Source organism: Pipistrellus hanaki, assembly GCF_964339955.1.
Source record: "Pipistrellus hanaki genome assembly, chromosome: 12".
Lineage (NCBI taxonomy): Eukaryota > Metazoa > Chordata > Mammalia > Chiroptera > Vespertilionidae > Pipistrellus > Pipistrellus hanaki.
Window position 1 is genome coordinate 22,434,490 of NC_140514.1, and position 274,314 is coordinate 22,708,803.

General features: G+C 45.5%; 3 protein-coding genes and 4 pseudogenes across 8 annotated transcripts; 4 read left to right on the forward strand and 3 right to left on the reverse strand.

Moving 5' to 3' along the window:
* Nucleotides 1-17,165: 17,165 nt before the first annotated feature.
* On the forward strand, nucleotides 17,166-74,117 carry EPCAM (epithelial cell adhesion molecule). 2 transcript variants are annotated; one of them, XM_084901020.1, is made up of 10 exons: nucleotides 17,166-17,189; nucleotides 27,179-27,393; nucleotides 62,730-62,837; nucleotides 63,131-63,371; nucleotides 65,103-65,168; nucleotides 66,760-66,823; nucleotides 69,371-69,472; nucleotides 70,992-71,192; nucleotides 72,230-72,274; nucleotides 73,664-74,117. In XM_084901020.1, the coding sequence occupies exons 2-10, from the start codon at nucleotides 27,330-27,332 to the stop codon at nucleotides 73,703-73,705; spliced, it is 933 nt and encodes a 310-aa protein (XP_084757146.1). In that variant the 5' UTR covers nucleotides 17,166-17,189; nucleotides 27,179-27,329; the 3' UTR covers nucleotides 73,706-74,117. The 2 variants fall into 2 exon arrangements, with proteins under 2 accessions (XP_084757146.1, XP_084757145.1); XM_084901019.1 differs by lacking the exons at nucleotides 17,166-17,189; nucleotides 27,179-27,393 and adding an exon at nucleotides 60,242-60,482.
* LOC311631202 (small ribosomal subunit protein eS24-like) lies at nucleotides 68,713-69,264 on the reverse strand (annotated as a pseudogene). The gene has a single exon. The product of its transcript is annotated as a small ribosomal subunit protein eS24-like (transcript).
* A 3,134-nt stretch (nucleotides 74,118-77,251) lies between the features above and the next one.
* On the forward strand, nucleotides 77,252-124,106 carry MSH2 (mutS homolog 2). Its single transcript, XM_084900998.1, has 16 exons — nucleotides 77,252-77,556; nucleotides 85,001-85,155; nucleotides 87,636-87,914; nucleotides 89,352-89,498; nucleotides 90,750-90,899; nucleotides 92,030-92,163; nucleotides 100,243-100,442; nucleotides 102,361-102,470; nucleotides 109,135-109,258; nucleotides 110,880-111,030; nucleotides 111,168-111,265; nucleotides 114,916-115,161; nucleotides 116,275-116,479; nucleotides 117,670-117,917; nucleotides 120,177-120,352; nucleotides 123,785-124,106. Exons 1-16 carry the CDS (start codon nucleotides 77,346-77,348, stop codon nucleotides 123,935-123,937), a joined length of 2,787 nt encoding a protein of 928 aa, XP_084757124.1. The 5' UTR covers nucleotides 77,252-77,345; the 3' UTR covers nucleotides 123,938-124,106.
* On the reverse strand, nucleotides 80,177-80,492 carry LOC311631107 (small ribosomal subunit protein eS26-like; annotated as a pseudogene). The gene has a single exon. The product of its transcript is annotated as a small ribosomal subunit protein eS26-like (transcript).
* Nucleotides 124,107-149,356: 25,250 nt separating the features above from the next.
* On the reverse strand, nucleotides 149,357-182,716 carry KCNK12 (potassium two pore domain channel subfamily K member 12). Its single transcript, XM_084901012.1, has 2 exons — nucleotides 180,947-182,716; nucleotides 149,357-151,680 (listed from the first exon to the last, which is right to left on the reverse strand). Exons 1-2 carry the CDS (start codon nucleotides 181,344-181,346, stop codon nucleotides 150,770-150,772), a joined length of 1,311 nt encoding a protein of 436 aa, XP_084757138.1. The 5' UTR covers nucleotides 181,347-182,716; the 3' UTR covers nucleotides 149,357-150,769.
* Nucleotides 182,717-193,783: 11,067 nt separating this feature from the next.
* LOC311631250 (small ribosomal subunit protein uS2-like) lies at nucleotides 193,784-195,123 on the forward strand (annotated as a pseudogene). Its single transcript has 2 exons — nucleotides 193,784-194,385; nucleotides 194,806-195,123. The product of its transcript is annotated as a small ribosomal subunit protein uS2-like (transcript).
* Nucleotides 195,124-243,315: 48,192 nt separating this feature from the next.
* LOC311631139 (protein FAM204A-like) lies at nucleotides 243,316-261,763 on the forward strand (annotated as a pseudogene). Its single transcript has 2 exons — nucleotides 243,316-243,388; nucleotides 260,993-261,763. The product of its transcript is annotated as a protein FAM204A-like (transcript).
* Nucleotides 261,764-274,314: the final 12,551 nt, after the last annotated feature.

Below are 274,314 nucleotides of genomic sequence, written 5' to 3' on the forward strand. Positions count from 1 at the left end.
AGGAGCTTTCTACCGTGTTTCCCCAAAAATAAGACATCCTCCGAAAATAAGATCTACTTACAGGTGTCCTTCTGAGTGAAATATAAGGCATCCCCCCGAAAATAAGGCCCCCCTAGGCTAAACATGAGAGATTTGGTCCACTGATTCTGAAAGAAATGGAGTCACAAGAAATTCACCAGGAAATTCAGGAATTGGATTGTTATGATGATGTTCCAAAAGATGATGACATGATTGTCATTGAATGAGTAAATTCTTGATACTGTAGGATTCACAGTTTGTCTGGTTTGTGTTGACAACTACTGTACTACTGTACCGTATACAGGTAATAAATTTCCTTTATTTTCATTTAACAATAAATGTGTACCGTATTCTTCTTCATGGAAAAATAAGACATTCCCTGAAAATAAGACCTACCGCATCTTTGGGAGCAAAAATTAATATAAGACACTGTCTTATTTTCGGGAAACAGGGTATTATCCTAAGCCTGCCCCTGGAGCTTGCTAGATTCCCTTCCAGTCCTGCTCCAGAGAAGGACCTTTGCCGGCCCCCTGTTCCAGAGCTTATTGATAGCAGATGTGTTTTGACCCATCGTTTGAAGACCCATCATTTGAAGCACATAATTACCCTGTCCCAGCCTGAAAGTACAATGGATGACTGGCCACATGTGGAGTGTTGTATGTGAGCATGAGAGCAAAGATGATGACCAAAGAGTCCTTTGAAGTGAAACCACATTATTCATTCAGTCAGCCAGTCATTCTGTAAGTATTTAGCCCTTCTGTGGTCCAGGCCCTGCACCACTTGCTGATGACAAAATGGAATGACTGGTTAATTTATTATAATAAGCAACAATTCTAGAATAAAAACTAGGCTCCTCTGTTGGGTATAATGCATAACAGTTCCATAACAATTCTGAGGCAAGACTGTAGCTTGCTTTTTGAAAACAGGGACAAACCTCAGGGTCCTTCTAATCCATCCAGTGAAGTACATGTTACAATTGCTCCTGGTTGGGAAGGGTATTGTAAACAGAGGAAAACTCTTAAAAATCTGTGTGTTGAGAGTTATTGTGTCTGTCAGTCATGTTCACCTGGACATAGTATGTTCTATCCATCATGAAGGGTTAACAATCAACTTTATCTGTTCATAAGTGGCTCAAGAGAGTTGAGTTGCTTTCTCTATTTCCTTCCTTTCTTTCTTTTTTTTTTCTTTTTTTTTTTACCTTCTCTTTTTTATTGATAGTTCTTTCCATATTGTGAGCTTGATAAACACAACAGCTCTCACATTCAGTTGAGCAATAAAAGCAAAGAGATTGCTACACATACTTAGTTATTTTTAAAATATATTTTTATTGATTTCAGAAAGGAAGAGAGATAGAAACATCAATGATGAGAGAGAATCATTGGTTGACTGCCTACTGCATGAACTGGGCATGTACCCTTGACTGCAATTGAACCTGGGACCCTTCAGTGCTGGAATTGTCTGCAGGCTGATGCTCTAGCCACTGAGTCAAACCAGCTAGGGCCATACCCAGTTATTTTTAGCATCTTTCCTTTTATAAAGGAAGGGAATAGAATTTGAGGGACTACCAAACAGCATCGAGGAGGTACCAAATAAGATTCAAGTGCAAAAAATAATACCTTGCAAGCTTTCTTCAGAATTTTAGGGGAAGGAAACAACGAAAGAGTTTCAAAGGAAACTGAACACTCGCTCCAGACAGAAGCACAGGAGCTTGAGAACAAGGAGTAGTTGGAGTTTGGCTCACAGCTAACAAGAGTAACAATGCAATATTTTTTTTTTACTTTTTAAATATATTTTATTGATTTTTTACAGAGAGGAAGAGAGAGAGTTAGAAACATCGATGAGAGAGAATCATTGATCAGCTGCCTCCTTCACACTCCCTACCGGGGATGTGCCCACAACCAAGGTACATGCCCCTGACTGGAATAGAACCCGGGACCTTTCAGTCCGCAGGCCGACTCTCTATCTACCGAGCCAACCGGTTTTGTCAATGATACAATATTTTTTCCTTTTTTATTTTGTTTTATTTTTCTAATCTGAAATAAAAAGCTACATCATAGGAAATTTGAAAAATACAGAAACCACAAATAATATTTTAAAACTACCTGCAATCTCTTATGTCCAAACTATGATATGTGTGTCTATAATCCATCTATGTTTTTTTAAATATTGAATCACATTAGAGATACTATTTTGTAACCTGCTTTTTAACTTATTGATACATGAGAATTTCCCTATGACATTAAATATTCTTTCAAAATTTTGATAATAGATGTACATTATTCTATCACATAAATATACTAAAATATATCTCACCCTTGCACCTCCCACTAAATTATGTATATAAATGTCTCTTATAGCTTTACAAGACTGTGTATAACAATGTTTTAAATCTTTGATAATATGAAAGGCAAAACTTAGAGTGGTTGGACATTTTTCTTGAGCAATGCAATATTTTTAAATAAACAGAGCAGAAGGTATCACACCACCACCACCATCATCTGGCAATATCACTCTTTCAGAAGTGAGGAGCTTTTTGTGTTTGTTTCAAAAGCACCAAAAATTAACAGGCTCTCAAGGAATTCTATTCAGTTGACACAAAGCATCTCTATTATCTGAGCAGATTACACAACAGAAAACTAAAAACTCCAAGATCAATATTGGGAGGCAACCAATCAATGTGTCTCTCTCACATCGATGTCTCTCTCTCTTTTCCCCTCCCTCCCTCCCTTCTACTCTCCAGAAATCAATGGGGGGAAATGCCCTCAGGGGAGGATTAACCAAAAAATAAAATAAAAAATGCTTTAGCATTTGAAGCCTTGATCCTGGATGGACTGTGCTTCCCAGGGCTAGCTAATTCCTGGAGACCAAACACCTCTTTGCAAGCACATCTTGGACATGCAAACCAACCAACCCAGAGCCCATACTCTGACCCTCTCTTTTATCAAACTCTCACACCTCATGCCAATATTTCCTCTGCCCCAAGTCACCCCCACAGCCAGGTACCAGACAACTAAGGACTGCCCCTATAGCAGAGCACACCAAAAATTATTCAAACCATCCAATCCTAAGCTTGCTCTGCCTCACCCATTCCTTCCGGCAAAACTCCAAGTAAGGGCTCTGGGCCATGCTCCCTTCTGCCTCCTGGCTGACCCCGGTGCTTCTCCATGTGGCTGGGAGGTGTGCCCTGCCTCCTGTTTCCAGACCTCTGTGAGTACAAACTTCTCATGATTATCTTTATGGATGTCTTACCATACCTGATTAAGACAAACTCGGCTTACATTTTTAGAACAGGCTGCTAATTGTTAGCTTAATATCTATTTACATTTCTTTCCCTTTTCTTGAGATCCATGTAATTAGTACAAATGACAGATTCCTACGATCTGTTAACCAAGCTTCCCCCAACAAAGTTTACCACAGATATAAAGGACTATCATTATACACAGATCATCAGAAGTGGCCAATTGCTTTTCCTTTGTAAGGAGGGCAAAGGTTGTTCTCATTTACAGGTGTCCAAACAAGAACCACAAGCTTCAGTGCTCTAACTTCAGCCATGAATCAAATGCAAATATTGACACTGATATATATGCCTACAGGAAAAGCAAAAAGCAAAAATAAACCTCTCCAAGTAAACTCAGAGAGTGTAGAACCGGACAGACAGAAAGCAGTGGGCCACCACTTTCTCCCCACCCACTCTGGGGAGTGTCCTTAAACAAAGAGATATTGACAGAGGCCTATAAGCCCAGGTATCTAACCTTCACAGACTTCTCAGCCCTCACAGTGGCATTACAGTTTCCTCTCTACCCAGGCTTCTGGCCTTTAAGCTGGAAGATAAGCATTCAAACCCATCCCCCACCCCCTACACACACACACACACACACACACACACACACACACACACACACCCCTTGTCCATCAGGCTTTTCTCTGGCCAGTGCTTCTAAGGCCCAGACTGAACCTTTTAAACTCTCTTCTGAAAAACAAGTTTGATTCCCCCAACTGCAGGCTTGAGTCCCCCAACTGCCCTCCCTTGCAGGCCTGGTCCCTCCCAATTGCCCTCTCCTGCTGGCCATGTTGTGGTAGCCATTTTGTGTCCACATGGGGGCAGCCATGTTTAACTCCATGGGCGCAGCCATCTTGTGTGTTGGGGTGATGGTCAATTTGCATATTACTCTTTTATTAGATAGGATATCTCTCACCCTTGCATCTCTCACCAAATTATGTATATAAATGTCTCTTATTGTAGCTTTACAAAACTGTGTATATCAATTTTTTAAATCCTTAATAATATGAAAGGCAAAACTTAGAGTTTCCAACAGGCAGACAGACATGACTTGGCAAACCACATTTCCTGTTTCAAATACTGGAAAGACAAAGGCATCTTAATCACAACAGGTAGGTCCACATGACTATCAGACTTCGATGCACGAGAGCTCTGAAAATGAGCCATATCTGCCAGATGTTGGCAAAAATTCACTTATTGGATGAAGTAACCTGGAAACGGGAAGGCCAGGAGGCACAAAGGATCTCAAAATTATATTTTCTGTGAGGTTCTTGATCTAGGGGCTGCCTTCTACCTTAGGGAGGCCTTGTGAGGGAGTAGGGCCTCCCAACACTGTGAAATTATTAAAATTGTCATAATAATTGTTACAGAAAGTATATATCTCCAGACAGTCAGCTGAACCTCCGTGACCCTATTAGGACATGTTCTCGCATGATTTTAAAGGTCATACAAACATCTCTGCCTTATCGCCAAGCTCTGCATCATTTCCCCAGAACAAATCCTTTCTGGGAAGGAGGAGCAGGTCCCACAATTAAAAGCAACTTCGAGTGCTAGATTTTCTGGTTCCTAAGAAATGAGAAACGATTACCAGATAATTTTAAAACAGCCACATGCTAACAGTGTTTATAGGCTTCGAGTTCAACATCCCACTTCTAAACCCTGTTTTACAGAAGCATTTGGAGCACCACATGCCCAAAGCTTTATGCCCAAAGGTGTTTATGATCCCAGTGCCCTTGATCACCATGAAGAACTGGAAACACTAATGGGTTCAGAATTGGGAAATAAAGCCAGCTCTCCTGCCTCCCATCAGGGTGGCCCACAAGAACATAAATCTTATAGTGTATTCAGCCTCCAAGATGCCTAAAACCTAGAAGTGTCAGACCCAAGCATCAGTGTGGAGGAGAGGCAGAAAGCTCCCTGCCTGAACCCTATGCCTGAACCTAACTGGGCGACATGGGGGAAGTCGCTAAGCCTCTCTGGTCCTAGTTTTCTCATCTTGAAATGAAAGCAGTAAGCCTAGCCCTACCCTCCTAGGATTATGTAGGTCAATGAAAAGGGTAAAAGGCTTCCTAAGGGTAAAAATTGCCAGGAGAGAGGCTGAATTCTCTCTGCAGTGCTTCCGATTCCAGTGACGGAGCTATTTTTAGACTGGATCTGGTTCTCTCATGCATGTTGCATGTTGCAGGATGGTTTTCTGGGTCAACCTATCTCAAATAAACTGTCATTTAATCCATGACCAGGACAGCTGCCCTGATAGAGTAACCACTTTTCCCACACTAGCATTAGCTGTCTTGAGTTTGTTTTGCCCCGGGGTTTATAACTAAACCTTCAAAGACTTGTAATGTAGGGGCTCCACATGTCTTTGGTTTGAAAGAAGGATCCTAAGGGAGTGGTTCTAGTCTGCCATAGGTGCAGTTTTTCTCTACCCTTTAGTCAGACATTGACTCAGTCATTTTTTTTTCCTTCGGTGCCTACTTGGTGCTAAGAACTTAGAATACAATGGTGAACAAAAATAGGCAGAACCCCTACCACCAAGCAGCTTACACTGGGGGAGGACATGAGTCAAATAATCATATAAATTTTCATTGCGACTGTAACAAGTGCTACAAAGGGAAAGTACAGGAGGACCTGAAAGCCTAAAATTGGAAAGTCAGAGATGACTTCCTTTCAGGGGTGCTGCTTGAACTGAATTCTGAAAATGAGTAGTAGTTAATAGGTACCCAGAGAAGGGAAAAGCATTTCTAGAAAAGAAAAGAGCATGAGCAGAGGTCTCTAGAAGGAGGTATCCTGAGACTAAGATGAAACCAATGTAAGGAAGCACAAAGATCACAAAGGTGTCCGAGAGGAAAAGCTTTTACTCCACCCTCTTAGGTTCAGTGCTGGAGGCCTGTGAATTAAACTAACGGGAGAAAAGAAAATATTTATATGCATGAATATATATCAAGCTACAAAAGAAGTAGCTCAATAAATGTTTCGAGTCAAAGGCTTACATACTTAATTCAGTAGGGGAAAGGGATGGGGAGAGAGGGCCACTACGGGAAGAACAAATGGGCTTCTTTAGAAAAGACAAACAAGTTTCTAGAAGAACAAATAGATAAGAAAGTTGGTGATAATGCTTGTTCAAGCTGGTACAAGTGATCTTTCTGACTTCTTCGTGCTCATAAAATTCCCCAGAGAAGGGGTTTATGGCTGATTTAGTCTTGGTTCTCCTTCAAGAGTAAAAGCTACCCTAAAGATGGAATTCTGGCAGCCTCTTTTTCCAGAAGATTCTTATTTTAGTCAGATAAGGGACGCTCCAAGAAGGCTTTTTTCCTGCATCTGTTGAATCCCAAATGTCTTCAGCTTAAAATAATCTTCATGCTAAATCTGGAATTCTAAGTGGGTCCCTACAAGGGGATGGGGAAAGGTGATGTAAGCGAGGTAGCAGGGGCTAGATGACGCACAACACAGTAGGCTATTTAGTGCCATCCATTTTCTTAGAACAATGGGAAAAATTGAAGGGTTTTAAGAAGAACTACAGGATTAGATTTGCTTTTGTTGAATTTGAGGTGCATTTGAGAACTTCAAGAGTTGGTGATGAATAGGCAACTAGCTGCATGTACCAGTTTGGAACTCAGAGGAGAGCTCTAAAGATCTTTGTATGAGTCATCTATGTATAGATGGTAATTATAGACCAGTGTGTGGATGAAATTACCTAAGGAGAGAATGTATAGGAACAAAATGTTTCTTCCCACCCGCCTGTAAATTGGAAGGAAGGAAGGAAGGAAGGAAGGAAGGAAGGAAGGAAGGAAGGAAGGAAAGAAGGAAAGAAGGAAAGAAGGAAAGAAGGAAGGAAGGAAAAAAATATAGGGAAGGGAGTTTGGCTTACAGGAAAACAACCCATTTTTATGTTTGCAGATAGGACCTCTATACAATTGTAACCATATTATTTCTATTACTTCAGTGCAACTCTGATCTTGGAGTTGTCTCTATCTGACAAATGGAATTAAAAATCCCAACTTCAGCTACTTTACAGGGACTGATGAAACTCAGATGAATATGAAAAATACAAAGTATTATAATACTAGAGGCCAGATGCATGAAATTTGTGCATGGAGGGGGTGTCCCTCAGCCCTGCCTGCAATTCGGGACCCCTACACCTTTTTCTTATCTAGCTAACCTCTTCACATTTAAAAAAAATTAACTGAAATATCACCTACTCTAGGAAATCCTCTTTAAACAAATTTACAATCTGTAATAAAATTTTCATAGTATATTATTCTTTTTCTTGAACAGCTACTTAGAGTGGATGCAATGTGGTTTTCATTCTTGCATCTAAATTTTTTCTTCTTGCTCTTGTAATAGCAAAGCTTATCCAATTTACATTTGCCCTTCAAGGGCTTATATTTGGTTCGGTTTCTAGTTGGCTCCCTGCTTTTTTTTTTTAAGCAATAAATTTGGGTTGTAATAATAAGCCTCACTTGTAATCAAGTCTGTAAGTCTCCCTATCTGAATATTTCTATAATACCTATCACTTTAGCATACCAGAATTGTGCTCATTTATAGAAAATAACAATAAATGTCAACTGATCATTTGATCTTCTAGTAATATTTTATAGCAAGATGTTTTATTCTAATAATTTAACTATTACAAAACTGAGGCGTACAGAAATAAATCACATTGAACAATAAAGAATGACTCAAATATCAAAGCATAGTACACTTAGGGCCTCCCTTGTCCTGGGCCTCAGATATCATAGCATAGTACACAGTTCATATGGAACTCAGCTTCCTTTAAAATAGTAAGGGATGTCATACTCATGAAGCAGCTACTTCCACACATATATTTTTATTTAATTCACAGCACATACTTGTACTAATTATTGGAACAAACAATCCTAGCAATTGCCTCTGTATTGGTGCCCTACATTCTGATGTTATTGCACTTTTATCATCCACTCGCTCTAATAAGATTGTGTATTTTTTAAGGGCAGAGATCATGACTTGAGCTTGGGTTTCTTTATCATGGTGCCTAGATAAATATTCTTCATCTTTGCTGCAGACCCCAGCTGGAGTCTGCCGTCTTGGTCTTCACTTCAGACTCCAGAGTCTGCAGTCTTTGCCTTCACTGCGCTGGAATGCCGCTCCTGTAGATCCCTTCACCCTCCGCCCTTCCTCTCATAGCAGGTATCCTGCCCTGCCTCTCAACTCCACACCTGGAGCAACTGGGTGGCCACCATCTTTGGCCTTCTAATTTGCATATTCCTTCCTGATTGGCTGGTGGGTGTAGCAGAGTGATGGTCAATTTGCATGTTTCTCTTTTATTAGTGTAGATTGTTGTTGTTTTATTAATACTGATATTATCATATCATTGTTGGCTAAGAAGGAAAGTGAAGAAGAGAAAAATAACATTTATTGTAAGTCATGCTATGCCAGCAAATTTGCATTATTAATCCTCACTACAACTATAACAAGGTAGGGCCTATATTCTCATTTACCCCCAACACACACACACACACACACACACACACACACAGCTTTCTCAGCACAAACAGCACAATACAATCAAAGGAAACATGGAATATCTTAGGGTCATAGAGCTTGGCCTGGACAATTCCTCCAGACTGATAAAGCTATTTTCCCAGAGCCCGGCTGGCATGGCTCAGCAGTTGAGCATCGACCTATGAACCAGAAGGTCATGGTTCCATTCCCAGTCAAGGCACATGCCCAGGTTGTAGGCTGGATCTCCAGTAGGGGGCATGCAGGAGGCAGCCAATCAATGATTCTCTCTCACTATTGATATTGTTTCTACCTCCCTCTCCCTTCCTCTTTGAAATAATAAAAATATATACTTTTTAAAAATATATATATATGTAAAAAATTTTAAAAACTGTTGTCCCTACACTGGAAATGAAGAAGAATGTCAGTGGGTCCTGCTGCTTTGCTGCTGGGCTTGCACACAGCTCAGCAAACACTATTACACTATTTATTTACCCATATATGCCATCGTGGGCTTTTTACATAAAGGATTGACTGGTAGCTGTTTATCTAATCTAAAGAGCTGGACATTTATAAAATTCCCTTCTCTAGGCCATGAAGATCAAATTCTATTACATCAGTTTCCCCAAGCCTCAGCCAACCAAGTTTTTTACCTTTTAATAATTTTTCTCTTAGTATAGGGACAACTCTCAATGGAACAGCAAGGAAAATCAGACAATATAGGTGAGTGGTTATTCAACTATGTACAGACTATGGAGGATACACAGGTATCTACATTAAGCTGAGTTCCTGCCCTCAAGGGGCTTACACTCCAGATACCATATAATGGCCACTCTGCCTAGCATTGCAAGGGAGAAATAGCTGCTTCAGAGGAAGATCAGAGAGGTTACTGTGACTAGGGTAGTTGAAGACAATTTTACGGAAGAGGCACTGCTTGAGTTTTGAATAAAAGGAAAGAAACTCTAAAAAAAAATGGGGGGGGGTGGGAAATTCTCCCATATGCTACAATATGGATGAACCTCGAAGACATTATGCTAAGTGGAATAAGCCAATCACACACAAATATAAATAAATCCTGTATGATTCCATGTATATGAGACTTGGGCCCAGTGCACAAATTTTCGTGCACTGGGGGGAGGGGGGTCTCTCAGTCCAGCCTGTGCCCTCTCGCAGTCCGGAACACCTAGCCCTTACCGCTGCTGTGTTCGCTAGCCGTGAGCCTGGCTTCTGGATAAGCAGTGCTTCCCCATGGGAGCGCACTGACCACCAGGGGGCAGCTCCTGCATTGAGTGTCTGCCCCTGGTAGTCAATGTACATCATAGTGACCAGTTGTTCAGCCATTGATTAATTTGCATATTGGGGTTTTATTATATAGGAAACTTAGAGTAGATACTTAGAAACAGAAAGTGGAATGGTGGTTGCCAGGGGCAAAGAGGGCAAAGGGAATGGAGAGTTATTTTTTAATGGGCATGGAGTTTCAGTTCTGCAAGAAATTTTATATTGTACATATTTTGCCACAATAAAAATAAAAAATAAAAACGTGGAAAAAAATTATCATCAAAATGATGGGAAAATATTCTATTTCCATTTGAACATTGAGCCCATCTATAGCTATAAAAAGCTAATATACTGCCCTAATCAGTTTGGCTCAGTGGATGGAGTGTCAGCCTCAGGACTGAAGGGTCCCAGGTTCGATTCCAGCCAAGGGCATGTACCTTGGTTGCAGGCACATTCCCAGTTGTGGATGTGCAGGAGGCAGCTGATCAATGATTCTCTCTCATTGATGTTTCTAACTCTCTATCCCTCTCCCTTGCTCTCTGTAATAATCAATAAAATATATGTTTTTTTTAAAAAGGCTAAATCAATAAAATATATATATTTTTAAATTTTTTAAATAAAAATAAAAAAGGCTAATTGCTAAGTGTCCATCTGACTGGTAGCTATGAAGTGCACTGACCACTAGTGGGCAGACATTCAACGCAGGAACTGCTGACCTGCAGTGACTTGGCAGCAGTGGTTCTCAGGTGACACACCCCAAAACCAAAGAGGAGGGAGCCTGATTCCTCAAAGGGCCACACGATTCCACCTTTGCTGTGGGTTATGCTGTCCTGGGGCATTGTTGGCCCAAATCTGGTTTACTGCACACTTGCATTTGCGTTCCACACCCTGTACAATGGCAACTTTGCAAAGTGCCCTCTTGCACTACAGGACCCCTCGGGGGATGTCGGAGACCTGGTTTCAGCCCAATCCCCACAGGCTAGGCCGAGTGACCCCACCTGCCGTAGGGTAGCCGCTCACTCCACAGATACCCTTTGAGCCACGGTGCCACCCCAGGTGTGGCCAGCCAGGGAGGGACCACAGGGGGTTGTCTCCAGGGTGTGTCTGGCCCATCTTGCCCAGTACCACCCCACTGGTGACCTTCTAATTAATTTTCTTTCAATGTGCATGAATCTGTGCATCGGGTCACTAATTAGCAATAAAACAACACATTGCCCTGACTGGTTTGGATAGAGTGTCGCCCTGCAGACTCAAGGGTCCCAAGTTGGATTCTGGTCAAGGGCATGTACCTTGGTTGTGGGCACATCCCCAGTGGGGAGTGTGCAGGAGGAAGCTGGTCGATGTTTCTCTCATCGATGTTTCTAACTCTCCGTTTCTCTCCCTTCCTCTCTGTAAAAAATCAATAAAATATATTTTTTAAATAAAAATAAAACAATACATTGTGACTGTCCCAGAGTTGGGCAGTGAAATACTGGCCAATTAGACCTGGCATCAAGCCAAATAGAGCCGCTGATTAACGCCAGCTGGGATGTGTAGAGGCTGACATATTGTTTTCTTGCCCTCTGTGGCAGGCAGTTTGTTGATATAAGAGCTCTGAGAAAATGTGTACCATTATTGTGTCTTTTCCTAATTAGAACTTTTAGAACCACAGACTTCGCTCAGAAGCTCGGTGTGAGGAATGGGGGATGCCATGGCCACGTTGGAACAGAGTTTGTGTGTGTGCAGCTGCATGACCTTGTGAGCTGAGCTTCCCTAAACCTATTCCCTTCTAGTTTGGTCTGGGGAAAAAGGCTTGTAAAATACCCAGGATGCAACCTAGGGCATATTTAATTTTTTTTCTATTATATTACTGTATTTGAAAAAGCTTAATGTCCATTATAATGATAAGTCCCATTTATCCAGCATTTGTTATTCTTACAGGTATAACAGGGCAAGAAGGCTGAGGCTTGGAGATGGTAGAAGGCCGAGGACACACAGACGGTAACTTGTTCCCTGAGAATTTGAGCTCGGTTCCTGTACATCTCCTGAATCCCCTTCACTAGCCTGTCACCCAATCCTGCCTTGCTTTCTCCCACTTTCATGTAATCTTCCTTATGTTCCCTCCTTAATTCCAAATGTATAAAACAAACTGCGAAATTGTCATTCTCCAGAGCATTTGAGACCTTGCTTCCTGGCAATGTTGTCAGTTTGGCTCAAATAAGCTCATAAAAGTTCTCTGCAGGTTTGGATGTTTCTTATGTACACAGTGGGAGGAATGGGAAAGGGCCTTTTTGCTCACGGGACAGGCCCTGCCCTCCAGCTGACTGGTTTGCAAGAAGATGAAGCCGGGAGAGTCTGCAGACCTGGTGAGGTAAGTTCAGCATCACCTCAGGATTTGAACACAGACCATCGCCAGGAAAGGCAGGAGAAGCAGATCCCGATTCCTTCTCAAACTCCCCCCCCCCCCCCCCCCCCCCGGTGGCTTTCTCTTGCACACACAATGAAGTTCAAACTCCACAGGCTGCCACCTGGCACTGATTTTTCAAATCTCCAACTTTATTTCTCAAGACACCCCTACGGGGCTTTAGCTGAGTCCAAGCCAAAGCAAGCTGGCACCCCACAAACAGGCTGGGCGTTTTGCTGCCTCCATATCCTTGTATGTGCCGTGTGTTCCCAGCTAGCATGTCCTCACGTACTAAATTCCGGCCCAATCCTGAAGGCCCTGTTCTTCATCTCCCCCCCTGCAGCCTTCTTTAATGGTTCCTGCTGAAGTGTCTGTGTCCTTCTCTGACACACTTATCAGCAATAACCAGGTCCAGTTCTGCCGCGTTTTGAGACATGTCTATTTACTGTGAACTTTAGATTGCAAACCACAGAAGGGCAAGGGTCAGCGTCTTAGATGATAATAATAATAAATGGTGGTTAATATCTCTTCAGCACTTACTGTGCTAAGCACTTTGTACTCAGTCCTCGTGACAACGCTGAAAAAGTATTCCCGTGAGAAAATGGAGGCAACGAGAGGTGATTTACCAAGTCACACAGCCAGTGTGGCTTCCACCCCCCCCCCACCCCCGCCATTTGAATTGCAGAGCCTAGTCACTCCCCACCTCACCCCACCCCACCCCATACACTCTACAGTGTTGCTATGGTTGCTTGTTTCTCTAACGCAGTACTGTGAACTTGGTAGTCAGGAAATACACATTTAATTATAAAGACAACTACTTGGAGTCCTTTCCAGAGCATCTACCAGAGTGTTAGGCACATAATAGCAACTTAATAGAGATTTTAAAATGGATGCCCTGCGCCTGCAGAGCCACCACAGGACTGGACATTCCCTGCCACAGCATGGCTCATCCGTCAGGGTCCCCCCTGTCCTGCAGCCCCTCAGGCTGTGCTGTCAGATGCTGCTCCATAACCAGGGGTCAGCTGCCCTCCGTGTTGGTGCCCACCTTATGCAACAGAAGACATGGATCTAGATAATGGGGAGCAGAGAACGTATCCATGGGACACAGAGAATTCCTCTCCCCCCATGTCTATGGCTGCGGCCCAGAGCAGGCCATCCCAAGGTAACCCACAACGTACACTGATTATTCAGAGTTACAGTTACTTAGGAAACTGCCTGTGTGCAAGAAGAAAACCCTGACCTCTCTGTGCCCTGCAAGTAGAAGATAAATCTCCCATGTGAGAGGTGCCCTCCTGCTCCCGAGGCCCCGAGACAATCTTATCACAAGAGTCAAAAGAATCAGTTGAAACTTGTGTCAGCAGCTTTGTACCGCCTTGGCTACTTTACCACCCAGGCCCCGGACTTCCCTTAGATTCCTTTCTTTGTCCCATCAATTTCTCACAACTTTATTGTTTCTTTGTCTAAACAGTATAAAAAGGTTTCTGCTCTGATCATTCTTTGAGCCTTCTTTTTTCTTTTTTTCCCCCAAAAAATGTATTATTGTTTAAAGTATTACAAAGAGTAGGACACGTGTCTCCCCTCTTGTTGAGCCTTATTTTCTGATCTGAGTGTCATGTTGTGATTCTCCCGTGTGCAGTACTAAGTTGGTTTTTCTCTGGTTAATCTAGTCTTGTGTTGATTTTATTCTTAGTCCGGTGGTAAGAACCAGAGAGCTAAAGAATGCCCCACTTCCCCAACGCTGTCAACCTTATCTGCGTATGCGGGGCTCTTATCGCTAAGAGGCAATTTAATCCCGCTTCCTGGAACCCTAAAGTCACAAACCCATTCCCCGGGGAGCTGAGGTAATAAGAAAGACCAAAGTTTAGAGTTACTCTTTGATAAAGAGTCTCGTTTAAACAAGATCACATATAAAAGCTGGTTTGATCCCCACACCCTTCTCCCTCTGCTTCTCTCTCTCTCTCCTTTCTTCCTTCCTTGCTTGGGAAATTGTAAGATTTTCACAATCCACCCCAGAGACGTGGCCTTCGTGGCCTTGGACAGACCTCACGCAGATGGCTCTAGAACACACGAATCTGTCCCCTCCCGCCCTGCGAGCAGACACGGGGGACTCTCCTGGGGGCTGGCTGCTCAGACCTGGTCCTGGGCACTTCCACCGGCACTTGTTCATGTACATTTTGAAACTAGAACAAAGTTTAGCACTGGCTGGCGGCAGCACCCGAAGTACCGCATCCTCGTCAGAAAAATGCAGACAACAGCAACCTGGACAGACTGTGCTCCGGAAATAGCACAGCCCCACAGACACTTGGCAGTGAGGGGAGGCGTCTGGCTGTGTGGCCATGGGCACACCCAGCAATGTGACAACAACGAGAAAAGGCCTCCTGTGCCACTATCAAGTTAGGATGGTGGCAGGTTATTCTTTATCCCCCCTCCAAAGTGATGATTGTAATTTTTTGTTTTGTTTACACTTGAGATAAAAGCATAAACACTTCCACACTAGCCGGTTTGGCTCAGTGGATAGAGCATCAGCCTGCAGACCAAAGGGTCCTGGGTTCAATTCCGGTCAAGGGCACATGCCTGGGTTGTGGACTCAGTCCCCAGTAGGAGGCATGCAGGAGGCAGCCGATCCATGATTCTCTCTCATCATTGATGTTTCTCTCTTCCTCTCCCTTCCTCTTAGAAATCAATAAAAATAAAATAAGTAAAAAGCAGAAACACTACCGGTTGAGGCCCTGTTGTTCTGCTCTTGAGCTGGTGAGTTTCTTCCTTGCCCTGCCTTTCACTGCCTGCTCCGCTGTCTCAGGAGTCTCTGTGCCGCTCCCCGCTGAAGACCAGGCATCTCAGCTGCAAAATGGGGTGACACCGCTGCAGCCCCCAGGGTTGGGAGTTGGATGAGGCAGCAAAGCCCTGCCTGGCCCCTCGCCCACCTGCAGCAGGCCCACCGTGCCTCGGCCATGATTGGGACTAGTTGTTGCAGTCACTACCAGTGTCTGCAGTGGTACCTACCTCTTCATGTGCCTTCGGTGCGGCGGTCCCCACTGGTGCAGGGCAGGCTGCAGGGCAGGTGGAAGCTCAGGTGAAGTGGCCTCCTCCCCGCTGATCCCCCGCCTGCAGGATCCAGGACAGGACCAGACAGCCCTCGGGCACAGAACTTTTTGTACATTCCACAGCCACTGAAAGGGCTTTTGTCCTCACACAGGAAGGACAAATGACAAAGGCAATTGTGTGTCTCCTCACAAGCCCACACAGCAGGCTTGGAAAGAGAAACTTCTTTCCCCAAGAAGCCAGCTTTCCTGAGCAGCCACAGCCACAGATGTGGTCACCCAACCACATAACTGGAGCAGTGTGGTGCCTGAGTTCCCACGCGTGTGGCAGGGTGCTCATCATATGCACAGTACACACACACACACACACACAATCACATATGCATGCACACGCGCGCACACACACACACATATACACATACACACACGCACACAAACTCCTCCGTCCTTACTAGCAGGCCTCTGATTCAGAGAGGCCACAGCTGCAAAGAGCCTGGGGCAGGCATCCAGCCCACCCCTCGGAGGAATAATAAATTCCTCTTGTCCAGGTGTGACCATCAAGGCCCAGAGGGTCCTATGACTTGTCACAGGTCACACATCCCATTCCAGTGAAGAACGTTTGGCAGCATCAGAAAAGATCTGTTTCCAAAAAGTATACCCTGGGCTCCCTTCAAACACAGAGTTATCCAGGGCCTGTTGAGAGGGTGAGACTCCAGACTGCCCACTGAGACCAGTTCCAGGGAGGCACTCATTCTGACTGAGAGGGGCTGGACTTGCCTTTTTGTTGTTTTCTCCCTCTTTATTCCTGTCATTGCTCTAACAAGGGTACTGGACCTTCAGATGGGTTTTCAGATTTGTTTGTTAAAGGTAAAGCTTTTCTTATCGAAGGAAATTCTTTTTTTAATTTTTTAATGTATTTTTATTGATTTCAGAGAGGAAGGGAGATGGAGAGGGAGATAGAAACATCAATGAGAATCATTGATCGGTTGCCTCCTGCACACCCCCTCCTGAGGATTGATCCCGAAACCCGAGCATGTGCCCTTGACTGGAATTGAACCCAGGACCCTTCAGTCCTCAGGCCGACGCTCTATCCACTGAGCTAAACCAACAAGGGCTCAAATAAAATTCTTATACATCATTTTCTTGCACCCTGTGAATGGTGCATGAAAATGAACCCAACCCATTTCCCCTGCAGACTTGGCTGACAGATCACTCTGTGCTGAGTTTGGGGATCAGTCATGGTAACTAATCCATCTTGTGTACATCTGGTGCTCCAAGCAGGTGACTGCCCTGGTGTTCATTTTTATATTTTGTGTCTTGTTGGATCCTGAATTTAAATATAATAACCAATCTTTCATGAGTTTGGAAATCTAAGTATTATATCTGGCTCTATTTAACTGACCAATTCTACCTTAAGTAAGACATCCCCTCTCTCTAGGGCTCAACTTCCTCTTCGGTAAATACAAGGATGGATCCATCCGTATCTCCCAAGCTCACTTGTTACAGCATCACCTGGGTCTCTTACAGATGCCCCAGAAGGGGGAAGGCGGGCTGGAATCTGTGTCTTTAAACCCAGTGGATTCTTCCCTTCTGGCAAATTTGGAAAAACGTTAACACCAGATGGTTGCTAAGGTCTTGTTCTACGCTATGATTTATAACTTATATACATAATTCTTTAGAAAGAAGATGCAGTATGATGATGATTTTGCAAGTATGTGTCTTGTATTTACTAAATATCATCTATTATGATCCTCAGTTTTCCTTTATAAACACACACAGGCACACTTCGTATTTCCCTTTGCAGAATAAAAACCTCACCGGGCACTCATTCCTTGGGCAGCTTTCCCTGGGATTGTCTTGGAGCCAGGCCCTCCCCACTCCTGCCGGTGGAGGCCATGCTTCTTTGGGAGCTCAGCAAAGAAGTTCCCAGACACCTGTGTGACTCCCTCCCTCACGGCCCTTCCTTGGGTGGTAAATGTCACTTATCAGTGAGGCCTGCCACGTGGCTAATCCCATTGCTCCCTCTCCACTTCCTATCTTCCTTCCCCCACTTTTCCTCTTCAACACTCACCACTATCTAACTCAGTGAATATTTTACTTACTTATCTTGCTTGTCGTCTGCCTCCCCCACAAGAACACAGCTCCTTCCAGAAAGGGATTTCTATCTGTCTTGTTTCCTGCTGCAGCCTCCGTGCCAAGGCTGCGTCACAGTCGGTGCTCCATCAATATTTTTGGAATCAATGAATGAAAGGCCTGTTAGGTAAATAAATGAATAAATGAGCACCCAGGAAAGGTTGCAATGTTTGACCCCAAGAAACAGCCCCTGCAGCCCCAGGCCAGCCTCTGGCTTCTAGCAATTTTGCTCCTAGCCTATTGGTTCATGCACATCCTGGTCACATTGAAATCCCATGATGGAATTGCCTCGTGGGTGGCTGCACAGTACTCGGGACTGCCTTGTCACAGGTCACACATCCCATAAATAAATAAATAAATAAATAAATAAATAAATCTCGGAGAAGGGAGAGGAAAGAGAGAAACATCAATGATGAGAGAGAATCATTGATTGGCTGCCTCCTGCACGCCACCTACTGGGGATCGAGCCAGCAACCCGGGCATGTGGCCATGGCTGGAATTGAACCTGGGACCTTTCAGATCACAGGCCGACGCTCTATCCACTGAGCCAAACCAGCCAGGGCCATAGCTCACTTCTTGATGCCTGACCCTGACATTGTCCTCTCCCTTACCCCTAGGGCCCAGTGAGAGCTTGGTCACCTTTGCCCCAATCTGGAGTTGTCCAACTCCCAGCCACACTCCTGACCCTTTCTCTAAAAACAACATTTTCTTATTAAAAAGAAGGGAACCAGTTTGGTTCAGGGGATAGAGCATCGACCTGCGAACTGAAGGGTCCTGGGTTTGATTCTGGTCAAGGGCTCAATCCCCAACCCTGGTCAGGGCACATGTAAGAGGCAACCAATCAATGTGTCCTTCTCATATCAATGTTTCTCTCGGTGTGTCTGTCCCCCGCCCTTCCACTCTCTCTGAAAATCAATGGAAACATATTCTCGGGTAAGGATTAACAAAAACCAAAGAGAAGGGAAATAAATGTTGGGTTCCACCTCTCAGAATGGATCAGATGCAGTCACAGGGCCATAGGGAGGTGAGATTCGGGAGGTCGGAGGGAGAACCTTTAACGTGGGTCCCTTGTGTTAAAGGTCCCCCAGAGAAACTCGTCCCAGTGCCTGTGGTTATTCGATGATATTGACCTCTGTGATGTTTGATACAAGTGAGCTTTTGAATTAGGGGAGAATAGTTATGCGTGTTCACTTAAGGAAGGTTTAGAATAAACAGGTAAACAAAACGAAAAAACAGCTACAGCTAACACAGAGAATGCTTAATAGTGCCAGGGATTGTTCTAAGTGCCTTTATACTTAGCAATTTATTGAATTTCACAACAACCTATAAAAATTTGCTGTGTTTTCCAAAGCCAGGAGACATTTCTTATACTGCAGTCAGGCAAAACAAAAAACGGGAAAAGATACGTTTTGCATCCTAAAATAAACCGGACTCACCCCTGTCTGGATGCGGGGTACCCAGGATAATAAAACCTTGGTTATTTCCTGTGACTTCCCAGGGTCTGCCAGACCACAGGAGCCCTCGGGTGGTGAGCTAACCCTTTAGGTTGTGCTCTCAGGCCCCGCTGACCGCAGCAGCATCGGCCACCGCCTCCTGCCCACGTGGCGGCTCTGTTCTTCCCGCTCTTCTCTCTGTGCCTATGGGTGGGGGAGAGGAGAAGAAGGACGTTAGTGCATGGCTCGGGAGAGACATCACAGGTCTGGGATCAGAAGCCCATCGCTTGGCCTTTCTAGAAGATGGCAAAACAACGAACCACTAGCTTGCTCCAGTCAAACCTGTACTCAATGGTCAGTTCTGAATTTCAGGAAAATTTGTAAACGTACAAAGGGACCACAGATGCCACCATGCTACCCCAAGCCTTTGCACAAACCCAGGTGAATTCTGCATTTCAGCGCTCCCTCAGTTTCTTATGCAACAGGCAACATGAACAAAAATACCTGAACTGAAAGGAACCCACCTTAAAGGCAATTTAGCCGGAACCAGTTTGGCTCAGTGGATAGAGCATCAGCCTGCGGACTGAAAGGTCCCTGGTTCAATTCTGGTCAAGGGCATGTGCCTTGCTTGCAGGCACATTCCCAGTGGGAGGTGTGCAAGAGGCAGCTGATTGATGACTTTCTCTCATCGATGTTTCTAACTCTCTATCTCTCTCCCTTTCTCTCTGTAAAAAATCAATAGCAAATATATATATATATATATTTTTTTTTTCTTTTTTTTTTTTTAAAGGCAATTTAACTGACAAAGGAAACAGTGGACCTGTCCCTTCACCAGAGATGAAATGAAGGGGCTGCCAGCGGGAAAGAATGGAGGCGGGAGGGGAGGCTCCAAGAGCTGCTGCAGAAACTCGCGCAGCTTCCACGTGACTCCTGGGCAAGCCTGGGAAAGTCATGCACACACACACACACACACACACACACACACACAACCCAGCATGCCCACTTCTGAGGGTCCACCGGCCTGAGAGCTGGTTTGTAAGCCTAGCAATGCAGGCTTATCCACCCGTGTTACAGCTTTGCTAGGAGAGGCTGTATACATAAAACATGAAAAGTAAACAGAATCACCGCAGCGATAGATGCTAACCTCTGATAAATGCAAACCCTACTATTTCTCTGAAAATGCTCTACATTCATTTATTTAAGTTCTAGCATAAATTTGTTTCATATCTGATTTTCCTCCATGTGTCTGGGTATCAACACTTTATTATTATTAAAAACCATCTTTTTTTCTTTCTTTTTTTTTTTCCTGCAAAAGCAGTGCTTGTTAATTTGCTAAAAACCAAGAGAAGCAAAAAGAAAACATAAAAAAACACCACAGCCACACCATCTGCACATTTACAATAACAACCACTTGTTGAGCAGCATAAGTTAGGCAGGGTACTAAGCCCACTATGTGCATTTCATATATATATATATTGATTTCAGGAAGGGAGAGGGAGTGAGAGATGGAAACATCAATGATGAGAGGGAATCATTGATTGGCTGCCTCCTGCATGCCCCACACTGAGGATAGAGCCTGCAATCCAGGCATATGCCCTTGACTGGAATCAAACCTGGAACCCTTCTGTCCTCAGGCCGATGCTCTAATCACGAGTCAAACCGGGTAGGGTCACTTTGTGCAGTTTTAATTTAATCCTCACACGCCTGTAAAATAGGTAATTATCTAAAGCTCCACCTAACAGGCCTTTAAACAAAGTCTCAGAGAGGCTGGGTGTGCTGCCCAAGGAGCCCAGCCAGGAAGGATCAGAGCTGGGGTTTGCACTCAGCTCTCTCAACTTGGACTGCAAGGTTTTATTCCTTCGTTAAGAATTTCAGGAAGTAAAGAGAGAATTGGGGGGCTGGGGAGCTCTTTCCAGGGCCCAGGAATCTCAATCTTTCTGCAGCTTCCTGCCAGGGTTCCCTGCCTGGCTGGCCATCCTTGGCCACACCCACCTGCCCACAGGTGCTACCTTCTGCATTTGCTCCATCTTTAGCAGCTGCAGCAGCAATATGTTTGCATGTGGCCTCAGGGGCAATACTACAGAGCATGAACGGAAGTCTCACTAGCAAGGCTGCTGCCACAAGAGCCAGAGGTCCTGTCCCATCGGTACCTTGTTGAATGGCCTTGGACAAGTCCTTTAGAGTCCCCATCTCTCGTGGGAATAACAGCAGTCAGTTTTTCCTGTGGTTCTGTTTGTTTGTTTGTTTAATATAGTTTTACTGATTTCAGAGAGGAAGGGAGAGGGAGAGAGAGAGAAACATCAATGATGAGACTCACTGAAGGGCTGCCTCCTGCCTGCCCCACACTGGGGATCGAGGCCAACACTCAGGCATGTGCCCTGACTGGGAACCAAACCATGACCTCCTGGTTCATAGGTCGATGCTCAAACATTGAGCCACACAGCTGGGCTCCAGTGGTTCTAAAAGAGTGGTATACAAGCCCACCCAGAGAGTTTAAATGCCATATAACACAGTTACTGAGATCACCAAAGGCAAGGATAATCTCTGTAGAGCATGTTTACAATGTTCAAAGGGCCTTTGGTGACTTAGATTATGAAAACACACACAGGCAGACTAACCAGTACTAAAGGTGCCTTGGTCGTGGAACAGGAAGAGGCACATGCATATTGATCAGAGAATTTACCTGACATGCAAACCCAGAGTAGGCAGGTTCGATGGGACATTGGACGGGGAGAAGCTGGAACTCTGAGGGTGAGACTGAGATTGGGCTGAAGTCAGCAGCATCTGAGCTGAGAGTGGGACCCCGCTTTTCATCCGAACGGTGGGACCCTCCCTGGGAGAGGCTGAGTTCCTGGTCTGTCTGTAGGCTTTGTCTCTTTAAACTTCAGAAGAAAGCTAAACTGAGAAATAGGAGGAAAGGGTAGGCCAACGCTTGAGTGCCCCAAACCCAGGATGCGGGTCCTGCCGATTTCTGCGTCTGAACGTGCCAGCCCAACCAGCCCAGCGCGCTCAAATCGAGCCGCTCGCTAGCCAGACTCATAGCTCTCTGGGTCTAATGCCCTGTGGTTTTAAACCACCAGCGCTGCAACAGGAAGAAGAACGTACTGTAGTATTTCTCTGGGCTTCAACCGGCTCTTAAAATAATGCTTCTGTTTCAGACGATGATACCCTGAGGTGACCTGCCTATCCCTGCAGTTTCTCATGCACCCAAGTCAGTAATTAATGGTCCAAACTAATCTTTTCTTGGGGATACCATTGAAGACCCAGTGCTGTGTTGGGCCTACAACGAGGGTACCCATAGGTTTACCACCCTGTCCTTATCCTCAAGGCGTTTGGCACCAGAGAGCGTTCGAGTCACCTTGAAGCTGGGCCTGAGCACAAGAGAAAGAAAAAAAAAAAAAAGTACAGGAAATGCTTTCCTCAGTGTCAGCTCCTTCGAAAGATCATCCCTGATGACATTTGCCTGTGGCTGGAAATGTTTGCACAGGGATTGCATTGTATGGAGCATTGTGCCTCATGAATTTGCCTTCTCGGGTTGTATTGTCCTTGCCCATTTCCAAGGGCTGAGAAAGGGAAAGAAGGGAGCATTGATGGGTTCCTGCTGTGGGTCAGCACTGCGCCAGCAGCTTTACCAGTGTAACTGCATCCTCACAACCACAGTATTCCCACTGGGCAGCGGGGAGGATGCAGCTCTGAGGGCCGTTGGAGAGGATCAGAGAAGTTGAACGATGTTTAATTTTATGGAGGGCTGTGGCTGAGGGGGCTGGAGCCGAGAGCACAGGTTTATGAGCAAATGGGGGCAGGGGATTCAGACAGCAAGCCAGGGTTCAGCTCATGAAAGACCTTGGCGGCTGGGTAAGGAGCGGGACTTTCTCCCGGAAGCTAAAGGGGCCACCAGAGGACAGCAGTGAGAGTCCTCCCACCAAATCCGCAGGGAGCTCTCTGGCAGCTGTTTCAGGGCTGGTGGGGCTGGAGGAGGAGGGAGATTGCAGCTGGTGGGGATTGCAGCAGGAGACCAGGAGAGAACTCTCTGGGATGGCAAATCCGTCTTTCCCTCTCCTGCCCCCACCCCCTGCCCACAATAATGGTCTCTGGATTTAAATAAGTTATCTTAATAACCAATTTTAAAACTTATCCACAAGTCAGCGGCCCCTATATTGGTTTGGATGATTAAAATGGGCCAAGCTGAGCCAGCTGACAGAAGTTTGTGCCGTGGCCAACAGTCCAGGTAGAGTAGGTGGCTGCACAACACCCTGAAAACATCATTTAATTTCTCTGATCCTCTTTGCTTCATCTGTAAAAATAGATTTCATCACCCCTCTCCTGTGTGAATAGGGGAGTAGCGTATTCAAAGTGCCTAGCACACCACCGGCGATCAGGAAATGCCAGCCAGTGTCATCACTTGCGCCTGGTGGCTTTGCTGTGATGGCTCCCTCCATCCCGGCTCTTCCCTGTGGAACAACAGTGTCCTCTAGTGGCTGAATTGCAGATGACAACTCTACCAGGTGCTGGGGGCCTGCTCCTGCCTCACCCCACTTGGCATAGGGTAGAAGTCTCCTTCCTCCCACACAATCAGAGCTGACAATGAATCAGAACTACCCAGACTGCGCCTCTCAGGGGAGTTCCAGCCCCAACCTGCTGACCAAGTGACAGGCTCCATCATCCCCTCTACTAGACTAGAGGACCTCAAACTCAGTGGGTTCTGAACCTTCGGCTAGAAAGAAAACACAACCTTGAGTAGCCGGGGGACAGTTTCCTAGACACAGCCAATGACCTCCAACTGCTTTCACCCCACCCCTAAGAACAGTGTGAGTTGAAAACAAAATGCCAGCTGCACAGCCAGGCAGCCCTCAGCACAACAAGGAAGGAAGCCATCAACAAATCCTCACTGGGCACCATCCAGGCCCCTGGCTCCAGGCCAGGTGGTAGGCACAATGGCCAGCAAAAACAAAGCCCTGCGGGGTGTGGGGGGTTAATGGAGGGATGAGGACACATATGTAATACCTTAATTTAAAAAAATAAAAACAAAATAAATTTTAAAAAACAAAGCCCTGCCCTCAGGGAGCTGGCTATTCGGTGGGAAAGGACATTAACCAGCCACCGGATATGTAAGGTCAGACCATAGCAAAGGCATGAAGGAAAGGTTGGGGTACCAACACCACCCAGGGCAGCATAACGTCTGCTCTGTGGCACTCCCATGAGCCAGAGGAGCACTGTGCTGGTTGAAGGGCTGCCCACAGGCTCCATGCACGTAGCACACATTTAAATGTTCGCTGCTTTTGGAGGTGGGCCAATGTGGCTCAGGGCTGCCAACCCCTCCAGCTGGTAGACGGGAGTCAGGGAAGTCACCCAAGGATGGGGGTCGTGGAGGTCACCAAAGGACGAATAGGCGTTAATAAGTGCTGTTTAAAAAAGAAAAAAGAAGGCATTTCCAGAAGCAGAAACAGCAGGTTCTCAGGTCCTGAGGTGAGATCCCATGGGGCATCTCTGGTGAATGGAAATCAAAAGTGGTGGGGGTAACGCTAGAGCATGGGCAGGGGCCAGGCCATTGGGTGCTGGGAGCCATAATCAGGAGTGTGGACTTGATGCTAAGAACAGTGGGAGGCTGTATTCAGTGCTCCTGCCTCCCTGCCACACACACACACACACACACACACACACACACACACGCACGCACACGCCCCCTCTTGCTGCCTCCCTCCGCCCCTCACTGCCCAAGGTGCCTCCATCAACTCTTTTCTGGACTCCGACCTCTCTTCCCTCCTCCCAGTACCATCCTATCAAATTGTGTCTGAGATTACCCGCCCCCCCTTCCTTCTCTCTTTCCACAGTAAATCCTGCTAAATAAAAACGCATTCAAAACTTCCAAGCTGCAAGAATTTCTTGCCAGCCCCGTGTGCCCCGCCCTTCGCTAGGCTGGGCCTGAGGATGGAAGAGGAAATATCTCCTTCCTCACCCCTGAGGGGCTTCTCCTCTCACCCTGAAGCCAGACTGGCTCTGGCTGGCTGAACTGTTCCGTTCCCAGCCCTATCAATGGAAACACTCACAAATGCTCCCTCTCTTACTGAACATTCAGGTCTCACAAGGAACCAGTCGGATGGCCAGTCAGTTTACCTGGTGAATGGCTTAAAATATACAATGAAAGGTCACTGGACCAGGAGTCTGAAAACCTGGGTTTGGAACCCGGTCCTGACTTTTTTTTTTTTTAATATATTTGTATTGATTTTTAGAGAGAGAGGAACAGTGAGATAGAAACATTGATGAGAGAGAAACATCAGAGATCAGCTGCCCCCCTGCGTGTTTCTCACTGGGGATGGAGCCCTCAACCCGGACATGTGCCCTGACTGGGAATTGAACCATGACCTCCTGGTTCCTGGGTTGACATTCCACCGCTAAGCCACACAGGCAAGGTGACCTTGCCATTTTTAAAACAGGGTGTCCTTATACAAATTTCTTGACCTTTCTGGGTTTGGTTTCTTGATTAATAAGCTGTTGGTTAACAAGACTTCTTCTGCCTCCCTTGCAGAGGGTTTTGGAGGATCAAGGAGACCCTGCAGTGGTCCTGTCAGGGTCCTGAGATGGGGGCCACCCATGGGGACATCTTCACCAGCCACAGTGAGATGAGGAGAATAAGGACAATGAAAGCAGACTTTTACAAAGATTTATTCAACTGAAAAAACTGGCCTTTATTCTGAGATTGTGTCCTTCTTTGCATGGAAATTACATTATTTTGTTTGTTTTCTAAAATGATGTTGAGAATATATATATTTTTTTAATGTCGTTACTTGACAAAATGAAAAGGTAAGTAGTCAATTTGAGGCACTTTAGTGGTCAGTGAAACCCCAAATCCTCCTGAGTAAGTGAACAGAGGCCTTTGGTAAACCCCCAGTGGCACTCTCACTGTTTTCCTCCCCTCCTCTACCCCTCCTGCCTCCTCACCCCCCCACCGGCCTCCTCCCTGCAGCCAGTGTCCTTGCCCTTCATTGGCATTGAAAGGACACATCCTGGAATCAGACTGTAGGAGGTAAGTACCAGTTATGCCTCTTTCTAGCTGTGTATGAGCTTATGGTCTCTTGTGCTTGCGTTTCCGTGCCGATGACATGTATGTTCTAACAGTGAAGACTGAATGTTAGGCATACAGAGCAGCACATGGCACACATGAACCCTCAATGAATGGGAGCCGTGACTCTCTCTCCTCCCGGCCCCTGCCTCTCTGTACCAGGTCACAGCGGCCTGTGCCAGTCTCAAGCCACACGTCCTTGTGCTTCTCTTTCTCCAGCCTTCATGGCCTCTCCCCGTCCGCCTTTCAGGGCCGAGAAGCCATGGGCTTCTCCAGGAAAGTTCTTGAAATGGAAGACGTACAGGACTGTTCCGAATAAACAGAAGGGAGGGTTGTTGTTTTCTTTTTTTGTTTTTTTTTTAACATTTTATTGATTTTTTACAGGGAGGAAAAGAAAGGGATAGAGAGTTAGAAACATCAACGAGAGTCATTGATCAGCTGCCTCTTGCACACCCCCTACTGGGGATGTGCCCACAACCAAGGTACATGCCCTATGACTGGAATCGAACCTGGGACCTTTCAGTCCGCAGGCCGATGCTCTACCACTGAGCCAAACCGGTTCTGGTCAGAAGGGAGGGTTTTAACTGTGCTCTTCTTTTTCATCTAAAAATCGGCCCATGGACTTGCAGATGAGGAATTGCTTCCTGGTTCTCAGCAATCATTTGCCACAGCTGAGCCAGGGAGTGAGTCTGGAAGCCAAAAACTTGGGAGAAGCACCCGTTTGCAGAAGCCAGGTGTTTGGTTGGTTTGAAGGAACCTTTTACTATTTCAGGGTTCTTTTCATTTATTTATTTATCTATTTATTTTCCAGAGAGGAAGAGAAAGATAGAAACATCAATGATGAGAGAGAATCATTGACCAGCTGCTTCCTGTGCATTCCTACTGGGGATCCAGCCTGCAACCCTGACCCGGAATTGAACCGTGACCTCCGGTTCATAGGTCGATGATGCTCAACCATGGAGCCACACAGGCTGGGCCGGGGTTCCTTTTCCAGGACACAGACTCGCAAACCCTTCCCCTCGCACAGATGTTGGCTGAGATCACACGGCGCCATGTGTCTCTGTGTGACTGCAGGGGTTCAGGGAGCCGGGATGTGCACGCGCCTCCACGGCTTTGGTCCCACAAGACAGAACTCACAGCTGGCCCCTAGGCTGCGGTCAGCCCTCTCGGGTGTTAGTGGGAGAAGACAAGAGGCATAGTCCTGGACTTCTGGAACCAGCTGAAAATGCCAGCTAGTGCCCAGCGCCACGCTCCTGAGAGTTGGCACCCTCTGCCCCTGTCATCCAGAGGTAAGGTACTTTGTTCTTGCTTGGAGCTTATAATATCTGGCATAATTTGAAGTTGGAAGTTTGTAAGCAAAGGAGCTTCCATATTTCTTTTAAACTTAAAACGATACGAATAATGAGCATCTTGGGTTTTTCTGTGTTCCTCTCTCATTGCCCTAAAAAGCACGCCGAGGGTTTTGCCTTTTAGGGGTTGCTTTCATCCGGGTCTGGCTTCCTTCATCCATGGTTCCCGGGGTCCCACCCTCCTCCCTGAGCTGCTGCATGGTGGCCGCATGGCTCAGTCAGGCAGTCAATGTCCCCAAGGAAAAGAGGAAACAAATCTAGTCCGACATTATAAGCGAGACTCCGAGGATCCCCCCTGGTTGGACAGCTGTTCCCACCTGGGCTCTTCCTAGATAGTCTCCATGTCATCACGTGCTTCCCTTACAGCAGACTGAGCCCACCTGAAGGCCCCGCAGAGTGGCCCCACCTCCCTGAAGCACACAGCCCCTTCCCTTGTGGCTCCTCCCCTTGTGGCTCCTCCCCTTGTGGCTCCTCCCCTTGTGGCTCCTCCCTCCCCTTGTGGCTCCTCCCTCCCCTTGTGGCTCCTCCCTCCCCTTGTGGCTCCCCTCTCGGCTCCTGCAGAACGCCATGCCCTGCTTGTTAGCAGAGAACAGACCTCCTCATTGTCTGGTTCCTTCCCAATTCCAGCAGGAAATGGTGGCACGGCTATTGAAAGAGGGAGCACATGAGCAAAAGCCTGCACTTCTACAGCTCCCTCTCCTCTGGGTTCGCCCACATTTTCTCACTGTTTCCCCTACACTCACCCTGGCTGGACTGTAAAACTGAGTGCCGTGACCCGTCCAGGGGGGCACCTGTGACTGGCCTGGCCCAGAACAGGCCCTAATGCTGAGCTAACGCGGCCTGGAGCACCAATGTGTGGTGTTCATGCTGACTGCACGTCTTTCTGACACTCCGAGAGCTGAGGTAGTAGCCAGTTAAATTAATGATTAGGTGGAAATGATTCCTTACCCACCAAGTTTCTCCTTTATTCTCTCTGACCCTGACAAGGAAGCAGCTTCCAAGAGCCACGACCAGGCAGCGGGACTTCAACTGAAACTAATAAGAACCTGCTGAGCGTGTTCTTTGTTGAATTTGACATATTGTTTAAGCCTCTACTAGGTGCCAGGGAATGTTCTAGATGTATCAGTAAACACACAGAAGGAATCACCCTCCTTATGGAATGTTTTCTAGACAATAAACAAACGAGTGTGTTATTTAGAATGCCTGCTGGTGGTGGTGCTTTGGAGGAAAAAAAGTTAGAGAATGGGACAGGGATGAAGGGAGTAAGAGAAGGTTTAGAATGTTAACAGGCTGTCAGGAAATTATTCATTGATGAGGTGACATCTGAGGAAAGGCCTGAAAGAGGAGGGACCAAGCCCTCCCACCTGGAGCTGAGGCTTTCCAGGTGGGGAGAGAGCCAGTGCAAAGGCCCTGGGGTGACAGAGGAACAGCAAGGAGGACGGAGTGGCGGAAGCAGATTCAGAGTAGGTAGTGCCCAGGCCTGTGCGTGGTCTTCAGAGCAATTCAAGAGAAGAGAACAATCGAGACCTTGGCCTCATAGAGGCCATGAGCATCTAAAGCCCACATGGCAAATGCTAAAATAATAGCTCACCTGGGAAAGATGGTTCTGCCACGGCCGAGGCCGGCTCCCTAATTGATAAGTGCAAAATGAAAATGCAGGGTCCTTTGTGCAAAAGCCCGGGGAAAGGTGCTGTTAAAGGCACTAAAATATGCAACGTTTTCCTTGCTTCCATGGTCTCTCTCACCCCCTCATGGTGTTTCCTATTTGCTAGTTAATGTCATACTTCCACGGGGAACAGGGATGTCTGTAGGATGAATGCAGACCCTCACAAGCCCTAGGGAGGGGGTGGACTGACCCTTGACTACATACATACGTACACACTGGTGTGCCATGCCCCAGGCAGAACCCATGGTGGGTGGGAGTGCCCCCCAAAGGTTAACCTCTGTGCCAGGACATGCTCAGGACCCAGACTGGGGGGGTGGGGGGGTGAGAGGCTTACCTCTGCTGCTACCGCCAAATGTACTGGGGCGCTGCTGGCCCCTGGAAGGGACAGCAGCCACCATGCCTCTCCCCAAGGTGCTGCAGGCACCATGCTCAACCACAGTTCCCCCAGGTCCCTAATAGGGGTGTAAGGCAGCGGCATTGTGAAGACAAGGGCAGGGAAGGGGAAGCTAGGCGGGGTCAGGTGAGCCAGGGAGCAGTGACCCATCCCAGGGAGGCAAGGAGTTGGTGAGCGGCAGGCCATGCATGAGGGAAACTCCAGGCACCGGTTCCTGCTTCACTGGCCCATCAGACTTCACTTAGGAAACATAATTTAGAAGATAACATTATTAAGAAGGGTGAAATTATTTTTAAAACTATCTTCTTCAATAACTCTGTAATAATTCTTAACATGATTAAAAATATCAAGACTGCCGAAACCAGTTTGGCTCAGTGGATAGAGTGTCAGCCTGTGGACTGAAGGGTCTCAGGTTCGATTCCAGTTAAGGGCATGTACCTTGGTCGTGGGCACATCCCTGGTACCGGGTGTGCAGGAGGCAGCTGGTCGATGTTTCTCTCTCATTGATGTTTCTAACTCTCTATCCCACTCCCTTCCTCTCTGTAAAAAATCAATAAAATATGTTTTAAATATCTATATATTGTATATATCAAGACCATAGCCACAGAGCATTAATCCCCAAGGGCAGGACCTTCTGAGCATGGAACCCTTCTGAGCATGGGGTCCTGGTGACCACAGCGATCGCACACATGGCTATAGCTTTCGGCTTAAGTCCCGGCAAAGGCCCCTGCTCCCTGCTGCTCCATCGGAGCGGAGACCGGTGCTCAGACAGCATTAGGAGGGGCGTGAAGCTCCCCGCTGCAATAATGAAAACATGGACCACAGCCTGAGGAGCAATGGTTGAGCATCCTCAGATTCAGAGCCCTGCCACCCCACCAGCTTCTTCCAGATGCTTAAGGCCCCGGGGGTCTGGTGTGTTTGTGCCAGGAGTAATAACTTGCTTTTTTTACTTGCTTTAAAAAACGGGATATGCTGCCCCTATGCCAGCCTCTGGGATCAGAACCAGGCTTCATGTCTCCCAGGGTGCCCGGAGAGAGGTTTATAAACCCACAGACACTTTCTTTCTTCTCCCCAAGGTGGAGTTTAACCCTAATACTATCGATAATTACTACCGATTCCTGGGGAGTTGTGTTGAGAACATCTTCTCTGTTGGGCTCCCATTTCTCATCGTAAGGGGCTTGATGAAAATACAACCCCCATGCATTTGGGGAAGGTCTCAAGGCCCCTGAAAAGAAAACGAAAGCAGATTTTGAGTTAAACAGTATAAAGGAATAGAGAGACAAATACTAGGAAAGTTTTCACTTTGATTTCAGAATCGATTTGTGGAGATCCAGTTTCATACAAATGGGAAAAAAAAAATCTCCTCAGCCTGGTAGCTTGTTTTAATAACCCAACACACAGGCAACTGAGAGCATTTAATGTGAGTTACTTGGTCCTAGAAGCCCCTGTGATTAAGTAGCAAATCTCTGCTGGGCCCCCTTTTCTAGGCCTGCACAAAAACTGGCACCAGCAAAAATAAATAAATAATCACCACCAAACTGGCACCAGAAGGACTGGCAACTGTGGCAGAGTCAAGAGTCAGCAGGGCCCTAACTCGTTTGGCTCATTGGATAGAGTGTCGGCCTTCGGACTGAAGGATCCCAGGTTCGATTCCAGCCAAGGGCACATACCCAGGTGTGGGCTCGATCCCCAGTGTGGGGTGTGCAGGAGGCAGCCGAGCGATGATTCTCTCTCATCATTGATGTTCCTGTCTCTCTCTCCTTCTTCCTTTCTTTCTGAAATCAATAAAAATATATGTTTTTTTAAAAGAGTCAGCAGGGCCAGGGCCACAGTGTGGTCAGCAGGTTCCTTCAAAGGGCTTTTAGGCCAAGAGCCATGACAGGACCAGGAACCAGCAAGAAGAGCATGGCGGACTCTCCCCAGTGCCCACGGCCTCAGGCCACAGCCTCCACCCCTGATAACACCGAGGGAGGCGGTGGGAGGGGCCAGCTCGGAGCCAGTGTTCTTTGCACATTTATGCCAACGTGACCTGATTTGTTAAGCGCAGGCTGGAGAAGCCAGATATACCTGTTTATATTCAAAGCCAGATGCTAATGGGGGCGAGATAGCTGGGAAATCAATGGCGCCGTGTAGGATTGTCTCCCGGCCGCAAGCGGAGAGTCAATGCCTCCTTTGTTCCCAGTGGTGGGAGAAGGCCCCAGAGTCAACCTTGTCGCTGAGGCGCTGTACCACACTGTCACCAGCAGAGGGCAGGGTTGCATTTCAGAGGGGCAGTTTGAGAACTTGAATTTAGATAAAGAATTTGAAGCCCCTCATCACACTCCACCCCCTTGGAAAATTACAAAGCCATTCTGAAATAACTGTGTTGCTTTGTGAGGGGGGCGGGGCGCGGATTTCCTCATTGGGATGGTCTTGAGCAAAATTATACTATCCTGGACACATGCCCCTTTCCCACCAAGGCCGAGGAGTCTAAGGAATAAATATTTCTCCTCGCTCCTCTCTCTCCTCCTCCCCCCTCCATGGTCACTTTAGGCTTGCTCTTTAGTAATGCAGGGCTTTGCTCCCCATTAAAAGGAATGTCAGGCCTCAGTGAGCAGGTTGGGAAAACATGTTGGAGGGAGAGCGCCTTCCCAGCATACCTGACGTCAACTGTACCTTGAAGGCAGATTCTGGCAGTCCTCAGGGCCTGAATCTGGTCTCTGAAACACCAGAGGCTCTAACTGGAGTTCTGCCTCCTGAGTCTGGACCCCGCTCTCCAAGGTAGAGACAGTCGTGGCTTCCAAACTCTGCTAACCATGCCAGTAACTAAACCCAATATGAATTTCCCTCATGGGTGCCAGAGAATGTCCTCTGTGGGGCATGGCCTCCTTCCCCCACTCCAGTCCACAATTAGCCAAATCTTGGCCTAAGCCACCTGTTGGTGTTTGGCTGTGAGACCCCCCCTCCTTGTCTCTTTCTCTTTCCCTTCTGGTCTCCAGGGCCCTTTCACAGGCTCAGACAGAATGGAAAGGTATGTTTCACCTCCTTGGGCCTTCCTCAGATGTCACCTCTATGTCTCTCACCTGGGAGGGTGTGGGTATCCATCAGAAGCCTGTCTAGGAAAAAGGAAGCATCATTCTTTTTTATTTTTTATTTTTTTAAAAATTGATTTTAGAAAGGAAGGAAGAGGGAGAGAGAAAGAAACAACAATGATGAGAGCGAATCATTGACCGGCTGCCTCCTGCACGCCCCCCACTGGGGTATCAAGCAACCCAGGCACATGCCCCTGGCCGGAATCAAACCCGGGACCTCTTAGTCCACGGGCCAGTGCTCTAGCCACGGAGCCAAACCAGCCAGGGCAGAAAACATCACTCTTGACAAGGTGCTTACATTTTAGCAAGGGGAAACAACCCAAAGGAATGGAACTCTACAGTGGGACACCTAGCTTTGGAGGGAGACCTATTTAAGTGGAGGAGACTAGACAACCACATAGTAGCTGCATTTTCCCCCCTCACTGAGCAGATAACACGGGGCCAGACACACCCAGCCAGGCTTGGTTAGCAACCAGCTCTGCCCAGCACTGTTTCTGTCACTGAGTCCGGTGATCTCATCGCGAAGGCTGCCTTCTCTGTCAACTGTTCCAAGCACAGAATCGCCTCCACAGAGTAACCTTTGCAGGTGGTAATCAGCCACTCTTTTTAACACACAGCCCTAGCAGATCTGGCTCAGTGGATAGAGCATTGGCCTGTGGACTGAAGGGTCCCAGGTTTGATTCTGTTCCAGGGCACGTACTTCAGTTGCAGGATTGATCCTGGGCCCTGTTTGTCTCTCTCACACTGATGTTTCTCTTTCTCCTCCTCCTCCTCCTCCTCCTCCCTTCCACTCTCTCTTAAAATCAATGGGAAAATATCATCAGATGAGGATTAAAGAAAAATAAAATAAGAAATATATATCTTGCGGAAAACAGTTTGGCTCGGTGGATAGAGCATTGGCCTGAGGAGTCCTGGATTTGATTCCGGTCAGGGGCATGTACCTTGGTTGCGGGCACATCTCCAGTGGGGGGGGTGCAGGAGGCAGCTGGTCAATGTTTCTCTCTCATCAATGTTTCTGGCTCTCTGTCTCTCTCCCTTCCTCTCTGTAAGAAATAAAAAAAAAATTATATATATATATATATATATAACACTTTAATTTCTCTTCTCACTGTGTTCATGGTATATGAGTATTCCATACTGGTCTGGGCTCTGAAAAGGATGCAGTCGAAGAGCCTGTGACCCCTCAAGGTACCTTCCACCCACCTCCTCCCAGGGGCTAGCTTCCCTCCCCACATGGGCTTTTAATGGGCCATTTCAGTAGCCCCACTCCATTGAGCAACATTGCATGCTTAGCTTGGTGACGTCAGATTTTAGGCATACTCCCATGGCAAACTTCGGCATGTCCTATTTACCTAGGCACTGGCTCTCACCAAGGAACTCAAAGCCATTTATGGGCCCTGTCTCCTTAGCTCCCGCGGGAGCCCTGAAGGTGAAGGAGAAACCGATTTAAAATATATTTTTTTTAAAAAAAATGTCCTAACTCTCTGTACCTGTGAATGTGATCTTATTTGGAAAGAGGGTCTTTGCAGACATAATCAAGTTAAGGTGAGGTCATACTGGATTAGGTGGGCCTTAACCTGACATGTTCACACAAAGAAAGGGGGATAAGGACACAGAAAGAAGACACACAGGAACATGCCATGTGACAATGGTGGCAGGAATTGGCGTGATGTAGCTACAAGCCATGGAACACCAAGGATTACCACAACCACCAGAAGACGAAAGAGGCAAGAAAGGACCTCCCCAAGGTCTTCAGAGGGACCATGGCCCTGCCAATACCTTGATTTTGAAACTCTGGCTTTTAGAACAGCGAGAAAATAAAATTCTATTATTTTAAGCCACCAAGTTTGTAGTTCTTTGTTACAGCAACCCTAGCAAATGAATGCAACTTTTAAAAAGTTACTTTCCCCTAATGTCTCCAGTCTTTACAAGGTTAAAAATATAAATAAATAAAGGCTCTGAGGGCCCAGGTGCAAAGTGAAAGTTAAAAGCAGGGCTCTAAGTTGACAAAATAAACCAGCCTCAGGGGCTAAGAGCCATGAGGGAAGAAGCTGGTTGGACTGGTTTTTGCATACAATTCCATGACTTTAATCCCAACCAGGAGGAATTTTAAAGTTGAATGATTCAGTGAGTAAGCCTAAGCAGCTGCCTGGGGTTTGTGTGTGTGTGCGCGCGCGCGCGTGTGCGCGCGCGCGCGTGTGTGTGTGTGTGTGTGTGTGTGTGTGTGTCCCTGTGCTAGGCCTCTGGGGAAAGCCAGATGAGTCAGAGGCCCGTGCCTTTGGAGAGCTCTTTCTCATGGGACATGCCTCAGTGCCAGGTGTAATGGAATAGGTAAGTGATTAGTTAAGGTGTGAGTAATAGGCTGTAGGGGCTCAAAATCAAGAGAGTGATTCATTCCACCTAGAAGAGAATCAGCCAGACCCAGACCGTTTCATGGAGGAGGAGGAGGAGGAGGAGGAGGAGGAGGAGGAGGAGGAGGAGGAGGAGGAGGAGAGGGAAGAACAGGAGGAGAAGGAGGAGAGGAGGAGGAGGATAGGAGGAGAAGGAGGAGGAGGAGGAGGAGGAGGAGAGGGAAGAGCAGGAGGAGAAGGAGGATAGGAGGAGGAGGATAAGAGGAGGAGGAGGAGGAGGAGGAGGAGGAGGAGGAGGAGGAGGAGGAATTCACCAAATAATGTCTGACTGTGAAGTCTGCAGCCCAAAGGAGAGGATGGTCTTCTGTTTTCCCAGGAACACTGATGTTTTTCTGGGACGTGTTTCCCACCAATAATAAGTAGTGCTCCCTGCTCAGCGGAGAGTATAAAGCTGGACCAGAGCCTCTCTAGAGGGCTCTTAGAATCTCTTCTTTTTCCTTCTGGTTCTCCAATTGGAGCCAGTGATCACCACCTTCTGCAGGTGGAGAAGGTCAGAGAGGATAGGAACTGCTAATGATCTCTTATCAACTACATTTTCTTAGCGCTCTCTCTCTCTCTCTCTCTCTCTCTCTCTCTCTCTCTCTCTCTCTCTCCCCCCTCCCTCTCAAATAAATTTTAAAAACTAAAACATGAGGTGCTACTGAAGTATTTTGGCTTTGTTCTGTCGCTTGATGAACTAATACCAATTATCACAATAGCCTAGTGGAGAATTTCAGGGAAGGGAATTTGTCTAAGGCAGTGGTTCTCAACTAGAGGGTGATTTTGCCATCAAGGAATGTGTGTCATTGTCTAGAGACATCTAGAGAATGTGGATAGAGAATTCTGCAAGATGTTCTACCATGCCGTCCTACAGGAGAGTCCCCACAACAAACAATGATCCAGCCCCAAATATCAATAGTGCTGAGGTTTGATAAGTGAATCCTTAAGGATTTTTGAGCATTTGGACTTACCTGCTGCAAAATGCTGAGCCTAGAAAGTATAAAGATTACAAGCAGTCAGGGCTCCTAGAGAAAAGCCAGAGTGACTGCTTGGGAGGGGGGGGGGGGGGCGCGGGCGGGGGAGGAGTGGTGAGAGGAAGGTCACTATTAGCAGAAAAATAACTTGATGACAAACTTGGGACTGTACTCTCCGCCTCAACAAATGGACTTGGTGCCCAGCAATTGGCCATGCCAAGCTCCCCCAAGACCAATCATTCCTGAACCATCCATCCCTTTTTCTTGCACAACTTTACCTCCCACCACTCCCACCAACCCTATGTCTTCCGTCTTCACAGGGCAGCTCTCCATTCAGTGGAATCTTCAAGGCTTAACATCTCAGTTTCTTTGCAGCTGAATACTGTGCCTCACAGGGACTGCTTTTCTTTTCAGGCTACACACCTCAGGACACAGACAGAATTTGGACTTGTCTGTGTGGGCAACTGAGCAACCAGTACCATCTCCCCAGAACAGCCAGGAGTCTGGGAGGGATGCTTTGGATAACATTTTACAAATGTTTCTGGCCCTCTCTCAGAGCAGGATGTGTGGTGATCAGGACGTTCTAAACACCAACACCCCTCTACCCCTTTCCCAGGCTCATGACAAATACTGTAATCACTTCATTCTTTTAGACATAAAATAACCAGTAATTGTGTCCACTCTGAGTCTGTGAGTGAGAACAGTTATTTACCTGTATCATATTCCCCGGACTGACTCCAAGATTTAACATCTCAGTCAGGAAAGGGAGAAAAGTGTTAATGAAATATTTACCACTCAGTTTCACCAAAGTAAAAACAATGTCCCGGGAAATAATTATGTATATTTCTATACATCAATTATTTGGGAGGTCTGTGAAGAAGACTTTAAGAAGGTGATACCAGCAGAGGAAGGGAAGGATTCTAAGTGACTGGTTGTTTTAAAAAGCCAGATGGGAAAACAACAACAAACAAAAATGTAATAAAGAAAAGAAAAAGGCAGATGTGAAGGGGTTGGAGTGAAAAAGGTGAAGGAGTTAAGAAGTACAAATTGGCCAACTGGTGGACCCATGAACAAGAGGTCCTAGTTCGATTCCCTCTCACTATTGATCTTTCTATCTCTCTCTCCCTCTCCCTTCCTTTCTCTGAAATGAATAAAAACGTATCTTTTTTTAAAAAAGTAAAAATTGGTAGTTATAGAATAGTCACAGGAATGCAAAGTACAGCACAGAGAATACAGTCAATAATATTGTAATGACTATGTATGGTGTCAGGCAACTACATCACTGGGTGTGATCACTTAGAACATTATATAATGTCTAATCACTGGGTGGTACACCTGAAACTAACGTAATATTGTGTGCCAACCTTAATTGAAAAATAAAATTTTATTTAAAGTATTAAAAAGAAAAGCATATCTTTCGAGATCTGAGAAGTATTCGTGAGCATCAGTTTTAGGGAGGAAGAGAATAAAGCTTGCTCTCTGTAGTAAGAATCTATGAGCTTAATGTTGCTTTTTAAAAGATTCCACTGACCTTAAAAATACTGAAACCCTAAGACATTGGATTTTGGAGTGTGAGGCCGGTGGAATCCCAGGGTTGTGGACACGCAGACACATCCACAACAGAAACACAAGGGGAAGAAAAAAATGGGGACAGCCGCCTGAGCTACTGGGAATCCGGGTCCAGCAGGGAGCCCAGGGGACTGCCTGGAACACAGCCCCATTGGTGCCACGTGACCATCCCCCCACCCCCCCCTTCCCCTCGGAGACAAAAGAGAGGGGAGGAGACTTGGGGACAAAGAATGGGAGCTTTAGAAAGGAGCCGTGGGGTGAGGATGCGCTGTTACTGGGTCTGAGTTCCTGCCTTTGTTTTTTAATCTCACCCCAGGGGAGTTAAAAATTTACCCGGGCTTGTAAAAGGACTCCTCAGTAATGGGACCTGTGAGGGCCTTTCAGGGAACCTGCTCGTCCAGTCTTCTCGCCCCACTGAGGCCAAAGAGCAGAGGGAAAGGCTTCTGTTACAGGTACAAGGTTCACGCGCTCGATGCCTCAAAGGAAAGGCCATTAATTCAACAGACCAGAGCTTTGGAGTAAGCGAAGGTTTACGGATGGAGAAGAACTAGCGTGAGGAGATCACTCTCAAATCCATGCAGAGAAGAGTCCACCATCCAGGCACATATTATAAATCAGGGGAAGGGAGTGGGTGAGGTGACAAGGTGGGTGGGACTGTACTTAGCTCAGTGAAGAAAAGGGGTCCTAGGAAAGGGGGAAATTTCTAAATTCCCTTGTTCCTAGTCGACCCCCACGGACCCAAGTCTGGTTCTGGAGTCATTCCTTTGTGCATATTCCCCCACCAGGTGGTCGGCAAACTCATTAGTCAATAGACCCAAATATCAACAGGACAACGATTGCAATTTCTTTTGAGAGCCAATTTTTTTTAAACTTAAAGTTCTTCTAACGCCACTTCTTCAAAATAGACTCGCCCAGGCCATGATATTTTGTGCAAGAGCCACACTCAAGGGGCCAAAGAGTCGCAGTTTGCCAACCACGACCCCACTTCTTCAATGACAAGGGTTTTCTCAACCTCCAGCTGAACTCCTCTAGTTAATTAGCATATACAGGAGCTATTAGCCCGAAGGCCACCAGAGAGGAAAAATTTCACCACTGGCTCTTCGAACTAGCCCCTCCTTTCAGGTCTCCTTCCTTTCAGGGTCTCCCCCACCACCCCATCCCATTCTTACCCCACCCCCAGAGAGTCAGGTCCCTGCAAGGCCGTGGAATCCATTTCCTCTGAGTATAATGAAACTAGACCCTATAGCTTCACATTTAAAATTTCCATTATTTGGAATGTTTGTGACTATGTGTGTGTGAGAAAAAGAGAGAGGTAGGTGCGGTTCAGAAATCAAATCCCTGTTGAACAATTTAAATGTTGGAGAAAAGGACTAAAAATCTCCATTCTATAACTCAATGTTGAGTTCATCTTCCTCGTCTTATGAGTAGTTTTGGCTTGGCCCTGCTTCTGTTCTCCAATTTCTGATGAGGCTGAAGGAGGGACATATGGAGGTGCAGGCTCTTCAGATTCTTTTCCAGGCTTTGAGTAAGGATGCACATTGATGAGGCTAGACTCCTGAAAGGGCCCCGGTAGGCAAATACTGAGAGGTCAGGGCAGGGTGAGGATAAACTCCAGACTCCACTGTGGGGCAGGGCGGAGTTATCCTCCATTTTGTGTTACTGGACCCTAGCCCTCACCCAACCAATCAGGGTCAGCCAGAGCAGTGACATCACCACCAGTGTAAAACCCCTGGGCTGGGCAAAGTTTGTGCTCTCTTCCTCCATGCGGCTGGCGTGAGTGGGACAGAGCCCATGCTAGCATGGAAGAGGCTCTTTTGTTTATTGCATCGGACTTGGCTCCCTGATGTCCTTGGGGATCATGAAGTCTGGGCGTAACAATACAAGGAAACATAATATGTGGTCCTTGATTGTCCATCAGTCTGTCATTAGCTCTAAGGATACCATTTTTACTTTATTTTTTAAATTGAGATATAATTTACATGCAAGTTAAAACCCACAGGTCTTAGAGGTATGGTTCGGGGAGTTTTGACAAAAGACTTCTGAACTCACACCTCTATTAAAAATAAAGAACATTTCCATTACAGTCCCCTCCCTCCAATGTCCTCGCGCCTTTTCCCAGTCACTCCCTTCCCAACCCTACCCCTGTCCCAGGCAATTTTATTTCTATCCCTTTGGACTAGCTCTCTAGAATTCCATACAAAGGGTTCATACAGTATGCACTTTTTATCTAGCTTTTATTGCTGAGCATAATGTTCTTGGAGATTCAACTGGGTAGTTGTAGGTCTCATGGTTGCTTTTGAAGATACTATTGATAACAAAACCCTACAATTTATTGGGCACCGTGCTTGATGTTGAGAGCTTGTGATGGCTTTGTTCTGGGCCAGCTTAGCTGAGCTGGAACTATGTTTCCCAGAATCCCCTTCCCTGTATATTTCAGGTTAAGTCTTGGCTTCAAGAGAAATTAGCGTGGCATTTGGAAGCTTATAAGTGGAGCGGCAGCCATGATTTTAATACTCCAGGCACTGAGGCAGCTCACACACTCTGCTAGTTCACAGGCTCTTCTAGCTCCTACCAGAACAACTTTGGCTTCTCCACAGTTTGGGTCAAGTACGGTCTGGGTCAAGTGCGGTCTGGGTCATGTGGAGCCTGGGTCAAGTGTGTGTGGCTCCAGATGAAAGGTGCAACACCTCTTGCAGGGCACCCATAGCAACAAGGTTGGAAATGGTGAAAATCAGGCCTAGGTTTTAGTTTGTCCTCATGAGGTCCTGTTTGTCCTGCCTCTCACTCAAGCCCAGCTTTCTTGTCTGATTGCCAGTATGCTGACCTCTGGTGATTGAAGGCTAAACACTAGATACAGAGGCAATAACCTTGCTATCTTCTACCAGGTCCCACAATTGTGTAATTCTACATAATCCCTGTGATAAATCCTTTATTCTATGTCCTTCATAAAGTTTCTGCTTCTCTGGTCAAATCCTGATTAATTCAGGAAGGACTAGGAGTCAATCCATGTGGAACAGCATCCCACATGAAAGCAAGCCTCCTAGCTCCTTAGGTTTGGAGCCCAGCAGTTCTCTTTGGCAGTCCACTGTTGTGGCTACACCCTGGACTCTGAGAACGTGTGGAATTCCTCCCCCTCTATCTCTCAGCATAAATTCTTTTTTTTCTATATGTATTTTTATTGATTTCAGAGAGGAAGGGAGAGATAGAAACATCAATGATGAGAGAAAATCATTAATTGGCTGCCTCCTGCATACCCCCTACTGGGGATGGAGCCAGCAACCTGGGCATGTCCCCTGACCGAGGAATTGAACTGCGACCCCCTTCTGGTTCATAGGTCAATGCTCAGCCACTGAGCCCTACCAGCTTGGCCTCCCAGTACAAATTCTTGTTCTTCATATCTTCTTACTCCTTTTCCCTGGCTTCAATTGCTCTTGGACCACAGCTAGACTGCCTGCCCTTGACTGCTCCCTTTTATCTCAATCCATCACCTCTTGGCCTCCTTTTACCTCTTCCACAGTCTATGCCTCATAGAATATCACTTGCCAGCAGTTTCGGTGTTGTTAAGAAAAATTATTCAAACTTGGAAACAAAACAAGAGAATGACTGTCTCTCCTTTCCATGTGTAGCCTGGCTTAACAGGCTCACTGAAGATTATATCATTATCTAGAAGAATTCAAGTTTGACTTTGCTATTTGCAATTCATTACAGCTCAGGCACTTGTTAGCTTAAAGACTTGTCCAATGGGAAAGATAAATTATTACTTTGTTGCCCTGTAGAAAATCATCCAGTTTTGTATCTAACTTAATAACTATATTCTAATATTCCTTTTGTTTTCTTTCTGATAATTATGCAGTCTTTCAATGCTCTTGGAAAAAGCTTTACCATCTTACTGGTTCACTTATTAATTGATGAATCTTTCACACATGTTCATTTTATATTTGTATCAGAATCATGTTTAAATTTTTGAAAATTATACCTTCACTTCCTGGTCCATTTGGAGCATCAGCTCTATAAACCACCAAGCCTGGATGTATCCAGTCATTTTCACCAAACTGCTCTGTGTTGTGGTTTCCTCCAGCAGTATCCAGCAAGGCCAGATGTGGATAAGGCCAATTATGTTTGCTCAGCAGAAGCTTAATCCATCTCTCTTTCCTATATCTCTATCTTCTCCCTTGACTCCTTCCACTCAACCCCCACGTATGCTCAAATTTTGCCCATCATGAAAACATATCACATTTGACCTGAGAATATCCAGGCATAGGGGCAAACATCGTAGTTATTGTTTGGGTTATCACTTTTTTTTTTTACCCTCACACAAGGATATGTTTATTGATTTTATTTTTTAATTTTTTAAAATATATTTTATTGATTTTTCACAGAGAGGAAAGGAGAGGGATAGAGAGCTAAAAACATTGATGAGAGAGAAACATCGACCAGTTGCCTCCTGCACACCCTCCACCGGGAATGTGCCTGCAACCAATGTACATGCCCTTAACCGGAATCAAACCTGGGACCTTTCAGTCCGCAGGCAGGCGCTCTATCCACTGAGCCAAACCAGTTTTGGCATGTTTATTGATTTTAGAGAGAGAGGAAGGAGAGAGAGAGACACTGATTGGTTGTCTCCCCAGTCTGAGCCCTGACTGGGTCGAACAAAAACCTAGGTATGTGCCCTGACTTGGAATCAAACCTACAACTTTATTGGTGTATGGGGTAATATTCCAACTAACTGAACCACCTGGCCAGAGCTGGGTTATCACATTCTTGAATCACTGGCCTATACTCTCTGGAATGGGAAGAGCCAGATTTAGGTAAGAAATTAGGGAAAGGCAAGTCTTTGGTTCTTGACTTTAGGTCACTCCTACCCGAAGCAAAAGTCATTCCTCATATTTTTCTGTCTTTGTTTTCTGTATCCTCCTTAGAACCTGAGTTTTAAGGTCAAAGTCTCACTTATAACATTATATTCCTTTTCTAGCCATACACCTTTGTGAATGTATTTCTTATCAGGACCTTCATTCATTCCATTATTTATTTATACATAACATATTTATTGTCTCATAAACCAGGCATTGCATTAATTGCTGAAGATATAATAGACAGCAAAGACCTGCTCCTTGCTTCATAGGACTTAGTCTGATGTGAGGGATGGGCATTATTCAAATAATCTCTAAGTTACATATGTAAAAAATACCACAAAAAAGAGCTATTTGGGACTCTAAGTGGATCTGCCCTGCCCAATAGAGTCAGTAAAAATATCTTAGAAGAAAGAAGGATCATGCTGAAGTTTGAGAGATGAGTGGGCACTAATCAGACAAAACTGAGGGGCAGAACATTTCAGACTGCATGTGGGGGCCAGGTGAGCATGGACAAAGTTCTGCAGCGAGGGGAAGGGGTGAGGGAGAGCCCAGCGTGCTGGAGGAGAAGAAAGAAGGCTAGCGTGGCAAGGACTTGAGGCCGTTTGGGCTGCAGGGACCACATACTGCAGAGCCTTGAGGATGTCAGGAATGGGGGTTTCATCCTTAGACAACGGGAGGGAAGCCACTGGAATGAGGATTTGTGTAATCAGATTTGTGTTGTAGAAGATTCCTCTGGTTGTCATGTAAAGAGTGATTTGGGAGGGGTACGTGCATGGATGTAGGAAAGGGGTGGCTGGTTGAGACCAGGATTCAGGTGTTTCTGGGTCCCCTGATTAAATACATAGTCATCGGCCCTTGCTAGTTTGGTTCAGTGGATAGAGCGTTGGCCTGGGGACTAAAGGGTCCTGGGCTCGATGCTGATCAAGGGCACGTGTCTGGGTTGCAGGCTTAATTCCCAGTAGGGGAAGTGCAGGAGGTAGTGATGTTTCTATCTCTCTCTCCTTCTCCCTTTCTCTCTGAAATTAATTTTATATATATATATATATATATATATATATATATATATATATATTTAATATATATATTTTTATTGATTCTTTACAGAGAGGAAGGGAGAAGGATAGAGAGCTAGAAACATCAATGAGAGAGAAGCATCAATCAGCTGCCTTTGCACATCTCCTATTGGGGTTGTATCTGCAACTAAGGTACATGCCCTTGATCGGAATTGAACCTGGGACCTTTCAGTTTGCAGACCAACGCTCTATCCACTGACCCAACCCAGTTAGAGCAATAAAAATATATTTAGAAAAAAATACATATTCATCTCACACCATTCGTTTCCATACCCCTTATCCTCTTCTCTGATCCTCCTTGGTGATCTCAAAATTCCACTTCTGCCTCTTCTCTGGCATTCATTTTAGTGCATTATTATTGTTTCTTTCATTAGCATGAGCACTTGTCAATGGCAGTGACTATGTCACATATATCTCCTTCAGTTCTCTACCTCCTTATGTAGGTTCCCAACCGAATGCTTGAGACATAGTGAATTCTCAAATAAATATTTGCAAACCTGAAGTGTACCTTCCTCCAGTTTTTTCTCCAAGGTCAGGATAAGGCTTTATCTCTTCTTCACCAATCTAGTCCCACCTATTCTATATTCTATTCCTCCCCGCAATTTTCCACTGAAATTTCTCTTGCTGAAATCACTCCAACCTCCTGGTGGTCAACCATGACGGACAATTTTAGTTCTTGCCTTAGCTTGAACTCTGCGAATTAGTTTCTTTGAACTGTCCAAACTGTTTCTTTTCAATATCCTGTAAAGCCTCTAGTGCCTCTGTCTGTCCCTTAAGTATTGGTATTCCCAGAGATCCAGTCTCAGCTTTCTTTCCTTCTCTTCCTAGATGATTAATTCATACATTCTTACAATTTCAGTTATGACTTTAGATACTGATGACTCTAATATCTATCCATATAGCTATCTGAAAACTTTTTTCTTAGCTTTAGACATGTGTTTTTTTCTTAGCTTTAGATATGTACTAAAGTATCTGTACCTAAGCACCTCACACTCAAATATGAACTTATTCTCTTACTAGAATCTCCTGCCCAACCTGCTTCCTCTCTTCATGCCTTGTTTCTATAAATGGTACAACCATTTACCCTGTCACCATGCCCAGAAAACTAGAGTCCTCCTAAATTGCTCCCTTTTCTTTTTCTTTTTAAAATTTTTATTGATTTGAGAGGAGAGAGGGAGAGAAAGGGCAAATGAGAGAAGGAGAGAGAAAAAGAGAGAAAGACATCGATTTGTTGTTCTGCTTATTTATGCCTTCGCTGGTTGATTCTTATAGATGCTCTGACCGGGGATTGATCCCACAACCTTGATGTATTCAGACAATGCTGTAAGTGAGCTCTCCGGACAGGGCTTGTTCCCTTTTCTTATCTCCTACAACCTGTTGACTCTATCTCTCATGCGATCTCCGAGGTCTGTGTCCTCTTTTCCAGAACCTCCTCCCCACCAACGTCAGTTCGGGCTCTTGATTGTTCTCTGCCTTCACATGGTCTCCCTGTCTCAACCCTCTACCCCTCCAGTCAGTCCTCTGTATCACAACCAAAGGATATTTTCCATACTCCTAACCACATCACTCCCTGGATTAGTCATCACTTAGATAAATACAAACACCCTTATCACCTGCAGCCTCATTGCCCATCATTTCCCCTTATGTACCCTATAATCGCACTATATTCAACCACGTTTGGTTCCCAAACTTGTCACCCAGTTTCCCTATTTTTGTTGCTGTTGTTTCTTAGAACAATAAACACCTTTATTACGTGAGCTAAGGTGAGAGGGAGGAGGATTTATTTGCCTTGACTTTCCTCAGCTAGAATCCAGCCCTTTGCCCTCCAGCACACAGCCATCTGCTTGGCCACTCTGGCCTGGTCTCCAGCAATGCATGCAACAAATAATGCCCCCTGGAATTGCTCCTCTGGAAGACTGCTGATTTGGGCATTCTTTTCCCTTTCACCATATTGCTTCTGAATTCTCTTTCATCGTTTTTTGTTTAAAACTCTCATCCTCCTCAGGAGTCAGCTTGGCCCCCTTCTCATGGCCCAGGGGCAGTGCCCAGTGGGACTCGTGCTGTGTGCGGGCAATGAGCACGATGCAGTTCTTTACTAGGGCCTCGGTGCCGACCATTTAGTCATTGGATGCACTGTAGACCCATCAATCATCTTGGTTTTGCCAGTACAACTCTCTGAGCCCCGGATAAGTTGCCCTTATCTAGCCTCAAGGCACTAATATCTATCCATATAGCTATCTGAAAACTTTTTTCTTAGCTTCAGACATGTGTTTTTTCTTAGCTTATCTCTTATAATTAAAAAATATATCTTATTGATTTTTTACACAGAGGAAGGGAGAAGGATAGAGAGCTAGAAACATCAACCAGCTGCCTCCTGCACACCCCCTACAGGGGGATGTGCCTGCAACCAATGCACATGCCCTTGACCGGAATCCAACCTGGGACGTTTCAGTCTGCAGACTGACACTCTATCCACTGAGCCAAACTGGTTTTGGCGGCACAGGATATCTAGACACCTTCCCGCATGAGAACCGGGAAGATTGGCTCCCACCACATGTGAACATGTGGTGGGAGCCAATCTTAGGGTGTGCAGCAGGGCGTCCCAGTCATATTTTCGCTTCTTGTGGCAGGGCTTTCTCTTCAGTGCTTGTGCCTACTGTCCTAAGAGATGCCTATGGTTTGGTGTCACTGAAAAGAGCTCCCTGTTTTTATAAATTGTATAAGATGTTCTCTGCTGCAAATCCTCTCTCTCCATCTCTTCCCACCTCATTGGCTTGACAAACCCCTGTTCATCTTCAGGACAATTTGAGCAGTCCCTCCTCCTAGCACCTTGACTGCACCATTTACCTTCCACTGTAGGCTTCTCACCTGCCTGAGTCCTGGACTGGAAATTCCTTGAGCAGATGGACCCTGTCTTGTTTATTACAGAATATCATCTTAACATTATAACAAAATGACATTATTTGAGGACCTGGTGTACTGGTAGAAGCATCTTTTGGGATCAAATCTGAAGTCAGTAAGTGCCAGAGCTAGCTGATACACAAGTAATATTTCTCTCAGTTTTCATGACTCAGATGTAAACTTTAGGGTTGATAACTGCATTCAGTGTGCTAAAGCTAGATATGAAGTCACAAATTATTGAAATATAGCTTGAGATCTAAATTGTTATAATTTGTTCATCTGGACTTGGATGAGAAATTAAAATATAATAATGATGATGCTTTATTAGTAGCCAAAGTGCTCTCTCAACTGAAATGCTTACTCATTGGTCTACCATGAATATGTTCCAATAATAATCACTCTCTTTGCCTGGCTGGCATGGTTTAGTGGTTGAGTGTCGACCTAGGAACTAGGAGGTCATGGTTCGATTTCCGGTCAGGGCATATGCTCAGGTTGCGGGCTCGATCCCCAGTGTGGGGCATGAAGGTGGCAGCCGATCAATGATTCTCTCTCATCATTGATATTTCTATCTATCTCTCCCTCTTCCTTCCTCTCTGAAATCAATGAAAAATATACATTTAAAAAAATCACTCTCTTTGGTGTTCAGGAGATCAGTAGCCAGACTGAACGTTGGAGCCCTGAAAGAAAAACAATTAAGTTCCCCTGAAATATTCTGCTGGAGATTAGTTTATGGACTCCTCTGACGCCAGTCTCATGGTGGATTTGAGTACCATGATGCATCTTTCTTCTAAAATGCTCAATATTGTATTATTGTCTGATGTTAAAATGTAGGTCTGTAATTTTTTTAAACCTCAATCAAGGATATTTTTTACATTGATTTTTCTTTTTTAAGAGATTGGAAGGGAAGGGAAAGAGAAAGAAACATAGACATGAAAGAGACACATGGATTAGTTGCCTCCCACTCACACCCTGACCGAATGAGTGCCCTTGGTCGGAAATCCAACCTGGGACCCTTCAGTCCAAGGGCTGGTTCTCTAAGTATTAAGCCAGACCAGCCAGGGCTATAGCTTTTTAATTTTTAACTTAATGTATGTGTCTGATCCCTCCAAATGAGCTGGGGGTTCTTAAGCGCCTATGTCTTTTACTTCCTGGCCACCACTGATGCTTAGTACAGAGTTGAGTAACTTAAGTAACTAAGTGCTTAGTGAATATGTATTAAGTAAACAAGGTAGAAATTAATCTCATGCCAGCCCTGAGCTCTAGCGGAATGATTTGACCCTACTGCCTCAAACACATCTATGACACTCTTCTGTGCCTAAGATTCCCACCATCACTTGGCTCTTTTGGGTAAAACATTCTCCCCAGAAGGCCTGCAATATAATGTAAATATCTAATCTGAGAGGTGTCCCCCTCCCTAGCAGATGCTCTTTAATAGTTTCCTAGCAGCCGAAACCGGTTTGGCTCAGTGGTAGAGCGTCGGTCTGCGGACTGAAAGGTCCCAGGTTCGAATCCGGTCAGGGGCATGTGCATTGGTTGCGGGCACATCCCCGGTGGGGGGTGTGCAAGAGGCGGCTGGTCAATGTTTCTCTCTCATCGACGTTTCTAGCTCTCTATCTCTCTCCCTTCCTCTCTGTAAAATCAATAAAATATATTTAAAAAAATAATAGTTTCCTAGCAGAGAGCTTGAGCCTAGGATTGTGTCCAGGGAAAGAGCCAGAGAACCTAGGGTCCCACTTTGGGGTGTGGATTAGGTAGAGTAAGCACCCCAACGATAGCTGTGACAGATGAGGGGTGGAGCATGGAGCCGAAGTCCACTGGGCTGGGCACCTGCGGGGTGGGGTAGAGGAATGCCTAACTGGGTTAGCGTGCATCTCAGTACAACCAGAACTGATCTGTAACACAGAGCCTTCGCAAACTAACCCAATGCTGTTGGGCACGAATGAACTCCCATCTGACCAAGGCTACACTGAGAGCATTGTCTGAGTGGTGACTAAGAGATCATCCAGTGCTCTTTGCAGTCTGTTCTACATTCAGAAATAACTACTGATCTTATTGCAATTGCAAGGAGGATCAAAGAGAACCTTTTCTTGAAATAAGTAGTACTGGTAGAGGGCTTTTTTACATCAAGTTCTCATCTGGAATCACCCCCCTACATCATGGGGGCATGGGTTGATGTGGTGTGGCCCTTGACTCACAACCAATACAGCTTCTGAATTCTGAGTGATCTGTACATAAACATACCTATGCCCGCATGTGATAGACCTAGGCCCAGTGCCTCTGTGTATATATTTCCAGGCTTTGTTTCTATAAATTGCTTGCTAGTGTGATGGGTAAGAATCAGAAATCAGCAGCAAACCAAAGCAAGTGGGGAGTTCATGGCCACCAGGTAGGGTTCTCTGTCCTCCACCAACCCCCAGCAGGAAGCAGGCAGGGAAGGCCCCTGAAGTTACAAGGGCTTGGCTACTTTATTACTCTCATTCTTATGGGCGTTTTTATAAGAAACGAGCAAAGTACGAACTATGTTATAGCCTTTCAGATAGGAAGTATGACGCCACATTTCAAAGAATAAAGGCCCCTGTAAAGATGAGCACCTCACTACAAGTTCCTGTGAGAATCAGTGGGAAGTTATTCAGTGCCGGAGCTCATCTGAAACACAAGTAAACACCTCTCTAAGTTTTGACGGTTAAGACATAAAATTTAGAGATGATAGCCCTGCAGCTACATAGTGTGGGGAATAGAATTTAAGTTTTGAAGTCGAACATCTAGGACATTGCCTAACTTGACCTAACCCAGTGATTTCCAATCTTTTTCATCTCGTGGCACACATAAACTAATTAAAATCCTGTGGCACACCAAAACTATAGTTTTTGCCACTCTGACAAAAAAAAAAGAAAAAAAAAAGAAAAAAAAAAAAGGTATAAAATAGGTATAATTTTACCCATTCACACCAGATGGCTATTGTTGTGTTGGCTGCTATCATTTTTTTTTTTTTTTAATTTGACTACCTAAGGGAAAAGAGGTCAGTGCCCCTGACTAAATAGTCAGGTATTGCATGTTTAAACAATTATTTGGGCACACCAGTATGCCTCTTGCAGCACACTGGTTGAAAATCGCTGGCCTAACCAGTTCCCTAATTTGTAAAATGGAAATAATACAGACTCTGTGAAGATTAAATAAGATAATGTAAAGAAAGCACCTTGTGAATGCTTACCAAGTGTTCATTTTCTCCTTTTCTTCCTTTCTAAATGGTCAGCTGAATTAACTAACTACTGAGGAAGATTTCAGACCAGTGGCCCAATACAGCTCTGAAACCCCTCAAGAGTAAGAAGAGTCTAAAAGTTAAGCTTCAAAAGAGACAGCAGCCGAAACCGGTTTGGCTCAATGGTAGAGCTTCGGTCTGCAGACTGAAAGGTCCAGGGTTCGATTCCGGTCAAAGGCATGTGCCTTGGTTGTGAGCACATCCCCGGTGGGGGGTGTGCAGGAGGCAGCTGGTCAATGTTTCTCTCTCATCAACGTTTCTAGCTCTCTATCTCTCTTCCTTCCTCTCTGTAAAAAAAATCAATGAAATATATTTTAAAAAAAGAGAGAGAGCAGTCTGTTTCATTAACATTCCCAATGATCTATAACTGGATGGGAGCCAGACCAACCCTGATTCTATTGATTCTATGGACTGGAGCTATCTGTGTGAATATCCCTCTCACTACTAAAGCTAGCAACACCTCAAGAGAATGTATGGAGATCAAGAACCCTAAGAACGCTTTCTTGTGAATGAATCTCCCCAGGACTAGGGTGAAGCCTCAAAGTTTGATTATATATATATATATATATATATATATATATATATATATATATATATATATATAATTTATTTATTTATTTACAGAGAGGAAGGGAGAGGGATCGAGTATTAGAAAGATTGATGAGAAACATCCATCAGCAGCCTCCTGCACATCCCCTACTGGGGATGTGCCCACAACCCAGGTATATGCCCTTGAATGGAATTGAACATGGGACCTTTCATTTCACAGACCGATGGATGTTCTATTCACTGAGCCAAACCGGTTTCAGCCAAAGTTTGATTTTTAAAAATATATATATTTTATAGATTTTTTACAGAGAGAAAGAGAGAGGGATAGAGAGTTAGAAAGATTGATGAGAGAGAAACATCCATCAGCTGCCTCCTGCACACCTTTTACTGGGGATGTTCCCTCAGCCCAGTTATATGCCCTTGACCAGAATGGAACTTGGGATCTTTCATTTCGCAGACCGGTGGACGCTCTACCCACTGAGCCAAACCGATTTCGACCAAAGTTTGATTTTTTTTATTAAAATGGAATGATTTTATCTTCTCTCCCCACCAATTAGTCCTGAAATACAATTCTCTTTAGCTAATTTTGGACCCCTCTATGGCTTATTTTTACATTTTTGGCCCCATGTTATGCCCAACAACAAGCATCAAATAAATTTACATCGGCAGTAACAAAATAGTCACAGGGATGTAAGATACAGCATAGGTAACATAGTCAATAACATTGTAATTACTGCGTATGGTGCCAGGTGGATTGTTGAAAATACCCGGGGATCACTTTGTAAAGTCTGTGATTGTCTAATCACTATGCCTTTCACCTGAAACTAATACAAAATAATATTTGTTAACATAAAAAAACAACAACATTGAAACATGTAAAGAATTTTTGTGAGTTTATTTGAGCCAAACTGTTGACATATGCCAGGAAGCAGGACCTCAATGAATTGAGATAATGCTCCGGAGAATGGCGGGTTACATGAAATCCATTGGTGATAGACTAGAAAGGTGGAAGAAAGCAAAGTGTGGAAATCCCTGGGATTGGATAAAAAGTATAATGATGGACACATACTTAGGTGGGTGCAGGAACAATTAACATGATAATGAAGGAATTTGTGGTGTAAGTCCTGGTGCCCACCACATTGGGTTGTGCCCCCAGGAGCCCAGAAAAAAAGGAAGTTACAAATTACCCAGACATTTCAAGGATACGTTATATTAGAAGCAAAAAGACAGACAGGCTCAGTTAAGGTAAAGGTTGACCTTGTCAGTGAAGATACCGGCCTAGGATGTAACTGCCCACCATAAGTGCTTTTAGTTAAAGTTTAATTTCAACTTTTGTGGTTACTGTAGGTTTCTGAGTTTGCAAGATTGCTATGCAGGCTTTCCCTGAGTTTGTCAGGTCAGCATGTGGCCCCTTTCATCCACATATTGAATGTCAATAGTAACTGGAAAATACAAATTTTTAAATTACTTTACGCACAGACTGTTTCTACAAGAGTGGGCCAGTTGGGGTGAAAAGCTAAACTATGCCTGTGTCCTAATCCACGTTGACACAATTTCACTGGTTAGCTATCTCCATGCAACAGATCCTCTGTGTTTTCCTACAAAGCCTTTTGTACCTAAGGATAGAAGCACAGTGTCCTCACGTCAAGATGGCTCACCAGTCTTTCACCAATCTGAGATAGATAGTCTTTGAGTTATTCGTAGCATTTAGCTCCACATGCTTTTTTTTTTTTTTTTTTTTTTTTTTTTTGAGTGGGGGTTAGCTGTCCTTTTGAGCAAATTAGAGATAAAAAACTTGGTCCCTAACAGTGCCCCAACTATATGATTTAACTCACCACCATTTAGCTGCTAGCAGTATTTCAGCAAGTTCTGTCAGCTGCAGGTAATGGGGGAAATGCTAACCACAGATTCGCCTTCCTTCCCTTTTTATTATAATTTTAGAGAGAACAAGAAACATTGATTTGTTGTTCCACTTATTTGTGCACTCATTGGTTGATTCTTATATGTGCCATAACCAGGGATCGAACCCACAACCTCAGTGTATCAAGATGATGCTTAAATCAACTGAGCTATCGGGTCAGAGCAGATTTGCTTTCTATAGGACTTTATGTCATCATCACCATCACCACTGCCCCCCACTATTATAACCTGTTGCTTGTTCACCTAATAAGGCCTGCACAGGAATGGAAATGTGGTCATTGCTTTATCAGTTCACAAGACTTCCCTACAGACTCCTGGAAGTTCCCCTTCAGTTTTTTACAGACAGGGAACCAACAAAGACATCCTCCCTCCCCCGTCTTCCTCAATCCACATTCTATATTTCCTTCTTTCAGTTCCTCCTTCCAATTCACAGCAATCACTCTCTCTCTTATTCACACAATCCTCAAGGACTGCTGGTTCTTAGGCCCAGAACCGGGGACAGCCCAGACTCCCAGGAACATCGTCAGGTCGGGTAGGATCTGAGTCATTATATATATTATACATTATATGTAATGTACACATCAATGTGCATTGTGCCTGTTTCAGCTGGACTATGCCACGATAACTCACACATCCTGAGAGTACCGATGACTTTATGTTTGTAACATTTAGTTTATTCTTATCATACACCCTGCTTTTCTGGAGACATCTCAGTCATCCCTATCGAGACATACAGGTAATATAAGCACATATATTTCCTTTGTTCCTTTATCTTGCCTTGCAAGCCACCAGTGCAATAATTCCCAGCCAGCAACAGAAGCCATGGAAACAGTCTCGTTAGACTGTCCAGTTGCCAAGCGAGGGAACTTCCTCACAGTTACATAGCCTAATTGGTTGCTTCAGAGAGGTCGTTAAGGAAGAACATGGAATACAGCTCTCAGGTTTTATCAGAGCTGTGGCATACACTGTAAATGACCCATCATCATAAGGACCCCACCCCTCCCTCTGATCCTGATAAGGCAAAGGTTAAGGTTCATCTCTGTCTGCCACATTCTATTTCCTTCTGTTCAAGCCAGGACACAACCTCTGGAGCCAACTGGTTCTTCTCTTGGCTGGTTCGAAGAACAATATTCTTTTTATAGCGTTGAATGGGTAAGACATACACAAAGGAGGTGCCCGAGAAAAACTAATGATCACTACTCAACTATTCAGGTGGTCATTCAGCTATGATTGGTCACCCATAATCCCTCTTTTACCATATCCTCCCAGAGAAAGCACTTCCGTCCCTTTCTACAAAGCTGGCCACCACAACTGCGCTCCGCAGGAAGGGCAGTCAGCCTGAGCTCCTGAACGTTCCTACTAACTATTCAAAATCCACACAGCTCAGGGCCATGCTTTGTCTCTCTCAAAGATCCTGTCAGGCTAATCCTAATGTGCCTCATATTCCCATTTACCTTGGTCACTGCCAGAAGAACAAGCCATCCAGCCCATTCGGCGTAGCTCAGTGGTTGAACATTGATTGACCTGTGAACCAGGATGTCACAATTCTATTCCTGGTCAAGGCACATGCCCAGGTTGAGGGCTTGATCCCTAGGGTGGGGCCTGGAGGAGGCAGCCAATCGATTCTTTCTCATAGTTGATATTTCTATCTCTTTCTCCCTCTCTCTTCCTCTCTGAAATCAATGAAGATATATTTTTTTAATAAAACCAAGCCATCATCATAGTATTCTCAGCCCAGTCCCCTTGAGTTCCTCACCTGGTCTGAAACACCCCCTCCTCACCCTCCCCAAACTCTTCCATTGTACCCTTTGCAATTCCAAATCTGTCACTCTCAAAGGTTGTGGTAGCCCCCTTCTCTTCTCTGAACATTCCCGCCACCTCCTGGAAGTAAATCTAGCTGGCTGCCCCAATCACCACATCTTCTGAGCAGTCCTCTCAGGTAGAAACTGGTTTCACTTTTCCCCTCATATCCTATGCACCCCAGGGCCTGGGAGTGTAGTAAATGTCCTGCTTGCCATTTCCAAACTATTTCTTTACTTTCCTTCTTCTAAACATAGAGCTCTTTTATTTTATGTTATTTTTATTTATTTATTTATTTATTTATTTATTTATTTAAATTTATTTATTTAAATCAATATTTTTATTGATTTTTCACAGAGAGGAAGGGAGAGAGATAGAGAGTTAGAAACATCGATGAGAGAGATACGTTGACCAGCTGCCTCTTGCACACCCCCCACCGGAGATGTGCCCACAACCAATGTACATGCCCTTGACCGGAATCGAACCTGGGACCCTTCAGTCTGCAGGCTGACGCTTTATCCACTGAGCCAAACTGGTTTCGGCCGTAGAGCTCTTTTAAAGTCCTCAAGCACTTCCCTTTTCAATCATCAAATACTAGTCCCACTGACTGCCTTCTGTTCTTCTAGCATTCTTTGTGTACAGTCCATTTTTTCTATCTTATCTATAGCAGTATTAGGTCAAATATGGTGCTGAAATCAAGGTACAATATACTATTATTTAAGGCAATAACTCTTCTGTTGATTTTTAGAGGAAGAGGAAGGAAGATATACATATATATATCTTAGATGCCCAATGCACGAAACTCGTGCAAGGGACTCAGCCCTCACAGCCATGGCAGCTGGGCAGCTGCCTCAACCCTCGAGGCTACCACAGAGGCCACAGCAGCTAGCAGCCCCGGCTTCATCCAAAAGGTCGTCCGGAAGTTCTTCTAGACGGTGGTTCCACTGTTCTGCCATCTGGTCTAATTAACATATTATGCTTTTATTATTATTATATATATTTTTACCTTGTTTCAATATAGTTCATTAGTACTGATAAGAATAATATTTGCTTTATTGAAGCTATTTTAAAATTACAGTTATTCTTTTATTCTTTCCAGTTGAAGAGTATAAGTTCAGTAGTTTTCATTTTGGTCTTATCTTTAAAATGAAAATTTTAATGAAGCAACCAACTCATGTTAATTAAAATATGAATAATAAAATGGCAATAAATAAATATCAATCAATAATTACTACAAATGCAAATGGATTAAATGCTCTTATTAAAGAACATGGTGGCTGAATGGGTAAGAAAACAAGGCCCTTATAATTGTTGTCAACAGGACTTGATTCAGATGGAGAGACACACACAAACTAAAAGACCTTTGGATGGAAAAAGAAATTTCATAAAAACAAAATCAAAGAAAAAGCTGGGGTAACAATACTTATACCAGACAAAATAGACTTAAAAACAAAGGCTATGACAAGAGACAAAGAAGGACTGCAATTCCACTTCTGGGTCTGAAGGAACCCAAAACACTTAATTGAAGACATATACATCCATATATTCATTGCAGCATTATCTATACTAATAAAAGGATAATATGCTAATTAGGCCAGGAGACCTTCCTGGAGACCTTCTGGATGTCCTTCCAGACAAAGCCATGGTGATGGGGCCGAGGTAGAGGTGGTTAGGGTGATGAGGCCAGAAGGGGAGGGCAGTTGGGGGCAAGCAGGCCAGCAGTGGGGGGCAGTTGGGGGCAATCAGGCCAGCAGGGAGGGCAGTTAGGGGCAATCAGGCAGGCAGGTAGAGGCAGTTAAGGGTGATCAGGCAGGCAGGCAGAGAGGTCATGGGACTATCAGACAGGCAGGCAAGCAGAGGGGTTAGGGGCAATCAGGCAGGCAGGCAGAGGTAGTTAGGGGTGATCAGGCAGGTAGGCAGGTGAGCGGTTAGGAGCCAGCGGTCCCAGATTGCGAGAGGGATGTCTGACTGCCAGTTTATTGTGGGATCGGGCCTAAAATGGCAGTTGGACATCTGCCAAGGGATCCCCAATTGGAGAAGGTGCAGGCTGGGCTGAGGGACCCCTTCTCAGCACCCGGTGCACCGGGCCACCAGTTTACAATAGCATGATATGGAAGCAGCCTAAGTGTCCATCGGTAGATGCATGGATAAAGAAGCAGTACATATGTTACTCAGTGTCTAAGGTTCTTGGAAACTCCATAAAAATAATACTCAAGTGAGAGGTGTATTAGCACATTACACTTTTATTATTATAGATAGGTGGACCCAGAGCAGTGATTTTCAACCTTTTACATCTCATGGCACACATAAACCAATTAATAGAATTCCATGGAACATCAAAAATATTTTTTGCTGATTTGACAAAAAAAAAAAAAAAATAGGTATAATTTTGATGGATTTACCAAAAAACAAAACAAAAAACAAAAATAATAGTGATCAACAACTTTTTTACTCCAAAGTGACTTTTTTAAAAAAATCAAGTGCCTATAATTGTATATAAGAATTTCTGGTACCAAGAATTAACCAATCTGAAACAACCTTATTATGCAACATGACCAATAAGATGCAACTCTATATGACCTATATATTTATGGTTCAAGACAGCGCATTTACACTAGACAACTACTGTGTTGGCTATTGACTTTTATTATTTTATTTGATAATATAGGGGAAGAGAGGTCAGTGCCCCTGCATGTTTTTAAATGTTTTGCAGCACCCAGTTGTGAGCGATGGTACACTGGTTGAAAACCACTGACTTGGAGCGTATTATGATGAGTGAAATAAGTCAGAGAAAGACAAATGCCATATGATTTCACTTAAATATGGAATCTAAAAAATAAAATAAACAAGCAGAACAGAAACAGACTCATAGATACAGAGAACATTTTGACAGTTGCCAGATGGGAGAGGGAGTTGGGTGAAAAGGTGAAAGGATTAAGTACAAATTGGTAATTACAAAATAGTCCTGGGGATGTAAAGTACAGCATAGAAAATATAGTCATTAATATTGTAATAAGTATGTATGGTGTCAGATGGGTACTACAATAGAATTATCAGGGTGATCCCTCATAGGTTATATAAATGTCTAACCACTGGGTTGTATACTCAAAACTAACATTGTATTGCAACTATAAAAAAAAATTTTTTTAAATTACTTTAAAAATTCAAAAAATAGCACTAGCTGGTTTGGCTCAGAGGATAGAGCATCAGCCTGTGGACTGAAGAGTCCCAGGTTCAATTCCTGTCAAGGGCACATGCCTGGATTGCAGGCATGATCCTCAGAAAGGGGTGTGCAAGAGGCAGCCAATCAATGATTCTCTCTCATCATTGATGTTTCTCTCTCTCTCTTTTCCTTACCCTGACTCTCTGAAATCAATAAAAATATATTTTAAAATAATAAAAATTCAAAAAATATTTAGATGTAGTTTTTAATCTTATCATATTTATTTTGTTAATCCTCAATGAAAGATATTTTTTCCACTGATTTTTAGACAGAGTAGAAGGGAGAGAAGGGAGGAGAGAGAGAGAGAGAGAGCAAGATCCATGTGAGATACACCACCTGGTTGGATCCCAAACACCCTAACTGGGACAGGGAACAAATTTGCAACTCTGGTGCATGCCCTTGACTGGAATGGTACCAGCAACCCTCGAGTGTGTGGGGACTAATACTCTAACCACTGAGCCCCACTGGCCAGGGCAGGTCATATTTCTTTCTCAGTCAAATATTATCTGTCAATTGACTTGTCAAAATTAAAAAGCAAGATCTATAAAATGTAATAGATATACTTGGGTTGACATCTTACAAAAATATTAAGAAATATTCCTAAATATAGCACTGTTAACTACACAAGATTCACAATCATAGCAAAAATGAGAGTATTTCGCCTGGCTAGCATGTCTTAATAGTTGAGCATCGTCCTATGAACCAGGAGGTCACAGTTCGATTCCCAGTCAGGGCACATGCCCAGAGTGGGGTGTGCAGAAGCAACCAATGGATGATTCTCTCTCATCATTGATATTTCTCTCTCTCTCTTCCTCTCTGAAATCAATAAAAATATTTTTTTAAATGAGAGTAATTTTGAGCAATGATGACAAATGGAGGTGTTAATGAGCTATAAAAATGAGCATACCTTAGATGTATGCTCAGATATTATGAGTCAGAGCTTAGTGTGGTATTTGTCATTTATTTAATAATCATGTTTACTCAATTCACTTTATTGCAATGACCAATTTAATAAACAGCTATCAACTTGATTGGAAAACAGATTAAGACCTGGCGATGTAACATTTTGCAAGTATAGCCACAATAACCAGTTAGATTATTCTTGTGAAAAGTACAGTATGTGTAGTTTAGAGGCTGGCTGTGGGCAACTTCCTGAAATGAAGAAGACACCAAAAATCTGGTTAACTTGCTCCTGATTTGACATACTATTCTTTTAACTTCAAGTTGGTGAACAGATCACAAAGTTCCAAAACCTACCGTGTTTCCCTGAAAATAAGACATCATCCGAAAATAAGACCTACTTACAGGTTTCCTTCTGAATGAAATATAAGGCATCCCCCCGAAAATAAGGCCCCCCAGGCTCTGTCTCAGAATGCTATTACTAAACATGAGAGATTTGGTCCACTGATTCTGAAAGAAATGGAGTCCAGGAAATTCAGGAATTGGATTGTTATGATGATGTTCAGAAGATGATGACATGATTGTCATTGAATAAATGAGTAAATTCTTGATACTGTAGTATTCACAGTTTGTCTGGTTTGTGTTGACAACTACCGTACTACCGTACCGTATACAGGTAATAAATTTCCTTTATTTTCATTTAACAATAAATGTGTACCGTATTCTTCTTCATGGAAAAATAAGACATCCCCTGAAAATAAGACCTAGCGCATCTTTGGGAGCAAGAATTAATATAAGACACTGTCTTATTTTCGGGGAAACAGGGTAGGTGTAGCAACTCAGATTTACAGATTTAAAAAGTGATAAGATTCCCTTAAGACTTCAATCATCAAATAAACCCTGGCCAGGTAACTTAGTTGGTTAGAGAGACCTCCCAATACATCCTGATACTCCAAGGTTGCATGCAGGTTCCATCCCTGGTCAGTGTTCTTATAGGAATCAACCAATGAATGCATGAATGGGTGAAACAACAAATCAATCTCTCTCCCTCTCCCTCTCTCTCCCTTCCTCTCTGAGAGTCAATTTTAAAAATATTTAAAAATAGTTTATTAAACGTTCAAATGAAATTCAAGTTATATAGCTATCTACTGTAACAATGTGATTATTTACATTAATTAATTTTCAATAGGAGAGTACAACACACTTAAATGATCGCTCAATAAAAGCATATTTTTTTTACTGGATATATATATATATATATATATATATATAAATTAGCTGAATCTTAAAATTGGGCTTTCACCTTTCCTCTTTTAAACTCTTACTCCAAAATTTCCTTATGCAGAAAAAAAAAATGCCTTTTAAAAACAGGTTAGGAAACATTTGAGATTTTGGTTTCCAACAATTGTCCAGTTTGGGCTCAAATAAAGTCTTATAAATATAAAGATTAAAAAGTAAAAAAAGAAAAAACAGATCATAATGATATTTCAGCTAACAAAAAAAATATGAAAGACCCTATTTTGTTATTGAATTACAATTATTTTAAGACTAATAATAATGCGTTGTCATTTGAAGTCACTGCAATGAAATAAGTTATTACCCAGTGTTTCTATTTCCCTATGTTTTCAAAACATTCATCAATATTGTCCTCTAACATTAATCAAACCCGGAGTACTTTCAGCTTCCAGCATTTGGCTCCAAGGGAACAAGTTTTCTTACAATTCCAAGGGCTAAAAAAGGGGAAAGAGTCAGGGAGATTTTTTTTTTCCTTCTGGATTCAAAGGAGTACAATTAAACTGATGGATATAACTCAAAGTTTGGTGGTTTTTGTTTTTTTTTGTGTGTGTGTGTGGTTCGACGGCTCTCCGCTTCTCTTTGCATTCATTTCAGCTCCCAAGTTCCTCTTCCCAGCCGCCTCCCCCGTTTCTTCCATGCTCCTGAGCTGTGCTCCCCGACAAAACAAGTCGCATTATTTTCAAACTTCAAACAAATTTCAAACAAAGAAGTCGCATCGTCTTCAAACTCTCCCTGCGGCCGCCCAGGGTCCCTCCAGCAGCAGCCGGAGGGAGGACAGGTGGGCGCGGGCGGGGTGCGCACCTGGCGAGGGCGGCGCCCGGGCCCGGCGGGGGGAGGGGAGGGGAGCCGCTTCCGCCCCGCCGCCCCCGCCCGCCGGGCCGGTGACTCACCGCGAGGACCGCCGGGCAGAGGTGAGCGGCCGCCCGGCGCCGGGGGGCGGGGCCGCCAGGTCCGGCAGGTCCGCCCCGCCCCGCGCCGCCCCGCGCCAGAGTGCGCAGTCCCCTAGCCAGTGCGCGTCGCCCCGGCCCCGGAGCATCCCGCAGGCAGCGGCCTCTTCTCTTCGTGCCCCAGCGACCCCGGAGACCCCCTCCTCCCGCGCCCTCCTCCTCCGCGCGCGCAGCATGGCGCCCCCCCAGGTCCTCGCGATCGGGCTTCTGCTCGCGACGGCGGCGGTGGCCGCGGCTCAGAAAGGTGGGGAGCGGGATGGGGGGGGGGGGGAGGACTGGCCTGGGCGCGGGGCGGGGTGTGGATTTGGGGAAGGGGAGCGCTGCCGCGCGTTGCCGGCTGGAGACCGGAGACCGGAGCGCGCGGGCGCGGCGGCGGGTGGGGACGCACAGAGGCGCCCACTCGCGCGGGGGCCGGGAGCAGCCTCGCCGGGCGGCCGTGCCGTCCTCTGTGCGGAGGTGGCCGGGTCCGGGGCGCAGGGGCGGGCGGGGGATGCAGGGGGCGCGTCCGGGGGTTCTTCGGACTCGGTGTGTGCGGCGCACTCGGGGTTCTGGAGGGGCCGGGACCGGCTCGGCCGGGAGGGCGGTCTTGGACGGCGACCGGCCGCCCGGCCGCCCGCCCCTCCCGGAGCACCAGCCGCGGCCCCGGATGTGCGGCTCCGGGAGGCCACCTGCGGGGAGGGCACCCTGGCCGCTCCGCACCTGCGGGCGGGAGAGGGTCCTCCTGGACCTTGACTGCAGTGCGTTGTAGGTGTTTTCTTTTCTCTAAGGATCATATTAGTAATGCCAGCTTTAGTGTAGGGAACCCAGAAATATGTATGGGTAACCCTAAAGGGTAAAAACAAACAAACAAAACAAAAAACCACCCATAATCCCGCAACTTACAGAGAATCCCATAATTAATTGGGTGTGTTTTTCTCTTTAACCTTGTTCTAAATGTTGTCTAAATCTAAACACAGTTTTATATCTTGATTTCCACCCCTCATTGCACCTCCTCATCCACACACACACACATCATGCATCCAGAGTTTTACATTTTCTCTAGTGTTGGAAAACACTGTTTAAATGGTGACAGAATAGTCTATATCGTGGAAGGTCACACCATTATCCAAATGTCGGGCGTGTAGTTTGACTTCGGTTTTTCTTACTCTGGGATAAACCTCTTGGCTGTTACCATTTGTAAGATGGTGGGCAGAAGTACGTGGCTATTGGCCAAAGTTTTCTGGGAAGGGTTTTATACCCTCACCAACAGGGCACAGCCTCATTAATTACCCTTTCAGAGTAATGTAGTTTAAACAACTCATGGGTTTCTAGATTCTGTCTGGGGTGAAATACTGAAATCTTAAAATCCCTTTAAAGTGACGATAGCTGCTATAGGCCTGTGTTCAGAAAGTGTTCATGATTGGTCTGTTTTAAACTTGACATTGCTTAGACATGAAAAGTGTGTTTTGAGCAGGTATAAGATTTTAACTCTTTGGGGACAGCCACTATACTTTCTCCATTTTTTAACCCTAATATTTAGTTTCGTGTTGATAGGGTATGTAGGTGGTTAGTATTGATTATACGAATTTAAACGGGGCAAACATAAAGCGGACTTGGGCCATGAGGATCAATATTAAAATTCTTTGGTTTGTCGCACTACTTTTGTTTTTTAATGATTTCACTCTCTTAACTAGAAGAAATTAGGTGGGCTTGCCATTTGAAGTTAACATTTACTTTTGAGATAGTCAAGGATATAACTATTACACTAACGTCAGTAATCAGGATGGGAGCAAAGTTGGGTACCAGGACCCCTGGCTGGTGGTTCAGTTGTTTGGAGCATTGTCCTGTCCCATGTCCTGTTTCCTACACCTAAAGGTGGTGAGCAACCAATTGATGTTTCTCTCCCTTATCTATATCTCTCTTCTTCCTCTCCCCCCTTCCTCTTTAGAAAAAAAAACTTTGAAAGTTGGGTATGTGTTAGGAAACCCACATACTGAAGTGCTCCCAAATTCAATTGAAAGTATATATTTTTTAAGATACAATACAGCCCAGGTGCTGAATATGTTCCTAATTAAATCCCAAAGCAGGAATCTCTTAATAAGAAAATCCGGGTTGGGGGGAGGAGGAAGGGAATGGAATTGTTGATTTTAGAAGACAAGTCGGTAGCTGACAGGCAAGGGTTTATTAAACTTAGCATGACAGCAAGGAGGGAAGGAGCTGACCCTGGGACTGTGATAAAGGCCAAGCGAAATAGGATGTTTGGAGGGCTGTATTCTTGGTTTAGAAAATCAGAACAGGAATGTGTGCAAATTAGAGTATATATCTATATTATACATATCAATTATGTCAGCCACTCACAGCTGAAAAGTAAAGCATTCAGGACCACTTTGAAAGGCTTTGTGTCCCTGTAACCTGGACACTATGATCACAATGCAATTTAGCAGGGACACCAGACTTGATAGTTGGGTTCACATTTTAAAGTGGATTTTTTTTTCCTTCTTTTTCTTTCTAGACTGTATCTGTGAAAACTACAAACTGACCACAAACTGCTCTGTGAGCATGGATGGTCAGTGCCGGTGTACTTCCATCGGCACACAACATTCCGTCATCTGCTCAAAATGTGAGTAGAATATCTTCCAGGCCTTTCAGCTTTATTTGGACGTATATTTTCTTTGATGGATGTGTATTTTGAGTTGGGAAGCCTTTTACCCGCTCAAATCTGACTCATGTTATTTTGTCAGTTCCCTTACTCCTGACAGCTCCCTTTATCTTGAGAAAGTGAGCGGGGGAACATGCAAATCTATAATAATCTTTCGCCCTGGGAAGTTAAATTAAAATTCCTTTCCCTTAAAGAATATAACTGCAGTTATTTTTCAGTATGACGTTAAGCTTGTTGTTGTTGTTGTTTTGTAGTGGCTACCAAATGTTTGGTGATGAAGGCAGAAATGTCTCACTCCAAGTCTGGGAGGAGACCAAAACCCGACGACGCCATTCAGAATAACGACGGGCTCTACGATCCCGAGTGTGACGAGAATGGGCACTTTAAAGCCAAGCAGTGCAATGGCACCACCACCTGCTGGTGTGTGAACACTGCCGGCGTCCGAAGGACGGATAAAGACACCGAGATAACCTGCTCCGAACGAGTGAGGACCTAGTGAGTGGGGTTGCCTGTTCTGTTTGCTTTCATGCTTTTCAGATTTGTTTAATTAAACTTTATCTTTGAATAAGTGATACAATGTCACGATTTAGAATTCAACAGATAGAAGACGGAGTACAGTGAAAAGTCTCCATTCCTTCTCAAGCCCCTAGTGACCCAGTTTTACTCCGTAGAACTGATTCACTAGTTTATTCTACAACCTTCCAGAGATAATTTATAAATTTACTAGCAATATTTATATATTTTTTCTTTACGGTAGCATATGGAACATAATTTCCCTTTAATATTTATACTCAACACTGTTCAGGATTTCAAAGTTGGGTTAGTATTAAATGTATATGAATGATTTAAGCTACTTAGGTATTTGCTTACTTATAGTGGTGTTTTTGTTGTTTTGTTACTTTTTTAAAATATCTTTCTTTGATGTCAGAGAAGAAGGGAGAGGAGGAGAGAGATAATGATGAGAGAAAGTCATTGATCCACAACCCAGGCATGTGCCCTTGACTTGAATCAAACCTGGGACCCTTTAGTTCACAGGCTGACATTCTGTCCACTGAGCCAAATCAGCTAGGGCTTGCTTATAGTTTTGAAATGAGATATGGCCCTCACAGGTTTGGCTCAATGGATAGAGCGTCGGCCTGCGGACTCAAGGGTCCCAGGTTCGATTCCGGTCAAGGGCACGTACTTTGGTTGTGGGCACAATCCCAGTGGGGGGTGTGCAAGAGGCAGCTGAATCAATGTTTCTCTCTTACTGATGTTTCTAACTCTATCCTTCTCCTTTCCTCTCTATTAAAAAAAAAAAAAAAATCAATAAAATATATATTTAAAAAAAAATGAGATAGGGTTGTCTTGAGGATTATGTAATGAAAAAGAACAGAAACACACTCAAGCTACCATAAGCAAAAAATGTTTTATTGGAAAAAACTAGAAACTGAAAAGATATCAAGACCAAGATGGTCACTCTCTACATTTCCTTCTCCTGGAGCTTCAAGGTACTCTTGGCGTCTTTCTGTATCTTGACTGGATCTCAGCCCAACATGACCAGCTGAGCCTTGACTTGACACGACCAGAGGCCTGAGAGTTAGTGTTAGAAAGGATGTTTTCTCCTGGATGAGTTCTTTTTTTTTTTTTTTTTAATACAAGCAAGAGTTTATTTAGAAAATCACAGAGGTAGAAGTGAGTCGTAGAAGAAGTGGGCTCAGGAAACAAGTTACAGAGGCAAAAGAAAGGCCCTTGGAGCTTAGGAGAAAGAAGCAAGGGGAAAAGTGGGGGTGGCCTGGGGGAGAAGGGCGGGGGAAGGTGCTGGGGTGCTCCATAGAGAGAGCCACTGGATGAGTTCTTTATGAAAGATCTGTGAGGGCCAGGGAAAAAATTAAAGGCATGTCTACTGCATCAATCCTTTTCCTGTTACCTCTACTCAGTTATTAAGAAAATAATATAGCCAAAGCCGGTTTGGCTCAATGGATAGAGCGTCGACTTGGGGACTGAAGGGTCCCGGGTTCGATTCCGGTCAAGGGCATGTACCTTGGTTGCGGGCATATTCCCAGTACGGGGTGTGCAAGAGGCAGCTGATCGATGACTCTCTCTCATCGATGTTTCTAACTCTCTATCTCTCTCCCTTCCTCTCTGTAAAAAAATCAATAAAATATATTTAAAAAAAGAAAGAAAATAATATAATGTAAAAGTCTGAATTGTTATATAGTGAATACTGTCTTTTTTATTTTACAGCTGGATCATCATTGAACTGAGGCACAAAACCAGAGAAAAACCTTATAATACTCAAAGTTTGCAGACGTAAGTGCTATTCAGTGCATTGTATTTACATGGCCGATGCTCGGATCTTCATCCTACATTAGAAAAACTAAAACAAGTCACAATGTTTTTTTCATATTTCTTAAAAAGATACTATAGTAGTACATAGTATTTTAATCTTATTTTGAAATAGATTTGTAAGAAGAGTTAGATTTCTATAGTACTCTTCTCTTAGATTCACCAGTAAACATTTTTCACATTTTTTCTTTATATGTGTATGTGTGTATGCATATGTGTGTGTGCTTTGTATATCTATCTAAGTATGTATATTTCCCCACAGAACCATATGAGAGCAAATTATAGACATCATGCCCCCAATGTTGTCCTTTATAACCATTTTTTATCCTCTGATCCAGGACCCAATCTAAGATCATGCATTGCATTTAGTTGTCATGACTGTTTTCTCTTCAATATGAAACACTATTTTGGCCTTTGTCTTCCATGATCTTGATAATTTTGAAGAGTGTGGGCAAGTTATTTTTGTTTTGTTTACAATAAATTTTTAATTTATTGATTTTAGAGAGAAACATTGCTTTGTTCCACTTATTTATGCATTCATTGTTTTGCTTCTTATAAGTGTGCCCTGACCAGGGATTGAAACCACAACTTTTGTGTATCAGGACAATGCTCTGACTAACTCAGCTACTCGGCCAGAGCCTGCTTTTTTTAAAAAATTGATTTTTTTAGAGAGAGACAGACAGAAACAAGAGACATGGACTGGTTCCCTCCCATAACACCCGACTGGGATTGAACCTGCACCTGGGTATGTGCCCTGACTAGGAATCAGTATGCATTTAATACTGAGATCCTTCAGTAAGCATTTAATACTGAGACTCACACTGGCCACGGCTAGGCAACTTGTTTTATAGAATGTCCCTCAAATTTTGTTTTTCTGATGTTTCCTCATAATTTAGTACAGGTTATACTTTTCATCCCCTTGGTTTATCACCAACATCTATAAAACCAGTCCTAGAAAGGACGTGATGTCACCTGGATCCTGTACTGATGTGATGGTGTTAACTGTGGTGAAGGTTGTGTCGCCAGGTTTCTCCACTGTAGAGTTACCATTTTCTTCTTTTTAATTAACAAATATAATCTGTGGGCAAGCTCTGGCTGGGTAACTCACTCGATTAGAGCATCCCAAGAAGGCCAAGGTTGCAGGCTCTGTCCCTGGTCAGGGCACATATAAAAAGCAACCAATGAATACATAAATAAATGGCACAACAAATTAATATTTCTCTCTCCCTTCCCCTCTCTCTAAAATCAGTAAATAAAGAATTTAAAGACTAAATAAGTATAATTTGTGGGCAGATACTTGATACCCTGTTTTTAATCAAAGTAGAATTCATTAGTTTAGCATCAGTGGATGATTCTACCTGAATCAGTTATCTTGATATTTGCAAAATGGCATAAAATTTCCAAGTTTGGTTATTGACAACTCCAGACCTTGAGCTATCTGCTTTGTTAAAAATTAGTGCTTAAAAAAAAAAAATGAATTAAAATGTCTAAAATATTTTTTAATTTTGTGTAGTACAACCATTTTTTAAAGAATGTGATTTTTAATTATTTACAGTGCACTCACGGAGGTAATCACAACTCGTTATCAACTGGATCCAAAATATATTGGAAATATTCTGGTAAGTTTTGTTTTTTGTTCTTTTAGCAAATGAGCTTAAACAGAAAGTTGGTGAAGCAGCGTGGTTTGGATCTGATTTTTGGTGGTGATTAAATTGCATTTGAGTAACAGTTTCAGCTCTGGGAACTTCATAAAGCAAATTGCCTGTTTTATTTTTCTTTTATAGCCTTTGAAAACCTCAATTTACCCTTAAAGCAAATGTTGTATCTCTTAGTATCCCAAACACATACCAGTCTTCTTGCCCTAGGAAACGGCTCTCTGTGATTGCTGTTAGCACACATTTGCTTTTGAGTACCTAGCTCCCATCTCCTCTCGTTTCAGGAGCTAGTCCTAACCAGGTAGCTCTTCCTTAACTTTTTCAACTCTGGCTGAAAATGCTTTAATTGTGTGATGAAACTCTTTTAAAGCAGTCTTCGTTTACTATTGTTCCTCTAGATTAAAATTTATGTCATTCTTATTTTTAAAATAGATTTATGATTTCGGAGAGGGAGAGGGAGAGAGAGAAACATCAGTGATGAGAGAGAATCATTGGTCAGCTGCCTCCTGCACACCCCACACGGGAATGAGCCTGCAACCCAGGCATATGCCCAACTGGAAATTGCACCATGACTTTCGGGTTCATAGGTTGACACTCAACCACTGAGCCACACTTGCCTGGCAAAATTTATGTCCTTTAAAAAAAAATTATTTTTTTATTGATATCAGAGAGGGAGAGAGACAAAGAGAGAGAGAAGCATCAAGGATAAGAGAATCATTGATTGGCACTCCCCCTACTGGGGATTGAGTACGCAACCTGGGCGTATGCCCTTGACCAGAATTGAACCTGGGACCCTTCAGTACGCAGGCTGATGCTCTATCCACTGAGCCAAACCGGCTAGGGTTTATGTCATTTTTAAAAAGAGACGCTTGCTTTTAGTGGAGCCTATCCCCCAGAAGCATGCTAAAAACAGGTACGAGGAAGCTCCAATTTTGAGTCCTCAAATGCCTAAAAATATTGTTAGATTATTCTTATAATCGATTGATAATTTGACTTAGTATAGAATTCAAAGTTACAATTTTTCTTAGACGTTTGAAGGTATTTCTCCAATATCGTACAGCCCCAGTGTTGATATTGAAAAGTCCATTTAGTCCTTTGTTCATGATTCATCCTCACCCTCACAAATTTTCTCTTCTCTCTTATGCTGTTATTTTCTGAATCTTGGGTTTTTTCACCCTTTCCCTTCTATTGTCAAATATTCTATTGTATACTTGAGAGCTTTCTATGTCTTTGTCTTCCAAGCCTCCTATTGCATTTTAATTTTTATTGTATTTTCTATTTACAAAAGGTTGTCTCAACCTCCAATTGCTCCTCCCTTTCTATTTTTGCTTCATAGATACAATGGAACCCCCCCCCCCAAAAAACAATTTTTTCTTTTCCCTTAATTTTCACTATTCTATGCTTTCTTTCCTCTTTTCCCCTCTCTTCCCCCCACCCCCCTGGTATTTGGTCTATTTTTCATATTAAAGACTTTCTTCGAAAATAAATGACTTTTTGGAAGAAATAATGCTTTTTTGCTTCCTAAAAGCAGAATGTGGTAAATACATACTGCATTTTGGATTGTGCTTCGTTAACATTTTAATTTTAAAATAGTTCTAGCCGGATATGGTGCCTTAATATTTTATTCTAAAATATTTTCAAGAGAAGAAAATTTTCTTTTGATAAGAAAACATGATTGCAATTATTGTTTGCATTGCTGTCTTAGTTCCCTTGGGTAAATTTAAAGACCTCCCAAAGATTTTTTATTTTTCCAAAGATTTTTAAAATTCTTAGTGATAAACTCAATTTTCTACTAAGTGAAAAGGAGCACTGATACATGTAGACTATAGAAAATAAAATAGTAAATATTCTCATTATTTTTTTTTTAAAGTTTATAGTTTATTAGTTCTCTCGCAAAAAAATCTGCACAACCATCACAGATAGTCACCGAAGAATCTTTACTCCTTCTGTTGTTCAATCTCCAGCTCACTTTTTGCCAGCACCAACATTGGCCTTAGCAGTCCCCCTGACTTTCTTCATCCTGTTCTTGCGTTCTTTCTCTGTTTTCTTGAGGTCTTCTTCTTCTCATATAGGCCATGTCGTGCAAGTCTGTGTTTGGGTTCATTTTTCTTTGCGTAATCCAAGGAATCATAAATCATGCCAAAGCCAGTGGTCTTGCCACCACCGAAGTGGGTTCTGAATCCAAACACAAAGATGACATCAGGTGTGGTCTTATACATTTTGGCTAGTTTTTTCCGAATTTCTGTCTTGGGTACTGTTCCCTTCCCAGGGTGAAGGACATCGATGACCATTTGCTTCCGCTGAAGTAGTCTGTTGGTCATGAACTTCCTGGTTTGGATGGTTACCGTGTCATTCATGATGAAGGTTTAGCTTCCAGCAGCCAGGGAGGAAAAGAGAGCTGCTCTTCCTTAGTCAATCATATCAACGCCAATATTCTCATTATTGAATAATGATATATTCATGATTTTGGTTATGTTAATAATAATTTGTGTTTTTCAATTTCCTCCATAGTATGAGAAAGATCTGATCACTATTGATCTAGTGCAGAATTCTACTCAGAAAACTCAGTATGACGTGGACATAGCTGATGTGGCTTATTATCTTGAAAAAGATGTGAGTATAATCTTCCTCGTCATATTCCTTTGTATAGAAATGTAATGCTGTTTGTCATGCCTCAGCAGATTCAAGATCTTTCATCATCTGCTTCTCCACGTACAGACCAACCTTATTTCTGTTCTCCTAGCGATTCTTGTGCTGCCATTAATGTCACTCTTATCACCTTTCTTGTTTGTTTGTATATTTATGCCTTTTTATCAAATTGTTCTACCTAGAATATCTTCACGTAATTCTTTTTATTTTTATTTTATTTTATTTTATTTATTTTTCTTTTTTCTTCACGTAATTCTTATCTATTACCTCGGTTGGTAGTTGCTTAATTTGTGTGTATAGTCTTTTCCTATTATTTTCATAAATATGGGTTATGTGAGAAATGCTGTGTAGCTGGTATGACAAAATAGTTTGTTTAAGCTTTATATATTTTTTAAAATATTTTTTTTTATTGATTTCAGAGAGGAAAGAGAGATAGAAATATCAATGATGAGAGAGAATCATTGATCAGCTGCATCTTGCCTGCTCCTTTCCCTACCGTCTCCCCAGGGATCAAGCCCTCAACCTGGGCATGTGTCCTGACCGGGAATTGAACTGGCGACCTCTTGATTTATGTGTTGACACAAAACCACTGAGCCACACCAACTGGGCACTTTATATATTACAATATAATATGCTATTTTTATTTTTTTATGAAATCTGGAATTTGCTTCAAAATAATTTGATCTGAAGAAGGCGGGGGGTGGAGGAGGAAGATAGAAGGAAGAATGAGTAAAATAAGATTGACCTTGTGTTTTTATTTGTTGAATCTGGTGATAGGTACATGGGACTTCATTATAGTATTCTTTAAAAAGTAAATAAATATTTTATTGATTTTCCACAGAGAGAAAGGGAGAGGGATAGAGAGCTAGAAACGTCAGTGAGAGAGAAACATTGACCAGCTGCCTCCTGCACACCCCCCACTGGGGATGTGCCCACAACCAATGCACATGCCCTTGACCGGAATCGAACCTGGGACCCTTCAGTCCGCAGACCGATGCTCTATCCACTGAGCCAAATGGGTTTTGGCCATTATAGTATTCTTTCTACTTTTGTATATGTTTGGAAATTTCCCATGTTTAATGATCTTTTTTAAGTTTCAGTGTATGAGACTATTACCATTGAAATCATAAAGATTCTTGGCAACAATTCTTTTATTTTATTGATTTGAGAGAGAGAGAGAGAGAGAGAGAGAGAGAGAGAGAGAGAGAGAAGGAGAGGGAGAGAGAAATAGATGCATTGATGAAAAAAACATCAACATCGATTGGCTGCCTTCTGCATGTCCCCGCTGAGGATTGAGCCTGCAACCCAGGCATGTGCCCTGACTGGGAATCAAACTGGTGACCTTTGGTGCATGGGTTGACGCTCAATCTCTGAGCCACACCGGCTGGGCGGCAACAGTTTTTTTTGTTTATAATGGACATGTGATTCCACGTGACCAGGTTTTAAAATATACTTTAAATTGCTTTTCTCCTTCTCTATATAGGTTAAAGATGAATCCTTGTTCTATTCCAAGAGAATGGACCTGAGAATAGACGGGGAACAGCTGGATCTGGATCCTGGTCGAACTGCCATTTACTATGTTGATGAAAAACCACCCGAATTTTCAATGCAGGGCTTAAAAGCTGGTATTATTGCTGTCATCGTGGTTGTGGCTATAGCACTCATTGCAGGAATCGTCGTTCTGGTGAGTAAAGTTTTATTTAAGGTTGTATTCTTTCAAGGAAAGGTGATATAAGTGAAATGGAAATCTTTTTTTCTTCTTATTAATTCTCTATAGTGAGCGAATCTATTGCATTTCTGGTCTCTTTTTTTTTTACTAAAAAATCACCTTATGAAGCAAGGAAGGATACTAATTAGAAAAGCTTGTAGCTGCGCACCTCACAGGTCAGTTAGGTTGCTGTCAAGCAGCAAATGTCCTTCAGTTCTCGCTGCAAGCAGTTCAACACTCGTGCTGGGATTAGCGCAATACACCTGCCCTTCCAGCCATTCAGTGAGATGAAATGACGCGACACAGATTCAGGTTAGCATAGGAAGAAGTTAAAAGTGGTAAACGTGAAGCAAAGTGAATTTATCAGTGTTTCCAAAGAAGGATGTGTCGCGTGAAGGAGCGGGTTTATTCTAGAAATGTACGGGTGCTTCAGCTTCAGGGAATCATACCAACATAAAGAATTCAGAAATGGATTTGAAGGTCCATGGGGATTTACATTGTCCGTTCAATGGGATTGTCACACTTGGCATTCTGCCTGGAAGAAAACAGAAGTTGCGTTTTAGTTTCACCCCAGCAGGGCCGACCACCTTGTCCAGCTGTGTGGTTGGCAAAGCGCCTGTGAGAGGAGTCAGGCGGTGCATGTTGAAATAACCTGTGGTGGAGAAAACCAAGTAAGACAAGAAATCTGGAATCTGAGGGAGAAGATATATATTTGACATAATTGAAATTAACATCTGTATGGCAAAGAGACTATAAAGTAGAACATAATGCCCTAGCTGGTTTGGCTCAGTTGGTAGAGCCTCGGCCTGCAGACGGAAGGGTCCAGAGTTCAATTCCAGTCAAGGGCACAGGGCTGACAATCTAAGGGAAAAGAGGTCAGTGCCCCTGAGTAAGTAGTCAGGTATTGTATGTTTTTAAAATTCTTGTGGCTCACCGGTTAAAAATTGCTGATTTAGACCAACCTTTTGTTTGGGTAGCAATCCTAAAATTGTAATAATTTTTCTTTCATTCAGATTATTTCCAGAAAGAAAAGAACGGCAAAGTATGAGAAGGCTGAGGTAAATGGATTACTTAATAAAAAGATCTTTGTTTAATCTTTTATTCCTAATAATCTCTATATCTTCCTAGACACTGACAGGTTTCAATTACACTGGAGTCCTTTTGTAATATTGTCCATAGAGTCAAAGGAGCAGTCTTACAATGCTCCCTTACCTACATTTTTTTTGCTCAAGTTTCATGGCAGATCAATTTGTAGTGAATTCTGTCTCATATAATAATGGGATAGGAAGCCTGTATTACATATATATATATATTTTACAAAGTGTTAACGTTTAGTGGAATCTTTTAGAAGCATATTCTAGTGGATTCATTTTAGAGAAACGCAGTATGACTACCTGATTTATTGTCTTTATGCTAGTGAAATTACTAATTATCATTAAAAATGAACTTAATTTATGTCCTGCTTAATTTGTTGCGTACTTACTAGTCATTAGTGTGAAATTTAAGTGTGAGATTGCTAGTGTGTTTCAGTCACTTGGATTTTGATATGAACACACTTGTTCTTAAATCCATCAATAACGTTTTCAGTATACCCACCAATTTTTGTATATTTATGTACTTTTGTAAGTGTATTTGTGCTATTTACTGATATTTTACCAAATAATACAGAAATGTAAAAGAATATTGAAAAAAAATCTAATAATGGAACTAGAAAGTTCTACCATTTTCTTCCCGTACCATAATCATCTGGCTTACCTGGTTTGGTGACCCCTGGTCTAGAGGACTTATCCCTAAACTGAATCATACCAGAAATTCAGAATGACAACATAGTGTTGTGGTTAAGAACAATATAGACCTGGGTTTGACCTCTCATTAGCTGGACAAATTAACTTCTTTAAGTCTCCATGTTTCCCTATATATAAAGCGAGATAATAGCGCAGACTCATGAGGATTAAACAAAGTAATCCATGCACAATTTTGGTATCAGGCTTGCCACAGGGCAAAATGTTTGTCAGGTGTACTTGTAACCATGTCTCATTTCTGCCTATAACTTAAGTGTGTAGTCTGGGATGAACTACTTAATTCTGAGCTTCAATTTCCTCACCCATAAAATAAAAGATTGATAATAGAAAATGAATTGGTTCTTCCTAGATGTAAAAAAATGGTATACATGTAAAAAAAAAATCTTATTCATTCTTAAAGACATTAGCTTACCTGCTACTTTCCCCTGTCACTTTGGCCATCTTCGCGCTCTAAACGGCAGTTTGAATCATGCACCCAGTGTGTGCTTCCTTGTATGATAGCTTTCTTTTTTTGAATTTAAATGCGTCTCATAAATGTGGAAGAGAAGCATCTTGCTTTCTCTTGGTTTTGTTTTAACTTTTCAGAAAGAACAAAAGATTGGGAAATTATTTTAATTTTTCCCCCCCTCTTTTTGTCCATTGCAGATAAAGGAGATGGGTGAGATGCATAGAGAACTCCACGGATAATTGCTGTAATTTGAAAAGTAACTCGAAGAAGGGAAATTCGCAGATGGATTCAGATTACAAATGTATGAGCGTGGGACAGAGAAATCTTTGCAGACTATTTTATTAGTTAACATATATTTGTAATAGTGAAACCTGTACTCAAAATATAAGAGCTTGAAATTGACTTTACCAATCTTAAAATTGACCACAGGTGTCATGCATATACAGTTCTGATAGTCCCGGAACTTGGGCTGCATAGTTAAAATTATTTATACACAACAGTGAAGAGTGTGCATTAAATATGTTTCCACAGTAGAGTTTGAATGACTCCTGACTCATCCATTTGTGATTGAAAGCTGTCTATTTACTTTTAAGTCTTGTACATAAAAACCTTTTTTTTTATGAACTATGAAATAAACATTTTAAAACTGAATTCTAACTTTGTTTGAATCATATAGAATCAAATTTCCTAGTATATACATAGGAAAAATCTAAAAATACTATGAAAATAAGATTAAAGAAAATGTAAAAAGTATATTTAAGCATGATTTTTATCCCATCAGTAGTAGGTAGAATTCTACATGGTCCCCGAGATTTCTTACCCTGTATGTATATGCCCTATATACATCATTCCCAATATTAAATTATGTTATATGGCAAAGGTGAAGGGATTTTGTAGATGTAATTAAAGAACCCTAATCAGTTGACTGAATTTAAAGGGTGGTTACTGTGGGTGGGCCTGACTTAATCATAAAATCCTTTTAAAAGAATGTCTAAAGTGAACAGCAACAGCAGTGGTGCTCTCCTGTTAGCCGTAAAGCAAACTGCCATATTTTAGAGAGGGTCACCTCTCAGGAAACGCCCAGCAGACTCTAGGGGCTGAGGCCTCAATCTCAGAGCCGTAGGAACTGAATCCTGCCAAAAACCAGTGAGCTTGGAAGAGACTCCAGCTCCAAATGATATTATAGCCCTGGCTGACATCGTCAGCAATCTTAAGACCCCAAGAAAAGGACCCCGTTATGCTATGCCTGGACTCCTGACCCATGGAAACAGATAAATGTTTATTGTTTTAAGATGCTAACTATGGTCATTTGTTATATAGTGATAGAAATGGACATAGTAGAAAGGAACAACTTGAAAGACAATAGGAATAGCAGATGTTGGGTACAGCCACTACCTTAGGGCTGAGGTAGTGCAGCACCCAAGGAAGAGACCTTTTAACTGCCCCTAAGCCCCATACATACCCTGGGCCCCCGAGTTCGAGGGAGAGGCAGAAAGGTGGCTGCAGATTGGCACTGGCATCACTGGAAAGTCAGTCTTGTGAAACTTGATGAAAATCTTCCCTCTAGGACAGGAGTCATCAAACTACAGCCTACAGGCTGGCTCATCACCAGTTTTTATACAGCCCAGAAGTTAGGATTGGTTTTTGCATTTTTAAATGGTTAAGGGAAAAAGAATATATTGTGATATGTGAAAATTAGAGGAAATAAAAATCTCAGTGTCCATAAATAAAGTTTTATTGTTTACATAAGGTGTGTGGCTTTTTCAAAGTACAGTGGTAGAGTTGAGCAGTTGTGACAGAACCTATCGATGGGGTCTGTCCTTTACAGAAAAAGTTGGCTGAACCGGGCTCTAGGGTGCTGGGGAAAGCTCTTTATAGGGAGATGTCTCACCAGACACCAAAGCCACTCCATAAAGCTACCTTTTATAGTTGGGGTGTGAGGCAGGTTCTCAGAAGCTGCTGGAGGACCACATTGTGCTGGAGAAGGCACCCATGCTCTAAGAGCCAGATGAAGTCCTGGGTCAGCAGGAGCTGGGCACGGGAGTGGGGGTTGGGGGTGGGGGGGAAGAAGCCAACAGTGCTGCAAGGGGACTACACTCTCCCCTTGCAGTGTCTCTCCGGCGCCCTCTGCTGACGAAGCTTCAGATCTACTATCACAGAGCAGGCAAAAGGTGAATTTGGAACTGAGTGGTACCCTCTAACCCAATGCCCTCTAGTTTCAGTCTGATCTCTAAAAAGCTACTCTTGCTAAGCTCAACACTGACCAACTAATTGCCAATGGCCTTTTTACCCCCAGTGTTTCATCATTTGATCTCTCCACAGCGTATCAACATATTGACTGCTCCATGTCCTACTCCAATAAGTTGCTTACACATTTTCTCTGGCTTCATGGACCTTAGTCTCCCATGGTTGTTTTTCTCTTCCACTGACTCTGAAATACTGATGATCTCAGGATTTATCTTTACTTCTATTTTTCCTCTTTTTTTCTTCCTGTGGGATTTCAGCCATTCCCTTGTCTTAGATCATAGAGTTTGGGTGAGAGGAGGGAGAATGGCTGGAATTAGCATTGCTGGATAGTCAACAGTCAAATGATCCAAACTTTGCCGGCTTCCTGCCTTGAAAGGTATTTTAATGTGAGTCAATGGTTTTTAAACTGAGTTGATTATCAGGCAAACCTAGGGAGCTTTTTAAGAAATCCCAAGACCCCACCTTCAGAAATTCCAACCCATTATATGTGGGTGGGACCTGGGAATTGGTTTTAACACACACACACACACACACACACACACACACCCTTACTGGTCATTCTATTCGCTTAATCAGGGTTTGGGGCAGCTTCCTAGGCTTTCTTGGAAGAAGGGAAGCCAAACTGGAGAGTGTAATCTGATCAACATTTAAAAAAATTTTTCAACCCCACTTCCCCATTTTTTTTTTTTTAACTAAATGCTGATCTTCTAACATTGTTTATTTACTGTGTTATCTAAAGCCATTCACTAGAATTAAGCACAAAGGCACTGTTTATTTATTTATTTTTTTTACAAGTAATCATTAGATCCTAGAAGAGTCTGGTATAGAAACATTTTCAAATTAATGAATCAACCAAGGAGTGAACTAAATGACTAGTGTGAAGCAATAAGGCGGCTGTGGAGAGTAAACCTGTAATCTTTTTATTATTTATTGATTTTAGAGAAAGTCAGGGAGGAAGAGAGAGAAACATCCATTTTTGTTGTTCCACTTAAGTTTTGCATTCATTGGTTGCCTCTTGGGGATCAAACCCTCAACCTTGGCATATGGGGGGGGGGGGGCGCTCTAAACTACTGAGCTACCTATCAGGCCTGGGCTTTAGATTTGTAATCTTGATGTTGGCAGTTTATTTAAAAAAGGAAAAGCGAGGCAGTTGGGGGAGAAGGTAGCAAGTTTTAAAAAACTACTGGGAATGGAGAAGTCCCGTTTTTCCTTGTTTTCAAGTTTCTTTCTGGTTCCACTTCCATGCTTTCGGGTACGTAAAAAAAACGCAAAGCCTACCAGTACATCCCACCTAATCGCTCTCCCTGGCTGCCGCCCATCCCCTGGGATCTCAACCCTTAGAATCGGAAAAAAAGAACAAAACTATCTTCAGGATGGTCGCGCAGGGGACCTAGGCTCACGCAGGCGCAGTAGGCAGTCACCTGCGTGCGCGCGGGAAGTTGGGCAGCGTCCGCTTGTGATTGGCTGCGGCAGCGGGCGCCCACCCACCGAGGCGCAGCGCCGGATGCTGATTGGTCGGGCTGCAGAGGCCGGACGCTGCGCGGGGGCGAGAGGGAGGGGCGGCGGGAAACCGCTCAGGGGGTGTGGGGTCGCGCCGTTCCTCCGCCGGGCTGTGTGCGCAGAGCTTCCGACATGGCGGTGCAGCCGCGGGAGACGCTGCAGCTGGAGAGCGTGGCCGAGTACGCCTTCGTGCGCTTCTTCCAGGGCATGCCGGAGAAGCCGAGCACCACGGTGCGCCTCTTCGACCGCGGCGACTTCTACACGGCGCACCGGGAGGATGCGCTGCTCGCCGCCCGCGAGGTGTTCAAGACGCAGGGGGTGATCAAGTACATCGGGCCGGCAGGTGAGGGCTCGGGGAGCCGAGGCCGCAGGGAGCCTGCGGAGGGGGCTCTTGCCAGGCAGCGGGCTCGGGCGAGGAGGGCCCCGGGCTGGGGAGGTGGGTGCCCCGTGCGAAATATCCCTTCCTACGCCCCCCTCTTTCCCCCGCACGGCCAGGTGGGGCGCCCCGCCCCGAGCCTGTTCCTCTGCAGCCGCCCCAAAGTCGAACTTGTAACGAACTACGCAGGGAGCGTTTTGATTGTTCCGTTTAACAGCATTCGTGTGGGTCCAGGGGTCTTCAAACTACGGCCCGCGGGCCACATGCGGCCCGCAGAGGAGTCTGATCCTGCCCGCCAGGTTTTTTGGGCAGTGAGCGCAGCCGAGGTGTTACAGTAGGAATTAGTAGTTCATATAGTCCGGCCCTCCAGCTCTCTTAGGGACCGTGATCTGGCCCCCACTTTAAAAAGTTTGAGGACCCCTCCTCCGTCCCCACCTGGGTCCTGTGTCTGACTCACCATCAGCATCGCCAAGTCTCTATTATTTATATAAACTCCAGTTCAGACGTGGGATTAGAGGAGAAGCGGGTTTGGGAGACCGTTTTCTGCCAGCCTCGATTTTATTTTATTTTATTTATTTATTTATTTATTAAATATATTTTTATTGATTTTGTACAGAGAGGAAGGGAGAGAGATAGAAACATCGATGAGAGAGAGTCATCAATCAGCTGCCTCTTGCACACCCCCTACTGGGGATATGCCGCAACCAAGGTACATGCCCTTGACCGGAATCGAACCGGGGACCCTTCAGTCCCCAAGCCGACGCTCTATCCATTGAGCCAAACCGGTCTCGGCCCAGCCTCGATTTAAAAAAAATATATATTTTATTGATTTTTTACAGAGAGGAAGGGAGAGGGATAGAGAGCCAGAAACATCGACCAGCCGCCTCCTGCACACCCCCCACCGGGGATGTGCCCGCAACCAATGTGCATGCCCCTGACCGGAATAGAACCCGGGACCTCCCAGTCCCCAGGCCGGCGCTCCATCTACTAAGCCAAACGGCCCCCGGCTGCCAGCCTCGTTTTGCTCCCACTCGGCTTGTACCCACGGGGCAGCGCAGGGACCTTCACGAAGGGCTGTTGTTGGGAAGCCGTGCTGCCCAATGGTCAGGACGGTACTGTGTCTGGTGCCAGATGACCTGGGTGCAGGTTGCCGCTCCTCCAAGTATTAGCTGTGCCGTTGGGCCTGTAATGCCGGCTTGTGCCTCAGCTCAGCATCCAGGGCCCTCTACAACTCGGCCCCATCCATCCTCCCAGCAGCATCTCCCCTCCGGAAAGCCACAAACTTCCCACCCCGTGTGGGCTGTGTTCTGTTCTGTACGTTTCATGTGGATCTCTTTCCTCCCCGGCTCCGTGGGGATAGCCCTGGGCGGGAATAAGGAGCTGTGGGTTTCTCCTCTTGCTGCTGCCACATGCAGAGTGGATGTTACTGACAAAAGATTCATTAGGTGGGGGTTTCTTGAGGGCTTGGCGTGTCAGCCAGGATTGTGGACACTAGGAGTTTATAGATGAAAAGGCAATATCATTGCCTTCACAGAGCTCACTCTAGGGGAAAGCAAGGCATAAATAATTAGAATGCAAGGTGAAGAACTGAGCCCTAACTGGTTTGGCTCAGTGGATAGAGTTTAGGCCTGCGGACTGAAGGGTCCCAGGTTCGATTCCGGTCAAGGGCATATACCTTGGTTGTGGGCACATCCCCAGTCGGGGGTGTGCAGGAGGCAGCTGATCCATGTTTCTCTCCCATCGATGTTTCTGATTCTCTATCCCTGTCCGTTCCTCTCTGTAAAAAAATCAATAAAATACATATTTTTTTAAAAAGTGAAGAACTGAGTGTTGCATGACAAGTTGTTGAAGAGGTATAGAGTATAGAGGCAGGAGTACCAAAGACCGGAGCCATCAGAAGAGGTAGTGTCTGAAAGGCTAATTCCACTCGATCCTTGAAAAACAAGGAATTTGCCAGGGAGAGGCCTGAAAAGAGGTAGATGGGTGTTGCATGAGCAGAAAATGATGAGCGAGGAGAGTGGCCCAGGTAGATGGGGTCAGATGATAAAAGGCTCTTTATGTTGTGCTGAGTGAGATGCTAGCACTGTCTGTTGTAGTGGGCAGTGGGAGTTCTGAAGACTTGGTTTAAGGTGGAGTGGTGTAGTGTGGAGGATGTGGCTGAAGGAGCGAGATTAGAGGTATGGGGACCAGTTGAGACCAGCCAGAGGCAGTGTTATGGTGGCTTCATAGTTATGACAGTCTAGATTACTTTCCAGGAATGATTCCTTTTATTCTAGGCTGTTTTTGTTTTTGTTTTCTTGTGGTTTAGAATAATTTAAGCATTTAAAATGGGTAAAGTTCTAAATGTACTTGTATGTTTGTATAAATTCGATAACCTGTTAAAACAAATAGTTGTTGGGTTTTTTTTGTTTTTGTTTTTTTTTGTCTAAGTTAGATTATGAAAGGAATAATGGATGCTAAGCATTACATTCATTTATTGGGAAGGAAATTTAGTATGAACAATTTAATATTGGAGTGTAGATTTTGTGTTTTTGAAGTATAATTTCCATTTATTTTTCCCCTGGAGAACTTTTCACTCCTTAAAGATTTAGCTCCCAACATGGACTTTGGGTGGAGGTCATGGGGCAGCACCCGAAGGTCTAAATGGGACGGGGGTGTTCCGGGCTTCACGAGAGCGATTCCTGACTGCCTTGCTGTGAGTGGCACAGCTCACACAGTGACTTAGTTTCACATACAGCTTGGGAAGCACATAGGTGCCGAATGTCCCTAATGGCTGCGGCCTCTACTGTGTTTCTAATGACAAACTTCTTAATGGCCTTGTCCTTGGGCACACACACGGCGCAGTGGGTGCAACAAACAGGCTGCACATGGCCTCGGCCTTTTTTCCTTCTTTTCTTGGTCATCTTGGAAATGAGGTCCCAAGTGAGCTAGATTTTTTTTTTTTTAACATATTTTTTTCTTTTGTTGACCATGAAAGTTAAAGTGTTGGTTTTTGCCAAGGACATTTCCAAGAATAGAATAACCTAGAAACTCACCTTATCTTAAATCCTATTGGGAATGTAGTTAAGGTGATTAGAAGTGAATGTGAAGCCCTGGCCAGGTAGCTCAGTAGGTTAGAACTTGTCCTGATACCCCAAGGTTGTGGGTTTGATCCCTGATCAGGGCGTATACAAGAAGCAACCAATCCTCCTATATAATAAAAGCCTAATATGCAAATTGTCCAATGGGGCATTCGACATGCGCTGACCACCAAGGGGCGGCACAGCAGTGAAGGCACTGCCAGCCAGATGGGCCCAGCGGGACCCCTGCAGGATGGTGGAGCAGGTAAGCAGGGCCGCTGCTGCTGCTGCTGCTGCTGCTGCTGCTGCTGCTTCTTCTTCTTCTAATATATATTTTATTGATTTTTTTTTTTTTTAATAGGAAGGGAGAGGGAGTTAGAAACATTGATGGGAAACATCAATCAGCTGCCTCCTGTAAACAAACCCCCTACTAGTGATGTGCCCACAATCAAGGTACATGCCCTTGACTGGAATCATACCTAGGACCCTTGAGTCTGCAAGCTGACGCTCTATCCACTGAGCCAAACCAGTCAGGGCGGCTTCTATCACTTAACATTTTTTAGATGTACCGTATTTCAGTTGATGTACATTTGGGTTACTTTTTTGTTGTTAATTCTCACCTGAGGGTATTTTTTGCATTTATTTTTAGAGAGAGTGGAAGGAAAGGAGGGAGGAAGGGACAGAGGCAGGCAGGCAGAGAGAGAAACATCGATGTGAGAGAAACACATGGATTGGTTGCCTTCTACACATTCCCCAACCTGGGTCGGATTGAACCTGCAACCCAGGTAGGTGCCCTTGATCAGAATCAAACCCGGGACCCTTCAGTGCATGAATTGACAGGTCCCACATTATTATTATTTTTTTTAAATAATATTTTTATTGAGAGGAAGTAAGAGGGATAAATGGATGAGAGAAAAACATCATTGATTGGCTGCCTCCTGCACACCCCTTCTGGGGATCAAGCCCATGACACAGGCATGTGCCTTGACAGGGGATTGAACCATGTCCCAATAGAGCTCCAATTAATTGATTATCTGCCTAGACTTAGTGGGACAAATGCAGGTGACCAGGAGTCAGCAATAACGGCCTATCTCCTGGTACTTCAATGTCTAGACAGCTGAGCCGAACCAGAACACATGATGCACAAGACAGAATTAGTATGCAGTCACACAGGGTTTAGTTACCTATTCCTAGTGGGTCCTAGGCTCCAGCAAAGGCCACCGGCGATGCATACTGAAGGACAGAGACAGGCAGGCGGCCGCAGTTGGTTCAGGCTCACACAGCAGAGCACAGGGGCTTGTCTCTCGGAGCGACGTGGAGTCCCCCTCTTATCGGGCAAGAGACCACAACTGAAGATGGTCTCCAGATTATATAGACCATGATATACAACTTGTGTCCTTATTAGCGTGGGCCAGACGGTGTTGCCTTTGCTAGGAGCAGGGCGTTTACACTTTAAGGGCGCAGAGCTTTTACGTCAAGATTGGGGTGTTCATTAATTTTGGAAGTTACAGAGTATTGGAGGTTTCCATACAGCAAACATTTCACACAATAATTATTTTATACATTAGAGGGGTTACATTTATTATAACAAACCATTACCAGGACACTCAACCAGATTGAGCCATGGCTGGGCATCCAGGTTTGGGTCCACATTCTTCAAGAAAATGAATGTTGCACCATCCTGAGGGTATTCTTTCTGCTATAATCAGGTGGAGGCTGGGTAGCTTTCTCTTCCTGTTCCTTTTATTTCACTTCAGAGGGTCAATCGTACTTTCCAGCTATTCTGACTGGAAGCATACGGTCTTAGCTCTTCACCAGAAGTAGCTGCACTTCAAGTACTTCTTGGTAAATATGACTTAAAATGCACTGCCACCCAATGTGTCTTGTCACAAAACCCCTTTGAGAGTAGGATCTTGGGAGGATAACTTGGAGGTTGTGCAACTTAATCTGAAGGTTAGTAGTAATGGAGGTAGAGGAGGCCTTGGGAGGGAGGGGAATCACCTTATTCATTGCCTCTTTCCCCACCCACTGTTAAGGCTGCACCAAGCCTGTGTTCTCTTAAATGTGTCATAAAAAAAACTATTGTTCTGGATACTTCCACTCAGGGCCAGGGAGATAGCATTGATGTGCAAAGTAGTCAGGTCTAAGAATGGGGAGTGGTGGGTGCTGCTTATAGATCTGAGATGCTTGTACATCCTGTGGTAAGAATTCAAATTCAAATGCTGGCATATGCAACTGGACTGATTACTTAGGAGTTGTTAAATAATTGTGCCAGATCAGTGTGTTTTTCTCCTCCCCAGAATTGTTTTTTGCTAGGTTGCACTTTATATTTTGCCTTCAAAACTGAAGGATGATATGAAAAACACTGTTTTGAAACTCACTGCCATATTTGCTAGAAGTTACTGACTATATTCACAATGGCATTTTTAAGTATTTCTGGGAGAAATTCCTCTTTGATTTTGTATTAACTCTGGTTCAGTGCTTTTCTTGAGCAAGGTTTTTGTGTGTGTGTGTGTGTGTGTGTGTGTGTGTGTGTGTTTTGTTGTTGTTGTTGTTTCATCATAGGAATAATGTTATCTAAGTGGAATTCAGCTAGATGGGCTGATAGGGTTTGCCAATCATTCTGGTTTGCCCAGGAATGAGGGGGGCTTCTGGGATGCTGAACTTTCAGTACTAAAACTGGAAAAGTCTTGGGCAAACCAGCATGGTCCCCCTATGTTTTAGGCAAAATCAGGGAAGAATTAAAATGGAGCCTCCCATTTCACATTGTGGTTCTGAATCTGAGTATTAGTTGGGAGATGTGAGTTTGCTGCAACCTGGGTAGGCCTTAATTCCTGCATATGCTTGTGAGAATGTGAGTACATGCCTTACTGAATGTGATTTTATTTGCTAAAAAAAACTTTGAAAGCTGTAAAGAATTTTGAGTTTATTTGAGCCAAACTGTTGACATATGTCTGGAAGCAAAACCTCAATGAATTGAGATAATGCTATGGAGGATGGCTGGTTACATTTGTCTTTATACATTGCAATCAAAGGAGGGACATGTGGATTACTTGAAATTCATTGGTGATAGATCAAGGAGGTGGGATAAAGCAAAGGGGTGGGGGGTGGGGTGGGGAAGAACCCCTGGGATTGGATAAAAAGTAAAATGATGGACACATACTTAGGTGGGTTCAGGAACAATTAACATGATAATGTAGGAATTTGTGGTATCTGTCCTAACGCCCAGCACATTAGGTTGTGCCCCAGGGCTCCAGAAAAAGGGAAGTTACAAGTTACCTGGCATTTCAAGGGTTTGTTGTATTAGATGCAAAAAGACAGATAGGCTCAGTTAAGGTAAAGGTTGACCTTGTCAGTGAAGATATCGGTCTAGGATGTAACTGCCCACCATAACATTTCAGACGATCCTTTGTGTTTACTGTAGGTCTCTGAGTTTGCAAGACTGCCATGCAGGCCTCCCCTGAACTTGTCAGGTCAGCATGTAGCCTCTTTTGTCCACACATTCAACTTGATTTTTTTCTTTTTTCAACTTGTTTTTTTCTGTTAAGTATTTTTATTGCTTTCAGAGAGGAAGGAAAAGAGAGATATTTCTAACTCTTTATCCCTATCCCTTCCTCTCTGTAAAAAATCATATATATATATATATATATATATATATATATATATATATATATATATATATTTTTTTTTTTTTTTTTTTTTTTTTTGCCCAGCCAGTGTGGCTCAGTGGTTGAATGGTTCACATCAATGAGAAGAATCATTGATCATTGATCGGCTGTCTCCTGCACGTCCCATACTGGGGATCGAGCCCACAACCTGCGCATGTGCCCTTGACACGAATCGAACCTGGGACCTTTCAGCCTACAGACTGATGCTCTGTCCACTGAGCCAAACCAGCTAGGGCTCTTCTCAGTTTTTTATTTTAATTTATAGGCTTCATAGAAGCAGAAGGCTATGTCTGCTTACCATTTTAGAGAGAGAGGGAAAGGAAGGGAGAGAAATAGAAACTTCGAGATGAGAAACATCATTGATCGGCTGCCTCCTCACAACCCCTATTGGGGATCTAGCCCAAAACCCAGGCATGTGCCCTGAGAATCAACCAGTGAACCTCTTGGTTCATGGGTCAGTGCTCCGCCACTGAGCAGCACCATCTGGGCTCTAGTCACCATTTTATACTTCTCCTCTACCAAAATCTTGAGGACATATAATAGGTGCTTGATAAGCAACTTATTGAATGAATGAATTACTGTGAGAACTGTGTGTTTTTTTTGGGAAATACTGTGTTAGGTACTTGGAAAACATTACTTCAAATTCTCTCAAATCTGTAATATGTTTTTAATATTTTTCTTTAGGATCAAAGACTCTGGAGAGTGTTGTGCTTAGTAAAATGAATTTTGAGTCCTTTGTAAAAGATCTTCTTCTAGTTCGGCAGTATAGAGTTGAAGTTTATAAGAATAGAGCTGGAAATAAGGCCTCCAAGGAGAATGATTGGTATTTGGCATTTAAGGTAATTAACTTATTTATTTATTTATTTATTTATTTATTTATTTATTTTTAAGCATAGAAAAAATTAAATATTTTAACCAGGTCTGATAGTAAAGTGCTTTGAAAATTTTAATTTTTAGCATGTGATTTTTAAAAACTATAGTTTAAAAGTAACTCAGAAATTCAGTAAATCCTTATAAGTATAAACACTGATCTTTGTCACTGTCCCTAAAAGATAAGTAATAAAGAGCTGTTACATAAAGTTGAATACAGCATTAAATAAGGATTTGATTTTACTGTTTGTAAAGTAATTTCACACAAATTTACAGTATTCCAAATATCTCATTTTACACATTTTAATCTTTGTATGTGCCTTTCTCCCATTAGATTGTAAGTTTTTGTAAGTCTGGGACTTTAATGGTGATCATGTTCTGTAGCCTAGCAAACTATAACTCTTTGTTGTTGCTGCTGAGTTCTATGAGAAATGAGATAGAAAACATCTTTTGTGGTGCCCTCAATTTTTTATTAAAATCTTTCAAGATATAGGCTAAATAAAACCTATAGGTAAAAGACCCACTTCTCAGTAAACAATGGAAAATTCCCAATGTGTAGAATGCTAAATTCTCTCATATAATCTTCAGTAAATGTCTAGTTTTACAAATGGATTGGGGTTGGGAGGGGTAATGAAATGAAGATTGAAAAATATTATATTTGAAGCAGCACCAACATCAAATGTTTAAATATTACATTAAACTCCACAAGAAAAAAACCCATAGAACTTTCAGGGGAGAAAAAGTGTCAGGCCTTGCCCAGTGTGGCTCAGTGGTTGAATGTCAACCTATTAGGAGATCACAGTTCAATTTCCGGTCAGGGCACATGCTTGAGTTGAGGGCTCAGTCCCCAGTAGGGGGTGTGCAGGAGGCGGCTGATCAATGATTCTCATCATTGATGTTTCTACCTCTCCTCCCTTCCTTCTGAAATCAATAAAAATAATCAATAAAAATAGTCATAAGTTTAAGTGAGTACCATGGTTATCAGTTACATCTCAGTCCTTTATGTCATCAGAATCTTTCAAGATGAACTAAAAAAAAATTTTAAATTATTGATTTTAGGGAGAGAAAGAGAAACATTGATTTGTTGTTCTATTTAATTATGCATTCATAGTTTGACTCTTGCTCGTGACCTGACTGGGGATTGAACCCCAAACCTTGACGTATCAGGACAATGCTCTTATTAACTAAACTACCCAGTCAGGACAAGATGAATTATTTTTAGTTCTTTTTAAGGGGGAAGGGAGAATGTTAAAGTAAGTATCTTCATCAGGTTAAAAATATGTTATTCTTCATCCTGACTTTTAAGAAATTCATATCTAAAACTGCTGTTTTTAGCTTATTGATTCTATTGTAAAGTATTAGTGATATTTAAAATAGTTGATTTGTGATTTTCTTTTCATGTTCTCAGTAGTTTGTATGTTCAGAGATTACCAATCATATCATTTTTCATCTTCAAGAATCCAATTTTATTAGCTACTGGTTCACTTCACTTTGAAGGGTATATAAGGTGTGTTTCATAAGCTCTGTATAAATTCAAAGCTTGTATGTGAAAATAGGATGTTTATATTTATGATTGAATCGGTGCTTTTAAAAAATAGCAGATAACTTTTCTTTTTTGATCCAGATTTTAATCAATCCATAGTTACAGGAGATTCAGAATCATACTGTGATAAAATAAATGATTATGATGCCAACCACATTTAAGAACTGTTGATGGCTACTGGTTGCTTTGACTGTCACTGTGTTCGTTTGAACTATTTGTGACTATCTCATGTTTTATTACTGTGGTTGTCAGTTGCCTCAGAATGCCTCTGGTTGAAGTTTTTAGTGTCACCCACAGACATGTCCAGCCAAAAGCAAAGAAACTTGACACTAATTAGTCTATGCAGTCTTAAAGAGCTATTTCTAATCTTTTTGACCTATTGAAAATAGGTCAAGGACCTTTTATTTGGAAAATCACTGACCTAGAATAATCTGCATTTTACACATAAGTATATTGATATAGAGAGACTTTTTCAAGGTGAGTATTTTAGCTAATAATACTGCTCTTCTATGTGGAATAGCTACGTAGTGAAAATACTGATATGTGCAACCTATGGGTAGTTTGGCAGAATGTAGAAATTGAAGCCTAGCAATGACAAGATGATCACTTTGGGTTCCTTAATGATTGTGTGTATATAAACTTAGTTGTCAAATTACAAACTGAAAATCACTTGATACAATTAATTTTAGATACACCCAAATGCTCTGAAAATGACTGGAAAAATATGGGTACTTTATTGAACATTGGTGATAATTGTTGGAATATATGGTATAAGCTTCTTTTTGGGGAGGGGCGGGGGGTAAAAATCATTTTGTTAATTCATCCAGGTTGGGTAATTCTTGTTTGCTAGTAAAATTTTAAAGTACATCCAACAGTTTCTTAAACTTTTTCTTTGTTATTGCTTAGGCTTCTCCTGGTAATCTTTCTCAGTTTGAAGATATTCTCTTTGGTAACAATGATGTGTCAACTTCAATTGGTACTGTGGGTGTTAAAATGTCTACAGTTGATGGCCAAAGACAGATTGGAGTTGGGTATGTTGATTCCATAAAAAGGAAGCTAGGACTGTGTGAATTCCCTGATAATGATCAGTTCTCCAATCTGGAAGCTCTCATGATTCAAATTGGACCAAAGGAATGTGTTTTAGCAGGAGGAGAGACTGCTGGAGACATGGGGAAACTGAGGCAGGTAAGATAATTGGTCTAGTGACAGAGCTGAAACCAAGTGTAGGAAAGGTGCTAATTAACACGATACTATTTTATTTAAGGAAAAGAGTAAAAGTATCTAATTTCAATAATGCTTTATTTTAAGGAATGCCTTGATTTTTATATTTGACAAATTTTGTGCTTAATAGGACATTAGAAGAAGCTGTTTCTTATTTAAGACTTATTCTACTTCAGATCATTTCCCCTCTTGCCCTCCCTCCCTCTTTAAAGGGTAACAGAAGGGGAGCCTTGGAGGGTTCAAATCAACTCACAGTTGATAAAGGGAATGCTTTCACAGTTCAGGGGGAAAAAAGGTGATTTAAAAAACAATTTATTATTGTATCTAGCATGGATTTATCAAATAAATATGATGCAATTCTTCAGGACTATTATTATTTTAAGATTTTTATTTACATTTTTTTTCCATCACCATTTATCCCCCCTGTACGTCATCCTCATCCTACCCCTTTCCCCCATAGTCACCACACCGTCAGGATTATTATTAATTTTTTTAAGATTTAAAAAATTGATATTTAGAGAGAAAGGAAGGGAGAGAGATGGATGTGAGACGGCAATAATCAGCTGCCTCCGGTACACCTCCCTACAAGGGATTAAGCCTGCAACCGGGCATATGCCCCAACCGGGAATCGAACTGGCAGCCTTTCAGTGCACGGGATGACGCCCAGCCACCTGAGCCACATCAGCCAGGGCAGGATTTTTTTTGATAGGTCAAGTGGAACTTTAGCTGATTTTTTTAACAGAATTTTGATTGTGCCATTTATATGATTTATTAGATATTTCTTAATGGATGTTGTATTGCCCAAGGATTCTTTTATTTTTGTGCGCCTCAAATATAATATCATAAGAACTAGGCATTTTTAGCATAGATAGTATCTAAATAATTTTCTAAGAGTATTAGTCTGTTAAGATTTTTTTACCTTTGGGAATATTTTTGAAAGCTTCATGTGTACATAATTTTAAATATCCACCAAAATTTCGTGTATATATAGATATATATTTTAAAAAAAATATATTTTTATTGATTTTTTTATAGGAAGAGAGAGAGAGAGAGAGAGTTAGAAACATCAATGAGAGAGAAACATCCATCAGCTGCCTCCTGCACACCCCCCCACCAGGGATATGCCCGCAACCAAGGTACATGCTTTTGACCGGAATCGAACCCGGGACCCTTCAGTCTGTAGGCCGACGCTCTATCCACTGAGCCAAACCGGTTTCGGCTCGTTTATATATTTTAAAAATACTTGTTCATACATATTTTAGCAATATCTTGCATGTAATAAGAAAATTTAAGGTGGGTTAATAATTTGTTAGATATTGTCACTTTATATTTGTCAGTGTTATAGTTTTCCTTTAGTTACAGCTTTTCTCAAAGTAATTTAAAATATTTCTTGTAAAATAGGTTATTCAGAGAGGAGGAATTCTGATCACAGAAAGAAAAAGAACTGACTTTTCCACAAAAGATATTTATCAAGACCTTAACCGGTTATTGAAAGGCAAAAAGGGAGAACAGGTGAATAGCGCTGTCTTGCCAGAAATGGAGAATCAGGTATGTGAATTACAGTGTGAATTTGTCCTGATTGTAATAGTGACTTTTTGAGAAGGCTAATTCTGTCACATATATCTCGAACCTAAACTGTGGGTCACAGATATTAAGCTTATTTTTATGATAAAGCTTGAGAAAAACTCAAGGAAATGACTAGAAAATTTTAAACATAATTCCATAGTACTCACATAACAAATGTCTCCGGGACAAGGAAGAGTTTTATTGGTTTCATGTAAAAGAGCCTGATTACTGTCACTAAGTATGTGAGAAAGCTTATTGACCGAAGCGGGGAAAGACCTATCAAAGCTTTACAATTTACAAGCTGTGGAATAATTTATAAACTAGAGGCCTGGTGCACGAAATTCATGCATGGGTGGGGGTCCCTAGGCCTGGCCAGCGATCAGGGCCAATCAGGCTGGGCCAGAGAGTAGACAATGGTTGCTGGGCTGGGTGCGGAAGGAACGGATGCCAGATCCTGACCCTGCCATCATCAGTGGCAGGGCACCGTGCTGTTCCCCATCTGTCCCACCTCCCCTTCCCTTGAGGCCACCTCACCACTGCAGTGGGTGGGTGGCAGGTGGGCCCATTGGGACCTGCCAGACGGGGGAGGAACAGAGCACAGAGATTGGCTGTTGGCCCCAAGGAGGGAGCCGGCCCTCAGCCCCCCTGAGAAAGTGGCTGCGTCCCCTACCACCCGTCCCTGGTTCCCCATCCCAGCCTGGGGCCTGGCCTGGGAGAGGGACTGCAGGAGGTTGGCTGTGGGAGCACACTGACCACCAGGGGGCTGCTTCTGCATTGAGCGCCTGCCCCCTGATGGTCAGTGTTCTCATAGTGACTGGTTATTCCGGTTGCTTAGGCTTTTATATTTATAGATTATTCCTGAGAGGCAGTTTTATTACATGCTAAATAAAGTTAAAAATACCTGTCTTAAGGATTATTATGGATATTAGAAAGCATAGGGGTGAAAATATATACAGCACATAATAATTGTATAATAAAAGTTACATTTAATAGGTATTTGACTATTTTTTATTTTTGGCTGTTTTGAACAATGCTACTATTACAGTATATTTTCATTTTCTAAAAATCATTTTCTAATATTAAGAGATTTATTTTAACTTTCATTTTCTTAATTTGGATTGGGAAGAAACACTAAGGAAAATGATGTGCTTGGCATTTTTCCCCCCATTGCCTTTTAAAATATTTCTAGAATTCTAGTGATGACAATCTTTTATTTTACATTCTTAATCGTAGGTTGCAGTTGCATCATTGTCTGCAGTTATCAAATTTTTAGAACTCTTATCAGATGATTCAAACTTTGGACAGTTTGAACTGACTACTTTTGACTTTCATCAGTACATGAAATTGGATATTGCAGCAGTCAAAGCCCTTAACCTTTTCCAGGTAAAAAAATAATTCATGGATTAAAAACATTGAAAGGTATGCCCTGGGTATGAGGCTCAGTTGGTTGAGTGTCATCTCATGCACCCAGAATTTGCAGGTTCTATTCCCGATCTGTGCACTTGCCCAGGTTGTGGGATTGATCCCCAGTAGGGAGAATGCAGGAGGCAGCTGATAGATGTTTCTCTCATCAATGTTTCTCTCTCCCTCTACCTTCTTTTCTCTCTAAAACTCAATAAGAATGCACATAGCATGGTAAAATTCATAGACACAGATAATAGTATGGTGAGTACTATAGGGAAAGGGGGTGGGGAAGGTAGAAGAGGGTAAAGGAGGATAAGTGGTGATGGAAGAAGATTTGGGATGGTGAAAACAATATAATATACAGATGACTATTAAAAAAGAAGCCTCAAATAAAATAATTTTCTTTTTTGTTAATCCTTATCCCAGGATATTTTTTCATTGATTTTTAGAGAGTTGAAGGGAGGAGGAGGAAGAGGAGGAGGAGAGAGAAAGTGAAAGAGAAACATCAGTGTGAGAGAGACAAATCGGTTGGTTGCCTCCCTCGCGCCCGGCGGGCCCAGGATTGAGCCTGCAACGGAGGTGTGTGCCCTTGACCAGAATTGAACCTGCAGCTTACGATGCTATATTCACTGAGTCAGCCTGGCTAGGGCCTGAAGCATCTTTCTAAGGAGCTTAAATATTCTGAAATATTATTATACTTGAATAAGTAGTTTTGAATTTGTATACACACCTTCCCCCCCTGCTCCCTCCAAGCACACTGTTCCCCGACCCTGGCCTGCTTGGACCTCACCCTTGAATTATTATATTTGTGTAGTTGTAAGTTATATAAAAGTATTTGCCCTTAATATAATAGTTTTTAAAAATTACACCTTAATAAGTTTTATGTCTAAAACTGCAGTAAATACAAAGCTGTTTTGGTTTGGGTAATACACAGAAGAAAATAAAGATTAACGGGTTAAAAATTTGACTCTAGGAAGAACTTTTGTGCAGATTTATTATTTAATATTTGAAGAATATTAAATGTTCTTGGTTCTCAAAATTATTTTTTATGGCATAGTAAGATTTTTCACTAATGAGAACACGGTTCTTTTTTGTTGTTTGTTTACTAGGGTTCTGTTGAAGATACCACTGGCTCTCAGTCTCTGGCTGCATTGCTGAATAAGTGCAAAACCCCACAAGGACAAAGACTGGTTAACCAATGGATTAAGCAGCCTCTCATGGATAAGAACAGAATAGAAGAGAGGTACATGACTGGCTTTGAGTGACATTCAGTTGCTCCATTTGATTATACCATTTATACTTATATGCAAATTTTTTTTTAGCATCCAGCTTCATGGAGAACTAAATAGTAATAATAGAACGATAATTATTTAGATTGATTAAATAATTCTTAATTACATTTTTCTCACTATAAAGTACAATTTTATTGGAGAGGTGGTATGGAAAATGTTTAGAGCATGAACATGAACTTGGGAGCCAGAGTATCTTGTTTCAAATTATGGCTTTGCCACTTTTCAGCTGTTATCTTGGGCAAGTTATTCAACCTCAGTGTCACAATTTCTTCAGTTTTACTAGTAAAGTGAAGTAATAACATACCAAATTCATAGGGTTGTTATGAGGATTTGGTGATTCAATATGTATGAAGTACTTTGCACAAGGTTTGGCACATAGGAAGTATTTGATTATTTTAGAAAGGACTAAGTCTAAAAATGTATTTCAGATAATTTTTTAAATTGAGGAAATAAAAGAAAATCATATAATCCTGCTACCCTAATACAATTAGCAATTTGAGTATATTTTATTTTTGTTTTAGATAAGCATTTTAAAACTTTTAAGTGAAGTATAATATACATAAAAGCTTAAATCTTAAGTGTGCTTGATGAATTTTCACAAAATAGATACATTGGTGTAACAACACATAAGTCAAGAAACAATCGAGTATCCCAGAAACTTGCCTTCTAGTTTTTACTCTTAGTCCAAGACTAATAATCATTGTTCTGGCCTCGCCGTTTATTTTTGCCTATTTTTGAAATCTGTATGAATAGAATCATTTTATATACAGACAGTCCTCTGGTTACATTGGACTCTATGTACCTCGTTTCATGGTTACGTTGCCATCTCCATTTATTTATTAAAAAAAAGTTCTGTCATTTTTATGTCTGTACATATGTGCTTTATGTCTTTTATTATTTATTTACTGCAAGTAAAAGTTAGGAATTGTTATCTTTTTTAAAAAAATAAATCTTTATTGCCCAGATTATTACAATTGTTTCTCCTTTCCCCCCCATAGCTCCCTACCACCCGGTTCCCACCCCACCCTCTGCCCTTACCTCCCCCTCCCCCCATTGTCCTCATCCATAGGTGTACGATTTTAATCCAGTCTCTTCCTGCACCCCCACCCCCCTTTCCCCCTGATAATTATCAATCCACTCCCTTTCTTGGCCCCTGATTCTATTATATTCACCAGTTATTCTGTTCCTCAGATTTTTAATTCACTTGATTTTTAGATTCACTTGTTATGTATATGTATTTGTCGATCATAATTTTTATCTTTATTTTTTTCTTCTTCCTCTTCTTAAAAAATACCTTTCAGCATTTCATATCATACTGGTTTGGGGTTATGAACTCCTTTAGCTTTTTCTTATTCAGAGCAGTCGGAACTGGGGTTAAGTGTAGTCGGGGGGCTTCCTTTCCCCTCCTGCCAGCCAGGCACTCGGCCGCCCTTCCTCTCTGTGCGTATGTCTCTGTACCTCAGGCCTCCTCTGACTTGTGAGCTTTTTTTCTTTCCTTCTAGTTGTAGAATTTCCACTCAGCCAGCTTTCCTGTGGTTCTGGATGATGTCTGTTCTGTCTTTTAGTAGTTGTTTTGAAATTGTTGTGCAAGGCCCTTACCTAGGCCGCCATCTTGGTTTCTCCTCTGTAGTCAATTCTTATGTTAGCAGGTTTTTTTAAATTGGTTGATTGATTTTTTTAATAGAGATATTGATTTGTTTTTCCACTTATTTATGTATTCACTGGTTGATTCTTGTTATGTGCCCTGACCAGGGATGGAATCCGAAACCCTGGCTCATCAAGAGACCACTCCAACCGGCTGAGCCACCTGGCCAGGGCTGTTTGCTAGTCTTTTTATTTTATATTTTTATTGATTTCAGAGAGAGGAAAAGAAGGGGAGAGAGGGGTAGAAACATCAATGTGAGGGAGAATCATTGATCAACTATCTCCTGCACGCCACACAGCCCACAACCTGGGCCTGTTCCCTGACTGAGAATTGAACTATGACCTGGTTCATAGGTTGACACTCAACCATTGAGTATACCGGCAGGGCTCAATTTTTAAATTTTTTATGAACACTTCTTTTTATATAAAATTTAATATGACTAATGTAGCAGTCTTAGTAGAAACATAAGCTACAAATAAAAGTATGACTCCTGTAAATTTATAGATGGTGGTGGTGCTTATGTGATACTATATCATGTTTTTTGAGGCAGTTGTACTTCTAGGGTCCCTAGTTTCCTACCAGGTTATATTCTTTTATGCAAGGATATCTTTAATTAGAATTAATATTCTGTGCAAATAGAGGTCTGGAGGTCATACAGTGAGTGCAGTTTCTTTGAAATAGTGAAGCACTGCTCTGGCTTCTGAAGAACAGGAGAGCTTCCAGCTCATTGCTTCCCAGCCACTGTTGTCTCCACTTCTAAATCAAGTTTAGTGGAGACTCCTGTGTTCTGGTCTCTGGGCTCATCTACTAGCTCCTTTTCATTAATTTGCCTCCTAATCCGGCCTGCACAGCAAAGGCATTTCTTTATCCAGTGCTTTCTTGGGGACCATAGAATTTCTTGCCCTAATGGGCCTTTATCATACTGGCCTCTCCTTAGCTTTCTTTTTCAATTAAAAGTTGCTGGAGAAAGTCACCCAATGTTGATTGGATCCATTGTACTTTGAAGCTGTCTAGCTTTCATTACCACCTGGTATTACCTTTATTACATGACTCAATACACTGGCCAATCCAAATTTTTGTACCTTCCCTGAAAGCCTTCAGCTGCCTCCTTCCTCTAAGTAAATAATGTCCACTTTAATCCTTCCAGTCTCAAACTGTATCTGTATTTTCAGTCTTTCACTTTGTGGCTCTTTCGCAGAAGGAGGAGTAACACTTTGCTTTCCAAAGTCAAGGGCCTTTCTGCTTTACCTCTAGTTATAATTTTGTCCTATTCCTTCTCTGCTTTGGTTTTCTTTCAGTGGATCCTCTGCTTTTCTTATTTCGAGTTTTAGCTGTTGCCTCTCTTTCCCTCCCTCCCAAGTATTTTCCCCAGAATCCTATCTGTATAAATCCCGACTGTTCAGAATATTGGCAAATGAAATACTTCAAAATGAAGTTTCCCAGCTCTCGTGGGAATTCCTTGCTTTCTTGTCCATATCACATTTCATTGCATTTTGTATATCATTGTTACTCAGCACTAACTAAAAGATGGAATATGTTCTTGTCCTCCACTAGATTGTATATTCCTTGAAAGTGTTTCTCTTTTTTCTTGCCATACTGTTTTCTTTTATCTTAAGCCTAGCAGAATATTTGCTACTTAATGTGTCAAGTGGTTCTTCTTGAATTAAACTATGTGAAGTAAAGATAAAGAAGAGACTCAAAACTTATTGCTATTCTTTAGGTACTAAATTTGTTCTTAGCCATGTAAATATGCTGTCATAACTTCCAGTCATGTTTTTACAATGAAAGATTAGAAATGCTATTTAATAAGAAAGGACAGTCTTGATTTTCAAAATACCAAAAATTCTATGAGTTAAACTGTTGGATTTTTATAAGTTAAGTGACCCTAAAACATTATCTTGTATTTCAGTCAATTTGAAAATTAATGTAGTGAATTGTGTACAGCTGAATAATTTTATTGAGTAGGGTTGACAGGTGTATTATGCTCTGCCAACAGTCACTTTGGTACTTCTAAAATGGTGATGTGAAAATGGCATTGTCATGGAAGCAGTGAGTAGAGCAATCATTAAAAAAAAAAAAAAAGGGTCTGTTAGCCAGAACATTAACTGACACTATAATTAAATTTGAAGTGGCATACTGAATAGACTTGTGAAACTAGCAATTTATTAGGCTTTTAATAATACCTGAACCAAAGACTGAGGGGGCTGTATGTTGCCTTATACTGTGTGTTTTAGAAGCTTTTTCTTTCCTTGAGTTTTACTTCTTAATAATCTTTAAAAAATACTTTTTATTGAGTTTTAGAGAGAGGAAGGAAGAGGGAAATTTTTCTAGAGCAGTAAGTGCCTGAATTATTCTCAGTGTTTGCTTATAGCCTCAGTGACTGGTTCATAATACAAACTTGGTAGCAGATTATTTTCCCCTAATTTGGCATTTGCCACAACAAATACATCTGCTGCCTAGGTACTATCTTGACTTTCTATAGAGTTTTAGTTATTTTTCTCTTTATTTTTATCTTTTAAAAAGTGAATTTTTAATCAAGTTCCTTTAAACCAGTGGTACCTGGTGCAAATTTCCCTCAAGGGGACATTTGGCAGTTCCTAGAGACATTTTTGGTCGTCACTCTGGAGACTGTATAGGGCGGAGAAGCCAGGGATGCTGTTAAACACCACAGAACAGCCCCTTACAACAAGTAATGAGAATATCGATGCTGTTGAGAAATCCTGCTTTAAATATATACAATAATGTATAAATATATACAATAATGTCATTTAAATATATACATTAAATCCTGCTTTAAATATATACAATAATGTCAAACACCACAGAACAGCCCCTTACAACAAGTAATGAGAATATCGATGCTGTTGAGAAATCCTGCTTTAAATATATACAATAATGGAGCAGCACAATTTTCTCTTATATAATATACTAGAGGCCTGGTGTATGAAATTTGTGCACTGGGGGGAGGTCGCCTCAGCCCAGCCTGCCCCCTCTCACAGTCCAGGAGTCCTCAGGGAATGTCCTCTGCGGGAGGCAACCAGGCTGATCAGGGGAAGGCATCACCCCGCTGCTGCTGCCACTGCCGGCCACACAGCAGCCAAGGTGTTTTCATCCACATGGACTCACCACAAAAAAAAATGACAACTTACTTTAGGCATTTTCAAGATGTCTCTTTCATAGGATATGACATTCCCCCCCCTTTTTTTTTTTATTTTTTTTATTCTCACATGAGGGAATTTTTTCATTGATTTTTAGAGAATGTGGAAGAAAGAGGGAAAAACAGAGAGAAACATCAATGTGAGAGGCACGCTTTGATTGGTTGACTCCTGCATGAACCCTGACCTGGGCCCTGGCCAGGGAGGAGCCTGCAACCTAGGTACATACCCTGGATCAGAATCGAGCCTGGCCCTCAGCCATGACCACGGGGCTGGGCCTGGTGGCTGCCCCCCATATGGATTTGTGTCTCCTCTGCTCCAGCCCCAGCAGCCCAGCACTGCGGCTGTGGGGCTGGGGCTGGCCTTCCTGTCAATTGTTCTCTCAGGCTCTGGGCCCGAACCAGGCCCCTCCTCCTGAGCTGATTGTGACCGTTATAGCATCCTGGCCTAATTTGTATATCCCCCCCCCTCTCTATAGATATAGATATAGATATAGATATAGATATAGATATAGATATAAATATATTTTGGATTTACATTTTGATGATGCAGGAATTGTAAATGCTGATGGAGAGACAGTAAATAGTTAAGAGATTTAGAAAGCTGATTTGTTTCCTTACCCTCTCTTGTATAAGCCACTGTGGGTTAGTTTACTGCTCATATAGTTTACAAATGTAAGAAAAGGTTGCTCATCTGATAGCCTTCTGACTTTGGGTCATTTGCTGCGCCCCTGGCCATTTTCCCTACCAATTAAAAAATATATATGTATTTTAAATTGATTTTTAAAAAGAGAGGAAGGGGAGGTGAGAGAGAGAGGGAGAGAAACATTGATATGAGAGTAAAATATTGGTCAGATGCCTCCTGCACACCACCCCACTGGGGATCGAGCCCCAAACCCTACAACCTCTCAGTGCACAGTAGGATGTCCAGTCAACAGCCCCACTGGCCAGGGCCATTTTCCCTACCTTTGATCATTAAATTTACCTCTCAGCTATTATATTAATTTCAGTAACATCTACAACATTGCTGTACATGTTACTGAAGTTGTGATCAGTAGAGGGTTGTGAAATTGTGACCAGTAGAGGGTTATGAAATTAATGTAGTAGGTGATAACTAGCATTTTTGAAAAAGATATGATAGGAAAATAACACTGCATCACATATAGTAAGTGTTGTTTTGTGACAACTATTATAATTATGTAGTTTAGTGAAATTCCCTTTTTTCTGCTATCATCCTAGATTATCTGGCTGGGGCCCTGTAGATTGAACTGACAAAAAATTAACAAGAGCAAAACACAATTTTATGTTTACACATGGGAACCGTCAGAGATGAATAATAATAGGGTTGGTTAGAACTTGGGCTTATATTATATTACATTTTAACAAAGGAACAAATATTTCTAAGGAAGTGATAAGATTGAGTTTCTAGGTAGGGCTGTAAATTGTGGGAAGGCAACTATTTGAGAAGCTATTAGTAAAGTTTGTTAGGGAGGTTCGTCTGGTGCCATCTCCAGGCTTATAAGTGTCTAAGGTCGTCTAGGGTGATTAATTTTTGTCCTTCCTGGTACAGAAGGAAGTGAAGGGGAACCCTTTATAGGTTTACTAGAGGTCCGGTGCACAAAATTCATGCACTCTAGGTGGTGGGGGCACCCTCACCCCAGCCTGCTCCCTCTCACAGTCCAGGAACCCCATGATCTATCGCCCTGCAGAAGGAGACCCGGCCCATCATTGCAGCGCCGCCAGCTGGGTATCCTGGGCCTCTCTCTGGGGTGATTTTGGAGGGTCCCCCCTCCCCTGATTGATTGCCCTGCTGACTGGTGGCGGGAGGGAGGGCCACCCACCTTGGCTGGCCTGGCACCAGTGTGTATCATAGCATGGTTGTCTGGATAGTCGTTCTGCTGTTCCGGACCTTCAGTTGATTTGCATATTGTGCTTTTTTTTTTTTTTTTTTTTTTTTTTTTTTTTTTTTATAGATGTCCTGCTTTTATTCAAATAAGGAGAAGACAGAGAGCTTTTCTTTTTTTTCTGCTTCTTAGTTGTTTTCAGCTCAAAATAGTTCTTATGCCGGAATAACATATTTTTGAGATGACATATTCTTCTCCCTACAGAATCTATGCGTACATGTGCTGGGTCGTGATGTGAAAACAATCCTTGCTATAGATTACAGTGAAAAAATGGAAAGCCACTGATTCCAAAAATTTGCACAAGCAATATGAGCTGCATGCTTTATAGCTATTAAAACAACTCAAGATTTTATTTATTAACTTTGGAAAGAAACAAACATATTTCAGTTTTTCAATTAGAAAATTTTAGCTTTGTTTTGTCAGGTAATTTTAGAATGCATTTTGAAAATTTATAAAATCTCTGGTAGAATAAATATTGGATTTGGCAACCTTCTTATAATTCTTTTTAATTTAAGATAATTGTGACCCTTTGAGAGGACATGGAGGGATCTGGAAAGTATTAGGCTAACTGAAATAAGCCAGTCAAAGAAAGACAAGTATCACATGATCTCACTGATATGTGGAATCTTATGAATAAAATAAACTGATGAACAAAATAGATCCAGAGACATAGAAGCATGGAACAGACTGTTGAATCTCAGAGGGAAAGCAGGGTCAGGTGGGTGGGGTAGGTGGGAAGAGATCAGAGAACTTATATGCATAACCCATGGCGACAGACGGTAGGGTGATGAAGGCCTGGGGCAGGTTAGAAGAGGTCAGTGTAGGGAAAGGGGGCTATATGTAATGCTTTCAACAATAAAGACTTAACATAAGAAAAGATAATTATTTACATGTGCACTATGTGTCAGTAGCAACAATATCCCAATAATGAAATTCTTCTATTTAAGAAATGCCAGTTTGATGAAAATTAAACAAATTGGGTATATTTTATTATCTTATACCATTAGTCAACAGAGCGGCAAACCGCAGCTCATGAGTTGCATGTGACTTGTGAGCTGCATGTGGCTTGCGAGTAGCAGTTTGCTGACCACTGTCTTATACTATTTAACTAAACATTAATCTGGTTAGCAACTAATTAGAAACTCTTTTACATTACAGTGTTAACAGAGTCTTCCATCTTCCATAAAAAGCTGACATTTCAGAATAGATTCAAACTCCTCACATGGAATTTTTTTTAGTTCATTTAGTTGAAACTTATGTACATCATTGACAAATCTTAATTCTGTACTAAAGTATTTATAATTAATACTAATGTAATGTATTTCAGATTAAATTTAGTGGAAGCTTTTGTAGAAGATGCAGAATTGAGACAGTGTTTACAAGAAGATTTACTTCGTCGATTCCCAGATCTTAACCGATTTGCCAAGAAATTTCAAAGACAAGCAGCAAACTTACAAGATTGTTACCGACTCTATCAGGGTATAAATCAACTCCCTAATGTTATACAGGCTCTGGAAAACTATAAAGGTAACAAAATGATTTTGTTTTTGTTTTCCTTCACTTTCTTTAAAAAAATTTTTTTTACTTTATTATTTTTTAAAATTGATTTTTTACAGACAGGAAGGGAGAGAAAGGGATAGAGAGTTAGAAACATCGATGAGAGAGAAACACTGATCAGCTGCCTCTTGCACACCGCCTACTGGGGATGTGTCCGCAACCAAAGTACATGCCCTTGACCTGAATCAAACCTGCGACCTTTCAGTTCGCAGGCCGACGCTCTATCCACTGAGCCAAACCCGTTTCGGCTAAGCATAGTTTTTAAGTGAACATAGGTTTCTACAGCAAATCCTATATAATAAAGAGATAATATGCAAATTGACCATAAGTCCAACACACAAGATGGCCAGCAGGGGAAGGCAGTTGTAGGCTAACAGGCCTGCAGGGAAGGGCAGTTGGGGGCATCAGGCCAGCTGGGGAGGGCAGTTAGGGGCAATCGGGCTGGCAGGGGAGTAGTTAGGCATTGATCAGGCTTGCAGGGGAGTGTTTAAGGGGCGATCAGCCTGGCAGGGAGGCAGGCAGGCAGGCAGGTGAGCGGTTGGGAGCCAGCAATCCTGGATTGTAAGAGGGGTCCCAGATTGGAGAGGGTGCAGGCTGGGCTGAGGGACATCCTTCCCCCCCTCATAACTATTAAAACAAACCTTTCAATAATATGAGAAAGCTTTATTCTTTTGCAAATAGAATTAAAGTAACAATTTTATGATGACAGGATATAAAATAAGTATAGATTTAGTGATATTTTAATGTTATTCCTGAAAAAAATAAAAATTTAGAGACAGCAGGGGGCAGCAACAGTGTAGAAAATTCTTTTGCATATGTTGCATTGTAACAGAACTGGCTTCATGCAGAAATGTAATAGAATATATTGGTAAGATAAACATGTATATGATACTAATTGTTAGTTGCCATAATTTAACCTCTATTGTTTGGTATTTAGATATTACAAATTATTCACTGTCTTTGTAATATATTTTAAGCTAACATTTATCGTTATTTTAAAATACGGGAAATTACTATGCAGAAACTTCTTTAAAAGGCTTGTGTACCTCCCTGGCAATTTGATTCTGTTTTATTCTGTTGATAACATTATTAAAACTAGAATTTCTTGGCAAAGCTATGCCTCTTTTTATTTTTATTTTTCTTTATTGCTTTCGAAGCAGAGGGGGAGAGAGAAACATCAATCAGCTTCCTCTTGCATGTTCCCCACCAGGAACTGAGGCACAGCCTGGCCATGTGCTCTGTGTGGGGTACATGGGAGGATGCCCGGCCAGCTGAGCCATAGCTGCCTGGGTCCGTTTAGTCTCTTTCAGTCGGAGCACTGTGGTATCACGACGGGAATTAGGGGTGTAAAGTATGTTAGAGGGATTTTATTTTAGTGACTTGAGTTGCTATTTTATTAAAAATTATAGTTTGTTAAGTTATGATTAATGTCATATCTCTGCGTCTCTAGTGCTAGTCAAGAGGGAGACAGGCAGAAGAAGCAGTGTTTTATTAGTAGGAAGCTTTGGGTGCCAGATTTCTCCCTTTCTATAAAATAAGTATTAACACTGCCCTAGCTGGTTTGGCTCAGTGGATGGAGCTTCAGCCTGCGGACTGAAGGTCCTGGGTTCAATTCTGGTCAAGGGCACATGCCTGTGTTGCAGGCTTGATCCCCATTAGGGAATGTGTTGGAGGCAGCCAATCGATGATTCTCTCTCAGTAAAGGTATATTAAAATAAAAAAAAGTACTAAACAAATTAGACCACCTAGGTAAATAGTAACTTTGGAGACCTGCTGTGTGTGCTTTTGGATTAAATGATGTTCATTATCTCAGTCAAATTTTTATGACCTGCAGTTTTGTATTTTTAAAAATAGGACTTTTGTTTATATATATTTTTATTTCTTTTAGGAAAACACCAGACATTGTTGTTGGCAGTTTTTGTGACTCCTCTTATTGATCTTCGGTCTGATTTCTCCAAGTTTCAAGAAATGATAGAAACAACTTTAGATATGGATCAGGTATGCAATATGCTCTTTAACTCAAGCAGCATAATATTTTTGAAAAGCAAAGGCATAGCTAAACTTTTCCACTTTTGTGAGGTTCCTTTGAGACAGTGGATGTAAGATTTAAGTGATAGGAAAAGATTTGTGGGTTTTTAAAAAAAATAATTATTTCAGTGGGGGAAAATTAAGATTAAAAGAGGAAATGAATATTGGGTAAAGGAAACCTCACCAAAAAAAATTTCACATATGAAAGCTGAGTTTATTTTTTTTTTTACTCCAAGAGAGAAGGAGAATTATAGTCATTTAATTCTTTTTTCTAGACGTTTCTTCTATTCTTTCATTTGTGACATGTTTCTTTGTCTCCGCATTTGACTGCTTCCCTGTGTTTGTTTCTGTGAGGTAGAGCTGCTTTGTCTTCTGGAATTGGTAAAATGGCCTTGTGTAGTAAGGTGTCCTGTAGGCCCAGTGGTTCAGCCTCCCCAGTCACCTGAGCTGGGCACTCTGTGCACCCCTATGTGGGCTGTGTGCACAGTCTTGTAGTTCAGCTTTGATTGCTGTTGGCATCACTGGAGGAATTGACCTCTGGGCCAATTGGCTGTAAAGACCAGCTGCTGTGCAGGAGGCACTCCTGTGGAGCAGGACTTGCTTCAGTGGGGCTTTGGTGTTCACTGAGACTGCCCCTTAAGTGTGTCGCTCATGAATGTGTAGCATTTGTAATCTGGTATGGCCTGAAGCTGTCTATCAGGTGCACTGGCCTCCCAGGAGGTGCAAAGTTAGGCACTGCCTTAGGCCACCCTGCAGGCACTGCCTTAGGCCACCCTGCAGGCCACCCTGAGAGATCTGCAGATGGCTGCTATTATGTTGGGCTTGCAAGTGCCCAGGTGAGTACAAGCTTTCTTGGGCCTCTTGTTGATAGATATGGGGCATGCTGATGCCAGCTGCTGCTTGTTGGAAAGGTTTTAGTAAAGTCTGAAGCTTGAGCCAGGACAGGCCATTCATATAGAAAAGCCATTGCAAACATCTTGAATGTGGCTGCAAATAGGATGGAGCAGGGTCTCGGAATCACCAGGGCAGAGCGAACTGTGAGCCAGGCTAATGGAAACCCAGATATGGCTGCCAGTCAACTCTGAGACGGGGGAGGTCTCAGCATAGGAACAGTTATTCCTGCGAGCACTCCTGTCTGGGATATAGCAGTCCCTGAGTTCTTTCTCTGATGCCTGACAATCCAATTCCTTCTCATATGTTCCTGAATCCTACCCTGCCTCCCTAGCTGTTGCCCCAACACTAAAGCTCAGAGGGAGATGGGGTCCGTGTTCGTGTTCTGGCCCTTTAAGAGGAACTGCCTGTGTCTCCAGCAGCCTCCACATCAAACAGCCACAATCCCCACTGGTTTTCACAGCCCGAAGGTACAGGGGCTCCTCTGCTCTGGAACACTGGTCTGGGGGTCTGGTGTGGTGCTGGAAGCCCTTGCTCCTCATGGGAGGCCTCCACAGCCAAAATATCCCTCCTGATTGAAAAAAATGCCACACATGGGTGTTGGACCAAGCCTGTTCCACACCTCCACCCCTCCTACCAGTCTCCAGGTAGGACTTCCATTCAGCCAGATTTCAGGTGGTTCTGAGTGATGGTGGTTCTGTGTTTTTACTGTAATTTTGATGTGGTTATGGGAGGTGGTGAGTGCCATCCATTTTGGTTCTCAGGTGTACAATTTTTAGATCATTGGAAGGCAGAAATACTGTTTCAGAGACCATCACCACCCATCTGCAGCTAAGGATGTGGCCTTACATTTGATTGGACTGAGTTGTATATTTGTAAACATTCCTTTAAATGAAAGCAACTAAAGGTGTAGTTCTTGATGGTGAACAAAAATTCTGAATAAAATAGGGACGTGGGAAGGCAAGAATTGAGCTTTTCACTAACACTGCAGCTGCGCACACTTGAAGGATCCCAGAAGCAAGGCAAATGCTGCCCTTTGTGGCCACCTTTGTTCTTCAAGCTTGCTATCTCCTTGCCTTAATACTTGGGTCTCAAGCTAAGCATGTATCAAAGTCACCTTATGGGCTTGTTAAAACACATGGCTGGACTCTGTCCCAGAATCAGATTCTTATAGGTCTGGGGTGAGGCTGGAGAATTTGAATTTTCAATATGTCCCCATATGGTACTGCTTGTCTGCGGACTGCACTTTGAGAACTGCTTGCTTAATAGACTAGTAGTGCAATTGAGAATGAGTATGTGGTTTTCTTCCCAACAGTTTGTAGCATACCTATAATGCTGCACTCTTGGGCCATCATGGGCAGTATCTGGCCAAAATTAGTATAGTTGAGAATGCTTAAGAATTTCTTAAAATTTGTAGCTCCTCTATCAGTGTACAGGCTCTTTATTAAAGATCCCCCTGCAGGTATCTTTTTATTTATTATTATCATTATTTTTAAAAAATATATATTTTATTGATTTTTTACAGAGAGGAAGAGAGAGGGATAGAGAGTTAGAAACATCATTGAAAGAAAATCATCAATTAGCTGCTTCTTGCACACCCCCTACTGGGGATGTGCCCGCAACCCGGTACATGGCCTTGACCGGAATCGAACCTGGGACCTTTCAGGCGGCAGGCCAATGCTCTATCCACTGAGCCAAACTGGTTTGGGCTATCTTTTATTATTTTTTTTTAAAAAAAAATACTTTTATTGATTTCACAGAGGAAGAAAGAGGGTAAGAGAGATAGGAACATCAATGATGAGAGATAATCATTGATCGGCTGCCTCCTGCATGTTCCCCACTGGGGACTGAGCCTGCAAACCAGGCATGTGCCCTGACTAGGAATCGAACTGTGACCTCTTGCCTCATAGGTCAATGCTCAACCACTGAGCCACACAGGCCAGGCTGTAGCTATCTTTTTTTCTTTTTCTTTTTTAACGTGTTTTTATTGATTTCATAGAGGAAGGGAGAGGAAAAAAGATAGAAACATAAATGATAAGAGATCATTGATCAGTACCTCCTGCACACCCCCTACTGGGGATCGAGCCACAACCCAGGCATCTGCCCTTGACCTGAATCAAACCCAAGACCCTTCATTCCATTGGCTGATGCCCTATCCAGTGAGCCAGACAGCTAGGGCTGTAGCTATCTTTTCATCTGGATTAGCAGATTCACACCTTCACGGGCTGCCCAAAAGATGTCCTACCTTTTAGGGCCACTCTCTTCCCCCTCTTCCCCACACTTGAACAGTAAAAGCTGTATTCCTGCAATAAACCGTTTGTTTTCATTATGTGCAGTATATTAGCCACTACTGTGATAATTACAGAAGGTGGCAAGATTATAAAATCTTGGATACTTTTACTTTATATTATGCCTTTTCATCTATTGTACTTCCTCCCTCCCTGCCTTCCTGTCATGCAGTATTTTGACTGTATAAATCCAACTGTTACTGGTGATGTTGAACTTGTCTTGAGTGTGGCAAAAGAAATAATTGAGAGCCAGAACTCAGATTACAAGAGAAAGTTTATTTAGAAAGTTACAGAGGTAGTAGAAGTGAGCCAGCTGGAAAACGTAGGCTTAGGAAACAAATTACAGAGGCAGAAGGAGGTCCCATGGAGGTGAGGAGAGAGAAAGGCAAAGGTAGAATAATGGGAGGGAAGAAGGACGGGGAAGGTGCAGGCATGCTCCTGGGAGGGAGAGTGCACTTCAAAGGCTGGAGCTTAGGGGAGGATCTCAACAGAATATCTTTAGCTTTATGCTGATGCACCACAATGAGATTTATTCCCTTACTTCATCTGTCCTTGGGTGTGATTGCCACACATGGCTCTAATTGGATTTCTGCTGTTTCCTTTAGTAGCATGATTTAGTTATTTACCCTCTGGTTGGGGAGAAGTGTAAATCATTTACTCTTAAGTGTCCTTGGTGAAGAAAAATAGGATTTTGTGGTTTACTAGATGGCTGTAAACTGCTTGGCCATTTAACTATCAGGTTCATTCCCCTATTCCACTTGTCCTGGTTTACTAGTCTCTCTCATTCCCCCTCAGAGACTTCCATCCCTGAAATCGTTCAGAAGTGATGAAGCAGTTTAGTAACTGCTTCCTGCTGACAAAGGCCATTTCCCTGCCTGTATAGGGTATGGAAATCTCTCCCAGTCTGATCTAAGGGAGATAAAGGATCCAAGGCTAGAACAGAGAAGCTGTTAGCCGAGTCTTCCAAAATACGGATAGGCTGCAATCCCTGAAGCATCATCATCTTGATATGGAATTCTGGTCTCCAGAGCGAATTTCTTTATTTGTTCTATCTTCTGTGATTTTAATGGGTTCTTGTTTGGTCCTAGGATATCTATGTACCAGTAGCAATTTGTGCAACATTTCAAATAAAAGCCCTGCAAAACTTTGCTGGAATCCTTTAAGCAGTGATTGAGGCCAGGAAAACTACTGATGATTGGCCTAAGATAAACCAGGGGTGGAGATACACAGAAGAGCACTACCCTATCAGGAAGTCCTGAGGAAGGAGGGAAACCACTGTTGTATAGATCACCCCCTGGTGACTGCTAAGATCCTGTCCTGTAACTGTAGGCTTTCATGTTTTATGATATGATACTCTCTTTTAAATGAATAAGATTCCTAGTATACAATACCTTTATTTTGTTATAAACCTTTACACTTGTCTCAGGTCATAAGTGAATTCGGCCCTTCACTGCCATTGTAGATACTTGTAATGAATTTAGGCATCTAAATTAGTTGACTTAGAACTACTTCGAGAAACTCTCAGGATGCTATCAATTGTTGCATGTATCTTTTCTGAAAGTTTCACTCATGTTTTTCAACTGTGCACTTGAGAGTTCAAGGAACAGACATTTACATGAATGGTTGGGTTAATTTTTTTCTAGGCTTAGCTTTGTACATAATGCTTAAGGTATTTTTGTGGCTGCTTTCCATAAATCATATAGAAAGATTTTCTATTTTTGAAGTAAATGTAGATCAAAACTGTCTCAAGACAAAATTCAAAAAGAAACAATGATTTTTCACAAAATATTAACATTTTGAATTAGATCGTATTCAGTGAGAGTGTTAAATTTTTAAACCTTTATGCAGTATTTGGACCATTTTATCTTTGAATATTAGTTTTTACATACACTTATTTATTTTATCTACTGTTGGAAAAGTAGTAATTTTAGATGTTTTTATTGAAAATACTGGGACAGAAAAAATTAAAATAATTTTAAAAAATGCAATTGCATGATCCCGGTACATTATTGTATGAATATATGTGATAATGTATATAAATGCTTTAAAATGTTCTTGGGAACAAAAAATGAAAAAGGTGGAAGTATTCATATTTTCCACCCAAGATTAACTCAAAAGGTGTCAACATTTTTGCTTATAGTTATCTGTACAAATGAAACAGTGTTGTAAAACTGTTATCTATATGGTAAAGCATTCTAATAATGACGAAAGAAAGAGAAAGCTTTAAGTGTCTACCACATCTATCACCCAGAAATAACTGAGTTACTAGTTAACCCGCTTTCCATTTTTAAAAAAATATTATTTTTTTTATTGATTTCAGAGAGGAAGGGAGAGGGAGAGAGAAATAGAAGCATCAATGATGAGAGAGAATCATTGATTGGCTGCCCCCTACTGGGGATTGAGCCTGCAACCCGGGCATGTGCCCTTGGCTAGAATCAAACCTGGGACCTTTCAGTTTGCAGGCCAGTGCTCTACCCACTGAGCTAGTGCTAGTCTGTTTTCAAGTATGGGCAGTATTGAGGGCTTTGGGGACAGGAGTTGGGAGAGTTTTAGTTCCTTACAACAAAGTATTGTCCCAAAACAAATTAAGACTTTGTTTCTAAATATTTTGTGTTTTTACTATTGTGAGATCTACTTTTCATCATGATTTCTTGTTAGTTATTATTGGTAAGAAATTAGGGAAACAAAGTACTTAAGAGTGTGTTTTTATATTGTGAGATTTTGATGAACTTTCAGTTTGAAGAAATAAAATTCTATAGTTTTTTTTTTGTTGTTTGTTTTTTAAGAGCTAACTTTTTGAGATTCCTAAAATGGATCCTTTAATTGGGCAAAAACTAAATGTTCTGTTATAAGCTTAGAACATTGAGCATTCATTTTTTTTTTTTTAATATATTTTATTGATTTTTTTTTTTTTTTTTTTTTTTTTTTTTTACAGAGAGGAAAGGAGAGGGATAGAGAGCTAGAAACATAGATGAGAGAGAAACATCAACCAGCCGCCTCCTGCACAACCCCCAACCGGGGATGTGCCCGCAACCAATGTACATGCCCTTACCCGGAATCGAACCCGGGACCCCTCAGTCCACAGACCGATGCTCTATCCACTGAGCCAAACCGGTTTCAGCACATTAAGCATTCTTTAGTAATATTTAGGTTTAGGAAAGATGTTTTGAACATTTAAGGGAAACATAAATAAAAATAATACTATTGGTGACATATGCATCAATAGCACTATGTCTGTTTCACAAGGATAATTTTGTACATCTAGAGCTCTAAGCTGCTAATAAACAGAACTTTATATCTCTTGATAAATAGAAGCAACTTATAGCTGTAACTGAGTGACTCATGGGTAGTGAATTATTTAACTCAAAACATGAAATCTAATAAATAAGCGAAAGGACATACTTTCTTCATTACTTCCATCTTTCAAATTTAACCACTCTTTGTTCTTCCTATAGGTGGAAAACCATGAATTCCTTGTAAAGCCTTCATTTGATCCTAATCTGAGTGAATTAAGAGAAATAATGGATGGTTTAGAAAAGAAGATGCAATCAACATTAGTAAGTACAGCTAGAGATCTAGGTAAGAATGGGCTGTTTGAGGTTTGAATAATTCTTTTGTCTATATAATATTCACTGGTGTCAAAATTACTTTCCTAGAAGACACAGGTGATTGTGCCAATTTCCTTATTTAAAGTGCCAGACCCTTTTTCTACAGAATAAAATTACAAGCACTTATAGTTGGCACACAGGGCACTTTACATTGAAAGCCTTGCCTGACTCATCTTCCAGACTCATTTCTTGCTAACTCCCCCAAATCCCAGCATGATTCCCCATTCTTGCCAAACAAATCACCCAACGGGCCCTTGTATCATGTCTTTTAAATGTCTGCCTGCTATACTAGATTAATTCACTAATTAGTCTCACACCATTCACACTGTTTTGTTCTAAATTTGTAAACCTCTTTGTTCTGAACATCACTCAACATGTGTGCTGAAGCAATAAATGGATCTTAGCATGTGAACTAGAAGACCCCCTTAAGGGTATTAGTACTTAAAAAACTTAAAAGTTTTGGAGAGTCTAAAAAGTATGGATCCTCTTCCCAAAAATATGCCCATCTCTCTATGTATATATAAACGCCTAAGCGACCAGCTGACTGAACGACTGATTGACCAGTCACTATGGCTTGCACTGACCACCAGGAGGCAGACACTCAATGTAGGAGCTGCCCCATGGTGGTCAGTTTGCTCCCACAGCCAATCTCACACAGCTGGCCAACCTCCTGTGGTCCCTCCCCGCCTTGGCACCGATCGCTAGCCAGGCTGAGGGACCCCACCTGTGCACGAATATGTGCACCTGGCCTGTAGTGATTTCATATTGAAAAGATATGAACTGGATCCTAGAGTCAAGAATCTTTTCCTTTGAAAAATATTGAATTTTACCCCCTTCATGTCATAGTTCTCTACAGTCCCTTTGTCCCCAGTCAAGTGAGGTCTGTCTGTAGTTATTGGCTGCTAACAATATTTGATAGCCACGCTTCAGCAAATAAATTTGTAGATACTATCTCTGTTTTCTGGTTTGTGGTCTAAAGATCACACTGATGAATGAGATTATGAGGAGAGGACAGACTTACAAAAACCTCAAAAATCTTTGTTGCATGAAGTTTAGCTAATGTATCCTTGCTTATTTTGTAGTTTCCTACACTTAACAAAAAATATTTGTCCTAATTTTTCTAGAATATCATCATCAGAGTTCAGTTTTTGTTTGGAAAGTGTATTTGTTCACTTTAATGTGCTCTATCTCCCAGACAAATGCTTTAATAACTAAAGAACCCTCATGCAGAACTCCTCAAGGGAAGGGTTGTATCTTACTCACCTTCATGCCCCCAGCATCTAGAGCAGTGAGTGCTGCCCACTGCTGGTGCTCTGATTCCTAGGTTGGGTTACCCAGAAAGTGCTTCCACTTCAGAAGCAACATTTATAAGGGACTTTTAAGGGTTTAATAGATATCCTTAATTTATGTAGATTTTTTCTTAAAGTGAAGTAGGGCTTGTATTGTTTCTAGCTAGATAACATTAATAATTTTCAGTACCTATCATGTAATAAAACTACGCTTTTTATCTTTAGATTTAATTATTGTAAACATCCATGTGGAAAATGGCTGTTGATATCTATAACAAACTTTTTGTTTTCCTTAACATAAAGGTTTGGAATCTGGCAAACAGATTAAACTGGATTCAAATTCACAGTTTGGATATTATTTTCGCGTAACATGTAAAGAAGAAAAAGTCCTTCGTAACAACAAAAACTTCAGTACCGTAGATATCCAGAAGAATGGTGTTAAATTTACCAATAGGTTTGTAAGCCTGTATCATGTTGTTAAGCCTTCAGAGGTACCATAGAACTAAATTATTCTCTGATGAAATGTAGTGCCCATTACTTTCAGTAGATGTTTTCATTTTAAAATAATAATACCATTACCTTGATTTACAGTGCATTGACTTCTCTTAATGAAGAATATACCAAAAACAAAACTGAGTACCAAGAAGCCCAGGATGCCATTGTTAAAGAAATTGTCAATATTTCTTCAGGTAATAACAGAACCAAAAGATTCTGAATGTGACCTGGTTTTTGATAATAGGATAACATCAAAATGTTTCAAGAGTGGTCTTTTAAAAAGCTATTAGACTGTTATGTTAGGTTGCCAACCAAATAATGCATGCTGAATTGTGGTAGGAAAAGTAACTGGAAATTACTCTGGTAAATGGGAAGATGAGCTAGTGCAGGCCGAGGAATGGGAATACCCTGAGAAACAAAGATGTGCAAAAAAGCACAAAACTTAGCTGTAGCTGTAATAAGGGGAAGAAACACCAAAGACTATTAATAATCTATGGGCTCATGCTCTAGGTTATGGAAATAAATATCACTGAAAAATAAAAGTTATACATGAGGCAAGCAAGCCCTTTTAAGTTCTGTGTGCTATTTATAGATTTTCAGAGTCCATTCTAGAGGCATTGTTTGAGGTGAATGTTTTAAAATTGAAGGGACAGAATGTTTTAACATCATGGTATTGCCCTTAGCATGAAATGAATGTTTAACACAGCCGGTGGGGATATGTTAATTAATCTGGAAGACTTTGCCTATCATCATGTGGATATTGACTGTAACCTTAATATTGCCTTATAAAAATATACCAAAGAAGTGCTTAAGCCAAGTGATCAAAGTTGGCAACACTAGTAATGGGACAAGTGACATTATATATTTCATGATGTGATGCAGAGGGAAGGACACAATATAACCTATGTAATCTTGACAAAACATTTAACTTGATTATAAATAGTAAGAAAAAAAAGGTAAATTTAGATTGTGGCACACGTCTTTTTAAAGCCTGAACTATTTAAAAATGTCAGTATCATGGAAGCACAAAAGAAAGGACAGGATCTGTTTTAGATCAAAGGAGACTTAGAGAGACAGAATAGTCAAATGCAGTGGATGAACCTTGATTAGATCAAGAATTAGTGGTTGTTGGAGAATAGTGGTAAAGTACACTATTGGCAAAGTTTAATATCTATATACACTGAGTGGCCAGATTATTATGATCTCTGAATACATAATAGTGTGTGTGTGTGTGTGTGTGTGTGTGTGTGTGTGTGTGTGTGTATTAGAGGCCCAATGCATAAATTTGTGCATGGGTAGGGTCCAGTGAGCCTGGACATGGGCGGTTGGCCAGCCTGCCTGCTGGTCAAACTCCTGGTTGAGGGGACAATTTGCATATTAGCCTTTTATTGCATATTCCTCTATTATTATAAAATTATTCTCTTGAATGTTCCTTAAAACTTTTGACATATTGATGTGTGTATGGCACTTCTACATGATACATGGATCTGTGAACTCCTCCAACCTATTAAAATTTTAGAATCTATTCTGAAATCTTAACCATTATTATTGGCTAAACATGCTTTACCTAGCATGTATGAGGGACTTTTTCATGTACATAGTAGCTTTTATGTTTGTCCTTTTTTCCATATATTAAAATTTTATTCTCTATGGAATAAAAATAATTTTAAGAAAATACTGAGAGTTTCAACTCAGACATTGCTACCATAAAAAACTTAGGTCCTATCTACATATTGGATCTCAATTCTCTTCACCCATAAGCATAAAACAGGTCTCTGATCTGCTTTTGCTTATAATGTGAAGTTCCCTAAGCTCATCAGGTCTGATTGGTGTTCATCAAACAAGAACTGTTAAATAGAAGCAGAGTTTTATTTATAAGCTTTCAAAAGGCAAAAATCATATTTTATGAAATGAGTATTTGAGTGAAACCAAGAAACATATCTATTGTTATTAAGGGCCAATGATATTTTTATAGGGCCAATTAATCAGCTTTTAGTTTTAATGCTATAGCAGGCTAGAATCTTGTTGAAAGTATTTTAATTGACAATTATGGGTCTACGTTTATACTAAAATTTAGTTGTATGTGATGCTGATGGGGGGAAAATGCTGAAATAAAAGTCTGACAGATAGGTCTTACATGCACAGGCCTTGATGGTCCCATTATATCTTATTACCTGCTGTTTGCTTGTTTCTTATAATTATGAAATGTCATTCTGTTTTGTTTTGTTTTGTTTTGTTGTTTTTTTTTTTGGTTTTTTTTTTTTTGACCGGGCATTATTTTTATTTTTATTTTTTTTAAATAAATCTTTATTGTTCATATTATTACAGATGTTCCTCTTTTTCCCCCCCCTCCATTGCTCCCCTCCACCAGGTTCCCACCCAACCCTCTGCCCTTTCCCCACTCCTCATTGTCCTCATCCATAGGTGCACAGTTTATGTTCAGTCTCTTCCCACACCCCCCTCTCCCCTTTTCCCCCGAGAATCGTCAGTTCATTCCCCTTCCATACCTCTGATTCTATTATATTCAACAGTTAATATTGTTCATCAGATTTTTTTAAAAAAAATTTTGGTTTTTAGATTCACTTGTTGATAGTTACGTATTTGTTGTTCATAGTTTTTATCTTTATTTACTTTCTCTTCCAAAAGAACCCCCTTCAGCAATTCATATAATTCTGGTTTGGTGGTGATAACTCCTTTAGGTTTTTTTTATTAGTGAAGCTCTTTATCTGGCCTTTGATTCTGAGTGATAGCTTTGCTGGGTAGATTATTTTTTGCTGTAGGTTCTTACTATTCATCACCTTGAATATTTCTTGCCATTCCTGTCTGGCCTGCATGGTTTCTGTTGAGAAATCAGCTGACAATCGTATGGGTGCTCCTTTATAGGTAACTACCTGCTTTGCTCTTGCTGCTTTTAATATTCTCTCTTTGTCTTTTGCTCTTGGAATTTTAATTATGATTTATTATGTTGAGGTATGATCCTTCTATTCCCACTTGAGAGTTTTTAGCAAGAAAGGGTGTTGGTTAATCTACCTCGTTTCTAAATAACTGTGTGCTTTTATATTTTAACTAGAGGTTTGGTGCACCAGGGCAGGAGGGGTCCCCTCAGTTCACCCTGCACCCTCTCCAATCTGGGATATCTCTCTCACAATCTGTGACCGGTGGCTCCCAATTGCTCATCTGCATGCCAGCCTGATCACTAACTGCGCCGCCGCCGCCCGCCCCCCCCCCCCCCCCCCCGTTGGCCTAGTCACCTCCAACTGCCTGCCCCTGCCAGCCTGGTTGCCCCTCAACTGCCCCCCTGCTGACCTGGTTGCCCCCAACTGCTCCCTCCGCTGGCCTGGTTGCCCCCATCTGTCCCTCCTACCAGCCTGGTCACTCCACACAGCCTGCTATTCAGTTGTTTGGTCATCCCTCACCCTCCTGCTGGCCTGGTCATCCCACGCAGCCTGCTGTTCAGTTGTTTAGTTTTTTCTCACTAACCCCCCCTGACGGCCTTTTTGCCCCATGCAGCCTGCTGTTCGTTCATTACTGTTACTGTGACGGCATCCTGGACAATTTGATAGTCCTCTATTATTAGTATAGATGTATTTTGGCAAGGGGGCATCATACTCTTTGTATTTTTGAAATCTGTTCATACTCTTTGTATTTTTGAAATTTGTTTGTAGTGGGGGAAGATATAAAAATTCCATAAGAAAGTAACACTTAACTATTAACTTTTAAAAAGTATATAAATTAGGAAATTAGAGTTTGAATTACCAAATGGGGAAGTTAAATTCTTATAGCTGCTTACATGTATTTTTATTATTATTCATTGTTCCTGTGCACATTTTCTGTTTTTATATAGGCTATGTAGAACCAATGCAGACACTCAACGATGTGTTAGCTCAGCTAGACGCGGTTGTCAGCTTCGCTCATGTATCAAATGGAGCGCCAGTTCCATATGTACGACCAGTCATTTTGGAGAAAGGACAAGGAAGAATTATTTTGAAAGCATCCAGACATGCTTGTGTTGAAGTTCAAGATGAAGTTGCATTTATTCCCAATGATGTTCACTTTGAAAAAGACAAACAGATGTTTCATATCATTACTGGTAAAAACAAATACCTAGTTTATGGGTTATTTTGGGTAATGTTTCTTTTTTTAAAGTTGGAGTGAAAATATGCTTAAAATTGATAAAGAAAATCCAAAATTTTGACATTAGAAAAAGAACACGTTAGTCATATCAATGAGTAATATATTTGTATTTGGATTAGGGGGAAGGTTTGGGAGAGTGAGTAAAAGCTTTTGAGAAAATACTGTATATATAAGAAATTTCTGTTTTAGGAGTTCAGGGCATTTAAAAATGAACACCTCTTCCTCAATGCTTACCTTTCAGTAGTGAGGTCATTGAAAATCAAGCAGAACTGGCTGCTGGAATGACCTCAGTTTAGGGTAGCAGTACTTTTATTTTTTATTTATTGTTGAAAGTATTACATATGTCCCTCTTTTTTCCCCCCATTGTCCCCTTCTAGCCCACATTAGAATAGCAGTTCTTTTAAAGTTATGGCACTTAAGAGAATAATGTAGCATGTCTCAAACTAAAACGTTTTGAGAGATCTTAACCAGATTCCAAAAAAACAAAAGTGAGGGAGTAAGGAGTCTTTGGGCAAATGTGTTCTATTTCTCCAAATGGATTATCAAGTTATTTATATAATCTAACTCAGATATGTAAATTGTGCATTTTCCAAAATTGTAAGGTCATGTCTTAGGGCAGTGGTCGGCAAACTATGGCTGGAGAGCCACATGTGGCTCTTTGGTCCCTTGAGTGTGGCTCTTCCACAAAATACCACGGCCTGGGCGAGTCTATTTTGAAGAAGTGGCGTTAGAAAAAGTTTAAGTTTAAAAAAATTTGTCTCTCAAAAGAAATTTGAATCGTTGTACTGTTTGTTTTTTGGCTCTGTTGACTAATGAGTTTGCCGACCACTGTCTTAGGGCTTTAGTGTGGCTTTTAAGTGGTTGAAGGATTTGACCATACTGATCCATTCACTAATAGTCCATTTATTAATGAGTTACAGTGTTAAGTCAATTGGGCCTGTACTACTTCTCTGAATGTCATAAAATTCTTCTGCAGGCGGCTCTGTGAGCTAAGGGAAATGTCTGTGTGATCTTTCTAGGCCATTGTCAAATTTAATAATTTTGCTTTTCGATATAATGTGTTTTCTAGGCCCCAATATGGGAGGTAAATCAACATATATTCGCCAAACCGGAGTAATAGTTCTCATGGCCCAAATTGGGTGCTTTGTGCCATGTGAGTCAGCAGAGGTGTCCATCGTGGACTGTATCTTGGCTCGGGTAGGGGCTGGCGACAGTCAATTGAAAGGAGTCTCCACCTTCATGGCTGAAATGTTAGAAACTGCTTCTATTCTCAGGTGAGTACATTTCCCAGGCCCCTGAAAATGGAAATGAATGTTCCTGTCCTATGAGAAGTATATTTGCAGATTCACCTGTAAATCGTCTGAGGACTTTTATCTAGTGTAATAGTTTTTTGTGAGCTTTTTGTACTTTATATTCTCTTAAAAGGGTGATCGGTGATAGTTGTGGAAAGCTTTGATTTTTAAAGGTTTCTGGTTGTTGTTCACCTTATATTCCCCCACTACCATGCCTTTCCTGCACTGTTCTCACTGCCCGGAATGTCCCTCCTTGCCCTTTGCCCAAGTCCTTTCTAAGCTTTTCAGGTCCTAATGACGGAAATTCTACTTCTCCAGTGATCTCCCCCACCCCCCCCCAACCCCCCCAATGAACCTAAGATCTTGGCTACTTCCTCACTGAACTCTGCCATGTCTGAAATGTGTTAGGTTTTTATTTTAGAGGTTACTGAAATCTCTTGTTTTATTCCACTTTTCAGGAGCTTCTTTAAAGACATGAAGGCGCTATGCCCTTTGAGATTTGGTATCCTTAGTAAATTGTGTTATAATTTTTAAAAAATTCCCCTCCTTAAATTTGGTAGTATTGTGGCAGGCATACAAATTTTCTTGACCACCAAGAACAGTATCCCACTGTTCATATTATTATACCCTTGTTCCATTGTCATTTAGTATTATATATATTTTGTTTTTACTTACTGATAATAGCATGAGAGAGAAACATGAATTTGTTGTTCCACTTACCTATGCATTCCTTGGTTGATTCTTGTATGATTGGAGATTGGAGATTATACCCACAACCTTGGTGTATCGGGATGATGTTCTAACCAACTAACTGAACTACCCAGCCAGGACTGGAATTATTATTTTAAAATTTTGGCTAATTTAATGTATTCACCTTTTGTTCCTTCTACCCATTATTCATGTCCATGCCCATTTTTCTCTCTTGAAGTTTTATTAGTGCGTTTTTCTTTTTAGTTTGTTGAAAATTTTTAACACTAAAATACTGAATCTGTTTTTTGTGGCTTATCTTTTCTGTTATATTATCTTAATTTTGTTTTCTTGCTTTTTGTTGACTTGGTTGAAAATGTTAACATTAGAATAATGAATCTTATTTGTGGCATATCTTTTCTGTTTTATTTGGTTTTCTTGCATTATTAATTTTTTGGAAAATTTCCCGTAATTTTGTGTTTCAGGTCTGCAACCAAAGATTCTTTAATAATCATAGATGAATTGGGAAGAGGAACCTCTACCTACGATGGATTTGGGTTAGCGTGGGCTATATCAGAATACATTGCAACAAAAATTGGTGCTTTTTGCATGTTTGCAACCCATTTTCATGAACTTACTGCCTTGGCCAACCAGATACCAACTGTTAATAATCTACATGTCACAGCACTAACTACTGAAGAAACCTTAACTATGCTTTATCAGGTGAAGAAAGGTGAGTAGACCACTGGTATACTGAGAATTCAGAGTGTGATAGTGGGAAACTTGCTTGAAATCATCAGTAATTGCCTCTTCTAAGTTAGTATGAATTACTGACTTTTTTACAGAACACATTTATCTCTTAATTCACACTCTGGGAGCAGAGGCATCATCTCTATTTCTGTGTCTTATAGTAGAATCACTCATTCTAAAACAGCCACATAAAGGATAGTTTATACTCTTTAACAGCATTACAGAGGACTTTTATGCTGCCTCCCATTAGCTATTAGATAGTAACAATAAGCTCTGAAGTTCCAAGGTTCTAGCTTTTACTGTTTAATAAACTATTTATTATGATAATCTTATTAGGTTATGTAATGGTATATTACATAAACAGGTTCATTTAAAGCTGGGGGTTCCAGAATTCCTGAAATTGTTAGTACCATGTTTCCCCAAAAATAAGACATCCTCCGAAAATAAGACCTACTTACAGGTTTCCTTCTGAGTGAAATATAAGGCATCCCCCTGAAAATAAGGCCCCCCCCCCAGGCTAAACATGAGAGATTTGGTCCACTGATTATGAAAGAAATGGAGTCACAAGAAATTCACCAGGAAATACAGGAATTGGATTGTTATGATGATGTTCCAGAAGATGATGACATGATTGTCATTGAATAAGTGAGTAAATTCTTGATACTGTAGGATTCACAGTTTGTCTGGTTTGTGTTGACAACTACCGTACTACCGTACCGTATACAGGTAATAAATTTCCTTTATTTTCATTTAACAATAAATGTGTACCGTATTCTTCTAAATGGAAAAATAAGACATCCCCTGAAAATAAGACCTAGTGCATCTTTGGGAGCAAAAATTAATATAAGACACTGTCTTATTTTCGGGGAAACAGGGTAGTTGTCACATAAGGAATGAATGAGTTATTTGTTGGCATTTTGTCCTTTCAGGAAAGGCTGTCATTCATGGGTCTGGCAGCTTAATCAGATTACTGAGTTCATGGGGTTAATGTGCTGTATCGTTTTTCTTTTTTTACTTAAACATTTCACCACTCATCAGAATAACTTGTTCAGGTGGCTTTCTGATTTTCCATGAACATGTTTTCCTGTATCAGTAGGTTGCGCACAAGTGAGATAATTAGTTTTGGTTATTTTATCCTTTGTTATTTATGCTTCAGTAGGAATTCTTTTGAGTTATTGTGTTTGCATTATTATTATCGACATAAGATAGAGATACTTTTAGTTGGTCCTGGCATTTCATATAAAGTTGAGGTTTTGCTTTTTAAATTATTATGTTTTGGGTGAAATAGAAATGGGTTCAGAACATCTTTAAAAAAACATAGATAAAGTACAGAGAAGATAGGAATGAGTTTTTCCTTCACTGGATGCTTATGAACATATGCTCCTATTTTGTTTTTACTTCTTTTAGTACCAGGTCAAGAATGTATGGGATATATATGCAGGCCCCGCAGTAATTTACAGTTGGTATATAATTGAGACAAAAATGGAAGCCTCATAATAACTGCGAGCATAATTTAGAAGAAATACCTTGAGTCAGTTTGTTTTCTGCAAATAGAAATGAAGATCATCTACCTAGTCTATAAATTTTCTAATGATTTGGGTCCGAAAATTCCATTGTCATTTGTTTGTAGTAGTTTATAATCAAAATGAGATTATGTAAAATGGTAACTTTTCTAAGAAAAGTATTGTAAATATTTAAATTTTCTTCTATTATTCTTTTAAAATTTATTTACCCAGTCAGTTTTCTGGAGTTACCATTTCTAGAAATTGATGTAGGCAGATTCAGAGCCTAGACCATTCACTAATAGTATATTTTGAATTAAATGCTCCTCTTAATTAGTGACACTTTTACATTTATTTATTTTTCTTAGTACTTTAATTTCTCCCTTATGAAATGAGGAAACTTCAGAGATAGACTTGATTAATTTTTCTTCAGAATTCAGATATTTGTCTAGGCCTTTGAGGATTATCTGTCAAGCTATTTTCTCTGCTATTTTTATTTTTTCTGCTACATTTGTCAAGGATAAAATATAGCACTGTGCCAAGTCATAATCACTTTTCACTGGAGGCTTAATTAAAATGCCTTTATCTTCGTTACTATGAAACATTTGGCTAATGTGTTTGAATAATACAAAATTGAGTTTTCTAATGACAGGGTAAGAAGAATAAGTTCCATTTACATAAATTGCTGTCTCTTCCTACTCTGTCCCTCTCCCCACACTCCTCTTCCCACTTTCTTGTAGGTGTCTGTGATCAGAGTTTTGGGATTCACGTTGCAGAGCTTGCTAACTTTCCTAGGCATGTAATAGAGTCTGCTAAACAGAAGGCCCTGGAACTGGAGGAGTTCCAGAATATCGGAGCCTCACAAGGGAATGAGGAAACGGAACCTGCAGCAAAGAGGTGCTACCTGGAAAGAGAGGTTTGTGAGATTGATTCTGCAGTTACTTAACCTCTGTATTGTCACATAGATCAGGACACCAAGATAAGTTACTTTTCCCCTATATGATTGTAATGTATATTTTCTGATCGTTATTTGTGTTCACTTACATTTCTTCTCATTGCAAAGAATTCTGTGTCATTTTTATTTGTGCACTATATAGACATTTGCATGCCCAAAAGATAACATTTAGATACTAGATTTAAAAAGTAGGAGGATAAAACTATTAGTCTAGGTTTAAAATAAGTAATTCAAAGGAGTTAATAGATGTCCAAGCAGATTTTTGAATGCTTCATAAATGAATATCAAGTCCAGGTAAATTATATAGTTAGTTACTCAGTGCTTAGTTAAGATGACACCAACAAAATAAAAATAGTTCTTGTTCTCCAATTGTTTACAATATAGTTGGAGAGATAAGAACAGTGAATATGTCATAATCAGAGAATAAAGTGGCATATGACAAATGTTTACTAGTGAAAGTTCTTTGTGGGCATTATGTTCGTTCTCATAGGAGAAATGCCTTCTCTGAGTGATGGGTGAAATTGAGAGGCTCATACAGAAAGCTACAAGCCTAGCCCTGGCCTGTGTGGTTCAGTGTCAGCCTGTGCACTGAAGGGTCTTAGGTGTGATGCATAGTCACGGGCACGTACCTGGGTTGCAGGTTCAATCCCTGGCCCTGGTTGAGGCACATACGAGAGGCAACCAATCAGTGTTTCTCTCTCACATCTCCCCCCCCCCCCCCCCCCCTCTCTCTTTCCCCTCTCCTCTTCCTATCACTCTTTAAAAAAATAAATAAGTGGGGGAAAAATAGCCACTGGTAAGGATTAACATCCTCCTTCCTACATAAGAAAGGGGTAATATGCAAATTTACTGTCACTCTTTCACAAAATGGCCGCCTACGACCAGGCTGACAAGGGGTTCAGTGAGGGACAACCAAACAACTGAACAAGCAGGCTGCGTGGGGTGACCAGGCCAACAGGAGGGGCAGTTGGGGATGACCAGGTGAGGGGAGGTGAGGGGACGGACTGTTAGGAGCAACCAAGCGGGCCGGCAGGTGAGCGATTAGGAGCCAGCAGTCCAGGATTGCGAAAGGAATGTCCTGGATTGCAGAGGGTGCAGGCTAGGCTGACCCCTCTCCCCCAGTCTCTCAACTCCCACCCCACCATGGATAGATTTTGTGCACCGGGCCTCTAGTACACACACACACACACACACACACACACACACACTAGAGGCCTGGTACATGAAATTTGTGCATGGTGGGGGGGCGGTGTCCCTCAGCCCAGCCTGCACCCTCTCCAATCTGGGACCCCTCAAGGGATGCCCTATTTAGGCCTGATCCAAGTAGAATCAGGCCTAAATGGACAGTCAGACATCCCTCTCATAATCCAGGACTGTTGGCTCCCAACTGCTCACCTGCCTGCCTGCCTGCCTGCCTGATTGCCCCTAACCACTCCCCTGCCAGGCTGATGGATGCCTAACTACTCCCCTGTCAGCTTGTTTGCCCCTAACTGCCCTCCCCTGGAAGCCTGGTCACCCCTTACTGCCCTCCCCTTCAGGCTTGGTCGCCCCCAACTGCCCTCCCTTGCAGACCTGGTCCCTTCCAACTGCCCTCCTCTGCTGGCCATCTTGTGTCCACATGGAGAACCTTCTTTTGTGTTGGAATGATGGTCAATTTGCATATTTATTAGCATGAAAGGAATAAGCCTGTGCCCAATGTACTTTTTAAAAACTGAAGGAATAGTAGTTCCAGTTCTCTGTAACAAGGAAATAAAAGAATCTTAATTCACTACTGCTGGGTTCTGGCAACATGCACTGTGGTATACATTGTGACCACTTTTACTTGTCACATTTTAAGCTTTTATCTAGTGAATTTTTTATTGTTTTTACTTGAAGAATAGCTGACTGGTACCATAATTGATGATTTATATGGTTTTTGAGCTTAAAAGGTATAATTTCATCTGTTATACCTATAATCAGGAGAAATGTGTTATAACTTGTTAATACTAGTAGCTTTGAGTATGGAAAATTATGAAATGGTATTGGTATCAGCGCCACAGCTCTGAGTGATCTGGGATTAGGTAGGCTCCTTATGTAATCCTGGCTTCCAATTGGAACAGAAGTCATGATCTTTGATAATAATCATTACAATGTATTGTGAACAATATTTAAGCTAAAGGGAGACAACAGTACACTTGTTCATTAATAGAGAAGTATTTTTTTCCCTTAACCATTTTGATATCTACCTTTCTTTCACCTTTAAGGTGCTTATTACTAACTGGCTTCCTATGTGAAAAGCAGACCTGCTTTATTTATGATAGTAAACATTTATATAGGGCTTACCCTTTGCCAGGCTCTGCACCTTAACATTCTTTTTTCTTTTTCTTTTTTTTAATATATTTTATTGATTTTTCACAGAGAGGTAGAGAGAGGGATAGAGAGTTAGAAACGTCGATGAGAGAGAATCATCGACCAGCTGGGGATGTGCCCGCAACCAAGGTACATGCCCTTGATCGGAATCGAACCCGGGACCTTTCAGTCCTCAGGCTGACGCTCTATCCACTAAGCCAAACCGGTGCTGTCTTAACATATTAATTCTTTAACTCTCACAACAGCCCTGTGAGATTGGTAGAATTTTCCTCATTTTATGGATGAGAAATGTTGGTAAAGAATTTGCTCACAGGTCACATTGCAAGTAATAAGCATTCTTTAAAATGGTAATAACTGAGCAGTAAAATAAATTTAAAAAGAAATATCCTTTCCAGTGTCTTGCTAGAAAGAAATATGATCAACTAAGGGTTTTGCTATACAATTCATCATTAAACAACAGGGTTTGATTTGTGCAGGGTGCACTTTTACATGGATTTTTTCAATAAATACTTTAAATATATTTTCTCATGACTTTCTTAATAATTAATAACATTTTCTTTAGCTAACTTGTTTTAGGACTACAACATATAATACACATAACATACAAAACACCAGTATGTGTTCATTGACTGTTTTTGTTATCAGTAAGGCTGTCTGTAGTTAAGTTTTGTTTGTTTTTGTTTTATTATATATTTTATTGATTTTACAGAGAGGAAGGGAGAAGGATAGAGAGTTAGAAACATTGGTGAGAAATATCGATCAACTGCCTCCTGCATGCCCCCTTCTGGGGAACCAGGCTGCAAACAAGGTATAAAGTTTTGGGGAGTCAAAAGTTATACACAGATTTGCAACTGCCCAGCACTCCTAACTTCTATTTTATTCAAGGGTCAACTATATTCTTGACAGTGCTCACTTAAAATGTAAAGAATGTTTTAAATGTTGAGTGTCATGTTTATATAGAAGTCTAATGAAGCAATTTATTATTGAATGTGACTTTTAGAAAAGACATTTTGAAGACTAATGGAACATTCCCATGTTTTTCAGCAAGGTGAAAAAATTATTCAAGAGTTTTTATCCAAAGTGAAGCAAATGCCTTTTGTTGAAATGTCCGAAGAAAACATCACAATGAAATTGAAACAGCTGAAAGCTGAGGTGATAGCAAAGAATAATGGGTTTGTAAATGAAATTATTTCATGAATAAAGGTTACTACGTGAGAAAAGCCCACTAATGGAATGAAGATAATCTTGATAAGCTGTTGTCTGTAATACTTTTATATTGTTTTATATTAATCCTTTTTCCATAGTGATGGCAATTGATGCCCATGGCATACCAACTTAATAAAGTATTTAGTAATAATTTACTCTACCTTGAGTACATTTTCAGAGATCTTTATTTTGAAAAGTAACTGAAGAATACTTAAAGAGACATGGGCAATAGTATACAATATGTTGAATTTTATAAATAAAATTATGTAGTTTGTGAAATTTTATGTGTATTGTATTTCTTTGTAATAGGACTTCTACACATATTTTATTCCCAAATGATATGGAAGAAATAAATAGCCCAGAGACTTTGTAAAAGTGAAGGATCTTAAAGCAGAAGAAACAAAGGGAATCCTTTCCAGTGACTTCCCCGGAGTGTCTGTTGGCAGGAGTCAGGTTAGATGCATACACCTTAGCCAGGGAACTTACTGTGAATCCAGAATCCTGATGTGATCCCCTGCCCTGTCTGCCATTCCTCCACTGCCAGTCTGTGGAGAGACTTAAAAATCTCAATTTTGCCGGGACCGGTTTGGCTCAGCGGTAGAGCGTCGGCCTGTGGACTGAAAGGTCCCGGGTTCGATTCCGGTCAGGGGCATGTACCTTGGTTGCGGGCACATCCCCAGTGGGGGGGGGGTGCAAGAGGCAGCTGGTCGGTGTTTCTCTCTCATTGACGTTTCTAACTCTCTGTCCCTCTCAATTCCTCTCTGTGTAAAATCAATAAAATATTTAAAAAAAAAAAATAAAAAAAAAAATCTCAATTTTAACAAACCCTTTCATATTGGAAACCCTGGTTTTGTCTATCTTCTTCTCTTGTTCTACTACAGGAAAGGGAAGGAGAGGTTAAAAGTTAGTGACTGGCCTTGCCGAATATGGGGGGAAAGGCAGTCTTGTAATAAATTGTGAAGGGATGATGGCTTATTTATGTAGGAATAAAATTAAATTGGATCATATCTAAAAATCAACTCCAGTGAATATTTGATCCAAATGTATAAGGCAAAACTACCAAGCTTACAATGTTTAGTTTTATAAGTTCTATAGAAAGTAATGCAGAAAAATATTTTTATTTTTGTGAAAGATTTGTCACAAACACAATCCATAAAATTTGATATACTTAGCTATATTGAAATTGAGAACTTCTTTTCATTGAAAGGCATCACAAAGTGAGAAAGACTGGATCCATAATGGGAGAACATATTAGCACTACATAAAATATCAAAGGATTTATATCCAAAGTATTTCTATAAAATCACTAAGAAAATGGTCACTTAAGAGCCTTCACAAAATTTTAAAGAGTCAATACAACTCAATAACAGTTAAAAGGCAAAGGATCTGAATATACAAGTGGCTAATAAGCACATGAAAGTATGCAGATTGTCATCAGGGAAATGCAAGTCAAAACTACAGTGAGCTATCACTGTACCCATTAGATACCTAAAGTCAAAAGGCAGAGAACAGGTATTGAGGGGGATGTGAAGAAGGACCTCACACACTATTTGTGTAAATTTAAAATGTTGGAATTGCTTTGGGAAACAGCCTGGCATTTCCTCAAATGTTATGATCCAGCACTTCCATTCCTAGGTGTGTATATCAAGAAAGACATGTCCACACAAAAACTTGCACACAAATGTTTACAGCAGTATTATAATAGCAAAAAAAAAAAAAAAAATTGAAAATAACCCAAATGTATACCAATAGGTAAATGAATATGCAAAAGTGGAATATCCATACAATGGAATATTCTCTGTTATAATAGGCATGAAGTACTGATACATGCTACAACTTAGATGAACCTTGGAAACATTAGTGAAGGAGACAGTCACAAGGATTTGTATAAAATTCCATCCATATGAAAGTCCAAATAGGGAAAGGGCAGAAACAAAGTAGATGAACAGGTGCATAGGGCTGTGAGGCAGGTGATGGGGGTGGTGCTGTCCCCTGATTCCCTGTCTGGTTGCCTCCCATCAGTAGGATATCCCCTAAGGACTCCCTGTCTATGAGAGGGTGCAGGTTGGGCTGAGGCATCCATCCCCCCCCACCCCCCAGTGCATGAATTTTCGAGCACTGGGCCTCTAGTCTAATAAAATTGAGAATATGCATATAACCCAGCAATTCTCTTAGGTGCATACTCTATAGAGGTGCTTGTATACATTGTGCTATGATTATATACAAGAATAGGAACAGCCCAGCTATGAAAAAATGAATGATAGCTGCATAAAACAATATGGATGTTATCTTAAAAACTAAGCAAAAGACAGGTAAGGAATAATACAGTTTGTCACATTCATATGAGTGGGTTGTCTAAGGGGTGGGGAGGGAGATTCTAGAACATTCTGTTTTGACCTAAGGGGTGGGTGATTTTTGTTGGTGCTTGTTTTTTATAATTGTAAAAGTATATAATTATGTTTTAAGAACTTAAAATTAGGTATGAGGACATGAATTTAAGACCAATGAGCTCTTTAAAATGCTCATCTTAAAGTTTACCAAGGCCCCCCCCCCCTTTTTTTTAATTTTTTTTTTATTGATTTCAGAGGGGGAGAGAGAAACATCAATGATGAGAATCATTGATCGGCTACCTCCTGCACACTCCACACGGATTGAGCCCACCACCCAGACATGTACCCTAACTAGGAATCAAACCATGACTTCCTGGTTCATAGGTCAATGCTCAACCACTGCACCATGCAGTACCATACTCTTATTTTTTTTTTTAATCATAATTAAAATGAATTAAAATAGTTTTTCTTTTATGGATGCCAAAAGCTTGGGGAGAAGATAAACTTACAGAGGAAGAATTTAAATGACATTTTTATTGGTTTACAAAATCATTTAGTTGCTTATAACTGAAAGACTTATATAACTAAAAAAAGCAATTTCAACATTCATCCTCTGGTTAGCTGTGAAGAAGTGTTTTTTGACTGCTGCACAAAAGTATGTATAAAATGGTGGTCAGTCAGTTCGTGGATTTAGTTGTGAGGGCTACAGAATTGGAGGGAGGGGGTGTTGATTCTGAGAAATCGTGTTTATCGGGTTCTGATAAATCAGGTGACATTCATTTCTCCCAAAGAGACTGTTTAGTTCTAAGATGTTTATGAGAATGAAAAACACATAACAGGCCTGTTTCAGATGTAAGCTGGGCTTATTGCATGGATATGCTAATGAATCAACCGGACCTTCAATTAAAATCTTTTTTTTTTATAATATATTTTATTGATTTTTTTACAGAGAGAAAGGGAGAGAGATAGAGAGCTAGAAACATTGATGAAAGAGAGACATCGACCAGCTGCCTCTTGCACACCCCCTACCGGGGATGTGCCCGCAACCAATGTATGTGCCCTTGACCGGAATCAAACCTGGGACCTTTTAGTCTGCAGATCAACGCTCTACCACTGAGCCAAACCGGTTTCGGCTAAAGTCTTCTTTTTAGAGTGTTGGATGTAAGTAAAGCAAAAGATAAACTAGTATCTGATATGTCAAAAGACGTTTGGATTTTAAAATTTTAATTATAGCGTGGTTTCTTTTTCTTCACTCAAACATGAACTTGAAAAAACCAGAATAAAACAATATGTTCATATCCAAAATTTTGAACTCAACCATATTTTATTATGAAATCTGTTGGTCACACAACCACATTTCTGAGAAAATACTTTTTAAAATATATATATTTTGCCGGGACCGGTTTGGCTCAATGGATAGAGCGTCGGCTTGGGGACTGAAGGGTCCCGGGTTCAATTCCGGTCAAGGGCATGTACCTTGGTTGCGGGCATATCCCCAGTGGGGGTGTGCAGGAGGCAGCTGATCGATGACTCTCTCTCATCGATGTTTCTAACTCTCTGTCTCTCTCCCTTCCTCTCTCTATAAAATCAATAAAAAAATATAAATAAATAAATAAATAAAATAAAATTATATATATATATATATTTTTTTTTGTTGATTTCAGAGAGGAAGGGAGAGAGAGAGAAGAAAAAAAAATGATGAGAGAGGATCATTGATTGGTTGCCTCTTCCACGCCCCCTTCTGGGGATCAAGCCCACAACCCAGGCATGTGCCCTTGACAGGAATTGAACTCAGGACCCAACATTCTGTCTCCACTGAACCAAACCAGCTAGGGTTTTTGTTTGTTTGTTTGTTTGTTTGTTTGTTTGTATTTTTAAAAGCACTAAGAATCCATCCAAGATGCAATTATTTTGGTAATTTAATTTTTTTCCCCCTTAAAATATTCTTTGTAACAGAAGAAAGATGGTTTAGGATATATTAAAAAAAATAACATTTTTTCTTAAACTCTCAATGTTCCACACACTAAGCACATCCTGTTAGACTTCTTGAGTATTAAATGCATCTTCTATCCTTGGTCTTTCTGCATTTAGCTTTTTTGGGAAGTATGTTTTTACCCACAGCATATGGTATGAGCTGCTGATTCAGTACTGAGAGGCTCTTTTAAGCTTGTTAGTTTTTCTGTTGATTAAAGTGGATGCACAGAAGAAAACGGTGTGCAGATCAGTCAGAAGAAGAAAAAAAAGTCCTTGGTCTGAAATAAACTAATCAATGTTAATCAGCTAATGGGGAAAACAAACAAGTAAAGGGAATTTTCATATACAAAGAAGACCTTTTACTGCCTTCCTAATATGTTTGGGTTAAGGAGATAGAGTATCCAGGGAAGGTGATGAAAATGCCCAGAATGATATACATATTTTTAGACTAAAACTGGAAGTGGAGCCCAACTTAATAGTTTTCTGCCTGTCCTCTCTATTCTTGATACATACAGCTGCTGCTTTCTCTGGTTGTGCTGCTTTATTTTTCTTATTTTTAAAATATATTTTATTGATTTTTTAGAGAGGAAGAGAGAGGGATAGAGAAACATCAATGAGAGAGAATCATCGATCAGCTGCCTCTTGCACACCCCCTACTGGGGATGTGCCCGCAACCAAGGAACATGCCCCTGACTGGAATTGAACCCGGGACCTTTCAGTCCGCAGGCTGACGCTCTATCCACTGAGCCAGACCGATTTCAGCATGTGCTGCTTTAGAACTTGCCTGTTTTGCCAGTCCCAATGTCTGAGCGTTGTGGTGCAGTGCTGAGCTAGAAAAGTCTCATTGCCGGTGGCAGTGTCTCCAGTTCTCTGCAGGGGGACGGGAAACCCTTGTCTGGACTTTGTACAGCAGCTTCCCCACCTCCCTGGAAGCAAGCGTCCATGGTGTCAGACAACATTCAGAACATGGTCCAAATTCAATGTAAGTAGGCATATTTTTTCTTTGGCATGTTGTTTGTCCAAACAGAAGTGCCCACACACATCTTTCACCCAGCGATCTGGGAAATTCGGCAGTGGCATAACCATCTGGGATGTTGGCGGCCTTCACTGGACCATCCTGCTCTTATTTTTAGCCTTGGTGAATAGAAGACTACATTGCCACTGTCTTTGGTTCACCTCCAAGAGTGAAATTAGAAACTCCCTGAAATGGTTAAATTTAGGAGAGAAAATTCTGTCTGGACAATTTCTTATTCTAACAAAAGAACAATGACAATGAATTTGTCGGTGTTCAGAATCAACCAGTAATTACAACCATAGCAATTAACCTATATTATCACACTACTAGAGGGCTGGTGCATGAATTTGTGCACTGGTGGGGTCTGTCCCTCAGGCTGGTTTGTGGGATTGGGCCAAAACTGGCTCTCTGACATCCCTGAGGGGTCCCAGATTACAAAAGAGCTGGTGCACAATTGGGGCCAGGGAGGGACAAAGGAGGTTGGCCAACTGGGGAGGGACTGCAGGTGGGCTCCAGGGGGTGTCCAGCCCGATAGGGACTGAGCAAGGATGGGCCAGACACATCCTGGAGCCCTCCCACAGTCCCTCCCCAGTTGGCCAACCTCCTTTGTCCCTCCCTACTGGTTGGAGTGTCTGCCCCCTGGTGGATAGTGTGTGTCATAATGACTGGTCGAACAATCAAATGAACAGTTGGATACTTAGCATATTAGGCTTTTATATATACAATAGGTCCTCAATTACATTGGAGATCTGTTCCAACAGCACGATGTAATGTGATTTTCACCGTAAGTCAGAACCCACCTACGTATGCACCTACGTCACTCACACAGCAGCAATGAAGTGAAACAGTAAAAAAATTTTTAAAGAAAGATAATAATTTCTACCTTTACTATGGTAAATCAATAATAAAAAACATAAAGTACATATGTACATATGTTGAAATGACAGAACTTTTTTTTATATGTAAATAAATGGGAGATGGCGACATAACCACGAAAAGACATACGTCGAGTCCAATTAATCCGAGGACTGTCTATATAGATTATGCTTTGATTGGTTGAATAGATAACAGGATGACCAGACTCTTAGCATATTAGGCTTTTATTATATAGGATTACTATTGTGTTTATTTCCTAAAATTTTGTTGACACCAGTTATAATGATCAGTTTAATATTATGAATAATTTTGAATGGAGATAGCTTAAAAGCAAATTAAGTATAGTTCAATCTAACTAATACAACTATTTTTAGTTCAGCAACTGATCTGAAATTTTAATATACATCATCCATCCAGCAAGATGTCTTTTATTCATTTTTATTCACATAATGAGGCTTTATTGCTAAACATTTTTCTTCACATAATGAAGTTTTATTGCTAAACATTGCCCAGCTCAGTCAAATCAATCATGAAAATGACTTTCCACATTGAACCCTTAATATTACAATGTGCACGAACAATCTGGCAACATTAAATACTTTGTGAGCATCTGAAAAGGTCCAGGCAGGGCCCCTCCCCTTAATACTAAAAATAGGTACGTACTTCTATTATCTGTGCTCCACAGGTGAGAACCCTAGGTTCAGATTCAGTAACTTGCCCAGGTCACACAGCCAGTAAGTGGCAGAGCTGCTATTTGATCCGCAGCAACTTGTCTCTGAGAGCTGTCTTTCTTTTTTTTCCATTCAGAGGCTTAAAATACCGTTAGGAATCTGAGATACACACATGTGATAAATTTAGACTTTCTAAATAAGTCTAAAAGAGGGGTGCGGGCAATGCAACAGGAGTTAAGGAAAGTAAAGAGAGTGTGGTGCAGAGGTTTGTATTTCTGATTCTGTGTGGAAGCTGGCACTCCTGGGGGAGGCTTGTCTCTGGGCCCCAAAGCATTCACCTGGGCCCCTGCTGCCCACCTGGGAAACAGCAATTAAGAAGCTGCATTGTTTCCCCAAGTCCACCAGTCACCAAGTGCTGACTTTGAATCAAGCGATTGCATCACATTGTGTTTGGACAGAAGATTATGTTTAAATGAAAAGAGAGGTCAGCCAGAAGCCTGGAAAATGAGGAGTTATTGTAGAATTAAATGTCAACAGTGTTTGGAGGAAGATGCAAAAGCTGGTAAACTCCAATCTTTTGGTCACTTGACTTTGAGGTTATGTTTTGTTCTGTCCTGAGCCAGGAATATTTTAGCCAGCCTGTGCGGAATAACCATGGGGGTCTTCTCCGTCACTCGATAGGTGCTTGGTGAGTCTGCACAGGCCTGGGCATAATGGATTAACGTGGGCAGCAATGTGGTGAGCCAGGAAGGCTGTTTGAGTTGTGTTCATCCTTGCTTTGCCACTTAGCAGGTGTCTCGAAATGATCCCTCCTTGGATTTTCACCCCTCTTGGTGTAATTTAAGGGGGTTGGATTATTTGAGTTCTAAATTGCCACACCAGGGCAAGGCAGGTATGCGGTACAGAGAATAGTGGGGTTAAGGTGAATGCCCTAATCTGAAAGCATTCAAAAATTTAAAAACACTGCTGGCCAAGAAAATTGTCTGCAGTTCTGATTTTGTTCAAGGGCCACCACATTGTGTTCTCCAGGGTGGTATTTAATGTTTCATGATTATATGAAACTACAGGCCCGGTGTATGAAAATTTGTGCACTTGGCGGGAGAGGGGAGGGGGGGGTTGTCCCTCAGCCTGGATTGCACCCTCTTGCAGTCCTGGACTCCTCAGAGGATGTCTACCTGCCAGCTTAGACCCTATCCCCCGGGGACATCCCTCTGGCAGCTCGGGAGCCCTTGGAGGATGTCCAATTAACAGCGTAGGCCCGCTCAGCTTAAGTCAGTTGGACGTCCTCAGCGCTGCCAGAGGCAGAAGAGGCTCCCGCCACTGCCACTGCTCTCGCAGCCATCAGCCTGGCTTGTGGCTGAGCGGAGCTCCCGCTGTGGGAGCTCACCACCTCCTGCGTTGTGTGTCTGCTCCCTGGTGGAGTGACTGGTCATTCTGCCATTAGGGTCAATTTGCATATTACTCTTTTATTATATAGGGCTAGAGGCCTGGTGCACGAAATATGTGCATGGGAGGGGGGGGGAGGGTCCCTCAACTCAGGCTGCACCCTCTTGCAGTACAGGACCTCTCGGGTAGGGTCCCTAGGCCTGGCCAGTGATCAGGGCATATATCAGGGCTTTCCTTCCCTCAGCTGATGGCAGCTGGCCCTGCCCCTGCCACTGCCCCTGCTTGCCATCTGTGCAACGCTGCCCCCACCCCATCCCACCACCGGTGGCCTCACTCTGTGGGCAACAGGTGTGGGGTGCAATTGCTTGGCTGGCCTGGGCCTCCCTCTGCAGGGAAATCATTGGCCAGCCCCGCACACCCACACAGTGGCTAATGGCCTAGGCCTCTCTGGGGTGATCAATCATGGCGCAACGCCCCCCCCCCCCCCCCATCGATCTCTCCATGGAGGCCCCGCCCACCCGCCACAGCGCCACCAGCTGGGTGGCCTGGGCCTCCCTCTGTGGCCTGGGCAGAGTGGCCTGGGCCTCCCTCTATGGGGCAATAGTGTGGCAATGGCGGGGCCCCTGACCAATCTCATCGCACCCACCTTGGCTGGCCTGGTGCCAGTGCGTGTCACAGAGTGGTCATCTGGACAGTCGTTTGGTCCATTTGCATATTCCGCTTTCATTATTATAGATGATTTTTTTCAAATCTGCTAAAAAAGAGCTCAAGCCTTCATTGCAGTTATTCTATGCCAGCATCTGAGTGGCCCTCATCCCTCCCTTTTTTAGTGCCATGTTAATAACCTAACTCCCCATGTCCTAATCAGCAGCAGAACACTTTGCTGCTTTATTATTTTTCTTTTATTAACTGTGGTCCAAGTATGTTGAGGCCTTGGAAGTATTCACTGATAATACTTTTCCCTGAAACCCTTTTGGTGGCCTCTTCACTAGACTCAATGGAGAAAAAAAGACCCGATGCATTCCAAGCTGACAGAATGGGGGAGGCTCTCTGAGATGGGCGAGGCATCTAAGCTGGTTAGATCAGAGCAGCGCTCCAAGCCTCAGCTCCAGGAGCTTAAGTCTAGGTTTGGGGCGAGTCCATCATAGGGTGAGGAGATAGTGCCGGCTATTATCCTTCAGAATTGGATATGACATAAGTAACCTTCAAGACTGAAAACTAGCAACTTGAAGCAAATCTAGGCAGCAACCAGTTGCAGGACAGGAATCCTGGGAAGATGGATACCAGTCACAAATGGAACAAATGGGCTTGCTGTGTTTGTGTGAAGAGGAATCTGGGGTTGAGTTATTAAAAGCGACAAAGAAACAGCATTTGGGGGAAAGGGGGGAGTGGGTGGGATTATTCACTGCTGGAATATCAAGATGTTAATTTTAAAAGTAAATATCTTGATAGTAAACTGTGAATTTACTCATTTAGTTATAATAATTTAAACACCAACAGTGATTTTTAGAAAAATAGTTAACAACTATGCATATTGGGATGGGGAAGGGTGTAAGAATAAATCTGCCACTCTGGGTAAGATAATGTCTAAAATTAGGAGTTATGAAATAACAGTATACGCATGTAATTTTAAAGTGTTGGAATAAATGTTAGAGTATTCTCAGCCGAAAGTGGCTGCCACTGGGGCAACGTGAAAAGGGGCTGCTGTTTTTCATTATAAACCTGACGTTTCTACCATTAGATTTTCAAAAAATTATGTTTACTCCTTTGATAAAAGTCAAATTTAAATTGAAAATTAACAGAAAGAAAACCATCTAAAAGTATATATATCTCAATAGTGATGTTTGCATGTTAGCATGCTTGCATTACTGCCTAACATGTCCTTGTCTTGGAGACCATCTAAATTGATAGAGAAAAATCTACATTAAATCAAGGAGTATTTAATATTATAAAATATCTTCAAGCACCCTTAAAATTGTGATTAAAAATAATTTACTTCCCTGGCCAGTTTGGAGGAAGGTGCAAGGATGCAACTTCCCACCTTTAAGAAAGCATGAAGGTTGTATGCATTGCTTCCGCTTGCATGTTGGCCAGAACTGAGTTACGTATCCACACGGAGAGAGCTTGGGAGATAAAATCCCTTAGCCATCCTCTCTACCCCATAGGGGCAGGTGACCAAAGCTCATTTTGGGAATGGTAAGGGGTTTTAAATATATATATATATTGATTTCAGAGAGGAAAGGAGAGGAAGAGGAAAATTTAAACATCAATGATAGAGGATCATTGATTGGCTGCCTCTTGCACACCCCTCACTGGAGATCGGGCACATGCCCTGACCCAGAGTCGAACCATGACCTGGTTCATGGGATGACACTGGACAGTGGCAAGGGATTTTTAATTTGGTGCTTGTAAATGCTTTGGATGATGATGTTTCCTCTTCTAACCACCTGGTATATTTCCCCTTGAGGCATCATCTGGCTTCTGTTCTTCTCTTTTTCTCATAATTAACTTCTTCGGACTTGATGCCACCCTGTGATCACTGTTTCTATGGAATCCAACTAATCTAAAAACTCAGGACCGTGTCTGTCTCGCCCACAGTTCTGAGCACAGCAGACATGAAGTCCCTTCTCAGGAAACACTTGTGCACAGTGCAGTCCCTGTGGGCCTGGATTATTGACACTGATACCCCCCAACATACATAAATTTCCCTCTGTCAGAGGGGAGGGGTGTTGGGGGCTGTGTGAGAAGGGAAGGGATCAAGAAAACAACTCTGACACAGACAACAGTGTGGTAATTATCAGAGGGAAAGGGGGTGGGGAAGTGGAGGAGAGTACAGGGAGGATGAAAGGTGATGGGAGGACAATTGACTTTGGGTGGTGAACACTACAATATGCAGATGATAGATTATAGAATTTGAAACCTATATAATTAACTAATGTCACCCCAATAAATTCAATTTAAAAATTGGCAATACATTTTTATGTATTCAGAAATTATTTCTCCCCTCCTCTTGGGATTAATTTAGCTGGAAATAAGAAACCTGATTCGATTTTTTTTGAGCACCAGGTCTATGTGGTAATTACTGAGTTTCACCTTGTTTGTAGACTTTCAGAAGAACCATTGTACTTATTAAGATGATCTCCTTCTCTCATCCTTCCTCCCACCAGGTTTTCCCTTAGTCTGAGAACCACATGTGGCTCACGAGTCTCGGTTTGCCACTCTGTTGACTAATGAGTTTGCCGACCACTGGGCTAGAAGAAAGAGGAGTTTCTTTTTTCTAGAAATTGTGCCATAGTTCTAAAGGGCAGCACTGTGAATACCGTAGTCCTTTTGGGGAAGAAATTGTGCTTCAAGGACACCTCGCTGCAGAGCAAACTCTGGGGGAAGAATGGCAAGTTCAGGACTCACATGCCATTGGCCAAATTCCTCCCTTCCCAGAATCCTGCTGACAATCTCAGGGTTACCTCACAGGGTTTTTTTGAGGCCATTTCTGCTTTCTTCTGACTTCTCAGAAGATATTTGTGGCTCTCTTAATGACATTGTCTCTCAGACTGCTTGGAATCAATCCATGTCTGTCTCTGGGTTCCTCCTTATCTGAGACAGACTCTGTTTGTCCTCAACTGGTCTTACGAGTTTCAAAGGCAGCCCTTTCTCCGTGTGTCTCAGGAGTTGGTGAGCAATTCCATCTACATGGCTAGGGACGCTTGGTGAGATAGTGGAGGCATCACAGTGTCGGAGCTAGTCCCGCGGTGACTCCTGCTCAGATTCTATGGTCACCAGAGGTCCCAGGTGACAGCTCAAAAGCCCTGACTGAGCCTCTTCCAGCTTTTAGAAGTCCTCTTGTGGCTAGCAGCCCTACAGCTGTGTTAGGAATGGCCCAACTTCCTTGGTTTTCATTCCACATGTAGATTTTACCCTCTCAGGTTCCTTTTCTAGGGCTTCCAAATCTGCCATCCGGGCCCAATAGTCTTCCCAGGCAGCCTAAGGACCAAATTTCTGAAACATCCTGACCACTTTGAACGGTCTGATGTCAATTCTTTCTCATTTACAAGCAATTTAATCTTGCAATTAAGCCCAGGCCCAGTGATTTCCAGATCTTCACTTTGCTTGTCCTCCTGTCGTGGCCTCAGTCCTTCCCCGCATGCCCTCTGGCCGGCCCCCACTTTCATTACTTTAGCACCAGCTCCGGCACTGGCTGGGGCTCAAGCCCAAAAAGGGCTTCGTTTCTTGTAGCTATGACAGTCCTTGGATGATCAGAGCCGGGAGGGTCTTCAGACAACACCATCACATTCAAATACTTCACCAGATATGAGGAAACCAAGGTCTCACCGGTGGTCGGAGGTGGAATTACAAAGAATGAAGATGGGAAGCACCTGTGTGCCACATCCCTCTGTGTCGGGGCAGGCTGTACTGGATGACCTCCGCTGAGCCGTCCCCAAATTCTAATCCATGTTGACGGTGAGGTGATAGCTGATATTTTGTCTGTTCACCATCCCCTCCCAACATTTCCTGGTGAAGCCCCTCTATGCAGATCTGAAGGGGCTGCCAGTCACTGGCCTGTTGTCCTGGCCACAGAGATGGGCCAGTGAACCAAGCTGTGCCGCCAGGTCATAGGCTCTCCTTCCCCCAAGATCGTGAAATTGGGATGTTGCTTGCCTGGAGCTGTCTGTGAGCATGCTAGTCCTAGCCTCTCACATCCCTTTCCCTTCCTCCAACCCACCCAGCCACCCCAGGGAGCCCATCGGCAGTGGGGATCAAATTGAGTGGACCCACAGAGGGGAGAGCGATTAGGGGTGGGTGGGGGAAAGGTGCAAAAGTGAGCTGGCCACAGAAATTGGAGTCTTTGGGGTTTCTGAGTCACTAAGCCAACCAATTCCCTTTTGGCTTTTGTTGCTTGTGTCCAAAGGGTCCCTGGATGACTCATATACTAAGTGAGTTAGAGTGAAAAGCCACGACCACCAACTCCTAATAGACCTCAAAAGAGGCTCCAAGACTCATGCTTTCGTGAATTACTCAGATTCCAGATGCACCACGTACATCCACTGAGGTGAGTGGTTTTGCAGCATCGTGCAAATCGTAAAAATGGCATCCCATACATGCATTTGATCAAGTGGGGTCATGTCGGTAACATATGACTGGACTTCCAGATTGTTACTTTTAAGAGAAAAATAACCATTTCTACACTGTTCTCTCTGTACAGCATCCAGCACGTGGCCACATGGGACACTCAAGTAGAATGAAATACATTCATGCACGGTCTCTGCTCTGCTCTGGACCTTAGGCATCTACCTTCACTTTCCACATCTGTAAAGATCAACACTCAACCACTGAGCCATGCCAGCTGAGCTCCACACACTTCTTTCTAGGAGACTTGAGAGGTTAGAACAGATGCTGTGTGGGAGAAGCTGAGCAGTGTCTGGTTCCTAGCAAGTGTCATCTGCTGCTATCATGGTGGTGGTGGTGGTGGTGGTGGTGGTGGTGGTGATGGTGATGGGGGACGGGGAGGAGGAAGAGGCAAAGTAGAAGGAACAGGAGCAGGGAGGTGGCTGAACGGCTATACTCCAGCCTTCCCTCTACCAGGGAAGCTGCTCAGAGGGCACCTAGTTCTGATTCCCACAGAGGCCTGTATGAGCCAGCAATGGCCTGAGGAATAAGAGTATCTCTTTGTGCTGAACTCACAAAGCCAACACTGATAAAATGACTCGAGTCATGTAAAGGTTGAACTGGAGCATGCGTGTGTAGTGAACCGAGAAAGCATTTTGGGAAATCATTCTAGGAGCCAGAATCATTGAGCACGGGGTGTTAGTGAAGGGCGTGGGCCTTCGCTTGGGGACCCTGGACCCAGGGAAACTACTTTGTGTGGACAGCAAAGGGGATGGGAACAAGGAGCAACCTGGTCTGCGCCATTACTTCTGCACACAATCTCATTTAACCCCCACACAAACCTGTGATCTACTCAGACACAGAAATGGAGGCTCAGAAAAGCGAAGTCGCTTGCTCGGGGTCACTGAGCCACTGAGTAATAGAGGGACTGGCTTCCCACCATGCCTTGTGCCTCCTGTGCTCCCAGAGAGCATGCTGACGTGGTAAGGTGGGCAATTTCCCCACTGACCTGCGGATTAGACTCAGAGCGGAGGGGCCTGCCCGAACACATGAACACGTGGCTGGTAAGTGGCAGAGCTGTGTCTCCTGTCTCTAAATCCACAAATGAGCAAGTTGACCAGCAGCATCTACGGCATTTTCTTGGCAGTGTCCTGCAGGAATCTTGCAGTCAGATCCCTCCTGCAGGGGTGACTCGTGGCCTGCAGAGACGGTGCAGTGCTCCATTCGTCATGTTGGCAGGCACTTGCTTCTCTGTGGCAACATTTCTCTTTCATCTGCTGAGAGATGCAACTCCATGCTGTTTATGAGGCACTTTTCCTGGGGAGATATTTCCCTCCTTAATCTTACTGTGGTTGACTTAAGTGTGAGCAGGTCTCAGGGGGTGGGGAGGGGCTGCTGACGCTGCAAAGCTCTCCCTTTCCTGACTCACCTGCACCCTGTTGTGTGGCGACTCTCCGGCCTGAGGCAGCTGTCTGTAATGTATCCATCATCTCCTCATTCGGCTCATTTTGCTGGCTTCGAAATCCCTCATGGACGGTCCAATTAAAACCTTGAAAGGAATTTGGGCTATGAACACAGAACTCAGGGGAGCAACTAATTGCTGAACACGGTAAAATAAAAGAGGAGACAAAGCCATGGCCCAGGCTAGAATCGTTAGAATCCGAGGCTTCATCCTTGCGTAAAACAGGGGTAAGTGTCCTGTGGCCTCCATTAGCGAAGGAGGAATGCCTTATCAAATAAAATGTAATCCTGGTAATTTTCTTCTATTGGAGTTTGAAGAGAGGCCTGGGAGTGCTTAATCTCCCAGCACTTTCTCTGTGCCTCCTTTATGATACTTTTCACTTCCTGCCAAGTTATTTATATCCTGGTCCTAACGTTTAATTTTTCCTTCTAAGATTGTATGTTTCTATGAACTGTGTCTCTGGACAACTTGCAGAAGCTTTTACATGGAAGGTGCTCAATGAATGATGTAATATAAATGCAGGGATGGATGGATGGATGGATGGATGGATGGATGATTGCACAGATGGATGGTTTGCATAGATAGATGGTTGAATGGATGGTTGGGTGGGTGGATGGATGGCTCCTGATAGTAATATTGACACAGGAAAAGTTCTACTTTGATTGGTAAGGGGAGGGAAGAAGGGGAATTGATATTCATTCGAATGCCTGTGCCGGACACTATGTCTGGCATTTTGTAACTATCGTCTCAGTTTATTCTCACACTGATGGAGTAAGGTAGGTCCATTTTCCCATTTCAAGGTGTTGAAACTGATGCTCAGAGAGCTTAAGAAATTTGCTTAATGGGACCCTCATCTAGGTCAGTCTGAATAGAAAAACCCACCATCCAGGCTCAGATATGATGGAGGGTCTGCAGTAAGAGCTAAGAGAAGAGCCAGCCTCCCCAAGATCTGGTCACTCAGGCGTCAGCCTTAGAAGCCTGTTCCCTTCCTTGGTGTGAGAGGAATCTGAGGACAGGTGTGGCCACATTCTCAACAGACCTGTCCCGGAATGCTGTGTGCAGGTGGAGTCCAGGCCAGGGCTGGCTGGCCCTGCCTGTCTTGGCCCTTCTCCCCTTCCATGCCCCTCAGCCTTGCCCTCCCCACAGGCAGCAGACTCCACCCTTCCACATGCTTATTCCAGAGTGTAAAGGCTGAGGGCAGGCCTCAGAGGAGGAGGGAGAGGAGGCCTCACTGCGGGACCTGGGGCTGCCCAGGAGCACTGTTTGCCAGGCCTGACTTCAAGCTGATGTCACTGAGACAGGGCCGGGAGCCGGCCGGGAGCCAGCCGGCAGAGGGCATGGGAGCCCGGACTGCGTCCGTGGTGTGACTGCCCAGTGTGACTGGTCTGCCCTGCCAGAGCCTCCTGGTTCCAAAGCCTCTCCCCATCCTGGCCGTGAGCCTGTCCCTCACAGAATCCTGTGCAGGCCGTGGTGGGCTGATGCTCCATCAGCGGGCCCAGCGCTGGTGGAACAAGCTGCATGACTGCTCTGTCCCCTTTGAGGCGGGGCCTGGGAGCCTTTGACAAACCACAAAGCTGCTTACCTTTGTGCCCACCCCGACCCTCCCCACTAGCCCCCTTTCCCGTCCTCTCGAGGTACCAGTAAGACCTACTATTTCTTCCTGTCTCTTTGTCATAAACAGCCCTCTGCAGGGCTCTGTTATCAGCCATTTATTTGCTTGGCCACGTAAGTGGAAACCACAATATCTCCTTTCTCCCTGGTTGTTTACACCTCCAGTCACATTATGGAGAGAAATGTTTCTGTCAGTAAAACCATAGTAATCCTCCTCGTTTTTCTTCATATGGCCTTTAATAGTAGACATTATTATTTCACACATGTCATCTTCTGGGAATGGATTATTATAACCCAGTGGGGTTTTTTTTTTTTTTTTGGAGGGGGGGGGGATTCGGTTTTTATTTTAGAGAGAGAGGAAAGAAGAGTGTGTGTGGGGGGGAGAGACAGACATCAATAGGGAGATCAGTTGCTTCCTGTATGGCCCCCAACTGGGGATCCAACTCACAACCGAGATATGTGCCCTGACTGGAAATTGAACTGTGACCTTTTAGTGCGTAGGATAATGGTCCAACCAACTGAGCCACAGCAGCCAGGGCTATATGACCCTGTTTTACTTGTGTCCCTGTGGGGGCTCATTTGCTTACCTGGCGACTCTGGCAGGCCCAGGCAGACTGTGTACAGGGACCCTCAGGGGTCCTTGTGGCCTCCTACTAGGTACAAGGTGCCTGGTACACATCCCCAAGATGGAGGAAAGAGATCGCCCCTCCCGCCCAGCAGGGACTGACAAAGGCAGAGAGGAAACTCCCTGTGAGGTTGCAAGGACTGAAGGCACTTGCACTGGACCTTGGGATTCTGTGGGGAGAGGTCCTCTTGGGCATGACACTGTGTAGAGCCAGTGGACAGAGGATTTAGGAGCCAGGTGGACTAAGGCTACCTGGGGTTAGACCTTGAAGGACTTGAACTGAGCAATGGAGATGAACTGTTAGGAGAGAGGTAACCCACAAACCCTAGAGTGTGGCATCTCTTTGCTGGTAGGGGTCAGGGCCATGTTCTCCTGGCTCTGACTGGGGTGGTGGGAAAAGCAGAGACTCTTTGCCAGGGGTGCCAGCTGATCTGCTTCTAGTTCAGCTTTTCCCACATTCAACCAGGAGGCTGGGCGAGTGGCTTCTCTTCTCTGCCCAGGCTCCTCCTCTGTGACACAGGAGGGTCAGAGTAAACCGGGGCTGAGGGTGGCCCGTGCCAGCATCTCCCTTTCAGGAGACAGTGGCCGACCCAGGCTGCTTTCCTGTGTGGCTCTGAGCAGCGTGCCTGGTGGCTGAGCCCAAGCAGGGAATGAAAGGCCACTGATGCTTGGCTTGCTCCTCCTGTGGCCAGATGGCTTGGAGGGGGTGGGGGTGTTGTTTGCTCACATGAGGCTGCGGAGGGTGGGGCGTGGGGGAAGGGGGTGGATGCCTTAAGGGAAAGAGGTTGAAGGGGACTGCCACATCCAGACAAGGCTGCCCCCTAAGACGTCTCTGGGCCCCAAAGCTTGATTCTGCCTCCAGTGCTTTTGCAACATTCTTGTTGACTCGTTTAGGATGAATAAAATTGCCAAAATAATAATTTCTCCCTTTTTCTTATTTTGGTTTTTAACCAATGGAAATGGAAACCCCTTATTAGGGAGGGTGGGGTGAGGATAGGCGAGCGGAGAAAGGCAAACGTTCCCAGGTTCTGAAATGGAGATGCTCTCTCTCAGGCCAGTAGAAATCTCCCTCCCGCCCTCTTGCTCTGGATGCTCCAAAGAGAAGCAAGGACGCTGAAACATGAAAGAGGCAGACAGACTGAGAGACACATGCGAATGTTGGGTATTTTGGTCAATAATATTAGAAGCTGGGGGTGGGAGGCATAGCCCTGGTCACATAAATGTTAACTCAACAAATATTAAGCATTTGTTAGAAATGTATCAGGGGAAGACTAGAAATTTGTTTTTAAGGGAAGAGCTTTCATTCAGCTTCAGTTCCCTGATGTCAGAAGTCAATAAGATTGATCCAGGATGCCCTCAAATGGCCTCTTCTGTGGCCTTTAAAAAAAAATAAATAAATACATTGCCGAAACCGGTTTGGCTCAGTGGTAGAGCGTCTGCCTGCGGACTGAAAGGTTCCAGGTTCGATTCCGGTCAAGGGCATGTATCTCGGTTGTGGGCACATCCCCAGTGGGGGGTGTGCAAGAGGCAGCTGATCGATGACTCTCACTATATATGTATATTTTATTGATTTTTTTTTTTTACAGAGAGGAAGAGAGAGGGATAGAAAGTTAGAAACGTCGATGAGTGAGAAACATCGACCAGCTGCCTCTTGCACACCCCCCACCGGGGATGTGCCCGCAACCAACGTACATGCCCTTGACCGGAATCGAACCTGGAACCTTTCAGTCCGCAGACCGACGCTCTATCCACTGAGCCAAACCGGTTTCAGCTTCTGTGGTCTTTATCTGAGTAGTGTGATTCCCTCCTCCCTCTGCCAGGAGCCAAGGCTCTTCCCTCCCGCTCCGTCAGAAACGGGTCTCAGGAGAGGCTCCCCTGTCAGTCATGTACACGTTCGTGTGAATCTGTCACTGTGCTCTCTCCGGGGATGTCTACACTCCACCGGACTTTCCCATGAACAGGGCTCTTGCTGTAAAAGGCATTTCAGACCTTGAGGAGCAAGGAAGGAATTTGGGGGTGGGGGGGGTAAAGGAATCATGTTGGCCCAAATTTTTTCAGTTTCAACGTAACCTAACTCACCGCTTAGGCAAAGGTGGAAATTACTGGCTCACACTGGTAGGAAGAAAGCTGAGGAGGCTCCCAGATGTGGAGGAGGAACTGCAGGGGCCAAGCCTCAGTGGCCACAGCTGGCTCAGGCTGGCAGCGAGGCCTGCCTCTGCTTCCCTTTGCACAGTGGCCTCCCCCGTCTTCCTGCAGGCAGACGCCCCACGTGGCAGACGAGTACTGTGACCTGGGTATGGAAAGGTGGACTTAAACAATCTGATCCTGAGCAGTTTTAGGTGGAGGAGCAGAGAGGATGGGGTGTGGGTTAAAGAGGTCCATAAACTCTGGTGTTAATTGCCTGAGCACTTGGAATGTGGTTAGTGCAATTGAAGAGCTAACTTTTACATTTAATTTAAATTCACTTAAAATGAAATAACACTGTGCGTGGTCAGTGGCCGCTGCATTGAATAGCATAGCTGTAGAGACTGGACTTTATTTGCTTTAGAGCAGTGGTCGGCAAACTCATTAGTCCACAGAGCCAAATATCAACAGTACAACGACTGAAATTTCTTTTGAGAGCCACATTTTTTAAAATTAAACTTCTTCTAACGCCACTTCTTCAAAATAGATTCGCCCAGGCCGTGGTATTTTGTGGAAGAGCCGCACTCAAGGGGCCAAAGAGCATCATGTGGCTCTCCAGTCACGGTTTGCCGACCACTGCTTTAGAGGAAGCGGAGACCGAGGGCCGTAGAGACCTGCAGCTCACAAGGCCTTGCCCAGGGCTGGGTAGGTGTGTTGAGGCCGCAGCTTTCCACGGGAAGCTGGCCAGTCCTCAGCGGGACCCGTGTCCTTCCATCCTGCATCCAGATGGCGGTCCTGCTCAGCTCCATGCATGAGGAAGAACTGGCACAGATGGTGCACACCGGGTCAGGCGCTGGGCAGATATTTGCTGAAGGTGGTTCTTCAAAGGAACCCCATGGAACACTATTATTTCTCTTCCCCTCCCTCCTGAGCCTCAGAGTGAGAGTCCCGCCCCCCTGTTTTGCTCACATGGGGGAGGAGCCTCGATGAGAGGAAGAGATTTGCTCCAAGACCCGGAAGTGAGCAGAAGCGACCTCTCGTTGCGGAGCACTGGTTGCCTATGGTTAAGCCTTTAGAGATTCCACCAGCCCCTCCCGCGAGCACGTCCCTCAGAATGGAGAAGGAAGGGCCGGGAGTGTAATTGCTTTGCCCAGACGCCAGTTCTTACAGTCAGGGGAGCACTGTGCGGACTCCAGGCCTGTGGTTCTGCTCATGGTTCCCATCTCTGTCTCACATCCACTCCTTCTGCCTGACACTCCCTGCCCCACCAGCAGGCTCACTGGGGCTCCCTCTCCGCGTGGGCAGCCTACCTCTGAGAGCCTTCCCTGTCCACCCGGACGGGGTGGACAGCCCAGACGGCCTGTGACCTCCTGCCACACTCGGTGCCCTGTCGGCCTCTCATGAGTCTGCAGTTCAGGGACAGTGAGGACTGTGCTGTCTTTCTCACCCTGGCTCTCCGGCCTCTAGCACGGGGTGCCTGGCCCCCAATTAGACAAAAACTTAATCTCTCTGACAGAGGACAAAATGGGAGAAAAGTACCAAATTCCTAGGGTCGATAAGGGATAGCGAGATGAATATGCAAATCTCTTGTCCAAGGGCCTGACTGGGTAAACGGAAGTTCTTTTTTTTAATCTTCTCATTAGGAAAAGATCTTTTCACAGAAAGCTAACTGACTGTGGAAGGGAATGGGTTTGTGGTCCATCCAGGGATGCTGGCTGGGGCTCTAACCTGCCATAGGAATCACAAATCACGGGCCTTAGGACTTGAAAGGCAGGTAAGCCTTAGGTGACCAGACGTCCTGCTTTTGGCGGGACAGTCCCAGTTTTTAACAATTTGTCCAGTGTCCCGCGGTTTTAAAAAAGTCCCGATTTTTGTCCGGGACATGGGACAAATTGTTAAAAATCGGGACTGTCCCGCCAAAAGCAGGACATCTGGTCACCTTACAAGCACCACTTCCTGCAGCCAAAACACCTGCCCGAGCTGATGACACAGCTGGGGCCTGAGTCCCAAAGGGAGAGGGGGCTGATGGGTGACCTGAGCCCAGACCCCTCTGCTGCCTGCCACAGCTGGCGGGAAGCAGGGGAATGGGGAGGTCTCTTTCCAGAAGGAGCGTAGGCCCATGTTTTACAAACTGCTGGGGGTGATTCATAGGAAGGTCATGAAATCAATTAAGTACCTTTGACGAGCGTTAAGAAGACCAAAGACCAGCGTGGATGTGACTGCAGTTGAATGAAACTCTTTGGGTTGGAGGAGGCCAGATCGTGATTTTGCAGATCGAGGTGGGTAGGGTCAGGACTTGTGTGACCTGCCAATTACTTCTCATCTCCAAGGCAACCTGAAGGAAAAGGATGATGGCCTGGGAGGGGGCTGTGGAGGGGAGCGAGAGCCTCGGAGGAACATGCACTATTGGGCACTGCTCTAATGGGGATGAAGGTGGGGCCAATAAGGACAGGTCTGCAAAGGCATTGTGGGCGGCCTTCTTCCCTGCTGGGCCTGCACAAAGGCTCCCCTGCAGAGTGACAGGGGCTGCCTGGCCCCTTGTTGACATGGAATCCCTCTAACAATGGTGACTCTGCATTTATGGAGCAGTTTGTAATTTTCACACTTCCCAGCCTCCCATTTACTTTTCATAAGACTCCCGAGGGACAGCCAGGCGCAGGACTAGAAGCTCAGTGACAGCCAGGCGCAGGACTAGAGACCAGACGTTCGAACTTCTGCAGGAGAGCTCTTTCCACACCACAGGGGGTGAGTGCTCTGTGTTCAGGTGTAGGTTCAAGACCTCGGGTGACCATTACAATCACCTTGGCAGCTTCCCCCAAATTTCAGTGCCTGCCTGTGCTCCTCCTCGTGCCATTGAAATCGGAATCTCAGGATGGGGGATGGGCATCAGTATCGTTAAGCTGCCTTTGGGAAGACCAGCGCACAGCCAGAGCTGGGAACCAGGGCCACATCCTCCAACTCCCCCAGCTCATTTCCTGGGCACCCCTGCCTTCTTTCCCGCTCCGGCTCTCCGATACTGGCCTTGGCCCATCTGCCCAATCTGCCTGCAAGGTTCATTGCTGCCCTCAACCAACCCCTCCGGGAGCTGCCACCCAAGCCCAATGCTCCAGACAGAAGTCCCCTGGGCCCGAGAGGAGGTGTGAGCAGGGAGCTGGGAGGCAGGTGGCTCTGACAGACAGAAAGCAAACAGCTCAAGGGGTGGCAGGCTACATTTTATTCATCGTTAATTCAGACACCCTTCGAGCCCTCTCTCGGAGCGCTGCTCAGAAAAATAAATGTATTGTTTAAGAAACCCCGCAGGCCTGCGCCGCATGCTCTACCCACCCCTCCTGAGAGAACATGAAGCATAGAAAATAATCTGTAAAGCCGTGGGGAGCTTCCCTACGGAGGGGAAGGGGAGGGAAGGAGGCTAGAAGAAAGGGGAAGAGGGCTTGGGCCAGGTGAGGGCAGAAATCTCATAGCTTCCCAAAGCAGAGACCAGACCGGCTGGGCGGGGCCGAGACGCTGCGGGAGCCTGGAGGTGCGGGCCAAGCTGCTCCAGGGGCAGGAGTCCAGGCCCGAGTCCACGAGTCCACGAGTCCACGCTGGGCTCAGCAGCTCTCCACCCGCCCCACCCCAGGGGATGGAGCGAGCGCGTTATATAACCACCGCCACAGAGGCCCGGCAGCCTCCGCTGGCCTCAGCAGTGCCTGCCCGCAGCAATCTGTCCGGCGGTGCTTTCCAGACTGCGTGCCTGTGGAGTTGTGCTTTTTGTTGGTTAAGAAAGTAAGAAGTTACAGTAAGATGAAACCACCTGGCCCACAGCCCTCTGTGGGCTGCCCTCAGCCTCGGTTCCCCAGAACCTTGGGGCTCCTTTGGCCGTGAGCACTCAGTCTCCCCTCACCCCAAAGCTCACAGGCATGGGCCCCAGCCAGGGGGCCTGACCGGATGGGGGTGGGGGCAGGAGCCTGGGCAAATTCAGCAGCTATTTGCCAGGGCTTGGCTTGGTTTGGGCGCTCATGGCTTCTGTGTAAAACACAAACTCATGCAACGTGTGTGTGGAACTCCTCCCTAGGCAGAGAAGAATTTTCCAGGCTCTAGTAGATCTCTGGGGAGTTAAAAATGAGAAATCCTTCTTAAAGTGACACAGACTAGGATGTTTCCTTGGGGAATGAAGCTAGTCGCTCTTTGTAAGGCTGGTGTGTGTGTGTGTGTGTGTGTGTGTGTGTGTGTGTGTGTGTGTTACTGTGACGTGTGAGGCTCCTGGCAAATGCTCAGGACTGTCAGGCATTGTCCGCTGCCTGAGACCTCTGCCTCCTTCACAGGCCAGGAGGCTCCAGCTTCAGTCAAAGGACCTAAGGGCCTGACCTTCCGGCCTTATTAGCAAGCAAGGGCCCCGTGGGTGAGCCGTCTGAGGTCAGAAGACCCGGCTATTCACCAAGACCCTCTGAGTGGCCACAGAGGGTGGCAAGGACCCTTTAAGAGCTCATGCCATCTTTGCCCTCAGCCTAGCATCCCAGCATCGGAGGCAGGGAGTGTGGGCCTACGGTTAGGAAGTGGCTCCTGGTACTGCAGTGAGCAGAGATCGCTTTGTGTCAAACCGGAGACCCCACATGGTGGGAGAGGCCACAGCGTCTAAGAAAGTGAAGTGCTCTCTTACCCTGAGGTTCTGAAGAACCTGCACCCAGGAAGGGGGTCCCTGCCAATGACGGGGAGGCCCCACTCCGGAGGTCTCTGGTTTTCAGTGCCCACCCTTAAGCTGGGTGTCAGACAATCCCTTTAGGTGTGGTCTCAGCTCCATGAATCCCCCTGAACTTGGGAGCCCGGCTTTTCCCAGGAAGCATTTCCTGGCACCTGGGGAGCCTTTTGGCCTGAGGTGACGGGCAGTGATGTCCTGAGATTCGGGCAGAAGACACACCTGCCCCTGGATCCTGAGCTACCACTGCACGTTGGCTGGTTGGTATTCTTCTGGAGGCGGCTGGGAGGGAAGGGTTATCCCCGGCCCCCTCAAACCTACGGTTCCTTCAGAAGCTTGCCCAAGCTGCCCACAGGGGCCTCCTTTCAAAGGCCAAGTGTCGGAAAAGAAGTGAGAACAGCGGAGGCAGAGGCATACGCATCTTAGGGTAGACGTCAGGAGGCACGGCTGACAGAGAAGACTGCCAACAGGGCTTCCGAGTGTTGTTCTCTGGAGGCAGGTCCCGTTCCCTCCTGTGGGGACGGGATCCTGCACAGTCCTGTGTGTGGTCCCTGGGGTCGCCTGGGCACCTCTTGGGCCTGTCTGCCTCAGAGAGCCGTGCCCGCTGGGTCTCCGGCCCCCCGTGCTGTTCCTGGGGCTCCCTCCCTCTGGGTTGGCTGCTGTTTGCCAGCTATTAAGACCTCACCATCTAGATGCCTCTACCATGGGGATCTATCTCTGCTTCCCTTTCTGGATGGCTCAGATCCCCGACTTATTTCTCGTTGCCTAGGTGACACGTCTAATTGGATGCTTTTTAATCTTTTCCTTCCTTTAAGGGATGAATCCGACACTTTATTTCTAGGCCCCGTGAGAGGGCCCTGCCCTGGGAACGTGTGCCCGAGGGTACGGTCCCTCCTGTGTGACCACACTGTCACTCGGACTCCGGGCGGTGTGTGTGTGTGTGTGTGTGTGTGGGGATGCTCAGGAGCTTGCTGGACAGTCACCAGTGGATCCTGGAAGCATGGCTCTCTGGAAGCCTGCCCTTTAGAAGTTAGCAACACTGACCTCTCTCCTGGCCACTCTGCCTCCTTGGCTACGTCCCCTGTTTAGGGCCTGTGTTTAAAAACCTATTTCAGCCCAAATTAGAAGTTACCCGAAGTAGCCGGAGCATCATTTTTCCCCTTCTGGCATGAACGAGAAGGGAAAAGGGGAGGCTGACATTCAAGTGTGACTCTTAATAGTGTATGTGCATGCGTGCGTGTGTGTGTGTGTGTGTGTGTGTGTGTGTGTGTGTGTTCCAGACACATATGCTTTCCTCACTGCCAGGGAGGGAGGTTTCACAGCTTTCAGTGCTTCTCGGGCAGACAGTGGTGTGAGGCGTCTGGTACTGTCTAAGACTTCCTGCCAGAAGCTGTCTATGTGTGTTGCTGGGTCATACCATGTCTGACTAAACGCTGGCATTTGTCCTTGGGATCATCCTCTTTCCAGATGAGAAACATGAGCCGAAGGTTTTGTTCCTTCATTGTCCAAGACACGCCCCCCCGCGCCCCCCCCCCCCCCTGCTGCTGCCCTGCTTCCTTTCAACAAAGGAGGGGGATCTGGTCCTCCTCCAGGTCAGTGACCCCCGTGTGGCAGAGGGAGCATCTGGGAGAACCTGTCCCTCAGCTTGAGGATCATCCAGAGCCAAACCGGAATCCTCAGATGGTTTCCATCGGCCTGCTCCCCAGCTCCCTCCCTCTCGGCTTCCTCCACCTCCAGTGCGTACTCTGTGGGGGAAGCACATTCACTCGATTATCTGTGGGGGCCACATAGGGTTCAGAATGGCATGTGCCCCCCAAAACATGATGAGCTCCGAAGCCCAGTTCTCTGACGTGTGTGAAATGGCTGCTTTGGGTTCCTGGCAGAGCCCTATTCGTCAGAGCAGGAGGGTGGGCTGGGGCTGTGCTCTGCACCCTCAGGCTCTCTCTGAAGGGGAAAAATGTGGAAGTGATCAGAGTTAAGGAGAAAAAAGAACCCGCACTAACAAAGCAGAGCCTTGTCTGAGAAGACACACATCCCTGGTTAAGGATGAGAAGCGATCTGGGGGGTGGTGCTAGTGAGAGAAAGGAGGGTTGGGGGGTTCAGAGCTACCCGTGGAGCCTCTGAGATCAGGCAGGCGACACAGAGCGGGGCTCCTGCAGCCCAGAGCTCCCCTCTGGCAGGCCACCCAGGTTTCCTTCATTTACAAGGAGCTGCCCTGGGTACTGTGCTCAGTGGAATAGAGGCTGAGAAAGGCCAGCTAAGCCCCTTACCATCGCCATTTCCAAATCTTGGAAACGCCCCGTCTCAGAGTCGGTGCTTGTTTCATCTCATTGCGTAATACTACACCACTTGTGTGTGTAGCGGCTGTGCTATATATATGCACCAGGAGGTAACAGATGGCCCTCCCCACCCCCATCTGTCAAAACTGTGACTATCTCACTTCTGACGACCAGAAGGAAGCTGCTAGGCTGGGCCAGGATTCTAAATGCTGCGGAGGTAACTCGGAGCCACGTGAAGTCGCACCATATGTTTTGGGGTTGCCGGCTGCTTATGCCCATGGGGACGGACCGGGTTGAATGCCAGCCTGCACCACCCAGGGACCGGCACTCTCTCCTGGCTGCAGTCTGCATCGCGTGAGGGACTGCGTGCCACTTTCTCTCTCCCCGAGGAGAATCTGCTGGGGGCCACCACGGTTCTCCAAGAAGAGGGGACCCACCAGAGAAAACAGGTTTCCCCCACAACCTGCCCCTGATCACATCAGGCTTGTCCAAGTAGTATATCTTTAAAAAAAAATTTTTTTTTTTTTGGTTTTATTTTATTGGATAAAGATTAAGAAAGCGCCAGCGTCTGAGAGAAGGAGAGCAAACCACGCCTGGTGGCATGCCAGCCAACCTGGGGATCCCTGGTGCACGCGGCGAGGCGGGCAGGCAGGCGGGCAGGCCGTCGGCGGTCGGTCGGGCGGTCGGGGGGTCTACCTGGAGGCACTGGTCTCGGCCAGGCGGTTGTTCATGATGCCCAGCGCGCCCACGCCGCCCGAGAAGCCGTTCTGGCGCGTGTGGGCACACACGCCGCGCGGGTAGCCGTTGGCCGTCTCGGACAGCTGCTTCTGCAGCAGCGCCAGCGACACCTTGTTGGAGGCGGTGAGGTCGCGCATGGAGATGAGCTCCCCGGACAGGCGGCGGCCCTCGGCGTCGCTGTCACAGGCCGCGGCCGCGGGGTCCACGCCCAGCGCGGTCAGGCGGCGGCGCAGCCGGGAGCCCGGGGTGATGGCGTTGCGCCGGGCCAGGGGCGCGCCGGGCGCCGCCGGGCAGCAGCGCGCGCAGCAGCGGCAGCTCAGCTTGCGCAGCATCCAGTTGAGCACCTGCTTGATGAGGATGGAGATGACGTTGAAGAGCGAGTAGATGCAGCACACGCCGAGCAGGATGAAGAGGAAGTTGCCGAGGCGGTACAGCCCCTGGTTCCTGTAGGCGGCGCGCTGGCTGCTCACCAGGTCCCCGAAGCCGATGGTGCTGAAGGTGACGAAGCAGAAGTAGAGCGAGTCCACGTAGTCCCAGCCCTCCACGCTGGCGTACATGGCCGAGGCGCAGCACGACAGCAGCACGGCGAACAGGCCCAGGATCAGCAGCACGTGGTACACCGACGGCTTCCAGCCCGCCAGGCCCTCGGCCTCCGAGAGCGCCGAGCCGCGGCCGAAGGCGCCGGGCAGCAGGCCGCTGCGGCGCAGCTGGTGCTCCCGGCAGGCGCGCATGATGAAGGCCAGCAGCGAGATGATGCGCTCCAGGAAGAGGTTGAAGAACAGGATGGTCCCAGCGCAGCCGAACAGTCCGTAGGCGATGAGGAAGGCCTTCCCACCCACGGTGGCGGGCGTGGTCATGCCGAAACCTGTGGAGACAGGGCAAGGGTCAGGCGCGGTGTGTGTATGCAGGGGATGACGTGGCTCCTGTCTGGAGTGGTGTCATCACTCAAGTGGAGGGGAATCAGGATGGAGACATTTCTCTCCCTTAGGGGCACTAGATAGACACTGTTTCTGATCGTGGCAGACCATAAACGGTTGGAGGAGGAGACGTGGCCCCTCCTGTTGGGGGACCTGTAAAGCAAAATGGGTGAGGCAAGATGGACACTAGGAGGGACCCATCAGGACACAACAGAAACCACGGCACAGGTGCAAACCACCGAGATGCCGCGCAGCAAGTGTCACTTGCTCTTCCGCTCCTCCAGTCACCTGGGCACACCTGGGCTTATTAGGATAGAGTTCCATAAAGGCTTCCTTTTGTATGGGGTTTCTGGGGACCAGGTTGTGTGTGTTCAGCCCAGGTAGCTGTATTTGATGGCCTCTGAAAAGGGGTTTATGAAACTGACAAGAGGATTGTTTGAGAAGAAGGCCACAATCTTCACAGAGTAAACATGGCTGCCATTGAGCATCAGCTTCTTCCCACCCAAGGACCACATCGTCCTTGCGCACACTTGCCAAGGGGACGGTTTTGGCCCAATGTGCCTGCTGTGCTGTGTGTGTCTGGGGTCGCGTTTGTCTCAGCAGGGCTGTTGTGGGCCTGGGCAGCTGCTGCTTTGCTTTGAGCTCTTAGAATTAAGTCTTAACTTACCCACTTATTCAAAGCACAGTCTTGAGAGGAGATTCTTAAATCAGTTGATTTCTGCAGAAGGTTCTACCCGTGCCATGCAGGGCAGCACAGAGTGGCAGCTCTGTCCTCGGAACCTGAGCTCTCAGCCTGCGGCTGGCTGAGGTCTCGTTGTGGGACTCATGGCTGCCTGACTCTGGGTACAGGAGGGGGTTTAATCTCTTTATAGGAAGAGTTGCTGCTCTTGGAGTCTGAGCTGAAAATGAATCATCTGTCTGAGTAGCACTATAGCACCTTTCCACACCTCTACAGTGAAGGTCAGGGGTTAATTCATACCCAGTATGCTGCCAGTAGGGTGGGGTGAGCCCCAGGAAGTGTGTGTGTGTATGGGATGTGTGTGTGTGTGTGTGTGTGTAGAGTTTTGTCTCCCTGGGCTTACTAGGTCCTTAAAAGGGTCTGAGAAAATATTTTTTTCAGAGAAATTCCTTAAACATGTGTGTTAATCATCTTCAGATTCCCTGGAGGAAATGCCCATTTGCCTGACCGTGGTCTTGATCTTATGCCTAATGGACTCAAGTTAAGAGAAAATCTTATGATCACGACCCTCACGTCGAGGAAGATGGATTATATCCCTACACTTAGAATTTAGCCACAAGAGAATGAAAAACCAGGAATTTGATAGAGGAATTTTGCTCGTCTTTAAAGCCAAATTCAAGTTCTTATGTTCATTTAAAAAAAAAAAATCACCTCTGATTTACTTCTTATCTGCACGTTTGCTTTCAACAGTTTTAGTTACTCATGGTCAGCCATGGTCTGAAAATATTAAATGGAAAATCCCACAAATAAAAAATTCATACGTTTTAAATCATCCACCCATTCCGAGCAATGTGGTGCCATCTCATGCCATCCTGCCTAGGACATGAATCCTCCCTTTTCACAACATATCCACTCTGTATGTGCTTCCCACCCATTAGCCACTTAAATAGCCAGCTTGGTTATCACATCAACCAGTACTGCATGAGCGTCTGTCCTCCTAGATGTCCCTGAGTGATGGAACCAGAATGCGACCTGTTTCTCCACCCTCTGTTCTCCTTCTCTACCGAGGTAGGACCTTTACATGGCAGCACCACCAGATATGCAGCTGGAAGATCAACTGCCACCCATTCACTCATTCCTCATCAGACATGAACTGGTGACAGTTTGGCAGGCCTCATACGAGGCTCAGGGATATGGTGGAAAACCAGACAGATGCAGTCCCTACCCTCACAGAGTCTCTGGGCTGCCTTCTTAGAGGTTTTGTACAGATGCTCACCCTTCTGCTGCCAGCAGCTCATCCCTGAGCCAGGACACAGCTTTTCCCTGCTGCCCCCGCAGAGAGGCTGGGCCAGAACTTGTCCTGGGGTCTGTCTCCTCATGGTTGTGACTGCAGGCCTAACATGATGTCAAATGCTTGATTGGCTGTGAGTGTGGCCCTGTCTGCCCAGAAGTGGACAGGCAGATCACAGGGTTCTCTGACAACACAGAGGGCACCCGATGCAAACATCCCTCGCACTGGCCCAATCCCTGAGGTCTGAGCTCTGGGGAAGCTGAGGCCCTGGGGTCAGGCTTCCGGCTGAGGGCAGTGGGGGCCCTGCCTGGGCTGCCGCTTCCCAGAGTGAAGGAGCGGTCCCCCGAGCTCTGACAATCTGTGGGAGCGAGGCTGGCTCTGGAGAGGGGCCTTGGAGCTTTAGGCAGAGAAAAGACAAACCCAGCCATCCCAAGAACCCCTCCTTCCCCAATCACACCCTGCAGAGGCGTAATCTGTCCCCGGGTTTGCACCGAGCCTGCTATTTTGTTTATGCGACAATTGATGTGCCATCCCCGTTTGCAAAGAGCAGACACTTGGGGGCTTTATTGTGCTACTTTGACAAAAGCTGTGAAGCTCATTCCCACAGCCTGTCTGGTGCCGCCTTCGCAAATGGGGCCCTCGTGACAGGGCCTCCGGAGTTCAGCTCAAGGAATCTGGAATTGAGACGGGGAGGCCAGCTCTGATCTGTTTTGGTGGCTCTAGGTGAAGCCTCTTTGCCAGATGCTGGACACGTCAAATCCCTCCAGCCATTCTGTGAGGGAAGCATCATCAACCCAACAATGTATATAGGCCAGGACATGGGCCACGGGAGTTGAGGGGACTCGCCCACATTACAGCTTGTAAGTGGCTGAGCTGACCCCAGAGCCCTTCCCACTGTGCTGGAAGACGAGAAATCTTGGCTCACCACCTCAGGCACCTTGTCCTGTTGGTTCTGTAGTACCAACTCCGAGGAGGAGAAATATAATTGACAGTCCAATCCAGGGAACTTCATGGATATCAATGCATTTCATCCTTTGAGAGTAAAAGACCCTACTAATAATTACCCCCAGAGTAGCATGTATAAACGAGGGCTGTTCCAAACAACTGGAATGCATGATTAAAATGCAAATTTTGCCCTAGCCACGTGGTTGGCAAACTGCAGCTCTCTAGCTACATGCGGCTCTTTGGCCCCTTGAGTGTGGCTCTTCCACAAAATATCACGGCCTGGGCAAGTCTATTTTGAAGACGTGGCGTTAGAAGAAGTTTAAGTTTAAAAATTTTGGCTCTCAAAAGAAATTTCAATCGTTGCACCGTTGAAATTTGCCTCTATTGACTGAGTTTGCCGACCACTGCTCTAGCCGGTTTGGATAGAGCATCAGCCTATGGACCAAAGGGTCCCGGGTTCAATTCCAGTCAAGGGCAGATACCTTGGTTGCAGGCTCTTTCCTGGGCCAAGACCCTGGTCGGGGCTTGTGCAGGAGGCAACCAATCAATGTGTTTCTCTCACATCAATGTTTCTCTGTCTTTCCCTTTCTCTTCCACTCTCCCTAAAAACCAATGGGAAAATATCCTCAGGTGAGGATTAACACACACACACACACACACACACACACACACACCCTGCCCCCGGCCATGCAGATTTCAAGGCAGGTCCCACGCCAGAGGTATATTTAGGAGATCAGGAGAGGGGCCCAGGAATCTGCATCTAGCAAATGTCCCCTAATGATTCTGATGCAAATGGGCTAAAGTGCTTACTTTAAAAAACAATGTTATAAGGTATCCCCAGTGTCCCTTCTGATTGGAATCTGCCCAATTTCAAATACTCTGATTGAAATTTCTGTTCCTAATTTCAGATTTATTGAGATACTAGAGGCCCTATGCATGAAATTCCTGCAAGAGTAGGCTTTTGCAGCCCCGGCTGCCTTGGCCCTCGCAGCCCTGGCTTCATCTAGATTCTAGATTCTAGAAGGTCATCCGGAAGGATGTCCAAACGGTCTTTCCACTGTTTGGCCGTTCGGTCTATTTGCATATTACACTTTTATTAATTATCAACAGTTGACATAAAATGGTAAGCTATTGAAAGTATACTTCACGATGCTTTGTTGATCTCTCCTGACTGGCTAGAGGAGGGATTAGCAGCCTCACTTTAATAATCAAGCAGCCTGAATCTCACACCCAAGGCCAGGTCAGCAGCCCCTCCCTCTCCACTCAGGGAACAGAGGGAGCTGTGGGTGGGCTGTGGGGAGGAGGGTGGAGGGTGGGGCTGCTGCCAGGCTGCTCTGTGGCTGGAGCTCAGACACTGACTCTCGAGGAGAAAAAGGGAGGCTTCTGGCCATGCTCCATGGAGGAGGGCTGGACCTGCGAGGACACTGGGCCAGAGAGCTTCCCTAGGACCTTCAGGCCACCCTTATCCACGTCACTTTCCTGGGAGGACAACCAGCTTGGAGAAATCCAGAACCTTTGGGGAGAAGAGGGGCAGGAAGGATGGCTGGGAAAAGTCGTTAAAGCATTCAGTGAGGAGTGGACATGTGGAGGGGGTAATATAATAGGAGCTGACAGTGTTGAGCGCTCACTATGTCCAGGCACTTTGCCAAGGCTTCCTGTATACCCATGCATTCCATCCTCCCAGCTCTGCGGCACTCACTCATTCTAAGCCCCAGCTTTCCCCCCTGAATTTTAACACCCCTGAAATCGGGATGGATCTTGCAAATCGATGACCTGCCAGTTTTATTTGATAGCATTTTAAATTCTTAACGGTGTGTAGTAGTGGTACATTTGTAATTGATCGAGTCTTAGATTTGACGAATGACACTGAGAACGATTATCATCCCCAATGGTGAGATTAATTAAACAAAGTCATTTAGAAGATAAAGAGAGGTTAAATAACTTGTCCGGATCATAGAACAAGCAAAGTGGCAGAGCCCAGATTTAAAAGCAGAGGAAGAAGCTTGCGATGTGAGAAGTCAAACGCACAAGAATTTGGGAGAAAAAGAAACAGGTTGCCTCTGGCTGGTACAGTGGTTTTCACTCCGGCTGCACAAACAGAATCACCTGGGAAATAAAACTATCCCCAAGGCCCAGGTGCACCAGACCAGCCTCTTCGTACAGTGACTGGGAGAGACGGAGAGGAGAAGGTACTTGTATTCAGGCCCTTCTGAGGTTGGGTGGTGGTTTGAGAAAGGCACACCCCACTGGGAGAATGCACAGGGCTGCTGTGTGTGGGGTTCAGCATGGCTGGTCCCCACGGGCAGCTCGGGGCCTGCCCCACAGACAGAGTGCAGTCACCCCTGCCGATGAGCCTGTGCAAGAAGGAAAAGGACGAGGCTGAGGGACTTCCCTCCACCTTGTCCTGGGGCTGAACCTGAGCTTCGTGGGAGCGACAGCTTCCCCTCCAGGAGAGTCTCCGGCTCCTGAGCCTGGCATCTGGCTAATGCTCTGCCCTCCAGACACTGACAACCACTGAGACCTCCGGCCGCAGAAGCCACGCTCTGCAAGTCTCCGTTCCCGCCGCCTGGGGAGGGCGGCGTCTCCTCCTCCTTGCTGGGAGAGGGGAGAGCAGAGGAGGCTGGGAGCAGGGGCTGCGGCCCCACCCTCTGGCGCCTCCATGGGAACATGCTACTTCTCCCTCTGAGAAAGGCCTGATGACCGGCCGCCTCAGAGGGTTGTCGTGAGGAGTAAATAAGGAGCTGGTCTCCCGCTGCTTCCCCCAGTGCCTGGGCCATGCTCATTACACATTCAATCAGGAAACTCCACGTGCGAGGCGTGGCCTTTGCCCCGCAGCTGAAGTGCATCAGGATGTTGCCTGATAAGAGACACAGACAGGCCCAGACTGGGATTTTTGGATGACAAGGAAAAACTCCCTCAAGACAGACTCTGTCACTGGCTTGCTGTCCTTTCACCTCCCTGGGCCTCCGCTTCCTCAGTGGTTCCAGGTGAGTTGCAACATCCCCTCTGGGTTTGCCCTGAGCCGGGGGACAGGCCCCCCTAGAGGGAGGCACCACCTTCTCCGGTCCCCAAACTGAGGTGGCAGCAGACGGGGTGCTAGCCAATGGCACTCTGTGGGAAAGTTGGGGCCGGGCTGCTCTGTTGGTTGGTGCGTGTGGGTTGGTCTAAGGTGCACACTGGATGGACAGACACCTCCCCTGGGTCACATGCATGGTTTCCTTGGCTCCTGAGCCGGTGTGGGGCTGGGCTCTGCTGGATGCTCTGTGACTCAGGCCCAAGAGGCAGTGACCAGCAAGGTCATGGAGGGAGCAGGCCCTCCCCATTTTCCTGTTTGCTTCTGGCTTGCTTGGCAGGGCCTTTGGGAGGATGGTCTCTGTTTGAGGAGGGCCGGTGGGGGTGGCTGAGGGGGCAGGGATCTGGGAGATGGAAGCCCACAGGCTGCAGGCGGGTGAGTTTTTGCATCAGAAACGTTTGGGTAAACCGTGAGCCATGGGCAAGGGGTCCTGAGAGTTGCCTGTGGGCCTTGGCACGGCATTCCTCACCAGAGGGGTGACTTGGTCCGGCCCCGAGACTCTGTGCTTTCATCTGTGTGATTAAGGCTTTCTCTCCTCCCCACAAATCACCCAGCAAAATGAGTTACTGAAAGCTGGGTAACCGCTCCTCCCGAGCGACCTCCAGGGAGCAGCTGTCAAGCCCCGGGAGCTGGAGCTGGCGGGAAGGTGACTCACTCACAGAGCCCAGCCTTGCCCTGTCCTCCTCCCTCGGATCTGCCCCTGTCTCTCTGTGACTAATTCAGAAGTGAGATCACTGCCCCCTTCTCTCCCCCCGGCCCCCACTCACCGCCCCTCACAAAAAGAGCAGAGCCCTGGCCTCAGCCCAGAACTGTGGTAGGAGATTAAATCCATGGCCAGGGCGGGCGCTCTGTGCCAGGCGCTGTGGGCGATGTGGGCAGCAGGACAGGCAGAGCCCTGGCCTGCACAGCCCGGTGCCCAGCAGACGTGCACCACGCACGGTCTCTCCTCCACGCCCGTGCACCTGCCATTCCCACCCTTCACGGTCTGCGACAGCTTTACACCCTCCCCTCCTCTCTGCAAGGACACCCCCCCAGCAGCACGGCCATTCAGTCACGAGCTGCTTGAGGTGGCTGGGTCCAGCGACGACTGTCCCCGAGCACCATGGAAGCCTTTGCTGTGCTGTCAGTAAGGACCCAGCCCTGGCCTCAGATGTCCTCTCAGCCTCTGTAATGCGGGCGCCCAGGGGAACAGCTGCTAAATCCCTGCCAGCACTGGCAGTGTGTCTGGTGGTCATCACCACGCACTGGACCAGAAACTTGGTTCCATCTTTTCTTTAATGAATTCGCCTAACCTATTCCCGAGGCCTGCCCTGTGCCAGGAAAGGGCTGGGGAAGGAACACGGTCATGTGTGATAGTGTCTATGCCCTGCAGCCAAATAGCACACATAAAGTTGAATAAAATGGGGTGTACTGCCCTAGCCAGTTTGGCTCAATGGATAGAGCATTGGCCCATGGACTAAAGGGTCCCAGGTTCGATTCCGGTTAAGGGCACATACGTCAGTTGCAGGCTCAAAACCAATCGGTGTGTCTCTCTCGCATCACTGTTTCTCTCTCTCTCTCTCTCTCTCTCTCTCTCTCTCTCTCTCTCTCTCTCTCTCTCTCTCCCTTCCCTTCCACTCTCTCTAAAAATCAATGGAAAAATATCCTCGGGTGAGGATTAACAAAACAAACAATTGAGTGAATGGATTCACTGCGACAAGGGAGCCGGGGCACCTCGGGCAGCAGAAAGGACTTAGTCGGAATTTGGGCTGGAGGGAGGCCACGCTGGGGAGGGCTCAAGGAAGCACGGCTGTGCTGTGGCTTGGTCGCTGCCAGGGAGCAGGGTATTTCTGGGATTGGGCCTCTTGGAATTTCTTGCTGAGGAGGCAGGAATAACGACGCCAGGCCAAAGCTGTGATTGGAGAGGAAACAGCAGTCACTCATCTTAACCAAAGAGGGGTGCTGGGTCATTTTTGTGCATGGTTTGGAAAACGCTCTTCTTTGGTCTTTGTTCAGAGATGATCATGGGTGAGAGGTCTTGTTTCCCTCTCACTCGGCCCTGGTTGTAGAGGAGCGCTTCGGTCGGTGTGCCCTGCACTGGATGTGTCATGCCACCTCTGAGCCCCCACCCAGCTGTGAGTGCCAGGCCCGCTCCCTGCCCGCCGGGAGTGGTTCTGCACTCAGCATTCCAGCACAGCCTCTTACTGGATGCCACTGGTTATTGGCTTCTAAAGAAACTCCTTCCAATCTTCCACTTCATTTGGCTCTATCTGTGCAATGTGTGTGAACACACAGGTATTTAATTCATGGGTGGGGCATGCCTCTAGGTTGTGGAAATACAGGTGATTCCTACTTTAATTATCTTCTGTGTGTTTTCATAAATATTTCACACTTCCTGTGGTGCAAAACGGGGCAGTTACTACTTTTAAAACCAAAACTTCTCCCCCAACAAGCATTGTTATATATATTTTTTTAAGTTATAAATAAAAATGAATACGGCAAGGCCCCTGTTCTCAAGAGAATGATACCCTCTGAAAATGACAGCATAGGAGACACCGAGTGCCAGGGTTTGCCGGCTCCGTGGACACGCAGAGCCAAGATAGTGTGAGCAATTGCTAGAGGACTGTGTTCGGGCAGCTATACATTTCTTCTCATCAATTTTCGATTATTTTTTGGCTTCCGTAATTCGTCCCTCCCCCTTCTTTCTCCTGTTCACAGCATCTGTTGAATAACTGCTGTGTGCAGGCACTGTGCTAGGTCACTACCCTGACCTCTTAGAGCACACAGTTCAGCATATTCTAGTTTTATCACTTAAATCTGTTCACCTCCTTTGTGGAAGTAAGCCGGCTTTTGGCCACATGGAATAAGCAACAGCAATTTCTGGAAATCTTCAAGTTACCGTAGTCCCACCAGATATACGGAGTCTCTTTCTCCAGGGTGGCCTTTAGAATGCAGACTGACCCTCCTTTGCCCAGGAAGGTCCTGACATGTGTCCGTCTGAAGGCAGAGGGATGGCCCCCAGGGCCTCTTGTTCGCCCAAATGTGTAAGCTGAAGCCCTAACCCTGCAGTAGCTCAGAACGTGCGTGTGGCTGCGAGAGCTTGCAAAGAGGTGATTAGGGTAAAACGAGGGCGTCAGTAGGCCCTGCCTATGCCTGGTGTCCTCATAAGAAGGGGAGATTAGGACACAGACACGCACAGAGGGAGGACCATGTGATGACACAGAGAGAAGACAGCCACCTACACGTCAAGGAGAGAGGCCTAAACACCCCGATCCTGCTGCCCCCTTGAGCTGGCACTTCTGGCCCCAGAATTGTGAGCCAGGAGCCTTCCGGGTGCTCGCCTTCGTGGCAGCCGAGCGAGCGGACTGACGTGCCTGAGCTCGGCTGCAGCAGCCATGTGCGAGCTGCCCCCTGCGCATCCTGTGTTTTACAGCAGCGGTGGCAGCAGGGAGCTCAGATGCAAAGCTTAGTTTCTGAGCCCTGATCAGGAGGCTGTGTTTATATTTATCCTGCTAACTGCAGGGGACTATTTATATGCAGAGAAATAACCTCCCAGGCAAGATGGGGGCAGCCAAGGAACCAGCTGCTTCCGCCAGACCTGCTGGGCTCCCCCAGCCAGGCTCACACGCTCAGGCCTTGCTCAGGCCCTGCTCAGGCCCCTGGTCCTCAGGTGGCCCCCCCTCAGGTGTCGCTGATGCCAGCTCTCCTCGCCGCCACTTCTTAGCACAGGGGACTGCCCAGAGCTGACTACTTTTCACAAGCTCTCCAGGATGTGCCCGGCCTCTGTACACGAGTCACAGTTCTAGTCTCACTCAGATCCAACACAATCCTGGGTACGGCATAGGTGCTCAAGAAACAGAACAAGCGGTGTTGGCTTTTTGTAAAGCACAGTAGTCTCCCCTCGTCCATGGCTTTGCTCAAGAAACAGAACAAGCGGTGTTGGCTTTTTGTAAAGCACAGTAGTCTCCCCTCGTCCATGGCTTTGCTTCCAATGGTGTCAGATACCCACGGTCAACCACAGTCTGAACATATTAAGCGGAACATTCCAGAAATAATAGGTACGTTTTAAATTACATGTACTTCTGAGTGGCACGATGAAATGTCATACCATCCTACACTCTGTCGGGCCCAGGACATGAACCAGCCCTCTGTCCGGCACATTCAGGCTGTCTGCGCGACCTGCCGGCTTTGTAGCCCTCTCGGTTACCAGGCGGACTGTCCTGGCATCAAGGGGCTTGTGTTCAAGGAACCCTCATTGTTCTTAATGGCCCTGAAGTACAAGGGTAGTGATGCTGGCAGTTCAGACCTGCCAAAGAGAAGCTGTGAAGTGCTTCCTTTAACTGAAAAAATACGTATGTATGTGTGTATGTGTGTATGTATGTATGTATGTATGTATGTATGTATGTGTGTATGTGTGTGTGTACATACGTATGGGAAAAATCATAGTGTGCATATGGTTTGGTACTGTCTGTTGCTTCAGGCATCCCCTGGGAGAGTTGGAACTTACCCCGCGTGATAAGGGGGCCTACTATAGTCTAGACTCAAAGGCAAAATCTCTGTAGTAGTTCTACTTAACTGGTGGAAATATGTGGGAGTTTTTTCTTTTCCTTCTTTGTGCTTCTTCCTTTTCAGGTGTTCTATAACGAGCAGATATTATTTGAATGAACGAAAGATGATTCCTTTTGTCATTGTTTGTGAGGGCCGGGTCTAACAGGCTGGTGGGGAGGAACATCAAAGGCAGAACGGAAGTGAAGAGGGAGGGCCAGGGAAGCCTGACCTGTCAGGGTGGGGTCTGCAGAGGGAGTGGCCCTGGGCTGCCACGTGGGCTTGGGCTGGGGGAGGGGAGAGGACAGGAAGGGGTGTTCTGGGTGGAGGGAGGCACTGCTGTTGCAAACACACCCACAGGGGCACGGTACCAGGTTCTGTTTGACTGGAGCTGAGGGTGCAGCAAAGGGGAGTGCTGACCACACTCTGGGGTGGAGGGTCTGGGGCCAGTTTGTAGAATCCTGGAGGAGACCAGGCAGGCTGCTGCCAGAGGATGGACCCTGTGGGAGGCCTGGATATAGCTGAGTGTCCTTCCCCAACTCAGGCATTTGAAACCTTTTATGTCTCTAAATTTCTCATCATCCAGACAGCGCCAACTATGCCATGGGGGTGGAGTGGGAGGGGGGTGGCATGCTCACTAGCTCTTCCAACTGAAAAAGCCCTTTAACTTCTCTTTGCCTCAGTTACCTCATATGTAAAGTAAGGATATAAATTGTACCTACATCCACAGAATGGTGAGAAGTAAACGAGAGAAAGTGTGTAAAGTGCTTCACACAGGGCTTTGACATGTGGGCCACTGGACCTGTGAGAGAACAAGGAACAGGATTTCTAAAGACAGGGGGTAAGGAGGAAGGGAGGAAAGGAAGGTGGTAGGCTAAAAATGCCTCGATTTCATGAAAATTCCTCTGCTCTCTTTGGAGGCCAGCTGGCTTTACCTACACGCTCTCTTGAGGAGGAACCCACCCCACACTCATCTCCCAGAGAAAGAGACCACTATGGACAGGGAAAAGCTTTAAAGGAAGCAGGAACTTAAGTGCTGTCCTGGTCAGTTTGGCTCAGTGGATAGAGCATTGGCCTGCAGACTGAAGGTCCCAGGTTCAAGTCTGATCAAAGGCAGATGCCTGGGTTGTGGGCTTGATCCCCAGTAGGAGGCATGCAGGAAGCAGCTAATCAATGTTTCTCTTTCATCATTGATGTTCCTATCTCTCTCTCCCTCTCCCTTCCTCTTTGAAATCAATTTGTGTGTGTGTGTGTGTGTGTGTGTGTGTGTGTGTGTGTGTGAACATAAGTGTCCCAGGAACATTCCTTCCCCCATTCTAAAACTTCCAATGGCTTTCCAGGGCCTTAGAGCTGTGGGGCCATGATAACGCGGACTCCTACAACTCTGCAATGATTGAAAAGGTGTCTGAATCCATTTGCTCACTGAACATTGTTCTCAGCCCTAATAACTTTCTCCTACATTCTTTGCCAGTAGTTTCCAAATATATGTAACTGTAAAACCATTAATGCATTTAAAAGTGGTCGTGAGTTGACTCAGAAGACTTTCTATCAATATGCATTTTCCCTATTAATGGGTACTGAAAGCATATGTAACTTCATATGGATTCTGTAAAAACATTTCTAGCATTACAGTGAGCCTCACATTTTAAAAGGTTGGTAGATTTCTGGTTCAAGATAATCCTCTAATCACCTGAATTCATCTGCTCTCCCTCTGAGTCCCTATGAAAACGATGCTAAAAGGACATAAATGTGTAAACCAGCAACAACACTGAGAACGGGGAGAGAGGTTTCCAGTGGATAAGGAATCTCAAGATGACTTGTGGAAGGTGGACAGCCAGGGAATGCGTGGTGAGTGATGAGGGGGGATGCAGCTCAGGGAAGGTGACAGCTGAGGAGGGGAAGGAGATGAAGTGCCCAGAGAACCGTGGGAAGCACCCACTGACCTCTAGAGAAACACGAGTCCACAGCCTCACCTATGCGCACTGGTCTTCTATTTTTAATTCTTAAATGGGAATGGACAGCCACAGTTCAGACATCTGGGGGAAGCCTGCCACCCTCCGTCTCCTGGTTCTCCTCCTCGCTTAGCCACTCTTTCCTCTTTCAGACACTAAGGCTCAGTCTTCAGATCTCTTCTCTTCTGGGTCCCCTGATCACTCCCTGGAATCAGGGGTTCAGCATGGCTGTACATTGGAGTTATCTGAAGAGTTTAACAAAACACTAATTTCTAAGCCCCACCACCAGGGAGTATGATGCGATTGGATTGTTGGAGGGTAGGGGGAGAGCAGCCTGGGCATTAAGACTTTTTAAAACTCTCCCGGTAATTTTAATATGCAGCCAGGGTTGAGAACCACTGTCCTAGCTGATCTTTGACAGGGCTTTAAATAACACTTAGGAGTGGTTCTCACCCCTGCCTGCACATTAGAATCATCTGAAGAACTTTAAAAAATATCAATTCTGATTGAATGAGCTTAGGGTCAAGTCTGAACATTGATTTTTTTTCCTCTAAGTTTCTTAAGTGATTATAGTACCACTGCAGCCAGGGTTAATAACCAGTGGTTTATCCTATATAATAAAATGCTAATATGCAAATTGACTGAATGGTGGAATGAGAACGACCAGTCTCTATGACACGCAATGCAGGAGCTGCCCCCTGGTGGTCAGTGTGCTCCCAAGGAGGAGCAAATAAACAGAAGCACCAAGGTGAGCTTAGCCAGAAACTGAGCTCATGGCTGGTGAGCACAGCCCCACCTCTGCTGCAGTGCTAAGGATGTCTGACTAACGGCTTAGGCCCTTTGCCTATGGGGAGTGGGCCTAAGCCAGGGGTCCTCAAACTTTTTAAAGTGGGGGCCAGATCATGGTCCCTCAGAGAGCTGGAGGGCTGGACTATATGAACTACTAATTCCTACTGTAACACCTCCGCTGCGCTCACTGCCCAAAAAACCTGGCGGGCCGGATCAGACTCCTCTGCGGGCCGCATGTGGCCCACGGGCCGTAGTTTGAAGACCCCTGGCCTAAGCCATCAGTTGGACATCCCCTGAAGGCTCCCAAACGGAGAGGGCGCCATCTGGGTTGAGGGGAGACCCCCCTCCCAGGGCACTAATTTCATGCACAGGGCCTCTAGTAGGCTAATAAGTTCCAAATTTGTATCTCAGTTCCATCTTCTCCCTTGAGTTCTAGACTGGCATATCTAACTATCCAATGGACATCTAACTTGAAGTCTAAATTGAATAACATGTCAAAATTAATATTTTCAAATAAGTTTTTAATTCTCATCTCTCTCTCCCAGCCACCCTCCTCTTTGATTCTACTATAGTCTTCCTCATCTCAGTAAATGGCAAATCCATTCTTCCAATGGCTGATGGCAAAAGTCTTAAAGTCCTTTTGGAGTCTTTTTGCCCTCATATCCTATAGCAAAGCCTGCCAATCTACTTTCAAAACATATCCAGAATCTAACCACATACATTTTTACTCCAGGCCATGAGGGTATACCTGGATCTAGATTTCCCTCCTACCATAAACAACAAGGAAATTGAATAAAATCTACTAAACAATTATTTTTCAGATACTGGAAAACTAGTATAGAATTATGATACCCGAGAAAAGGGAAACAAATAATGTGAGACCTTTGATTGCCCTGGTTTTATGCCTAGAGGCAATTTTCAGGTAGCAATTGATGGAAGGGTACCCAGAGTGGGGCAGTTTCACTGAGTTGAGGAGACAGATTTAAGTTCAAGGAGGACAGGACAGCTATAGCAAAGGCAGTAACCAGAGGGGAAGGAACCATCAAGAGAAAGAGCTCCTGAAATTTGCATCAGGGGTTCTGTAGAATCTTTGGCTGAAGAACAGTCTGTGCAGGTATAGGGTGAAGTTCTTCAAAACCAAGGGAAAAAATTACTTCCAGGAAAGAACAATTGCTAGAGTTCTAAGCCAAACAATCCCCAGAGCTTTCACAGATCCAGAAACCACCCAAGTTCCAACCTGCCAGGATGCCAAGGTTTCACTAAACACACTGAACAGGAGAGACCCCAGAAAGATTATGCCTGAATAGTGTGGCTAAATTAGTTCCAGAGAAAGGCTCCTTTAGACCGGACTATAAAAAGCTTAAAAACAAGCCTGGAAAATATCAAATTTATCTATAAGTAACCTACGTTTCTGCCAGAACAAAGTCCAACCCTTTTTAATGGAGTCCAACATAATCTAGAACCAACAATGTAAAATTTACAATGTCTCTAATAAATCGTCAGACAAGCAAAGAAGCAAAAAGATGTAATCTTACAAACAAGAGAGAGGGAAAAAAAGGTCAATGGAAACAGACCCAAAATGCTAGCGATCAGGAAATTAACAGCAGAGACATTTAAACAGCTGTTACAAATATGTTAAATATGCTCAAGGATAGAAAAGAAAAGATAAAGATAATGAGGGGGGAAATGAGCAAAATGAAAAGGAACTAAGTGAAACTTGTAGTGATAAAAAAAAATACAATATCTGAAATTAAAATGTCACGGGATAAGATTAACTGTAGATTAGACACTGCAGAAAAAAAGACTGAACTTGAAGACATAGCAATAACAATTATCTGAAATAAAGTACCATGAGTGGGGGGAAAATCTGAAAAAGAGAGGGGGAAAATATCAGGTGGTCTAACATATGTGTAATTAAAATAGATGGTGGGATAGCAATAAAAATATATGAAAAATATGGTAAAATTTATAAACACAGATCCAAGAAGCTCAGTAAGTCCCCAGTAGGATAAACACAAAAAAATACCAAAGAACATTAAAATAAAATTGCTGAAAATCAAGGATGAAAAGAAATCTTAAAAGCAGCCAGAGAAAGCCCTGGCCAGGTAGCTCAGTTGATTAGAGCATCATCCCGATACACTAAGGTTGTGGGTTTGATTCCTGGTCAGGGCAAATACAAGAATCTACCAAAGAATGCATGAATGAGTACAAATAGATGTCGTCGTCGTCCCCCCCCGCCCCCCCAGACTGGGGGGGAAAAAGGCACAGTACTTATATACAAAGACAAAAATCCTAGACTTCTTGTCAGGAACTATGCAAGCTAGAGGGGGAAAATCCCTGGCCCCTATCCCTTGCCCCCTCTGCCCAATCACTCTGCATTATAAACATTCAGCATCCTGAGTTCTCACATAAACAAATGAACAAACATTGATTGACCCTCCACCTATTATGTGAGGGTCCTCCCCATGCCCCTGAGGGGCAGAGGTCATTGTCAGAGTTGTATATAGCTGCTAACATGCCAAATTCTGCTTTTGGTCAAAGTGTGTATGCCAGGAGCTATAAAACACAATTACAAATATCATAGATCTTGAGCCACTTAGAGCTCAGGAAGAAATCAAACACACTGGCAATCCTTTTGAATGGGTTTGGAACCACACTGCCATTCAGAGCTGAATATACAAACTAAGTACACACTCCTCAAGGATTTACTACCCAGAGAGACAGGTAAGCTCCCCATAAGGTGGAGGGACAGCTGGTAGTGGGCTGATTTAAATGTTCGAGGTGAACAGCCAAAACAAGGGATTTCACAATTATCTGGATGTTTCCAGGCAGTCTAGAGACCAACAATTAGACTAACTAGAAGCCCGATTTAATGGTGTAACTAAATAGTGACTAATCAGCCAGAATGCTCTTCTGAAGCGCTCCTCATCCCATTACGCTCCTGCTCAAGAACATGGAATAGCTAAGCCTTATTGCTCCTAATGGCCAAGTCGAAACGTTTCTGTCTGGCGTGCAAGGCCTTCTGATCTGGCCTAACCCTACTAAAGCAATTTTACCAGTCATCAGCTCCGAATCCAGCTTTGGCATTCATTTTGTGGCCTCCGCCAAATTATTTATTAATTAAAAAACAAAACACAAAAAAAACTAGCTCACTTTAGAGTGCTTATTAAAAGCCAGGGCCAGACTAAGCACCTACATTCATTGCCTCATAATTCTCCCAACAACCATGTGAGACAGGCACTATTATTATTCCCACTTTATCGATGTTAAAATGGAAGCTTTGGAAGTTCATTCATTTGTTCAACCAATGTCAGGTGCTGGGCTAGGCCGTTGGGAATATAACAGTGAATGAGAGAGACGAGAACCCTGCTTTAGTAGAGCAGGAAGTGGCCACTCAGACAACAAACAAATAAACAAATAATGAGCCAGATGGTTCATGTAAGTGAGATGGACAGTGGCTGGAGGTGAATGGGGGACATTCTATAGTCATGGTGGTCAGGGAAGGCTCCTCAAGATGTGACATTTTAGCCATAGACATTGAGGCTTGAATGCAGTTAAAAAGTCAGTCTAAGAGTCAGGGAGCCATGCCCCAAGGAGTAAGAAAGCAAGTACAAATGCCCTGGGGTCTAATAAGTCCAGTGTAAGTGTAGTGAGTTGAGCAAAACAGAGCAGTGCCAGTGAGGCTGAGAAGGAGCAGGGCCAGACGATGCAGCACCTTGCAGGCTGTGAAGAGCCAGGTTTCCTGCGATGGGAAATCATTGAAGGATTTCAAGTTAAGGAAGGACTTGATCTGATTTGAGAGATCATTTAGGCTGCTGTGTGGAGAAGAGGCGGTTAAGACGCAGAGACGAAGCTGGGGGTTGGTTCAGAGATTGCCCCAGTTGCCCCAGCAACAGACGATGGTGGTGGTTGGAGTGGACCAGTAACCATAGGCTTGGACACAAGTGGATGGAATTGGAATGCATTTTGAAGATTGAACTGAGAGAATTTGATGATGGATATGGGAAATTAGGGAGGGAGAGGAGTCAAGACAGTTCCTCATGTGCCATTTATTGAGGTGAGGAAGACTGTGATAGGTTAGAGTCAAGAGTTCTATTCTGGTCTTTTAAGTTTTGACACATATTCGATATCTACACAAGGATGTCAAGTAGGCAGTTGGACCTGTGGTCTTGAGGCATGTGTGGTGGAGGATCGGAGTGTTTTTTTTTTTTTCACCTGGAAGTCATCAGCAGATAGATGGGATTTAAAGTCATGGGCATGAAGGGATCAGAATACACACACCTAATATATACAGCTTTGGCATAAGGGTTATTTTGAGCTGAAGGCAGTGGAGAAACACCAGATACAGGAAAAGCTCTCTACTCTCTCCCCTAGCTGCCTAAATGTAGGGCATACATTTCTCTTGATGAAGATGTCCCTCCTCCCCTCAACTGTACCAGAAACTCTTAATCACCAGAGATACTCTTATTGCCTGAAACTGCATGAGACTAAGTCTGCAAAACAAACCTTACTAAAATAACCCTTATCTTCCGTTACTTCCCTATATATTTACCGTCCACAACTTCCCCCTCCTAAAAGCCCAAATCCTTTTTCCTTTGTCTTAAAACGTCTGCACAATTTATTGCTCTTTGTTAAGCTAGTATGTAAGCCCGAGGCCTAACTGCTTCTCTGGACATTCAATTCTTTTCAATACAGTGCCCCCTATATACACCCATAACAAGCCCCTTTTTCTGTTACTCTGGCTTTTGTCAGTTTAATTTGCAGGACCCCAGAAACAGAACCTAAGAGGTTGAGGAAAAAAAGTTTTTCCTCTCCTACCCAGGGAAAGAGTTTGAGGAATAAACATGGGGCCCTTCACAATGAGGTCACACAGAGGAGGGAATCCAACAGGGGAAACTGAGGCCAGCAGCCAGTGAGGATAAAGGAGAGCATGATGTCCCAGGAGCCAAGAGAAAAGTAGATTTTAAGGAGGAGGAATGGTCAGTTGTAGCCAATGTTACTGAGGTGCTGAGAAGGTAAGATCAGGAAGTCCCCCTGAATTTGCAGGAAGGAGGCCATCAGAGGCCTTACAGGAGCAGACTCAGTGGCAAAGTGGGGTGGACTCTTGGTTGACTTGGATCCAGGAGAGAAGGGAGGGGAGGAAGGGAGAAGTTGACGACTTTTATGAGTAGTTTTTCTGTAAAGGAGAGCAGAGAAATGGAGAGGGAGTGGAGGAGGATGCAGAGGTCAAGAGAGGGCTCCATTAAGAAGGAAGAAAATACAGTATGTTTGCATAGCAATGGAGGACAAATTAACAAGTGGGTGTGGGTAATGACAAGAACAGAGTCCTTGAGAAAGTTAGAGGAGATGCGACCCAGTGCAGCAGGCATTTGAAAGTGGATAATTTGTCCTAGCCAGTTTGGCTCAGTGGATAGAGTGTGGGTCTGCAGACTCAGGGGTCCTAGGTTTGATTCCGGTCAAGGGCATGTACCTTGGTTGTGGGCACATCCCCAGAGGGATTGTGCAGGAGGCAGCTGATCGATGTTTCTCTCTCATCGATGTTTCTAACTCTCTATTCCTCTCCTTTCCTCTCTGTAAAAAATCAGTAATATATATATATATATATATATATATATATATATATATATATATTTTTTTTTTATTTTTTTTTAAGAAGTGGATAATTCATCTGCTATCATAAGAGAGAAACCACTCCACATGATGAGTGGATTTGAGTCCCTCTCTGATCACCTTTATTTTCTCAGTAAGGTTTTGCTAGAGAATGAGGGGAATGGGAGGCTGGAAGTGGGAAGGGGCACACAGTAAGAAATGTAAAAGGAGAGCCTGACAGCTGGAGTGGCCACGGATTTAAATTCAGACCAGTCAGCATCTTTGCGTGGACTTCCTCCAGCCACATTTAGCAGCTTGAGTGCCGGGGAGGAGTAGGTGGAAAGCTGGCATTCTCATGGTGGCAGAGTGGGGACAGAGGTATATAGCACAGGAAGCTAAGGGTCCCTGCAGAGGAAGTACAGTAAATCTCTGCTGGATTAGAAAAGTACGGACCCAAAGATGCTGGAAACATAGTCGTAGGAAATCGCAGGTCTGGTGGCCCAAAGATATTACATAGGAGAGTTGGAGGGATGAGAGGTAGGCGGTCAGAAAGAGAGATATTCGGAGTCAAAAACTTTGAAGGCAGTGCAATTACTGGTCATCTCAAGGACGTAGGTAGGACAAAGTACCTCCTGGAGTGGCACGAAGGAAAACATTGTGGATGCGATGGTCAAGGAACGTGAGCTCGGGGTCCTGGGTGGGCCGTGCATGGGAGGCTGGAGAGGGCGGAGGGGAAGGCAGGGAGCCTGACTTCTTCAGTGAATGAGCAGCAGACAAGTCCTGGCAACCCCGCTCAGCCATGACCGAGCTGAAATTCAAACCCGGGACCGGGCCCTCGGCACCTCTTCCCAACCCCTACTTCGCATGGCAATTTGTCTCCATGATGCAGACATTCTTATTTTAACTTTAAACAATTATTAATTTGAGAGAGAGAGAGAGAGAGAGAGAGAGAGAGAGAGAGAGAGAGAGAGAGAGAGAACGGAGCAAAACCTCGATGTGTTGTTCTATTTATTCATGCATTCATGGTTTGACCTCTTGTATGTGCCCTGACCGGAGATTGAACCGGCAACTTTGGCATGTCAGGACAATCCTCTCACCAACCGAGCTACCTGGCCAGGGCTGTATTTATTCTTAAAGTGGAGCTACGAACAATACCCGCCTGCCTGGCTGAACCATGTGGTTCAAAGGGCTTTGGAAGGTGCTTTACATTAGGCACACGGTCCAGCTGCCCCACCAGCTCCAGCCAGCACAGGGCACTCTACCGACCTGAGCTTTGGACGTCTTCCTCGGTTCTAAATTGCCCACTGGGTCATGGGTAGTGCTCACTAATTTGACCACCCCTGACATTAGGGACTGTGCTGCCTTAGGGATTCGGGGTTAGTGTGAGGGTAGCCGTGGCAGTCGAGGGGACTTCAGGCAGCTGCTGGCTTTCGGACACACGTTGCATGTAGCAGCTCACTTTGAATGCACTTGGGCACTTTCTTACTCACGGAAGCCTGGAGCGGATTCTTTCCCAAACCGAAGCTTTTTTTTTTACAAAGTGAACCATCCTCTGATTTGTAAGTGGGGATTTTCTTGAACTGGACCCTAGGGAGAATGGGGAATCTGGGAGGCAAACATTCATTCCACAAAAATTCCTGGAGCCCCCTGGATGTGCCAAGCCCTGTACCAGGGACGGGAGATACAGCAGGAAAGGGCAGAGCCAGGCTCCGGGATGCTGGGAGGGCCAGCTTCCGCAGTCCCACTGCAGGGCCCCCAACGGCAGGGTCCTCTTTCCTGCCTGTCTGCCATGGTTCCCAGCCCTCCCTCAGAGCAGGCTCCTGTGCCATCTCAGCTTCCCTTCCTCACCCTTCATTTAAAAATAGAGTCCCATCATCAAAACCTGCATGGTCTCCAAAATGCGCCCTGCCCCCCCATAGGAAATGCCAACCAACTCAGCATGGGCAGCCTTTTGTGTTTTCCGTTCCCTCCTCCGGGCCTGGGCTGTCCCTGCAGCATTTCTGGCAGGTCCTGGTGCTAGCAGCTCCGAATTCAGAACACTTGGCAGCCGGGAATGAGAGCGTGGCCATTTGGAAAGGACGGGGGAGAAGTCACGCAGAGTGAGGTTCAGGGTTTGTGTTTATGTCTCACTGTAACTTTCCAGAAAGCTGGGACACCCAATTCCAATAAAAGCCTCCCTCGGTATTTTTGGAGGCATTGTGATGGTGCTGGGCTGTGTGGGAGGAGGTGGCTCTTCCTGGTTTGCGGATCTGTGTTTAGTTACGGGTCCCATTTGTGAGTCAGCATCTGTTTCCTAAGGGGAGGGCCATGGGCAGGTGAGGGACAAGGTGGAACTCCTGGGCTAAGAGGTAGACCGCAGCTGGCTTTGGGGTCAGGGGGGCTGCCGCCAAGGCCAGGCCCAGATGGGGAATCTGAGTTGGTGGGAGAGCTGGGACCGGAAGCCTGGCCTCCTTTTTCAGGACTTTCCCCACCACTGCTGGGTGATTGGGGCTGAGGCTCTGGTTTGGTTTCCCTGGCAGGGTCCCGCCGGGCCCCAGGCAGGGTGGGAAAAGGACCAAGCTGACTCAGAGAGCCACGGAGACAGCAGTGCCCGCCAGGGGAGCCCCAGCCAGGATGAGCTGGCTGCCTGCTGCGCCCCTGCCAGCCGCGGAGAGATTGCTAAGCCAGGTCCAGCAGAGGGGCCGGTGCACGGCCAGCCCCTCTGGCTCCAGGGGCCTGGAGGGAGAGCAAGGAGCTGGGAGGTTCTTGGATCCTGGCCTGGGCCCAGCCTTTTCCACCCCCCACCCCCACGCCCCAGCAGTCACACCCGTTTATTTATTCCATCCATTCAACATACATTGATCAATCACCACTTCGTGCCAAGCACTATGCCCCATGATTTACAGAAACTACCTCTTTGCTTTCCTGATCTGCATCTCCAGACACAGGGGCCGCTTTATAAATAGTCATTCAGCACACAGCTGCTGCCATTACGGCTATTACTGTTATTAATCGTGGCAGTGACAAACACTGCTGAGATATGGCTCCTGACCTGGAAGAGGGAGAAGGAAAGGGATTTCTGACACTTACTGTGTGCTGGGTCCTGGGGCAGCTTTTGACGTATCTCACCCCACTGAACAGAGGCTTCTATGATGGCCAAGGAAAATGGCACAGAATCAAACACTTAGCATTGAGTCTGGGGGCCGTAAGAGGGACTTCACAGAAGGTCTCATTCTAGTGGCCCCACTCGAGCTGGGCCTTGAAGATCCAGTTCACTCAGTAGAAGAATGGAGAGAGAGGGAAGGGCATTCCAGATGGAGAGAACAGCATAAGCAATGGCCTAGAGGCTTAAAATGCCAGGAGTTTAGGGGCGGGGACTGAGGGCATAACTGGAGGGGTTGGGGTGAAGTGGAGCAGGGGGTGAGGGGGGGATGCCCAGCAGTTAAGTGACTAGAGAGGGTAGTGCACTGGCAGGTGCTGGGTGTCATGCCTTCTCCCAACATCCCGGTAGTTATGCCTCAGGACATGACCTTGGGCAGAGTCTCTCATAAACCAGTTGGCTGTTGGGAGGCTTGGCCTGAGCTGATTCCCCTAAGGAAGAGCTAGACCTGGTGGCGGGCTAGGGAATGGCAGGGTTTAGGAGAGAACTTCTGGGCCAGAGCCAGAGAGGAAGGGTGGCAGCCAAGAACAGGCTGGAGGTGCAGGCCAATGGACTTCAGTTCTCCCTCCTCTCTCTCAGCCCCTCCCCTATACTCTGCAATGGTTTTCTCCATCCCGTGGAAAGTCTTACGGCCTCATAGTCTCAAGACCCTCTCCTTCCTAACCTTCCTTGTATAAACATCCTACCACTGCCTCGGGTGAGGTCAGAGGTCAAGATTGTCCAGGGTGCTCATCTTAGTGCCCACCCGCCCCTTCTGGTTTGCTGACTGGCAGTCCCAGTCCCAATCCTGGATCCTGAGAAAGTCACTGGAGCTGGGTAGAAGCAAAGGGAGGACCCAAAGTCTGAGGGAGACCCTGGGCAGAGGGTGACCGCAGGGGCACATGGCCTTTTGCTCTGTGGCTCAGTTGGTTGGAGTGTTGTTCTATACACCAAAAGGTTATGGGTTTGATTCCCAATCAGGGCACGTACCTAGGTTTTGGGATCAATCCCCAGTCGTGGGTATGCAGGAGGCAGCTGATTGATGTTTCTCTCCCATCATTGATGTTCCTATCTCTTTCCCTCTCCCTTCCTCTCTCTCTCTCAAATCAATACAAAACGTATTTAAAAAGAAAATGAAGAATCCATGAAACATTTAGCTGCATAACTGTCCAGTCTCTGCTAGGCATTGTAAAGGTACAGGCTCAGGAGAGAGCCCAAGCAGTTTCATTGACTCAGCAATTTCACGGCTGGAAATTCAGCCCAAGGAGATACTGCAAAAAGAAAAGGCCAGCTGCATAAAGATGATCACTGTGGCGTTACCAAAAATAGCCCCACACAGGGAACCACCCAGCTCCTCAGCAACAGGGGTAGTAAATTACAGAACTTCAGTCAAAGGGAATACATATCACACACCCACTAACACTGGTAGGTGAAGGCTCTGTGGAAACAGGGAAACATTGATGATAACACCTTGGCACAGATCAGTTAGTTCCCTCCCTTTTCCTTACAAAAGATGTGAAAAAAGAACTGCAGAGAACCTGCAAAAATGAAGAGATGGGTTAGGGCAGTTGGATCACGGGTGGCTTGCTATCTAATTCACTGAATAAATAATTATCGAGTGTTTACCATGGGCTGGGGCCAGGGCTGGGGGCTGAGGATGGAGCAGTGAATGAGAATGCATTTCCTGTTCTCCATCTAGAGCTTCAAGTCTAACTCTACTGCTTTTCCCCTAAGTGTCCTTCAAAGTTGCCATAGCATCATCTATAATAATAAAAGCATAATATGCTAATTAGACTGGTTGTCCTTCCGGACGACCTTCCAGATGAAGGGGGACTGTGAGGGAAGTCCGGGTCCCAGGTGCCTGCCGGCTGGAAGGAAGGCCTATCTTGCACAAATTTCATGCATCAGGCCTCTAGTCTTTCAATAAAAAATAGTTGATGAGACTAATATAAGTGAGGAAAGGTGTTGCTCTCCTTCTGGGCAATGTTTTCACTCCTGGTATAAAAGCCACTTCTGTCTGGATTACATTCATGTTAGGAGAAGGTCTTATGCAAATGTGGTAGTGATATTCCGGTTTTATAATGTTTCCTTTGAAGCCAAAAAAAAAAATTTATTTTTTTTAATCCATGTTTTAAAAAAAGAGGGAAAAAGTTAGGACTTGTTACTAATCTCACAATGGAATAATTAAGTGTGCCTAATTTTGAAAGCCGCAAGCTAAATTATGCAGTGCTGAAAGTGACAAGTCTCATACCTATACCATCTCGTCTATGGAGCCATGGCTTCAGCTTTATAGCTGAGACATGCTGCCAGAAAACCTAATAAAAGGAAGCAAAAAGGTTTCTGTTTATATCAAGCTGCCATTTGAGAAAGACTTTTAAATATGTTCCTCCCGATGTGTAAATCTGACAGCAGTTGCATAATTAAAACCCCACTGGAGAGTTTCCTTTTAATCTTTTCAAAAGTAAACCAATAAAACATCCTTTAGGATGTCAAGTGATGGATTAATACTCTTTGAATGGTTTAAATATCTTTGAGCTAGAGCACTGCCTTCAAGAATATTGCTTACTACTAAGAAGATACAAGCCACCATCTTTATCTTCAGGAGTTCATGTAGTCACGGGGCACGCAGGTAATGACATGCCAATGGCCACATGTGCATCTATGATGAGTTACTTTGTTAAATGGAGAGGTGAATAAATGGATACATTCACATGAAAACAAACTCGATTTCAACCCCTTCGGAATATGTGGCATAGCATAAGTGGGATAAATAATAATTACCGAGGGTTCAGTTCAGTGTAAGCAATCAATATGAGTAATTTAGACCACAAAATTGGATTTTATTTGCTTGAGCTATTCAGATTGAACTATTCAGCCTCAGCGACTGTTGAACAATCACAGGCAAATTTCCTCACAGGATCAGTGCTGTGTGGACACACATTTGTGTTCACACAGTTTCAAGCTGCCCAGCTCTGGATATGGGGCTCTGTTCACGCCAAATGCCAAGACAAACATTTCATCTCATCATGATATTTCATTTAGCTCTCAATACATACAGCCACACCTGAACTTTCCTTCTATGTCTCTTTCTAGCTGAAGGTCCATTTCTGCCCCTAAACACACACACACACACACACACACACACACACACACACACACACACACTGAGAGCAAGTGGCTTCTGTCCTTGGACCAGAGTTTACTAGACTGTTTTCCACTTGCTAGCATTGCAGTCTCTGATGACCTTTTCGGTTGGATCTTGCCTTCCCAGCTGTCTAAGACCTGCCAGATGCTTCTAGTCAGACTGACCTTTAAGATAAGCCTGTTTCTACAAGTTTTCTCTGGACTTAATTAGTTAGCAGCCTGATCAACAATGCATCCTCCTGCCCAACCCTGCCCTGAGAAAGGGCACCCCCCCACACACACACACACCCATTATCACCCATTATTTTTATTGTTGTTGCTAATCTTCGTCTAAGGATATTTTCTCCATTGATTTTAGAGAAAGTGAAAGGGAGGGAAGGATGAGGAGAGAGAGAGAGATGTGAGAAATTGGTTGCCTTCTGCACATGCCCTAACTGGGGCTGCGGATCGAACCTGTAATCCAGGTACATGCCCTTGATTGGGAATCGAACCCGTGATCTTTCAGTGCCCAGAGTCAACACTCTAACCATGGAACCACACTGGCCAGGGCCACACATCCATTATTAAATACTTCAGTCTCAAACAAGAACATGCAACCCAATGATATGCATGCAATTGGTAGAACAAACACTATAACTTGGATTCTGGACCCAGCTGAACACACAATTAACTGTGATCTGAGACAAGTGCCCTAACATTCTGAGCTACATGGGACTGGACCAAAGGTCCCTCCTTGTTCTAATCATCTTTCCAGTGGCCCATGTTGGAATATGCTTTCACCTTTGCCTTGTAGAGTAAGCTTTAATTATTCACAACATAGCACCAGGTCTGACATACACAATGCATCATGTTTATGTAATGAATGAAGGAAGGGTTTTTCTGTACTAAAGTCTAGATGAATCAGTTAGCTGGGTCTGCACAGCGCACACTCAAAATGTTCACACGGCTGCATGGACCATTCATGCTGTGATAGTCGCTAATCACATAAAACTGAGTGCATGCTAATTTCTCTCTTCCCTGGACAAGGTAGCAGACAGAGAATCCTGGTGCCCATTTTGGACTGAGTTTTGCCTCCCTGAGCTGCTGAATCCATAAAGCAGCAGTAATAGTAATCATCATCTCTGAAGACTCAGGGCATTTAAGGGGAAGAAAGGATGTGAGCAGAAAGACGATCACTGTGTACATAAGTAGGTCTTTACTTAAATCGCATCCAAGTTCATTTTGCAAGAGAAGGCTGAAGTGACAATCACGCTACTTTGGGATTCAGCAGAACTTGTCTGACCACTGCCCCAGATCATGCTACTGGTGCTGCTAATCTTGGCAGCCCCTGCAAGGGGCTCATGCAATGCTGAACTGTCCCCGGGCTGGTTCTGGTCCCCGAGTGCAGCTCCTCTCAGAGATGAATGTTTTCCTGGAGCAGATTTTGGAAAACGACGCTGGGTCATTCGTAACACAGCCACGCGCTTCAGTGTAGCCCTCCTACACTACTTGCCTACATCCAAAAAAACACAAATCAAGAAAGAGGACATAGTTCTTTTCCACCTGACTGAAGAACAGCCATTCCTGCCAGTAGATTAAAGGCCGAGGCTTGGAACCATTTGCCAAAACACCGACTTGGTTTTTGTGTGCAAAAAGCCTGAGAGAAGCTTTAGAAGCCGTGGCTGGGCGGTGAATGAAAAAATGGATGGGAGCTTATCAGAGAAGCCCAGAGACAGCAGGTCCCAGGAATGGGGCCCGATCTGTATGAGCTCACAGCCCACAGAGAAAGAGGATCCTGCTAACACATTTCCTTTGTCACTGGGAGAGAAATGCTGTGGCCTCTCCACATGTGCACAGGTGAGTGTCTAGGTGGAAGAGAGCAAAAGGGTGTGTTTGCAAAAGGAGGTGCACAAATCAATAATGAGCTATGAACACATGATGTCATCCTTCAGGACTAAGCATCCTTAGTACTTTTAAAGCACTCTAGTTGCTATAGCAACTTGATGCAGCTCTTCAAATGGGATTTTTTTGAGGGGGTCATTTTATATCTTCAATCACCATAACAACATGATATGGCCTTTAAAGGGTATTTTTATCCAATTTGTGCATTGGAATTGGGCCATATTTGCCTTTTTTTTTGGTTTAAAATAATCAGATCAAGCATGACACATGGAAAATCATTGAAGGAAAGGAAGCCCTTTAGTAAACGATACACGCACACTGAGCGAGACACCTCCAGCTGCTCACATCCTGCACATGGATGCCATCTTTCTGCCTCCCAGCAGCCGTCTGTGATGGCTTATGCTGGTCAGTTAGTCCGTGACGCCGAGCCTAGGCTGGCATACCAAGCCAGACCAGAACCCACCCATGGAAGGCGTGACTATGATTTCCCTCACTTCTCAGCCCAGTGAGTCCAGCCCCCTCCTCCAAAACTACTAGAGGTCCAACAGCCCGGTGCCTTCTCCTACTCGGGGATTCCAAGCAAGAGTGGATTGGACACACACACAATTCAGCCAAAATGAAAAGCTTGGGTTAATTCTGCACCCTGCACAATAACTGGAAAGGAGGTCTGTCTCATGCGACACTCAGGGGCCAGGGAGAGAGGGGAATTGGGGAAAGTGCATAAAAGGAAAAGCGAGGGTGGGGGTGAAGTGGGGAGCAGTGGTGGCTCCTGGATCTCCATGGAAGAAGCTCAGAGGAGAGGAGAGGGGGGAAAGTAGGGGGCCTCAAGGAGTACTTGCAAAACATTTTTTGTAAGGATGTGAAACCATGAGCTGTTTATACCAAAAAGAAAGAAGGAGCCTGGCCAGCATGGCTCAGTGGCTGTTTTATTCCCGGTCAGGGCACATACCTGGGTTGCAGGCTTGATCTCCAGTGTGGGGCATGCAGGAGGCAGCCAATCAATGAGTCTCTCTCATCATTGATGTTTCTATCTCTCCCTCTCTGAAATCAATAAAAATATTTAAGAGAGAGAGAGAGAGAGAGAGAGAGAGAGAGAGAGAGAGAGAGAGACTGAGACCTAACTGGTTTGGCTCAGTGCATAGAGCATCGGCCTGTGGACTCAAGGGTCCCAGGTTCAATTCCAGTCAAGGGCATAAACCTTGTTTGCAGGCACATCCCCAGTGTGTGTGTGTGGGGGGGGTGTGCAAGAGGCAGCTGATGGATGTTTCTCTATCATGATGTTTTTAACTCTCTATCCCTATCCCTTCCTCTCTGTAAAAAATCAATAAAATATATATTTAAAAAAGAAAGAAAGAAAAAAGAGAGAGAGAAGGCACGATGGAAAGTATAGAGCTACTACCCCCACCGTGCCCAAGTTACCCCTTGGTGCCACTATTGATTGGAAAAAGTGACAAGGTAACACAGAAGAGAAGTCGAGAAATTGGAGGGAAAGTAGGGGTGGGGGGAGGGCGTGCAGAGGAGGGAGGGAAAACCAAGGGTGGCCCTGAACAAGAGCAGCTGAAGTCTGGCCTCCAAGTCGCCAGCTTTTCTGGGAGGAGGGGGCAGTGTGAACTCCAGGAAAAGCAGGCGGGAAGGGGATCCAAGAAAGAGATTCTGGGAAGAGTGGTTGCATTCCTCTGGTTAAAGGGCTTAGAGGATGCTGCGGGGACAACGCGTGGGGAAAAGGGGGGGGGGGAAGATAAGAGGAGAGAAAAACGCTGTGAGTGGAGAGAAAGGGCTTTCCAAACTATAGGAGGAAACTGAGACCGAAGGGGAGGAGGGAGAGTGAGAACTAGGAAGGAAGCAGAAGGCCCATGTGCACCCAAATCCTTTCTAGAGGAAAAACGGAGTCAGTCGCACAGAGGTTCATGCATGGAGCTGGCAGGAGCTGGAGCGCAGGCGGCCCCGGGGTCTGCCACCTCCCGGGTGAGGGTTCCACCCCATCCGGCCACGCTGTCAGGCGAGTCTTCCCTGGGTAAGCCCAGGGATGGGCCTCCTGCACCAAACCCCAGTTAAGAGAGAGAGCGGAGGACCGGGCGGAGAGGAGAGGGCGAGAAGAAAGTAGGCAGGGGGGCACTGGAGGAGACGGGGTAGCTAGCTGATGGACGCGGGCTCGGCCGCCCGGCAGCGGAAAGGGCAGCCTGGGGTGCAAGGCGCGGGGAAGAAACGCGCGCGGGGCGCGCAGCTCACCTATGGTGGAGACCACGGTGCCCACGAAGTAGAAGGCGCCGGGGAAGTCCCAGCGCGGGCGCAGCGCGTCGGCGCGGACGCCGGCGGCCAGCGCGGCCTCGTAGTGCCGGAGGAAGGCGCGCAGCTCGGGCTCCGCCACCCCGTGCGCCGCGCTGAAGTTGCGCAGGGTGGCGCCCCAGCGCGCCCGCGCCTCCGCCTCGCCGGGGCTCTCCAGCGCCGAGAAGACCGTGGCGCCCGCCACCAGGTAGAGGCCGATGAGCGCCGCCAGCAGCACGAAGCGCCCCGTGTCCTCGTTGAGGTGCGAGCGGCGGCAGCAGCAGCAGCAGCAGAAGGAGGAGGAGGGACGCGGCAGGCGGCGGCGGCAGCGGCGGGGTGGGGGCCGGGGGCTGCGGGAGGACATGGTCCGCAGCTCAGCCCCGGGGCCGGGGCGGTGCTCGGGGCCCGGGCCGCGGCATCCCCCCCGCGGGAGCAGAAACGTGAGGATGGTGGCCGGGGGTCCGGGGCTGCTGCGGAGCCCCTCACAGTCTCTCCAGAGCCTGGACGGACGGCGGGCGCCTCCGCCTCCTCCTCCTCCTTCTCGGCGCTCAGGCTGCCGCGCACGGGTCCCGCGGCCCTTCCGGAGCCCGGGCTGGGGCGGCGCTGGTGTCCTTGCCCCGACGACTCGCTGGCCCCCGCGGTTCCTCACCCGCCGTCGCCCTCGGGCGCGGGGCGCTGCAGCTGGGTCCCCGCCGCCCTGTGGCCGGGGTCCGCGGGGCCCGGGGCCGCATGCTCCCCTCCGGTCAGGCCGCGGGCTGCGGCGGGGCGGTCTGGGCGCCCGGGCGCCTAGGACTGGGGCTTGGCAACGGGGCGCGCACAGAACCCCTGGGGGCGTCCCATCCGGCGTTCCCGGGCCCGTCCAGCTCCCGCCCCGGGGTCTGAGCTAGCGGCGGCCGCTTCTCAGCCTCAGCTCCGAGCTTAGTCCTGGGGAAGCGCTCCCTTCCTTCCCAGCTCCAGCCAGAGAGCCGCCCAGCACGGAGAGGCGGAGTCTCCAGCGCCTGGGGCGGGTGTTGGGGTGCGGGTGGGGTGGGGGAGTAGGGAAGAGAGGAAAGGGGTGGGGAGTTGTGCTGCAGCGATGCCTCCCGCCTCCCTGTCGCTCCGGCGGCGGCACTAACGCGGGGCATCAGAGCAGGTGTCGAGACTGCGGCGCCTGCTGCCACCCCGCCGTGGGGGCGCTTCGGCTCCAGAATCCCTCCCTGATCCCCAAGCTGCGGCCAAACTTTGCTCCATGGGATGATGCCCTGCGGCCTCAGGGGCTGGGGGCCCCAAGACACAAAGTCTCCTCATACCGCGTCTCTCGGGCTCCAGTCCGAAGTTTTAAGTTTCCTCTCGCTCGCTTCTGCTTCCTGGATCCATACGCAGTGCCAGGTCTCGGAGGGTTCCTTTGGGGGAAAATGATCCCGTTTGGGGAGGAGTTGGGGGGCCGGAGGAATGAGGGCATCGCCTCCCCCCTCTCCTCGGAGCGGGGCGGCCCGCGTCAGCACCGTCAGCACCGCGGACAGCGCATCGGTGCCGCAGCCGCGGGCGGCGGCTCCCGGGCTGCAGAGACCCGCTGTGCGGGGAGAGGCCGGTCACCCTGCTGCGCTGTGTTTTCCCCAAAGGCTCTCTCTTTCTTTCTACCTCTTATCTCTCCCCCATGGGGGCAGGCGCGGTCACTGATGCAGCGTGCTGACAGGGCGGGGATGCTGAGCACTAGAGACAGGGTTGGAGTCCAACATGAATAGGGGACCCTAGTGCCACGGGAGGAGGAGGAAGCGACCGGGCTTCTCAGCCTCAGCACCGAGTTTAGACCTCCTCTCTTGTTGCTTGGACCTCCTCTCTCGACCCAGCTCCAGGGACCCAACAGCCCAGGGTCGAGAGCCTGGATAAGAACCTGGCTGCGGCAGGATGTTAGAGGAGGTGTACAGAGAACTCATTGACTGCCCCCCCCACCTCCCCCCCCCCCCCGCCTTCATCCCGTGCCTGTAGGTGAGGGGTGTACTCTGGGGGAGGGGGGGGGCACGTCATCGCCCCGTCTGCCCTGCGGCTACTGGGGAAACGAGGGCACTCTTTGCTATTTTTGCAAGAGTTCTCTGCCCGTGGGTTGCAGGCTGGGTCACAAAGTTCTGTGGTGAGGAACACCCCTTTTCTGTCCATTCTTCCTTCCACAAGAGAGGGAGACCCTGATGGCGATGAGACAACACAGAGGACAGAAGATGAAAGATAATAATGATGCCCTCCCTGGTTTGGTTCAGTGGATAGAGCTCGCCCACGGACTGAAGGGTCCTGGGTTCCATTCTGGTCAAGGTCAGGAACCTCGGTTGCAGGCTCCATCCCTGGCTCTGGTTGGGGCTCACGTGGGAGGCAACCAATGGAACTGTCTCTCTCAGACTGATGTTTCTCTCTCTCTCCCCCCTCTCTTCCACTCTCTCTCTAAAGATCAGTGGAAATGCTTGGGTGAGGATTAACAAAAACAAAGAGGTAATAATGGTGGCTGCTTAGATACTGTGGCAAAGTGGGTGAACTGTGGCAAAGTGCAAACCTGACCCACCACTCCAAATACCTGGCTGGCTGGTCTCCACCCTAAAAAACACTCAAGGTAAGGCCGACCCAGACTGGCAATAGTGTCAGTCCCCTAAGGATCAGGGTGCTCACAGTGGCCCACCATCCTCTGACCCCATGCCCCAAGTGGTTACAGGGGGGCAGAGGGAGGAGGAGCTGTCTGGAAGCTGAAAGGCATCTGACTTGGAACGATGATTTTTTTTCAAATCAGGACACACTGGCGTCTTGGATCATCCTAGAAATGTTTCCAGCGTGTAGATGGAGCCAACTGCTCCTGTGTTAGGGAGGGGACTGATAGGGAGAGACTTCACCACCACCATCATCACAACCAGGCACCTTGGCACTGGGTGGCATGCGGCTAGTTTTGCAATGATTTTCTTAGAAAGGGGCAGAGGAACCTTTGTGTGAGTGGGGAAAACATCTCATCAGTGGTGGGAGCCTTATACAAGCACACATTATTGCCACTGCAGCAGACTATTGTTACTATTGGCAAAATGTATTTCAATCTTCAACATCTATCTATTTATCTATCTATCTATCTCTCCCCCAAACCAAGACTTTGGCTCCCCTAGGCTTCTCACTGCTATTATCCCAGCCAGTTCCCCTATCCATGCATACCCCCATCTTTACAAGCTCCTTCAGGCAGGGAGGATGGCCCAGACATGAACCTCCGAGGCCAGATTCCACTTGACTGGCCAAGCTCTGACAGAAGCCCTGAGAAATGTCACTCCAGAAGCTTGCCCTGGAGTCCCTGGTGCAGCTGAAAGACACTGTCAGACCTCCCAGACTCCCAGGGCAGGGACAGAGTGCTTCCCTGCAATGCTCTGTGCCTCCAGACCAGCTTCTTGCCCAGTTGGCAGGGGCCTGCCTCATTCCCCAGCTTGTTATTCTAGCCTGACTAACGTCAAACCTCTGGCATCAATTTCCACTCTGAATGACCTAATCAATTTTTATAATAGCAAAATGATGAGTTCCCTGCCCATAAGCACAGGTCCTTTGGGGAGCCAGCCCCATGATGAATGACACTTTTGCCCACTGAAGCAACATTTAAGTCACTGAATTCCAGCTGGCTATCCTAATGCTTTTGCTTCAGCACTAAATTGCTATGATAGCTTCCTAAGAATAGGGGCTAGCTACCTCAGGCCTCTCCCCACTTAGGTCCGTCTTGCTTACACCTGCCAGTCTTTGCTGTGATCATGCCCATTTTATCTGATTAAGTGACTAATGTCCCTAGACCACAGTCTCCAATGGCTCCCCCAAAGCTATAAAAAATTTAGTCCTGCTGAAACCGGTTTGGCTCAGTAGACCTTCGGACTGAAAGGTCCCAGGTTCAATTCCGGCCAAGGGCATGTACGGTGGTTGAGGGCACATCCCCAGTAAAGGGTGTGCAAGAGGCAGCTGATCGATGATTCTCTCTCACCGATGTTTCTAACTCTCAATTCCTCTACCTTTCTCTCTGTAAAAAATCAATAAAAAATATATATTTAGTCATTTAACACTTGAGGTTATGATTCCCAACAGATCGTTCCAGCCTCACCCTCCCCTACCTCCTACTTAACCCCCCCTTGTACTTCATACTCAGCCCAATCACCAGCCCTTTGCTTCTCTTATTGACCTTGATAGAATGCTTTCTTCTTTCTCCTCCTCTTCAAGTATATTAGTACAGCTCAACTCAGGCTAGACCTTTCTGCCAGTAAGCTCTTTCTTTGTGGGATGTCTTGACCCAAACACTTTGATACCATCACTGCAATCCTAAGATCATTTAATTCTGCCATGTCCTCAAGAACTTTAGGCAAGATGTGAGTTCTCCCTCGGGGAGCACGCCCATGCCTTTCTCTCCCCCCTCTGCTTCCCCCACAGGCTCACATCTCCTAAACTCTCAGGGACCTCCTGAGACTTACAAGCAGGGGAGCAATGGGCAGCGGCAGCTCTTTCCAGGCTAATCCCCTAAACCTGTTCCTAAGGCCCCTTTTTCTCTGACTCTCCAGTGAGCCAACAGTGGCCCCACCTTGGCTCACTTCTTTCCCATAACATTTCTAGGAAGCCAAAGCAGCCCTACCTAGTCTCTCTCTCCTGCTGCTTCTTCTCTCCTAGGCCCTTCTTTGTTTCACTGTCTTCAGCTTTAATAAGCATACCCCCCCCCCCAAAAAAAAAAAAGTTCAGACAAGACATCTAAACTATAGTGTCTCTCTCTCTCTCTCTCTCTCTCTCTCTCTCTCTCTCTCTCTCTCTCTCTCTCATAAAAGAAAATACAATGGTAGAAGTCTTAACCAGGAAAACAGTAAGATCAAATGCATTCAACTGGCAATTTTACTCTTAGATATATACCCATATACCGAACATAAATCAAAATATACATCACACAAAATTTATACATGTATGTTCATTGCAACATTATTCATAACTAGAGGCCTGGTGCATGGATTTGTGCACCAGTGGGGTCCCTTGCACCCATGAATGATCGGGGCTGGGGATGGACCACGGGAGGGCTCCAGGGTGTGTCTGGCCATCTTGCCCAGTTCCAATTAGCCAGATACAAGCAGCAAGCTAACCTACCAGTAGGAGCATCTGTCCCCTGGTGGTCAGCATGTGTCATAGCAACCAGTCAAACAGTTGGACACTTAGCATATTTAGACTTTTATTATATAGGATTGCCCCAAAGTGGAAGCAACTGTATGTCCATGGTGAATGGATAAGTACAATGTGATATAACAGCAATTTCCAACCAGTGAGTCACAAGAATTATTAAAATTTGCAACTATTAGTCAGGAGCACTGACCTCTTTTTCTGTTAGACTGTCAAATAAAAAAAAATTAAAACAGTCAACACAACAATAGTCATCTGGGTGAATGAATCAAAATTATACCTATTTTCTTTGGTCAGATCAGCAAAAAAAAAGTAACGTGTGTGTGTGTGCGTATGTTTATTTATTTTTAATGTTTTTTTTTTTATTGACTTTTTTTTAAGGGAGAGAAATATCCATGATCAAGAGAGAAACATCAGTAAGCTGCCTCCTGCATGCCTTCCAATGGAGATCTAACCCACAGCCTGGGCATGTGTCCTGACAGGGAATTGAATGGGCAACCTCTCAGTACATGGGAAAATATTCAAACAATTGAACCACACTGTCCAGGGCAAAAAATGTCATATAATTTTTGGTGTGCCACAGAATTTTAGTAATTAGTTTATGTGTGCCATGAGATGAAAAAAATTGAAAATTGCTGTGATATAACTATACAATAAAATATTCAACAATAAAAATGAATGAAGTACTGATACATGCTACAACATGAGTGACTCTTGAAAGTATAATACTAAGTGTAATAAGCCAGTCACAAAAGATGACATATTATATGATTTCATTTGTATGCGATGTCCAGAATAAGAAAATCCATAAAAACAGAAGTAACTTAGTAATTGCTAAAGGCTGGAGAGTTGAGAAGGAATGGGAATGATTACTAATAGGTATGAGGGGTGATAATAATATTCTAAAATTGATTGTGGTGATGATTGCACAGTTCTGTGAATATGTTAAAAAGCATCAAATTGTATTGCTAAGTGGATGAATTGTATGGTTTGTGAATGATGTATCAATGAAGCTGTAAAAAAAAACAAACAAACAAAAACCCACAAATACAGTCCTAACCAGCTTGGCTCAGTGGATAGAGTGTCGGCCTGCAGACTGAAGGGTCCCAGGTTCGATTCCGGTTGGGGGCATGTGCCTTGGTTGCAGGCACATCCCCAGTATGTGCAGGAGGGAACTGATAGATGCTTCTAACTCTCCATCCCTCTCCCTTTCTCTCTGTAAAAAATCAATAAAATATATTTTTAAAAAACACACACAAACAAATACAATTGTGAGCAAATCTTTTTTGAAAAGAAAATACTTATCCCAAAGAAAATGATTTCTTTAAAATAGAAATATAGAAACAATTTAATTGTGCTAAAGAGAACATTGATAATGAAACTAAAGAACTTTGCTCCAGAAATTACTTTCTCTTAAAAATTATTCTGTATTGGTAAAATTTTGATGGAAAATTATGCATTCCAGGTAGCCAACGCAAGATGTCCTGGGTGCTTCTAAACTCTTTGATCTTCCATATGTCAGAACTTCACTAATATTCATTGTCTGCATTACTTATTAGCAGTTAGTTGTGTAACAAGATATCATAATTTATTTAAATGTCATATATATATGTGTGTGTGTGTGTGTGTGTGTATAATAAAAGTATAATATGCTAATTAACCAGACAGTGTTCTGGACATCATTCCGGGTGTCCTTCCCCACAAAACCACGGCAGTGGGGGCCAAGGCAGAGGTGGTTAGGGGTGATTAGGCAGGCAGGCAGGTGAGCGGTTAGGAATCAGTGGTCCTGGATTAAGAGACTGGCAGCCGGACATCCCCTGAGGTGTCCCAGCTTTTGAGAGGGTACAGGCTGGGCTGAGGGACCACCCCCCATGCATGAATTTCGTGCACTGGGCCTCTAGTGTGTGTGTGTGTGTGTGTGTGTGTGTGTGTGTATACATATTCATACACACACACACACACATACACACACACACACACACACACACACACACACACACACTAGGGGCCCGTTGCAGGAAGATTCCTGCAAGTGGCCACTGTGGCCCCATGTGCGGCTGCTGCTGCCACCTCCTGCCCCACCCTCCCTGTCTGCCCTTTCCCTCTGGCAGCTGCCTTGCTTTCTCCCTTTCCCTCCCTCTTCCTTCTATGCAGTCTTCAGTCTCACTCCTTCTTCCCTCAGCATATGCAAATTAACTGCCATCTTTGTTGGGTTAATTCGCATACTCGCTCTGATTGGCTGTGGGTGTAGCAAAGGTACAGTCAATTAGCATTTTTCCCTTTTATTAGTGTAGACATCTGAAGAAGTTGACCATTTCTATCCTGTGAAGGGTTGCTTGAGTTGCCTTCTTAGTTGTGCAAATGCAGAAATCCTCCTTTTTCCATTCTCCTGAAATCAGAGTTTCATAAGATCTTTTATGTCTTCTGTGATTTGGCAAAATTTTTCTCACATCATGTTTTACAGTGCTGAGAGCTGGTGGCTGAGGAGGAGTGAACCAGCTTTTCCTAAGGCCTTGTGGGACGGAAGGAAAAGATGTCTGATCTGCCTTCCTTGAATTCAAATCGGTGCATATGTTTTTTTGAGGTCAGAGCGCTTAGTTGAGGAAAGATACGGGCAGTGTCTAACTGCAGCCTGGAGCTGGAGGAAAAGTTCCTTGAAAAGAAATGATTGCCAAAGCCGGTTTGGCTCAGCGGTAGAGCGTCGGCCTGCGGACTGGAAGGTCCCGGGTTCGATTCCGGTCAGGGGCATGTACGTTGGTTGCGGGCGCATCCCCGGTGGGGGGTGTGCAAGAGGCAGCTGGTCGATGTTTCTCTCTCATTGACGTTTCTAGCTCTCTATCTCTCCCCTTCCTCTCTGTAAAAAATCAATAAAATATATTAAAAAAAAAGAAAAAAAAAGAAAAAGAAATGATTGAAGAAGAGGAGTCTGACTCAAAGTGAGGCTCAGACAACGGTCTACATGCTTTGGTGGCAAAGGATGTAACTGACGCTGGGTGGCTGGTAGGTCCATCTCCCTGGCCCTGTGTGGGATTTGAAAACTAGAGCTGAGCCTAGACTTATGACCTGAGAGCAGAGCTGCTTCGGTGCCTAAGGTTGCCCTTCAGAAAAGTGCATCTGCGCAGTCATAGATAAGCGATGGCACAAACAGTGCAGAGGCAGTTACTATAACTGGGGTGGCCTTGCTCCTTCTCTCTCCAATTGACATTTAGAGGAGGCGGTTCCTTTTGGACTGAGTACAACTCTATTTCCTTACTTATCTTTTATCTAGATGTTCTGTACATTATTAAAAGTGGGTATGAAAGTCTCCAATTATTATTGTAAAACTGTCTAACTCTCCCTTCAAGTCTCTTAGTGTTGATTAATATATATATATATATATATATATATATATATATATATATATACATATTTTTTTTATTTCAGAGAGGAAGGGATAGGTAGAAACATCAATGATGAGAGACTCATTGATTGGCTGCCTCCTGCTTCCCCCCGACTGGGGATCAAGCCTGCAACCTGGGCATGTACCCTGACCGGGAACTGAACCATGACCTTCTGGTTCATAGTCGATGCTCAACCGCTGAGCCACACTGGTCAGGCAATTAATATATGTTGGGGTTCTGTTATTTGGTGCATATGTGCTTATAATCATGAGGTGACTTTGAGGATAGAAGCCACATTGATGAAATGAGCTTGCATAACAGAGGAAAGTCCACCTCTAGTCTTCTTTTACGGGAGAAAATGAACCTTTATGTATTTAACCCATTGTTGCCACTAGCATCCCAAATATTCAGGAATTCCAGCTTGAAATCAGTTTGCTGGAAGAATTTAGACCCTCAGTTGTGGTGAAACAGGCCTGACTCCTTCATCGGTTTCCTTTTTCCCCTCCCATTCCCGAATATCCTCTCTTGTCTCAGGTTTCTTATGCCTTGTGGTCTCTTTATGGCTGACTTTGCTATCAAGTCGATTCTTCCATGTTCTTGCAATTGAGAGAACTGAAATGTCAGCAGCTATTCTAATTCCAAAACACTAGGTTATCAGAAATAAAAGCAAAAACAAAGCAGAGCAGGAGGGCATGCGGAGAAAGATGCTTTGGGGTTGCCACAGCTGATGTCTCATTGTTCCCATGAGCCAGAAATCTAAGAATATTGGACTGATCTTTTGAGATGAGAGCATTTGTTTCAGGAAGGCCATTCTAAGAAAAAGGACTGAGCCCAAGAGGAAAGAGGAATGGAAGGCGGCTTTGGAAACCAGGCAGTTTTTGGAAGCAATTGTTCTCATAACCAAACCATTCTTCACATTATTAACTTGTCTGCAGGTTGCAGAACACAGGCAAAGACAGGAGATTTGTTCACGAGACGTCAATTAAAACTCCTGCGCTGAAGATGGGTCACAGTACAGGTCACACTCAGCTTAAAGCACTGACAGGGCAATGTGTTGACTCTTCCCCTTGCTGTGGCCCAGAGAGGAGCCTTGGTCGGTAGGGACATTAGAGGATGGGGGCCAATGAGGGTGGTGTCCAGAGAAATAGGATTATTAGAGACAGGTGTGGGGATGAGATGGGGAGAAGAGTCTTGGGGACCCCTTTCAGGTGTTACATAAGTAAACGGGGTTCTGAGGAAACAGTTACTTGTGGAGATAAATTCTTCTCTACAGATAAACATGAGAGTGTGGTCAGCCTGCTTTGATTTCTCCCTCTCTCCCTCCTTCCTTCCTTTCTTCCTTTCTTTGTTCCATCTATGCAACAAATATTTCTAAACATTTATTCGGTGCCAGGCAATATGCTATTAAGGATCCTGACTCATTACAAATTGCCTTTATTTTAGGATGGGGCAGGAAGGAGGGCGGGAGTGCATGGAGGGCAGTCAGAATCGCAGATAACGAAGCTTAGGCCCGTCAGAGAGGCAATCAGAGCTGCTCACATACTCAGTGCATTTGCAATCTTTTCTTTCTTCTCTCTCTCTCTCTCTCTCTCTCTCTCTCTCTCTCTCTCTCTCTCTCTCTCTCTTTGCATTTGCATTTGCATTTGCATTTGCAGTTGTCACCAACCCAAATGCCTGCTGTACTGTCTGGGTTGAAGTAGACTGTATTCTACCTCCACATGGTCCTAGGCCTTCTGCATCCAATATCTGGGCACTGGGCTTGGGAACTTGCAGGCTCACCAGACTTCCCAGGCACGTCTCCTGCACCGTGGCCTTTGTGGGCTTGGGACCTTGGATCAGGTGGAATGGGCCTTATGGGTTAGAGTCTGAAAAAATACTTGGCTGTTTTCCTGGGTTGTGAGGAAGGTAAATGAAGTGGAAAGCGGGGTCCAGGGCCAGTTTTACCACTCTCTTGCTATGTGACCTTGGCTAGTCTCCCTCCACCCTCCATTCCTTCATGCCACCTATGGGTTATTGCTTGAGCCAGAGGTACCAATAAATGCCACCTTCCTTGCCTCAGAATCATAATTATGACCAAGTAACCTGGATGATCAGCTCAGGGGCCACAGGGAGGATGTCATTAAAACCTTTCTTATGACTGACTCAAAGAGACACCTCTTCAGAGTTTGAAGAAAACATTGTTTTTATCCCAGACTCTTCTGCCCTGCTGTCAGGGGGGTTCCTGGAGCCTCGGAACCTGGGATTTTGGCTCTCCCAGGAGTACAGCCATGAGTGTGCATCTGTATCAGCTTCAGGGAACCCTGGGGAGGGCGGCCTGCAGCCCCAGAGAGTGGTAGTTTCCAGACCCTTCAGCTCGGCATTTAGCTCACTGCCTTGTAATAGAACAATTGAGTTCTGAGAGATAAGGGAGAATGAAAAAGGGGAAGGGAGGGACCAGCTCTAGAAAGGTTTGCCAGAATGTTCCAGTCTCTTCCCCCCTTGTTGAACAGGGAGGAACCTGCTGAATAAACGCCCTCCAGCAGGTTGGTTACAATCTGGGAGGTGTTTTCTCATTATACGAGTCCTCATTATGTTATGTGTAAAAAGCATAATATACTGTAGCCTGAGAGTAAAAGGCCAGCGAAGCACTGGCTGGATTCACCTTGGGAACTGTGGCTGCCCTTGGCATTTCTCATGAGCAGATTTTATCAGGAACAAAGCCCAGATGGGGGCTGGGGAGGCCCAGTGAAAATGCCGACTTCTGTGACTCTCTCCTCTCCGCCCTGCCCTGCGCAGAAACGATATCTCAAAGGGCCCATTTGCTCATTTCTTTTCCCAACAAGTATTATGGGACACCAATCACGTGCCAGGTATGCTGCGAGTTGCTGACTAGAAGAGCCAAATTGTTCCTGCCTTCACAGAGCTTTGGGCCACTGGGGAATAAAATAAAAAAAATCACACAAGTATAAATGAAAAACAAACACGTGACAACAGCTATGAGGGAGAACTGCATGGTTCTGTGAAAATGCAGATAGGGGTGTTGGGTGGGGCCCAGATGTAGGCACTTACCAGGAGGAGGGTGTGTGAGTTCCAGAGAGAAGCCTTCGAGCCCTGGTGTGTCATCTTTAACACAGCCGTCATCTGCCTTGCTGAAGACCAAATTTGGGCTGCTAGCAATAAGAAAAGTCATCATGCCAAAACCGGTGTGGCTCAGTGGATAGAGTGTCGGTCTGCGGATTGAAAGGTCCCAGGTTCGATTCCGGTCAAGGCATGTACCTTGGTTGCTGGCACATCCCCTATAGGGGGTGTGCAAGAGGCAGCTGATCGATGTTTCTCTCTCATCGATGTTTCTAGCTCTCTGTCCCTCTCTCTTCATCTCTGTAAAAAATCAATAAAATAAAATTTTTAAAAAGTCATCATGTTCTAGCCAGTTTGGCTCAGTGGATAGAGTGTCAGCCTGTGGACTGATGGGTCTCGGGTTCGATTCCAGTCAAGGACACAGGCTCAGGTTGTGGGCTCAGTCCCCAGTGGGAATTGGGCAGGAAACAGCTGATCAATGATGTTTCTCTCTCTCTTTCCCTCTCCTTTCCTCTCTGAAATCATTAAAAATACATATATTTAAAAATAAGTAAAAGTCATCATTAGGTTTATTTGTAGTGAGACTATGACTAAAATAAATCTCCAACCCCTTTCATGGACACAGGCTCACTGGCTCATCATAAAAACCTTCTGGGGAGTGGCTTCCTCTTGGTGGAGAGAGAAATGTGTCCTGCCCGGCTGTGAGTGGCCTGGGGACTGAGTTGTTGGTCATTTCTGCTGGTGAGGGAGAGGGGATGGGGTGAGCGTTTTTAACATGTGTGGGTTGTATTTGTTACTCTTGTGCTTGTTACTTGGACTGTGCTTGTTACTCTTGAGTAGAGTGGCCCGGCCCTGGGAACATCAGGAGACACTAGAAGGTGGAGCCATTGAAGACTTCACTGTGGCCATTTCAGCAGAGAATAACAAAGACAATTAACGGAGTTGCTTATGTTGACTGCACTTCAAACAGCTGACTCAAACTCTCATCTTCAGCCTCAAGAGACCTGTGAGGCACACTGTCATGTGGAAATTACAGCAACCTCCTTCACCCCAAGATATGACAAACATCCTCGTCATCAGAGAATTCTCAGCTGAGAAACTTAAGATGTGCTTTGCAAAAAATGGCCTGGGGAACCAGTTAGTCTATGAAAAGTTCTGGCTTTTCTGTGCTACCCAGGGAGGGCTCCATACGGCGTTGTTCTCGGTTCCCAGGCTACTTAAAGGGAAACTTTTCACAATGTCCGGAGCCCTTGGTGTCCTGCAAATGAAGGCGGAAGATGACCTCAAATTCCTTGCAGCAGGAACCCACTTAGGTGGCACCAACCTTGACTTCCAAATGGAACAGTACATCTACAAAAGGAAAAGCGATGGCAGCTACATCATCAATCTGAGAGAACCTAGGAGGAGCTTCTGCTGGCAGCTTGGGCCATTATGCCATCGAAAACCCAGCTGACATCAGTGTCATATCATCCAGGAATCCTGGCCAGCGAGCTGTGCTGAAGTTTGCTGCTGCCACTGGAGCCGCTACTCCTATTGCCGGCCGTGTCACTCCTGGAACCTTCACCAACCAGATCCAGGCAGCCTTCCGGGAGCCAAGACTTCTGGTGGTGACTGACCCCAGGGCTGACCACCAGCCTCTCACAAAGGCGTCTTATGTTAACCTGCTTACCATTGCTCCGTGTAAAACAGACTCTCCTCTGCCATCCCTTGCAGCAACAAGGGGGCTCACTCAGTGGATCTGATGTGGTGGATGCTGGCCCGGGAAGTACTACGCATGTGTGGCACCATCTCCCGTGAACACCCGTGGGAAGTCATGCCTGATCTACCGTATTTTCCGGCGTATAAGACGACCTTTGAACAGAAAAAAGGTCAACCGAAAAATCGGGGGGGGGGGGGGTTGTCTTATACGCCGAGTATGTCCCGAAAAAACATCTCGATATGCCGCTAAACGAATTTTCCAACTCGATCCCTCACCAATCACTGCAAGGCTGCTCAGACCGCCTCTCTAACTTAGCCAATCCAAGCAGGCTTTTTATGCGTGCAAATTATACATGTTCTGTACCCGAAGCTACACTGTGTTCTGGTAAAAAGCCTGCTCAGATTGGCCAGAGTCAGAGAGGCCGTCTATTAAAAAAAGAACTGGTGTTGCCTCGGAAGTGGGGGGTAGTCTTATACAGCGAATATAGGCCTAAACCTATGTTTTAATTGTAAAATTGGGGAGTCGTCTTATACGCCGGAAAATGCGGTATACTTCCACAGAGATCCTGAAGAGATTGAAAAGGAAGAGCAGGCCTCGGCTAGAAAGGCTGTGACCAAGGAGGAATCTCACGGTGAGTGGACTGCTTCTGCTCCTGAGTTCACTGCTGCTCAGCCTGAGGTCGCAGACTGGTCTAAAGGTGTGCAAGGTGCTGTATCCACATAGCCGTTTCCTACTGAAGACTGGAGGGCTCAGCCTGCCGCTGAAGACTGGTCTGCAGCCCCCACTGCTCAGGCTACTGAATGGGTAGCAACGACCACTGAGTGGTCCTAAGCTGTTCTTCCACAAATTCTTAACAGAATGGAAATAAGGTTGATGGAAAATAAGCAGCTTCTTAAAAAAAAAAAGAAAAAAGAAAAGAAAAGTTCTGTAAATATTTTCCCTGGATGAATAAGGAAATCCCCACTCACTCATTTTACAAAAGATAATTTCAATCCCATTGCAGACAAATTATGTGAATAATTTGGTATAAGCTAACATTCTCTTAGAACATACTATATTGCTGGCACTATTCTAAATGCTTTCGATAGATTAATGCATCTAGTCCTTATAGCAACCCTATGAGGTGGACATTCCTGTTGCGCAGATTTTATAGATGAGGAAATTAAGGCACAGAGAGGTTAGGCAATTTGCCCAACGTTACACAACTAGCAAATGGCTGAGCTAGAACTTGAACCTTAGGTAGCTGGTTTGAGTCCATCCAACAAATGGGATCCCTGGGGCTGTGATTAGTGGACAGGCAATCCATGGGAACATGCGACTTTGGCTGAAACATTCGCAGTGGGGGGCACAGCACACGGGAGAAAATCTGCTCTTAACAGGATCTCACAGGAAGCTCATTTGTGATTATGAAAGGCTTTCTGTTGTGCAGTTGCATTTTCCCCCTCAGAGAGGAGATCGTCTGCATGGACTACTTTCCTACGTTTGTGTACTGACCGGGTGGGCCAGGTTAAGGGTTGGGAGCTGGTGGGGGGTGGAGGGAAGCTTAGTGGGCTGGGCAGAGTGAAGGTACAGGCATTGAAGCCATCACACTGGAGTCAACATCCGTGCCTTCACTAACTGGGGCTTGTCTTTGTTCTCTGCTGGAATGGCCGCGGTATTGTCTTCAATGCCTGTACCTTCTCGTGTTTTCATTAGTCAACTCCCACCCCAGCCTTCACGCAACTATAGTCTTCATCTGCCTCCTGCCCTTTCCGCCAGCGCACTAGACAGAGTCCTCTCACACTACAGAACGGCTGCAGATCGCCTCCCTTGTCCTCTGGAGAGACGTGCCCTGTTTCTTAGGCAAAGAGCTAGACAGTGATGGTTAATTAAAATTTCAAGTCAGCAGACAGTGGCTTCCTTGGTTCCTGATGGGGGGAGAGGGGTGCCAGCACTAATTATTTAAAAGGAGCACTGTAGAGACTCAGCTAGTATGTTGGATGCTTGCCTGGCTTGGACCCACACAAAGGCCTGGGACCCACATTCTCCTTGCCCCAGCCCTATTCCCACCTCCTTACTTCCTGGGAAGCTCAGAAGAAGGGCACTAGAACCCCTGTCCTTTACAGACTGTGGATGTGGGTCAGGGGATGAGGGGGTGGGGGCAGGGGGTTGACTACCTGACCCCCAGGCAGTTCCCCACACCAAGATTCTGTGAGAAAAATTCGCTTTTTTTGTTCTTAATTTAAATTCTTTATTGTTTAAAGTATTACATAATTCTCCTTTCCCCCCTTTGACCTCTCTCTAGCACATGCCCTCACGCTCCCTCCCCCCCCCAATTTGTGTCCATTGGTTATGCTCATATGTATGCATACAAGTCCTTTGGTTGGTCTGAAAAGCTCTTTAAGCCCAGCCAATGTGGCTCAATAGTTGAACTTCGACTTATGAACCATGAGGTCACAGTTTGGTTCCCAGTCAGGGAACATGCCCAGGTAGCAGGGTTGATCCCCAAGAGGGGGTATGCAGAAGGCAGCTGGTCAATTATTCTCTCACATCATTGATGCTTCTACCTCTGAATCCATAAAAAAATATATTAAAACAAAACAAACAAACAAACAAAAAATAAACCGAAGAAAAGCTCTTTAGGACTGCATGCCCCGAGGATTTTGTGCCATGTGGCTTCCCTGCCCTGGGAGACACTCAGGCTCTCATCGCTAAAGCCATCTTATCTCCCCACAGATGTGCCTTCCCTACAGAAGGTGGGCCGCAGCAGGCACACAGTGTCTACAAAGAGGACTCCCATCTGATTGGTTCATTGATTGTGCGCGTCAGTATCAGGAGTGGGCAGGTGGGCAGCAGACCCGTCCCAGCATTGTCCTTATCCCTCTGGCTTCCAACACTCTGCAAGGTGCAGGGCAGGATAAAGACCTAGAGAAGATAGAATTCTGTGTGTGTGTGTGTGTGTGTGTGTGTGTGTGTGTGTGTGTGTGTTGGGGGAGAGGGGCTGGAGACATCCATCCATCAATCCAGTCAGACCCGCTCAGCCTGCTCTCTGGCCCCTCACTGCTCTCTGGCCCTCAGGCCAGGGGTATGGATGGATGAGGGTCAGTCAGTACAAAGGAGAAAGAGAGAGCAGAGTCCATCAGAACCTTCCTTCCCTGGGGTCTCTGCCCAGTGGAGGACCCGCCCATTAGGCCGACCAGGAGTCTATGTTGCCCTTCTACAGAGGCAAAGCAGATGACTGCCTGTGCGGTATGCATTAGGGCTTAGAAACTGGTTTGGCTCAGTGGATAGAGCGTCAGCCTGTGGACTGAAAGGTCCTGAGTTCAATTCCGGCAACGGCATGTACCTGGGTTGTGGGCACATCCCCAGTAGGAGGTGTGCTAGAGGCAGCTGATCAATGATTTTCTCTCATTGATATCTCTAACTCTCTATTCCTCTCCTTTCCTCCCTGTAAAAAATCAATAAAATATATTTTAAAAAGAAAAGAAAAGGGTCCAGTGCCACACCCAGTCTATGCCTCTTCTGTGCCTGATATCCCATCCTTAGCAGTTCTCACCTTTGGGTTTTCATGGTTTAAATGTTTATGGGAAGAGGAGAGTGTAACACTTAAAGACCCCTGCCTTGGCACTGTTTCTCCTAGGGGAGAAAGGCCCTTGGAGGCACACATCTCCCCTCCCAGGCCTGGGGCAGGGGAGAGTGGAGGCCTGTCAATCGATTGGGGCAGTCTGTAGGAGACAAACTCATTTCGCTGTGAGTGGCACAGCAGTGCATGAGGAGCGGGGAGGCAGGGGAAAGCTGTAGGCTTGTTGTGAATGGCTGCTGTGAATTTTAATTCAATCCCGTTTAGCTGACTTATTGAATCAATGTTGGGGAAACACAGTGCTCTCCTGGGAGGAGAGGTGTTTGTTATAAATAGAAGGTATTATCTCCGCCAGGCAGTGGGGGGACGTCCTGTCACTCAGCAGAGCGCGAGGCAGTCTGGAGCCTGGCCGTGGGCTGCAGGGATGCGAGTCACTGCTTTCGTTTGTTTGTCCCAAGAGAAAGAGCCCTTCCTCCATCCAGGGCTCGCCCTCAGGGGCCCCAGCAAGCCCAGCACCCTCCCTGGGCCCTCAGCCTCTTCTCTGCTGGGCACATTGTGCCACCTGCATTCTCGGGGTCACTTGATAGGGTTCCAACCCTGCCAAGAATGAGATTAGCAACAGGAATCAGAGATTAGCACTCTCCACTCAAACCCTGAACAAGAGTGCCTCCCCTGACACGCCACCGTGTTCTACATTTATTTATTTAGTTAGTTTTAACATATTTTTACTGATTTCAGAGAAGAAGGAAGAAGTAGAGAGAGATAGAAACATCAATGATGGGAGAGAATCATTGATCGGCTGTCTCCTGAACGTCTCCTGCTGGCCATCGAGCCCTTGACCAGAATCAAACCCGGGATCCTTCAGTCCACAGGCCAATGCTCTAGCCACAGAGCCAAACCAGCTAGGGCCATGTTCTAGATTTTAAATAGCTTTATTGAGATATAATCTACAGAGCATACAACTCACCCATTTAAGTATATGATTCCATGTCTTTTAGTGTATTCACAGATACAAGCAACCACCACCACGATTTTAAAACATTTTATCACTCCCCAAAAAAACCATTGTACCTTTTAGCTTTTACCTGCCAACCACTCCCACCCCCATCTCCCAGAACTATCTCTGTAGATGTGTCTAATACGGGCATTTTGTGTGAATGGGGTTGTGTAACCTGTGGTCTCTGTGCCTGGCTTCCTTTACCTGCAGTAGCGTCTTCAAGGTTCACATGCGGTAGCATGTGTGGTAGCATGTGTCAGTGCTTTGTTCCTTCTTACGGCCCAATAATATTCCATCGCCGGATACACTACATTTTGTTTGTCACTTGGTGGACATTTAGGTTGTCTCTACCTTTTGGCTGTTATGAACAATTTTTGTGTGTGTGTGCGTGAACATAATGTTTTTATTTTTTATTTTTTTGGCAATATATCCAGGTGTGGAATTACTGGGTCAGGTGGCAACTTTGTGTTCAATTGTGTGGGGAACCCCACCTTGCTCTTAACAACCGTTGTCAAAGGTTACATGAGGGCCTGCTAAGCAATCATTCGAGAAATACTTGTTTGGCTTTTTCTATGTTCCGAGCACTGCTCTGGAAGCTGGGGAAACAGCTTGAGCAGAGGTCAGTGGCAGCTATGCCATATAGAGAACTTGGAGGTTTTTCCCAAAAAGAGGTATATTGAAGTGTAATTTACTAACAACCAACTATACATATATAAAGTGTACAGCGTCACAACATCTAACATGTGTCTGTATCACCACGGATAGTGAACATCCGCCCTGGTGCCTCTTTGTAATTCCTCCCTCCTTCCCCTTCCTCCCCACCTGTCCTCAGGCAACCACTGATCAAACTCCAAATTAGACACATTTTCTAGAATGAAACAGTGTGCTCTTTAGTGTGGCTTCTTTCACTTAGCATAATTATTTTGAGGTTAATTTTTATTGTTGCTTGCCCTAATAGTTTATTCCTTTTTTATTGCTGGATATATATGGCTTGTCCATTGAATGAATGTATGATAATTTGTTTATCCATCCCCAGTTGATGGACATTTGGAGTATTTCCGGTTTGGAGCTATTATAAATAAGGCTGCTATGAATATATGTGCAGAAAATAAGGCTGCTCTGAACATATGAATATTTGTGTGTGTGCGCACACAAGTCTTTGAATCGACATATGCTTTGGTTTCTCAATTTTAAAAAAATGGGTTGCTTGTTTTCTTACTGTTGAGTTTTGAGAGTTCATTATATATACCAGATATAAGGTTTTTATCAGATATATGATGTATAAATATTTTCTCCCCATCTGTGGCTTATCTTTTCATTCTTTTATGTGTCTTTCAAATAGAGGAAAATTTTAATTTTGATGAAAACTAATTATTTTGTTTCTTTCTTTCTTGAGTCATGTTTTTGGTGTTACAGAAGAATTTGCCTAACCCAAGGCATGAGATTTTTCTCATTGTTTTTTTTTTCCTACAAAGTTTCTAGTTTTAGACTTACATTTAAGTCTGATCAACTTTGAGTTAGTTGGTGTGTTTTTTATATGTCAGAAGTATGGAGTGAAGTTCATTCTTTTGCGCCATTTGTTGAAAAGACTGTTCTTTCTCCTCTGCATTACCTTTGCACCTTTGTTAAAAATCACTTGTCCATATACATTTACATTCATTTCTGGGCTTTCTATTCTGTGCCATTGATCTATTTGTCTATCTTTATGCCCATACCACCCTCTCTGGGTTAACTTTATTGTGAACTTGAAGTTAAGCAGCTTTCCTCCAACTTTCTCAAAGTTATTTTGGTTATTCCATGAAAATTTTAGAATTATCTTGTCTATTTCTACAAAAGAACCTCCTAGGACTGTGGTTGGCAAACTGCGGCTCGCGAGCCACATGTGGCTCTTTGGCCCCTTGAGTGTGGCTCTTCCACAAAATTCCATGGCCTGGGCAAGTCTATTTTTTAAAAAGTGGCATTAGAAGAAGTTTAAGTTTTAAAAATTGGATCTCAAAAGAAATTTCAATCTTTGTACTGTTGATATTTGGCTCTGTTGACTAATGAGTTTGCCTACGACTGTCCTAGGATTTTGATTGGAATTTCATTGACTGTAGAAAAAATTGGGAGAATTGACATCTTAGCAATACTGAGTCCTATGAGCCATGAACACTGTATATCCCTCCATTGGTTTGAATCTTTTATTGCTCTCAGCCATGTTTTGTAGTTTTCAATGTGCAGGTCTCTGCAGGGTATCTGTGCTCTCACATATCTTGACATGGAATGGTCACCGACTAGGTAAGCTCCAGGTCTGAAGCAATAGTTATTCTGGCTGACTGATAGAGCAGAACACCCTCTGGGGCCACTTGCTGGGAGTAAACATGTGATATCAGCAACTGCCCATTTTCCTTGCCAGAGAGCGCTCTGGGGCTGCCACATGGGGGTTGAGGAGCCTTTCTGGCTGCCATCCTGCAGAACTGCAAGATCAGCCTACATTCCTTGGAGCCTCATACCCAACCCAAACTTGGCTCTCGGATCCACAGGAACAGGGCTGAGCCTGTCTTAAAGTAAAGCTTGCGCCTTCCTCACAGTCAGCTGCAGGAACATCTTTTCTGACACACTCCTCACCTCAGATCCGCATGTGTCCACTGAGTCATTTTCTTGGAGACTACTCTAAGCTTTTCCAGGAAAACACCCACAGATGAGAAATAGCCAGATCGGTGCCACTGATGCCAAAAATCAAGAAGTAGTGGTGTCAGGGTGAGTCTGGGACCCAGAAAAACTTCTGATGATTCTTCCACCGAAGGTTTCTAAGATTAATTAGTTCCCATCACCCAGGCCCCATCCACTCATGTTGGGTTAAAGCAATAGATGCCAGGCTGTCCTCTTTGCCTCTTGACTCTCAACTGCAAATAATTTTTTTATAGAGTGGGCTAGTTATATATATATAATTGATTTTTTACAGAGAGGAAGGGAGAGAGATAGAGAGTTAGAAACATTGATCACCTGCCTCCTACACCTTCCCCCCCCCCCTCCCCGCCAAACTGGGAATGTGCTCGAGACCAAGGTATATGCTCCTGACTGGAATCGAACCTGGGACCCCTCAGTCCGCAGACCAACACTCCATCCACTGAGCCAAACTGGACAGGGCAGAGTGGGCTAGTTTTATCTTTTTACTTCACTATATGCATCAAATTGATCTTCTGCTTAAGAACCATCTGTGACTCCCCAGTACCCTCAGGGTAAGGTCCAAACTTTTTGGCCTGGTTATCAAGGAAGCCCAACATCTGGTCCTTCCCCATGTGCCCCAAATACTCTGTTCTAGATAGAACAGTGTTCTCACCGGCCCTGGCATACTCCCACCTCTAAGCCTTTGCTCATGTGTTCCCTGTCCTGCCTGTCCCTACACTCAACTGCCCAAATCTCATCTTTCCTTAAAGATCAGCAGCCAGGGCTCCGGGATGCTGCTATCTCCCAGCCGCAGACCCTGCTCAGCCTTCTGAAGCTCAAGCCATAGCAGGCTCTGTGGGGGTTGGGCTTGCACTCTCTCCAAGGTTGTACTGCCTGGACTGGGGTTTTCCCTGAGCATGAAGCTGCAAGAAGCTGCTTGATTCCTCAATTTCCATGTGAAAAGTGTCAGCCAAAGGTGCGAAGGCTGATTAAGTCTGGGCTGGTGCTGATAGAGACACAGCGGCTAGGTACTGGGTTAAATGAGTGCTGCGGTCCTCTGCCGACAACACCCGGGAGCAGGTGACACCCTTGGGTCTTCAGGAAAGCACTGCCCGCCCAGGTGTGAGCTCTTCTTTCAGCTTTCCTACCTGGAAAGCAATCCCCAGCCATTCTTGCCAACCCATTTACTCACTAAGCCAGAGAATGTATTTTGTTATAAGGGATTTGAGCCTGATTTTGTGCTCTCAAAGGGCCTCTCGCATCAAGTCCAGTAACTCTAATGCCTGAACTCCACCATACAAGGGTAGAGGGTCTTTTTGGTAGAGTAAGGCACTGCCCACTATATGCTCCTGGTCTAAGAGCCTACTGGTAGCTGTGAGGGTGGTGAGTTATCATCTCCATCCTATATATAAAAACCCAGGGTCTGTGATGGCCGAATGCTCAACTGAACACTGGAAGTCAGTCCTGCAGTGAGTGCTGAGTTGTCATGGTGACCCAGCACTGAATGCCACCACTGCAGGAGCAGCGACCCAGCACTGACTGCCAAGGGGGCTTCGGATCAGGCCTGGAGAGAAGCCTGGAGAGAGGCAGGGTCTGATCCGCAGCCTCCATGGCAGCTGTTGATCAGCCCTTGACTCTCCCTTTCTCTCTGGGCTTCACCAGAGCCATGCCTCTCTTTCTCTCCTGGCCTGTGCAGGGGCTGCTGATCAGCACTGCCTCTCTGATCAGGCCCGGAGATAGGCCCAGAGACACTGACTGGCATAGATACCAACCAATCAGAACCTAATCTGTGTTAAATTTGAAGGCAGAACCTAAGGTGGGGGCTGAGGAGGGGTTTTAAGGGCAACAGCTGTTTGGTGTAAGGTGTAAGAAAGTGGTTCAATATTTTAATGACCAGTTTGGCAGTATAGTGCACATGGCTGGCTATCAGTCCAGATATAGGGATTATGTATTTTTGTCTGCCGAGAGCATCTCCTCCTGCTGAAAAAGGCTTTCCCCCCATTTAAGCAATCCTATCCTATGTAATCTATCTACACTAATGAAAGGGTAATATGCTACCCTACCTGGTTTAGCTTAGTGGATAGAGCATCCGCCCAAGGAGTGAAGGGTCCTGGGTTCGATTCTAGTCAATGGCACATACCTGGGTTGTAGGCTCAACCTCCAGTAGGGGGCGTGTAAGAGGCAAAGAGGCAGCCTATTAATGATTCTCTCTCATCATTGGTGCTTCTCTCTCTCTCTCCCTTCCTCCCTCCCTCTCTGAAATCAATAAAAATGGTAATATGCTAATTAGACCCAGTTGACTGACCATCTTCCAGACATCCAACTTTCTTCCAGACAAAGCCATTGTGGTGGGGCCAAGGCAGACACAGTTAGAGGCAATCAGGCTGTCAGGGGAGGGCAGTTGGGGGCAATATCAGGCCAGCAGGGGAGGGCAGTTAGGGGTGATAAGGCAGGCTGAGGCAGTTGGGGGCAAGATCAGGCTGGCAGGGGAGGACAGTTAGGGGCAATCAGGTAGGTAGGCAGAGGCAGTTAGGGGCAATCAAGCAGGCAGGCAGAGAGGTTAGGGGTGATCAGGCAAGCAGGCAAGTGAGCGGTTAGGAACCAGCAGTCCCAGATTGCGAGAGGGTGCAGGCTGGGCTGAGCCTCCCTCCCCTCACCCCCTGTGCATGAATTTCAAGAACTGGGCCACTAGTTTACAAATAAAAACACTGACACATATCCACCCAAGTACACTAGCTTCCTCTTCAACCAGATGGCTCTTCCTAAGCCCTTCTATGTAGATATCTCTGAGCCACCTCCAATCTTCAGTACACATGAGTTTATCTGGCCTTTCCCTGGTGGGAGACAGGTTGCAGGCCTGTTCTAGTTGCTGGGTTTCTGCATCTCAAGTTCTGGGCACAGAGGTGATATTAAGTTCGTCACCCATGTCCCGTGCCTCTGGGTACCTGTGAGCAGGTGTGCAATGAACAGATGCAGGCCACTGCTGTTTGCCGCTCCTGGGCATTTGGTAGACTTTGCACCGTGCATCTGGCACTGGCTTAAGGAGCTGTGTGGGTGATAGATGCCAAGTGCTGCATTTGGCTTGAGGTCTCCCGGCCTGGAAGAGCTACTGGCATGCTTTCTCCCTGCTGCCTCTCCCTGAGGGTGACCTGAGAGTCAAGTGTCTTTACTGGGCATTTCATTTGTTTCCAATTCTTACACTATTATTATAAATGAGCAGCAAGGATCATCTTCGTGCATTCTGTCTGTCTTTGAAATGGCCTCAGTGGGAGCCAGACAAAGACAGGAGGGATGCTCAGAATCCAACTGAATTTAAATATATTCAAGAGGTGTGGCCCTGCCAGTTTGGAAGAGCATGAAAAGAATTCAAAATAGCATTAGAGGAGTTTCAGTGGAATGAGGAAGGAATGGGGGTGGGGGTTCAAACCAAACTTGATAGTTAGGGAAGGTATAATCCAGGGCCCACAAGCTGAGACCACCCCATTAGGAGAGGGTGAACTGGGAATCACAGAGTTTAAGCACAGCTACTGTGTAATTGCGATCAAATTGTCCCTATTGCCATGAAAAGAAAAAAAAAAATCTCCTTAGGAGTCTATAGCTCCAGATCTCGTGCCCAGCCCCAAATGTGGTCTAGGGGTAACCTCAGCCTAGCAAGAAAGCCACCCCAGTTTGCATGGAATGGTTACAATTATTGTTCCCTTAGAGGGTTAGAGTTTTTAACCATGGAAATTCTTAGAATTAAGTATGACCATAAAAAAGCAAATCAAAATCATGTATTAGTAAGCTTCTTTTATTATAAAGGTTACACATAGCTTATGTATATTTGTGTTTTGTTTTTTGGCTTTTGTTTGTTTGTTTTTAATATATTTTAATTGTTATCAGAGAGGGAAAGATAGAACCATCAATAATGAGAATTATTAATCAGCTGCCTCCTGCAGGCTGGGCTGAGTCCCTCCCTTCCCCCCACCCCGTGCATGAATTTCAAGAACTGGGCCACTAGTTTACAAGTAAAAACTAGTGGGGATTGAGCCCAAAACCTGGGCATATGCCCCGACCAGAATCCAACGGGACACTTCAACTGCAGGCCAACACTCTACCCCCTGAGCAAACCAGCTAGGGCTGTATATTTGTTTTTGAAAGTGTTTGCTTAGAGTACTGATAGACTAGCCCATGAGTCCATCTTTCCCTGCCCCTCCCCTGCAGTAGCTTTAAAACAGTGACAGTGTATTCCATCAGGCAAACTGGGGCCTGCTCATTTCCAGGGAAGGAGTGCGTGGGACTGGAAGCACTGTTGTGGGCCGCCAGGGCCGCCAGCTTGCCCTGACAGTCCCTTTGAAGCTATTTAGGTTTTCATTAGCCATTTCCTCCAGGTCCTTCCTGCCTCCATCTACCCCCCCAGTGCCCAAGTTCCATTTTTAGGCTTTTTTTATGTAGCACCTCTCACGCAGGCACCTTCATCTAAATCAGGTAGCTATTGCTGCACAGTAAGCCATCTGTAAACACAGTTGTTTAAAGCAGTGACCACATAGTTTCCTCATGAGTCTTTAATCGAGGCAGGACTTGGAGGAACAGCCCATCTCCTCTGCGCTTTGTGTCAGCTGAAGGCTGACACGAAACCCCCTGGCGTCTTACTCTCATGCCTGGCAATGCATCCCGGCCCAGCTGCAATGCGCCCCAGCTAATCCACCCATACATCCTCCCTGTGGCCTGGGTGGCCGAGTGCCAAGGCCACTGAACAGAGAGGCAGATGGAAGCAACATCGGCTTTCCTGGCCTGACCTCGTCCATCATACAGCATCCCATTCTCCGCACTCTTTGGGGAGGTCCTCACAGAGCCCCACCTGATTTCAAAGGCAGGAATAGACCCCAGCTCTCAGAGCCGCCACGGGGTTCCCGAAGACCATGTGGGACCAGAGATACTGCAATGACTGTTTTTGGAAACTATAACCTTACCCATTTCTGCACAGGTCTGTCATCGGCTGCGGGCTACCCCAAGGGGATGCAAACTTTCAGCTGGGGAAAGTAATGGCCAGGCTGTCCGCCTAAGATAGTCACTGGCGGGGCTGTTCAAATAAAGGCACATGGCAGTTGGGGGAGGGGTGCACAGAAACTCTGAGAAATGGTATTTCAGGATAATAATACAATCAACCGATGAGTCAGAAGTCAAGGTGAATTATATCCCTGTCCCTTACCTCATGTGTCCACAGGCATCTCAGTCTTTCAAGAAACACTATGAACAAAAACAGACCCAGAGAAAGAGAAGCAGCTATCAGACTCTCAAACCTCAGAGGGAAAGCAGGGGAGTGTGGGCGTAAGGGGGAGAGATCAACCAAAGGACTTGTGTGCATGCATATGGGCCTGGCCAGTGGCCATGGACAACAGGGGGGTGGGGGCATATGTGGGGAGGGGTTGGGATGGGAATGGGGGGATGAGGACAATTATGTGATGCCATAATCAATAAAATTTAAAAAATCAATATTAGAAGAAAAAAGAAACACTTAAGTGGCAGAAAATGTGAACCCAAAATCAGCAAGGGGCTCATTTGTAACCAAGAGCTGGCCTGACCTGGCATGTCCATCTCTCAAATCTGATGGTCTCTGACCACTGAAGGGATGGATCAGTGGCACTCCCTTAAATCACACTGTAACTCACACATGACTTTTTTTGATCCGACATAAGCTAAAACTCAACCACTTTTTTTTTTTAACTCATGGTCCTATATGCAAGCAAAATGAACATGTTGTTTCAATAAGGTTTTGATAATAGCGAACAAGATACAGATATGTTTTCTTACGTTGATCTCACCATAACTAGCATGTAGAGTGGGTCTTACCCCCATTGTACAGACGAGGAAACTGAGGCCCAGCACACAGTTTGTCTAAAGTCAGTCAGCCAGCAGCAGACACAGCTGGGACTGGAAGCCAGATTGGACTGGCCCAAAAGCTGTGCAGACCAAGGCAGAGGAGAGAAGGGGCCAGTAGTGTCAGAGGGAGAGTGGGAGGACTCAGACAGCAGGTGTGACATCATTAGGCTGTGAGCATCTTAATGCGCAGCCCCAGGATTTGACAGAGAAGTTTTCCAATTTACCCTCCAGGCCTCGTGTGTGCTGCACAGCGGTTGGTGCTCTGAAAATAGAAGGGGGAAAATCTAGAGCGGCGATTCTCCATCTTGGGTGTGCCTGAAGGGCTTTTTTTGAAGCACAGGTTGCAGGGCCCCATCCCCACAGTTTCTGACTCAGTAGGTTTGGGGTGAGGCTGAGATTTGTAATTAAAATAAGTCTCCAGCCAAAACCAGTTTGCTCAGTAGATAGAGCGTCAGCCTGCGGACTGAAAGGTCCCAGGTTTGATTCCTGTCAAGAGCATGTACCTTGGTTGTAGGCACATCCCCAGTAGGGGATGTGCAAGAGGCAGCTGATCGATGATTCTCTCTCATTGATGTTTCTGGCTCTCTATCCCTCTCTCTTCCTCTCTGTAAAAAATCAATAAAATATATATTTAAAAAAACAAACAAGTCCCCAACTGCTGCTGCTGCTGCTGATGATGATGATGATGGTCTGTGGACTGCACTTTGCAAACCACTGACCTACTGTGTGTCTCGGGACAGGATATGCACTTGTAAATGAGCCTAGAGAGCTTTGTAAGAGTAGGGACAATTTAAGCCCAATTATAGAGTCTACTCTACTCTTTGGTAGAGACCTAAGGAGAAATCAATGGCTTAAAGAACATAGACATTTCTCCCATAGTGACGGCAGCAGTGGGTGCTGTGGGGCACCCAATGCCCCCAGCAGGGCTGAGGCGCCATTACCCCAGTTTCCTGAGAAGGTGTGGATTATTGAGGGCTCATAGCTGAGTCCCTCTCTGGGAATTGTCCTTGGCCAAAGGAAGCTGGCTTATACAAGCTACACCTCTTGCAGGGGGCAGCTTGCATGTAAGAAGGACTGGTAGATAGGAAGGACAGAGTCCTACCCACCTGTCCCACTCTAGGACAGCTCTGAAGGGCCATCTAGCTCCAGAGCTCCCTGCGGGGCCAGCTGAGTCTCTCGTCTCACTCCACTGCCGTTCAGCTTCTGCTCTGCCACCGGCTGGTGCTGTTCCTGACAGCGCGCCCCGGTGACCCCCAGGCGGAATCTGTTCCTAAGACACCGTCCATCCAAGGTGAGCATTCCTGGTTGGCGGGTCCTTCCCTCCTTGTTTCCTTACCATCCCCTTGGCTTGGCCTTTGGCTGGAGCCGGGCTGCAGGCCTCTCCGTGCTCCACTGTGTAGGAACAGGAAAGAGAACGTGGAGGAGGAGGCTCCTGTGCCTTCCACCACCAGGCTAGAAGTGGCATGCCTCACGTCCACCATCCACTAAGTCTCTTAAACTTAGTCACATGGCTACATACCGCCCCAGGGACTCTGGAAAGTATTGTAGCTTGCAGCTAGGCAGACTCACCAGGCTGTAACTCCTGCTTTGGAAGAAGTGGAAAAGAGGTAATAGTGGACAGTCAGAAGTCTCCATGACAACCTCTCATTATGGATCTGTGTGGCCCTAACTCCATGCCCCACACAACTCGGCAGCAGGAGCAGCAAACATGAGTCGGTTACCAGGCACCGAGGCCCCTAAAGCATTGCCATTCACAAGGACAAAAGCCCCAGAGTCACTTGGATGTCTCTCAGGGTGAGCTCTGTCTACAAAGCCACACTGCGGATTTTGTGCGCTCTCTGGAGTGCTGGCTGTAACTCCAGTCCTTTCTCTCCCCTTCGAGAAAGCTTAGCCGGATGTAAGTGAGATAAAGTGACCTGATAGGGATGACCTCCAATAGGCTCAATGAAAGAAAATTCATTCCCAAGCTTCAGTCTTTCATGATTAGCCACAAATGACTTGTAAAAATCTCCCCTAGGATCATGACACACAGTTGCCTGCCTTTGCCTGTCTCTCCCCCCCCCCCCCCAGGAAGGGGGTAGGGAGGGTGGCCCTGACAGTGCCCAGGTGAGGAACCGGCTTATTGCACTTGGATGGAGCAGACGGTCCTCGGTGGTCCCAGCAAGTCTCGCCAGTAGGCCTAGGGCACAGGGTCATGTCATACGGATGCTGCCATTCCTCTGCCCCTGCCCCTACTTGGCCTCGGCCTCGGCCTCGGCCTCGGCCTCGGGTCCATGGCCCATTTTATGATGCTTAGATTGCAAGTACCCTTAACTTCCTTGCCTCCTTCCCCCCCGTTAAGCTCTAACTCCTCCATCCCGAGCTGGAGAGGCCGAATGCTGCTGGTAAAGATCATATACTGGGGCTGACTGTGCTGCCTCTTTCTGTTTATGATCCCAATCTCACATGTGCACTCAACGCCATCAGGCAGCCTGTCCACCTTCCTCAGGGATCCCTGTCCTGCCTGCCCACACAGTGTGCCACCCCTCCTGCTGCTCACATCCGTGTTCCCTCTCCTCCCCAGTCATCAGAGGTGCTCTGTCTTCACAGAGGAAGCAAACCTTTAGAGGGAACTCCTCCACTGACCCACTGCCACCAGCACCCATCTGCCCCCACCTGCCACAATTGGGAGAACTATCCCTGATCCTATCTGAATAACAGCTTACCCCCAAACTTAGCAGCTTAAAACAGCAAACACGTGTCACCTCACACTGTGAGGATAGGGAGGTATTTGGAAGCAGTTGGTCGGGATAACCTGGCTCTGGGTCTCTCAGGAGGTTGTCAACCTGTGGCTGAGGCTGCATCATCTGAAGGTTTGACTGGGACAGGGAGACCCACTTCCATGATGTCTGCCTCCCTTGCCTGCCATTAGTACAGGCTGTTGCCTAGTACAGTGGTCGGCAAACTGCAGGTCGAGAGCCACATGCGGCTCTTTGGCCCCTTGAGTGTGGCTCTTCCACAAAATACCACATGCAGGCACGTACATACAGTGCGATTGAAACTTCGTGGCCCATGCGCAGAGGTTGGTTTTCAGCTCTCAAAAGAAATGTCAATCGTCGTACTGTTGATATTTGGCTCTGTTGACTAATGAGTTTGCCGACCACTGGCCTAGTAGCTTCAGTTCATCACCACGTGAACCTCTTCATAGGGCTGCTTAAAGTATCCTGACCCTTAACCTGGCAGCTAAACTCCTCCAGAGCAGGCAATCCAAGAGAGTCCGAACCAGAAGTCCCAATGTCTTCTATGACCTTGCCTGGGGATTCACACTGTGTCATTTCTGTCCCATCCTAGTGGTTACACAGGGCAGCTCTACCTATTGAGGAAGACTAATGGGGGAACGTGTACCAGGAGGTTAGGATCGTTGGGGACCGGGGGAGAGGCCAGCTACCAAGTGCTGAAGTCTAGTGCCCTGTATTCGCCCAGAGAAGGGGTGAATGGGATTGGTTTTATGGGAGAGGCTGACTTGCTCTGTATCCTGAGACCTGGGAGATTTGTCGGTGAGTGGAGGGAAGGCAGGCCAGGTGGGAGCGCAGCATGAACCAAGGCCCCAAGGCAGGACCTGGGCATCATGAACGTGTTGATAAAGGAGCAGAGTGTTTTCTGGCTGGGGCAGAGAGTGCACATAGTGAAGTGGAGGCCTTACAGAGCAGCTGGGGGATGTTGAATTAAAGAGAGGTTTGGGAGCCAGGCAGTGGCATTCGCTTTGTCAATAAGGAGCAATGGTGAGTGGTATGATGACCGGCTATGATGAAAGCAGAGCTTTAAGAAGCCTGATCGAGGGGCGGCTGTGTTGGATGGCTTTGTCTGTGCAGAGACTAAAGGCAGTGACATAAGCCTTGGCCCCGTGAGAACCTGAATTAGGATGTCAGCGTTAGGAGTGGAAAGGGAGGCAAAGTTTTCAGTGTTGTTACAAGAAGAATCAACACTCCCTCCAAATGCCCAGGAAATAGAGGATGAGGCAAAGAGACGGGTCTGGACCTCCATGTACAAAGGGAGGGTTAGCATCTGTCCCGTCCATCCCCAGGACTGAGTTGAGCATCATGTGGTACGGTGGATATGAAACCACTGTGATAGAAGAGAAGTTGTAGATGCTGAAAATATTCCTATTGTAAGAACTTGGTGGGGGCAGTGTTTATTTTAGGACAGAAGGAGGTAAGGTTGGGAAAAGAATAGAGACTATTTAGGGACATGTCTGCCTGACTCTCCACCCTGACAGATCTAAACCCCAGGACATTTCTCTTCCCCTCCCTTTGTCTGTGCCCCACTGTCCTCCCAGGTACCCAGCTGCCATCTGGGCCTTTGATTCCATGGGTCCTGGGGTACTGAGATCTCCCCCTTCCCCTCGACCACACAGCCGTCAGCAGACTGTGCCAGGGGAGCATGGCCCTGGCCGGCCCAGCCAGCGACTATTACTGGCTGAACAGCCTGAGAAACTGGGTCTCGGGGAGCCTGAAGCCGTACCCACAGAGGCCTGCTCAGAGGAGAGGCAGCCCAGACCGCTGACGCTGACCTGCAGCACCGTAGCCTCCACCTCTGCCTCCTCTCTCCTGGCCCTCTTAGCTCCTCGCTCCAAATTCACTGGCAGAGAAAAGCACACTATTTCCTCCTTGCTGTGCTCATTGCACCGAGTCCTGTGGTGGCTTATTATCTCATCGTGTTGATAATAACGAGATTCTGGATTTGTGTTGTCCCTATCGTTTCCAGCTACTTCCACAAACATTGACACGAAGGGGCGTATAACAAAGGCCAGCACCTTTTGTGTACTGAGTGCCAGCTTCACAGCTCACCAGCTGGCTACTTTTTGTCCTGTGGGCCTCAGTCTCCCCATCTGTGAGAGGGGATAGCAGCAGAGCCTACTTCATGGAGTGACTGTGAGACCTGAATGAGGCTGGGGTGACGGACAGGTCATGGCCACGGGGGCAGATCTCCCTTTCCGAGTGCCCGCAGGCTGCCTGGAGGGACGTGTGCAAAGGAAAGAGTCTGCTTTGGGGGGCTGCCGAGGCTTTTGTTCATACATTTCCAGCAGGACGTTTCCGCCACTTGCCTTTTTTTAGAGACAAGAAGAAAGAGGAGAATTGAAAAACATTTCCTATGCTGAAATGAAAGGTACTGTTTAATCTTGTCACCATCTGCCTTCACTCCAGGCTGGGAGCCCATAGGCCCTTGCCTGTTTCCTAGCGACAGGCCAGGCACACCTTCCCCATTCCAGAAAAACACCCTCTTTGGAAATGCTCTCTCCCCAGGCAACTGAGAGACTCTCCAGACCAGGGGGGCAGGCCCTGCCTTCCCTGGATGTGTGGCTTTAACCAGGCCACCCTGCTCCTCCTTCCCAGGCCAACCCTTACGGTGCCCTAAGCAAAACTCACAGGCTCTCTTCCTTTCCTAGGCTTCCACAACAAATACCACAGATGGGTGGGTTGCAACAACAGAACTTTATTTCCTCACAGTTCTGCAGGTCACAGGTCCAAAACCAAGGTGCTGGCAGGGCTGCTCCCTTCCCGAGACCGAGGGAGAGCCCGCTCCAGGCCCGTGTCTAGTTCCCGCGGCTCTGGCACCCCTGACGTTCCTTGGCTTGTAGATGGCATCACTCTCGACCTCCGTCCCCCTCTGTGCACCCTGCCTCTTTCATAAGGACACTGGTCTTTGGATGTAGGGGCCATCCTAATCCAGCATGACCTCATTTTGTGATCCTTACCTTAGTATATCTGCAGAGACCCATTTAAAAAAAAAAAAAAAAAAAAAAAAAAAAAGATTGCATTCTGAGGTTCCAGGTGGACAAATCCTTTTTTGAGGGTTGGGGGCCATTAGTCAACCCCCTGCGGAGGGGACCCTGTCACCAGGCTCCTCCTGTCTGGTGTGATAAACTACAGCGAGGAACAGCCTATGGGATGCCTCTCAATCCACAGCCAGGGGGCGTATATTTTGAAGGTGGAGTTTAGGACAAGGTGACCCTTTAACCAAAGAGGAAGTGGCCCCCAAGGCTGCAGAGCTGATGCAGCGATCCTCCAGGGAAATGCTCTCCCACCAGGTGTCTTCCTGGTGGCTCTGCTTAATCCAGCCCCGGGCAGAGCCCTGCCGGTGCAGCTGTGCAAACAGCAGTCACACCTGCGCTGTCCTGGCTCCTGCACCGCCTCCCACTTCCTGCTGGGCTCCAGGAGCCCTTCTTCCGGGGGAAGGGGGCGGATTGGGGCTGGGGAGTAAAGGCCAGTGCGGCGCCCCCCAGTGGTGCTGGCCCACGGGGAAGGGGTCCCTCCCCAGGCTCTTTAGCTTCCACTCTAAAACAAGGCAGCCACCTGCAGCTCTGGGAGGGTTTCCAGTTCCCCAAATATCCCCCTGACTGATGGCTGAAACCTGACCACCTGAAATCTATTCCTTTTTGTTCTTACTTTTATTTTTTTTAAAACATCATATGCAACAACAACAAAAAAACGATCACAGGCATTTTTGTAGGTGATATATCCTCATAGTTCCAGATTCCAGAGGAACAAAAAGATATTCTGTGAGAATTGTCCCTCCCACTCCCGCCTCCCATCCACTCTGTTCACCTCTCCAGAAGCCACTGACGTTTCAGTCTTACGTATTCTCCGGAAATACATAGATAGTCATAGATCTTCTTTTTCCCTCCATCCTGCATTTTTTTTAAATATATATTTTATTGATTTTTTTTTTTCAGAGAGGAAGGAAGAGGGATAGAAAGTCAGAAACCTCAATGAGAGAGAAACATCGATCAGCCACCTCCTGCACACCCCCCACCAGGGATGTGCCCGCAACCAAGGTAAATGCCCTTGACCGGAATCGAACCTGGGACCCTTGAGTTCGCAGGCTGATGCTCTATCCACTGAGCCAAACCGGTTTTGGCATCCTTTCTGCATTTTTAAAACATATATATATATATATATATATATATATATATATATTTTTTTTTTTTTTTTAATTGATTTCAGAGAGGAAGGGAGAGGGAGAAAGAGATAGGAACATCACAGATGAGAGAGAAATAGAAACATCAAATGATTGGCTGCCTCCAGCACGCCCCCAATTGGGGACAAAGCCTGCAACCTGGACAGGTACCCTAACTGGGAATCCACCCGTGACTCCTGGTTTATAGGTCGACGCTCAACCACGCCGACAGGGCTTTTCTGCATTTTTAAAGTGGCTGAAGCATCCACAATGTGGAAGTACCACAACACATTAGCCCTGTGGAGGGACATGAGCTGTTGCCTATGCTTTCTGCTACTATAAACAAGGCCATAGTGAATAACCTTGTGTATGCACCATGTGGCGTGTGTGGGGACGCATTTCTGGGGGAAATTGTTTGAAGTAGCATTGCTGGGCTCCCCGTGCCTTTGCCATAAACCTTCCAGGCTCTCCAGACCCGGACTGAGTGGCGCAGTCTCCGGGGCCTGGCTGGTTTATTTTAAGATAGTGCCTGCTCTGCAGGGGAACGTGACGCCTGCCTGGGCGGAGTTACCGATGCAGCATATTAATTTGGGTGCGTGAAGACCGTAGAATTTTTATACTGCTGCTGAACCTGCTGCAAGTTCCTGCAGCCTTCCTCCTTGCACAGCCTGCGGAGAGGACTGGGAGTGCAGGTGTGGGGCCTGGCTCTGCTCCGTGTGACCTGGGCAAGTCATGCCCCCTCTCTGAGACTGTGGGTACCTCAATCCCTGTCACTCCTTTTCCAGACTTGAGAATGGGTAGGGAAATGTTTTCCAGAGCTCACTGCAAGCCATACCCCAGCAGCAACCACACCCTGTTTATTAATAATAACCATCTAGCCGAGACTGATTTGGCTCAGTGGATAAACCGTCGGCCTGCACACTGAAAGGCCCCAGGTTCGATTCTGGTCAAGGGCATGTACCTTGGTTGTGGGCACATCCCCAGTAGGAGATGTGCAGGAGGCAGTTGATGGATGTTTCTCTCTCATTGATGTTTCTAACTCTGTATTCCTCTCCCTTCCTCTCTGTAAAAAAAATCAATAAAATATATATATTTTAAAGAATAATAATAACCATCTATATAATAAAAGCCTAAGCGACCATTATGGCGAAACGACCAGAACAACTGGTTGCTATAATGCGCACTGGCAGGTGGACATCCCCCAAGGGGTCCCGGACTGCGAGAGGGTGCAGGCAGGCTGAGGGATCCTTCCCCCACCCCTCCACTGCATGAATTCCATGCACCAGGCCTCTAAGTATCCTATATAATAAAAGGCTAATATGCAAATCAATCAAAAGGTGGAACAACCACTTGCTATGATGCACACTCATCACCAGGGGGCAGGCGCTCAATGGAGGTGCTGCCCCCTGGTGGTCAGTGTGCTCCTACAGGGTAAGTGCTGCTCAGCCAGAAACCCTGAGCTGGGCTCATGGCTGGCAAGTGCAGCAGTGGTGGCAGGAGCCTCTCCCACCTCTGTAGCAGAGGTAAGGATGTTTGACTGCTGACGTAGGCTTGCTCCCCCAACGATATTCCCTGAGGGATCCTGGACAGCGAGAAGGCATAGGTCAGGCTGAGGGACCCCAGCCATATGCACATTGAGGGTGACCAGGCTGGCAGGCAAGGGCTATTAGGGGTGACCAGGCAGGCAGGGGAGCAGTTAGGGGCATTAGGCAGGCAGGCAAGTGAGTGGTTAGGAGCCAGCAGTCCTGGATTGCAAGAGGGATGTCTGACTGCTGGTTTAGGGATTGGGCCTAAAACGGCAGTTGGACATCCCCCGAGGGGTCCTGGATTGGAGAGGGTGCAGGCTGGGCTGAGGGACCCCCCTCTCCCCATGCATGAATTTCATGCGTTGGACCTCTAGTTTAATAATAGTGGCCATGAAATAGAATGAACCCCACTTCAGCCTTCCACTGTGTATTTATTTCCAATTTTAGGTCCTTGGCTCTCTGAAAGGAAGATGCGGTTGAGGGAACATCTTCCATTCTGGGATTACCTGGCCTGCCAGGGCAGTGCAAACTCAGGCGAGCAGATCTATGAGGCCCGGCCCTGCAGACCGTGAGGGGAGGAGGAGAAAGGTTGTGTGGGAGCTGCCAGGGCAGGTGAGGGTTGGAGCATCTGTGAGAGAATTTGCTACCTGGAGGCCTTGAATAGTGACAACTAACATTTTCCTGGTACTTTACGAAGTGCTTTCTCATACGCTTTCAATTAATGTATGATTCAGTCAGATTCTTAGTAACAGCCAGTTTAAGCAGACAAAGAATCCAGTGACTATTTTTAGGGACAGTTCAGAAATCAGTCGGGAACTCATGGAAGACAACGCAGCCAGAAGCTCAAATCACTCGCCAGGAATGAGGAGGGGAGGACCCCACAGCCTCAGACGCTAGCTGTCATTACAGGCAGCAAAGTCCCTGCAGGCTGGACACAGGACCCCAGAGGCTGAGGGGAGCTGCCACCACAGACTGTCATCGCCATTACCCACCTCAGCCACCCTGGTGGGTAGCCTCTGTGCCAACTCTTTTCAGTCACTGACCCCAGAATCCACACCCCTTCTTCCCAGGATGCCTAGAGTGGCGCCTGGGTCATAGCCCCCACCCTGATCACCCGAGGTGAAGACAGTGAGTGGTCTTTTCAGCTTCTGGAGTGGGAAGCCAGCCAGCTGCCATGAGGGTTTGTGGAGGGGGACCCCTCCTCCTAAGGAGGGGAGTCAGCAAAGGCAGCAAAAGGCCACTGTGCACAGTCAGGCGAGCACATCCTCCTGGTTGAGGGATGCTGGGGATGGGAGCTTTACCTGATGCATGACTACCAGGGTCTTTACATCAAGAGCTGAGTAGTTCTGTCCTGGAACTGTAGTTTATTGCTCACAATCAACATGCCATGAGGAGGGTATTTGGTTGATGCCCCAACTTTTCACCGTCTTTTCCAATGTTGCTAATGAAGGTGGAGCCTGGAGCACTACCCACATCCATTTGAAACATACATCCCTTAAGCTGTCATAAGAACCCCCTTTAAGCAGGAACACAATGCTAGGTTTGTTTGTCCTTTGCAAAATATTGGCTGGGAAACAAAGACCTTCCGTAGAAAAAACAGGACGTTAGAGCCAAAACCTGTTTGGCTCAGTGGATAGAGCATCGGTCTGCAGACTGACGGATCCCAGGTTCGATTCCGGTCAAGAGCATGTACCTTGGTTGCGGGCACATCCCCAGTGGGGGATGTGCAAGAGGCAGCTGATCGATGATTCTCTGTCATCGATGTTTCTAACTCTCTATCCCTCTCTCTTCCTCTCTGTAAAAAATCAATAAAATATATTTTAAAAAACAACAACAAAACAGGACGTTAGAGACCCCGGGGGATACGGTGGGCCGAGGGATATTTGGCAGATTGCTGCCTGGGGCTCAGCCACTGAGGGGCGGGGCGGTCACTCTCCGGGGCTCCGCCTTGGCACCACCTGAATCCGCTCTGTAGGAACAGCATGAGGAAGGGTGTCTGCGCTCCGCTGTGCCAATGAAAGGACACAGCTCTGTCTGCACTTCATGGGCCCCGAAAAGAGCCGGTGGCAGGGGCTTCTGAGGGTTAAGATGGGGAGAGCCTGCCTAAGAGGGAGACAAGGAAGGAGGCAGGTGCAGAACTGTGGAGCAGTGGTGGAGAGGCAGCAAACACTTTGTGTATTCAGGGCTTAGTGATTTGATGGAAGGGGGCAGTATGTGGGGGCCAGGAGAGGAGGGCCTGGTGGGAGGTAGCTTGGGGCTGGCTGCCTTCTGGAGGTATTTCAATGCCAGGCTAAGGGGTGTCTCCTTGGATCTTTGGGCTTGAGGAGACACTTCACCATGAAGGTGTGTGAGGTCACCAGTGTTTTGGATTTTACCAGGCCTGCCTGCCTCCCTACCTCTCCTTCCTTTCATTGACTCTTCCCCACGGAGAACACCTACGGAAAATCAGTCTCGATGGGGGTTGCAAAAATCATACTGGGATCCAGACCCACATTCTAGGAGCCCACATCTGGCTGGAGAGATCATAGGCAATAAACACCCTTTAATGTGGTCTAATGGGAGCATAGGAGAAATCTGGGAGCACTGAGGAGGGACCCCTAAATTAGCCAGGAGCTGGGGTCACTTGGACTGAGTCTTGAAGAATGAGTAATTATCCCAAGCAATGAAAGAGCTGTCTGATGAAGGGAATGGTCATCATCAGGCTTTCTGAGACCCTGTGCTTAAGGATGGGCTGAGTGAGACAGTAGAGATCAGACTAGAAGTGCAGAGCAACACGAGATGGTAAAGGATCTTGACTGCATCACTCTGCCCTTATTTGTAACCCATCAAGGTCAAATGCAGACCTTTTCCCTTCTGCCCTTCACCAACTTCTCAATTCTTTGTCCCATGAATGATTAGCTAAGATTAGAACTGTTTGTCCCCCTGACATTAGCTAGAGACACATAAACACCGCCTGTTCAGCTGAGACTTCTGATTGCACAGCTCCAACTATAAATCACCTGTAACTTGTCCACTCCTCCCTATAAAGGTCTAAACCACTGAGACACTCTGACCTTTGCATCCCAGGTGCTCTATTATGCTACAATAGCCTAAATAAAATCAATCTCCTTACTTGTCTGCTTTTTTATCCCCATGGTATGCTTTTTCCAATATCCTATCATTTTACCCCCACTCCTGGGAGCTTCTGTAAGGGCTGCTGAGAGATGATGAGGTCTGGGCTTCATTTTTTATTTTTATTTTTTAAAATATATTTCACACTTGATCTTAGCCAAAAGGCCAAGAAGCTATTAAAATATATTTTATTGATTTTTTACAAAGAGGGAGAGAGAGGGATAGAAAGTCAGAAACATTGATGAGAGAGAAAGATTGATCACCTGCCTCCTGCACACCTCCCACTGGGGATGTGCCTGCAACCAAGGTACATGCTCTTGACTGAAATCGAACCCAGGACCCCTCAGTCTACAGGCCGATGCTCTATCCACTGAGCCAAACCGGTTAGGGCACGGGCTTTATTTTTTAGACATGCCAGCAGAGTCATGAGGTTTCGTAACATATCCAAGGTCGCACAGCAAGACAGGTCTTCCATAGAACAGCGTGAGCAGTCGGATTGAGGAAGACACCTCAGAAAGAGATGTGACCCCTGATCTTGCAAATTACCTCCTAGTCTCTGGATAAAGCCATTAGGACTACAACTTTCTTTTGGCCCCGCCCAGCCCATTCCTACCAACCTTCTCAGGGTTTGGAGGAAACTCTTCCTTTTAGTTGGCTAGTTCAGACCACTCACTTAAGCTACCTGGCATCTCCCAGCCCCACAACTGCAAAATGGGTTCTACCTATACACCACATATGTCAAACACAAGGCCCGCGGGCCAAATCCAGCCCGCCAGGCCTTGCAATGTGGCCCGCACCGCGCTGTCATCACTGCACTCCGCTGTCAGTTTATGACATTGTCAGTTTATGACTGTTCAGTAAACCATTCGGCCCGCGATTTAGGCTGGATTTTAGATTTTGGCCCCTTCTCTGATTGAGTTCGACACCCCTACTATACACACATCCCCCTCAGGACGAAGGACCGAGGGATACTCTCTGACTCTTGAGCATGTCTGAGCCTATTCCCTTCTTCCCCCAGGTGTGTTACCTCTACTTTCTTTCTCCTGAGTTCCATGGGCCCTTCTTTAGCCTCTGTAACTTGTTTCCTGAGCCCATGCAGCTCAGCTGGCTCACTTCTTTCATGGCTCATGTCTACCTCTGTGACTCTCTAAATAAACTTTTGCTTGTGTTTGAGTCTTGGCTCTGAATTCTTTCTTAGCCAGAACTCAAGTACTGAGGTTGCTGAACCAAGGCCCAATCACCGGTAACATTTTGGTGCCATTTTACTGCTAACAGTTTCATCGCTCGCCTAAGATCACACAGTTGGTGAATTAGCACTTCAGCCCAAGGAGTCTTACCCCAGAATCCCTATTCTTAACCATTGAGCCTGTGCCACCTTACACCAGCCTACTGCCATGAGATTATAAACTCTGCCTCTCTCCTCCCTCAAGAATACAGAGAGAGAGAGAGACATTGAGGAGGGCCAGCTGTGGAATGGGAGTTCATAGCCATCATAAGATGACTCCTTAAAAAAAAAAAAAAAAAAGATGACTCCTTAGGGGAGAGAGTGGCCTCAGTTCACAGCTGGCCTGTACATTGTCCCATGCCCTTTCCCCAACCAGCCACAATGTGGCTTTGCTAAATAATACTACACCCGAGCCCTGGCTGGTGTGGCTTAGTTGATTGAACATTGCCCCATCCACCAAAACGTCTCAGGCTCAACTCCTGGTCAGGGCACATATCTGGGTTGTGGGTTTGATCCCCAGTTGGGACACATAATAGGAGACAACCAATCAATGTCTCGGCTTCCTCTCTCTCTCTCTCTCTCTCTCTCTCTCTCTCTCTCTCTCTCTCTCTCAAATAAATGAAACATATCCTCAAATTAGAATTTAAAAATAACAATAATACTATACTCAACACTTGTAGAGGGATCCATACTTTCTCTGTGTACTTTCTCATGTACAGCCTAATTTTATCTATCAATACATAGTTGTCCAGGAAGTAGACAGAAATCATTGCCTCCTTCATGAATGAAGAAATTGGAACTCACAGAGCCTGTAGCTTGTATGGGTCACCTAGCTGGTAAGCGGCAGAATTCTGAACTGGAACATGAGATTTGTTTTCTTTCTCCCCCACTCATCAAGTTAACCACTTTAAAAAGCAGTACCACCACCCCCTCAAAAAAAGAGCCCACTCTCTAATTTTCTTTCCCTGTTGGAAACACAGGCCCATTTGCAAACAGCCGTGAGCTGGAAATAGCCCAGCATCAGGGTAATCTCATCGGGTTCCAGGGCAGGGCTCCTCTGCACAGGCATTAACCACTACATAAGCTTGGGTTTGTCCTTCCGGAAAAAGGACTCTGCTCTGGGTCATTGTTGCTTATTCATCCCCAAGGTCCTTTATATATAAATAGAGAGTCAAAGGCCAAGCTCTCGCTGTTCTTATTAACACTGTTCCTTGCAAAGAAGGAAAACAGCCTTAGATTAGTTTATTTGAAGAGGCGAGTGCAATCAAAAACCACTTCAGCTACAGGAGAAACAGATGGAACGGAGCAGTGACTCTCCCTGATCCTGACTGACTTCTTTTCAATTTGTCTTTCACTGAAGGCCCTCTTCCTTGCAAGTGACTGATTGGTGTCACTGCCTTGTATCCTGGGCTTTCTTAGCATGTGCGTCCAAAGCTCAGTGGTGAAGGGCATCCATCCGTCTCTCACAAGGGGTACTGCTTCCTCCATAAAACCTGAATTGAGCACTTACTGGTTCCCATGCTAGGGGAGGCCAAAGGAACTCACAGATAAGTGAGGATTGGGCTGAATCCGTGCACCAGGCCTCCGACATCCCCTGAGGGGTCCTGGATTGTGAATCTGTGCACCAGGCTCTAGTTCCTTAATAATGGTTAAACCACCCATCTCCACCTGCCCATCTGATTCTCTGAATGGTGTTCCTGTCATCCCCAAAGCCCAGCTCCCAGACCAGGCTGATTGAGCCTGCCGGGGTGGGAAGCCCATCTCTTCCCTCAGCAGCCACCAGGGCCTGGCCTGCTGGCCTCTCACTTGCCTAACAGCTCCAGCCTCCTTCCCTCTGAGCCAGCATCTCCCAGACTCTCCCAGAGGAGCCAGACTCTCCCAGACCAAGCACAAGAGCCTCTGGCAGCTCAGAGCCAGGTTTGAAAACCGACAGAACTGCCCAAAGGGCCTTCTCCTTCCTGCTTCCCAGAAACCTCCCTGAGATCAATGATCTGATACGCAGGACCGTAAGCCACCAGGACACCCAGTCCCAGAGTCCAGAGAGCAGTACAGCTCTCCTGGGAGGCCCAGGCTCCCAAGGCCAGCTGTGCAGGATTCCTCACCGGGCGGCACAAAACAAGCGTTCTTGTTTTCACGTGAACTACATCACCTCTGTGTGTTCACTTTGGAGGGGTATTGCTGGAATAGAGAGAGCATTTAACTTGAAGTCAATCGATGCGCCTTGATCATGGGCCAAGGGCACCTGGGTACTTGTTCTTCTCACTGGGGAGAAGGTAGAAGATGGAAGGAAGGAAGGAAGGAAGGAAGGAAGGAAGGAAGGGAGGGAGGGAGGGAGGGAGGGAGGGAGGGAGGGAGGGAGGGAGGGAGGGAGGGAGGGAGGGAGGGAGGGTAATAGAGGGAACTGCCCTCCCACCGGAACCTGCAATTCCTGTGATGTGTCAGTTCTCAGTCTTTCTTCCACCAAGGATGCCTCTCTAGAAGGCAAATTGGATTTTTTTGTTTTCTAATTTTTCATTTGCTTCCAAGTTTTAATTACCCAGTCCATGCTTCTGGTGAATATGAGATGAGCAAGATTGTCACACAGGCAATGTCATCCCAGCAAGAATTAAGAAACTGGAGCTTTAATTAGCAGTAGAGCCTCATCTCAGAGCAATTCAAGCGTCCACTTAGGCTTTTTCAAATATCGTGTCAGTGGGGCCAGTGACACCCGCCCCCATGCTCACTCCAGCTCTTGCCCAGGGCCCAGGTTGAGAATCAGTGCCTTAACTCTAAGAAGTGCTGCTTGTACTGCGGCCCTTTTGTTTCAGGTGAGACAAGGAGACCTCAGTTCATGTCTTTTGAAGGAAAGATTTTTATCAAGAGACAAAGTGTAGCTGAAACAGGTTTGACTCAGTGGATAGAGTGTCGGCCTGAGGACTCAAGGGTCCCAGGTTCGATTCTGGTCAAGGGCATGTACCTTGGTTGCTGGCACATCCCCAGTAGGGGGTGTGCAAGAGGCAGCTGATCAATGATTCTCTCTCATCGATGTTTCTAACTCTATATCCCTCTCTCTTCCTCTCTGTAAAAAATCAATAAAATATAAAAAATAATAAATTCTTTAAAAGAGAGAGAGAAAGAGAGAAAGTGTAGAAAAGCAAGAAATGTATTGACCACAGCGAAATATACTTAGGACAGTGAAACCAGGAAGGGGGGGCACTCTGGCACCTTCATTTTCAAGGGTTTTAAAGGCTGGGCATTTAGGGGAGGTCTTAGGGGCAGATTAATAAAATATTTATCAGCTTTACGCTGATGTACCCAATAAGATTTATTCTCTAAATTTGTCTGTCCTTGAGTGTGGCTGGCAAATGGCACTTGATTGGATTTCTGTATCTGTTTCCCTGAGTAGGGTGATTTAAGCTATCCACCCTCTGGTTGAGGAGAAGTGGTGCAAATCATTTACTCTGACGTGTCCTTGGTTTAGGGAAGACAGGATTTACTAGGTGGCTGCACATTGCTGTTTAACTCTCTGTCTTAGTTTTCCTATTCCGTTTGCCCTGGAATTTTCCTAGCTTCTTACTATGCTATAACACTCTGAATATTCACGGTGTCCTAGAGTCCTCCAACCACCTGCCTCAGGTTGAGTCTTGACCTGTGGTGTCCCATTCCTATAAATTCCAGCAGGTTCCTCATACCCCCAGAGATGCTTTTAATGGGAAAAGTAGGTGTGTGTGCAGTTGAGGGGCTAAGGTTTCCTGATAAAGCTAATTTTATCACTAATCAAACCCAAAAAGATGTGGAAAATCCTAGCACTGATTTGCAACACTCTTTGCAATACTCCTCACACCTTCGGGTCACCCAGAGTGTTGTTTTTATAGGAAGAGGAGCAAAGCAGGCTGGAGATTTTCTCCAGTGAGAGGGAGTAAAGGACGCTTGGATTTCATGTTCCTGTCCCTCCCTTACTTACTGTGTGACCTTGGGTACATCATTCAACCTCTCTCAGAGCCCCATTTCCTTACCCAAAAAACTGTTGTTTTGAACATCAAAGGAACATTTCATGTAGAGCATTTAATCTCTCAAGCAATATTAGCCATTACTGTATGTTTATTACGTACTAGAGGCCCAGTGCATGAAATTCATGCATGGGTAGGGTCCCTAGACCTGACCGGTGATCAGAGCCGATTTGGGCCTTCCTTCATTCCGCATCATCCCCTGCTGGTCAGCACACGTCATAGCCAGTGGTTGAACTCCTGGTAGGTTGAACTCCCAAGGGGACAATTTACATATTAGCCTTTTATTATATAGGATGATGTTCTTTACCTTCCCCTTTGGACCAGGGCTCCTGCAGAGCTGAGGAGATATTCTCTCCTTCTTTATTGTCAATCATACTCGCTCCTTCCCTCAGGCCCAGTGCCAGACTCAGTGTGATGATGAAGGGGTTCAGATTATGCCACTGTAGGGTCAGAAAAATAATTTTCCCTCTACTCTTATGAGTTCTTGGCTGAGACCTCTGAAATAAAAGACAAATGAACAAGAGAGGAACAAACAGAAGTTTATTAGCATGCATACCTCATGTATACATGGGAGACATGCAGGAGAAAATGAGTAACTCCCTGAAGTGGCTTAGAACTTAGGTATACACCACCTTTGTAGAGAAAGGGCAGAGGGAACATGGACCTCTTGGGGCTCTTGGAGAAGAGTGAATGGTTTTTAGGGAAGATGAATGGGCCCTTAGAAGACTAGATGGGCAGTAGGATCATTTGTGACAGTTGTCTGGGTGTGGTGTCCACCTCTCGTCTTCTCTCCCGTGATGAGAGTCAATCTTCCCCTGTTGGTGAAACTCCCAGGGTCGAGATCTAGGACCTAAACTGAGTTCCTTCTGGAGGATGACGTAAGTAGATAAGCGAGTTCCAAGAAAGACTCTCCTTGTCTTTGCTGGTTTTCAAGGGCCTACAGCTCAGAATAATCAACATCCCAGAGCAGGGTATTTGGGGGATAGTGTGTTCTGCTGCCCTTCACCTCAGTGGCATGAGGCTTATTCTGAGTGAAGACATTTGAAAATGAACAGCTTCAGGAGGAAGCTTTTCTGAACTTCTTTATCTTCCTAAAAACAGTCTCCCAGAAGAATTCAGCGGTCATAAGTCCCCTTGCCTGGACTTTTATAACAGGAAAGATTGACTTCGATCACTAAAGGGGAGAAGCCAGCACCTGGATAAGAAATCACCTCAACAGACAATGTCATAAAACTATCACAGCTCCCATCTAGTCTCCTGAGGGCATTTTTTTATTTCTTCAGTCATTTGTTCTCCCCGCAGTGTCCCTCTGCCCCTCCCTCTACCCTATTAAGATGGTATACAAGCCCCAGATTCTAACCACCTCCTCGAGTCACATTTTTTCAGCGAATAAAAACCTATTTTTTAATGAGGGAAGAAGTGAGATGATAAAGCTGATAAGAGAGCATTCTAGGGATCAGGGCAGGTAAGGTAGAGAGGGAAGGAAGGTGGGTGTGGCTATAAAAAAGCAAGAGGAAGGGTTTTTATGGTGATGGATTTGTTCTGCCTCATGACTGTATCGGTGTCAATATCCTAGTTGTGGCAGAGCACTATAGTTTTAGCTATAATATAGGTATTACCATTGGGAGAAACTGGATAAAGAGTGCCAGAAACCAATCATTGTCTCACTAATAGAAAGAGGCTGGTCAACCTTGAAGATCTGAAAGGTCAGAGCCAACCACTCCCTATCTAATTGAGACAATAGTAACTGAGGCAACTTCCCCATCCTGTAATCATGTAAATCCTTACTGATATGATAATCCGCTTATTACCTGCCTAAGGGCTATGGGTGTTTCCCAAAGCTGCTTAAGGGTAATGGGTGTATCCCATAGCAGCCTCAATAAAAGGGATAGCAAGGCCAGAGCCTAGAGAATCTTCCCACTAGAGGTTGACTCCTGCCTGGCCCCCCATATGTCCCAAATTAACTCTTTTCTAGTCTCTCTCTTCATTTTAGTGTATGGCCTCCTCCAGAAACCGGACCCTGAGTAGGCCCTAATCACACGGGTCGTATTAAGGGTTCCCACAAAAGAGCATATGGAATCACTACTATTTCTTACAGTGGCCTGTGAATTTACATAGAGTGATCTCAAAACACAAAGTTGGACGTTTATAGACAATTTAATAAAGAAACATTAGAATAAGGATGCTGAGTTATATATAAAAATTGGTTAATGTCCTGTGAGGCAATAAACAATAACATTTGAGGTTATTTTTTTTTCTCCTATTAAGTAAATCATACACATTTCCATTACTGCACCCAAATCTTCAGGTTAGTATGCAACTTCACAGAATATGAGCCCTTAATTAGTAGTAAAAGCAAAGCCAAATAATGGTATATTTTCTTTAAAACTTAATCTTTAGTCCTGGCCAGTGTGGCTCAATTGTTTGAGCATCATCCCACACACTGGAAGGTTGCCAATTCTATTCCCAGTGTGGACTCATGCCTGAGTTGCAGGCTCAATCCTCGTTTGGGGTGTGTGCAGGAGGCAGCCACTGGATGTTTCTCTCTTAAATTCATGTTTCTCTCCTCCCCCCTTCCCCTCTCTCAAATCAATAAAAACGTGGTTTTTGAAAAAACAAAAAAACAAAACATCCTTTAAAAGAACATGCTATCATCAGGAGGAAAACCTTTTCCTCCGCCCTCTTCAGATCACTCTTTGGGTGGGCCTGTGAATTAAACTGGCATATTAGAAAGAAAGACATTTTTAAATATATTTTATTGGTTTGTTTGTTTTTTTACAGAGAGGAAGAAAGAGGGATAGAGAGCTAGAAACATTGATGAGATAGAAACATCGATCAACTGCCTCCTGCAGCCCCCCCACAGGGGATGTGCCCCCAAACCAAGGTACGTGCCCTTGACCAGAATTGAACCCGGGACCCCTCAATCCGCAGGCCAACCCTTTATCCATTGAGCCAAACTGGTTCCAACAAGAAAGACATTTTTATTCATGTGTGTATGTGGGAATTCATAGAAAAATGTGACTCAGGTTAGAGTTTGGAGCTTACATACCATCTTAATAGGGGAAGTGGATGAGAAAAAAAAAAAAAAAGGGGGGGGGGGGTCCTTACGGGAAAACAAATGACTTTTAGGAAAGGTGAATAGGTCATCAAGAAAATAGACAGGCGATGTGAAAGCTTTGTGACACTGTCTGTGTCGGTGATTTTTTTATCCCTGATCACAGAGCTCCGAGAAGAGGAGATTTATAACAGCTGAATTCTTTTGGGAGGCTCTGCTTTTAGAAAGATAAGGGAGTTCAGGAAAAAATAACCTCCCAGCGATATATTCTAGATCCTTTCCCCGTCATCTTCTTGGCCTTATACAAGTTTAAAATATGGTATATATGCCGAAACCGGTTTGGCTCAGTGGTAGAGCATCGGTCTGCGGACTGAAAGGTCCTGGGTTTGATTCTGGTCAAGGGCATGTGCCTTGGTTGCGGGCACATCCCCAGTAGGGGATGTGCAGGAGGCAGCTGGTCGATGTTTCTCTCTCATCGACGTTTCTAGCACTCTATCTCTCTCCATTCCTCTCTGTAAAATATCAATAAAATATATTTTTTTAAAAAAAATAAATAAAATATGGTATATGCCCGGCCAGAACCAGGAGTCAGAGCACATGCCTGGGTGACAGGCTCAATCCCCAGCAGGGGGCATGCAGGAGGAAGCCGATATCAATGATTCTCTCTCAGGATTGATGTTTCTATCTCTCTCTCCCTTCACTGAAATCCATAACAACATATTCTTTAAAATTACACACACACACACTCACACACACACAAAACACACAGTAGGTCCCTTATCCATGGTTTCAGTTACTCAAAAATATCACATAGAAAATTCCAGAACTAACCTGTAAGTTTTAAATTGTGTGCCATTGTGAGCAGCCTTATAAAATCTTATGCCATCCTCTCACCCCTCTGTCCAACATACCCACACTGTACACTAGCCCCACCCAGGAGACGCTTGGTAGCTCTCACGGTGTCTTGGTTTTCAGATCATGACGATCAAGGTACTGCAGGGCTTGTGTTTAGGTAACTCTTATTCTACTTACTAGGGGCCCCAAAGTGCAAGCATGGCAATGCTGGCAATTTGGACGTGTCGAAAAGAAGCCGTAAAGTGTATGTGTGCATAGGAAACCACGTGGGACATATGAGTAGGGTTCAGTACCACCTGCAGTTGTCGGTGTCCGCTGGAGGTGTTGGAACACACCCTCCCCAGAGAAGGGTAATACTGTGTGTGTCTGGGTGTGTGTCCAGGTGCACGCATTTTTCAAAACCCCAAGTCCTGGAATTCCAGCTCTGAGGTCTGCCCTCCTCCCTCAAGCCTAGTGAATCCAGGCCCAGCCCCGCCCCCCACGGGCCTGCACTCCCTGCCTCCTGCGCTCATCACAGCCCTATTAGGTTTCCCCACAGGTAACCCTCCTCAGTTGAAGCCTGTCTGGTGGCGCTGGGTACCCACAGTCCTCTCTGCGCACACCTTGTATGCTCAGGAAAGAGAAACGGAAACCCTTTTCCCTTAGTCTCTCAAAACAAAGGTGGTACCAATCCAGCAAGACATGCATTGCCCAACCTCCATGGGGAAGATTACGACACAGAAATCACTCCCTCATTCCGCCCCTCCTTCTCTCCCTCCCTTCCTCCCTCCCTTCCCTGCCCTTTCAGGAAAGCCCATTGGGCTCTCTGTCCTGCCACCCTACCCCCACCCCCACCCCCGTGACCCTGGGCATCCTCATCCCTTCTTCCCAGACTTGCCTACACTGCCGGCTCTCCCCAGCGTCCAGATCAGCGCAGGCTCACTGGCCTCTGGGCATCCCAGCCTTGAAATCAAAGAGGATCTGTTAGAAAAATTAATGTATCCAATAACTGCTGCCTGTATTTTTATTAGAACAAACTTGCTCGGGAGCGGGGAAGCTGTCCCTGCAGGCAGCTCTTCCCGACAAGTGCACCGTCTCCATCTTGTTTCTGAGATTAAAGCGGCCTCTTTATTAGAAAGAGGTGATTCCGGTAGAGGAGCTTCTTCCTCAGGCACGGCTCACGTCCAAAATGTCCCAGTCACCCCACGTCTGCTCCCCTCAGACTTCCGAAGGGGAAAGGACGTGGAAGCTCTAGGGCAGGCCTCCTTCCGGGAGGTGCCCCTGGAGCCCCTGGCCTGCCTCCTGTGCACCCAGGGGCACTGTGTCCTCCCTGGACCTTGCCCAGGGCCTGGAAACTGTAAGCACTCACCGGGGAATGACATCAGACTTATCTGGTCTGTGATACCCAGTCCATTCGTGTGTCCACTCCCCGAGGCAGGTCCCCAAAGCCACCCTCGGCAGATAAATAAAGGACTCTTCTCTTCTGGGGGGTTCTGTTGCTGGCACAGGGAAATGGTAGGGTGATGCACACATTCATTACTTTGTTTATGATGGTGGTGGAGGGGAGGGGAAAGATTCCCTCGAATATCCTGGCTGGGTCTGAAAACGTAACTGACAAAGACAGATTCACTGGAGAAAAGCATACACGTTTATGTCTGTAAGTTCTATGGGACATGGGGGCCTTCATGAGGAAATGACAACTCAAAGAAACAGTTAGACCTGAGTGTCTTCTTCGGAGAGTGTGGGCAGTCAAGGCATTCGCTAGCCACCTTGGCAGGAATATGATATGTCAAAGTATGATGTCTGGATAGGAAATCCGGGGAAACGGAGCGAGGATTTTCCTCGTTCCTGGGTCTTAGGAGACAAGATGCTCCTTCCCTCCAGGATAGGGAGGGCACCCCTCACACCAGGGTTTTACCTGTTTCAGGAGGAAGAGTGCCATTTTCACAAACCCCTTCAGCTTTTTAAAATATGCCAGGGTGCCATGTTTAGGGGTAGCATGTCCTGTACCCCATCAGTGGCTTCAGGAGCATATACAGCCCAGAATGATCAATCTGGCCGAAACCGGTTTGTCTCAGTGGATAGAGCGTTGGCTTGCGGGCTGAAGGGTCCCAGGTTTGATTCCAGTCAAGGGCATGTATCTTGGTTGTGGGCACATCCCCAGTGGGGGGGTGCAGGAGGCAGTTGATCGATGTTTCTCTCTCATCGACGTTTCTGACTCTCTGTAAAAAAATCAATAAAATATATATTTTAAAAAAAGAATGATCAATCTGAACGCTTTAAATATATGTCAATTATACCTCCACAAAGCTGTTTTTTTGTTTTTTTTTTTAACGAAGTAAGAATCGCCCTGGCCTGTGTGTGTGTCTCAGTCGGTTGGAGCATTGTCCTGTTCAGTTCCCAGCCAGGCACTCATGCCGTATGAAAATGGCTTTACTGTATCCCTTGAAAAACAATGTATGTGCTTACAACTTAGATAACCTGCTTTTTAGGATGGAGGGGTAGGAATGAGAGAACGAGTCTGCTTGGAACACATTTGCCTTTTCAAGAAGCAGCTTTCTAATCTTCATCTTGTAGCCTTCGGCCCCAGTTCATCCTGTGCAGGCAGCTCATTTAAACGCCCCCCACTTGCTTCCCTACCAGAAATAATAGAAGTTAGTCACTGAGATTACTGTAGACCTTTATCAGCCTGGAAAAGGCCCTAGAGGAGCTGACATCATAATTTTTACTAACTAGCCCTTATCTTCCATTAGTTCTCCCATATATTAACCTTTCCAAAATTTGCCAGCCCTGGAAACTCAAAGTCCTTTGTCTTTGTCTTGTCACTTCTCTAGAAATGTATTGTTCTTTTGTTAAGATGCTACAGAAGCCCAAGTTCTAACCACTCCTTTGAGTTACTCATCACTAAGTTTCCTCCCACATGATGTGCATTGTACGTGTTATTAAATCGCTTGCTTTTCTCTTGTTAATCTATATTTTGTCAGTCTCATTTACAGGCCACAGCCAATGAACCTAAGGTGGGTGGAAGAAAAAGAGGGTTGTTTTGTTTTTTTTCTCCTTAGCATCACTGACTTCCTTTGGGACTAGGGCAAGTCCCTTGAGCTCTCTGGGCCCTACTTCCCAAATGACACAGCCTGAGTGATATCCATGCAAAGGTCTCTTATAGGGGTTCCATTTGCCTGAGAACATAAGGAAAAAGGGGGCTTATATTATATTTTTATTAGAGGCCCGTTGCACAAAAAGATTTGTGCAATAGGCCTTCCTTCCCTTGGCTTCCAGCACCGGTTTTCCTCCGGCACCTGGGACCCAGGCCTTCGCTCCAGCCAGAGTCTACCATCTTCATCTTCGCTGTGGACTCTAGAGTCTGCAGTTTTCGTCTTTGCTGTGGCCAAAGTGTCACTCCTGTAGATCCCTTCGCCCCCTGCCCTTCCTCTCATAGCAGGCATCCTGCCCCACCTGGCCACTCTGTACCTGGAGCAACTGGGCGGCTGCCATCTTTGTCCTTCTAATTTGCATATTCCCTTCTGATTGGCTGGTGAGCATAGCGGAGTGATGGTCAATTTGCATGTTTCTCTTTTATTAGTGTAGATTATTTTGGTGACCTCGTCTCCTTCATTTAAAAGAGCAACCACAGCAGATGCCCCAGGCCAGATCCTGACATTTCAAGCTTGCTGATTCCATCCCAGATAAGTTGGTCCTCCTACTGTATGTTTTGCACACAATATAGCTTCCCTATGCATTTATATTAATTCAAACAACATATACGTGCCAGGCACTGGGATACAAAAATGAGGACTCTCAGATCTGCTTTGGAATTCATCCATGGGACACGACCCATCTATGCAATGAAAGGTGAACAAGTTGGTGAGAGATCTGTGCTTGGGTAATGGATCAGCAGAGACCAAGCATGGGCTGGGGGGGTCAGGGAAGGCATCCGGGCCCACTTCCTGGTTCATTTTCCTGGCCTCCTCCTTCCTCCTTCCTGGGTCAATAAAAGTGCTAATTCCTGTTTGCAGCCTATGTTCTCTGGCTGAATTTCATGCCTCCCACCCCCACCTTCAAGTCATCAGCTGTGACTCACCTGTGGGCTCCTGAAGGTTGCAAGCTTCCATAGCGAGGCAGGAAATGAGTTCTGAGTAACTGGGAATAGTCCCCAGCTCTGGGATTTGGGTCAGGAAGCATCCATTCTGTCTGGTCGTTGCTTCCTGTAGACTGGCAAGTTATTCTAGCAAACTCCAGATGCTCTGCAGTGAGATGTTCCAAATAATTAGGATTTTTTTTTCAGAAATTACCTTTTAAAAGTACATGTGCTTTTACTGGCTTTGTGGCAATTTCCTCCTCTAACAGGAGCCATGTATAATTTTAGAGGAAAGTAGAAAGAAAATTATGATTCCATAATCATAAGTCTAGTATTAGCAATGGGCCTCTTCGGAGAATCTCAGTCTCCCTGAAGCAGGCCCTGGGTGCACAGAACGAAGCTGCTGAGTGCAGGCAGGATTTGGGCAGGACACGCACACAATTCTGGCAGGTGCCCGTCTCAGGCCTGAGACATGCTCCACTGCTTGGAAAAGGAGAGCTGTGGACAGATCTGCTGATTTTGAAAGTCTACAGACAGATGGGGCACAACTAGCATAACCACTCAGATATTATTAGTCCACTAGAGGCCCGGTGCACGACATTCATACACTGGGGGTGGAGGGTGTCCCTTAGCCCACCCTGCACCCTCTCACAGTCTGGGACCCCTCAGGGGATGTCCGCTTGATGGACATCCTCCGAGGGGTCCTTAGCGCTGCTCCAGAGGCCGGAGAGGCTGTGCTCACCAGCCACGAGGATTATTTGAGTATGATTTCCTATGGAGATTAGCTTCTTTTTTTTTTAAATCAATCTTTATTGTTCATATTATTACAAAGGTTCCTCATTTCTTCCCCCCTCCACCAGGTTCCCACCCAACCTTCCGCTCCCTTCCCCTCCCCCATTGTTCTCATCCATAGGTGCACAGTTTATGTTCAGTCTCTTCCTCCCTCCCTTTCCCCGATAGTAAATCATTTTCAGATAGTAAATCAGTTACTTAGCATTTTCTCATATCAATAATACCTCCACATGCCCAAAGATACACTTCACACAAAAGACATTTCCAAATAGGTCAACCAACCTTATCCAGGCCCCGCACAAGGCACTCACAGATCAACACCCCAGCGCTATACTAACTCAACATATCCAGATCTAAGCCTTCATCACTTGATTCAGCAGACCCTCAAGTTCCCGCAAAAGTTTCCAGCCATGTCTGAGAGGCAGCCTTAGGGCTGGGGCAGGCGAGGAGCGAGCTGTTCCGGGCCTGGCTGCTCCGGGCCTGGCCTCTGTTGGTCTGGTCTGTTCCACAGCCAGCTGCTCTGGGTCTGGCCACTGCCGCTCCCGACCTGGTTGAATGGAGATTAGCTTTAATGCCATCTCTGGGCTGATAAGAGTCTAGAATTGTCTCTGGTGATTAAGAGGAGTTGTTCTCCTCTTCTGGTATGGAAAAGAGAGACACCTTTACAAATGGAAATGAATATCCTGCTTTTAGCCAGTTAGGAGGAGGGCAGAGAATTTTTTTCTCTTGCTGTATCTGCTGTTTCTTAATTGCCTTCAACTCACAATAACACTTGTACCAAAGTGACATATTTCTAGCTCCCTTTGTTCCTGACTCCATCAGCTAAGTGATCTTCACCAATTTATCTGGCCTATCTGAGCCCTGGAGAGGTTTATAAAATGGATTAAATTAGAGTGTTTTCTTCACAGAGCTGTGATGAGGAGTAAATGAAAAGTTGCATGGACACTTCAGAACAGAGCCTAGCACAGTTTGCTATTTTGAGAGGAAGGATGGTGCAGAGGTTAACATGGCTTGAACCTCAGCTCTGTCACCACGTGACCTTGGCCAGATTACTTGATTTCTCCAGGCCTGTTTTTCTTCATCTGTAAAATAGGAAATACACTTATAGGGTGTTGAGTTATGTAAAAAGTGAATAGATGAGCCCAACCGGCATGGCTCAGTGGTTGAGTGTCAACTTGTGAATCAGGAGGTCATGGTTCCTTTCCTGGTCAGGGCACATGCTTGGGTTGCGGGTTTGATCCTCAGTGTGGAGTGTGCAAGAGGCAGCCAATCCATGGTTCTCTCTCAGCATTGATGTTTCTACCTTTCTCTCCCTCTCCCTTCCTCTCTGAAATCAATAAAAATATTCTTTTAAAAGATATTTCTTTTCAAGCAATTACTAACTAATTAATTGATTAAAAAGTGAATATATGTAAAACACTTGAAACAGGACCTGGAGTACAGGAAGTCCTGTGTAAGCTTTAGCTGGACCCATCATCCAGGGCTCAGGGGAGAGGGAAGTCAGCCAGCAGCAGCAACAGCAGCAGCAGGTGGATCTTTCTGGCTGAGGTCAGCAGAGGGACAGCGCCCCCTGCTGTGAGTCAGGATTCCTCAGTGAGTGTTCCCACCTGCCACTCGGGGTGTAACCTTGAGCAGTCAGTCCCCGGTCTCATTTCGCCTTCTGTGAAATGGGGGACTGGTTGAGAGGCTCTCAGAGATGGGGCTCTCATCTTATATACAAAAACCTAAGCGACTGTTCGACCATTTGAGCAGTACCTATGACCCGCACTGACCACCAGGATGCAGATGCTTAACACACAGACATGGAAACATGGAACAGACTGATGACTCTCAGAGGGAAGGAGTGGGGAAGGGGAGAGGGCAGGAAGAGATTAACCAAAGATCTTATATGCATACTAGAGGCTTGGTGCATGGATTTGTGCACCAGTGAGGTCCCTCCACCTGGCCTGCGGGGATCCGGCCGAAACTAGCGGTCTGACATCCCCCAAGGGGTCCTGGATTGCGAGAGGGCACAGGCCAGGCCAAGAGACCCCCCCTCCCCGTGCATGAACTTGTGCACCAGGCCTCTGGTGTTCAACGATGGACAGAAGCAGAGACAGGGTCTAAAATGACAGCAGAAATCCAAGTGACGTTTTGGAGCACACAAAGGTGGACCAGTGAGCAGGAATGACTGCTGGCTTGGTGACAGCCACCCACTCACGTCGCTGGGGACGGTTGGGTGCCTCAGGGAGGGATCTCACTTCTGCATCAGACTGAAAGAGATGAGATGCCCCATGCTCTCCCACCACCTCCATATCCCAGCTCTCTGCCAGCACGCAGCTGTGTGGCACAGATACTCCTTCCCTGCTGCAAAGATCTAGTTCCCTGCAGGCGCGTAAAATATTCATGCTGTGAAAGGCCTTGGAAGCTGCAGTAAATGCCTTCCAGGGGCTTATTTGTGCCAGGGGCCTGAGTTTGGGGGTGTGAGAGGGGGTGGGATAAACTGCCTCTTCCTCTGGGAAGTGATGCTGGGAGAAGCAGGAGACAACTCTCAAGAGGACCCAAGGCCCAAGACAACTCTGGGCAGTGGCTCCCTAAGGAAGGGTCCAGAGAAAAGCCAGCCGGGGGCCACAGGGATGGGCTGTGAGAGGTCTTCTCAGGTCACACTTCATGGTAACCTGGGGGACCCAGGAGACAGTGGGAGGTGGCTGCCTCTGAAGGGGTTAACCTGCCAGCTGGAGCAGGAGGAGGCAAGAATTAAGTAACATATTAAATTAAATTAAAGCTGGGGAGATCCTCCCCTGGAGAAGGAGCAACCTGGAGGACTAGAATCCAGTTCATTGCTTTTACAGAGCCAGTGGCTGGACATACAACCAAAAATAAAATGCAGCCCTCGTCCTCCCCGGTTAGATTAAAAACACAGCCCCAGACATGCAATTAAAATACAACTCAGCCCAGTGGCAAAGGACAGCTCCAAACTAAATGTCCAGGAAGAGAGGGCTGAAGTAATAACCTCTGTGCACCCACCCAGAGGAACACAGAGCAGTTATTGAAAAGAATGAGGTGTCATATCTGCAAAGATGTACAAGGCCCATGAAGTGGAAAAAGCAAAGGATATAATGATTTGTAGAGTAAGGTCCTATTATAGAAAACCAAAAAAGAACGTGTGTGTGTGTGTGTGTGTGTGTGTGTGTGTGTGTGTGTGTGTACATGCACATACATAGCTAGAAAAATCACAAGAAAATTAAAATGGTTATCTCTAAGATGGCACCAGGTTGTCTAGGGAAGAGCACTTTGCATGAATGTTTTAATCACCAACAAATTGTGTTCATCTATTCAGGCTTCTATAAGAGAGTATTATAGTCAAAACCAGTTTGGCTCAGTGGATAGAGTGTCGGCCTACGGACTGAAAGGTCCCGGGTTTGATTCCGGTCAAGGGCATGTACCTTGGTTGTGGGCACATTCCCAGTAGGGGGTGTGCAGGAGACAGCTGATCGATGTTTCTAACTCTCTATCCCTCTCTCTTCCTCTCTGTAAAAAAATCAATAATTTTTTTTTTTAAGTAAAGAAATTTAAAAAAAGAGTATCATAGACTTGATGGCCTATAAACAACAGAAATTTATTTCTTACTGTTCTGGAGACTGGGAAGTTCAAGGTCAAGGTACCAACAGACTTGGTGTCTGATGAGAACCTGCTTCCTGGTTTGCACATGGCTGCCTTCCTGCTGTGCCCTCACATGGTGGAAGGGATAAGAGAGCTCTCCGAGTCTCTTTTACAATGACATTACCTCATTCCTGGCCTCATCATCTCCCAAAGATCCCACCACCTAGTTCCATCACCTTGGGGGACAGGGGTAGGATTTCAACCTATGGATTTTGGGGGGACACAAACACTCAGACCATAACACATTAAGTAATTGATAAATGCAATGACAGAAATGTACACAGAACACTTTTAGGAGTACAGAAGTGGGAAGTAGAGGGGCTGGAGTCTGCAAAAGAATTTTTCTATGAAATTGAAGAAGTTGGGTAAGAGCTTAAAGTGAGGGAGTTTTGTCTTCTTTTTCCCCTGATATTAAAGAGGTTGGGCAGGCAATAATGTTTGGAGAAGCCAGGGAACAAGGCATGGAAAGGTTACCAACTTTTTTAGGTAAAGGAGGTTTTGAAGACCCAAAGACTCACTGGGCCAGGGTCGCAGATACCTGTAGGAGCATCAGAATGCAGATTATAGTCAGAACCAGCAGTGCTTAGGGCTTTCTATTTTAAATCTCTTAGCAACCTTTAGAGATAAGTAGATCTTTGTTCATCAAACGATATCATTAAGAAAATGAAAAGGCAGCCCAGCTGGTGTAGCTCAGTGGTTGAGCATCAACCTATGAACCAGGAGTTCTTGGTTAGATTCCTGGTCAGGGAACATGCCCAGGTTGCAGGCTCATCCCCAGCAGGGACTGTGCAAGAGGCAGCCAATCAATGATTCTCTCTCATCATTGATGTTTCTCTCTCCCTCTCCTTTTCTCTCTGAAATCAATAAAAATATACTTTTTAAAAAAGAAAGAAAATGAAAAGGCAAGTCATGGACTAGGATATGTCTATATCCTACTCTGTATTTGTAGCTCACATTTTGACAAAGGATTTATATCCTGATTATATAAAAAATTAACTCATACATCAATTTAAAAAGAACAAACCACAATAAAAATAGTGAAAACACTTAGATATTTCCAAAAGATATTCAAAGGGCCAATAAGCATTGGTATTTAGCATCATTAGTTATCAGGGAAACACGAATTAAAACAATTTTACACTCACTAATATTATTAAAACTCATACTGACAATAACAAGTGTTAGAAAGATGTAGAACAACAGGAATTCTCATAATTGCTCATAGGAGTGTAAAATGATATAACACTTTGGTAAACTGTTTGCAATGTCCTATAAAGTGAAACATACCTACTCTATGATCCAGAAATCCCACTCCTAGGCACTTACCCAAGATAAGTAAACGTATCCCATCATTAAAAAAAAAAATTATGGCCAAAGGTTCATTGTGACCTCATTCCTACTAGCCTAAACATAGAAACAACCACTGCCCTTCAACAGGTAAATAGAGAAACAGGTGTGGTGTATCTATACAATGAAATACTAAACATTAAAAAGGAACAAAATGTGCCGGGACCGGTTTGGCTCAATGGATAGAGCGTCGGCTTGGGGACTGAAGGGACCCGGGTTCGATTCCGGTCAAGGGCATGTACCTTGGTTGCGGGCGCATCCCCAGGAGGGGGTGTGCAAGAGGCAGTTGATGGATGATTCTTTCTCATCGATGTTTCTAACTCTCTATCCCTCTCTCTTCATCTCTGTAAAAAATCAATAAAATATATATTTTTTAAAAAGTCCCTGGCCCATTTGGCTCAGTGTTTAGAGCGTTGACCAGGAATGGAACCCGCAACCCTTCTGGTTCTCAGACCAAAGGGTTGCGGGTTCCATTCCTGGTCAAGGGCACATTCCTGGGTTCTGGGTTTGTTCCCTGCCCCAGCTACGGGTGTGTGCAGGAGGCAACAACTCAATGTACTTCTCACATCGATGTTTCTCTCTCTCTCTTTCCTCTCTCCTTCCCTCCCCTCCCCTCTGCTGTCTCTGAAAAAGCAATGGAAAAAAATGTCTTCTGGTGAGGATGAACAACAAAAGAAACAGATAAAAGGATTGTCAGGCCATGCCATGCACCCAGCTGAGCCTGGCTCCCTGCGCTCTGTGATCTCCCCAAGGAGGGGCTTCCCCAGCACTGCCCCCTAACCTAAGGCAGGAGAGGGAGAGGGTACAGGCTGGGATTGCAGAGCAGGCGGCTCAGATAATGGGCTGCAGAAAATATTCGCCTACTTCTGGGGTTTAAAACTGGTCAGAGTTGAGGGCAGTAGTTGAAATGGTACACGGGGGCTCACCTGGAAGGGGAAGGAAGTGGAGCCACGAGGGCAGCAGATAGAGAAGGTGGAGGCCGAAGGGGCAGGTGGGACAGGGGCGTGGACGGAGGCCGGAGGCTGTGGTCGGGCCAGATTGGAAGTGAAGATGTCTGACCTGCTCGCTCCTCTTCCGCTTACAGACAAATTGCTTAACGATTTCCGTGGCACTGTTCACTTCAGTGAGCTCCCCGCACTTCTGGAAAGCCTATTGTACAGTAATCCAAACTGTCTGGTAAAGGGAAGTGTGTGTAGGCTGCCTCCACCTCGCAGACAATAAATTCTCACGAGGCTGCATTCAGACAGCTCTCTGCCCACCTTGGCAGCAGGCTTTATGCTGCATTTTTAAATGGAGAACACAAATACCCACCCTCTCTCTCTAAAACAATAAAATAAATAATATCAACAAAACAATAAAAAATAATAAAAAGGAGAACACAGGTAAGAATCAGAACATTATTTTCTGGTGAAGCATCACCATAGATGTCACTAAAGCTCAGGCATTTCTCCGATCCTCACCCAGAGCCCATTTCCCCCCGTGGGGACCCACTTGACCCTTCTCCAGAGCTGGTATAAAGATTATTTTATTATTTTATTTCTTTAAAGTTCTTTTTTAAAATATATATTTTATTGATTTTTTTACAGAGAGGAAGAGAGAGGGATAGAGAGGTAGAAACATCGATGAGAATCATCGATCAGCTGCCTTCTGCACACCCCCTACTGGGGATGTGCCCGCAACCAAGGTATAATACATGCCCTTGGCCAGAATCGAACCTGGGACCTTTCAGTCCCCAGGCCGACGCTCTATCCACTGAGCCAAACCGGTTTCGGCTAAAGGTTATTTTAAACGGGAGACCATTGAGATGGAGCAGGGGCGGAAAGAAGCCTTCCCGGAGCTTCTCTGTCTGACCAAACGGCAGGAACTTTGGAGAACGAAGCTCCTAAGTCTCCTCCCTGCGGAGGCTCCACTCTCTCACTGATGAGAAACTGCACCAATACACATCCTCCCAGGCTGTCAGAGCTCCCACCTTTCCCCCTAAAAGTCCATTTGTCTTCCCTAAAAAAAAACACGTAACCCTTTGTTCTTCCCCTAGAAGCCTTTTCTCCCTCTCCCCTCCTCTATCAAGTTGGTCTGTCAGCCCCTATTTCTAATGTCCAATGAGCCGCTTCATCTGAATGCTGGTGGGTAACCCTGTTCTCTTTCCTCCTGTTACTCTGTCTCCGGCCGGGTCACCTGCAGGCCGCTGACCTCTGGGCCTCAGTCAGCAGAGGGAAAGGTTCTCCCCAAACACCTTCCCTGCGGGGTTTTCACCGAGCTTGAGTAACAGGTCTCCAAGCCCAGAGCAGGGAAGAGTCAGCAAATTATAAGGGGAGAGGGCTGTTACCTCAGACAGAGAGAGGCCTTCCTTCCGCTTAGCTTCACAAAATGACAGTGGACACAGCCTCACTGTTGAGGAGACAAAATTATCTATTAAAAAATAAAACAGCTTCTAAGAAGTCCAGGTCATTGGACGCTCCTCCACACATCTTCTTGGAGGTCACGAGGGCATCTGGAGGGCATCAGCCCAGCCACTGGTGTCTGTAACCAAGGTCCTCGTTTTAGCACAAAGAGCGATACCATCCTCGGGGTTCTCCGATGGAGGAGACAGTGGCAAGAGCAGTGAGTGCACTTCAGAAGGTCTCTGCACAAACCTTTAAAGCTGTCTGAGGCTTAAGGGATAAACTGCATTGCCTGGAAGTCTTGGATTTTTACAGAATGACTTATTCCTCCACGATTTCGCATCAGATAAATGGGAGGGGGCAGGAAGGCATGTTTAGTGCTTAGAGATAAGATCACAGGAGCAGCAGAAGCCGCAGCAGCAGCAGCAGCTTGTCTCTGTGGGGCAAACAGCCGGGCCAGGAGACCATCCCACCCAAGCAGCTGGAAGACAGGGTCCGAATTCCTGCTCAGCAACAGCCCCGAGATAAACAGCCACTTAACTCTCTGGGCCTCTAATTATCTTCTGTGCCATGGGAATTAACAACCTTTAAGCTTCCAGTGTTGCCAAATCATTGACAGGATTTAGTTCAACTCAACTCGTTTTAACACACACATGCTGAGAATCTACAGTGTGCCCTGCAAGCAGCTAGGCGAGCCTTGTAGGGAACAGAAGAATGACTAAAACACCGTCTTTAACCTCAAAGGGCTTGTAATCTGGCGGGACCAAATTAACAGGTGGGCACGTGCTTTAGAGAGGAAACCCTTCTCTACAAAAGAGAAGTGCCAGTACTTTTTCTGGACCCTTCGAGTTTGTAGTGATATGATTATCAAAGGAGCAGCATAGCTCAAGCGGCAGTCAGCATATTAAGGCCCCTGCACCTAATGCGGCTCACAAATTGTTCTTCGCCCATTCACACTGTCTGTGGCTGCTTTCACATTCTAACAGCAGAAGTATTACCGTATTTCCCTGAAAATAAGACATCCTCCAAAAATAAGACCTAGTGCATGGAAAGATAAGACATCCCCTGAAAATAAGACCTAGCGCAACTTTGGGAGAAAAAATTAATATAAGACACTGTCTTATTTTCGGGGAAACAGGGTAGTACAGAAATTTATAGCCCTAAAAGCCAAAAAGATTTTCTTTTTTTAAAAAAATATACTTGTATTGATTCAGAGAGGAAAGGGAAAAGAGAGAGAAAGAGAGAGAAACATCAACGATGAGAATCATTAATTGGCTGTCTCCCACAGGCCTCACACTGGGCATGTGCCTTTGACCGGAATTGAACCTGGGACCCTTCAGTCCGCAGGCTGATGCTCTATCCACGGAGCCACTCTGGCCAGGCAAAAATATTTTCTATCTGGCCCTTTACAGGGGGGAAATAAACACGGTGGGTCACCTGCCATCACTGTCGTTGGCAGAGACTCCAAGGGGTGGGCAGAGGAAGCAGAAAGCTTCCTGGTGGAGGAGGGGAGTCTACAGATGTGCTCCAATTGGAGCTTGTTGCCATGGGGAGGCTGAAGAAGAGCCAATGAGAAGTGACAATCTATGTGATTGGTTGGTCGTCCATTGGAAGCAGAAAGAACACTAGGGAAGCTGTCAGTTATGAATCTGTCTTTGCTGTGTGGGGTCGTTGTTGCTGGGTGATTGCTTGGTGGGTAGAGATAGTGGTGTAACTTCCTACTCCTCTGACTTATTGACAGCAAGCTGGCTTCCTGGGCTGGTTACTGTAGATAATGAGTTGGTTTCCTGGGCCGGAGGCTGCAGATAATGGGCAGGAGGTCTACTTTTATACATGGTCTAGCCATTGTCTATTTGTATGTTTAGTCTCTCAACAGAAAATATCCACCTACTTCTGGGGTTTAGGAAACGTACTTAAGTGAGTGGGTTCTGGATACTTGAATAAGTTACTTAGGTCTCTGTGCCTGAGTTTCCTCATCTATAACTGGGGGTCATCACAGTTCCTACCTCATAGGGTTTTAGGAAGATCAAGTCCACATAAAACACTGAGTGCCTGATGCATAGTGAGTCTCAGCGAATGTTTTTCACTGTAGTATATCATCTCACAAAACTAAGAGCTCCCTCAAGGCAAGGTCTATGGCTTTTGTTCCAATAGGCCCAGTAGAGGGTTGGCATATAGTAGTTGTTGAATAAGTATTTGATGAGTGAATGAATGAATCATGCGAAGCGAAGGCTATGGTCTTATCTCTAAGCACTAAAAAAAATGCCTTCCTGCCCCCTTCCATCTGTAGCCCTTCTCAGAGAACAATGTCTCTGATCACTTTTTAAAATTACTAGGCTTGCCCAAAACTGGTTTGGCTCAGTGGATAGAGCCTCGGCCTGCAGACTGAAAGGCCCCGGGTTCGATTTCGGTCAAGGGCATGTACATTGGTTGTGGGCACATCCCCGGTAGGGGGTGTGCAGGAGGCAGCTGATCGATGTTTCTCTCATCGATGCTTCTAACTCTCTATCCCTCTCCCTTCCTCTCTGTAAAAAATCAATAAAATATATATATATTTCTTTTAATTTTAAATAAATAAATAAATAAAAATTACTAGGCTTGTGTCTCCCATTTCCACCCTGAAATCCAGGCCACAGACAGGGGAGTCTGCTCAGGTGCTATCTAGAGCTGCTACTCTGTCCAATATGGTAGCCACCAGCACATGCAGCCTTTAAATGTTAATTAAAATAGCTGAAACCAGTTTGGCTCAGTGGTAGAGCGTAAGTCTGCGGACTGAAAGGTCCCAGGTTCGATTCCGGTCAGGGGCTTGTACGTTGGTTGCGGGCACATCCCCAGTAGGGGGTGTGCAAGAGGCAGCTGGTCGGTGTTTCTCTCTCATCGACGTTTCTAGCTCTCTATCTCTTTCCCTTCCTCTCTGTAAAAAATCAATAAAAATATATTTAAAAAATAAAAAATAAAAAATAAAATGCACCATTATGTCATCTATATATTTTAAAAAATAAAAAAATAAAATAAAATTTTTAAATTTAGTTTCTCAGTTGCTCTCTTTACATTTCAAGTACTGAATAGCTAGCTACAGGGCGCGCAATGGACAACACAAATAGGACGTTTTTCATCCGGAGAGTATCACTGGACAGCGCCCCTCTAGAGAAACCCCAAGGTTTGTGTTTCTCTGTGTACATCATGCCGTTCCACTCTGCCAGGCCTTTGCTTCTGCCTCTGCCCAAGAGGCCGCCTTCTCGCCTGGGTGATGCCTCAAGACTCGGCTCAGCTGTCGCGGTCCCTGCTCACATTTTCATAGAGGAGACAGCTGTGTCAGCTGCCCCAGGCTAGGAAAGTTGCTGATGCATCTGTCTCCTCTACGAAACCGTGAGTTCCTCCAGGACAGAGACCGTGTCTTCATGGGCCTGTGCCCTCCGTGCCTGGCCCCAAGCAGGTGTCCGTGTCCATTGGCTGAACTCCCCTGAATGGAACCCGCAGTGCGTGACCAGGAGAGCATTTAACTGCGACAGTGAAGACTCCGGTAAAGGGACACTAGCCCACGGGAAAGGTTACTTAATGGTTCGGTCACTGGGGAGTTCAGACGTGCTTCTTGCTTTCTGCAAAATGGGAGCCAGGGGCTCCGAGAGTATGGGATCAGGGCCCTGGCCCCCTCCCTACATCTCAGGATTACCTGCTCTAGGCAAGATGACCATGAGTAGTCTTGGTTCTAAACATCCCCAATTTTGCCCAGCCAGTGTGGCACAGTGGTTTGAACATCGATTTATGAACCAGGAAGTCACACTTTGATTCCCAGTCAGGGGGCACATGCCCATGTTGAGGGCTCAATCCCCAGTGTGGGGTGTGCAGAAGGCAATCAATCAATGATTCTCTGTCATCACTGATGTTTCTATCTCTCCCTTCCTCTCTGGAATCAATCTATATGTGAATGCCCAATGTTACAACCTCTGTGAAGGGAGAAATTCTCTCTCCCAACTTTGTCCAGCTGTCTCCAGGAACGTGCTGTCTGGCTTTGTTTGGGTGATGCTCCCTTCCTGAATGGGTCAGGGAGGCCTGCGGAAGGGAGTAGATACTGAATTCCATCATCCTGGCTCCTGTGTGTGTTCCGGGGGTGGGGATGGGATGCTGTACAGGTCATCGTGACTGAAAGCTCCCCAGGCCACTTGGAGAAGGAAGGAGTCGCTCAGAGGAATCAGAGAAATGCTGGGAGACACGAGGGTCAGCCAGCCTGGCGGCTCGCCCTGCGCTCTGCTGCCCTTAGCACTGTCCCCATGTAAACCAGAGCCTCAGGGAAGCCCAGCCACCCTCAGGTTTCAAGAAACCGATCTGTAGTCAGCAAACTGAAAAACCCTCTGCCCTGAAAATACAGTTGATGGAGCTTCTGAAGTCACTGGCTGGTGGTCTCTGGAGAGATCCCTAGGATTTACCCACTGTGGTCAGTGCCACAAAAGCTGCTGAACCTGCTTTTTTTGTTGTTTCTTTCATTTTAAGAATTAAGGTATAATTTATATATAGTAAAATTCACCCCTTTTAGTGTCTAGTAATGTGAGTTGTTTTTGTTTTTGTTTTTGTTTTTTAAGAAAGCTCTTGGCTTTTTCTTTAAAATACTAGAGGCCCAGTGCATGAGATTCATGCACAGGGGTGTGAGTCCCTCAGCCCAGCCTGCACCCTCTCCATCCCTCTCACAATTCAGGACTGCTGACCTCAAACCACTTGCCTGCCTGCCTGCTTGATTGCTTGTAACTCCTTCTGCCTGCCAGCCTGATCACCCCTAACCACTCCCCTGCCAGCCTGGTCGATGCCTAACTGCCCCCCTATCAGCCTGATGCCCCTAATTGCCCTCCCCTGCCAGCCTGGTCACCTCTAATTGCCCTCTCCTGACAGCCTGTTTACCCTTAACTTCCCTCTCCTGCTGGTCAGGTCCCCCTCAGCTCCCCTCCCCTGCTGGCCTGGTTGCCCCCAACCTCCCTCCCCTGCAGGCCTGGTTCCCCCCAACTGTCTTCCTGTGCAGGCCCGGTTCCCCCCTACTGCCCTCCCCTGCAGACCTGGTCCCTCCCAACTTCCACCCACAACTGCCCTCCCCTGCTGGCCATCTTGTAGTGGCCATCTTGTGTCACATGGGGGTGTACATCTTGCGTGTTGGAGTGATGGTCAATTTGCATATTACCTCTTTATTATATAGGATATTTTTATTGATTTCAGAGAGTAAGGGAGAAAGCTAGAAAGACAGAAACATCAATGATGAGAGAGAATCATTGACTGGCTGCCTCCCACATGTCCCCCACTGGGAGAAATCAAGCCTACAACCCAGGCATGAGCCCTTGGCCAGAATTGGACCCAGGACCCTTCAGTCTGAGGGCCAGCGTTCTACCCACTGAGCCAAACTAGCCAGAGCGTAAGGTGAGCTTTGACTACGGTCATTTACCACAGCAAAATATAGAATAGTTTTATTTAACTGCAAAAAATTTGCTGTGTCCCTTTGTAGTAAACCTTCCCCCGAATCCAGTACCTGGCAACCACTGATCTATTTTCTGTCCTATAGTTTTGCCTTTTCCCAAATGTTACATAAATGAAAGCATACCAGTATGTAGCCTTAAATCTGGCTTCTTTCACCTAGCCTAAGGCAATGGAGATTCATCCAAGCTGTTCTGTCCGTCAACAGTTCATTCCTTTTTTTATTGCTGAACTAGAGGCGCAATGCATGAATTTCGTGCATGGGTAGGGTCCCTAGCAGCTGCCCACTCTGGCTGGGGCCTTCCTTCGTTCTGTGCCGCCCCCTGGTGGTCAGCACACATCATAGTGAGTGATTGAACTCCTAGTCAGTGGAACTCCAGAGGGGACACTGCATATTAGGTTTTTATATATACCGTTTCATTGTATGGATGCACCACATTTTATTTATCTGTGCTCTGCTTAAGGGGCTCTGGGTTGTTTCTAGTTTCTGGCAATTATGAATAAAGCTGGGATAAACAGATTTTCATTTCTCTTGGGATTTTCAGGTGTTATAGTGAAATGTTTAACTTTATACAAAACTGCCAAACTGTTTTCTGATGAGGCTGTGTTATTTTGCATGCCCACTAGCAACATAGGAGCATTCCAGCCACTTTGCATGCTCACCGGAACTTGGGTTCGTTAGGATTTTAATTTTAGCCATTCTAGTAGGTGTATGGGTCCCATGGTGGTTCGAATTTGCATTTCCCTAATGACTAATTATGTTGAACATTTTTGCATGTGTTTTTTTGCCATCCACCTATCTGTTCAAACATTTTACCCATTTTTAAAAGTTGAGTTGACTGGGTATTTTTACTATGGAGTTTTATGAGATCTTTATATAACTGGATTCAAGTGTTTTATCAGATATATGTTTTGCACACATTCTCTCCCTGGCTTGTGGCTTGTCTCTTCATTCTTTCAGAAGGTCTTAATTTTGATGAAATCTAGAGTTATTAATATTTTTTCTAGATTATGCTTTTAGTGTTATATGTAAAACATCTCATTGTAACTCAAGGCTTTCTCTTAGTTTTACATTTATGTCTAGATCCATTTTGCACTCATTTTTTATGGGGTATGAAGTATGGATTGAGGTTTGTTTTGTTTTATTTTTTTGGCATATACCTACCTAATTGTTCCAGCACCATTTCTTGAAAAGCCTATGGTTTCTCCATTGAATTATCTTTGCATCTTTGTAAAAAATCAATAGACTGTGTATATGTGGATCTACTGCTGAACACCCCATGCTGTTATAATGATCTGTATGTCTCTCCTCTCTCCAATACCACCCTGTCTTAATACTGTTGCTTCTGGTAAATCTGGAAATCAGATAGTGTGAGTTCTCCAACATTGTTTTTGTTTTTGTTTTGTTTTTCAAAATGGTTTTGGCTATCCCAGTCCTTTTGCCTTTCCATATAAATTTTAGAATCAGCTGGCAGGCACCAGAGGAACCCGGAGTCTCACAAGGGCTGTCTGATCAGGATCCACACCACTATTCATGGTTCATCAAGACGTGGTTCCAGCCCTAGCTGGTTTGGCTCAGTGGACAGAGCGTCAGCCTGTGGATAGAAGGGTCCCGGGTTCGAATCCAGTTAAAGGCACATGCCCAAGTTGTGGGCTTGACCCCCAAGGGGGGGTGTGTTTCTCTCTCTCTCCCTTCCTCTCTGAAATCCATTTAAAAAAAAAAGAAAGAAAAGAAAAAAAAAGACGTGGTTCCAGTGTAGGGTGAGAGTTGGTACAAGGCTCTGGAACCAGAATGCTCGGACTCCAATCCTAGCTCCAATTCTTACTAGAATGAGGGAAGGCTGCTTGACATCTCTGTGCCTCATTTTCCTCTCCTGTAAAATGAAGAAAGTGGTCATGCTTATTTCATAGGATGTTTTGTGTGGGGCCTGTACTAACACGTGGAAAACAGCGCAGTATCCAGCAGGTTAGTCTTGATAAGTCTTAGCTGTTATTTACATCGTGGCTACTTATCCCAGTCTTTCCCCTCCCCTCCCCACTCCTGCTAACGTTGCACAAACAATGAACTACTGATGTTTCTTCCGTGGCCACTTGGCATGTTCTCAAGCCTTTTAATAGCCATGGATCACATTGCCATGGCGCTCCTGGAGAGCTCCTGCCAGAGCTTCTTGGCTGTTTCACCTTAGCTGTTCCCCCTCATTGTGGCATTCTGTAGGACATCTGCTTTGTGAGCCATGCACTCTGGCTGGTAGTAAAAGGCCAGGCTGAGCTCTGCCGACTGTGTCCCATGCTACCCAAGCTAAAGGGCAAGGCACAGCTAGGGTCCGCACCACTGCTGGCCAGCAAGGCCTGTGCCTCCCCTGTCAGCCTGGCTCCGTTCTTCCTCCATCAGCGTGGCGTATCCCCAAAGGCAAGAACTTGCCTGCTTGGTCCCACCAGGGACTTCTCAACAGTGGCCAGGAGTTTGAGAGGAAAAGTCCCCGTGTCCATGATCTACCACAGATCCCCAGCGGGGTATTAGACCATCCCCCCTGGAATGGGATGGCTGGAGGTTGAGGGCTATACCTACTCCTATGCTGAATACATTTTTTTTACTAAATATTTTAATGATTTTTACAATCATAGTTGTGAAAAGGATTGTTCTTTTACCTTCTTTAAAAGAACTCATGGGGCCCTAGCCGGTTTGGCAAGATGGATAGATCCTCAGCCGGCGCACTAAATGGTCCTGGGTTCTATTCCAGCCAAGGGCACCTGCCTGGGTTATGGGTTCCATCCCAGTGTGAGGCAGCTGATCAATGATTTTCTCTCAGCATTGATGTTTCTCTCTCTCCCTCTCCCTGAATCAATAAAAATATGTTTTAAAATATTTTTAAAAATAAAAAATAAATTTAAAAAATAAGCACAACCAGTTTGGTTCAGTCATTGAGCATCGACCCATGAGCAGCCAAGACATCACCAGGTTCGATTTCCAGTCAGTGCTCACGACCAGGTTGCAGGCTTCATCGATTAACTGCCTCTCTCCCTGCCTTTCCCTCTTTCTCTAAAATCAGTTAAAACATGTTTAAAAAAATAATAAAATAACTCTCTGGGTATCATTTAACTTTTTTGTGTGTGTGTGTTAGAAGAAAATGGTTTAATGTGTACTCCGTGCTCACCTGTGGGCCCACACAGTGTGAAACGTGAGTTGGATAGTCTGTGTGGAGGAAAGGGCGTGGAAGGGAATGGTACCCAGGTCCCACCAGCCGGAATGGGCCCTGCCAGTGCATCCCCCAAGTAGCACAAGGGACTGCAGAAACCTGGAGTTGTCCGGGCTATTGGTCTCTTTCTTCAAGGGTTTCAGTCTCCCAGGACCCATTTCCCAGGTGAGGTTTGAAGTTCGCAGCAGCCTGGGCCCCTTTGGTTCCTCCACATCCACACCTGGCTGGGTATCAGGCTCGATCTCCAGTAGGGGGCGTGCAGGAAGCAGCCAAAAAATGATTCTCTCTCATCATTGATGTCTCTCTCTCCCTCCCTCTCCCTTCCTCTCTGAAGTCAATAGAAACATATTTTTAATTCAAAGAGAAGGATCCTAGTGGAATTACAAGAATGACAGCAGGGCCCTGGCCAGTGTTTCTCAGTGGTTAGAGTGTCAGCCCGAACTCCGAAGGTTGGTGGGTTTGATTCCCAGGCTTGATCTCTTGCTCCAGTAGGGGCACATGTGTGAGGCAATCAATTGATGTGTCTTTCTCACATCAATGTCTCTCTCTCTCTCTCTCTCTCTCTCTCTCTCTCTCTCTCTTTCTTTCCCCCACCCCTCCCTCTTTCTTCATTTCCTTCCACTTTCTCTAAAAATCAATGCATAAAATATCCTCAGGTGAGGATAACAACGACAACAAACAAGAATGACAACTGGGCCATTGGGAAGCTTTCTGTGTCTCTCAGGTCTCAAAACTTCATAGAAACCTGGTTATTTGTGTATCTGTGTACATTTTGGATTAATACAAAATCCAATTGGGAACATGAACTCTTCTCTCTTGAACCCTCCCCCACCACCACCACCACCACCGCCATTATTCTGAGAGGGATGTGCTCAATTCTATTGCATTAAGAAGAAGAAAAAAAATTTACTTCTCAAAAATTATTGTTAGGACAATGTCTACCAATAGAAATTGCTTCAATAATGGAGCCCAAAATAGAATGAGCAAATATAGCTGCGAGACGTCTATGGGTTTAGTTTCAGCAAGTGTTCCCCGCTACTTAGAGGACATAAAAATGCTCTTTGCAAAGAGCGAGTCGTGTTTTATTTCTGTAAGGGAAGTATTTATCATTTAACCCATTTTATTTCCTTTATGAAACAGGTAGTAAACGTCTCACTCTTTCAGAGGGTGGTAGCCATATAAAAATGCATCTGAATGTAAATGTGAGGCTATTCTGTTCATTACAGTTAAAAGTTTGAAATCTGCCGGGACCGGTTTGGCTCAGTGGATAGAGCGTCGGCCTGCGGACTGAAAGGTCCCGGGTTCGATTCCAGGCAAGGGCATGTACCTTGGTTGCGGGCATGTCCCCAGTGGGGACTGTGCAAGAGGCAGCTGATCGATGATTCTCTCTCATCGATGTTTCTAACTCTCTATCCCTCTCTCTTCCTCTCTGTGAAAAATCAATAAAAAAAATATTTAAAAAAAAAAAAAGTTTGAAATCTGAGCTGATGTTTTAAATGTAAGAAAAGAGAATTGAACCCTGGCCACTGTGTTCAGTTGGTTGGGCGCCGTCCCATGAGCCAAGAAGTTGCAGGCTCCATTCAGGGGACATGCCCGGGTTGCAGGATCCAGCCCCGGTGGGAGGCATGCAGGGGGCAGCTGATGGATATTCTGCTTTTGCACCAACGTTTCTCTCTGTGTCCCTCTCCCTTCCTTTCTCCCTCGAAATTAATAGGAATATTTTTTAAATATATTTTATTGATTTTTTACAGAGAGGAAGGGAGAGAAATAGAGAGTTAGAAACATCGTTGTGAGAGAATGGGCATGTGCGTGCAACCAAGGCACATACCATTAACCGGAATCGAACCCGGGACCTTTTAGTCCACAGGCCAACGCCCACTGAGTCAAACCAGTTTCGGCAGGAATATTTTTTAAAAACAAACAAAAGGAAAGAGAATTGATAGTACAGACAATGTGCTTCAACTCGGTCTTCTGTTGTGAGGCCGTCCAGAATGTATTTAGGGCCTTTTCAGGACAAAGGAAGTTTGCATTTCAACACTAGTTGGAGCTGGGAGCCAGCCAGGACCCAGCCAGGATGCTACTCGCTCTGCTCTTGCTATCTCAGGACCTGGTGGATCGGGGAGAAACCGGGCCGTAAGCCCCTGGTAGTTTTCCATTCTCCCACAGGCTGCATTCCCAGCTGCTGCGCCTCCAAGGCCTGGTATCTGCCCACGAACAGGAGGAAATCGTTATTTTCTCCACTATGGCAACGCTTTCCTTTTCGTTCCTCATTGCGCTATCAAGTCCTGGTATTTTCTGGTGGAATCACTTTAATCTCTTTGGGGATGTCTTGCAAGCCCCTGGAGGCGATTAAAGTACATCCAGACAGTATTTCACGACTGAATCAGGACGAGCTGTTAGGAAAACTCATTTGCTGTTTCGCTTGAATCTCTCTCTCCAGCAGCCGCCCTCGGCTGCATGGCCTGGCTGACAGGCGCGGCCTCCTGCTGTCTCTGAACAGCCTTCCCTTTGGTGCTTCCACTGGCCGGCTCCTAATCCCTGCTCCTGTTCCACTGCTGGCGGCCAGAGGCTCTGGGGCACCGCAGTGGAGCACCGCAATTAAAGACACAAAAAATCCTGCCAGAATCCAAGTGGGAAAATACCTTTTACTTTCTGTCCTTCTATTGTAGGTTCTCTGCTGGGTCTCTGTAACAAAAACAGATTAACAGCCAAAACAGGTTTGGCTCAGTGGATAGAGCATCGGCCTGTGGACTGAAGGGTCCCGGGTTTGATTCCGGTCAAGGGCATGCACCTTGGTTGCAGGCACATTCCCAGTAAGGGGTGTGGAGGAGGCAGCTGGTGGATGTTTCTCATCGATGTTTTTAACTCTCTATTCCTCTCTCTCTCTGTAAAAAAATCAATTATATACATACACATTTACAGATTAACCAAAGGAAAGCACACACATTTATGTTGTGTAAGTTTTTTTTTTTTTTTTAATATATTTTATTGATTTTACACAGAAAGGAATTGAGAGGGACAGTGAGTTAGAAATGTCGATGAGAGAGAAACATCGACCAGCTGCCACTTGCACACCCCCTACTGGGGATGTGCCCGCAACCAAGGTACATGCCCTTGACCGGAATCGAACCCGGGACCTTTCAGTCCACAGGCCGACGCTCTCTCCACTGGGCCAAACCGGTCCCGGCTATGTTGTGTAAGTTTTAAGAGACAAGGGAGTGAGTCTTCCGAAGGCAATGAAGACCCAAAGAAGCCATCAACATCCATCTATTGGCCATTCTCCGACCAGCAATCCTTCTGTGCCAGGATGACAAGGCACAACCAGCTGACCCACCCAGCCACGGCTCAATTATATTTAAATGAGCCAGGGCAGGGAGTTGGAACTTCCTGGGTGAACAATGGGAGCCATTCCTGGCCTCCCTATCGTCAGAGTGCCCCCCCCCCCCCCCCCCCCCCGCATACGCCCCGACTTTGTATGTCAGTGCAGGGATCTTCGTCTGCAGGCAGGGGCTCAGGGAGACCTGCTGGGGAGCTCCCTGTGAGTTAACTGGAAAGTCAGAGGTAAAAAAACAGAACCCAAGGCTCTCTCTGTTGTTCACTCTGGGTTTTGGTGGGTCTGCACAGTCTGAACACCTGGGCAGACCCAGGCACAGAGGGAGGCTGTGGTGATGGGGTCTGCCCATTCTAGGGGTCTGGGCTTGGTCCCCTTTCTCCTCACCCCCTCATGCAGGAATGGAAACCCATGAGCAGCCGACCTTACGACCAGGGGAGGTAGGAAAGGTGCCTGTGGGACACTGCTCTTTGAAATGAGTGCCAAAATGATCCTGAAGACCAAATTAAGTTTGTTCTCACTGTGCTGAGGCAGAGCACCACGGGAGTCTCAGGAGCGTCTTGGAGGAGGGAGGGCATAGGCTGGCTGAGGTGGGTATTTCCACGTGGGGACTTGATTAGAACTGAGTGAGGTTCATGTAGTAATGGTTGAGAAATGAAGAACCCAGCAAGGCTAGGGTTTTAAGGCAACGATTTTGAAGAGTCTTGGGGAGTAAACGGTCTCTTGAGGTTTCAAACTGTTAAAAAGTGAAGTGAAGCATATTAAAATTTAAAAATGTATTTGAATAAAACGGATTCGATTGGGCAGCGCCAAACCAGAAGTGGCTGGGAGCTGGGGGAGCATTTTTAAAGGGAAAGTAGAAGCAGACTAAGGAAATTATTGATTGGCTAGTTGTCTGTAATTGTTGTTCTTAGGTTTCCATTTCACAGCCTTGAGGCATTTTCTGGCTTAGATTTCGCTCTTCTTATTCAGGACTCCTCCGCACGTGGGCCACCTCAGTCTACTGGCCTCCTCGCTTATTTATTTAACTTCTCACTATTGAAGAGTTGAACAGTTTGACGACCATTTAAATCAGGGTTTCTCAACTTCGGCACTTTGGACTTTGGGGGCTAGCCTGAAGGATATTTAACATCATCCCTGGCCTTCTCTGATCCCACGGCATCGAGACAAGGAGTGTGGGGGTGCTGGCAGCTGGACTGCTGGGTGGAGGGCAGGCTGGGGAGCCCAGGAAGCCGTGGCGAGAGAGGAGGTGGGGTGAAGGCCGGCCGCGTGGTCTCTGGTTTGAGCGCCTGGAGAGGAGTGACCCCTGGTGGCCGCGCGGCGCCCTGCAGCCACAGCCAGTCCAGCCCCTGCGCTGGGAGACGGCTTCAGGGCGGACCCCTGTTCTGTTTCTAACCTCTGTCCCAGGGCGGGGGTCCTCCCAGGGACTACGGGAAGGAAGCCAGGGAGGCGGGCTCCCCTAAGAGCCACCTCGGTGCTTTTTCCAAGCCGTGCAGTTGGACCGGAGGTCCATTCCCGGACTGAGCCCGCCTCTCTGTCGCCCCCAGGCGGCTGGTCTGCAAAGAACAGACCCTCAAGCCCCTAAAACTTGAAGGATGCAATGAAGGACTGCTGAAACCTATGTCTCCCTACAGTACAGAGCGCTCTGCCCACTCCAACGTGTGAGAGTCAAATCCAAATGGAGGGCGGCACTGGAGGGGAATTCTTTGGTAGAATCAGCGGGAGGCCGTGTCTACAGTGGAGTCCTATAGTTACCTTTGTGTAAATCTGATTTTTAGTAGGTATGTTTACTGCCAATACAGGCTGCACATGTCCCCTACTGAGGACTCATTCCTGCCCCAGACTTTCCCTGTGCCAGGATTGTCCAGTGCTGAGGGTCGCAAACATGACCCACTGTGGCCTGCTTCTCGGCTGGGAGGAGACAGACGTGAGCGCAGTCACACCACAGGGGGCCTCCCAGCCAGGCCCTTCCCTCTGAGAGCTGCAGAAGGTGATGGCGGTGTCTCCCCAGGAGCCCCTCCTCTGCCTGGACCCGCGGACCTTTGCACTCTTTGTTCATGTATTTGGCAGCGCCAGGTTGGCCAGGACACATCCTGCTGTGTATGGCCCAGGCCCTACAGGACTCTGGAGGGCCCACACTCAGTGCGAATGCTGCTCCTTCTCCTCCTTCCCTCCACATTCCCTCTCTTCCTGCTCTGTGCAGGAGGCCTACGCCTCCCTCTCCTTCTGGCTGCAGATTGGGTTCAGCCTGCGGCGTAAGAGGGTTGCCCCCCACGTTCTCACTGCTGGTCTGAGGGTTGGCAGTGGCTGTGTTTCTCTACCTGAGGCCACAGATTTATGGATGACCTCTCCTGCCTCCCCCCTTTTCGGTAAGGACTCCTTTTTTTCCCTTTGGGAGATAAGGGGTAAAGAAAGGAGGGGGTGCTTAGTTAATCGGTAACCAGGAGAGAACAAGGAGCCTTTCTAAAATCCATTCCTAAGACAAGCCATGGGGACAGGCAGGTCTGTGTTCCACAGCTTCGACTCCAAAGATCAATGACTGCAGAAAACAGTGCCTGTTCCGAAAGCATCCTGATAAAAATCACCTCAAAGAGTCTTGAAGTGACTTAATTGTTCCTAAGCCCTGTCCCCAGACTCCCCGATGCCAGGGGGCACGAGGGCCCAACCTTATCTTCCCCGTGCATACCTTGCATTTGATGTAAAACTGTTCATCTTTGAACCATAAGTACTTTAATTGGTTCACACCATATGTACTATCGGCTTATTCCTCTGCCTGTGTAAGCACCCCAACATTTCCAAAGTTGGAGCCACTATTTCAAGGTTTCTTGAAACTCTGCTCTTGGGCGATGGTTCTCAGTTGGCCCAAATAAAAACATTCTAATAATTTCAGAGATTCGGGTTCTTTTCCTTGATATGGGTAGTGGCTTGAGAAGAAACATTTCCTCTAGACTCTCTTACGTTAAGTTCCTGAAGGCTTGCAAATTAATTTTTTTTTCAAGGTAGGAAAACAGTCACACAAGTTTTATTCATATTTATATGCACAGGAGTTCACAGAAAAGAAACATTGGGGGGAGGCAGTTTTAGAACAAGCCAACCAAAAGCTGTGCTTCTGTGGTTCTAACATAAGAAACATTGAGCTCTAGACGATTTAGCTCAGTAGATAAAGTGTTGGCCTGCAGACTGAAGGGTCCCAGGTTCGATTCCAGTCAAGGGCACATGCCCAGGTTGTGGGCTTGGTCCCCAGTGGGGGGCATGCAGGAGGCAGCCAATCAATGATTCTCTCTCCTCATTGATGCTTCTATCTCTCTCTCCCTTCCTGTCTGAAATTAATAAAACTATATTTTAAAAATTTTTTTAAAAGTAGAAACATTCAAACCTGTAAAGAATTTTTGTGAGTTTATTTGAGCCAAACTGTCAACAATTGCTGGGAAGCAGAATCTCCACACATTGTGACAAGGCTCCTCCAGAGAATGGCAGTTTTTCATCTAGATTAATACATTACAATCAGCCCTGGCTGGTTTGGCTCAGTGGATAGAGCATCAGCCAGCAGACTGAGGGTGCCATGTTTGATTTTGGTGGAAGGGTACATGTCCGAGTTGCAGGCTCGATCCCCAGTGGGGGAACGTGCAAAAGGCAGCCAATCAATGATTCTCATCAATTGATGTTTTTGTCTCTCGCTCCTTTCCCTTCCTCTCTGAAATCATTGAAAATATATATATATATATATTTTTAAAACTTACAATCAAAGGAGGAGATATAGTTAGATTAGGGAGGTGGGGGAGGGAAAAAGCATGGGGGGGGAAATACGGTAGGGGGGTACCTCTGGGATTGGATAAAAAGTAAAATGATAAATACTTCTTTTATATTAGTGGGCAACTGTATAGTTAACAGTCAACAATTAACATGATAACAATAACAATGAGGAAATTTGTGGTCTTAGCCCTGGTCCTTTCTGTTGTGCCCTGAGGGGTCCGGAAACAGGGAAGTTACAAGTGACTCTGACATTCCACAGGTGTGTTATCTTAGAAGCAAAAAGACAATAGTCTCAGTAAAGATGGAAGTTGATTTTTGTTAGGGAAGATACTGGCCTAGGACACGACTACCCACTACAATCTGCTTTTTTAGTGAAACGGTTTTCCTTTCAGACCGTCCTTCGTGGTTACTGTAGGTCTCTGAGCTTGCAAGACCCTCACGCAGGCCTCTCCAGCTGGTCAGGCCCCTTTCTGTCCTCAGTGGCAAGTGGGTTGTTTTGAGCTAAGAGCAATTTTAGTTTCAGGCTCAAGAGAAACTTCTGCCCCTCCCTTTAATTACCTGGAAGACTTGTCCATAACAAGGCATGATCAGAGATAACCTTTTTGACCCACCTTATACTGCAGGGAGAAGGTTTATTTACTAAACATCTGCTCTTCTTATCCTGCAATGACCCTTTGCGGGCCCCAAAGCACCTTCCCTCTCCCCTAGCTCAGGGTGTCTTACACACAGGGTTCTCTCTCTGTGGGGTTCCCGTGTATATGTATTAAATTTGGTTATTTCTCTTGCTAATGTGTCTCCTATCGGTGTGACCATTAGACCAGTCAAAACAATCTGGAAGGTGGAGGAACGTTTGTTTCTTCCCCACAAGGGAAACTCAAGGAAGTGGTTAGACGCGGGGGCGGGAGGCGGGGGGAGGAAGGTGGAGGCAGTTATATCCCATTTAACAAAGGAAAGAAGAGGGTTTGGGGCTTGAAGGGGATGATAAACTGCAGGGCAGTGACGAGGAAATACCTGAGGGAAACAGTGGGCGATAAGGGGTTATTTTAGTAAGTTTTGTTTGTGCAGATTCGCCTTAGCGCTGATTCCGTCTCTGGTGACGAGTCACTCTTTTTCCTGCGAGAGGGGATACCTGCCCAAGGGAAATGTACGGCCTTTTAGGCAGAGAAGAGGAGGGCAGGGAACTTCCTGCGCCTGTTGATTCTCCATCGCCTTCAGCTCCAAAACATCCTCGTGCTAAAGTGCAGTGTTTTGTGATAGCAGGTCCTGATCCCCTTCACTCTTCTTTTCCCTTCTTTTTATTTATTTATTTTTCCATTTTTTTAATTAAGGTATTATATGTGTACATATCTTACCATTGCCCCCCCACTCCCATACATGCCCTCCCTCCCCAGAGTTTTGCGTCCATTGGTTATGCTTATATGCATGCATACAAGTCCTTCGGTTGATCTCTTATCTCCCCCATCTCTCCCTAAACTTCCCGCTGTAATTTGACAGTCTGTTTGTTGCTTTACTGTCTCTGTATCCATCTTTTTTTTCATCAGTTTATAATGTTCTTTATTATCCATAAATGAGTGAGGTCCTGTGGTGTTTCTCTTTCATTGACTGGCTTATTTCACTCAGCATAAAGTTCTCCAATTCCATCCAGGTTGCTGCAAATGATAAAAAAAAATTCCTTCTTTTTTGTGGCAGCATAGTATTCCATTGTGTAGATGTACCATAGTTTTTGATCCAATCATCTGCTGACGGGCACCTAGGCTGTTTCCAAATCCTAGCTATTGTAGATTGTGCTGCTATGAACATAGGAGTGCATATATCCTTTCTGATTGGTGTTTCTAGTTTCTTTCCCTTCTTTTTTGACAGTACATTCATTAAAGCTGGAGAAGAGTGAGACAAGGAAGGGCCTAGGAGAGAAGAAGCAACAGGAGAGAGAGAGCCCAGGTGGGGGCTGCTTTGGCTCCCAGGAAATGTTCCGGGAAAGAACTGGGCCACTGGAGAGTCACAGAACAAGGGGGCCTTGGGGACAGGTTCAGGTGGTTAGCCCAAGACAAGCTGCCACTGCCCACCGCTCCCCTGGTTGCAAGCCTCCTGGGGTCTCTTAGAGGTTAGGAAATGCCTGCCTGTGGGGGAAGATGTGTAATGTGTGTGTGTGTGTGTGTGTGTGTGTGTGTGTGTGTTGGGGAGGGGTTCGGCCATGCCCATTCTCCCACCTTCCAGTGCTGTAGAGGTGAGTTTCTTCTCCCACCTTTGTCCTCTGGGGACCAGCCAGAGGTGTCCCTTCTGCCTTAGGATCTGAGCAGACCTAAGAGGCTGCCCTCATGAGGCTGTGGCTAGTTCCCAGACTGGGTCAGGCCAGCTGCCTGCAGGAAAGAATGGCTTCCAGAGAACGCTGAGGTGGAAGCCAGGGGCTTGCTCAGGCCCACCCTCAGCTTTGCAAATCCCACCGATGCCTTTTGTTCTCTTCTCCTCCCAGCATGGTGAAATCCTGTCAAAGACTCACGGAGAGCAGCTTAGAAAGGGAAAGGGAGGGTATGGGAGGAGGGCAGCAAGAGATCTGCTCCTCCTTTTTTTCTTCTTGCTGGAGGCAGGACCCTGGACTGACTCAGGGGAGTGTGTCTCACACCCAGTGTGAGCAGAACCTGTGGCTATGAGGGAATATCACTCCTGTGATTAGGTCACTACTCCACTTGACCTTGAATTAACCGGAAGGAAGGCCATCCATCATGGGCATGTCCTGATCAGGTGAGCCCTTTAAAGAGGGCGAGGCATCAGAGAGAGCCTCTCTCAGTGCCTCAGGAAGGAAGCCAGCCACCGTGTTGTGAGGGGGGCCTCTGGAGGGGCATGTGGCCAGGCCCGGGGCAGCCTCTAGGAGCTGAGAGTGACCACTGGCCAACGGCCAATGAGAAAGCAGGGGCTTGAGTCCTGCAACTGTGGGCAACTGAATTCCGCCAATAAATCCGAGCCTGGAAGAGAGCTTTGAGACGGGTGAGATCACAACCCTGGCTGCCAGAGACCTTGATTGCACGGGCGCCACACAGAAACTGTGAGATAATAAGCTTGTGTTGTTTGAAGCTGCTAAGTGTGTGAAAATTGGTTATGCAGCAAGAGGAAATGAATACAGGCAGTGTCCATGGGCCTTACTCTCATCCTGGGTACCTCCCTTTTAGAACATCCCTACTAACCCATGGCTTTCTTCTTAGCCAGAGAGAGCAAGAGAGCTAACAACCTACAAAAAGTCCCCCACCCCCACACCCACCCACCTCTGCCCCAGTAACACACACGTGGGATGTGCTAAAAGGAAGGACCCTTAGCCCAAAGGAATCTGCCATATCTCCTGCCTGACTCTACTGTCTAAAACTCACCAGTACTCACGTGGCCAACAATTATTTTATTCATTGAGTGCTTTAGCAGTTATCTGTTTTCACAGTAATGCTGCATAATAAATTACACAAAACACATAGTGACTAAACGTGTAATCACTGTTATCTGCAGGTCTGCAGGCTGGCTTTCTGGGTTTTGTGGTCTCAGATGGCTCACGTATGAACCTGACGTCCGCTGTGGGTCAGGTAAGTGGCTCTGCTCCTCTCGACTGGCTCCCTGGCATATCTGGGAGCCAGCCGGCCCCGGATGGCCTCCGCTGGGCTGACTCAGCTCTGCTCTGCATTCCTCTCACATCCTCTCAGCAGATCGGCGGGGTGTATTGTCAAGAAAAATAAGCCCAATTGTTCAGGAGGACAAGTGGGAGTGCATATGTGTCTTTCCAGACCTCTGCTTGCAGTCATGTTTGCTAACATCCCATTGGCCAAAGCGGGCACGCATTGACCCCAGACACAAAGTGCCAGGGGCCTATACAATTTCAGGAAGAAAAGGAGGCCAGCGATACAATCAGCATGCCACAGAGGCTAAATACACACAGGCATTGTTCTGGGCTCTGAAAGGGAGAGGCTCTGAGCATAGCTGGCCCGGCTCTGTACCATGAGCAAGGACAGGGATGGCATGTAAGGACCAGGGACAGGATATTTGGATTGTTTTCCAAGTGTGATGGGAGTCCACTAGACAGTTGTAATGGGGGGAAGTGGGGGGTGACCATGTGATCTGATTGTGCTATTCCCTTTGGAAAAGGGAAAATGGCTGTTCCATTGAGACCGGATGAATGTTAGGGAAACAAGGGCAAAGGCAAGGAGATGAGTTAGCAGGAGAATACTAGGAGTGGTGGAGAAGGGAGGGGACTGTTTTGTGCTGTGATGGGAGGTGGAGCTGGTAGAAACTACTGAGGCTTTGGATGTGGAGATTCAGGGAGGAAAAAGAATCAAACTTTCTGGCTTGAGCCGAAACCAGTTTGGCTCAGTGGATAGAGCGTCGGTCTGCGGACTGAAAGGTCCCAGGTTCGATCCCGGTCAAGGGCATGTACATTGGTTGTGGGCACATCCCCAATGGGGGGTGTGCAGGAGGCAGCTGGTCGATGTTTCTCTCTCATCGACGTTTCTAGCTCTCTATCTCTCTCCCTTCCTCTCTGTAAAATATCAATAAAATATATTAAAAAAAACAAACAAAAAAACACACAAAGTTTCTGGCTGGAGCACCTGGGTGAGCGGAGAGGTGCCGCTTACAAAGGCAGAGTAGAAGCAGGACAGGTTGGGAGGAGGGATCAAGAGTTAGCATTGGCCAAAACCAGTTTGGCTCAGTGGATAGAGTGTCAGCCTGCGGACTCAAGGGTCCCAGGTTCGATTCCGGTCAAGGGCATGTACATTGGTTGCGGGCACATCCCCAGTTGGGGGGGTGGGGGGGCGTGCAGGGGGCAGCTGATCAATGTTTCTCTCTCATTGACATTTCTAACTATCTCTCTCCCTTCCTCTCTGTGAAAAATCAATAAAAAATATTTTTAAAAAAAATGGACAATGAAAAGATGAACTGGAAACCCAAAAGTCAGGGCCTAATTGAGAAGAGAGTTCAGAGGAGTCTGGCTAGAGTCTGGTCAAGGGAAGAATCTTTGTTAGGAGCAAAAACGTTTCCTCTTCCATCTGGTGGGAAGAGGCCGGGGCCTACAGCTGCCGGGCGGCGGCTCGGGCCAAAGAAAAGCTGTGGAGTGGGCTGCTGCCTCCCGGCCGAAACGGAAGTGATGTTGAGTTGAATTCTGAAGATGAAGACGTGTTAGACTCTGGGCTTCACTTACAGGAAGATGGGGCACTACAAAAGCAGAGGTCTCAGATGACCCTACAAATGGACTAAAAACTAAATAAAGCAGATTTATTTAGTTTATGCCTATGAAGAGTGTTCTTCTGGAATTCCCTTACTTATGTGGAATAAATTTCAAGAATTGCATAAAAACACTGTGAACTTCAAGATTCAGAAGGAAAAAAAGAAAATGATCTGGGAAAGGAAATAGAAGCATGAAGGGGAATCTCATGGTGAACAGTCCTCACGTGAAACCCAGTGAAAGGAACTTAGTATTTTAGAGCCAATGATAGGTTTTACCTGTTAAAAAGGAAAATATTGAGAAGTCGGGCCTTGAAAAGAGCATACACCAGGCTATGGAAGAGTAAAATATAGAGAAGGCTGAGGAACTCAGCCACCAGCTATCAACCCAAGAGCTTGATGTAAAATTGCCAAAGTGATTGCCTGCCATAACTTTGTAAAAGCCCAAAAGGAAGCTGAAAATTCAAAGGTTGCTGGGGGAAAAAAGAAGAAATTTGCATGGGGATTTGAAGCAAAGAAGAGATGAGAGACCAAAAGCAACATGGGCTATCTGTCACTTGCCAGAGTTCTTAAAGACATTTGCATCTCTATCCGAGTTTTTACTTGAGTCTTCAATTGGCCAATATACTGAAAAGATTTTACTGCTTATGTTACCTATGTCAGGAAATTGATAGAAGTGGAAAAATTAAGCATACAATTTGAGAGTTAGTTATCAAATCTTTCAATCTTTTTCTAAAGAGTTCATTCTAGCCCTGGGTAATTTGGCTCAGCAGATGGTGCGTCAACCTGTGGACTAAAAGGTCCCAGGTTCAATTCCGGTTAAGGGCACATGCCCGGATTGCAAGCTCAATCCCCAGTGGGGGACATGCAGGAGGCAGCCAGTCAATGATTCTCATCACTGATGTTCTATCTCTCTCTCCTTCTCCTTTTCTCTCTGAAATCAATAAATATATATATATATTTTAAAAAGAGTTCGTTCTATTGAAGTGAATGGAATGGAGTGTTCTGTTATTTATACAAGGAATCTAAGTACACATAAAGGGAAAAAATATGATTTTGTTTAGTTAGTTATTTATACAGTGTGGGGCAAAAGTAGGTTTACAGTTGTTCATATGGCAAATAATACAATAATAAACACTATAGGAATAAACTCTGTTTTGTGTACTGACCTACAGTATAAAATCAGTTTTACTTTCCATCCATTTGGTATAGCATAGCCAATGAGCTTAGGTACTTTTTTTTTTTTTTAATATATTTTATTGATTTTTTTTACAGAGAGGAAAGGGAGATTAGAGGAAAGAGAGCTAGAAACGTCGATGAGAGAGAATCATCAACCAGCTGCCTCTTGCACACCCCCCACCAGGGATGTGCCCGCAACCAACGTACATGCCCCTGACCGGAATCGAACCTGGGACCTTTCAGTCCGCAGACCGACGCTCTACCACTGAGCCAAACCGGTTTCGGTCTTTTTTTTTTTTTTTTTTTTTTTTTTTTTTTTTAATATATTTTATTGATTTTTTACAGAGAGGAAGGAGAGGGAAAGAGAATTAGAAACATCAATGAGAGAGAAACACCTATCAGCTGCCTCCTGAATACCACCTACTGGGGATGTGCCTGCAACAAAGGTACATGCCCTTGACCAGAATCAAACCTGGGACGCTCTGTCCACTGAGCCAAACTGCTTAGGGCTTAGGTACTTTCTTATCTATACTCAGTGTAACTGCACTTATTTAGGAATTGTGTTTTTAAGATTGGAATTTGTTTATAATGGATTAATCCAGTGCAAGAAGGTCTCAATTGTATCATCTTTACAAGTGACTTTTTTAATGTTACAAAACTAATCTTTGGTTCTTTATTGGATGCAGTAGAGTCGATACTTCATAGTCACATAATAAAAGCAATTGATTAATTTTTGTGTACCTTCAGAGAAAATGTTGAGAGAGAGAGAGAAAAAGAGAGAGAGAGAGAGAGAGAGAGAGCAGTTATTTATGGCTGGATTGCATTCCCATGGGCATGCTCTGTGAATGACTCAGTGTTGCAGAAGACCAAAGAAAAACTAAGCCACACTTTAAAGAAGAGAAGAAGAGGAGGGGCACTTTAATACATTGGAGGACTCAGGAAATAACTTTCCAAATCTGAGTGCGGAAACATGCACGGGTCTTCTTTTTATATCTCCCTGTGGACTTTGTCCAACAAATATGGATTATGCTTCCAGTCCTTTTCAGGGGGCTTGCAAGAAGGCCCCCAGGTGTTGGGGTCTCCAGGCCATATCTGATGGTCTGGCTTGGCACCAGCATTAATAACCCTCCCTCCAGGGCAGTGCACTGTTCACTGTAACAGGTTCTTAAGACCAGTATCTGGGAAGGAGATAGGGACTTAATCATAGGTTATCCAAGAATGTACACTGAGCTTGCTGGCATGGATCCAGATCACTATCCCCCAAATATCATTGGAATTAGCCTTTTTTAGCCTTCTCAAAAGGAGTGGTTAGCACGTGGGCTCATCTAACTTAGTTGGGCAAAGTGATGGGGAGAAAAGGCTCCTATGGGAAGAACAAATAGGTTTCTTTAGGAAAGACAGTGGGTTTTGGGGAGAACAAAGGGAGAAAAGAATGTTTGCTTCTGTAGGTGCATGTGGTCTCTCCGTCTTCAGAGCCATAAAACACCCCTGGAGAGGGGATTTATGGCACATTTGCTCTTGTTCTTTCTCCTGGGAGCAGACTCACCCCAAGGAAGGAATTTATGGCAGTCCTCGCTTCTCAGAAGCTTTTGCCTTTAGTTAGATAAGAGAAGTTTTGAGAAGGCTTCTATCTGCTTCTGTTGAATCTCAAATGTCTTCAGCTTAATATAACCTTATATCAACTCTGGGGTTCCCAGGGGGTCCCCATAGGGCTTATCCAGTTCCATCTTTCTTTGGTTCACGGTGAAATGGCAAATGACAACCTGAGATATGTCGCAGGACCAAATGCACCCACAGCTGCTGGGGCCACAGCTAGGGGGCGGGGGGGGGGGGGGGGGGGGGGGCGGTGCCTGGGACCTGAAGAGGCTGTTCTTTGAAACTGACACCCTCCTGGTGGGAGAGGAGTGTGTGCTCAGAGGAGGGGCTGTGCTGGGTGGAACTTCAGCTTTCAGAGGCTTTTTGGGTTTGGATTGGTGAAGGGAAGTAGGCAAGAGCATTGCAGGGACAACAGTACCGGGAGGGCAGGGATTTACACTTACTGGGATTTACACTTATTTTATGCTTGGTAGCCATCTATACTTCATCTCATTCTTTCCTCCCAATAATCCTGTTGCCGATTCAAAGCCCATGCACCCCACACTTCAAAAGGCCAAAACTCAAAATGTCAGAGTTTGGAATAAGGAAATGATGGTTATCAAGAAGGCACCCATAGGAGCCCTGATCCTCAAGTCCATCTTTTAAAAGTATGGAGTTTAGGGTTCTGTTCTTTTATATCAAGGGCAGGGGAAATGGGAAAGGCTATTTTTATAAAAAGCCAAACCTGAAAAACAAACAAACAAACAAACAAAACCCCAAACCTGAAGCAGGATTCCTTTGATGACTAGCACATCTAAAGGAGGAGCTATTATGCCCTGGGCAGTTTTGCTGAGTGGTTAGAGTGGTTCAGCTCTCCGACAGAAGGGTCAAAGGTTTGATTCCCCATCCAGGGCACACACCTCGCATTAGGCACTTTCTTGCACTCCATTTTGCTCTGCTTGGGGCTCTCACCCCTCCAGGCAATCATCCTGTTATTCTCATTATAGATCTCATGATTAACTGCCTTCGGCTTTCAGTAAACCACCTCACACAGTTTCCACTGGCCCTCACTGCTCCTGGTCCAACCGGTTACTCTGACTGACCCTTACAAGAGATACACATATCCCGCTCCCCCTTCTCTGCCCGCTGATGCCATTTAGGTCTCAGCCCGTCTGCTAGTGTAACTGGACAACCAATGGGTTCACAACTGCCTGTCACTGCTTGAGCCAATGACGCAGGGACAGGGTTGAATCATGTATGAGCGTTTATTCCAATACTGCTGGCAGTGTAGGAGAGCAGCAGGTCATCCACAAAAGTCTGCCTGGCACCGCACCATAAGCCAGCTGCTCAAATTGAGTAGAAGGACAAAGGTTACATAGGGAAGGAGGCAAAAGGATATGCCAAATGGGCAGCTTACAGATACGGGGATTTGCAAAGGCCCGCAGCTTAGGCAAAGGGTGGGGGTTCTGGTTTCTCCAACAAGGTTGTTAATCTTTCCACGATAATGGACAGCTCCCAGATGGAGAGGATGGGCCGAATTTCCAGGTGAGCTCCCAGGTATAACTGCCAGCCAGGTTAGAATGTGCCTTCTTTAATCAGAACAAAACAATCATGGTTAATAGAGCCTGATTCATATTTCTTACAATTATAGCTGGTCTCCAATATCCTATTTCTGCCCCTATCACTAGCAGATGTAATAGTAAGTTTAAAATTCTTTACCCCCTTTTTGCCGGGACCGGTTTGGCTCAGTGGATAGAGCGTCGGCCTGTGGACTGAAGGGTCCCGGGTTCGATTCCGGTCAGGGGCATGTACCTTGGTTGCGGGCACATCCCCAGTAGGGGGTGTGCAAGAGGCAGCTAATCGATGATTCTCTCTCATCGATGTTTCTAGCTCTCTATCCCTCTCTCTTGCTCTCTGTAATAAAAAATAAAAAAAAATAAAAAAATAAAATAAAATTCTTTACCCCCTTTTGGCTGCATGCATTCCTCCTTCAGCGACCCTAACAGGTCAGTTGTAGGTTCCCCAGCCTTAGTGGGAGGGGAAGGCAGCCAATTGATATGTCTCTCTCACTTCAATTCAAAGGGCAGGGCGGGACTAACTCCTCGGAATGAGACGGCAGGGCGGAACTCCTGATCCTTCATTTTGTAACTGGACCCTAGCCCTCACCCAACCAATCAAGGTCAGCCAAAGCAGCGACATCACCACCCCTATAAAACCGCTTGATCTATTGAAGCTCATGCTCTTCCGCCTCGCTGTTGGTGTAAGTGGGACAGAGCCCATGCTAGCATGGAATAGGCTTTCTGCTACTGCATCGGACTCAGCTCCCTGGTGGTCCTTGGGGGGTCATGAAATCTGAGCATAACACAATGTTTCTCTCTCTCCCTTCCCCTCCTCCCTTCCTTGCACTCTCTCTGGAAATCAATGTAAAAATATCCTTGGGTGAGGATTTTTTAAAAAAAGGGGGGTTGGGTGTTGTTATTATGAAGGCCCTGGGAACAAAGAGGCTTGAATAAGATGGAGCCAGAGAGACTGAGCATTTCACTGTTAACAACCCTATAAGGTAGATTATTAGCTGATTCCCATTTATCAGATTTGGCAACCAAGGCTCAAGCGCAAGTAATTTACCCAGGTTGCCAGAATTAGTAGGTGAGGTTGGCAGGATTGGCACCAGGTCTGTATGGCTTCAAGGTGGGGATTATCCCAGAACAGTGAAGACAGTGGGCAGGGATGCAGTGAGCTGGGAAGGGAGACTGAGGCTGGACCTTGGAGATCGGAGGCTGAGACCATATTCAATGTCAAAGCGCCACTCTGGTAATTAGGAACGCACCTGGCAACTCCACCCAGGATTTCTCTGAGAGCCAGAGATGGCTGGTGCTAGTTCTCCCAATACAGGTGTTCACTATGGTCTGAGAAATATGGCAGTTCCCAGGAAAGCTAGCCACAAGCCAGAGAAGAAGGCGGGGAGTGGGGGAGGGGAGTGCCTCCAGCTGTGAAAGCCCTCTGGCCAGTCTTTCCTCTCTCTAGGCGATCTAGGCCCTGCCCATCCCCAGCTGGTCACTCAGAGCACCCAGCACATGTGTGCTCTGAGTGACCAGCTGGGATGGGCAAGGCCTAATTGAGATTTTTAAAAATATATATATTTTATTGATTTTTTACAGAGAGGAACAGAGAGGGATAGAGAGCTAGAAACATCGATGAGAGAGAAACATCCACCAGCTGCCTCCTGCACACCCCCCACTGGGCACGTGCCCAAAACCAAGGTACATGCCCTTGACCGGAATCAATCCTGGGACCCTTCAGCCCTCAGGCCGATGCTCTATCCACTGAGCCAAATGGGTTTTGGCTAATCAGGACTTTTTTTTAAAACACCTCGGGATGGGGGACAAATTGTTAAAAATTGGGACTGTCCCGCCAAAAGCAGGACGTCTGGTCACCTTACTAGAGGGGACACAGGCCCGTTTCCTCTCTGTCTCCTGGCTGCTGGAAAGGCAGCTGCAGTTGCCATCGCCTTCTACCTGGCTGCCACAAAGTCCCCCCCTTCCTTATTTCTCAGGAATGAGAACACGAAAACTAACAAGAAACGAGAAGTTAAAAATATGCCCTGCTATTCTTTGGGCTGGGATCACAAAGATACGGCCAGCTACAATGTGAAACAGGAAACACCTTTCTCCCAAGGACAAGCTGCAGCTGCAAAGTGTCATGAGAACGACTTCTTTCTTTCTTTTAAAATTGTAATTGAATTTATTGGGTGACATTGGTTGATAGGTTATATGTTTTGTTAACGTAAAAAAGCCATCGAGACCTGTAAAGAATCTTTGTGAGTTTACTTGAGCTATACTGTGGACCTGTGCTGGGAAGCAGGACCTCAAGGAACTGAGATAATGCTCCGGAGAATGTTGGGTTACATTTGTATTTATACACTGCAATCAAAGGAGGGACGTAGGCAGGTTACAGGAAACCCATTGGTGATAGATTAAGGAGGAGGGATAAAGCAAAGCGGGGGGGAAACCCCTGGGATTGGTTAAAAAGTAAAATGATGGACACATACTTAGGTGGGTGAAGGAACAATTAACATGATAATGTAGAAATTCATGGTATCTGTCCTGGCGCCCAGCACATTGGGTTGTGCCCCAGGGGCTCCAGAAAAAGGGAAGTTATAAGTTACCCAGACATTTCAAGGATATGTTATCACAGATGCAAAAAGACAGACAAGCTCAGTTAAGGTAAAGGTTGACCTTGTCAGTGAAGATATCGGTCTAGGATGTAACTGCCCACCATAACTGCTTATAGTTAAAGTTTAATTTCAGACCATCCTTTGTGGTTACCGTAGGTCTCTGAGTTTGCAAGACTGCCATGCAGGCCTCCCCTGAGCTTGTCAGGTCAGCATGTGGCTCCTTTCGTCCACAGTTCCGAGTGACAATTCTATAATACATCATCTGTATATTGTCTTGTGTTTTCACCACCCACTGCTTTCTTTACTCACTGAGAAATCTTGCTCTCTAAAATCACAGAAACTTCGCTGTTTGAAACTGAATTAGTGGGACATCCCACTCTTGCCTGGAGCCCCTAATTCACTTTGACCCAGAGAAGCAGCTTCGAATTACAACCCAGGTAGACAACATTAGATAAGGAGTTTTTGGACACTCCATTCCACATTTATCTTAATTGTTGTAGTTGCTGAAGAAATGGGACCTCAGATCCACTTTGCGATCTAGATTTGACTACAGGCAGCTTTGCTTTGAGCTACTCCGCCCTGCCCCAAAGCGCAGGACTCTTCCTTTTGCTTTCCTTTGTTTGGCCACATGCCCTGGGGTTCCTCACTGTGTGGTAGAGTGTCCTTTGCAACCGACCAAAACAACCTGCCTGTGTCAGACTACAGGCCTCTCCCTGGTGACTAAGGGCTCACGGGGCTAGAACAGGACCCTCACTCAAATGCCTGCTTCCAGATTTGACTTTATCTCCCAAGGCCCAGGGAGAAAGATCGTTTGGTCAGCCTGTTCCTGGGACGCATGGAGAAGGAATGCAGAACACTGCATTCTTTTGGAAACCCGCAGAGTTTTCTTTATATAAGTCTCTCCCACTTATCTGGTGTTCACTGTGGGGCAGGCATTGGGCTGAGGGCTTTAACAATGTTATGTCCCTCAACCCTCATTGAAATATAGTGGCAACCATACTTTGGTAAAAACTGCTGTTTGAATTTTAACCCTTCTAGTTTGGCCCCTGCATCTGATTAAAACACAGGGTACTCACCTCAGCTTCCAGGTGGAGACCTGGAGGCTAAGGCAATTTTCCCTTGCCTGGGACCAGGACCACAGGAGATTGATTCCCACTGACTCAGTAGCTTCGGGGATAGAAACTGTAGATAACCTTTAGAGACTAACCGCTGAGCTCTGCTTCTGTGTTATCGCTATCGCAAGATAGGGCCACATTCCAATGTCCAGCAGGATGTGACTGGGAACCAACCCTTCGGGCTGTCCCCAGACTTTAGAATTTGGTCTTTAGGCTTTTAGGAACAAAAGGAAAATTCTTGTGGTTTAAACCTTTAAAAGGAATTGCCTACCCCTGAAACAGTGCAGTCATTTGGAGTCCACCTGCGTGTGGTGCTCTTGTGGCTGACCTGGCCAGTCAATAAATCCTTGCCTGCTTTTTTAAATTAATTAATCAGCCTCCGGTGGTCTCATTTTGAACCCAGGGTTCGACCCCACAACACTCATCACAACGAGGTGAAGAAACTGAGGCACAGGGAGAGGTTAGATAACTTGCCCGTCAGTCATGCAGTGAGTAAGCAGCTCAGCTGGGATTTGAACACATGAAGTTTGGATATAGTGGTTGAGGACAGAATTTGAATATAGCGCTCTTAACCACGAGGCCAGAAGTTCCTAAACCTAAACCTCTGGTGCTCTTAATATCTCAGTACTTTCCCCACTAAAATCCCAGGCCACAAGAAGTACTTAATAGTTTTATTTATTAAGTGTTAAGTTCATATAACTTAATAAGCGCTATAATGATTTAGAAGCTGTTTGAAAAAATACATATGTATTAAAATACAATTTTATTTCATTCTTAAGTAACCCATACATAGTGTCAACCAGTGGTTATCCATTCCAACTCAGCATCAGCAGGAATCCCCAATTTGGGACGCAGCAAAGAAGAAAGCTTGATTAAGTGTCCACAGCTCAACTGTGATGTAGCATAGCTACGGAATAGCTCAATAGTGTTACAGCTCAGTTATGAAGCTGCATGGCCGTGGGACAGCACAGTGGTGAGGTTGCGCCTGGGCAAGGTGGCCCTCCCCTGCTCTGCCCTGCCCTGCTCTGTTCCACGTTGGTCTGCACCTCTCCGCTCAGGTCCAGTGAAGCTTTCTGGTCCTTTCAGCTCCAGCAGAAGAAACACGGTCTTTCTCCCGGTGTGTACTCCCAGAGCCAGGGGCAGCTGATTTAAATAGAAGTCCCTAATCCTTGAATTGTGATGAGTCCAAAAAGCACTGTTCTGACTGAGCAGAATGAAGCACTCCTGATTGGTTGATGATGGGGAGGAGGGAATATAGCTGCACAACTCTGACTGGATGGGGAAAGTCTCGGTCTTCCTGGCTTAAATACTATTCCAGAAACTCTTTTAGGAGGGCTGGCTTCGATGGCAGGAATGCAGTGCAGGAAGGCAGTTAAATGCAGGATTCAGAAGGCAGGCTTCTGTTTGGAAACAATTGTGAGGCTCTTTTTACTTATATGCATGCATACAAGTCCTTCGGTTGATTTCATATCTCCCCCATATCTCCCTTCCCTCCCCGGTGAGGCTCTTTTTAAATTTGAGCCCAATTAACCACCAGGAGCCCTTCCTGGTAAGTGTCTTCTTTCCCAGTGTCCATAATAGGAATGGGATATGTGTGCTGGTTGGGCATGGCACTTTTCAAACTTTGGAATGAGATTTGGATACCACACCCTCATTCCACAATAATTTTTCTCATGGTATTTGATTTAAAAAATATTTTTATTGTTGAAAGTATTAAAGATATCACCTTACTTTTTTTTTTTTTTTTTTTTTTTAATCCCATTGACCCCTCCACCCTGCACCCACCTCTCCCAGGTCTTACCTGCCCTATTGTCTGTGTCCATGGGCTATGCATATATGCATATAAATTCCCCGGGTTAATCATTCCTTGTTTCCCTCACCTCTACCTTCTCTCTGAAACTAGCTTTTTTTTTTTTTTTTTTTTTTTTTTTTAAATCACAGAAACACCAAAAGCTCAGCTTCACAAAGATATCATATTAAGCAGACCCATTCAGAACACTAGATTTGTATAAAGATTATTTTAAACTGAAGACATTTGAGATTCAACAGAGCTTCCTTTATGTGAGTAAAAGCAGCAGCTTCTGAGAAATGAGGACCATAAATCCCAGAGGAGTTTCATGGCCACAAAGAAGACAGAAAGACCACTCACACCTGCATAAACAATTATCACAAACTTTTTTTGTCACCAGTTTGTCCTCCTTAAAACCCATTTGTCTTTCCTAAAGAAACCTACAGAGCACAGCTCTGTGACTTAGAGATTGAGCACTGGCCCATGAACCAAGAAGTCACTGGTTCAATTCCCAGTCAGAGCTTGATCCCCAGTGGGGGAGAGTGCAGGAGGCAGCTGATCGATGATGTTTCTCTCTCATTGATGTTTCTTTCTTTCTATCCCCCTCATTTCTTCTCCCTCTAAAGATAAAAAAAAAACACAAACACACACACACACACACACACACACACAAAAAAAAAAAAACTTAAATAAAAAAGAAACCTACAGGGTATCCCCCCAATGTATATACCAATATATATATATATATATATATATATATATATATATATATATATATATATAAAATTGATTTCAGAGAGGAAGGGAGGATGGATAGAAACATCAATAATGAGAGAGAATCATTGATTGGCAGCCTCCTGCACGCCCCCTACTGGGGATCGAGCCCACAACCCAGGCATGTGGGTCAGAATTGAAATGGAACATAGGACCCTTCAGTCTGCAGCTCGACGTTCTTATCCTCTGAGCCAAACTGGTCAAGGCTATATATATACTCTTTAACAGTTAATAGCTCAATTTTGAAAATGAAATGTATTTTAATAAACAGTCTTTATAATTATTCAAAGTGTATGTATACATTTTTGGGACACCTTATATTTGTCCTTCCTATAGAAGCCTTTTCTTCCCCCTCTCTATCCTGTACTAATCTAGAGATATAAGCCCCAAATTCTAACCACCTCTTTGAGTTACTCATCACTGAGCATTCCTGCATGTATGGGTGTTACATTAAAAAATAAACTTTCTTTTATCTTGTCAGTTTAATTTGCAGATTCCCCAAACTGAACCCAAGAGTGGAGAAGACCTATTTTTCCCCTCCCCAACAATGTCATCAAGAGCAATGAAGTGAGTAGTTTCCTGCAGTGCCTCACAAATGTCAACGAGTTTTCCTTGAAATTTAAATATACTAGACTCGAATTTACTCTTGTTCACTGGGGTGCCTTGGTGCTCAGTTTGGGAACCACAGTACTGTCCTAAATCCTCATCAAAGTAAGCTAACATAATCTATGAGCTCGCTGGGACTGCCATGCTGTAACTGCTTGTTTCTCAGCAGTCTCCATCTTCTCTGGGTGTGTCTGTCTGGTTCATGGCTCTCTCCCCTGTGCCCACATCAGTGCCTAGCACAACCAAGAACTCAGTTGAAGGAGGTATCACATGAGCTTGGGGAGCACAGGTGCAGATCATACACTATTACCTCTTGAGAGATATTTCACCCCCCCAACTCATGTGTCATCCCAGAGTAAGTGTGTCCAGATTTTTGGATATAAATACTACTAACTCCTGCTCTTCTGGCTCCCTCCCGCCCCCAGAATTTATGGAAACCATATTCTCCCTATTTCCACACTCTTTTTTATGTAGAGGACAATACAGCTGAATTAGGTTACTGTTTATTATACTACAGCTTATCCTCAACACAATCAGATTAGGTCACACGCCTGCTTAAAACTGGCAACTGCTCCCCACTTTACTCGGAGTCAAAGCTGAAAGTCCACAAAGACTTGGATGAGCTGCCCTTGACTTTCTTCCCTCAATTCGTGTCCTGCTGCTCCCCCAGCTCATTGTCTTTCAGCTATTTGGGCCTTTGTGCAGTTCCCAAACTCAGGACGTTTCCTCTTCACTTAGGAGTGGTTTTCTCTGCCTGGGAGGCTCTTCGCTCAGACATGTGGAGATAGTTAAGACCACCGCAATGGGAACAAGCAAAGGCCGTTTCTTCAAAGCATGCTACAGCCACGGAGTCAGCCACCATCATTTGTGTTTGGCAGCGACTCAAAGGCATTGCTACAGGGGTTGTTGTTTGGCTCCCTAGACTGGTTGCTACAGCTATGGCTGATTTCCTGAGCTAGTTGCTGCAGGCTGAAGCCGAACCACCACTGTGCAACCAGTCCAGGAATGACTCTTCAATGGCTGGTCAGCTTCTTTATATTTTGTTCCCACTTCTAACTCAGGACCAATCAGAGAAAGCAAAATATGCTCCCCCCCAAACCAATCACAGAGCATGCTCCCCTTTTAGTTAGCCCGCCTGCAGCCATTTAGGGCACACCTTAAGCCTTCTCTGTGTTCACTAGGAAACTTTCCTGCTCCTCTGCCTGCCTTCCAGTCTCTGCCAAATGCAAGTGATAGTAGCTGCCTTTTTTTTTTTTTTTTTTTTGCTGTGGCAAGCTCTGAATACGTATCTTGTTCTGTTCCTTTTTATTTGGGTGCTGTTTATATCTATACACAGTATATACCTCAGGAGTTGGCTGGGTGATCTTGCCTATTAAGGGATTGTGTGTTTGATGCCTTATCAAAGAAGAGGTTCAGGCTATAATAAAGAACGAAAGGCATTTATTTGAGCAAAAAGATTGGCATTTACTAGTATTTGAGCAAACTAATCTGCAGGGTTTATAAAGCCAAGAAAGGCAGGGTTTATAAAGCCAAAACCCACAAAATGTAATTCTTTTAAAATATATGTATTTTATTGATTTTTTACAGAGAGGAAAAGGGAGAGTTAGCTACATCGATGAGAGAGAATCATCGATCAGCTGCCTCCTGCACACCCCCAACCGGGGATGTGCCCACAACCAATGTACATGCCCTTGACCGGAATCGAACCTGGGACCTTCCAGACCGCAGACCGACGCTCTACCACTGAGCCAAACCGGTTTCGGCAAATTTATTTTATTTTTGTACTAGAGGCCCGTTGCACGAAGATTCGTGCAAGAATAGGCCTTCCTTCCCCTGGGTTCACTCCTAGCCTGCAAGTCCAAGCTCCTGGCCAGAGCACCGCTCCTGTATAGCTCCCTCAACCCCCTTCTCCCCCACACAGCAGGCGTCCTACCCCGCCACTCGGT

Bases quoted from the DNA above. Each gene is read 5' to 3' on its own strand.
- EPCAM (XM_084901019.1), top strand. From the start codon at position 60,413: ATGGCGCCCCCCCAGGTCCTCGCGATCGGGCTTCTGCTCGCGACGGCG. The intron at 60,483-62,729 runs GTGGGGAGCGGG...TTTTCTTTCTAG, and splicing joins GGTGGCCGCGGCTCAGAAAG to ACTGTATCTGTGAAAACTAC. The intron at 63,372-65,102 runs GTGAGTGGGGTT...TTTATTTTACAG, and splicing joins TCCGAACGAGTGAGGACCTA to CTGGATCATCATTGAACTGA.
- KCNK12 (XM_084901012.1), bottom strand. From the start codon at position 181,346: ATGTCCTCCCGCAGCCCCCGGCCCCCACCCCGCCGCTGCCGCCGCCGC. The intron at 151,681-180,946 runs GTGAGCTGCGCG...CTGTCTCCACAG, and splicing joins CACCGTGGTCTCCACCATAG to GTTTCGGCATGACCACGCCC.
- MSH2 (XM_084900998.1), top strand. From the start codon at position 77,346: ATGGCGGTGCAGCCGCGGGAGACGCTGCAGCTGGAGAGCGTGGCCGAG. The intron at 89,499-90,749 runs GTATGTGAATTA...TCTTAATCGTAG, and splicing joins TGCCAGAAATGGAGAATCAG to GTTGCAGTTGCATCATTGTC. The intron at 120,353-123,784 runs GTTTGTGAGATT...CATGTTTTTCAG, and splicing joins GGTGCTACCTGGAAAGAGAG to CAAGGTGAAAAAATTATTCA.